The following is a 208,392-nucleotide window of genomic DNA, read 5'->3' as shown; positions in this document are numbered from 1 at the left end:
CCACCAAAGGGACCTAGACCAATAATCTATAAAATATATTATGAAATTCATCCTAAATGATATTAAATAAAATAATATTCACGATGACACATATAATTATGAGATTTAGATAATCCCAAAGGAGAATCTATTTCAAATAATTATGTGATGGGGTAGGATGATATTGTTTTGGAAATTCTTGCATTTTAGGGTTGTATACCCAAAGGTAACAATACTATTCCATAAAATCTTGAGTGAACACTAGATATGTCCTTCATAATTGATCTTGAGTGAACACTAGATATGTCAATATTTCACCCAAAGGTGAAATATAGATGATATCAATAGTTTATCATATTTTAGAAACTTAAAGCATTAATGTTATATTATTACTGTGGCACTTCCTTTATTGTGTTTCTGTAAATGTCCCTATACTTTCTGAAATAAATGGCTCGAGCATGTACAAGTTGTATTGAGTGAGTGAGACCTTGATCATATTAATTGAACATAACATAATCTTAATTACTGAAAGTTCTGTGAAATAAATAATTAAGGTGATTGATCAAGAAAGGTATGAAATACTTAATTTTATGATACTTAGACTTCAGTACAATTTATAACTAACGCATGAGAATATCTAAGGATCAATTTAAATTTTCTGATAAGTCATTAGTTGATATTTTAAAATGATAATATTTGAGGAATTCAAGATTATATCCTCAAAATAAATGATAAAGCTGTAAGCTCAAGACTCCTAATATTTTGAGTATTACTCAAGGAGTAGGTAATACTAAAATAAGGATGAAGCGTAAGTCCACCTGAGTTTATAATTACTATGTAAACTCATAAAAGAATATCTTTACAATAAAGTGTTACTTTTGTAGCAAATAAAGTTATGTGAAGAAGAAATATACTATAAGATTTTATTTGAAATGAAAAAGGTATAAATATAACCTTTATATTGTTCAAATCAAATATTATATATATTATTGATGGATTAATTTGATGCTTCATCATATGTTACCAATAATAGATATTCATTAAAATAAAAAAAAATGAAGAGGGATAAAACCAAAAGAGAATGAGATATTTATCAATGTAGGGAATCATCTTAAAGTGAGAGCGATATTAGTTTGTATTTATTGCTTATATGTAAAGATGATTCAATTTGATAAATCTTGAGAATCCATGTTGTCTTCTTATAATTCTAGGAATTTGAGTTCTTTACATAAAATTGTTATGATATTATTTTCTTTTTGACGGTTGTAAACTTATTGTGATTCAATAAAATAAACCTTTGAATTCTGTATAATAGTCTATATAGAATTAATATGAATCATAAGTTTACAATGATCCTACAATTAAATATTAAAGTCAAATGTAGTTTTATAAATTTCTTGAGGTTATGTTTATCACTCTATGCTTTTGTCTCATTAAAGAGAGACATTTTATCACCACATAAATAATCTATTAAGATATGATTATATATATCTAATTCATGTAAAGTCTATGACCGTTTACACTCTTAAAGTGTATATAAATGAAGTTGATAGACAATTAGATAGAAAAGTCAAGATCATCATATCTGACAAGGGTGATAAATTTTATGATATTTATGATGACCCCAACTATAATTCTTTTGCTAGATTCTTAGAAAAATAAGGTATATGATTTACCAGATGTGTTACAGCAGAATATGATTGCTGAAAGATATCATCGTACCTTATAGGTATGATTAAGAGCAATGATAAGTTATTCTTTTGTACCCAAATCAATGTGAGAAGAAGCTCCAATGACAACTATGTATATCTTGAATGGTGTTCCTAGTAAATAAATTACATGATTTTTTTTTAGTTATGAAATGATAGGAAACCTAACTTAAGATATTTACATATTTAAAATTATCCTATGGAGATAAGGATCTTCAACTCACATGAAAGAAAATTAGATTTAATAATTATTTCTGAATATTTTATTATCTATTCAGAAAAGTTTAAAGGGGTATATATCTTATTGCTCTAATCATAGTACGAGGATAATTAAATATGGTAATATAAGATTCCTATAAAATAGTAAATCAGTGGGAGTGAAATTCTCAAAATTTAATTTTGATATATAGGATATACATGTTAATACTCCTTTATTATTCGAGAGATTGTTGTTACTCAAATCATTAAATGATTTGATAAAAGTAAACAACAAAATAATATTACTAAACTCCCACATTATATTGATATCATTATTAATGGTCTTGTAGAACAAACATAATTGACAACTTTGAGAATATCTAAAAGGGGAAGGAATCATGTCATTTATGGTTATTATGTTGTATATCTATAAGAATTATATTATGATATAGGAATCAGAATGGATCCCTTATTTTTGTCATGGGTCATGAAAAGTAATAATTCTGAAAAGTAATATGATGCAATAAAAGAAGAGTTAAAATCAATAACCAGAATGGTGTTTGATAAATTTATCAAATTATCCAATAATAGTAAAAGAATCTATTATATAAATGTGACTCAAAGGATAATGTCAAACGATATAATGGTCAGACTTGTGGTTAAAAGTTTTACTTATAAAGAATGTATCGATCATAACGAGATTTTTAATGAACTCGTTAAGAATCATCATGACATTAGTGATTCATTATGAGTTTAAGTTATATCATAATGATATGAAAAATAAATTTTTTTTAAGATCTAGCTTTATATGAGTTACTCTAAATGATTTACAAAAAAAATGATAGAAACATAAAGTTTGGTATGCAAATTTAGGAATCCATTTATGACCTTAAACAAACTTCAAGATAATGATATATAAAGGATCTTGATATCATTATTTTCATATTTAAGGCAAATACTATTAATCAGTATTTATATCAGTTGGAGTAAGTTTATTATATCGGTCTTATATATGGATAATATTTTGCCTTATCAATAGTGATCTTGATTTATTATACTAAATCAAGAAATTTGTTACTAAGAGTTTTAAGATGGTTGATATGAATAAGACATCTTATATTATTAACATTGAGTAATTCAAGGATAGATTTCAATAATTATGAAGATTGTTTTAGAAAGGATATATCAACCGAGTATTGAAAAGATTTTAATATACAGATTTATTTAGTCAATCATAAAAGCAAAGTTTTAGTCAATAGTAAATGTTTTAAAATGACTTGAAAAAAATCAGATAAAGAAGATATTCTTTATATATACATAGTTGGAAGTCTATACTTAAGCCTATGTTAGAAAAGATATCAATTTTTACAATTAAAATGTTAGGTATATATTGGGTTTACCCAGAAGTAAAAGCACTAAAGGACTAAAGAGAAAGTAATAAGATATCTGGAAGGGACAAAGGATTATATGCTCACATGTATGAAATTATACCAGCTTGAAATAATGGTATTTTTCATATGCTGATTATATAAATTACCTCGATAATAGGAAGTCCACCTTACGGTTAATATCTATGTCAATTAGAGGGGTAATTTATTATTATTAATAATAGAAGTTGATTTTGTGACATGCTTTGAGGCCACTAATCAAATTTTTCACTGCAAAATTTTTATCTCAGGATTTGGTGTAGTCAGACTCAATTACCAAGTCATTGAAGATATTTTATGACATTGCAGTAGTTTTCTTCTCTAAGAATGATAAGTACTATTGCATCTATATGCATTATGGTATAAAGTACTTGATGGTTAGAGAAGATGAGTCCATAAATATATAATGTCAATTAATTACTTGAGTTCCACTGTATTGATTGCTGATCTATTCACTTAGGACTTACAATTTAAAGTATTTTAAAAGAACATGTTCTTATGATTGGGTTTGTGAGCAACCCATAAAGGATATGGTGATGCATGTTTGAGTGGATACTATAATTGACATTCTTACTTACGTGCTTAAAGTTATTTGTTTCTGCTATCCTGTTCACAATTATGTATGTACATATTATGGTTGAATGTGATGACAGAATTGTCTTGATAAGACAAATTATATGAGTCATTTTGGACTGCATTATGAAAGGCTAAGAGTATTGTGGTATATAGAAGGAAGTGTGACACTGATAGCATACAATCGCTATGATTTATATTGTTAGTCAGACTTAATGTAGTAGTAGTATTATTATTATTAGACTTATTGGTCTATTTTCTAAAATTCACGCGCGTGTATATATTTTTCCAAAAATTTCAGAATCCAATTGAGTCAAATTATTTTTAAATAAATTTTATTTATTTATTTTTTATTTTAAGTCTTTTTGTATCTTATCAATTATTGGGCTAAGTGGGAGAATGTTAGATTATGTGGTCCTATTTAATTATGTAAGATATATTATAGATATGATTGGATTTTGATTATGGTTATTGACCAATAGAAAAGAAGTCCAAAGTATGATTCCTTAGGAGATAACCTTGATGGGAGGAACTCTCATAATAACTTATCCTAGATCCTTTGCTCTCACCTATAAATAGATAGGAGCATCATCTCTGTGCATCTGAGTGCATCTGAGTAGCATCTCAGCAATTGAGATATTAAGGTTTTTCTCTCAATCTCCGATCTAATTCTCTTTGCAGATCCTTGCAGATTGATATTTCAGATCCGAAGATGAAGTGCTTGTAGATTAGATAAGATTTATTCTTCTAAACAACAAGAAAATACACATCGTAATATTGTCAGATCTAATTTATTTGATTTCAATCTTGGCATAAAAGTTTTTTCGCTTATAGATAGCATGATTATAGATTTTATGCTAACATATTATTTTATAATTTTATTAATAATATTTTGATTAAAAAATCTCTTGATAAAAAATAAATATGAGAGCATCATTTTGTAAAAGTTCATTATTTAAAAGTGTTTTTCAGTAAATTACTCTTTTATCTTATATGTGTATATATAAAAGTTTCTTCATTTCATAACTTATATCCATAAAATGATCAGAAACATTTTAAGCTTCGTGGGAAAAAATGTTTAAATATCATTTCCCCTCCCACTCTCGTCATGAAGTATGATTAAACCAGCACGATTCGATACAGTGCATTTCGATGGTTCAAAGGAGGACACGGTGGCATTTCCGAAAGAATGTTCATGTTTCTACGAGTCGATTACCCTCCGGACCTGTCCAAGCGCCATATCTTCCAATTCAGAATCCCGATGAGAAGCGGCCCTCTTCCTAACCCCACCCAATTCATGAGCGCTAGAAGCGGTTCTTCTCGCAGACCAATAGCAACCCACCACATGACCCCAACCAGAGCCAAGAACTCGTCGTCCCAATCACTAGTGTTAACCCAACCTCTCATCCCTGCCTCCTTAAATGAGCCTCCTGGCTTTCGCTCGTGTCGTCACCTTTCGCTCTGTTTTGCCGCAATCCACACGTTCGGGCAACAAAGCATCTCCTGCAAATCTCCCCAATCCCTTGCCCACTACTAAGCGATCTCCCCTCGACTATCGAAGCTTCCTCCTGTTCTTTGATTCCGATCGAGGTTGCCTCAGTGGTGATCATGTTGGGGGTTCTAGGGCTGCGGTTGGGAGGGATCAGCCAATCGACAATAGGGCTTCTCTTCGTGGAGTCGCTCCTTGGCCCGAAGGTCTTCAAGTGCAGGTGCTACAAGGTCGACTCGGCGTCCCATGACGCGATCATCTCCAAGGATTTCCATGGGCGGTATGGCCGTGCATACCTCTTCAAGAGCGTGTGAGTGTGACTTCAAGAGCTTTACCCTTGTTCTTGTTGGAGAAATGATGTTAGGATTTTTTCACCTCAATGCGGTGTTGATGCTGTTAGCATAAAATCTGTAATCATGCTATTCGTAATATGGAAAAACTTTTATGCCAAAATTGAAATTAAATAAGTTGGATCTAACAATATTACAATGTGTATCTTTTCTTGTTGTTTAGAAAAATAAACCTTATCTGATCTATAAGTGCTTCATCTTTGGATCTAAAATATCAATCTATAAGGATCTACAAGGAGAACTAGATCCTTCTCCTCTCTTCCTATCTTTTCACATGACCACCAAGATTGATGGATTAGGGGATTAGAGGAAAGGGAGATTGAGAGAAAAACCTTAATCTCTCAATTGACTCAGATATACTCACTCTGATGTATTTAAATGATGCACTACTCAGATACACACTTAGTCCCTAGAGGTCCTATCTATTTATAGGTGAGAGTAGAGGATCTAGGATAAGTTATTAGGAGAGTTCTTCCCATCAATGTTATCTCCTAAGAAATCCTATTTTAACATGGACTTCTTTTCTATTGGTCAATAACCATAATCAGAATCTAATAATATCTATAATATATCTTACTTAATTAAATAGGACTATATAATATATGTGCCTATTTTAACGGATTAGGTTTGCTGTGACGTAGGTCTTTTACTTGTTGTTGGTTTCACGTTGGTATAAGCTACTAAATGGTGCCACTTCTTCAATGATTAGCTTAAAATAATGGTCTTCTGTCTAACGAGTTTTCTTGTGTCCTCTATTTCATTGCCAATTAGCAGTTTCTCATATGATGGAGCGGTAATCATTTAGAATTTTTTGTCTTTGTTAGTCTTCTGTAGATGGACGGAAACAAAATCGTAACCCAAATATGTGTGGGGGGCTTTGAACTAAATTGTTATTTCTGTTCCATCTGTCTGATATTATATAATATTTAGTTCTGTCATTTTTGTTGCCCATAGAGTTATAATCAAGATATTATTGTTGTCACGATAATAATTAATACTCTTGGAGGGCCAGAATTCATCTTGGGATGCACCATTTATAAAGTAAATCGAGTGGCACCCACTCCTCTCTGCCCTCATTTCTCCAAATCTGGCATTGATGAAGTGGGACATGGTGAGATTGGTGCAGTAGGTGTCCAGTTAATGGCTCTTCCCCCAGCGCTTCTTATCTTCTTTGGCCTAGTCTCTCCATGAGTCATGTGAGGCAAAACCTTAAAGCAGTAGTTTGGAGTAGTAGTGTTGGTAGCAAAGTGTTACACCTGAATCTTTTTGGGACTTGGTAAACTGTTGGGTCGAGATTTCTTGGGTGGTACACCTGAGAAATTAATGGAACTCTTAACACTAGATGTTCTATGCTCTTTTAGTCTGCTTAACTGGTCGGTTAGAAGTTTTCTAACTTCTTTACGTAGATTTTGCATGTAATGACCGTAACGACGTTAAGTTTCAAAACTTACAACTTACTAAAAAAAGATAGTAGATACAAGATAGAAAATAGAAGTTGTTTATTTCATTGATATGTTTTCCCTATTTATATAGGTTAGGAGAGATGATTTCTCGTTGAAGAAATCTTATCTGTTATTATACATACATGGTACTTCTATCAAGAATGTGGATCTTGGACTAATACAAAGAAAATATTTTAAGCGAGAGGCTTAGTGAGTAGTTGATTAGTCGTATATACGTGAGAAATACATAGTTGATATCAGATAACTTGATCTCATAAGAAATGAAAGTCAATAGTAATATGTTTCATGCGAGAGTGGAACACTAGATTGACGCATGGGAAGGTAGCTTCGACATTATCACAATATATCATAGAAGTAAGAGTAGAATCGATGTTGAGTTTCTTGAGTAGATTTGTAACCCAATTGAGTTCTACAATAACAGTGACGATTACATGGTATTCAGCTTCAGTTGTAGACCGTGTGATTGTCTTTTACTTTTTAAAACTCAAATTAATTGGATTAGCTCCAAAGATAATATACCCCAACTTGGATGTTTTATCATCAAATTTCTTGCTCAATCAACATCAATAAAAGCGTGGAGATGAAGTGAAGAGTGTTTGCGAAGAAAGAGATCATGATTAAGGTTCTCTTTAAGATGTCACAGGATTCGTTTGATTGCAGACCAATGCGTAGTAGATGACTGCTGCATAAATTATGATAGTTTATTGATCACAAATGAAATGTCTGGACGGATGAAAGTTAAGTACTATAAATAGCCAATTACTTATCGATATTAAGTGAGTTTCATAGTAGAATTATCATCACATTATTTGACACAATACCATGGTGCAGGAATTAGGACAGTTGTATCGAAACATTAAATTAAATTTTATATTTTGATAATAATTAATTTTATGAGTCCAAGAAGTTGAGTCTTTTAATAATATCATGTCACATGCAACATAGTCTATTAATTATTAGAGGTCTTCTGATAAGCTGGCCAGAGAAGACTTAGAAATGTGAAACACCGTAAGTCAACAATCAAAATCATTACTTATTTTTAACATAAATATCTTTATACAACTCTCATCTTTTATCTCAATCTTTCTCCCTTACCCAATATATTTAAATTAAATAAATAATAAATCACAAACGATTTCTTCCATAATTTTCTTTTTTTTAAATCAAAAGGATTTTTTATTTTTTATCTTTTGTTTCTTCACATAATCGATCTTTTTGCATACAAGTATCTTAAGGATGGAGGAGCGAGATGGCATCACTAGGGTTTTATAAAGTAATATATTTTGATAGATTATTTACGTAGTCATAGAGAAAAAAAAAAGGATATTACCACTTTTTATTATGTGTTATTTAATATAATAATATAATACAGGATGACACTTTGCTATCTGGTGATTAGAAAAATCATATGCGTAAATTAAAAAGGCCATTAACGAAAGTGGTCAATCTAAATCATGATAAAGTCGAGTAATCAATCTTGAATATATGATCCGTTAGATCATTTATGCATTATGATAATTAAACGATAACCCGTAGATACAATACGTTGTGGCCTTCGTATAAATATGTTGAACAAACAGAAACAATAATATGAACGGTCATTGTTGAATGCTATCCATGTATCCCTAATGAAATGTGTCGTTCGAATGGCTAGTCAATGGGACCCGACAAATTCTCTACATCACCAAAAAATATTACTCATTGATATTAAAACGAATTTAAAGTAACTTTTTTTTTTTATTTCATATTAAATATAATTATTAAATCCTTCCATATGCATCGTCATATATATACCCATTTAGGAAAGAAATAATATTTTTGCATCGATTTATCATTTATTTATCTCATTGAGAGTAGAGCCAGAGGAAGAGAAATACCAATAAGATAAGGATGAAGAAAGAAAAAAAGAATTCATCTTACCACATATAACAAAAAATAATAGATAAGAACTAATCTAATATACTTATTTTACGAACCTCAATCAAAACTCATTTTGAGATATAAAATATTGAGATCATATAATTTTGAGGACTTCATCATCTTCATGTGAGTTTCAGTCATACTATTAGATATAATATACATGAGATTGAATATCAATACAACTCAAAAAATTTAAATTATTGTATCAACGTAATATACATATATGTATCATCTGATTCTTTTGGACCTTCATCATATATGAATGACATTTCTTTTATATATCAAGGGTTCATCATTCTTGGACCATCACCATAATTTGCCTACGTGCTGCATTACTCCCATGTGTACCTACTTATTGCAGCTGATAATGTGGACTATTTATCTTCTCATTAGCCAGTGTCTCTACATGGTCCACATGCCAGCCAATCAGAAAATAAACAAAGCACGTGGTTGAAACGTGATTCCATTCATGCATTTGTATTTGTTTGGCAAGGCGTGCATCCCACGAGTTACTTTGACTTCATATTCTTGATTTGGATGATATATATATATATATATATATATATATATATATATATATATATGATGACCGTATTTTTCTGTAGATGCATTTGTAAATGGGATAAATAGCTCGAGAATGAGTTAAAATTATTTCTCTGTGGCCGATACCTAACGTGTGATTCCATCTCATGAGTTGGATTCACCCATTTTATCTTTTTACGACCTTAATATGACCCAATGGTGATAGTGATTGCATATTTGGAAAATCGAATCTAGCCTCATGAACAGACACATGCTCCGAAACTTCGATGCGTTTTGACTTATGAGACAGATAACTTTCTTTATGTTGAATTCACCGGTCGATGATATAAGACAAATAAATGTCATATGGGTATCATCTCATCCAGTCTTTTAGAATTAGATTTAGATGGGTTCTCTTTGCATGAACGATTTAATTTATAGATGTTCTTGGATCGAAGAGTGCAGATTATTTATTGACGTGACGCAGTCTCTCCAGTAGATGATATATGACAAATAAATGTCACATGGGTATCATCTCATCCAATCTTTTAGAATTAGATTTAGATGACTTCTCTTTGCATTATCGATTTAAGATAAGGGAGAGGCTGCATCACGTCAATAAATAATCTTCACTCTTAGATCCAAGAACATCTATAAATAGCCCATCCACCACACACCAAAGCACACCATTCCTTCTGTCTCTCTCTCCTGCTATACGGTGAAGCTAATTGGAGACATGGCGAGCCACATCGTCGGCGAGAAGGTGAGTGGTACGGTGGTGCTGATCCGGAAGACCGGCCTTTGCTTCAACTACTGCGGCGGCCCCGTCATCGACAACGTGCTCGGCCGATGCATCTCCTTCCAGCTCGTCAGCGCCACCGTCGGCGACGCTAGTGAGCTGTTCTCTCTCTCTCTCTCCCTCCCCTCCCCCCCCCCCCCCCTTCTCTCTCTCATCTTCTTCTTGTCATCATCGTGTCATAGTTAGTGGAAATGATAGAAGCGTTGATGTGCAGATAATGGGCATCGTGGGGTCGTCGGGGAGGAGGCAAATTTGGAACAGCACATCACTGTGTTGCCCGACCTGCCTGCCAGAGAAACTGCTTACCACGTGACGTTCCACTGCGAGGAGAAGAACGGGATTCCCGGCGCCGTTATCGTCAAGAACAACCTCAGCTCCGAGTTCTTCCTCAAGACCTTGACTCTCGAGGACTACCCCGGCAAGGGCCGCATCCACTTCGTTTGCAACTCCTGGGTCTACCCGGCCGTTAAGTACAAATACGACCGCGTCTTCTTCGCCAACACCGTCAGTATCTACCAACTCTATATATAACACAGATGAGATTGGCATCTTTGAGTCTCCAATCACCATGCATCGACCTGTTGCAGACGTATCTTCCGGGAGACACACCACTGCCGCTGAAACCATACAGGGAAGAAGAACTCTGTAACCTGAAGGGAGCTAACGTCGACGGGCAGCTGAAGGAATGGGACCGCGTCTACCGTTACGACTACTACAACGATCTCGGTAGCCCAGACACGTGCCAGGACTTGGCTCGGCCCATCCTCGGAGGGACTCCGGAGCACCCTTACCCGCGCCGTGGGAGGACCGGCCGGCCACCGACAAAGACTGGTAACACTTGATCATAGACGTCTTTTGTTCACATCATACTCTGATCTGATGCCGTTCATGTGTTTGACATAATAGATCCCAAATCGGAGAGCAGGCTGCCGCTGCTGAACCTGAACATTTACGTGCCCCGGGATGAGCAGTTCGGGCAACTTAAGATGGCCGATTTCCTCACGTATGCCTTCAAGGGCGTCGTCAGAGTAGTGCTCCCGGTGCTGCAGGCCATAGCGGGCGCAACCCCCATCGAGTTCAACTCGTTCGAGGACGTGCTGAAGCTCTACGAGGGCGGCCTTCCGGTGCCCCCCAATCCCCTGCTTGAGGAGCTCCGACAGCTAGTTCCATTTGAGATGATACGGGAGCTGCAGCGCGTCGAGGGTGGCCGGGGCCTGCTCAAGCTCCCTATGCCCCACGTAATCCAAGGTAATAACCCCGATAATAGATTAACTGGGTTGGATCGGACAAGTTGATGACCATTTGACTCGGTTGGCAGTGGATAAGACTGCCTGGCGAACCGACGAAGAGTTCACTCGCGAAATGCTTGCCGGTTTGAACCCGGTGGTCATCAGGCGTCTCGAGGAGTTCCCTCCCACGAGCAAGCTTGATCCTCGCAAGTATGGCGACCATACCAGCACGATAACTGCAGCCCACATTGAGCACCACCTTGACAGACTCACCGTGCATCAGGTGAGAAGCTTATCTGGTGTGATGCATGTAGCGGTAGCGAAGTAGTCTTGCTTCATCGTGTTCCTTTCCTCCCTCCTGAAGGCACTGGAGCAGAACAAGCTCTTCATCTTGGATCATCATGATGCATACCTCCCCTACCTCAACCGCATCAACGCTCTCGCCGTCAAAGTATATGCCACCAGAACTCTGCTGTTCCTGAGGCAGGACTCCACTCTGAAGCCATTGGCGATCGAGCTCAGCTTGCCTCACCCGGACGGAGAGCAGCATGGCGCCGTCAGCAAGGTGTACACACCGGCTGAAAGCGGCGTGGAAGGATCGATCTGGCAGCTGGCGAAGGCCTACGCCGCCGTCACCGACTCCGCCTACCATGGCCTCATCAGCCACTGGTGCTTACAGAATCACAGCATGCTCTATTCTGAGTCCCTGTTGTTGTTCGCCTGCCTGATTACCATTCTTTTACCTCGATCGCAGGCTCAACACACACGCGGTGATGGAGCCGTTCGTGATCGCGACGCACAGACACCTGAGCGTGATCCACCCGATCCACAAGCTTCTGTCGCCGCACTACCGCGACACGATGACCATCAACGCCTTGGCCCGGCATGCCCTCATCCCCGCCGGTGGCATATTCGAGATGACGGTCTTCCCAGGGAGGTACGCGTTGGAGTTGTCTTCCACGGTCTACAAGAGCTGGAATTTCCGGGAGCAGGCTCTCCCCGCTGATCTGATCAAGCGGTACGAATCCTCGAAAGCTCGAATCGTGTCTCACGAGGAGTTCTACTCTGTGCATGACCCAAAGATTCATCTCTGTGCAGAGGAGTTGCGGTGAAGGACCGAGACGACAGGGTTTGCCTGCTGATCGAGGATTACCCTTATGCCGTGGACGGGCTTCAGATATGGCATGCGATCGAGACATGGGTCGGAGAGTACTGTGCAATCTACTACCCGACGAACGACGTCGTGAAAGCTGATGCCGAGCTCCAGGCCTGGTGGAAGGAGGTCCGCGAGGTCGGCCATGGTGACAAAAAGGACGAGCCCTGGTGGCCATCCATGCTCACAACATCCGAGCTAATCGAGGCATGCACCACCATCATCTGGATCGGTTCTGCGCTCCACGCCGCCATCAACTTCGGGCAGTACCCCTACGCCGGGTACCTGCCAAACCGGCCGACCATGAGCCGGCGCTTCATGCCGGAGCCGGGCACGCCGCAGTACGAGGAGCTGAGGATGAACCCGGACAAGGTGTTCCTGAAGACCATCACCAGCCAGCTGCTCACCATGCTGGGTCTCAACACCATCGAGATCCTGTCGAACCACGCGTCCGACGAGGTGTACCTGGGACAACGGGACACGCCGGAATGGACGTCGGATGACAAGGCGGTGAAGGCGTTCGAGCGCTTCGGGGAGCGACTCAAGGCGATCGAGGCGGAGATCATGAAGAAGAACGAGGACCCGCGCTTGAAGAACCGCAATGGCCCGGCCAAGATGCCTTACACCTTGCTCTTCCCGAGCAGTGGGGTTGGGATCACCGGCAAGGGAATCCCCAACAGTATCTCCATCTAAGTCGCCTGTCGAATTCTGGAGTAGCCATGAAGATTGTACCGAATAAAGCTGATGCGTTGTGTGAGAGACTGCATTTGAATAAATTTATTGAGGAATTCTGAACAATAATCTTTAATTCGATTTCTTCATCAATTAAATCCATGCTATTACAGAAATATGGATATAGCCAACAAGTAAAAAAAGTATGAAATTATACAAATTTATCTACATTATGTAAGGTATGTTAACCATTTATAGTGATAAAAAATTCTAAAAGAGATAAATATGGAACGATAACTTTTTATTTCTTACATATTTTATATCCTTAATCAATCTATAATTTAAAGATCAATCAGAGATTTAATTGTGTGATTTAAGTAATTACTTGTTAATTTTTTTTAACTCAAAATCTGAAATCTATCTTTTCCACAATAAATTCCTCACTTTTTCAAATAATAGAATCATAATTAAGCTAAAACAATGTTGAATATCTCCCACGTGAATGGTTTGTAAAAATAAATATGCATGGCTATTTCATTGTTACTAAATTAAAGATCATAAAATAATTTAGATCTCACTCTTTCTCCTTCTAGTTCATATTTTTTTAGGCTTTTTTTTTTCTCAAATTAGAAAAAACATGATAAAAGTTGTTCCATCTATACTTAATAAAATACTAATATTTCAAATTACGTCGAAAATAATGCTTGTGATACTAGTGTATGACCTAAGTATGGGTGGAGTTTTGCATAGTTATTTTATGCTTTTTGGTTTTTTACAAGACTTTTATTTACAAACTTTCATCTCTTCTTCCCTCTTTTGTTCCTAAACAAAATAGAATCTTCGAGGATCTAAAATTAATCTAGCATTCTCACAAAATTCCTTATGTCATAGTATTTTAACGAAATAGTTCCAACTAAGAAGACAATTTATCTGCACAATACATATGTTGGAGTTATCGAACATTATTTGACTTTAATTAGGACTGTATATGCCTCCCCAAATTGCAAAAATGATGCAAATATAAATGCCTTCCAAACTCAATTAAAACCAATGAATACCCTTAAGGAATAGGGTTAGGGTAGTTTTTTTATCCGGTACAGCTTGATTCTTAACTTAGGGATGCTATATTTTGGGCTGAGGAAGGGATCTTCACATGGTCCAGGTCAAAGATTAATGAAATTGTTCATAATGTGGCTCCTCCTGGTTCTCCAGGAATGAGCTGAGGTTTCAGTAAGTATAGTAGTGGAAACCCAGAAAAATCCACCTAACTGGGTTGGGTAAAATTTGCATTTTAACCAATTATTTTGCTGAGAATTCTACAAGTAGAGGTGAAGAACAATACTGAGACCAAACACATCTAAAACATGAAATTAGCAGTGGGAATCTTATTCCAAATCCATCGAGTCAACCCAACCCAATGTTATGTCAACTTCAAATCAAGCATATGTTTCTTCAATTGTATGCTCTTTTTCTCCTTAAGAAACATTTGAAGTACGATTGGACCTATCTTGCTTTTCATCTTCCATGGAAGGCTTCCCCTGGTAGGAGTAATATCCTATTAAAGAGATACTAGAGAAATAGTATAACCTATATATGGTTACGAGGTAAAAACGAGATTAACAAAAGTAAAATGAACAAACAAGTATTATCCTTGAATACCTAATACTGCTTCATTCCTTTGTATTGTTTAAGTAGTGTATTATAAATCCACATATTTACTTTTCATGTGTTTCATACAAAGGGTGCCATGGGTGCCATCGCTTGAATGAATTTATCTCAAGTACCTTTATCAGTATCTTAAAACAATAATAAATTAAAATAAAAAAATTATGTTAAAATTATTAACTTATCGTAAAATCTTATTATCATTTTATCTTTAAATAATTTATCAAAACAATCAATAATAATAAGTTCCATCCTCCTCTTCCCACTCAGTGACCTCCCACCTCCTCCTCCTCTCTCTCTCCAAAGGTTTTCTTCTCTTTATTCACTCTCTTAATTTCCTTCTCATTCTTCTACTTTTTCACTTAGGATAAAATAGATAAGAAGGGGGAGGAGGAGGTGATGGTGGAATGAGCGTAGGTAGAACGAGAGATAGAGTGGGACGAGAAGAAAATCAATTGAAAGGGGGAGGAGACATAGAGGTAAAGATAGGTGTGAAGATGGAGGGTTATTTGAAAAAAAAATCAAGAGATAATTTAGAGCTAATTCGAATCAAGTTAGGGCTTAATCAATTTAGTTCGATTCATCTCAAAAAAATTAATTTAATTCTAAAATATCAAGTCAAACTTAGTCAAAAACAATCATCATCTTTTTATAATTTTATTTTAAAAATTAATTAAAATAAAAGAAATATTCTTTATTAAAAATCAAATATGGAGGCATCATTTCATAAAGGTCTATTACTAAAATATTTTTCAGTAAATTACTATATATATTATTTTCTTCATTTAATAACTTATCCATAAAATGATCAGAAACGTTTTAAGCTTGTTGTAAAAAATATTCAAATGTCATTTCCCCTCCCGCTCTCTATCATCGAAGTATCATCCAACCAGAACGATTCAATACAAGGGCATTTAGATGGTCCAACGGAGGAGGACACGGTGGCATTTCCGAAAGAATGGGCATGTTTCTGCGAGTCGGTTACCCTCCAAACCAATGCACCTCGAACGTGCAGCCCATCCTGTCCAAGCGCTACATCTTCCAATTCACAATCCCTACGAGATGCGGCCCTCTTCCTAACCCCACCCAACTCATGAACGCCAAAAGCCGTTCTTCTCAAGCACCAATAGCAGCCCACCACGTGACCCCGACCAGAGCGAAGAACTCGCCGGCCCAAACACCGGTGTTATCCCGACCACTCATCTCTCCCTCCTTAAATGAGTCTCCTGGCTTTCGCTCGCGTCGACACCTTTCGCTCTGTTTTGCCGCAATCCACACTTTCGGGCGACAAAGCATCGCTTCCAAATCTCCCCAATCCCTTGCCCACTCCGAAGCGATCTCCCCTCGACGATCGAAGTTTTCTCCTGTTCTTTGCTTCCGATCGAGGTTGCCTCGGTGGTGATCGTATTGGGGGTTCTAGGGCTGGGGTTGGGACGGATCGGCCGATCGACAATGGGGCTTCTCTTCGTGGAGTCGCTCCCTGGTCCGAAGGTCTTCAAGTGCGGGCGCTGCAAGGTCGACTCGGCGTCCCATGACGCGATCATCTCCAAGGATTTCCACGGGCGGTATGGCCGCGCGTACCTCTTCAAGAGCGTGTGAGTCTGACTTCAAGAGCTTTACTCTCGTTCTTGTTGGAGAAATGATATTAGGAATTTTTTAACCTCAATGTGATGTTTATGCGCCTATGGCAATGGATTTTATAATCGCACATATGTTCTTGGTCTTTAGGTTTGCCGTGATGTAGGTCTTTTCCTTATTGTTGGTTTCACATTGGCATAAGCTACGAAATGGTGCCACTTCTTCAATGATTAGCTTAAACTAATGGTCTTCTGTCTAGCGAGTTTTCTTGTGTCCTCTATTTCATAGCCAATTAGCAGTTTCTCATATGATGGAGCGGTAATCATTTAGAATTTTTAGCCTTTGTTAGTCTTCTGTAGATGGACGGAAACAAAATCGTAACCCAAATATGTGTGGGGGCTTTGAACTAAATTGTTATTTCTGTTCCATCTGTCTGATTTTCTAGAATATTTAGTTCTGTCATTTCTGCTGCCCATGGAGTTATAATCAAGATGTTATTGTTGTCACGATAATAATTAACACTCTTGGAGGGCCAGAATTCATCTTGGGATGTACCATTTATAAAGTAAATCGAGTGGCACCCACTCCACTCTGCCCTCATTTCTCGAAATCTGGCATTGATGAAGTGGGACATGATGAGATTGGTGCAGTAGGTGTCCAGTTTAATGGCTCTTCCCCAGCGCTTCTTATCTTCTTTGGCCTATTCTCTCCTTGAGCTACCACCCTATCCAAATCTAGCCATGTGAGGCAAGGGTGAGCTGATGACTATTCGTTGAATAGTCAAAAGTTTGAAAACAATGAGGGGCTGGGAGGTCAAACCTTAAAGCAGTAGTTTGGAGTAGTCTTGTTGGTAGCGAAGTGTTCCACCTGAATCTTTTTGGGTCTTGGTAAACTGTTGGGTCGAGATTTCTTGGGTGGTACACCTGAGAAATTGATGGAACTCTAACTCCTGATTTTCTATGTTCTTTCAGTCTGCTTAGCTAGTCAGTTAGAAGTTTTCTAACTTCTGTATGTAGATTTTGCATGTAATGACTGTATTGACATCAAGTTTCAAAGTTTACGACTTACCCTTTGCAAAAAAAAAAAAGTCTCAACTTATATCATGGTCTACTTTCTTCTGGTGCCAATTTCTCCCAAATTTGTTACCTTTACTACTGTCCTTGTGGAGAGAATCCAAAACAGAGCCAAGGTTCGTGCGGTTCATAGTCTTATGAGCTCTCAGCTGATATGATCCCTTAACCATCCATAACTCTTTCTTGTTTCACATGCATTTTTCATTGTAATCTAGAATATTGTATTAGCTTATGGTAACAACTACTGAACTACATTCTACGTTCATTTATATATAAAGCAGATACCAATATGAGTTGGCTACAATCATATGTACATAACCAGATAAGGCTACAGTCAGATTCAGAAAGTTGAATCAGATTGATATTATCCAACCCAAGTTTACCTCTAACAATTAGGCAACCAATATATTTTCCTCTTCACCTTCTAAAACATCGATCCATGTTCTGTTTTTTGGATATGCTGACTTTTTTTCACACTTGGACTTTCATTTCCGCACTTCTGTGGTATTCCACAATTATGTCATCTGCACCTGTTTTGTTTTTTCATTGCAAGTAAATAGTATATTAACATTTATTCAGATAGTTGGAAGAATTGTATTACAGCAAGTAAAAGTTTGAAATTTCCGTGCAGCAAATAAGTTATAGACCATGGATCACCATGGTGTCTTATTAAGGTACATTATGAGGTGGTGACTTTCTTTCAAGATGTGCTCTTTATTATCGTGCAATTTTTTATAGGGTGAATATCACATTGGGCCCTGATGAGGATCGACACCTTATAACTGGATTACACACAGTGAATGACATATACTGTAGCTGCTGCCAACAGATTCTGGGCTGGAGATATGTAAGTTAGATAACAGATAAATCAATTATCATTTCCTCTTTCCAGTTGTTAAGTGTCTATGCATGAGGAGTGATCCACATGTAAATTATATTTCAAGTGCACTTTTAATTCCTTCAATATGCAAGAAACTTAAAGGAACTCAATCTACTTGCAAAATTGTCTAATAAGTGCACTGGACACTTTGGATACCTGACAGTTCTTCTAATTATCCACAGCATTTCTGTTTGCTTTAAAAAATTAGACCAGTTAGAGCAAGTCACATTTCAAGGAGAACATTGGAATTGTGCTATTAACCTGCTTGCATTGTCTAGGCTACATGGATGCTTTAGATGTTCCATCAACTGAGCTACAGCATTCAACATATCTCTCAAAAGAATAATCTTTTGGGAGTTCAGATATTGTACTTGGTGGGGATGTTGTGCAAAAATTCTATGTAGTTGATTCTTGTTTTCTTACATTTTAAATCTAGTTAATATTTTTCCAGTTCAGCCTATCATACACCTAGTCTGTTTGTAATTTATTCATGTTTCTGCAGGAGAAGGCATATGAAGAAAGTCAGAAGTACAAAGAAGGCAAATACATTTTAGAAAAAGCTAGGATGTCGAAAGAGGGCTGGTGATGTTTGTAAGGACCAAAAAACCTGATAACCTGCAATTGCATGCAGCAGTGTAGTGGTAGAAAATCGTGCCCATGAAATATAACACAAACCCAGTTAGCAACAGCAGTTCTTGTCAATTACACTAGGTCACCTTCTTGGAGGGAATAAGGAACAAACATTTGGTTCGACAAATTAGACACACCTTGCTTGTTTCTCTTGCCGCTCAGCTCATCTCTAACGCTGATTCTCCTGTAGTTTTTGTTAGTGTTTATTGTGGATGGTTGACTCTGAAGTGTCTCAGATCCCGATCAAGTTGATTGGATGAATTCCTTCCGTTGCAGCATGTTTGAAGCCTATATTCGTGAGGTGTTCTTATCCTTGATCATTGTTTTTTAGTTATTGACCATATTCTATTTTAATTTCCATGTAAAGCCTGAGAAAATTGTGCATGCTTGATCAGTGAACACAACAGTTGTTGCATGTAGTATGTGTTTGATAGTCCATGCTTCTTAAAATTGTAAGTAGATATGCATTGTACCTGCACATTCAATCATTTAACAATGCAAGTTGAATTTGGTATCACGACTGGCTTACCTCTCATCACCGTACTCTAAGCTAATTACAACAGAATTCTACCTTTTTTTTTTGTGTTCGTTCTTTTGCAGAAATCGCAGAATGTATTTCTTTCTCATCACCATATATCTTTTACAGAAAATGTTGAATTGGGTGTCGCAACCGTACATCCAGAGGGTTTACTTTCTCAGTACTTCACTCTTCAACTGATAACAACAGAATGTTACATCTTTTTATGTTTGTTCTTCCAGAGAAAATGTTGAATGTTACATACTCTTTTTTGTCTTTGACTCACTGTTTTGTTAGTTTAATAGGCGTAAATACATCCATGACGATACCAATGGGATAAATAAATCCATCGTAATCTTTTAATTTTGAATGCTTGCATCATGATTGCTAACAAGTTAATAGCGAGTGGCCAAATAATCATATAGTATGTCACATCCCAGATTTATAAAATATAATAAATTATTATTTTATTATTTATAATTTATAGAATAAACATGTATAAACATATATAACAAGTTAATAGCGAGTGGCCAAATTAATTTTTAATATTCGTGAAACATATATAAATATCAATAATTTAATAAAAATAAAAAATATATCGATTCATTATAAGTTAACTTATGTATTAGAAAAATAATGATAAATTTTTACGTAATAAATAAAATCATGAATTAGTCATATGTAATATATACATAATAATTAGATAACAAAAATGTATATTATATCCGATGGTGCACTCTCGTAATAGCGAGTGCACTCCCAACAATGAATAGAGTGGTATCCTTTACTCACTCGCTCATGTTGGGGATATGTTCCTCCGAATAATGGATGAAGGAACCATTTAACCATTATGTTGTCCACTAATCTCTGAAGGAAATTATCATACCTAACCTTCGCAGGGATATATAAACAACCATGAACATTCATTTATATGCATTCATTCATTTATATTTATTCATTCACGTATGCATCCAATGAATTAATATGATTAAATATTATAAGAGATCATGCTTGATATATGATCTGCTAGACTATATTCATTAATGGCTCCGTACTTCCAATGTAGACTACTAGCATAGTCATAAATAATATATTGTAACAATCATATCAATAGCATAAACTTAAAAAAATAGAAAATTAATAATCATTTTCAAATGATATCTTCAAATAAAACCTAAGTTCATCAACTCATAAAGGCATGAAACATCAATCCCTCAATAATCCTCAATCAATCAAAATCCTAAGAGGTTTCCCAACTCGATCCATCCAACATTCAGATTAGTAATTCGAGATCCCTAAATGTAAGTTTGACTAGTTCAAATGAGTCCCTTACACACCTCAGAGAATGAGAAAGAGAGTTTGTGTTTATCTTCTTCGTTATAATGAATAAAAAAGAAGCATGTAATTACCTTCATTGTCATCAAGGATGAGAAGGAAGCTAATAATTGTCATTATTGTCATAATAGATAAGAAGGAAGCTTTTATTTGCTTTTAATCTTCATCCACATAAGCAAATGGGTGAAGGGTGACTCGGATCCCACGTGGTGATCATGTGTCAACTAACATTATATTCCATATCATTTGTCCACCCTCCCTCCAAAGGTAGGCTTCGGGATCCTTATAAGAGGGGCTCGAAGTGTGTCGTTTAGTTTATTCATCATGGAAGCATTCAAGATCTCCTCTTGCGGGTTTACCTTTTTCGACTCACACATCTTGGGCATATTTCGCACTACGCTTCCGCTATAACAAATTTTTGCCGGTGTAGGTAGGGTTTTCTTAACTCATATGCTTTAATCACATTTTACCCTATGCCTCCGCCATAAAGAATTTCTTAACGCAAGTCGGGTTTTCTAGACTCATACATCTCGGGCATATTGGCCTTATGCCTCTGTCGTGGTGGATTTCTTCACACGGGTTGAGTTTTTCCAACTCATGTGTCTTTGGCACATTTCACCCTGCGCTTCCGCTATAGCGGATTTCTATTAGCATAGGTTGGGTTTTTTCGACTCACATGCTTCGAGCACATTTCGTCATATGCCTCCATCATGGTGAATTTCTTCATGTAGATTGGGTTTTCCCAACTCATGCATCTCGAGCACATTAGCATTATGCCTCTGCCATAGCGAATTTCTTTATACAGGTTGGGTTTTCCTGACTCATGCATCTTAGGCATATTGGCCTTGTGTCCTTACTGTGGTATATTTATTGTCACACGGGTCGGGTTTTCCCGACTCATACGTCTCAGGCACGTTAGCCTTGTGCATCCACCGTGGTGGATTTCTTCATGCGGAATGGGTTTGTTATGACCATTTCAATACTAAGAGGGGGGTGTAAATTAGTGCTTTCGTAAAAACCTCGACAATTCGAAAACTTTCATTTTATGAAAAATTAAAAGTATGCTTGACTTAGAATAAGTGTAATAAGCAATTAATGTAATATCAATGATAATGAAAAGCAGAACAGAAATGCAAATCGAGTTTTATAGTCGTTCGATCATCGTGACCTACGTCCACTCCCGATTCCTCTTCACTCGAGGCCATTGGCTTTCATTGCCGATCTTCTTTCAATGGGCAAATATCAACTACCCTTACAACTCTTTCTCCTTTTCACAGGTTTAGGAGACAACATTTACAAGCCTTACATATCTCTTAGATTAAGCCCGAAACTTAAAGAGGATGAGGACACTTAGCACTTTTTCAACTCAGAATAACATCCCCTTTATACTCTTTTTTTCCTATCTACTTCAAGCAGGAATAGCTAGGGTATTTATAAACCTCAAATAGATTCAAATTTGGAGCCAAAAATGGTTTCATCCCAGGTTTTCGGGATACTGGCGATACCATCGTAATTATTGGGCGGTACTAATCACCCAGTCTAGATGGTATGATTGCCTAACAAAGCCTCGGAGATTGAGCTCTAGCAATACCACCATCTGACAGGGTGGTACCATCGCCTGACAACATTAATTACCAGCGGTATCACCGCTTAGATTACCTGGGAGGTCGAGCCTCAAGTGGTGCCATCTCTTGGGCCAACTAAAGGTCATTGAATGGGCCTTCTATTTGGCCCAAAATAGTTCTAATTCAAGCCCAATGGACCCCTAATTGAGTTGACATGGTTACACCCCAAAACCAACTTAATTAGACTCTAAACTTCGACAGACTTAATTACAATCATGAAGCCTATGTTGTTTGGCACGTCATTGGTACATCCATCATTTCGTCCGATCCTTCGGTGCATCGTCCTCTCATTCGGAGTATTGCCCAATCGACATGTTGACTTCCCGCAACACCCAATCATCTTGGCGCAATGCCCGATTCTTCTAGCCCGATGCTCAAACCCATGGCATGAAGACTATCCTCTGGCACGTCGACCAATCATCCGACATGATGCTCTCTGGCCCAACGTTAGATTCTGCTTCCATGATTCAAGTCCACGATCAAAGTTTTTCCTACGTCACTTATCTTAAACGCATATTAGTTCGTAACTTCATCAATTGATTTCATCATCAAAATCCGAGGTTCAATAGGGTTTTCCTGACTCGTGTCTCGAGACTCAATTCCTCCCTTTGTCGTGGCAGATTTCGGATCCTCTTGTCATGGCGGGCTTCGAGTCCTCCCTCCATCATAACAGATTTCGGGTCCTCCCACTATAGCAGATTTTTCTTCATGTGAGTTAGGTTTTCCCGAGTGAGTAGCCAAAACTCAACGGGGAACATCAAGGTCTCTTCCATGGTGAGCATGAGGTGTAGGAGGTCGTCCTGCATGACGTAAGCAAAGATCACCTTGAGGAGCCACCCCTCGAGGTTCTCGTCGTTAAGGGTGATGGGACCTTATAGGCTCTCTCGCACGATGCGATTCATGAGGGCATCGAGCAGGGTGGACTTACCGAAGCCATTCATCCTAGGCACCATGAAGATATCTCCATCCCTGGCCTAGTGAGAGATGGAGATCGCCTCCGACGACTCGAGGCCAATAACGGGGTCGATGTCGAGGTCGTTCTCGTGTAAGAGCAATAACTTCTTGTGCTACTTCATGCTCTGAGGCCGAAGTCATCAAGCTCGAGGATGTGGTGCTCCGGGTGTTAGGATCAAGAGCACTAAGAGGAGGGGGGGGGGGGGTGAATTAGTGCAGCAGAAAACTTTCGACGATTAAAATCGCGTTCGTACGATAAGAGCGATTTCGGTAGAAAATCCGATTCGTAAATCACTTTAACTTGTAACCAAGCAAGATGCAGTTAAAGCAAAGATATAAAGGCAGTTTGCAGTTAAGATAGAAATCAGAACGTAAACGCAAACTGAAATATGATGTTCGTATGATAAAAACGATTTATGTCTAAACGCCGATTCGGAAAATGCAGAGCTTGAAACACGATCGTATATGCGCAGAAGGCAGTAAGCTATTGAGGGGGTTTGCAGTAAGGATAAGATGCTCAAAGTAAATGCAAACCGAGATTTAGAGCAGTTCGGTCAATCTTGACCTACTCCACTTTTGGCTTCCTCCACCGACGAGGTCACCGACGTCAACTAGAGGCCTTCCTTCAATAGGCGAAGGCCAACCACCCTTTTACAGTTTCACTCCTTTTGACGGGCTTAGGAGACAACCCTTACAGAATTTTCTCTCCTCTCTTTAAAGCTCAGAACTTGGGAGAAAAGAGGGAGAAGAACTTTTGGCCTTCACAACAATTTTGAGCTCTAAAAATCATAGAACAAGATCAGGATTTTGGTGTATATGCTGTGCCCTTTCAGTGCTGAATGGGTGGGGTATTTATAGGCCCCAACCCAGTTTGAATTTGGAGCTCAAAACTGTCAATTCTCGGAATTCCGGGATCTAGCGGTTGCACCGCCTGACTGGAGCGGTTGCACCACCTGGCTAGAGCAGTTGCACCGCCTGGTAGAGCTCGAAGACTGAGCCTCTGGGCGGTGCCACCTCCTGTCAGGGGCGGTTGCACCTCCTGCCAGAGCTCGAAGATCGAGCTCAGGCGGTGCCACCTCCTAACTGAGGCGGTTGCACCGCTCAGCCAGAGCTCGGAGACCGAGCCCAAGCAGTGCCACCTCTGTCAGGGGCGGTTGCACCGCCCAGTCTCGCTCGGAGACTGAGCCCAGGCGATGCCACCTCCTGGCTGGGGCGGTTGCACCACCCAGTCTCGCTTGGAGACTTAGCCCAAGCGGTGCCACCTCCTGGCTTGGGCGGTTCAACCGCCTGGCAGAAATCAGGGTCCGAATGGGTTGATCCATTTGGCCCAATTTGTGTTTTTCAGGGGCCCAATTGCCCCAGGATTAAGTTAATGGGATCACCTCCCATTTTCAACTTAATCATTGTGCTAACTACGATTTTTCCTAAGATATTTACTGCAACTTGCTCCGGTGCGTCAATCGCTTCTTCCGACGAGCTTCCGGCGAACTTCCGTCGATCATCCGATGAACCCTCGGTGATGCTCCTACGGACTTCCGGAAAACTCCTGGACTTGCGACGATCCACTTGGCGAGTTCCGACGAGCTTCTTTGGCAAGCTCATGGACTTCTCGGATTTGTTCCCGCAGAACCTTCGACGACTGTCCGAACTTCCGTCGAACTCTCGAACTCCCAATGTGATCATTGTCTTGACTCTGGCGCAACTCCTGTTGCATATCTTATTTTCATCGTAGTTAATCCTGCACACTTATCTCAACATATAGATTAGATAACAAATGACAATTGACTTCATCATCAAAATCCGAGATTCAACACCGGGGAGGCGTAACCATCGCTCTTGGCGATGTCACCGCTTTGAGCGTCACCGATGCGCTTGAAGAGCTGGCCAAGGGTGTTGGACTTTCCATTGCCACCGTCGCCTTTGTAGTCCTAGTTGGCGTTAACTCAGGAGTCGTGATGGCTAAGCAAGCCAAGTGGTGGCAATAGTTTCCACTGCTTCTTCATGTTGTACAAGAGATTAGTGAAGACGAGGATGAAAGAGATGGAGGCAGAAGACCAAGTGGTCGTCAACGCCACCTCCGAGGGCGAAGTCATCGAGCTCGAGGACGTGGTGCTTCGGGGCGATGTAGCCATTGCTCATGGTGATGTCGCCAACATACTTAAAGAGCTGGCCAAGGGTGATGGTCTTTCTGTCGTCGCCACCTCCAAAGTCCTGGTTGACATTAGCTATGAGGCAATGGTGACCGAGCAGGATGTCATAGTCAATGACCTCGGCCTCTGCCATCGGAAAGGATTGTTGATCGAACAAGGATATCTTATCCATGAACCAAGGCATGACATTGCTTCGCTATCCCCTCTTATCTTGTTGGGGTCTCTTATTAACCACCGGTGCTAGTGACGATTGAATTGTTGACTGTGGCTAAGATGGTGAAGTCGCTTGTTGGGCTAATTAGGGTAAAAGCAAAATAACAGCTTATATCATGTGCATTAATGTCTGCACCTATTAAGTGAGATTGAGACACACCTCAACAGGGATAAGCATGTGGCTCAAGATTGCCTCTAGGGGCAAGAGGCTTGGGTTGTTAAACAGATGCTCATATCATATCGACGATTGAGCCGAGGTAGATGCATCCACATGCAAAAAGGGCCTCCTCGCTCAAGCATTCATTGAGAGAGTTGGTAGGCAGACGTACTTGTGACATCGGACCTCTCCTTCTAGCATTAAAATGTTAGAAAAAAATGTCATTGATATATTGATCAGCCCGATATGGTCCTGACCTATATGCATAAGATTATTCGAAATATCTCCGAGATGAAAACTTTATGCTCTCGAGGTATCACCTACACAAAAATCGAGGTACGAAGAGGTTTGACAACTCGATCCCTCTAATACTCGCGTTATAATCTAAAATCTCCAAATGTAGGTTTATGTAATTCAAAAAGAACCCCTTATATTGAGTTTAAAACATCATTTTATACCTTAAAGGATGATAAGAGAGTTTGTAATTATTTTCATCGAATTTGATTGACTTAAATCGCACATGACGATCAGTGTGTCAATTGACAGTATACTTCCAGTTAGAAACTAAGATTTTTGATAATTGAGAAACACCTGAATCATCTACTTTTCTCTTAATCGATGTTTCGTGGTCATCATATATATATATATATATATATATATATATATATATATATATATATATATATATATATATAATTGAGCTTGCTGGATATATTATAATCTTCTTGATACGAGCGATTGAACTGGCCTTTAACATTGAATCGATTAGTTTAAATTGAAGAATGGATAAGTTCTTACTCCGTAAATTTTATTTGTAAACTGGAGATAAAATTATGATTCTACTTCACATCCAAGATTCAGATTCTTCTCTATATATAAAATAAAATCTGAAATGTCATGGAGCTTCAATACAAAGCAATCAATATTTAATATTAAATTAAGAGTTTGAATAAATTTTTTATATTAAAAAAGATCATTCTTTTATTGCACTTAGCTAGCAACCTAAACTATCCCAAACTTTCACCGGTTGACTCTTTAGACTCATCGAGGAGTTCCTCATTTTGAAAACAATAACAATATGATCGATTAGATGAATCTTTTATTATCATCAAACTTTGAGCTATGTATAAATTATCATCTCAAATTAAATTAACCAAAAAATATATGATTTTTAATAAGATCTTCTTACATCTCTTTTTATCTTTCTCACACCATTAATACTAATTGTCCCACTGCCTCGCAATAACGCCATAAGATCACCACTAACACTAATTTATATTGACATCCCTTAAAAACAAAACATGATTATTAGAATATTAAACATCATTAAATGTTTTATAGTTTTATATAACTTTTTAAAGTCAAACTAGCTAATGTAAATCACAGTCAAAACATGATAATTATTTGGTATCACCAACGAAAAATTGAAAGGGTAAATATATCCAAACATGACATGGAGAGACATGTAGACAACCCTCCTAAAACACACCAACTCTCACATTCCAAATAGACATTCCATCAAATACCTTATTCTTTACCTAAACTGATGCCAAATGCAACCCTCTCAACCACAATCAAATCAAATCAAAGCCATCCATCGCTCTCAAACACAGCCTTCATCCCCATCCCTCTCACTCGTGTGTTATGAATATCTACATGCAACATGACCCAAGTGTCCCGTGAACCAAAATTACTAGAAAACAAGCTAAGAGTTGCATTTAAATCTGCATTTGTAATCACACAATATTGGAAAATTTTCTCACAATTTAATTTATCACAATCACTTTCAATCCCTTATTCATGGAAACCCTATCTGTCAGCCTATCATGATTCTACCTTGATCATATATATAAAATATCAAATCATATATTGATTTGATCGGACTCCTATAGCACATCTCTCACATACTCTCTCATTTCTTCAGCCTTTCTTTGTACCTGAAATGTTAACAGATATGACCACGCTTAGGCAGCCATCCAATGACAAAGTGCCTGGTGTTTTGGTTGACTTTAAGCTAGGGGGCAGTCCAGAATCCTAAAAGGCCAAGGCCAGAAAAAAAAGGATTGTGCAATTCTGAGTGTCAAGTTAAAAGATCCAGTACATGTTATCTAAGCCGGAACTCATCAAAAGTTATGGCAACAGCAATCAGCGATAATAACAAGTCATGATGTCCCAACTACATCTTACATGTTATAACAGCAGCAATCAGCGATAATAACAAGTCATGATGTACCAACTACTTAGGGTGGATTATAGCTTACATGTTATGATGAGCATAATCTAATATTGGATACTTTGGATCTTTAAAATGCTCGCAAAAGATAGCGAGAAGAAAAACCTAGCAATTGCAAGGCTAGAACTGTGGTCTTAAAAAATTTGAGACACTCCATTTTGTTCCTTTATGGAAAATTTTTGGCAGGAGTACACCATCAAATGATTCTTAAAACTGATTACCTAATTAGTAAATATGCATGTTAAGATCAGTGTGTAATATAGAACATCTATACTGTTCCAGGAACCTACCTGCAGAAAGAGGCTTTCCACTCAACCAATTTAAAAGGTCTACATTGGTCCATCAAGGCATTTTGACAATTAAGGATACCAGCAAAACTTGCTACGCAAGCGGCATAACTATCATTATACTAATTTTGCATGCACTTGATTCCATCAATTGATTATTAAATATTAAATGAAGTAATGCAATTAAATTCACAAGGACAATTAGCTTTATTACAAGTGAACAATAAACTGCATAACCTGGAAAGTTCATGTTAAATATAAAGCAAGTCCTAAGCCTTTAGTTGGGGCTTCCACAATATTTCAGAAAAAAAAGTTCCAACCAAAGTACAAGAGAAGTTGCTAAATTAAAGAAGATGGAGGTGCTGATACAATTACATTTTCTTGAGAAATAAAAAATGTTTTTGCAATATATCTTCAACTGTTGAAACCATGTTAATTAGCTTGTTCAAAATAATAAATTCCAGAATGTTCCAGGAGTTGTGCATGTATTTTGATTCACTAAAACATTACATATTCTCCAAATCATGGTTACAATGGTATATATGTGAAGTCAGTAGTTCATTAACTTCATTAGTGTAGCTGGTGTGCTTCTAAATTCATTGATGTTTGGATAGCTCTATGCTGACAACTTGTTCAAACAAAATATCTTCTACAGAGTTAATGGATAATTATGATCGGCATTGCAGGCATCCAAGAAACCAAGTGTTGGCATTTCATGGCAAAGCAGCATGCTGATACTTAGTGTGCCAAAAGCCAAAAATTGGGCTGACCATGTATCAACACTGCTAGCGTGCCTTGGCAAAACATGTGCCTATACCTTTCTAGCATGGCAATCATTGTAGGAAATAATCTTCAATAATAAATGTTTTGATTCTGTTCATTCATCTGCTTACATCAAGTCTGTTATGACATTCTTATATACTATTTCTGCTTGTGATCATTAGTATGTCCACTAAGCATCGAGAGCATAGAAACAAACTGCATAAGTTGAATATGGAGAAGATAACTCTTGTTTGACCATAACTTGACGATGTATGAACCGTTACCTTGAAGAAACCAAGGTATGTCCCAATAAAGCTAACTTCTGCACTCATGAAACATCTCCTTGATGAACGATTACCCATTCTAACTATAATAGGAGAGAACTTGCTTATGGAGGAATAGCTGATTATGGTGTTTTGTATCTCCTCAATCCAAAGCACTAAAGACGCATCCTCTCTATCAGCCGCGATTCCAAGAGGCCAAGGGGGTGAATGTTTGAGCCTGTGTCTACACAACCTATATATAGATCCTTATCAGAGATTAGTTTGTTTCTTTCTCTCTTGTATTTGGAGGGTTTTTGAATCAGATGATTGTTTTTTGACTGATCCTTGCACCTTAACCCATGCACTTGAACTGCATAAATTTTGTGTGCTGTGTAATTGTTTTGTTCTCATCACTCTGTCCTTATTCTGGATTTTGTTCCCTACTTAGGTCCCTCTGCTACAACATAACCAGCAGCTGTTTTGCAACAATGATCAAAATCTCACAGCAGTACAGTTTTCTAGAAGCAGTATATAAACGCATCAAATTAATTCATGTTCTGATTTCTGGAAGCAGCTACAAAACCACTATATTAGATATAATTACTAATGCATACTTGTTAAATAAGAGAACTGACTCTGGAAATAGCACACACGTTAAATCATCAAAATGACAACATCTTTGTGAGAAAGGCATTCATAGAAGTATGAAGTAAACAAACAACAGAGGGTTGACCTGTAGCAGAGCAATGGAGGCAGGCAGGATTAGCATTGCAGTTCCAAATGGCAGATCAACTAATCCAAGATAACTTATATCTGGTGACTACCTATCATATCATGGCCATCTCTGTGATCTACTTCTGGCGGTAGGCAATGTAATTGGCCAAATGCAGCAAAGGTGCCGTCTTTATTGGATCAAACCCTGAGAGCTGTTCCTTGGAATCCTTCAGCAGACCCTCGGCAAACTCCCTCGACTTCTCTAATCCTAAAAGCTTTGGGTATGTCGTCTTATCACTGGCCAGATCCTTCCCGGCCGTCTTTCCCAGCTCCTCTGAAGTTTTAGTCACATCAAGTATATCATCTACTACCTGGAACAGCAGCCCGATGCACCGAGCGTATTTCCTTAGCCGCTCAATCTGGTCATCCGACGCACCACCTAAGATGGCGCCGAGGACCACTGACGCCTCCAAAAGAACAGCCGTCTTGTGGAGGTGGATGAACTCGAGCGTATCGAGGCTGACAGGGTTTCCGAGCCCGGTGGCCTCGAGGTCGGCTACCTGGCCTGCGACGAGGCCCTCGGCTCCCACGCAGCGAGAGAGTTCACCAACAGCACGGACAACCCGGTCAGGCGGCACGAATCCGTCGGCAGGATAGGACGCCGGGTCCGCTAGGCGGCCAAAGGCGAGGGCAAGAAGGGCATCGCCAGCAAGGACCGCGGTGGGCTCGTCGAAGGCGCGATGGCAGGAGGGGCGGCCGCGGCGGAGGTCGTCGTCGTCCATGCAGGGGAGGTCGTCGTGGATGAGGGACATGGTGTGGATCATCTCGACGGCCACGGCGGCAGGCATCGCGCAGGCGTCCCAGCCGCCGGCTACCTCGCAGGCGGCGAGGCAGAGGACGGGGCGGATGCGCTTGCCGCCGCCGAGGAGGGAGTAGCGCATCGCCTCGTGGATCCGCTCTGGGCGAGCGAGCGGCACCGCCTCGTCGAGGGCGCGATTGACGATGGCCGCCTTCTGGAGCATGTAGCCTTTGAAGTCGAAGGTCGGGGCCACGGCCGCCTCGGCGGTGGAGACGTCGACCTCCGTGGCCTGGGGTGGAACCGGGCCGCGGCAGCGGGCGGCGAAGGAGATGGCGAATGCCCTCCTGGAGGTGACCGGCGGCGGTGGAGGCCGAGAGGGGCGGAAGGCGGGGGAGGGGCGGGAGGAGAGGTGGGCCCTGGTGCCCACCGTGGTAAAGCAGATGTAAGGGGTGAGCGAAGCCATATGTGTATTCTTCTCCTTGTGTAAGGTAATTGTGAATCGAAGCAAGGAGAGTAGCGAAAAAGCAAATAAAATACAAAGAGGAAGAGGAAAAGGGGATGGTGGCGGAGGTTATAGTGGAAGGAGAAAGTGCTACGAGTAGGAAGTAGATGGGAAGAGACGGCACATCATGCGAACAACTAGTGGAAGGGGCAGACAGGTGGTGTGAGATGTGGAAGAAGCGGAAGAAAGTGACGACATGTAGACAAGCACCGAATTCAAGGGCAGGAGCGAAGATAGGATGGAGGAGATAAGACGAGAGGCTAAGAATCTGATGGGACTATGGAATGCTGTGAAGACAAAGATACCACACGAATTTGGACAATCGGGGATCGGTTGGTGATGCCAGACCAGGGCCATCGTCGGCTCCCGGTACGCTTCATGATGCGTGCGGAGATCGTGGCAATAACTTTGTGAGTGCATTGTGACGCCAAATGGCGCACACCTCACGTCTTTTTGTTGAAATTTGCCAGGGATATGACTGGCTGCCGGATTCTCCATGGTATCATATTGTCCGAGGAAAGGACAGCATGTCAAATTTGAGATTAATGTCACATTAAAAGAATGATGGTAACAAGTAACCGCATCGGACGGTGAGGACGTATCGAGGAAGATGAGGAAGGAATAAATGATAACAAAGAGGAAATCAAGTGCTAATTCTCCGCCTCTGTTCCAAAGATTTAAGCCTGAAGGGCTTTCCTGTCTTCGGAGACTAAAAATACAAATAAGTTTGGCACGCACCCTTGTCCGATGCCAAAAAAAAAAAAAAAAATCTTTTGCCAAATTATATTATTGATATAGGGAATCTATCATTTGATACCTGATTATCATATCAAATCTAAGGTATTCAAGAGAAACACAAACCTCCTTTTCATTCGTTATGATAAAAAGATAATCATAAATTTTTTTCTCATCAGATCTACTGTATTGTCTATGTAAATGATTAGGATGTAATCCTAACATTCGTATGGACACGTAAGAACTGACTATCATCAAATTTGAAGGAAAATTACACTTCAACGTATATGAGATCCAAATGCTTACTGAAATATGATAATATCCAAAATGGATCTTCTATGAATCAATCTTAGTTATTTCACCACCAATTAAGGATGCCAGTAGGAATAGTTTTTACTCAAACTATCTCCATTCTGCCACTCAAAAACCTGCCCTATCCATTTGCCATCTTAGGGTCAGAGTAACAAAACAAAATATGACCATCGACCCATACAAAAATGATAGAATTGATAGCCTTGCCCCAAGGTGAATTGACCATGGGAGTCCATATAATATCACCAGAACATGCAATAGTTATATTTATAAGATAATAGGGGGACTTCTATGAAATTGTTGAGGATGATTTTCTTTTCAGAGGAAGGTGAGTGGGGATGAAACGACATGGACTTTGGGTTACTATACCATCTAATTTCTAATTCTTGATTCATTTTTAAAAATTACATCTCGACCCTTACCCCATTTTCTCAATCAAATTTGGTAAAAACTAGTAATGCACCATTATTCCATATCAAAATTTGCTATCCCTACCATAAACGGAGGCAATGATAATCATTGCATTCATTATAGCTTGGATTATGTTCAAAGACAAGTTCTTGAATATTTGCCTAATAGTTTTTTGTTTCAAATGTTGAATTCCTTTTTTGTTCGATCATGAAATGGGCCATAGGTCTTCTTTTCATCTTGGTTTTTTCTTTGCTCAAGATATCACACATCTGAACATCTTACAATATGTTCCCATGGTTTTTTGTTAAATCATTTATTTGTTTCATCCTAAAAATCTATGATATTCTTTGATATGCATAAAATTTACTCTACTTGTCTTGATTGGAAACGATGCAACTTAGGACCTAAAATATATTTTCCTATTTTATGTTAATCATTTATTTGTTTCATCCTAAAAACGTATGAAATTCTTTTATATCCATAAATTCTACTCTACTTGTTTTGATTAATCACGATGCAACTTGAACAAAAGCTATTAGAGGATCTAAATGAATACTTTCAAGAACAGGGTTATAATCAGCTTTCCAATGCAAATCTTATTAATAATAACAAACAGACAAAATTAAATCACAAAAGAAGGATGTACATGCATGTGTTTTGAATAATCATCAACTCAAAATCAGCTTCCTAAAGGCATATAATATAATTCACATGCACCAAATCATCACTGTATCTTACACCTTAGCCAATGGTTTAGAATCTCGATCTGAATGTCCAGCTAAATAATTACTCCCCATTTCGTCATCATCAAGATGGAATTGCAACTATTTTACCTTGCTGAACTACAATTGACAAACAAAATACCAGTTCTCAAATCCAAGCCAGAACCCAATTTGCAACAGAACTATATAACTGCAAATTATCCGCAAATGTTCACACGAAAACTCTTGTTCCCTATGGAAGCCGTCCCTAGTCTCAAATTACTGTGTCTAGCTATCTAAAAACTTGATACTACATTGCAGGCAGAGCCACAATGCGCTAATTCAAGAGTATATAATGCCAAAATAAGCGGATAATAGGCCTAAATATGGAGTTGCATAAAGGGAAGACAGAGATGAGCGGAAGAACAAGAAGGGGCGCTGCAGTACTCACACAAATCAATCGTACTGCGACCTTGGAAAGGAGAAAAGATCCGAGGAGAGGGAAGATAGTACTGATCGGATATCTGGTAGATGGAAGAGCCGCCACTCTACCCTTGCCTTCGACACGGAATGCGCCCTGGAAGAAGCCGAGCTTTCATACTGATCCCTTCATCGGGAGTTATAAAACCTGAACCGGACTGGCCGATCAGACCGGAGGAACCGGGAAACGAACTTTGGTCGGTTTGATTTGATTTACTGATTAAATTATTTATTTTTTTAAGTTCAAAATACCGTTAATATTTTATTTATCATCAAAGATGATTATTTTTTATAAATATTTAAGTCTTTTAAAGAGAGAAAAAATCTATTATGTTTGTTGCTCTCTTACGCTCTCTTTCATTCTAATTTATTATATAATAGAAATTAGTTTATAATAGTTATTCATGTATTTTATATATTTATAATATTATATATAATTATATTTTATATCATTTAATAAAATTATTAATTTTGTGGCCTGATCAATTAATTCATCGATTCATCTAACGATCAAGTGATTTGTGACCACACCGGATCAATATCCAATCTAATTTTGATGCTAATTTTTTTTGCGGTTATCCTTGTAAGAATTATTCTCGCGGTCTCAAAGATGCTAATGTATAGCAAGAAATTTTATTATTTTAAAGAAAAATAATTTTATTTTACATAGTTATAGGTTTTATAGAACTGGTAAAATAAAATACTTTATCATTCAAATGGTAGGGCATGTCAGATGAGTTTGCGAGAGGAATTAGAAAGTTAGCTAAATTACATTATTCTTAATCTACAGCCAACTAGCTTAAGTTTTGGTTTATATGGGTATTTATCTCCATTGAATTTATTCACTCAAAATCTATAATTAGATTTATGTCTTAATATTGTTGCTGAAGGTTGTCCTTGGATGATAATGACACAAGTGATCATCTTAAGCTAAGGTGAGAAATATTAAATATGAGTAAAATGATATTTATAGTATAATCAAAGACATCCGAGTGGTCAATATATTTATTACATGTAAATACATTTCTGACCTTTTAGCTAAGATCAAGTGTGTGTTTAATACTGTATTCAAATTTGAGATCTATCACTTGTGCACTAATAAATTTGTATATTTCAGCAAAAATGTCTCAACAATGGTTCTAATATATCATTGAGATACATTATCTTCCAATTCATTTTGATAATTATATATAATTATATAACTGGAAAGCAAGGTATACAATACCGTACCGTACCGGTGTTTCGAGGTTGGCTCGATACGGTACGATACCGTGTACCGAGCTGTATGCCAAGACCGAGCAGTATACCTAATTTAGGTGTAAAACCCTCCGAAAATACCTGAAAATTAAAAAAAAGTTAGGATAGGGTTTTGAAGTTAGAAATAAATATAGTAATAGTATAAGTTTAGCAAAATCAATTAAATTAGATAAGAATAGTATCACATATCTTTTTCGAAGAATATATTGTGCAAGGTTCGTATTTCAGTCCATTACGGATTGTCTGTAAACATATCTTGATTAAAAAGTTCTTCCTCTTAATCTTCCCAAATTAGCAAAAGGGTTCCACTATTACCGAACGATTTTAAATATTTTTTTCTCTTACTGTAGCACTGTAGCACTAGTATAGCACTGTAGCACGTTCCGTCCGGTAATAGGCGATCTGCGTACCGGTATGCTGTCTGATCGGTACGTACCGCCTGTATCGGGCGATACCATTCGAAATTGCATATGCTGGAAAGTCATTTCAACCATCCCTTCACAACAAATTTAATGAAATTTAAGATACGATAATTCACTGATGAAAAGGACTCTACAAGTACATGGAGTGGCAAAGACCAACCTGAACTTCCATTATTGTCATCTTCACGCAAAGAAAGATGACAAAATCATCAGTAGCAGACATATTACTGATGTATGTATATATATCAATACAAAAAAAAACAAAAAAATTAAAGACAACATTCCATGTGGATATCAGTGTGGAGTTGGACTTGGAGAGTGTTGCTGCACGGAACCTTCAGCTGCTGGAGATGGCGAAGGATTCACCTCTCCATCTGTTAGCTTCTTCACTTTGAAGGTGCGATTTGGAGATTTAGGAGAACTGAGGCTTCCAAATGCAGACATGGTGTCCGCGGACAATGATAGCATGGTGTTTGATCTCGGTGTTGCAGAACAAGAAATACCCGGTGTTGAAGTTTCATAAGCAGAACGGGATGGTGATGAAAGAGTTTTGATTTGGTGGATGGGGTAGACCTCGGTGACTTCCTCAATGCCCTCATCCAAGTAGACAACATCCTGCATTGTGAGCTGATGGTACTCCACAATCTCCCTCAGGAACAGATTCTCACGCTCGTAAACAGAGTTGTCATGCACCAATCTCGCCTTCTCGGCCAATAACGTCTCCAATTGGTGGCGTATCTGTGAAGAATATAGATCTGTTCATGTCTTGTCAAATGGTTTGAAGTTTTAGATGAAAATGTTCAAATCTTATCTAATATCATTAATCAATTTAAGTTCCACATGTTGAGTTGACACTACCACTAGCATGTGGATCATATCTGATTTATTGGCTTCAGCTTTAGATGTAATGACGACTGAAGTAGGAGAAAAATAAGTTCAAGAAATTAGAACCAAAATATTACTAGTAAGGGACTACATTAAACATGTTATAGGCCACACGATCTACTTTCTCTACTTCCAATACAAGGACATGGCTCTGCTTCACATTACTGCTGTCCATTAAGTGGAATCTAAAGTCAATGATTCAATGAAATGAATTAACAATTTGCATGCATACATGGAAAACAAAAGTGCCAAGACGTCAAGCACTAGGCTTTTACCCAGTTTAAGTGGTGAATGTGTTTTTTTTTTTTTTTTTCCTCCAAGTCCTGCATTGCATTATTGAAATTAATATTTTTCAGTCATCTTGCTAGTTTTTTTCTGCCAAAAATGGTTTAGATTTCCATCAGTTGTTTAATTAGACATGTTAACAAGATACTGCAAAAGAAACAGTTGGAAGAGCATGCAAACCAGGTCATCATCTGCTGGGTTGTCTCCCTTCTGGCGATTTTCTCGCAAGACCTTGTTCTCTTCTTCAAGCTGAGCACAGCGCTGCTTTGCGAAAGCCATGTCTGCTTTGACAGTTTTCAGTTCCCGCAAAAGAAGTTTTGCCTTAGCAGCCATGGCATTTGCGACCTGCAAAAACAAACAAAAGCCATCTTCCATTTACATAAGAGGGCCAACAAACAGATATATCAATCGATAAAGGACGTCAAATTGAAAGGCCAGACCTATGCTTATTATGTGGTTTCTTTCAGCTAGAGAAAGCTAACATATAAGAAGCAGAAACATACTGCTTTGGATGTCAGTGTAGAGATCTCACAAATTACTAAAAACCAAATTGGTTTTTGGATCTACTAGTTGTAGAATTTGAATAGTTTCTCTGGATATAGAGAAGGCAAAGTAGTCATATGGGCAATCGATCAACAGAGAGTGGCCGCTTACTTTCTGGGAAGCCTTCAACTGTGTCTCATACTCGGCCTCATTCTGAGCAAGATTAGTCGAAGCCATTGTGTACATTGGTTGATTTGCTGTATCAGAACTTTCAGTTTTTGTCCCAAGCTGCAGCTTCTTGGTTTCATGGATGATGTCAGCAGTCTTATTGTCCATGATTGATATTCCCTCCTGATACACAATACAAATCAGAATAGCTTGAGATCGTTTACAAAACTCTGAATCAATCTCCATTTCTCCATGCAAGAGAAAAATAAGAAATAGTTTGCAAGTAGCCTAGAAGATATTATGGTTATTGACTTATAAAAATCTCCAAGGAACCTACTTCAAAGGCATTTTTTGTTGTGCCACCAAATTCCCTCAAAGAAGAAGCAATTGCATCCTTCTGAAATGTAGGATTTTCGGTCTTGCAGTAGCTATCAAGAGACTCATTGGTTTGCAGCTGCATGCAGAATCAAGAGCCGTACTTCAAATTCATGAAAGTAGCATTAGGAGAAAGACAATCCCAATTGTTATTAGATGGGTAAATAAAATACATAACAAATCATGATAATAGCAAGGATTTATCAAGGATAAAAGATGCAAATTGAGTATGATGTCGTGCAAAAGTTGATCAAAATATTTCATCTTATCATATTTCCTCAACAAATGTCACTCTAGCTATTACATTAATTTTAAAAAGTTGTTTTTTGAGTAAAACTAACTACTGAATGCAATTTGTATAAAGAATCTAACCTGACTGCCTGATGAATCAAGAATCTGGGAGTGATTACTATCATGGTCTTCAAATTGCTGAGCAACAGTATCATCTTCAAGGATTGCTTTAGCTTTTTTAGCTAAAACTTCCCAAAATCCATGTCGGGGGCCATTCGAATTTTTCAGCGAAGAGTATTCATAAACATTTGAGCCCTACATTAAAGTTCCATAATCAGCATAAGGACCAAACTAGACTAGCATATGGAAGAGGATACACGCATAGGTACATAAATATTCATAAAGGACATGTCACATGTCTCTTCAGCCTAATTATTTTTTCCACTCAAGTGGCTTCAATGTCTCTTATCCTTGTAAGCATACAGAATGAGTCTTGTTTGTACAAAAATTATAGCACAAGTTCAAACTCATCTAAAAATTAAATTACTTATACTTACTATAGCAATAGGCCAAGCCACAGACACATTACAAAATATTTGTCTCATAAATTGTCCTTAAGAGGATATTGTTCCTTAAATTGTAGAATTATTGTTATTAAGAGAGTTAAAGTGGCAAGTACAGATAAGTGTAGCAGATGCAGATAGTTGGGAATATAGATTTGTTAAGGAAATGGCTCCTCTTGTCAAATTCTCTAGATATCTGCAGGAGATGGAAGTTAGTAATTTAATACAGAAAGTTAAACTCTCTGCATCAAAGTCTTGATAGAAATTGCACACACCAATCACAGTGGGCAATTAAATGTCAACAAAAAAGTTTAATTAGAAATAATAATCACCAATGTCCAATGTGTCTGCTCAAAATCATTTAAAGTCCACAGCATAGCATTGCTTATGGTGTCTCCACTGATGTTCCAATCAAAGTGAAGCCAATTGAAGTCTTAATGCACAAATTCAGATTGAGCTGATTCTACGATCTTGAATTTATTGTTACAAGGAGACAAAATATCCTGAAGATCTAAGTAAAAATGTACGTCGATCAATTCTCATTTATGGTGTATCATGACCCAAACAGAATAACTCCAATGTTCTGAAAATAAGAAGAACAAGGTTCTATGTTACAGTATGCAATGTGATACCCATAGACATGAAATATGTTACAACATCATAAGTATTAAACAATGTCAGCTGACAATGATGCTTAAATAACAAGACTAGGGGTATATAATTAGAGCATTGTAGATGACATATAATTAAGTTCCTTAAGTGTGATGTGATATTCATGTTCCCATGTTGGATTGTGTAAGGATGTACCGTAAAGAGGACAGATTCTGTGAATAGGAATGCTACACAGTAAATGAAAATTTTGAGCTATCAAAGTTCAGTTATTAGAGAGTACTATAATGAGTTTGTCCAAAATTTCTAAAGAACATATGAGAGAGTAATATATGTATGTTTCAAACATATACATATCTTGCTCAAGGAAAGGTGAAACGAAAACTGAGGACCATCCACTTGCAATAGTATATAAGTAGAGGCATATGTATAAGTATTAGAGCTACACAATCTAGAATAAATTTGTTAATATAAAATAAAATTATTCATAAATTTCAGCAATTCTGCACTAAGCAGCAAAGTATTCAATGAAAAGATATCAAAGGCAAAGTTATGTCGAACAAATATTACAACTTCTTAATCAATTTTCAATCCTCCAAAACGCAATGAACCCCTTAGGTATTCAGGTCCACAAGCCTAATGCGAATCTACACACTCTTAAATCGATTGAGAAATTTTTGAGGGAAGACAAATTGATAGATTCAAGGCGGGCCTAAGCATCATGATAAGGTTGCTTCTTTGCCATGTGAGTGATCAGGATTCGAAATGCAGAACACCTTGCTATTTACAGAGGTAAGATTGCATATATTTCCACCTCGCATTAAAAGGAATCTCGTGCATTAGGCCAGCATGATGAATTCGAAATTGCTAGATGTCTTTTCGGAGGGATCATATATCCATACAAGTTCGCATTTTTTAGAAACGGAACGATTAAATCAAACCGCAATAACAGCACAGAAATTAAATAAACAGTTATCACGCATGAAATCATCCCCTCCCCTCCCCTACAACAACAAAACAACGAGGGAAAATTGATGTACCTGCTTGTGATAGTTCCGGAGACCAGGATGTCGGTAGGCAGAGGAGGAAGAGGAGGAGGTGGAGGAGGAAGACGAGGAGAAGGCCGCGGAGTCGCCATCGTAAGCGGAGGAGAGGGAGGACTCGCGGTGGGCGGCGGAAGCGCGGATGGCCTTGGCGGCCAGGGACGGGGAAGAGGAGCCGTCCTCCTCCGGGGACAAGGAGCGGAATTCCTCGAAAGTGGCGGACCGCGGCGTGCTGTGCCTCCTCCGGTACGCCATCTCCCTGCGCTCGCCCAACACAGCTAAAAGGAAGCAATAATATCGCCCTCAAGAACTCAATATATATATGCATATATATAGCGACCTTCAACGAACCGCAACCGTGACTGGGCCACCTGCTCGCTCTCTTTGACACGTACTACGATCCCCACGAAATGAGCGGATGTGGGTTGGACGAACATTACGGGTTTGCCCCTTCCGTGATCCTGACCCTAATCCGATCAGTGAACCGGGTTCAAATAAATCACCAAACCAATCACCAGACCCAGCCGGTTTGACCGAACCAACAACCTATCACTTTCTTATCCATCCCATTAGACTAAAGCATCCCCTGCAATTTATACTATATTATTAAACAGAGAATTATTAACCTAAAAGTTTAAAATATTACATACAAAAACAAACAATGAGGTTTTTATTGCCACATGGCAACCTTTTTTTTTCTTTTTGGGTCTTTTACGTATATGTTATTTGAACCATACGCATACTCATTAAATGTTTAAATTTATATTGTAAGCAAAAATAAAATAAAAATAAAAAGTCTCTCATCTTAACTAATTATTCCTTGCACACAAAAAAAAAAAACACTAAATTTCACCCTCCTCGAATACAAGTGCCTAGTCAACTAACTTAGTATAAATTTGATTCACTTATTTTTGATTGATTAAAAAAATAAAAAGATAAATTTTTAGAAAGATCTTTAAGTTTCAAAATTTCTCAAATAGCACCTCAAGTTTGAAAAATTTTTATAGAGGATCTTTTTTCTAAAGTGATCATCTTGCTCTCGTTGACGATCACCCTCTGCCTAACCCTTGGCTACATTATCACCTCGTCGATTGCCCCCCTCCATCGAACCCACCTAGTGATAGAGGTGCAGTAGCCCTCATCGCACCCTACTGGAGTAGCAATGGGGTAGCCCATATCGTGCTAATGCGAACAAGAGCCCAAGTGGTGTTGCACGATACCTTTGCAACCAATAGTGGTCCTCGTCGCCCTTACAACAAGAGTGCAGATGATGTTGCGCGATACCTCCACGACCAACAACATTGATAAGGGTTGAGGGTCTAGCAAAGGCTGCATAGCCTCCTCGCACCCCTTCCTTGCTAGTGTTGTCTCCTCGTGCGCTCTTTTCGCCATGGACCATAAGGAAGGAATGAAGGGGGGTGGCTTGCCCTCACGATCAACAATGATGATAAGAGTCAAGGGGCGAGCAAGAGTCGACAAGTGGAGTAACCACGCATAAGATGAATAGGGGTCATTGATAGAGCGAAGGCAAAGTCAGGACTCATACGAGCCGAGGCATAGCTAGGGTTGAAGCAAAATTTTTAAAATGACGAAGCAAAATAATTTTTTCATGAAAAATTATAAAACTTAAGAGATTTTTATAAGAATTCATTAATAATAAAATTTATAGACCGACGTTAAGCCAATATTGTAAAATAAAGAGGTGATTTCCTTAAACACATCATAGTGGCACACTCATAAAAAAGAAAAAAAAAAGAGAAAAAAAAGAAAAAGAGGAGAAAGAAGTGGGATCGGAGATCCACAAAGTAAAGAAGGGAACAAAGAGGGATGGGATTCCACTCAACCACCAAAAACTATACTTGGTTGGCTCTTCAAATGGCTGACGCATTACCTACGTGTCTTCCAAGCCATTGACGCGTGAACCAACCACGCCACTTTAAAGATCGCGATGCTTCCGTTGATACAAAGGTCTTCTCCCATTACTTTGCTTCCTTTCTGTTTCTTCCCCCTCTCACAGCCTCGCTCACTCCCCGGAAAAGGAAAGGAAAGGAATAGAGGCGTGATGAGGCTACTGGTGATGGCGATGGTGGATGGATTCCTTACGTGCGCGTCGACGATATGGGCGCTGCAGGAGCGGAGGCTGTCGAGGGTCTTCGACACCGCGATGTCCGTGGCCGCTTCCGCCGTCGTCTCGCTCACGTTTTGCTGTATTTTGGTAAGCAGATGGTGGTGGTGACGATGCTGTATCGAAGTAGTGTCTGTTCGTTTGTTTCTCTCTCTCTCTCTCTCTAAATGCTGCAACTTGATCTTACTGCAGCGACAACAACAATAACTTTGTGACATTTTGCCTCTTTGATCCGTTTGATAGAATAAGAAATTCGACCCTTCTCGCCGTGTAATACACTTCTTCTGTTCAGATGCACTGCACTTGGTCTATAACGACAATATCAAGTCATAATATTCCAACTATTTAGATCGACTATATAAATCTTTTCTTGTAATAATTAAATTCTTTACCAGACAGTGCTTTTTTTATTATTTATGGGTTGTTTCTGAAGTAATGTGTCCAGAATAATTTCTAATCTTCCTCAGCTTTGTCTGGAGAGCATGAAAAGTTTGCACAGCAATATTTGTCAAAAATTATGCCAAATAACAGAGAGTATACCTCTTCTGAAGTTTCATTGTTGCATAAGGCCATCAAAATAGTTTTGCTACAAGATATTCTCATCCCTGAGATCAGATGCTCCAAAACATTGAATGCAAATTCTGCAAATTAATGATGATCTTTCAAGAACACCGGCACCTGAGACGACAAGTTGCATTACAAGTCAATACACAAGTGGAAGTAACTAAAAGAATTACGACTCAATCTAAAAAGCAAATACCAATAAACCAAATTTAGCGAAAAACTTCAAGCTTCTGTGCTATAAATTTATAGCTCCAACTTGTCGATCTAACCGACAAATGCACAACCTTTGACAATCTGAAAACTCGGGAATTCTTTCAAAGGGCTTACACTGGAGAAGTTAGAATTGAGTTTGGCTTCTTCACTGTGGTTTGGGGATGTTCTCATCGGTAGAAGACCTCCTAGTGTCTCTGCCACCATAGAGCTTTATGTATCTCATCCAAATGGTACATGTAAAAAGCTCTAAGACCAACTCCACCTGATGTAAAGGATATTACTGTTAGATTTTACATGATAGTATAGATGAAAAGGTTCGTAAACATCAGCGACGCTTACAGAATGACAGAAGCATGACAATCTGGCTTTGTCAGCCTGTCCCGGCACTGTGCCTGGTAAAAGCTCTGAAGGCAGTATCAGAGCTAGTCTCTGCACCAAGGGCAGAAGAACCCTGGCTCCTACTGCCCCAGAAGATCCAACCACTGGGGACTGCTTCAGAGTTACCACTGAGCCGATCAGCCAAGACTTATGAGAGTTACCACTGCTTTAGGACCTTTTCATAGTTGTAATCAGGCAGCTCAATGGAAGCAATAGACTTTATGGATGGCAAAATTTCTTGGATGGTGTCATTTAGATGTTTCTTCCAAGTCAAGAGAATGAGATGAAAATGGGGACAGCAAATACCTTCAGGTATATACACTGATCAACAATGTTTTCCTTAAATCCGAAGGAAGTAATGGTATTATGAAACTTTATATACCATTGTCTAGAAGCTTGTTTAAGGCCATAAATGGATTTCTTAAGTTTACAAGCCCAACTTTCTTTTCCCTTTTCTATGAATCCTTCGGATTGTTCCATATAGATTTCCTCATCCAGATCCCCATTCAGAAATGCTGTTTTCACATCCATCTGATGCAACTCAAGATCATAATGAGCTACTAATGCCATAACGATTCTCAATGAGTCCTTTTTAGAAACAGGAGAAAAAGTCTCATTATAGTCGATGCCTTCCTTTTGAGAAAAACCTTTGGCTACAAGTCTGGCTTTATATCGTTCGATATTGCTCGTTGAGTCGTGTTTTGTCTTAAAGACCCATTTACAACCGACTCTTTTACAATCATTGGGCAATTCAACGAGATCCCAGACATCATTCTGTACCATTGATTTTAACTCTTCTTTCATTGCATCATACCATTTTTCAGAATCGTTACTTTCTATGGCTTGTGAAAGCGATAAGGGGTCTCTTTTTATTCCTATATCATAATCTGATTCTTGTAGATATACAACATAATCATCAGAAATGGCATGTTTCCTTTTCCTTTGAAATCTTTTCAAATCTGCCAATTGTGATTGTTCTACAAGATCATCAGCGGCGACATCAACATCATGTGAGAGTTCTTGGATATTATTTTGTTGTTCACCCTCATCAATACTCTCATTGATTTGAGGAACAACAATCTCTCGGACAGGAGATGATATGGGAGGATTAACCTGAATCTCCTCAATATCAAAATTAACCATTCGAGATTTTTCACTCCCACTGATTTCACCATTTTCTAAGAATTTTGCATTACCAGATTCTACTATTCTTTTACTATGATTAGGGCAATAAAATCTGTATCCCTTGGATTTTTCTGGATAACCAATAAAATATCCTGAAATAGTTCTTGGATCCAATTTCTTTTCATGTGGATTGAATACTCTTATCTCTACAGGACATCCCCAAATATATAAATGTCTCAGACTGGGCTTCCTACCAGTCCATAACTCAAATGGAGTCGATAAAACTGACTTGCTAGGAACCCTGTTCAAGATGTACATAGCTGTCCTAAGAGCTTCACCCCACATCGACTCAGGTACAGAGGAGTAACTCATCATGCTCCTAACCATATCCATCAGAGTACGATTTCGCCTTTCAGCAACACCGTTCTACTGTGGCACACCTGGTAATGCATATTGAGCACAAATACCCCGTTGTTCTAGGAATCTAGCAAAAGGACCAATATTCTGACTAGATCCATCATATCTGCCATAAAATTCACCACCTCTGTCAGATCTGACAATTTTAACTTTTCTATCTAATTGTCTCTCAACCTCATTTATGTATACTTCAAGAGTATCAACGGCTTGAGACTTTTCATGTATTAGATAAACTTTGTCATATCTGGACAGATCATCTATAAATGTGATGAAATATTTTTCTCCACTAAAACAAGGAATATGGAGTGGTCCGCAGATATCAGTATGAATAATCTCAAGGAGTTCTTTACTTCTTGTGGCATTTTTCTTTATTTGTTTAGTTTGCTTTCCCTTAATGCAATCTATATAAATATCAAAATCAGTGAAGTCTAAATGTTCCAAAATATTATCCTTCACTAATCTTTCGATTCTTTCCTTGAAGATATGCCCCAATCGTCTATGCCACAATATAGAAGATCTTTCATTATTGAAACTACGTTTCAATCCAACATTTGATTGCAGGGTCATTAATGTCTTTGCAAACTCAAGATCCAAATTAATTCTGTACAAACCATCACACAGAATTCCATAACCAACTTTAATTGAATCATAAAATATGCTGAGTTTGCCACTACCAAAAGAAATACAATATCCCAACTCATCAATTCTAGAAAGAGAAATCAAATTTCTAGAAATTGTAGGGACATAACATGTTTCAACAAGATCCATCAAGTGACCCGTCTCTAAGCGTAGACGATAAGTTCCCATTGATATCACTTTCGCTTTAAGACGATTTCCCATAATGATGAATCTTTCATGTTCTTTTGGTTTCCGAATTGAAAGGAATCCCTGCATGTTATTTGTAACATGAGTTGAAGCACCGGAATCAATCCACCAAGTGTTAGAAGGAACTTCTGTAATGTTTGATTCGAAACATATAAAGGTCGAGTTAATACCTTTCTTTTCGAACCAAATCTTGCGTTTAATGCAATCCTTCTTCACATGTCCTTTCTTGCCACAAAAGAAGCACTTTACAGTAAAGGCTTTCTTTTCATTAGTCTGTTTAACATTTCCAGACTTAGCAAATCTCTCTGATGGATGATGCTTCAACTTTCTTTTCTTGTTACCACCTCCTTGAGTAGTCGTCATGACATTATATGAATTTTCCTGCCTTAATCTCAATTCTTCCTGAACACACATGCTAGTCAACTCATTCAAGTCCCACTTATCCTTATTTGTATTGTAGTGAATCTTGAATGGGCCAAACTGAGAAGGAAGAGAATTAAGAATAAATTGCACGAGGAAAGATTCATCAACATTCATGCCTAATGTTTTAAGTTTTGCAGCTTTGTCAACCATATTGAGGATATAATCCTGAATTCCTCGAGTACCATCATACTGAGCTGTAGTCAGTTCTTTCATCAATGTGCCAGCCAATGACTTATCAGTAGATTTAAATATGTCTTCAATAACCTTTAAATATTCCTTTGCGTTGGTTGCAATCGGTAATGAAGTCTTTATGTTATTTGCAATTGTCATTCTTATGAACATTAAACTAAGCCTATCAGATCTTTCCCAAGCCTTCATTTCATTAACTTGTTCTGCAGTACTTTCATCTGTCAAGTCTGCAGGCTTTTCAACAAGTAATGCTAGATCAAGATCTAATACACCCAGTGTGAATTGCACATGCTCTAACCATTCTGAATAATTTGATCCAGAAAGTACAGGGACACTCGAAGCATATGAATGTATATGCGGAAGTACCACTGCAAAAGATATATAACAACATTAATGCTTTGAGTTTGTCAAAAAAATTGATGAACTATTGATATCATCTATATTACACCTTTGGGTGAAATATTGACATATCTAGTGTTCACTCAAGAATATTTTGGAGGACTGATACCATCCTTGAGGAATAGGTATTGTTACCTTTGGGTATACAACCCTAAACTGCAAGGATATCTAAAATAGTATCATCCTACCCCATCACATAATTATTTGAATTAGATTCTCCTTTAGGATTATCTAAATCTCATAATTATATGTGTCATTATGAATATTATTTCTTTAATATCAGTTAGGACTCATTCTTTAATATTATTTTATAAGTCATTAATCTAGGTCACTTTGGTGACTTCAAGACTAATGCAATGATATAAAATAAAAATGTCCTATAAATGACAAAACTTTTATTGTAATTCATATCACAAAAGTTTATCATCCTAGGCCACTTTGGCAACTACTAGTCAGATAAAACTTAGGGAAATAAATTACAAATAATATTCATCAATGTTTCTTTAATTTTGCTAAACAGTTCAATAATAAAATAACAATAATAATTATTGAACATTTATGTAAAGCAGTTCAATAATAAATAACCATAACAATTATTGAACATTTATGTAAAGTAATTCAATAATAAATAACCAAAATAATTATTGAACATTTATGTAAAGCAATTCAATAATAAATAACCATAACAATTATTGAACATTAAAGCAAAGTAATTCAATAATAAATAACAATAATAATTATTGAAATTTAATGCTAAGCAGTTCAATAATAAATAATCATAACAATTATTGAACATTAAAGCAAAACAATTCAATAATAAATAACAATAATAATTATTAAAATTTAATGCTAAGCAGTTCAATAATAAAATAACAATAACAATTATTGAACTTTAATAAAACTCATATGATAATTTCAAGCATATACATGTGAATAAATAAATAAAAAATTCCAAAAACAATAATTAAATTTTTTTAATTTTATTTACCACATATATAATGAATAATTCATATGAGAAAACCATAAAATAAATCATAATTTATAGTTTTTTTTTTAATCAAAATTAAATCCAATCAAATAATCAAAAATATAATCATGATTAAAATTAATCATAATTATAATAAATGATATTTATCAATTTTATAATTGAGAATATAACCTAAATTTCTCAATTTCATAATGATAAAAAACGAAAATATTTGATAGGAAATAAATCGAAAATATGCGAATGGCAGAACTGTAATTTGGCAGAAATTAGACCCGAGGGCAAAACCGTAAATATGTTGACAGAACATAAACTGTAATTACGATATTTGCAAAGGGTAAAAATGTAATTTTTCAAAACCCTAGCCTCGAGGACAAAAACGTAAATATGCCAAAACCCTAATCTGCCATCGCCGCCGCCTGCGCGAGCGGCGCTGCCGCTGCTGCCTGCGGCCTGGCCGCCTGTACGCGGCTGCGGGTTGCCGCCTGTGCGCGGCTGCCGCCTGTACGCGGCTGCGGGCTACCGCCTGTGCGCGGCTGCCAGCGACCGCCTGTGCGCGGCTGCCAGCGGTAGATCTAGCCTGCGCACGGCCACTGCCGCCACGGCGCTGCCGCCGCGGGGCATACTGCTCATGCGCGGCCACTGCCGCTGCGGCGGTTCCTACCCGCGGGTGGCTGCTGCCAGCACGCGGCCGCCGCCTGTGCACGGCCAACTCACGCATGGCCGCCTCCTGGGCTGTCTGCCTGCGTGCGGCCGACCGTCGCATGGACGGATTCTGGCCGTGTGCGACCGGGGTTCTGTGATGCCGTCGCACGGACGGAGTTCTGTAATGTGATCTCAGAAGATTTCCTCCCATTAAGAATATCTCCGAGGAATCGTTCGGGACTTAGTTGGCTAAAATATCGCAACGGACTTAGTTGGCTAGAATATCTCCCATTAAGAATATCTCCGAGGAATCGTTCGGGACTTAGTTATTCTATCTTATTTAATTATAAAGGGCCACATATTCTATCTTATTCAATTAACATAGTTTCTGAACAAGGCATCAAAATTATTATAGATTAATAATCAAGTCAAAAACCCCTATATGTAGTCTTCAAGACTTCATGCTTTGCTCTGTAGCCGAGCCAATTTTGCTGATCTTGATAGTTTGTAGATAGAAGCTTATTTACTATTCTAACATATTATGTGGATCAACTGCCATTATTTCTCATTTGTATCTGCAAGAAATCTATATGGATATGTGATGTGTCCATATAATAAGATCTTGTAGCCTGTCTCATCTTTGTGGTCACATTCATAGTCATCACCTTGTCATCTTCTTCAAGTGCAATTTTACAGGTAGAACTGAACTTCTGACTACTGTTTCGTTAGGTTTTCTGATATTATGGTCACAGCATTATGATCATTGAATTCAAATATATGAGTAATTCTGACTCCTTGTGCATGTTTGGCAGAAATCATATTTCAATTCCCATAATATAGTGAATCAGATTCCCTCTTTTTGAAAGACTTGAAATTGTACCTTGTGATGTGAAACTTTAATTTTCATTCCCAAGGACTTAACAAAGAGATTTAAAAATGACAAAATTTTCATTTATATACTAAAATTAAACTGTAAAAACATATATAATTAAATATCTTGACGTTTACATGTAAAAACATATATACACTAAATATGTTGTTAATGTCTTGTATCATAATATCGATACATTTCGACTATGGTCATTATGTACAGTTATTATATTCCAACTATAACTTTTCTTAACATGGGGCAATTTAGCCATCATGATTCCCATTCTGCTATTTTTCGATTCCTGTTCATTGATGAACTAAAAGTCATCTTAGAGAAACTCTAAATATCAAGAAATTATTCTGAAAAATGCCAAGCCATTCCTATTTTGAGGCACAATCAACATTGACCAGAGAATGTGAGAATTTGACATAAGAGCCACGTCGAAAAAGTTCTTCAGTATAGGTCTTTCTATAAATGTTACAGGCAATGATGCTTGATTGAGGATGTAATCATGTAAATCTCGATCCAGTACTGGTTTCAGTAATATATTACTGATACAGGATCAGTATACAGGGGGGTGTATTGCCCAATTTCGTTAAATAAAATGAATATTATTGTACCATGTTATATTTTTCAATTCTGGTTCTTGATCAGACCAATAAACACCAGTCCATATTGACCAGTGACCACTAAAGTTGTGATTTGAAACCTTGGTTCGGATGACTTGCTCTTGCCACTATTTAACCTCTTGATACTCGTTCATGCCTCCCATATTGGTGGCACATACCATTCCATTGAGTTTAGGGGATGTCCTTTAAAAGGAGTTTAGTGTGCAGTACTCAAGTTTCATTGAAGTTTATAATAGTCAATTGTAGGCAGTTAGGGAATTGTTCTCTTCTCAGGCTTCTCATACAAAGCTTCTCTTCTATCTGTAGAGTGTGCATGATAAATCTCTTTGGTTTCTCAGACAAAGTTTCTGAATTCTCTGCCATGACATCACAAACATGTGCACGATAAATTGCTTCAACTATCCAAATCCTCCATCATGACATCGCATCGTACATGTCAACTTCTATATATATCATCTACTTACTATAGCCTTCAACATCCCTATATTATGATACTTAATCCATAAAAAACCAGCTCATAAACTTCCCTAATACGATAATTCAATTATCATGTCCTTTAACCATGGAATTTTAGAATTAGCTAATAAGTATAGTTGTTAATGCAAAGACAGGAAATCTTTTTTTGTTTCCAAGAGTTATTGAACACCTTTCTATCCTCTTGTAGGACACCTAATGACTGGTCACCACAAGCAACAAAACATATAACTTCTCTCTAAGACAAACAGGACTTTGTGCCTTTTACTAAGGTTACATTATGCAAAAAAAAGCAATTATACTTGTCAACTAACCTAAATGTAATTGATGATTGGATCTCTGCATGAAACTCAAAAGCTTCTTGTTTAACATAATTCATGTTTGTCAAATAGAGGTGATTCTCTTTGTTGCCCTCTATATCTTCCTGGCACTTTCCATGGCTCTGCCTATTTTTCCCATCATCTAGGCTGCCCCCATCACTTGTACACCTTCATATCCTCTTCTATTATGCTTATCTATGAGTAATATGAGTTAGTCTCTTCTTCTTTATTCTTCACATTTCACTTACATCACTCTACTTTTCATTTGCCACTTGGTAAACAGTACTTTTGCTTGTAAACTTGATTTAAAAAATATCACAAATCCTTGATGTAGTTTCCTTTAGTTTGTTAAAGTATGCACAAAACTGTCCATAAGTTATGAGCAGTAGTACCCTATCCATAGGTTTGCCTCTTTTTTGTCTAGTTGTTGTCTTGTTCATTCCTAAGTTATTGATTTTCTAAACATATATGAGTATATAATACTTTACAAGTACCACATATTTGGTTGGGCATGCACCCAATGCCTAATGTGCTTCATGCAACTCCTGGTGCCTGATTGATATTACTTTCTAAAACCTTAATGATATGCATTCAATCTCAAAATATATTTCTTGTGCTTGTCGATTTCCCCAAAAATGATAAATAAGCCAACTGGGGCCTAATTTCAGACATAGACATATCTATGAAGCAAATTTCAGTAGAATAAAAAACTGATGTAAATCAGCACTTTTGGATTGGGTAGTCATCTTCTTCATAACTTGAGTGTTTGATGGCATACAACTACTGTACAAACAGCAAAAATAGGAGGCCATCTTAAGAAGAGATTTAATGCATTACATCCAAGAAAAACATTGGAACTAGGATTCAAGAAAGCCCCTCCAATATGAGAAGTACTGCCACAGGAGTTACAGGATCAAGAGAAATCTACAATGTTTACTTCCTAAAGAGTCCTATTGAACTAACTTCTTCAAATTTAATAATAAAATGTAACACAAATTTCAAAAATTAAATGATTAAAGCAATCTAGAGTAAATTGTATCAATATCTTCATGTATGGATATGGAGAAGGAAAAAACAAAAAGAAAAGGAACACCCTAAGATAGCAACATAAAATATAGTTAAGCACATCATTTGAATTAGGATTAAGCGAGATAAAGTTTTACTATATTGAAAATTTTCAAATTTCTATTCCAAATTTGGTGAAAAACGAACATAAAGGACAAAATGATAAAGTTTTAATCCAAAATATAGCCAAAACATAAAGGACAAAACGATAATGTCTTATTCTAAAAATATGACCAGAACATTGGTAAAATGTATATAGAGATAAAAATGACTTAAATATATTAATAAAATTTATATTTCGAAACATGAACAAAAATTAGGGTTCTAACTTATAATTTTATAATGGTAAAGTATTGTTCTAAATATGATCAGAAACATAAAGAATGTAACAGTAAAGTCCTATATTAGAATGTGGTTGAGAACATAAAGGATGTAATTATAAGTTTGTCCATTCCACTAAAATATAAAGGTCCAATGACCTAAAATAGAATGGTTCTAAAATAAACTAAATATAATGGTAAAATCCTACTTTAAAATATGTCCAAAAAAAAGTAAAATGATTTTAAATAGGTAGAGTCATATAATAAATATTGCCTAAAACATAAAGGATATAATGGTAAATGATATATTCTAAATTATGATAAAAGATGTAAAGGTTAAAATGGTAAAAGTCATGTTCTAAAGTACAGTAAAAAATAAGTTGGTTAATTTCCACAAAAATATAAAGGTAATTGGCCTAAAATATAATGGTAAAAGTTCTATTCTATAATATGGCCAAAAACATAAAGGATGCAAAGGTAAAAGTCCTACTCTAAATAATAATATAGTTTTAAAAGAAAGGTTATTTAAAAGTAAATTTATATAAAATGAGACAATGATAAGAAGTTATGTTAAAAATATGGCCAAATATAAGTTTGACAATTCCACTAAAATATGTATACAATGATCCAAAAAGTTATATTCTTTAATATAACCAAAAAAACAAAGGTAACACCTTCTAAATTAGAGTGTAAAAGTCTTATTTTAATAAGGCAAAAACTAAAAGGACATAACAATGATAAAAGTATACAACTAGAAGAATTCTATTCTACATATACAGCTAGAAACAATGCTAAAAGGTTCCAAATATCATGGTAACCAACATATTTTAAAATGTACGAGGAAAGGTAAAATGTTCTTAAGTATAATTGTAAAGTGATATTATAAATATTGCCAATAACAAAAGGATATAATGGTAAAAGTACAATTCTACTCTAAAATATAACAAAATTAAAACAAAGGTAAAATCTTCTGAATTATAGTGTAAAAATCTTATTCTAAAATAAGGTAAAAAATAATAACATACAATAAAAAATATAGAAAGGTCTTATATTACATATATGGCCAAAACAATGGTAAAATGTTTTAAATATAGTGGTAACAATCCTATTTTAGAATGTCTGAAAAAAAGGTAAAATGTTCTTAAATATAATAGTAAGTCATATTATAAATATTATCAAAATCATAAAGGATATAATGATAAGAAATAAAAGGGTAAACCCAATATACGAGGCTCTCGCAAATGCGGGGAGGGTCAATATATGCAACATTGTCTTTAAATACTTAAAGAGAATTATTACCGTGACTTGAACTTTGATCTCTCAAGTCATAAATGAATAACCTTATCATTATATCCAAATCCACTCTCAAAATAATAAATTTAATTCTAAAATATGATAAAGACATAAAGTGTACAATGATAAAAATAATCTTCTAAAATATCGTCAAAAAAAAGTTAGTCAATTTCTAGTAAAATATAAAGGTAAATTGGCCAAAAATACAATGTTAAAAGTTATATCCTAAAATAATGACAAAACTAAGATTATGTAAAAATATAAAACATTTCTACTGTCACAAAATATTTTACGATTATCCTAAAATATAGTTGAAAACATAAAGTATAATATTTAAATATCATAATAATATGATTAGATGTAAAGGCTATAATGACAAAACTAAGATTATGTAAAAATATAAAAAAAAAATTAAATAGCCCATGCAGGTCTTTTATCATATTTTAATTCTAAAATATGATAAAAGACATAAAGTGTAACAATGGTAAAAATAATCTTCTAAAATATCGTTAAAAATAAGTTGGTCAATTTCTAGTAAAATATAAAGGTAAATTGGCCAAAAATACAATGTTAAAGTTATATCCTAAAATAATGACAAAATTAAGATTATGTAAAAATATGAAAAAAAATAAATGGCCCATGCAGGTCTCGAACCTGCGACCTTCGCGTTATTAGCACGACGCTCTAACCAACTGAGCTAATAGGCCATTAATATTTATATATTAATCAATGACATTTTGAAGGCTAGAATCAGATAAACATATCTTCCCTCCTGTAATTCAGTTTTAAGTCACTCGTCTCCACAGGATATCAGGTGTTAACTTATTTACCAAGCTAAAAAAAATTTATTTACCAGGCTGGACCAGGCAAAAGCCCTGATCAGCCTATTGATTCAAGTCTCAATTGATAAAAAACCATCTTGAAATTTGAAACATTCATGATTATTCATTTCCTAAACTGAAATCATGGATATATCTTGGTCTACATCTAAAACTTGAGGTATTAAATGCCATCTCAATAAATTAAAATAAAAATATTTTCTGTAGCGCCCGAACCGATATGTATCACCCATACCATACTATTTCGAACGGTACAGCAGTCCTTGACATATAACATTTTGAAACTAAAATATCCACTATGTACAGATCATTGTTCCTATTCAGTTTTTAAAATCAATCAAAACACAAATTATCTATACAAAAAAAAAGGCAAGATGTTGAATTGCCTATAGAGATTTTACGATAGAGATGTCATAGTGATAAAAGATGCTAGAATAACACATTGCATAACATCTTCATTTTAATTTTCTTATTCTTTCTTCTTTAAGGATACTAAACAAGAAAACAATCACCATACTTCCCAGTTGATGCCCTGATCCCAAGAAAATGATAATTTTCTTGTTAATAAAACAAATAATAAACTAAACCCTTTCCGTAGTTTCTCTTGATTAGTTATTATATCTAAACAAGAGACTTCACTTTCCTGGTCTCTAATTATTTTCAAAACTCCCCACTTCTAAATGGATGGTTTCTTAAAGGACAAATCATGCGTATAGAGCTTCCCTAATAGGAGATTGAGTGCATGAGTAGCCTTACACTTATGTTTGGGAAGTGAGAGAAGCATTACCGTTTGGGAGTTGCTCAATGATTAAAACAATCAGATGGATTTGTTACTCCCTGTAAGCACAAAAGCTATTTCTAGTGACTTAGAACCCAGTCAGCCATCACAAAGAAGCAGCCTTACAATGGTGCCCAAGGCTTGCCCCCTTATCCAAATTTTGGCAATAAAAAGCCATAAAATACTACACTGTATCAAATGATAAAATATCATCAAAGGCCAACAACTATACTTGGCATGCAGATGCAAGAACAGGACATGACTTCCTATTGGTAATTCCTGACAACATTGGTTCTTTCACCCCTTCTATATAATACTTCCATTCCTGACAACATTGGTTCTTTCACTCCTTCTATACAATACTTCCATTCCTACTGAGGATAGGAGTTGGGACTTGGTACTTTTGTCCAAAATGATGGTTTAGATTTTCAAGAGCATAATTTAGCTTAGTTGCTAGTAGAATAAAGCAATACACAGCAAACAATTGTAAACAAAGCAAAACAAAGAAGTCATGAGAAAACATAGTGAACGATCACTCATCTCAACCTCATTAAATAAGAACTATAGCTGATGACCCATGTAAATAGAGTGACGAATTGCAGGTATGCTTATGTCCATTGTGATAATGTTTCAAATTCTCAATTATATAGTTTGTGTGAAAGCATAAGAGAAAAAAAAAATTGTTCCAGGATCTATCTACCAGTAACCAATGCTCATACATTTCTTCGTAATATGATGCCCAGAGAGAAAACATGTGCGCTGATGAATTGAATATTAGAGTCCCAGGAACCACAATCAAGCACCTCACATGGTATGATTAAAGCATAGACAATTACCACTCAGTTTTATTGTTGTAGCAGATGCATTTCAACAATCAAGGACCTTGTAATCAAAGCAATATAGCTTGGTTGCTGATAAATTAACATCAAGAAGCTCCAAAGCAGGTGAAGAATGCACTTCTATCAACTAATCCAAATCCTCCTGTTCAAGGCCATGACCAAGTTATGTCTTCTGAGAAATTATCACATTTCTAACAAAAACTACCTCCAATCAACCAATCCAAATCTCTGAGACCTAATCTTGCACATGCCATTTTGACAAAAAAAGTTAACATTGAGGTGGTTAAAATAAAATCATAACTATGAATGGATTCGCCTACGAACTCACTGATCCCCACTGTTATCAAACCTAATCTGGAAGAATTAAACTAAGTGATGCAATTAGATTAGATTCTTAATATACTGAATTTCCCAAACTCGCAAAGACTATTTGTGTCCCAAGCCAACTTAAAAATTCATCAAAATTTCAGATAAAAACAACAAAGTCGGATTCTGATCCAAGAGTAAGCGAGAGGAAACGGGTAAGAAAGTTGGCCAGGGGTACACGGTACCCTGCGGCATTTGCAGCCAACCATGGAATCAACTGGAGATTTCCAGAAGAAAGGAGATGAAAGAAGGATCAAGGATCCAAGACGAGCTTAGATAGGTCGATTTTGTTCCAAGCTCTTCCACTTCAAAAAAACCTATTAAAGGAACCAAAAAATCATCAAAGCTTCAGATAGAAACAACAAAATAGAATCTCAGCATTTGCAGACAACTATGGAATGAACTGGCGATCTTAGAAAAGACCTGGGCGGGGATTAGGGTAAGGATCAAAGACGAACTTGGATAGACTAATTTAGTTCCAAGCTCTTCCACTTCAAAAAACCTCTTAAATCAACTTTAAAATTCATCAAAATTTCATACAAAAGAATACAATCGGACATCGATACATGAGTAAGCGAAAGGAAACGGGTAAGGGAGCGGGAGGGGGAACCTTGCGGCATACGCAGACAACCATGGGATCAACTTGAGATCTCCGGAACAAAGGGGGGCGAGGATTCGGGTAAAGGAACGAAGACGAGCTTGGATGGATTCCACGAACCAAAAGCGAAGAATCGAGCAAAGATGAGATTAGGGGACCATTGTGCGAGCTCGGGGAGGCTCCGATCAAAGTTCGATTTTAATCATAAAAGCCTGATAATAAACAAGAAATGGTATTTTAGGCACCTGACACTCCCACGACACCAACCATGGAATGCATGCTTGCCATTGGTTCAATTTGGGAGTCCCCACGAGGGATTAGTGCGACAAAGCGATTCGAACCATTGGCTGGTGTCCTTTCCTGGACGGTGCGTCGACCGATATTAGAGAAGCCATTTCCCGAGGCAAATTGGCGCGACCTAAGAAGCGATTGCACCCGCCAATTTCTACCTGTTCAAATTCGATTCGAATAATTAGTCATCCTAAGCATGACTTAAAAATATGCAAAAATAACGTAAGCGGGTCGAATATGCGTGTATGCAAAACCGGATCAAGTGATTCCAACAGATGAACAACTGGAAAAGGAAAGCTATAGAAGGACCTAAATCCATATTTAAATCCGATTCAGATTTCTATTTTTCTTTCGAATTTATCATAAATTAAACTATATAATACTCATATAAAACCGATCGGATACATTAGAGTTTTATTAAAAATTATATTATTGTGTCTGACAATGAAGATATATCTTGATCGAGATCATGTGATTTATCCCTGATTGTGATTCCGAAATTATCGATTTTGATTCTTGAACTACATGTTCTGTCTAGAACCGGAATTGGAACTAATGGTTCGGTTCAGGTTCAAACGGTTCTGATTTGAATCATTAATTTGTTATTATACTTTTGATTTAAAAAATTAAAAATAATAAATATTTTTTTCTAAAATTTAAACAATATATGTATAACAATAATGAGTGTAATGATGTTAGAAAAGATAAAAATTAAAATTTTTTAATCAAACTAATTGGCTCTATTAAAATAAAATTATGAATTTAACCACTATACTATAAACTTTATATGTGATTTATTTTTATTTTTATTTTTATTATATGATCGATTTCGGTTTGAATCATCAAGCCTAAATGATCCATTCTAAAGAATTATATTTTGATTATACGGATCATACATACTACTTGTTAGTGCACCTTTATGTCGTGGCTGAGGAGTCAGCACAACTCAGTTCGATCTCGGATGTCCAAGGGTGCTTCATGCGAGAACTTAGGTAGCCGAAGGGGACATCGGGTTGGGTTGGACTACGAATATCGTCGCCAGCCCCTGCACTCAAGTCGATGTCGGGAGGGGGATCTTCCAACTCGACCCCTCAGAAGTTTGAGTTAGCTTTTGGTGGAATGAGATAGAGTTCAGTGTTTTTTCCCTCCCCCTTTTTGGTAAGATGGTTGGCTTTTTATACCTGCGCTAGGGCGATCAGTTGTACGCAGTCCTTTAATGATCGTCGACTCCTTGAGAGGATGACTCATACCCTGCAACCGAACATCACCTAACCTGTACAGATCGGCATCACGCAATGTCGTCTCGAGTTTTACGGAATAGCCTCGGGATGTCTGAGGTCGTGTGGGTCGACGTTGTCTCGTATTTCATGGAGTGGCTTTGGGATGTTCAGCACCGACCTATATGATGCTGAACGATGTCAAGGTCTCTTGGACGCCTTGTTTGGGTCTGAGGTGTCACTTTTTGTCAACTCGAAAGTCATTTGTTTACTGCTACATGGATGGTGTCAAAATGTGTCATATCATTCTCCCCCCTCCCCCCAGAAAGAGGCATACGTCGGGTTACTTTCTCAGGGGCTCGGTGCATGGCGTGGTGTGTCTTGTAAGTTGGGTCGATGTGCTAGTCATAGGTGACTTGTAAGCCAATCACGTAAGTGATGGCACGTGTGACTTGACACACAGTATTTTTGCTTATTATTATTATCTGGCATTTTATCATTTTATATTGTTTGTTGTTTAAATATATTGTAATGTCCATGAATCTATGCAATGAGAATCAGATCGTGATAAAATCACGATAACAAGACCAATTCACCTTTAAACACAGATCATAAATTATCTCGGTCATAGGTTACTCGAGAGGGATATCGAGATAACTGGATAGACTGGTGTGTTGTATACATGTCCATATGATGGATGCAGCTGGTCTCATAATTGCTCGTGTGGAGACTCTAGGGATGCAGTATAGGTACTCATTGGGGAATGAGTTTACTGATTGATTCACTTACGGAATGTTGGATGGTTGATGATGCCTTATCGTTAAACAGTAATTCTATAGTCCCGGTGGTGTATCTGATCCTTAGACTCGAGATACCAAGGATATCATGTATAAGTACTTCATTCTTTGATACCATACTTATAGGTCTGGAGGTTCTAGATCTAGCACAACCGGCCATCGGGAATGATAGTCAACCTTACAAGGACTATTAAGTATCGATAGAGATTCACTCTCGGTGTCATGAGAGGAATATCTCATGTGTTCTCGCTCAAACTGTTAGGATCGGAGCGGCACTAAGAGGGGGGGTGAATTAGTGCAGCGGATTAAAACTTCGGTTTTAATAAAAAAAATCTTTCGTATGTTAAGAACAAAACTTGAGAAATTTAACTTGAAGGCGTGTTCTTAAAGTTGCGCAGCAAGAGTAATAAGGAACTAAAGCAGTAAGAAGATTTGCAGTAATGTAAATGACAATAATAAAAAGCAAACCAGAGATTACGCCGATTTTTAGAGTGGTTCGGTCAAATGACCTACTCCACTTGCGAGGCCCCTCTTCGATGAGGCTCCCACCTTCCACTAGCAAGTCTCTTGAAAGTGAAGGGTGAATACCCCTCTTACAACTTTTACAAGCGGTTCACTCTCTTACAGATTTTCAACAAGAAAGAAGGAGGTGAACACTAGCAAATTGAAAACAAGACAAGCTAACACTTTTCTAAGGCTTTTCTCTCAAACACTTGCTGCTCAAAAAGTTGTTCTCTCAGTTGAGATTTGAGGGGTATTTATAGGCCTCAAGAGGATTCAAATTTTGGGCTCCAAAATTTGAATTCTCTTAGGGTTCCCGGTGCTGGAGGTTCCACCGCCCAGCCAGGCGGTGCCACCGCCCAGCCAGGGGGTGTCACCGCCCAGCTCTCGGGTGGTGGGCGGTGCCACCGCCCAGCTAGGCGGTGCCACCGCCTACAGTGTTTTCAGCCCGACTACAGTGTTTTCAGCCACTAGTTGGGCTTCAATCTTGGCTCTCTAGTTCGCTGGTTTAGCTTAATTTTTAGCCTAAACCAACTCTGACTTTGGGCCCAGTTGGCCCCTAACCAGGATATAGGATTATCTCTTAATCCTAATCCTAATTACAAGTGGACTACATAACCAAAACACATCCTAAGCAAATTTTCAACCGCGAACGTCGAGTCTTGTTCTGGCGAGCTTTCCGACGAACTTTCTGCTGACGGGCTTCTAGCAAGCTCCCGAACTTGTGATGACTTTAATGAGTAGCCGAGCCTTCTCGGTGATCTCCGTGAACCTCCGACGATCTCTTCGGCGAACTTCCGAAAATTCCGACAGGTTCCCGATTTCTTCTCGGTTGGTTCTGGCAGCATCTCCGACGATTCTTCGGACTCTTAAACGTCCATCGAACTTGACTCCGGTATTCTCGCTTTGTGTTTTTTGGTTATCGTAGTTAATCCTGCACACACAAGCAAACACTCTACTCCGATCTAGACAATTATTATAACGCAAATTGACATTCTGTTGCCCGGCACGTCATTGGTTGGCGCTTCATCCGATTCTTCGGTGCATCGTCCTCTCTTGCAGCTTGTTGCCCAATCGGCGGTTGACCTCCGCAACCCCGATATCCTTGGCGCAATTTCGCTCTCCTTGGCCCGATGCCCGACGCCCGAAGCCTTCTGCCATCCAATATCCTGACGTGATCTCCTCCGACGCAACGTCAATTCCTCCTGCGTTAATTGTCTAATCCTGATCGAGTAGACCTGTATCACTCAAAATGTAGTCAAACATTTAAACACAATCAATTAGTTTCATCATCAAAATCCGAGATTCAACAATCTCCCCCTTTTTGATGATGACAACTAATTGATGACTAACGGAGTTAACCTTAACTCCCCGGAGTTTAACTAAACTCCCCCTATCAATATGCCATTGATAGAACACTTGGATTATCCCAAATCCAAGTAACATTCATCACATGTTATGAAAAACATTTAAACTATCATGCAAATATATAAAATATTTAATTCAATGCATGAAGTCATCAATATACTTCTCCCCCTATGTCATCAACAAAAAGGAGAAGTAGCTACTCTTATGTGTTTATTATATGGGTTCAAACCATTGCATGAAAAACATAATATTAAATTTTTATCATCATGCAATTTTGAAGATAGAAAATTTAGCAAGTAATGCATCATGCTTGGGACATTCAAGCTATCAAGTTTTAGATATACAAGTTTTACAGCATATAAGATAGCACTTTTGGTAATGTTCAAGATAGCAAGTTCTACATCATGCAAGCTAGCAATATTGAGATGTTCAAGAAAGCAACTCTTGCTTCTTGAAATATGCAAATTGTAAGCTAGCAAATTTTTGCTTCCTTTGCAATGTTTGAGCTAGCAATTTTGCTTCCGTTGCAAAGTGCAAGTTAGTATGTTTTGCATCTTGAGATAAACAAGATTGTATTTTTGGTATGCAAATTTATAGTATACAAGCTATCAACTTTTGCACATAAAAAGTTAGCAAAATTTTACATCTTTTGAGATGTGCAAGATGGACTATTTTGCCTCTTTTCAAATTGTGCAAGCTAGCAAATTTGCTATCTAGCAAGTTTTGCTCCCCCTTTGTCAGTGTCAAATAGAAGGGAATAACAATACAATCATGTAATTCATTTCTCTTTACTATAATATTCAAATCATGATAAGGGTAAATAATAAAGATGAAAAATGAATGTCAAAAGACATATATCATTTTTGACAAATTTCTTCTTTTGTAGATAGAAAACATGATAGGAAACAATCTTGATTCAAAAAGAAAACTCAAGTTATAAATTATCAAGATGTCAAGTAGCATGTCATGGTTTACAAAAACAAGTTTCTTGCTAGTTAATAGCAAAAAGAATCTCAATTCATGCATATAAAATCTTATGATTCACATAGAACATCTCCTCTTTTATAAAACGAGAGAATCATGATGAAGAATCTTGATTTACATAGAGTTTCAAAATATAATTATCAATATCATGAATACTAAAAGACCATGAAAATTTTGATAAATATCCTTTTAAATAGAAAACAAACTTGATTCATTCAATAGAAAATTGTGAGAAATCAAGATCATGATTTCAATAAAATCCATTAAATTCAAATCATTTTCATAATCCATGAGATTCATAAAAATAATACAAATAGATTCATCAAAATCAATAATATAGAAAAAATAATTTTCAAGAAGAAAAATGTTCTTCTCTTTTAGTTACTTCAATTCATGTGATTTATTTCATTCAAGCATGCCTCCCTTTTTTTTTATGTCAAATAAAAACATGTATCATGTTTAAAACCGAAAGTGCTAGATTTATTATGACAAGGATCAATAAGGCACTTTCATTATGGTAAAAAGAAAATCGATAATCTGTAAATTACAAGATTCATTATGCATAATTTTAAAAATCTTATGCATAAAACAAAATCATCAATCATGATATCAAGACATTTATCATTTAAAGCATTCATGATTCACATCATATGCAATACATCACATATATTATCATAATAAAAGGCATAAGTATTGCATGCATCATTCCAAATTATAAATATTTCAAATCATAATGGTATTAATTTGTCAAATTGCATCCTACCATGCATGATCATAACTTTTCATTTGTATGCATCAAAATAATCTCAAGAGTATTTCATGCATGATTTTATATCACCAAATAAGGAATATCAAGAAGAAAATAATTGGTGATGAGATAAACATTTCATGAATATAAGGAATTACATAAAACTTTTATCATGAAGGATTAGAACATGTGAATACCAGAAGACATGATTTCTTTTTGAAAAACCTACTCATTAATAATCAAAAGAAAATCTTAGGAGATCGATTAATGAAAAATCTTGATTCATAATAAATCTTAATTTGTAAATATCACGGAATCAAGATCATGATTTTAGATAAAACTCATTCAAATTCAAATCGTCTAAATCATCAAAATCTCAACATTTCTTTCAAGAGATTCAAAATGACATAAATAATTTTATTGGTCTCTTAGGTATAAATCAATAAGATAGAGAAAAAGAAAATTTTCAATAAAAAATCTTTCCTCCTTTTGTTTCAACTTATTGATTGATTCCATGCATGCATCTCCTTTTCTTTCAAATCCATGCATCATCGTTTTAAAACAAAAAAAAAATCAAAGATCATCAAGATAAAAAAGTGCAACACATAATTCCAAAAAAAAATGATTTCAACTCATTACTTCAAGTCAAATCAATATCATGATTTTGATATAACTCATTTGTAATTCAAATCATCAAACCAAAATCATTTTCAAGGGATTCATATAAATCAACAAGATAGAGAAAAATAATTTTCAAGAACAATGCTTTTCTCTTTTTAGTTATTTAAATTCATGTCATTTATGCTAGATAAAAATGTGCATCAACATTTAGGATCGAAAAATGAATTTTGTCATAAAAACCATCAAGACCAAAAAATCATCATGTATAACTTTACAATCTCATGCATAAAATCATCAAATCATAGCATCAAAACTTTCAATAGTTTCATTACAACATCAAGTAAGGTTTTATTGAACATAATTTTAAATGATTCTTATAGATATTTAAAATTTCTTTAGTTTTACTTTATATGATTGACTTTATATTAGCATGCTTCAAATTTTTGTTCTTATGTCAAAACTATACATCATGTTTGAAAACCAAAGATAAGGTTCATAAAAAAAAATCATAAAACCTTCCATTCAAAAGTCATGCATCGACATTGAAAATCAATATGGAAATCGTCAAAGTACAAATTCTTGCTTCTCAAGCACATATATAAGATTAATCTTACTAGGTGTATAAGCATTATATTTATATCTAACATTTTATTGCATTAACATAACACAAGCAATTTTCAAGAAAATTAATCCTAAACTAAATTAAAAATAACTCAAGAAAGTATTATGTAATTTCGAAATGAATTAGTGGGATTTTGATTACCTCATTGTTGAAAGAGGGTGAGGCATAGTTTGCCACCTCGCCTTTCTTGATTTTCTCCTCGTCTTCGGAAGAGCTCAATTCATCCCAACTTTTGTTCTTATTGCGTTCAAAGCAAGTAGTTCCATTCTTTTTGCTTTTTAATTTTTGTTTCATTTGTAGTTTAAGTTCACCATCACTTGAGCTTATGCTCGAGTGGTATTCATGTGTTCTATGTCCCAAATCCTTCCTATCATTTGGAAGGTTGTTCTCGAGTTTCTTTTTTGCCACATTGTTCATTTCGTAGGTCATTAGAGACCCAATAAGTTCTTCGAGAGGGAATGTTTTAAGGTCCTTGGCCTCTTGAATGGCCGTAACTTTTGGATCCCAACTTTTTGGAAGGGATCTTAAGATTTTAGTGACTAGTTCAAAATTAGAAAAACTTTTACCAAGAGCTTTGAGTCCATTGATGACATCCGTGAACCGGGTGTACATGTCTCCGATGGACTCACTTGGTTTCATCCGGAAAAGTTCATAAGAATGCACAAGAATATTGATTTTGGACTCTTTCACTCGGCTAGTGCCTTCATGAGTGACCTCTAGAGTTCTCCAAATATCAAAAGCCGAGTCACACATCGAAACGCGATTAAATTCACTTTTGTCAAGTGCACAATATAAGGCATTCATAGCCTTTGCATTTAAAGAAAACATCTTCTTCTCCAAATCATTCCAATGGTTCATTGGGAGAGAAGACATTTCAAATCCATTTTCGACTATGTCCCATAAATTCAAATCCAAAGAAAGTAAGAAAACTCTCATTCGAGTTTTCCAACAAGTGTAGTCCGTCCCATTGAAAAAGGGAGGACGAATGAGAGAGTGACCCTCTTGAAAGCCATAAAGAGCCATTTCTATTTGGGTGTTAAACCAAAGTAGAAAACCGTGGCTCTGATACCAATTGTTAGGATCGGAGCGGCACTAAGAGGGGGGGTGAATTAGTGCAGCGGATTAAAACTTCGGTTTTAATAAAAAAAATCTTTCGTATGTTAAGAACAAAACTTGAGAAATTTAACTTGAAGGCGTGTTCTTAAAGTTGCGCAGCAAGAGTAATAAGGAACTAAAGCAGTAAGAAGATTTGCAGTAATGTAAATGACAATAATAAAAAGCAAACCAGAGATTACGCCGATTTTTAGAGTGGTTCGGTCAAATGACCTACTCCACTTGCGAAGCCCCTCTTCGATGAGGCTCCCACCTTCCACTAGCAAGTCTCTTGAAAGTGAAGGGTGAATACCCCTCTTACAACTTTTACAAGCGGTTCACTCTCTTACAGATTTTCAACAAGAAAGAAGGAGGTGAACACTAGCAAATTGAAAACAAGACAAGCTAACACTTTTCTAAGGCTTTTCTCTCAAACACTTGCTGCTCAAAAAGTTGTTCTCTCAGCTGAGATTTGAGGGGTATTTATAGGCCTCAAGAGGATTCAAATTTTGGGCTCCAAAATTTGAATTCTCTTAGGGTTCCCGGTGCTGGAGGTTCCACCGCCCAGCCAGGCGGTGCCACCGCCCAGCCAGGGGGTGTCACCGCCCAGCTCTCGGGTGGTGGGCGGTGCCACCGCCCAGCTAGGCGGTGCCACCGCCTACAGTGTTTTCAGCCCGACTACAGTGTTTTCAGCCCGACTACAGTGTTTTCAGCCACTAGTTGGGCTTCAATCTTGGCTCTCTAGTTCGCTGGTTTAGCTTAATTTTTAGCCTAAACCAACTCTGACTTTGGGCCCAGTTGGCCCCTAACCAGGATATAGGATTATCTCTTAATCCTAATCCTAATTACAAGTGGACTACATAACCAAAACACATCCTAAGCAAATTTTCAACCGCGAACGTCGAGTCTTGTTCTGGCGAGCTTTCCGACGAACTTTCTGCTGACGGGCTTCTAGCAAGCTCCCGAACTTGTGATGACTTTAATGAGTAGCCGAGCCTTCTCGGTGATCTCCGTGAACCTCCGACGATCTCTTCGGCGAACTTCCGAAAATTCCGACAGGTTCCCGATTTCTTCTCGGTTGGTTCTGGCAGCATCTCCGACGATTCTTCGGACTCTTAAACGTCCATCGAACTTGACTCCGGTATTCTCGCTTTGTGTTTTTTGGTTATCGTAGTTAATCCTGCACACACAAGCAAACACTCTACTCCGATCTAGACAATTATTATAACGCAAATTGACATTCTGTTGCCCGGCACGTCATTGGTTGGCGCTTCATCCGATTCTTCGGTGCATCGTCCTCTCTTGCAGCTTGTTGCCCAATCGGCGGTTGACCTCCGCAACCCCGATATCCTTGGCGCAATTTCGCTCTCCTTGGCCCGATGCCCGACGCCCGAAGCCTTCTGCCATCCAATATCCTGACGTGATCTCCTCCGACGCAACGTCAATTCCTCCTGCGTTAATTGTCTAATCCTGATCGAGTAGACCTGTATCACTCAAAATGTAGTCAAACATTTAAACACAATCAATTAGTTTCATCATCAAAATCCGAGATTCAACACAAACAAATCCTTGGTTAGGGGTCATTCTAATTGAGAGAGAAATAATTCTCCGAGAGAATCTAATTAAAGCGAGACTCGAGCAAAAACTATATGAGTCTGATAGCACTATGCCCGGTATACGGTCTTTGGGATATTAGATTGATGAGGGACTATAGGTAAACGGTAACTGATGATAGAAATGTCCAATGAATTGGATTCCCTTGTATCGTTTGGGGACTACGACGTAGTGGCCTAGTACGTATATAATCGATGAGTCGAGTGAATTATTATGTAGATAATAATTCACTAAACCAGAAGGAGTTCTGACAGGTATGATTCATGACCAGCTCGATATTGGGACTAGAGGGTCACATATATATGGTAGGCGTTACAACAAGTAGAGATTCAGATATGAGATATCCATCGAAGCCCATATCTTATTGGATATCTAATAAGCCCCTAATTATTGGATCCTATGGATGAGATTCAATAAGAGCTAATAAGAGATTATTGGATAGAGATCCACTAATCTAAGAGGCTTGGGTAGTTGGATGGAGATCTAATACCCAATAAGGTACGATCCATTAGGGTTTAGTTGATATGAGACCTCTATAAATAGGAGAGAACCAATGGTTCATATGCTCGTCTTTTTATGTTTCCTCTCCTATTCTCCTCCCCTTCTCCTACTCAACAGGCTTAGAGTTTTGAAGAGCATCATCGCAGCCCTACTGTGTGGATCACTGTTAGAGAGGAGGACACTTGACCTCCTTCACCCTCTCCTAGAAATCTACAGGGATTCAGGGATATACAATCTCCCTAGGTAACACAATCTTTCAAATACGCAGTTTTAAGTTTCGCGGTTTTTGCGCACCAATATTTGCATGACGACATTTTAGGAAATTGGAGATTTTATATTTTATATTCTTTCACTGCGCATGTGATGTCACCTCCCAGATTTCCCAACAGTGGTATCGGAGCAAGTTGTTCATACAAAAGATTGGTTTTAAACTACATGTATTGTGTTTTGAAGAAGCTTTTGACGTCAAAACCGTTGACGCAAAAGTGAGAAAGGGTAGCAACTTTCTGCCCTTGTAGATGGCAAAGCTGCCATTTGCGTGCAAGCTCCCGGTCACTACACCCACTAGGCCTACGCGCGAGCCCCAACAAAGGCGCATGCGGGGCAACGATGCCTTCGGGCACTGCACCTACTAGGGAGACGATGCTCGCTGGGGCGCCCACCTGCAGCGATGGCATCACTCACGAGCAAAGGCAGTGACCTCGCTCCCCGTTGTAGAGGGCCACCGTCGGCAGGGTGGCAGCGGCCACAATAAGTAGGAGAAGGAGAAAGGGCATTTTTCTAAGAAAAAATAGCTTTACCCCTCGAAATTTTAGAAATTTCAAATTCTGTCCTTTTATCTAAATTATCAAAATATCCCTCATAATTCAAAAAATTTCATGCATAATTTCAAAAAATATTAATTAATTAAAAGTTTAATTAATTAATTAATTAGTATTATTATTATTATTATCTAATAGTCCTACATGATAATGTGTACATATGATGTATGATGTGGATGGATGATCATAGATCATGTGATGTGTGTGTACTTATTATTATTATTATTATTGGGGCTTGCGAGCCTTCATTTTATTTCTCATTTATTGTTCGGCTTGCGTGGCTAAGATTAAGTTATAATCACACGAGGAGGTGCAACAGAAGCATGGAAGCGATTGCGATGCATGAAGATATGTCAAGATATCTATTAGGATCAAGAGCACTAAGAGGGGGGGGGGTGAATTAGTGCAGCGAAAAACTTTCGACGATTAAAACTGTGTTCGTATGTTGAAATCCGATTCCGACGTAAAAGTTGTTTCATGCAAATAATAACTTTGAAAGTTTACAGAAACATATTTGAAGTAAAGTAAGGAAGGCAATTTGCAATTAAGATAAATAGCACAAAGGAAATGCAAACCAGATTTTAGAGTGGTTCGGTCAAACGTTACCATACATCCACTTTCAGCTTCCTCCTCCAACGAGGTCACCGGCGTATACTAGAGACCTTCCTTCAATAGACGAAGGTCAATCACCCTTTGGTGGTACTACCGCCATAACTGGGTGGTACTACCTCTTGGAGACCGAGCTCAGGCGGTACCACTGCCTGACAGGGGCGGTACCACCGTCTAGTCTCGCTCGGAGATTGAGCCCAGGCGGTACCACCGCCTGACCTGGGCGATTGCACTGCCCAATCTCGCTCGGAGACTGAGCCCAAGCGGTACCACCGCCTGACCTGGGCGGTTGCACCGCCCAGCTTTCCTGGGAGACTGAGCTCCTAGGTGGTGCCACCGCCGGCCAAGAAATCTGGGTTCGAATGGGCTGATCCATTTGGCCCAATTTGGGTCTGTCAAGGGCCCAATTGCCCCCAGATTAAGTTAATGGGATCACCTCCCATTCCTAGCTTAATCAACATGCTAACTACGATATTTCTTAAGACATTTACTGCAACTTGCTACGGTGCGTCAATCGCTTCTTTCGGTGAGCTTCCGGCGAACATCCGACGAACCCTCGGCGATGCTCCAACGGACTTCCGGCAAACTCCTGGACTTGCGACGATCCACTTGGCGAGTTCCGATGAGCTTCTTTGGCAAGCTCCTAGACTTCTCGAATTTATTCCCGTAGAACCTCCGACGACCGTCCGGACTTCCGTCAAACTCTCGAACCCCCAATGTGAACATAGTCTTGACTCCGGTGTAACTCCTACTGCATGTCTTACTTCCATTGTAGTTAATCTTGCATATGTAAAACAAACTTCGATCTAGACAATTAATACTAAGCATTAATTAAGTTGTCTGGCATGTCATTGGTCCCTCGACGCTTTGTCTGATTCTTCGGCGCATCGTCCTCTCCTGCGGCCTATTGCCCAATCGGCCAGTTGACTCCGTAACTCTGATATCCTTGGTGTAATACTCGCTCTTCTTAGCCTGATTCCCGAATCTATGGCCCGAAGCCTTCTGTTGATAAGTCGACCGATCCACCGGCCCGACGTCCAATCTTCTAACATGTTCCTCCGACCCAACATGATTTTTCCTGCTTTAATTATCTCATCCTGATCGAAGCATCCTGCGTCACTCAAAACACAGATTAAAACATAAACACAATTATTAATTGGTTTCATCATCAAAATACGAGATTCAACAATCTCCCCTTTTTGATGATGACAATCAATTGATGACGGAGTTAAACTTAACTCCCAAAGTTTAAACAAACTCCTCCTATCAATATGTTATATTGATAGAACCTTGAATTCAAACTGAATTCAAGTCATTGCAATATTCATCATGAATACTTGCAACACGTCATCATGAACTTATGCATAACATCATACTTCTCCCCCTTTGTCATCAACAAAAAGGAGAAGTTCCAACTCTAATGTGTTTAGAAGTAGGAGTTCAAATCATTGCATAATAAATATAATTTCCAATTTTATCATTATGCAAGCTAGCAAAAATTTTACAACAAGCAAGCTAGCAGTTTTGAGATGTTCAAGAAGGCAACTCTTGCATCTTGAAATATGCAAGTTGCAAGCTAGCAAATTTTTGCTTCCTTTGCAATGTTTGAGCTTGCAATTTTGCTTTCATTGCAAAGTGCAAATTTAGAGCTCACAATTCTAAGCTCTACTAACCATTTCAGCATTCGCCCTGATACATCAAATTTGGATAAGACTTGGCAAAGTGGTTGATCGGTTACCACCTTTATCGTGTGGATTTGAAAGTATGGGCGTAACTTTTGAGCTGCTTGTACCAGAGCCAACACCAATTTCTTGATCGATTGGTATCGATCCTCGAGCCCATTAAAAATATGGCTGGTGTAGTAGATCGGTCGTTGTCTTTCTACGTCGTCCTGAACCAGGACGGAGCTAACCACGTGTTCGAATGCTACGAGGTAGAGGCTAAGGGGTTCGCTTAGAATGGTCAAGGCAAGTTGGGGTAGCCAAGCGAGATGTTCCTTGAGCTTCCTGAAGGCTTCCTCACATTTCGACATCCACCGGAAGTCCTTGGGATGTCTCAGGGCTCAGAAGAAAGGCAGAAACCGAGCAAGGGCGGCTAACCTTCCTGTAAAGCACTGTACTTCCTTGGCCGAAAGAGGAGGCAGCATCTCCATTATAGCTCAGACTTTTTTAGGGTTTACATCTATCTCCTGTTGGTGACCGATGAAGCTGAGAAATTTGCCCGAGCTGACTCCAAAAGTACACTTGGTAGGATTGAGACGCATGTCGAACTTCCTCAGCGTTCGAAATGTCTCAGCCAGGTCTGCCAGGTGGGTTCGAGTGAGCTTGCTTTTTACGATCATGTCACCAACGTAAACCTTCATATTTCTCCCGATCTGGTGCTTGAACATTTGGTTGATTGCTCTTTGGTATGTTGCTCCAGCATTTTTTAGCTTAAAGGGCATGACTTTATAATAGTAGACTCCTCGGTCGATGATGAAGGCAGTATGCTCCTAATCTTCAAGAGCCATTTTGATTTAGTTATATCTCGAGAAAGCATCCATGAATGTGAGGAGCTCATGCCCTGACGTTGCGTCGATCAGTTGGTATATCCTTGGGAGTGGGTAGCAATCTTTTGGACATGCTTGGTTAAGATCGGTATAGTCAATGCACATCCTCCATCTTCCATTAGGTTTTTTGACAAGGACTACATTGGATAGCATCGAGGATACATCGCCTCGGCTAAACCTTGCCCCCAACGAATAGTTTACTTCATCACTGACTGATCCCTGTCATTCGGGGGCAAACGTCCAAGGCCTCTGCTTCACTAGTTGTGCTTGGGGGCAGACATTCAGATGGTGTTGTGCGACCTTTGGATCAATGCCTGACATGTATTTCGACGACCAAGCAAAAACATCAGCTTTTCTTGTCAAGAAGTCGATGAGCTGAACCCGCTCCTTCTCTGGAAGCTCGGACCCAACCTTGACAACTCTGTCAGACCAACTTTGGTCGAGGGGAACTTCCAAGGTCTGCTTGGTTGGCTCGGGCCGAAGTTATCGCTTGGAAGCATCTCGGGGGTCGGGAATGGGCAACTCCGGCTTCATCTTCTTAGGCAGTGTGACCGCTACTGGATAGCATTGCCTCAACTCTCAAGGATCGCTCCTTACTTCTCCGATCCCGATTTGAGTTAGAAATTTTATCGTCCGATGATAGGTGGAGATGACAGCTCTTATCTTGTTAAGGGTCGGCTGGCCTAGGATGACATTGTATGCCGAAGGAATTCTGACCACCATGAAAGTAACCATCACAATCTTGGACCTCGGTTCCTTGCCTATGGTGACCGACAGGGTAGTAGTGCCGAGGGGTAAAATAGAATCTTTGGTGAAGCTTGTGAGAGCCAAGGCCAAGGGAGCGAGATCTTTTTTGGTTAGGCCAAGCTTCTGGAAGGCGTCAAGGTACAAAACGTCAGCTGAGCTTCCAGTGTCAACCATTATCCTTTTGACCCAAGCATTAGCGATCCTAGCCGAGATCACCAGGGCGTCATCGTGGTTAGGGTGCTCGAATCCCACCCACCCACCCAAGCCACCCCCCCCGGCTCTGGGAAAGGTGATCTCGGGTGTGTCATGTTGTCAGGGATGCTTTTCCATAGTTGCTCGGGTGTAGCCTTTCCGTCCTAATGGGCTATCCCCTCTGGAAGCTGGTCCGCCGATGATGACATCTATCTATTTTTCGATGGGGCCTCGGGGGTGTGGGGAAGGTTCCCGTTGCTTCTTGATGTAGCGTCCAAGGTGTCCTCTGTGAATGAGCTCCTTGATGTTATGGTCGTAGTCGTGGTGGAACTAACAATACTTGGAATAATCTCTGAGCTCACGTGGAGTCTTCATCGGGTTGGGGGCCCTTAGAAGTCCCTTCTCCCTGATTTGGAGGAAGATCTTCATTATGGACAAGCTCAGGGTGTGAGGAGGTGGTCTTGGCGACGACGGTTCAGGTCGATCGAGCTTCCTTCTTGGTGGACCCGAGGGCTACCCTTGGGATTGCTCTGTGTGAGGTCTCTTGTGTTCTTCGCGTTTCCTTGCCACTAGGGCCTCAGCAGTAACGTATTGGTTCGCACATTGGAGCATCTTGGGAACAATCGTTGTTGATTGTTCGATCAATAACCAAAAGAACCTAGATGGATGCAGTCCCATCAAGAATGCTTGCATGATCAGAGAGGGGTGGGCATCTGGGACTCCTCAGATTTCAACGGCGAAGTAGGTGATGAAATGAGAAAGGGGTTCATCATCCTTTTGGCTTAGGCCGAGCAGCATGGCTGCGGATGGTTTCGGCTATGCACTGGCTAGGAAATTGAGTTCAAATTCTCTTGCAAGTTGATCAAAAGATGATATGGAGGCTGACTTGAGTCGTGTGTACCATATCTGAGCCGAACCCCAGAGTGTGGTCAGGAATGCTCAGCACATCAGAGCATCATACGTGCCTTACAATATGAGCTCGGAAGGCAGCGACATGTTCCGTGGGGTCGGAGCCACCATCGTAATCTTTGAGTGCGGGGAGGCGGAAACTCAACGGGATCGGTTTGTCTTGAATCTCCTGCACAAAGTGAGATCCTACCACGGAGGGTTCCTCGAGCTCTTCTTTGGACTTACGGAACTCCTTTTGGACCTCGTCCAGATGCCGATTAACTGAGTGTAGCTAAGCCTCGAGAGAGTCCACCGAGTCAGATGATAGGGTGTCGAGCTTAGGGAAGCTTAGGGTGGGGCGTCGGGGACTCAGGGCACTGTGCTCCGGGGTAGGCCTCGGGTTTCCTGACCGCTCCTCTTGTGGCAATTCGACGCCCGTTAGTTGGGGTTGTTGAGGAGCCGGGGATGGCACTCGTGGTTCAGGAGTAAGAGTCGATGGGTCCTGTGGTGGCAACGGCAGTTGGGACAGCACCGGCTGTTGGGCGTACTAGGGGGAGGAGGGGAATGATGGCCTACATCATCCCTGCCAAGGTTTGGACTTGGTGAGTTAGGCCGAGGAATACCTTGGCTGAGACGGGAGGCTGTCCCATGGTGGTCCCGAGAGGTGTTAGCCCGAGATCATTAAACAACTGCCAATAGTGGCTCAGAGTTACGGTGGTGGCATTCCCCTCTAAGCTCGGGGGAAGTGAAGGCTGTCCTCCACGACTAAAGGTCGGATGACCTATGAGTGGCTCTTCTTTGGGACATTCTTCAAAGTTGCTCGGCGGGGCATGTTCTTACGACATCGGGCCCTCCTTCTAGCGCTAAAATATTAGTGTACCTTTATGTCGTGGCCGAGGAGTCAGCTTAACTTGGTTTGATCCCAGATGTCCAAGGGTGCTTCACGCAAGAACTTTGGTGGCCGAAGGGGACGTCGAGTTGGGTTGGACTGCGAATGTCGCCGCCTGCTTCTGTGTTGCTTGCCCCTACACTCAGGTCGATGTCGGGAGGGGGATTTCCCAACTTTCCCCTCTCGACATCGACCTCTCCGAAGCTTGAGTTAGCTTTTGATGGAATGAGAGAGAGTTCAGTGTCTTTTCCCCTCCCCCTTTTCGGTAAGAGGGTTGGCTTTTTATACCTACTACGGGGCAGTCAATCGTACGTGATCCTTTAATGACCGTTGACTCCTCGAGAGGATGACTTGTACCTTGTAGCTAAACGTCGCTTGACCTATATGGGTCGGCGCTACGTGGCGCCGTGCGACGCCGTCCCGAGTTTTACGGAATGGCCCTGGGATGTCCGACGTCGTTCGGGTCGATGCCGTTCGATGCCATCTCATATTTCGTGGAGCGGCTTTGGGATGTTCGACATCGACGTGTATGATGCAGAACAACGTGGAGGTCGCTTGGACGCCTTGTTCGGGTATGAGGTGTCATTCTTCATTAGCTCGGAGGTCCTTTGTTTACTGCTACGTAGATGGTGTCAAAATGTGCCATATCACTAATAATTACTGAACTATATGAATTTTGTAGATCAATGCCTATCGATATTTATTGATGCAACAATGTTCCTCGTTAAAATATAGAACATGTTCCTCGTTTTAAAGATATTTATTGATGCCTATATGAGATTGCTATTGGACCATATAAATTGACAACAATCGATTGTCTGGTACATATCGCCATCATACCGACAGCTTATGTATATAAAATATGCATCATGTTCCTCGTTACTTTTATCACAATCGACGGATCCCGGTTACCTTTTTTTGTCCATTTCACTTGCTAAAAGATCTATCTTGGTATTTATTATCTTATGAAAGAAAGGAAATATATATATTTTTAAGCACATTTATGTTGTTTATATTACTATATAAAATATAAATAATAATATGATCGATATCTCATTATCACATGTCCGACACTTTAATATCACGAGAATGACAAATAATCAACGGTTCAAGGTTATGATACATTTGAGAAATGTGATAAAACTATAAAAAGATTCTCTATATGCATTTCTTATACACTAGAGTATAATTTCAAATTTTATTTTGAATCATTTGAACCTCAGAACATCAAAAAGGTATATGTTAAAAACACTCAATATAGTTTTATAAGGTTCGACATACTCAGGATGATCAAGATAAGATTCAATCAATACCAAGCTGGGATATAGATTTATAAGTTTTTTTACAATAATTTTTTTAAGCATCCTTAAACTTAATTTTTGCACAATAATAAAATGATAATTTATCAAAAAAATACCATCCATGATTTATCATTATCTGGAGCAGTTCTTATTTTGAAATAAAGAGGCAGCCTAAGATAATAAAAGGACATGTATATTCTTATTTTTATTATTATATTATTTTATATGGTAGGAATGGAAATATATTCAATTTTTATTTCAAATTATCAAATCATCTAAAAATATAAAAAATAACAAAATTATTATTTATATCATATTTATCTACTATATTAAAATAATAAAATTATCAAGTTGAGTTCTATTACAATATCAATATGAACATATGTGTGTGTGTGTGTGAAGCATTTCGACTATGGTATCATTATTGTTTCATATGTATCATAAGTATTATATAATAATAATAATAATAATAATAATAAATACTTATATATATGGTATTATATTACTTTATATATGTTTCTATTATATATACCACAAGGATTATTATAATGTTTGTATGGTATGAATGTGAATCTATTTATTTATTTTAATTATAAAGTATTTTTATTACGTTAAATGACGTTTATGACAATTATACATGGACGAATCTATTAGTATCCTAATTAACTCAGATGTCTCAATAGAGACGAATCTATTCAAATTTGATTTTGAATTATCAAATCATCTAAAAATATAAAAAAATAAAAATTATTATTTTATAATATTTATCTACTATATTAAACGATTGAAGTAAGTTAGATATATTTTATTGTGTTTTACTCGTAAATGAATCGTATTACATCTGATCACAATATCAATTTGAACAAATATCACATTTGACTTAAAAACTCATAAAAACACCTAAAAATAAAAAACCCAATTGAATATATATATATATATATATATATATATATATATATATATATATTTCACATTCATAAATGAATTATGTCATATTTAGTTATGCAATCATATATAACATACTTCATTTCGTAAGTGGCAAATAATAAAATTTGTTCAACTTATTCTATACTTTACGCATCAAAAGAAATTATAATAAAAATATTTATTATATTTTTTGTAGCTTTTATTGATTTTAAATATATTTTTACTAATTTAACACGTCTCCGTCTTAATTCTATGACCCAATGTAATATAGTTCATTTTTTGTTGTATAATTGTAAAGCTTATTTAGCTCATCTAAATCTTTCACGATCAAAAGAGAATATGATATAAATAATTAGTTGATTATTATTTTATGATTTTTTTAAATTTAATTTGATAAAAGATGAACAAATTTGATTATCTAATTTAGGATTAATTACAGATTATCCATATAGTTAGTTATTTTTAATATCTCGATCTATATACTTTAATAAGTTATATTGACATTCCTATAATTACAAAAGTAAAATAATTAAATCTATTTATCCTAACGACGTCAGTTGACGAAAACATGAAAACAAAGACTAAAAAGATAATTTTAATCTTTGATGGTGGACGATGTCAATGGCCGACGACGATGCCACTGGCGTTGGTGGTGGCAGACCCCTTCCCTTTTTTATATCGATGTTCTTTATCATCGAATACTAAAATTATCTTTTTACCATTTATTTTAATATTTTTATCGATAAAAATGATATTATTATGATAAATAAACCTAATTATTTTATTTTTATAATTATAAAAATACCAAATATAATTTTTTTAAAAAAATTAAAAATCGAATATTAAAGATAATTAATTAAAAGAAAATTGTAATTAGCCTTTTAAATTAAATGTTTAATGAATGGGGGGATTCCAACGCCCACATAAATTCTAAAATAAAAATATTATCTATTAACAATCGACTATGGACATTTTTTTGAAATAAATGTATGATAATAAATAAAATTAACCCCCTTTTTTTGTCTGTTCCTTTAGTTGGTCCGGCGGATATTTTGAACACCTTTTTCTGTCCATTTCAGGTACCAAAAGATCCTCCTTTGCCTGTGTGGTAAACTGACACCACCGGCCGTCTGCGTCGCATCAAGATATTATTGTTCCTGCCCGAGACTGTTACTGCCACTGACGCAGCCACTGTGCAATTATTGCCGCGTGGGAGGCGGCAACACAAATGGGACAATAAACGCATGTGGAGTATGGTAAGAAGAATTCTTCGTGCTTATCCGCCCATAGTCTAACGTACAGTCAACCCGAGCACTCCCGGCTTTATCCCCTCTCCTTCCTCCATCGCGACTTGATTCGTCCGTCGCTCTGTCTCTCTTTGGTGCGCGCGCGTCAATTGAAGGAAAGAATCGAGGAGGTCAACAGATTCCCATGGCCTCGGATCTCTCTCAGCTGGAATCAAGGTTTTCTCTCTCTCTCTCACCAGATCGCTTCTCTTAGTTCTCGCTTCTGATTTGGCGAGTACGGTGATCCTTTTTTTTTTTGGCGGCCGATTGTATGATTGGATGAACTTTTCTCATACTTGACTCCGATTACCTTCGCTGTGACGCTTGTCTGGTTCTGCGAAAATTTATGAATTGGTTGAGCCCCTCGTGAGGATTTGCCCCTCTCTCTCTCTCTGTGTGTAGATCTCTTAACTCGTGCTTCTGATTTCGCGATTTCTGAGATATTTTTGGGCGGTATTGATGGTCTGAAAAGATGAACTTCTCTCACGCATGAGTTCAATCGGTTTGGGATGCCGATTATCGTTGCTGCTTTGCTTGTCGCGTTCTTTGAGCCCTTTATAAGGGATTTTGTTCTCCTGTGCGCTTCTGTTTTGTCTTTGGTTATCAGGTCCTAGGGCTATTTTTACGGAGTTGATAATTTTGGTTGGGAAGAGGATGTTCCAGTTGGCTGCATCGTGAAATGAAAAGAAAAATGAGAATAGATTCATGTCATATGTTTAGGTTAATCACCGAAATTTATGCAGAATACTGATAGGAAAGGCATGACTATTGTGTTTCAACAGGACCTTGGATAATGCACTATTCGATTTCTGATTTTGGTTACAAGAAACATGGAAATATACGATTGTGTATGTCGTTGTGTTATTTTCACTCCGATTCTTTGCCTTTAGTTGTTGATCTACCTTCCTGCGTGATCTATGCGGCAGTTACTTCGGGTTCCTGTTTTAGATTCCATTTGCTTCAAGTGTTTTACGTTGGATTTGGTTGTTTTGTTCTTAGGTACCTTGATGCCTGTCACAAGCTGGAGGTTCTACCCAATTCTTCAATCTTGTCAAGTTTGTCAAAAGTAAGTTTTGCATCATATAAGATGTATTTGTTCACATCTGAAGGCTTCGATTACTATTTCACCTTCTGTTTTTTATTATATTTGGATGTACAAATTCTAAAGAAGTAACTTAACATCGTTGAGCTTATTGCGGTGGGGGTTTTAATTACAGGTTAGGGAATTCTATTTAGTTGTCAAATTTGTGATTAATTTTTTTTTAAGACTACATAAAACGCTATGTTTAAGCTTTGTTATTCCAAGAGCAACAGATCTGGCCGAAGCCATTAGTGGTTGTACGAATTACCAGTTATGAATATACTATCTTCCAAGAAAACGATGGAATTGATCATTTCGTGATTTTCTAATGTGATCACTTGATAGCATGCTGATTAAGGCTGGGAAAGGGCTCCACTGCTATCTGTTTCCTGGACTTGGAAAGGATGGGTATACAAGGGGACTTAATGAGGTCCTAAGTATGCCCTCTAAAAGTTGTAATTCATTGAATTGAGATGTCACGAACATGTAGGGGGGCTGTTGGGTGCTTCAATAAAAAATTAGCAAGATTGGCGCATGTTACAGTAGATTTAATAACTGTGACCAGGATGAAGGATGGATGTGGTAGATATGCAGGGCTAATAGTGTGACAGCCTTGTCTAAAAAACCACCATGGGTTCTGAGAGCAGAGCAGTTTTTTATACCTTTAAAATGCTTTTAAAAAGTTTCAAAATTGTTAGACCTTCTTTTTATCATCCAACAACTTTGTTAACATATGAAACAATTATAATCTTGACTTTACATTTATTACTAAATAAAGCAAAGATAAGAAACACCTGTTATCATGCATAGCAAAATTCAGGTATATCAGTTTAGACATCTGTGAATGGTGTTACATGGTTCAGTTGCTGCTAGTTTTTTGTTATATGTTCGTACGTACATCTGCTGTCTTTCTTATCAGTTTACTGTTCCAGTGAACATATCCCACTTAACAAATTTATCCCTAGAGTCTTAGACAGGACCTGCCTTGTCTATCTTTGCCTCTCCAAGTTAAGGGTTGTGTATGTAAACATATGAATTGCATAATGTACATATCCTGGTTCAAGGGTACCAGCATTTTCCTTAGAACTTTTTGTTTCTGACTTTTGGCAATAACAGTTATGTGCATTATGAGCTGCTACTTTTGTCTTTGGTTTTGGTCACCTGCTTTCAGTTTCATTTCCTGCTTATGAGGTCAGTGTTATTGTCCAACTTCATCGTCATCTGGTTAAAATTTTCTAGTTCTATAAGCTTGCTCAAGTGATTAGTCCCAGAACTTATGTCTTGGTGTCCAATACAATGACATGTGCAACTACATACATACTCTTTATATCTGATAATTAGCTTGACTGTTTCTTTCATAGTTAAAAATAGGTTTTGCCTTTTTTTGGCTTGGTCCAATACCTGGTTAAGATTTGAGTATGCATTTGTATTATAAGCCAAAAGGCATTAAAACTTGAAATTGGTTAAGTTGTTACCTTTTTTTCTTTCTGAAACAAACTGGTCACTTTGTTGTATCCTTTTATACCTTTTTTTTTCGAGGCCCTGCATGTAGAGTCTAATGTTTACTATTTTGCTCCCAGGTTAAGCATCAAAAGGCACACTTTGAGCAATGCCATTTGGAAATCTTGATTGACCATTTGACGTCTTCGGATATTCCTCCACTTATAGATACTCTGTCAGAAATCAGTTTATCTGATATAAATGCAGTTGATTTATGTCAAAAATCATCTAATGTTTTATTAGACGGAGAAAGTCTTCTCCTTCTACTTAGTGCAGTCAACCAAAAGCTTCGGGTTGTTGATCTCATTAATTCATCATTTTGGAAAGATGCTTTGCGGTATGTCATACTAAACTTCACAAGATCTCCTTTGGTATTGGAGTTCCTCTTAAAGTTCCAAATTAACAATGAAGGGGTTAACATTCAAGTTCAACAACAACTTTCATCCGAAATAATGGCCATTATAACTGAAATGTCCATTAATGAAGCAAAAAAGTCATGTGTATTAAGTAATTACAACACATTGTTGTCCATTATTATCAGTCTTATGTAACTTGAACATGTATGAATTTTGAATTATAATGGCAGGTGCTTTACTTGAAAATGGGTATCTTCTTTGATGAAATAGTGATTTGAACAATAATGTTCATTGTTTTCTGTTATTTCCCACTGTAAACATGTTATAATGGACTGATCTGCTTTTGAATATATGTTCATTAAAAAGTGAAAGTCAATCAAAGTGAGCTAGTCGGTTGATAGCAGCTGTTATAATCATTGTAATGGTTTATTGCAGTTGTAGAGGTATCATTTATATTTATTATAATCAGCATCTACAACCTTGACCCAGATGAAATGTAACCAATATTTTGATTGCTAATGAAAACCAAACTCACAGGTTTTAGCTATACTATTAACAAAGTCAAAACAAATATTTACAGCCTTGCTTTCAGATTATGTTGAAAGAATTTCAGAGTGGGTTATGGTGCAAATCTACTACCTAGCAAACAAAATATGTACACCAGGTAGAAATGGTTTGGATCCAAATTAAATGAAACAAAAGAACAGAAACCACATCACTTCCAGGACATGCGGGGCTTAGACTTTTTGTGTTGCCTTTTAGCATGGATAGTATCTGGGACTGCCTGATATTTTGACAAATTTGAGAAAAGTTGATGCAAGATTGAAGAAGAATAGGTAGTTTGACAGTGATTGGCAATAAGATGTAATCACTGTCATCTATACCGTTATATGGCGCATTGAGGCTACTAGCTGATGATTGTATTCGCCCCTGCCAGCAACCCTATTGTCCCCTTCGTCTTTGGTGGCTGTGCTTAGGCATATGTGGGTGCTGAGGTTGAGTTCAATGGCTGCCTCACTGTCTTAGATGGCATAGACTTGTCTTTCCTTGGTGGAGGTAACAAAGAATTCAAGTATTTATTCACATTCGTCATGTGTTGTCCCTCTTCGAAACTGATCGAAGGATCTTTGCGATTTTGGTAGATAGGCATTAACTCAATAATGAAAATTTAAGTTGGACTGTTTTGCCTTAAATCGTTATCCAACTAGACGTCATATTCGTTGACTTATCAATTTCTAATCAGATTTTGTCAAAATGAAATACATCCACAGAGGCGTTCATGCATGCTAGAGGTACTGAGGTGGCATCATAGGCCCTTTAGCTACCAAGTACAATAGTGGTTGGGCCCCTTAGCATGGCCAGTCATGGCTCCCCCTTGGATGACCAAAGATGGTTTATATGGAACTTTTTGATAATGATGATGATGCTTCAGTTATGGCTGAGAGTTTCATAATCCCCTCTTGATCACTATAAATTTGCATCATATCATATTTTATGTATGGATGTCATCACTCCAGTTATTTACAATTTGAGATATTGGACCTTAACTATTTTGTTCACCTATATTGTTCAAGTTCCCCATTAATCCATCCATGGTTTATGAACGTATGCTACTGTAGTGCTTATTCAATAGAAAACTTTGTGCATATTGCATGTTAAAGTTTCTTATGAATCTTAGCAAACATTAAGGTGTTTAAAATTGGCTGCACCTACACCTGACATGCCCCATTCTTCAGGGTCTACCAATTGCATGTCTTGAGATCTGTTAGAATTAACCAATTGGATCTTAGGGCAAGATTAGCCAATCCTGATTATCATGGCCTTTCATTGCATGGATCATCAAAGGATGTTAGAAACTTCTCACTTTGTAAATGCATGTTTTGTTGGTTAGTTTCATTTTCATAGATGCTGGCATTCTGGAACTCTGTCTTAGGTAATTGGTTAGAAACTTCTTACTTTGTAAATGCATGCTTTGTTGGTATGTTTCATTTACATAGATGCTGGCATTCTTGAACTGGCATAGGTAATTGGACTCTGGAGTATTTATTGCATGTCAAACTTATGTTGTTCGTTGGCATAATTGGTGTGTTCTCTGTTGTTTCTAGTGATATTTGCCAGAGAGGTACAACATGCCAGATTTTGAACTTACGGTTCTCTTCTATTCGAAAGCTCAACATGATTGGGAAATTCATGCAGTTACACACACTTAATTTGGATTTCAGTGTTCATTTGATCAGTTTCCACATCAGTTGTTTTAGTTGTATGCCAAAGCTAATGCGGCTCTCGATGTGTGAAACACGAGTTGCTAATCTTTGGATGACCAGTGCTGCACTATCAAAACTTTGTTCTTTGGCAGAACTTCGCTTCCAGAATTGTTTGTGCTGTTATGATACTGGGCCATGCCCGGCATCTGGTGGAGTTATTAGACCGGGAAATGAGAAATTTTGCTCTAGTAAGCAACAATTTTCTTCTTATTATGGGTCACTGTCCATGGCTAATGAGAATATTTTGGAGCAAACTATGCCACACTACTCACAGGATACTCTTGATGGCCTTTGTTTAGAGAATCTTCCGTCAGTAAATCATAGTTTGCTTGAAAGCACTTCTGAGGAATTATCAGAAGAAAGTGATCCTGAATTTTCAAGTGATATACAAGGGATTGATAATATGCGAAAAATTTCTGATACCTTCACTGAGTTCGATGGACAGGCCAATTCAAACATCTTTTTAAGACCATCCGAACTTTCCACACCATCTAGTTCTTCAGTGCCATGTACTACCCCAATTTCTGAGATAATGGATGCAAGTGGAAGTTTAAATAATGACAATTCTTTTACTGGGCAAGCAACTCTTGGTGAATTTTGTTGTCAGCCTAATCACAGTGATAACATTTTGATCGATGATATATTTTTTTCTAAAGATGAAGGTTCTTCAAGTGATATGTTGAATGCGGGGAGAACTACAAGGATGTCATTGAAAAATCATATTTCTAGTCATCCTTCACCCATTTGTTTTGAAAGATACTACAGAGAATTTATCATAACCTCACTGCCACGTCTAAGAGTTCTAGATAATTTGCCTATTGGGTCTCTGGAGAGGCAGGAAGCAAAAGTAATTTTTAACAGATATTTTGAGTGTGCACCATATAATAGACAATATAAAGATAATCTTATCAATATTCTGCAGAGGCGTGAAATCAGCAGTGGTATTTTTTCCCAGAAAGCTTCTAAAGTGAAGCAACCATATTTTAGAGAAAGTAATTACTCGTTTTGCAGGTCACTTTCTGCTTCTAAAGTAAGCTCATCACCACGGCCTCATTTACATTTCATTTCCAAGTTTAGAAGTTGTTCAAATGAAGAAACAAAGAGTTTTCGTCCAAGACAATTTGAATATCATCCTACAGACCCAAGACTTATGGTCTTTGGAACATTAGATGGGGAACTTGTCGTTATCAACCATGAAAGCGAGAAACTTGTTGGTTACCTTCCCTCTGTTGGAGCACTAAATAGCATTTTAGGTCTTTGCTGGCTTAAGAAGCATCCATCGAAGGTAAGCTAACAACTGGTGAAAATAGATCTGCTGCTTTTAAATATGCTGAGATCATCTCTTCTTTTTAATTCAATAATAGTGTGTACTTGTTGCTTCACAAATAATTGTATTTATACTCTTCTTGTCGTACATTTTCCACATTACTGACTTGTCCTGGTTTGGGTTTATGCTGTCGCCACTAGCTCATTGCTGGCTCAGACAATGGTTCTTTGCAAATGTATGATGTTTGTCAAATGCCATCAAAGATTACTGATCGATTTTGCACAATGGATGCTTCTATGCACACATTTGATGATTTTGAGCAATTGACATCCGTCCATGTAAATTCAAATGATGAATATTTCCTTGCGAGTGGATTCTCAAATCATGTGGCTCTTTATGACATAGGCAGTGGAAGAAGGTTGCAGATTTTCAAGGATCTTCATAAGGAACATATTAATGTTGTCAAGTTTGCTCATCATTCACCCACTGTATTTGTTACTGCATCCTTTGATAAAGATGTCAAGATGTGGGACTTAAGGCAAGGTACTTCACAGCCTTGTTATACAGCTCCTAGCTCTAGGGGGAATGTGATGGTCTGCTTTTCTCCTGATGATTACTATTTACTTGCATCAGCCGTTGACAATGAGGTAAAATTATAGCACACTTCAAGATTTGTTATACTTGCAATCCTATATTGATGTAATCTTAACAATTATTTCCAGGTTAAGCAACTACTGGCTGTAGATGGAAGACTCCATACATCATATGACATTGCTTCTACTGGAAGTGCGCAAAATTATACTCGGTCTTATTACATGAATGAAAGAGATTACATTATAACTGGGAGTTGTGAAGAGCATGTTGTAAGAATATGCTGTGCTCAAACTGGAAGGAGGCTAAAAGATGTCTACCTTGAGGTAAATTAGTGCTAAAAATTGTTTTTTTTATTGTCTGTAGCTTATAATTGATTGTCTGATTAGTTACAAGAAAGCTAACATCATTACATTTTGTTTTTGAATACTTAATGTGGTTTTGACTTTCAATTAAAGACTAGTGAAGATAATCTGTTTACTACTGATCCTGAATTATTTCACGTGGTTCTTTCTTATTAAAAGAAAATTGTTTCATAACCTCTAAATAGATTTTTGATTATATTTTGATCACTTATCTAGCAATGATTACAAGGATCGTAATTTCAAACCGTACCGTTATTTCGAGTGTAGCTCGGTATGGTACGGTACAGAGTACCGAGTGGTACACCAGGGTGTATCGCTCGGTGTGTGTGTATATATATATATATAAGTTAAAAAAAAAGGCGACGTCGCCTCCTTTTTATGCCCAAATGGGGAGAAGAAATCAAGGTTTCGCTGATGACGCCGAGGCCTCATCGCCTCAGACAAGGAGGCGACATCTCATATGCGGCGTCCAACGAGGGAGAGCGGCGACGGATCAGGATCGTTGAGGGAGAGCGGCGCCGGATCTCCAGGTTCTCCCCCTTCTTCTCCCTCTTCTTTCTTCTCCCTCAGCTAATACCACCCGGTAGCGGGCGGCGACGGTTGAAATCGATCGTCACCGACCGATTTAGGGTGGTAATGGGGCGGAAGTAGCCCCAATCGATGGTACCACCTGGTAGCGGGCGGTCTACGTACCGGTCTATTGGTAGACTGGTATGTACCGCCCGGTACAAGTGGTATTATTCAAAATTAAAATCCTTGAATGATTGTGTTATCACATTATATTCGTTATATCATATGTATCTAACAAAATGTTAAACTCATTTAAGGTATCATAATAACATAATAACATGTTTATTTTAACGACATCATTGAATGGTAAAAAGCTACTCTTGATCTATAATGAAATTTCACCAAAATGGTTTAAGTTTGATGCACGATGAAAATTCCTAATCGATTGTTCCATGATAAACTTCATTATAGGAACCTGTTGTATTTTTAGCTTTGATGCCTGTCAACTCTGACTTGCAGTTTGCACAATTAACTGTTCCATAACATTTAGCTTCTAAGTGTTGATCCTTGTGGGCTTGGGACAACCATGGAAGATGAAAATTGCTAACTTGTGGATTTGGGACAACTATCGAAGATGAAATTGCTTAGGCTACTTAATGTCTAATTTGAAGAGTGTCAGTTTAATCTTTGTTTGTTAGCTTCAACTGCCCAATGCTTTCTAGATTTAAGTGGACGCCTCATGTTATTGTTCTTGGCAGCAGGACAGGATACATGTGTCTTGCTGCTACAAGATAGCTAAGTCTTATTATTGAGCTATTATATTACAGTGGAATAAACAGATGGAAAGAATCATGTCAGTCATTTGAACTGTTTTATTGCCCAAGAAGAAAGTCAATGAGAGCTGATTGCTAATATATAGTCTTTAGTTCTTCTGAGAAAGGGTCATCATCTTGAAAAGAACCGATTACAATCAATATTGAAGAATGCATCTATTTGGAGGTAGAGTTGTCTAGATTTAGAGTTTCATGAAAAGACTGGTTTCACTTTGAGAATTATTAGTCTGTTGGAGCTTTCTGTTTCTCTTTCTGTTTTTGCATATTTAGTTGCTAATGTTGCTAACGTATTTAATTGTTTCCTTTCTTATTGGTAATTTTTACGCTTATGTGGAACTTCCTTTCCATTATAGTCTTTCAAGTTTAGTACCCTTGGTTTTTTATCCAAAATTTTCTTGATCTTCTTTGGATTATTATATCTATTTAAATTATATTTCCCTTATTCTTTATATAAATGTATATATAGTGTAGTTTCTTGGATGGTATATAGCAGCTGTGATATGCTTAGCACACTATATTGATATCGAGCCTTCTTAAAAAAATTTAACAGTCATAAAATTTTGCTTATGAAATTATGTTGAAATATCAGTGTCGTCAACTATAACTTAGTGTTCGTAGATTCCATAGTTAAATTAAACAATGAAAGTTCTAGACACAATTCTACGTTGCAAACTTGGAATTGGAACATCCTTGTTATATGCCTCTATGTTGGCATTAATGCAGCAGTCACATCTTATTTGCAGGGCCGGGGTTCAAAAAATTCCATGTTCATACAGTCTTTGAGGGGCGATCCATTCAGGGTGAGAATTTGTCTTATGCACTCTTTTGATATTTGTGACTTCTGAAATTGATGAATTTGCAGTTTATATGTCTATTATATTTTTAAATTTTAATTCTTTTTGTTATCTTTCTTGAAATTTTACTTATTTGCACCTCGCGAAATTTCTTGCTTTAATATCTCAGTTGAAATTATGTTGACAAAGAAATATTTTTGTGTTATTTCAGAATATGTTCAACATGAGGTAAAAGAAAGTCATGATTTCATGCAGTAGATTTCTACTCTATATATCTTCAGTATCTCTAATAACTTGAATTTCTTTTTGATTTTTTGATGCACTGAATCTGTATGAAATGGTTATCATATTACCTCTGTTTCGACAATCCTTCTTGGTAGTTATAAAATTTTTACTATTGCCTTTTAAATATCATTAGTGTTCTCTCTCTAATTGATTCAGTTAATATGTGCAACTTTTTAGCTGCGTTGTTTATGCTGGTTCAACATAGGTCAGCTTCTGAACTTTTAAAATGGTTGTTGATATACATCTTCATAGATAATGGTACCGCACAGTGCACTCTATCTCCAAATTGTTGTGATGGTCATTGCCTAATGAGGTTAATTTGGTCTTGTTCTCCCGTCTGCAATCATAAAAATTTTAATGGTCATCTAGATGTTAAAACTCTATAAAAGTTCGATCAGTTGTTCACTTTAGACTTCTATGTAGCTTAAGAGCCAGGATCTCCCTGTGCGCTATAAGGTTGGATCTAATTAGACATTATCTGATTGAAAGAAGATAATACAACATCAAGTCAAAAATGAATGTGACGGAGTAGAGTCCTGTAGGATGCATGCAGTAGAATTGCGACTGTAGTCACCATACTGGTGCTTGAGTTATATTTTGTAATAGACCCTAAGTCAACAATGACTGTGGCAAAGTAGAGTTCTGTAGGATGCCTGCAGTTGAATTGCGGCTTTCTTTGCTCTATTGGTGCTTGAGTTATGATGTCTTCAAATCCAAGAAAAAAAATGACCATTACCATGAGTTAGCCATAAGATCCATGCTAGTAGGAAGACTGTGATTTTGAGGAAACTCTATATCAAGGTATACAATACCGTATCGTACCGGTGTTTCGAGGTTGGCTCGATACGGTACGGTACCATGTACCACTTGGTACACTAAGACATACCGAGCGGTACACCAGGGCGTACCGAGTGGTTTTAAATTTTTTTCTTCTTACTGTAGCACTGTAGCACGTTCCGTCTGATAGCGGACGGTCCGCGTGCCGGTATGCCATCGGACCGGTACGTACCGCCCGTACCGGGCGGTACTATTCGAAATTGCATACCATGCTCTATATGATTGTAGATCATATGAACTGTCTCAATTGTCCATAATCATTAACTAACCTTTAGTACCTTGTGATGATCCCCATGTGGATCTAACCTCGATCTTGCAGAGATTTAGCTTTGATACTTGTGTATCTGGCCTAGATCCCTTGATGCTTGTGGATTTACATCAGATTGGCATGGATATAGGCTGGATGCACAAGAATTTTGGTCAGAACTGAACAGATCTTTGCAAGATTTTGATGGATTTTATATTAGATCCGTTAACATATAGTTCAGAATCATTCATTAACTCATGTAGCCATCATCTATAAACTTGAGAAAAATCCTAAATCATCTGAATTCATGAAATCATTATTTGAAGGAGAAACAATCATAAGAATGCAACTTCATTCTGAGAAATTAAGCAAATAAATGCCAATTTGAGGTTTGGATTTACCTTTTCCATATAAAAGGTGGGATGATTTTTTGAGAACGAACCTTCAAATGTTTGAGATTGGTATTGGAATAAAGAGAAATCAATTTTGGGGAGTGGGATTGAGAATGTTTGTTGAAGAAATGGGAAAATAATGGATTGAAATTGAGAGACAAGTGAAGAAATAAGGGGAAGAAGATTATAAAGAGGCCAATGAATATATTTTATTATTTGGAAACTGGCGGTATGCTTACCATCTGGGTTGGTATCACTAGGTTCAAACCAGAATGGTGAAACTCCCAGTTTGTGTGCTGGTCCCCTATTGGACCAGTAAATACTTCCGACTGGATGGTAGGGCTGGTATTTGAATCATTGTGAGGAATTATGTTAGAATTTGCAGGTTGACCAAGCAAATGAATTAACAGAGAATTAGTTTTCTTGAAAAGTCATTTCTGGCACTTGTGATTGTAAAACAAATAGGAATATTCACCAGCCAGTAATACAAAGTAGGATCAAATGTTGGTCTTAGAAATTAAATCAGAAATCATGTGGTCAAAGGTGCATTTCAGCTTTGAATACAAGTATTCTGAAATTGTACATAGTTCAAGACATATTTACCATGTGTTTTAGCAGCAGTAAAGCCATAAGTCTTAACTATTTGGGTTCGACTATATGGATCTTTTACCGCCGTTGGGATCTATAAAAAGTCATATGTTTAGTTAAATTTAGACCACTTAAATATTGATATAGAATTTCTATTAAAATCTTTTTAGGTTTTCCTCTACCTCTTATTGTACCACTAATGTTAATCATTTGACCTCTTTTAACTATCGTATCTATAGGACACCTGAGCACATGTTCGTACTATCTTAAATAATTGTCTCTCATCTTATCCTCTATCGAAGCAATACCTAATTGGTCACGAAGAAAATATATATATTTTATATCTTTCATAGTAATTCCACACATCCATCTCAAATTTTTTTTATATATGTTGCTTCTAAACGGTCCAACACTCAGATCCATAAAGAATTGTTGGTCTCATAATTTTGTTATAATTTTTTTCAATATTAAAGATATCCAACGATCACACAAGACTCTTGATGCCCCTCACAACTGTTTTATAAATTTATTATGTGTTTTAGCAAGTTGTAAAATTTATTATGCAGAGACAAAAGATGGATTTAGCAGTTGACAACAAATAATGCTAAACTATAACCTGAAGTTGGACATTTTCAAATGTCAACTCCTCACTAGGATGGTTAAATTAAAGTTGCTGAACTACTTGGATTTCAAAGCTCCAATGGCAATATCTTGAACAACTGGATGTCTCTCATACTTTTACTTTGGCAACTTGCATAATTAGATTTCAGTTTTTGTGCATCTTTGGGTTTTCAAGATGGTCATTCTTGGAGTTTGTGGAATTTGTAGGAAGAAGGATAATAGAAGAACAGAGGTCAGATACTTTCAAAAGGTTACATACCACGTAAAATTTTAGCAGTCTAATAATAACTTTGTTGCATATAGTAGTACTAAAATGATTGGTCAAAATTTGCCAAAAAGAATTTGTTCTCTGTTTTCGCTATTGTGATAGTATCCTCCTTCCCGGTGTTACAATACCCTTGTTATAAAATTTGCAAGAACGAATGGAACCATGGGGCAGCTTCCCAACCAGTCTGCATTAGTGTGCAAAGTCTACATATGATTTTCAGGCATACTTTTTTGTTATTTTTATCTCATCTGTTAACAATGCTTATTTGTTGCAGGATTTTCACATGAGTATCTTAGCAGCATACTGGCACCCATTTACTAAATCTGAGATCATGAAGGTAGTTATATTTTGCTTTTAATTCTCATCTATTATGGCCAAAATCTAACACCTACATCCTCTTGAAGTTGCTCATCTGAAACCGCCTATTTTGCAATTCTTCTGCAGGTAAACTTGTTACAAACTGAGGAATGCAACGAAGAAAACACATCTGGTCAGTGTGCCTTGGCTTCATCTGGAATGGGGGGTTAAATATCGAGATTTCTCTTCTCGGAGGTGATTTTATAATGTGTAAAGTGAATTGAAGCTGATTTGCTGGTCATTCCAAAATGTCCAACCGGAGCACAGCTATAGCACCCCTGATACTGACCTTGCTGTTCATATTGCATATAAATTATTCCTCTATCTGATGCCAGCAATCTTTGGTTTTTTGCTGTAAATATCTTTGTTTTATGATCAATAGTTGTATGATGTATGCTGTTCATAGTGTTTCTGTAAAGATTAAGAAACTTCTGTAGGAATATGTAAAGATTAACATGTGCTTCAGCAGTTAGTTCTTTCACTGTACCAATAACTATATTGTGGGTAAAGTGATATTCAAAGGTGAGAAATGTTGCTCATTGTCACATTAAATTCTGTTATGCTAATGTTATGATGCAACTGCTCACTTACAGAAATTTCTTTCTAGAACTAGAGAGAATTGTTATTGTTTTGCTCAAAATCTCTTACTTGTTGATGCACCACTACCTCCAACAAATATCAGAATGAAAGCATTTATATTCTTATCAATAGAAAATTTTGAGAACTGAGAGGGTTTTAGAAAGAATAAATTGAATTTTATCTATCTAATGAAGAATAAGAGAAAAAGATTTAACTTTGCACTTAAGAAAAAAAAATTTGGTAGGATGTTTTTTATTCAAAAACTAGAATATCCCTTGCTTTACATTTCCCTTAGAATAATTATTCTTAGAAAAATAAATTTGAATAACTATTGATAATTGCCTAGAAAAACCTCTCATTTAAAATTATTTAAAATTAAAATTAAAATCTGTCCCCCTTTTAAAATTATTTAAAATTAAAATTAAAATTTGTTTTACAAAATCTCATTTTTATCATTTATTTTTTATAAGAAAATAAAATAATATATAAATTAAAAAATAATGACAAACTAACAAAATAAAATAAAATATTATTTATATATATTTGAAAAATAATAAACATAGTATATACACCATTAAATATTAAATATTAATTAAATCTGGTGTCCTTTTAATAACACATCAAATAAGAAAATATTAAATGTTTATTTTATTTTATTATATTAAGTAGCATTATAATAAAATATGATGTCATTATATCACGGATGAATGTCACATCGTCCATAATGTTTTTTTAAAAACTTAAAATAAAATTTTATTACATCGATCATTTATGCAATAATACACCAACGAATCAACGCATTCGTAGTTGTAGATGTCGCTTGTGCTCGTGTTTCTCATATACGACTCTGCCGCGCGCGCGCGCGCGCTAAAGAAACGCCGAAGGCGGCATGAATCAAAGCGGTGTGCGTTTCGAAACGGTCATCCAAACGTTCGAACGCACGATGCATGTACTCAATCTAGGTTTATTGGGCACGCCGAATCCAGAAGATCTCTGTCCCGGATCTAGTAGGGCTTCTAACCTTTCCCCCCTAATCTCAGGAATCAAAGGTACGCTGACGTTCCTTCCTATTTCGCTGTCGTATGGATCTCTAACCCCGATCCCTTTCGTTCTGGTTCTTGGATTTGTCGGCCAATTGTCCTGGAGTGCGACTGTCGCCTTGAATTAGGCTACAAGATTGGGTTTTGGGGCTGTGCCTTTGGTTGAATAGCGGAGACCCGAGGTAGTTATACCGAGTCCGTGCAAAAAAATCTGATTTTTTCTTTTGGCCAGAATTGGTATGTCTACAAGAATGCTTCACTGTCTGTCGAATTTTCCTGCTTGCCGGTGGACTTCTGCTTTGCTTGAATGCTGGTAGTTCTTCGATTCGTTTCCTAACTTGGGCGAGAGGTCCTACGAGAGCGTTTCATGTGGGGGAAGCAAAATTGCTTCTTTTCTCTTTGGATTGATGATCATCATAGCAGTTTCTGTTTCCAACAAAGACTGGTGTTTTCGACTTGTGCACGTTTCTGAATCAAACATTTTTGAACAAATTTTAGACGTTTTCTTGTTTGACCTTTCTGTTTCCTAAATATTTATGGAAATTCTTGTACTAACTGTAAGTTTGGATCTGTATGAGAATATTGATAATTGCTATATGCCTTTTGCTTTTCCTGGTGCAGGACTTAATTCTGGGAGGACAGTACCCTGGATACGTCACTCAACCTGTTGCCATAGTCTTGGGAAATTAATCTTCTATCAAAAGATCACTTTTCTTTCCAGTTTTGTCAATCTATAAAATCATCTGCTCTTTGCGGCTTGTGATAGTTATTTACTAGTGAGTCTGAGTTGATTACAATGAATACACTCGTGCATGCTGCAAATCTTGCTCTTTTAGGTATGGTACCTTTGCTAATATCTAGCTAGATCTTTTGGTTTGGAAAACTGATTTATGTTTGGATGAGTATTCAATTTCAATTTTTTCTGGGGAACCAAGTATCTCTTTGATTATAATAAACTGAAACAGTTGTATCTGTTCCATAATTATGCTCTTGTTACAATGTTCAAGAAGTATAAAACTGGTGATGTTGTGTATAAAGTGCTTTCTTATAATACGTGATGCCCTTTTTTTTATCAGTCACCCTAGTTTTCCAAGTTTGCATGTAAGTTCATTAATTCTTCTTAGTTACATCGAAGTCCTTAAAATCCTCTTATCGTGTGCATATTCCTTCAATGAAATCCAATGGAATCATCAGTGGCAGCATCTTGTAGGGGATATATTATTAGTGAAATATGGTATATTTAGACTTCTTTTCTCACAAAACTATTGTTATACACACACACACACACACACACATGAATTAGGAAATGCATGCAACACTAATAAATTCGGGGGGACTAATATGAAATAGAAACTATCTTGAGTTGCTTGTTAGATGCAATTCGTTAAGACTTCTATAAGCTTGTCTTTGAAAGTTTTGATAATAGTTGATGAAATGTACTTGGTTTTTGTACTGCTTATAAACAATTGTTCATGGCAATTTTCTTACATATGGTTACTTCACCCAGGTTGCAAGGTATTCAATTTTCCTTCTTTTAAGTTTCTAACTTTTTTTCTTTTCTAAAATAAGTGTCGTTAGGTTGTTGTATAACTGGCTTCGTCACAAAGGGATTTTGTTTTATAAATAGTCCTATAACTTGGCGATTTAAAATTCACATTTATTTTCTTGCAGGTCTGACCTTAGCTCCACTATTAGTGAAGATAAATCCCAATGTGAATGTAGTTTTGACAGCATGCTTGACTGTTTATGTTGGTTGCCATCGTTCAGTCAAGCCAACGCCACCTCCAGTGAGTATTATCCATATTTTTTATTTGTTAGTTTCTTTTTTTTGGATGGTGGGAGAGACTTGATTGTACAGTAAGATTGTTCATGCTTGACTTTGGTGACGAAGGTCCAGAGTCACAGAAACAATTCTTTGCTTGCAAGGGAGAATTGCAAAATATATAAATCCTCCTCATATACAACATTGGTGGGTGGCCTTTTGCACAGGTGTTTGTTTGTTTTGGTGAGCAGGGTGATGGGAGTGAGTGGATATGTTAATGCTAGAGTTCGTAGATATATTAAAATCTTCATCATGAGTCTAGAACAGTTTATAGGTTCAAATCTTGTGTCCATCCCTCTCTATTTTGTCAGGTGTTTCATTAACACTTGTGCAATGCCCTTCTCTCTAATTGACTTGTATCATACACTTGGGTTTAATTTAACGTGCGAGTAGGGCTTCCACATGAGAGGAGATGTTAGAGTATATAAATGTATTGAGTAATTTCCTAACAGAAGTTTTTGGGAGTTTCAGTCACCTAGTCAAAATCTTTATCAGTTAGGTTAAAATTTGTTCTTTTTATTGGTTAAGACTGACCAACCTATATCAAATGTGTTCATGAAATATGTGCAGGAGATGATATCAAACAAGCATGCCATGCGATTTCCTTTTGTCGGAAGTGCAATGCTGTTATTGTTGTTTCTGCTTTTCAAAATTTTCTCCAAAGATTTGGTTAATGCTGTACTGACATGTTACTTCTTTATTCTCGGGATTGTGGCTATCTCGTGAGTAATTTGTCATTTCCAGTAAAAATAGATTTTATCAATGATTTTTGCTCGAATTAGTTGGTTTAACACCTCAGTTGCTGCCAATTTTGACATGCAGAGCAACATTATCACCAGCAATTAAGCGTTTTCTTCCAGAACATTGGAACAATGACCTCATAAGTTGGCGTGCTCCTTATTTTGGCAGTATGTTATATTCCCTTTCTGATTTATTTTCCCTTTGTTCTGTGTTGTGTCAAATTAATTTAGGTTGACAGTGTCATATGTTTCATTCGTTCTAAATTTGTAATTTTGTTCTTTGTTATCTGCTGCTAGCAAATTGTTTTAGGTGCCTTACTGTATCAAGTGTCAATTAGCTGCAGCTTATACTTATATTATTGATAGCCTTCTCATTGTACTCTTATTTACCTTGACTAAATGCTTTTAATAAACAACACAACATTGATCACCAATCAACCTTGAAGTCATGATCATTGCTCAACATATTAAAACCATCTCTTATAAAAATAATGATCCATGAAAATGCAAATACAAGTTACCGTTTTAGGGGAATTTCAGATGTGCAGCTACTGGTTTGGTTGATTAGTTATATTCTTGACATAGGTTTAGCATGATCTTCAAGGAATACAGTGTAGCGAATGCTGTAAATTTTAGGATCTTAATTGTGTAGAGGGATAAAATTTACTCATCAAGGATGATGACAAGAATTTTCGAAGTTCATTGTGGTCAGTAAGTGCAAATTTTGGGCATGGTTTCAAAAAACTGCCTAAGCTGTTTCAGTTAACATTCTGGATTCTGTAGCTTTCGTGTCATATATTTTTCATATATAATAGAGTCCATCCTTGTGGAACAAGCAAAGATACAAAGAGACTAATGAAGAAAGAAAGGTTGATAAAGGGATTCTAATGAGAGAAAGCATTGTCTCAATGGAAATAGGATAATTATGATTCACACAGAATTCTAATGAGTTCTCACTGAATGATGTACTATCATATTGATATTTCTTGTTACAGCTGCTTCAGTAGAGTTCACCAGGTCCCAGATTGTTGCCTCAATACCAGGAACTTTCTTTTGCCTCTGGTATGCTTTGAAGAAGCATTGGCTGGCAAACAATATTTTGGGAATTGCATTCTGCATTCAGGTTAGTTATTAAAATATAAATTATTTATGGTATTCCTCTTAACTTTTATATTGTTTTGATGATTGATGATGTACCTGGTTTATATGGTTTCTATAGTGATTTTTTGCTTGTTTTTCTTTTATTTTACTTGAAAATGTTTTTTTATTGCATTATCAAACCAATCTAAAGTAAAACAAATGCTTTTCATTTTCCATCGAAACTTATCCATACTTTATACTTTATAGTTTAGAGTATGTATTGGTACTGGGAAATGCTTTGTTGCCTTTTCCCAAACCCTACCTGGGTAAGGTAGATTGATATCATTAATTCATTATAAAAAAATGATTTTCTCATTGTTTTCTGTAGATACACATAATAATACAAACTAATTATTTTGTCGAACAACAGTGCTATACTTTCAAGAGTTTGGCATGGCTAGGAACTGAACTCGATTCTTTTCAAAAATTGAGGGAGTTCAAAGTTGGAGCTTTTTGGCTGTTGTCAAGGAACAAAACATACCAAAGCTAAAATGATTTCAAGGTTGAACAGAAAATAGGGTTAAGGGACATAAGATGGAAGAAAATACAGGTCTTGGAGAGAAAAAAGTGATAGATTATAGAAAATGGGGACATAGTTTTTCATCTCTGTGCATCTAGATTGAGAGGATATCAAAGATCATCTTTTTTAGAATATCATCCTGTTGGGATTCATTTTTGTCTGTGATATGCTATTCTGAAATTGCTGGAGCCTTTTCCCACATTATATTGGACAGATTCCATTTCCCACCTGATCCCAGAATATGAAATTACAACATGCTCTTGATATTTGAACTTTAAATTACACTTGAAGGCAATACAGTAGATAGAGTTCAAACTTTGAAAAGAAATTGTATTTTATTTTTGACTAAGATTCTCCAATTGCATTCAACAAGCTCTTGTCTGTTTTATAGGGAATTGAAATGCTGTCATTGGGTTCATTCAAAACTGGTGCCATTCTTTTGGTAAAGGCTTTCTTTGCTCCATGTGCAATTGGATTTATCTTCTGTTACTAACATTTGCTGTACAATTTTGCTTAGATTTTGTAATGGCTATTTCGTCTTGAAGCATTTACTATTAAGTATTAAGTTCATTAGTTCAGATATCTTGGAATTGGATTATGACTAACCTTAATAATTAGCATTTAGTGCCAGATCATAAGAACCAACTAAGAATTTGCATCTTGAATAAATAATCTGTTTGTTAGAATTAACTGCATTATCTAAAAGAAATGTTGTTTTAATGATATTTAAGAAACAACATACATACCTTATCCATGGTATCATGGAAGAGAAAGTAGCATTGGGATTGTTCAGTTTGCAACACATAGAACTTCCTTTGTTTTTAACTTTAGAGATACTGAGATAGTTTTGCACAGGTCAGGAATCTGGGTTTTATGCAATTCAGTCTTCTTTTCTGCCTTTTTTTGCCCTGCATTTCTCTTCTTCTGATTAGATTATGTGATGCTGGCGCTTATTTTTCCCTTCATTCTTTTTATCCTGATTAGTTGACATGTTGCTGTGGCTACTTTCAGTAAATTTAAGGATCTTGTTGTGGATGATTGCGCAATAAAATCTAACGCTTCGTAAGGGGACACTTCATGTCTGCAAGAATGTGAAAGGACCAGGGGGGGCATTTATGATAAAACATGTATCGATCTCTCCACTGAATTTCGGAAGCTTGTTGTGTCAAATATTGTGCCTTGTTCTAGGAAAGCAACATCAAGTAGTTGTACTAGTTTTATCATGTTTCCTACAATTTCAAGCTTTACCCTTAGAGATCTCTTTTTTTGTCCACTTTTGGGCAATCCTGTGGTACTGGCTGTTTTAGGATTTTTTTAGTTTAGTTAAAGGGAACATGGTCTGAGTAGTCTATAAATCAGTATTGCTTGGTAGATCTGGCTGCAATCATCTAATACAATTACATGTTAGGCAAATCTTTCTACTGTCCGTCAAACTTTTTAAGCAACTTTTGCTGCAACCTTTAGAATTTTTCCCATCTGCTAGAATATCACCTTGATCATCGTTATATGGTACAATGAATATTATGATGATTGACTGAAATCTGCATAAATCTGTGCAAGCTTGTGGCCAAATTTGTCATATCACCTACGATGAAGGCCTTGGTATGCATTTGAATTCAAGATTAGTTGTTACATATTTATGTATAAACACATTTGATCATCCATACTATTTTAGAAAACCTGCAGTATTCATTTTATCATAAGGTAGTATTCCACACAGACTAAATAAGATGTGTTTTCTCATTATTTGCTCATACTATCCTAGGAAAGGAATAAAAAATTGGTCAGCTTAGTCTGTATCATCGATGTTTACTGGTTTAATTAGAAAATTGATTGGCCTGGTCCGGAATCAGTGGTTACCGCCTGATAACCCTACCAAGCTGGGTTTATCGTACGGGTATTGGACAGTAAGCCTACCACCTAATACTCTTGTAATTTTTTTATTTTTTTTATTTTTTTAATCTTTTCTCTCATGCCCCACTCCTTCCTTTCTCTTGAAACATCTCACCATTATCCGCCACCTTCTCCACCCTATTGCCTTCCCCCTGTTGCTCTGCTGCTTCCCCACTGTTGCTCCCTGTCTCCCTGATAAAATCATGGCTTCCTCCCCCGCCTTTGGTAAATCTCCTCCTCCAACTTCTCTGCTTTTGCTCTTCCACTACCTTCTTTACCACTGCCTCCACTTTCTCCTTCTCCCCCTCTGCTTCTTCTCCCCTGCCTTCTCCTTCTTCTTCTCCTGCCCCTTCTCTCTCTCTCTCTCTCTTTCTCTTTGGTTAGTGCCAATCAGTTTCCCAGCATATCATATGTTGATGGGCAGGTATCCACTGGTGTTGTACCAGGCTAGCCAGAGACTTGAAACTTTGATTCTAAGTCTTGCTAGGATTTATTCTGAAATATCTATTTGGAAAATGTCTCTTAAGACATTAACAAAATCAAGTGGAAAATTGTTAAGTTATATTAATTTCATGTATTATAGTTGAAATTTGCATAATAAAGAAGATTTGAGTATGTAAATTGCTCTTATTTTTTGCCACACAAGCTTGTTAAACAGCTTTTCTTGGTGCACTATGTTCAAACATTCTTTTACATGTAACCTATACAAAAAGAAATTAGTTATCTTTTAACCTGTATTTTTTATAGTCAGAAAGATGAGTATCTTCATTCTTTTACCATTCACAATAACTAATTATAACAATTAAACAGTTGCCTCAGAGAAATTACAGCCTTAGGGTCCTAAGGGGGTGACTATATCAGAGCCTCGGCCAGTAGTGAGGCTTGAAACCCTCCTAAAGCTTAGGCATCATAGCCACTGTCTAGGTGTTAGGCAGCTGCCCATGACAATCACATGTATTTTGTTGGTATGGTCTTTTGGTTGTATCTAACTTATTATTGCTGACATTATCAGTTTTTAATCATATACTGATTTTACCTTCTGTTTTATGAGCTCCTGAGAATAGAGGAAAATGTTTTGTTAGTAAGCAAGTTTATCAATCAATTGTGCCAACCTTTGTCTTTGTTACTTCGGGACAGTTCAGATTTTTGTTTGAATGATAATAAATATGTTCGTCTAATTTATGCCTTTTAACTCCAATTTCAGGTTGGACTATTTTTTTATGATATCTTTTGGGTATTCTTCACGCCTGTGATGGTTAGTGTTGCTAAATCATTTAATGCTCCAGTAAAGGTCAGTTCTCTAGGGTGTTACATTTAGATATTTGGTGGTTGATCGACATATGTGATCACTTTAGCATGAAACACTTGTGTTCCTTTTGTTTCCAACAGCTTCTATTCCCAACTTCTGATGCTGCACGACGATTTTCTATGCTTGGACTTGGTGATATTGTTATTCCTGGTGAGATATTTAGGTCAGGCTTGTTTTTCTATATGCTGAAGTAATTCTTCTATCTTAATAGATCGTTAACTGTTTAGGATGGGTAGTAGTGCCTTTTAGATAATTTTTTTATGGAAACTGAGGAAGGGTACCCCGGAAGCTATTGGAAGGTAAAACTTGGCATTCACTGGCTCATTAATGGATGACTAGTGGACAAGCCCTGGGCAGCTTGATGTTTGGGTTACCTGATCAGTTGGTTACACATCTTTCTTTATTATGCAACCATAAATGGATTTAGTTGATCTAGAATCAACATAAGTCAATCCTACAGAGCCTGGATAAGGCTTGCTTCATGTTTGATTCAAGTTTAGTTTGATATTTGTTATTAATCAAGCTGGTTCATGCTTGATTAGGTTCATTTACCACTTGGGTTTGATGTTGCTTGATGAAACCATAGAATGTATGTTCCGAGACAAGCCAATAGGTCACATGATTGTTTTAATTGAGAAAGTTGTCTAACTGGGTATTAAGCATATCATTGTGGCAACTCCTATCACCTTTGCAAAAGCAGCTAGAGAAGAGGGTGAATGACATTGGCTAGTTATACCATAGAGTAAATTTTGTTGAGATGTGATTAGGCACCAAGGCTTGTATAAACTTAAATGGTAGTGCTAGAAATACTACTATTACTACAACAACAACAAAGCCATACACTGAGTAGGTGGTAGAGAAAGTTCTATAAAAAAAGTGACTATACTAAATAATTTTGATTTTTGAGTACTTTTTATTAAGGTATGCAATACCGTACCAATGTTTCGAGATTGGCTCGGTACGGTATGGTATCGTGTATCGCTCGGTACACCAGGGCGTACCGAGCGTTACACCAAGGCGTTTCGAGTGGTTTTAAATATTTCTTCCTCTATTGTAGTAGTGCTACACTATAACACTGTAGCACTATAGCACGTTCCGTCCAGTAGCGGACTGTCACGAACGGTCGTCGCGCACCCGCAACAACTCCGTTCAACGAACCGTTCGTCGCTCACACCTGCATGTACAGCTGCTTGACAGCATGTTTTCTCTTGGTTTTGGGTCATTTTGCTTGTAAATATGTAAGTTCGAACAAGCTGCAGCGTTACAAAGCGACCGCTCACCGAACCGAGCAAAACAACCCCAAAACAGCCCAAAACAGCTCATTTTCGCGTGCCGTGGGAGGTGAGCGGAGAACTGCCTCCGCTCACCAAAACGTCAGCCATCTCAGACCCCAGGGACCCCCCGGGTGGCACAGGGCTGAATGGGGCTTCGGTTATATACCGGGCGTTGAACTCTCTTTCGCAAGTTCGCACGTGACCTTTGCCGGAACTTGTCTTCGCGCCCGGGACCAGGTGAGCGGCTGTTTGTGGGCTTGCAGCTGTTCGTTCATCCTTGAAAGCCTTGTTTTTCTCCCTCTCCCTCTTTTCTCTTGTGCACACAAGGTGTTCGTCGAATTGCTTGTAAAGCTTCCCTTTTCGCGAGACTTCGGGACTTGTCCGTTGCTCGTTCTTTCGAACTAACCAATTTTCTCTTTTACAGGTCCTTCGGGACCTGCGAGAGGTTACAAAGTGGGCTGATCCTTGCGGAGCAAGATCGCAAGGGCGAAGCGCGACTTAGGCAACGCAAGCTAAGTTCGCGTCTTTGGCCGCAAGGGTGCCTCACGCCTTAGGCAATTCCAGCTAAGGTCGTGACATTGTGGTATCAGAGCGGGCAAGCACTTCGAGCGAACAGCGAACGAACTTCGCAACTTCGCCATGGCAAAGCATCGTGGCGAATCAAGCAAGACGGGGCAAGCCGGACCCTTGCCCCAAGCAGCCGCAGGTGGGCTGCATGTGCACACTCGCTCTCATGCTGTTGGAACCGCTCAAGAGGAGCGCGGCAGCGAACAGGACGAGCGAGAAGTTGGCCACTCTCCGCGAGCGGAGGAAGCGCAATCTGGTGCGCTAACTGGGAAAAAGAGTCATAAGGAGAGACTCACGACGGCGGAAACCCGCCTGGATGTTTTGGAAGCGAGCATGGAGGAACTCTACCATGACCAACAAAGACTTGTTGGGGTAGAGAGCTTGCAAGAGGAAGCGGAGTCCAGGATCGACAAGGTCGAGGCCCTAGTCGACCGACTGTCTAATGACACCAAAGACTCCGTGCAACACTTACAGGATGTTGTGGCGGAACACACTGCAAAGGTGGCCATGCTCACAAGAACACTAAATGCGGGAGGAGGCAACACCCGCGTTGCACCGCCACAAAATTTGAGGGCACCTGAGCCTCATGGACATGGAGGGGCCAGAGATGCCAAAGAGCTCGAGAACTTTCTGTTTGACATGGAGCAATACTTCCGAGCTACGAGGCCCGATTATGAAGATACCAAAGTTTCTATAGCAACAATGTATCTGAACGGAGATGCGAAACTTTGGTGGCGAACTCGTTGGGAGGAGATCCAACAAGGTCGGTGTTCAGTCGACAAATGGGAGGACTTGAAGCGGGAGTTGAGAACTCAGTTCGTACCGGAGAACACAGAGTTCGTCGCAAGAAGGAAGTTGAGACAACTCCGCCAAAGCACCACCATCCGAGACTATGTAAAATAATTTTTTGCACTAATGCTGGACATACAGGACATGTCCGAGAAGGACAAGTTGTTCAGCTTCCTCGATGGTTTGAAACCATGGGCTCAACAGGAGCTAAATCGAAGGAATGTTACCGACGTGGTCGGGGCAATTGCTGCTGCAGAAAGGCTCACCGACTTTGTTTCCTCTGAAGACCCAGCAAGAAGGAAACAATCTTCAGGCAATCGCCCTCCAAAACATTCTCGAGGGAAGGAGCTCGGGGGCGAACAAAAGAAGAAGAGCTCCCACAAAGGGCCGAACCCGAAAGGCAAGGCCTCAAAACCTGGAGGATGCTTCTTGTGTGGAGGACCGCACATGGTAAGGGAGTGCCCACAGAAACAGGCACTCAATGCTTTGACGGCTTCCATCCACCCCCCCCCCCCCCACGATCGGACAAGGGAAAAGCTGTTGCTCTTAGTTCGAGCAGTTCAGAATCCAGCAGCGACGATGAGGAGTCGCAAGGACCCCGAATGGGAGCAATGCGTTTGTTGAATGCTATGCGGGGTCAAGTGGGGGAGAACATAAAGACGAAGGCACAAAAAACAGGAAGTAGTGAGCTGATGTATGTGGACATCAAGCTGAATGGCCAAACGACCCGTGCAATGGTGGACACGGGCGCTACCCACAACTTCATAGCCGATCGCGAAGCACAGCGACTTGGGTTAACCTTGGAAAAGAGCCCAAGCCGAATGAAGGCGGTGAACTCGGAGGCCAGGCGAATCTCCGGGTTGGCAAAGGGAGTCCCTATCAAAATCGGGACTTGGAGCGGAAACACCAACATGATGGCCGTGCCACTGGACGACTTCCAAGTGATTCTTGGAATGGAGTTTATGCACGTGGCAAAGTTGGTGCCGATGCCGTTCTTGAACTCCCTAAGTATGATGGGAGGCGATGACCCCTGCGTGGTTCCCGTCTCTCGGAGAGGAACTAAGGAGCCCCAACACATCTCGGCATTACAATTGAAGAAAGGGGTGCGAAAAGGCGAGTTGACATTCGTGGCTGCTATGAAACTAGAGCCACTCAACGAGGAGGCCATTCAAGAACCTGCTGTGGTGGCGAATGTCCTAAAAGAGTTCAAAGATGTTATGCCACCCGAGTTGCCGAAGAAACTTCCACCACGCAGAGGCGTGGATCACAGTATCGAGCTGGAGCCAGGAGTGAAGCCTCCAGCGAGACCACCCTACCGCATGCCCCCGCCAGAGTTGGCAGAACTCAGGAAGCAGTTAGGTGAACTGCTAAGCGGTGGTCTCATCCGCAGCTCTAAAGCACCTTTCGGAGCTCCAGTTCTCTTCCAGAAGAAACAAGATGGGAGCCTCCGATTATGCGTCGACTACCGAGCCCTCAACAAAGTAACAGTGAAGAACAAGTATCCCATCCCGCTCATCGCGGACTTGTTCGACCAATTGGGCAAGGCTAAGTATTTCTCAAAACTCGACCTTCGGTCGGGGTATTGGTAGGTGCGCATTGCTGAAGGCGACGAAGCGAAGACTACCTGTGTGACCAGGTATGGAGCGTTTGAGTTCTTGGTGATGCCTTTCGGCTTAACCAACGCTCCGGCCACATTCTGTACTCTCATGAACCAGCTATTCAAGGAGTATTTGGATAAGTTCGTGGTCGTCTACCTGGACGATATCGTCGTCTACAGCCAAACGCTCGAGGAGCACGTCAAGCACCTTCGGATAATTTTCAAGGTTCTCAGGGAGAACACTTTATTCGTGAAAAGGGAGAAATGCTACTTTGCTCAAACTGAGATCTTATTCTTGGGGCATCGAATCGGTGATGGCTCCATTCGGATGGATAAGTCGAAGGTGCAAGCAGTTGCGGAATGACGAACTCCAAAGAAGGTGCCAGAGTTAAGATCCTTCCTTGGTTTCGTCAATTACTATCGACGCTTCATAGCGGGATATTCGAAGCGGGCAACCCCACTGACGGAGTTGCTGAAGAAGGAGCAGCCTTGGAAGTGGTCGGACAAATGTGAGATAGCATTCCAAGATCTGAAGGCTGCTGTTCTGGAAAAGCCGGTGCTCAAATTGCCGAACTATGGAGAGCCCTTTGAAGTCCATACAGACGCTTCGGACTTCGCTATTGGGGGAGTACTCATGCAGGAGGGTCATCCCGTGGCCTACGAGAGCCGCAAACTCAACGAGACCGAGCGGCGGTATCCAGTGCATGAGAAGGAGATGACAGCAGTGATCCACTGTCTGCGAGTTTAGCGACACTACCTCCTCGGGTCGCGATTTGTGCTGAGGACAGACAACATCGCCCTGAGCTATTTCCAAACTCAGAAGAAGCTCTCCCCAAAGCAAGCGCGATGGCAGGACTTCCTGTCTGAATTTGATATGGCAATGGAGTACAAGCCTGGGAAGGCGAATGTCGTGGCCGATGCGCTGAGTCGGAAAGTGGAATGCGTGAATGCCGTACAACTGGAGGGCGGAGGCCAAGCAAGTCAGTTGCACTCCAACTTCCTTTCCCGAATCAGAGATGGACTGTATAGTGATCCCCAGGCAGTTATCCTGATGCAGCTCATCAAAGAAGGCAAGGCACGGCGATTTTGGGTCCAGGAGGGACTTGTTTACACAAAAGGGAATAGAGTGTATGTTCCCCGAGTGGACAATTTAAGGCGTGAACTCTTAAAGGAGTGTCATGATTCCCTTTGGGCTGGACACCCAGGCATTCACAGAACTTTGGCTCTCGTGGAGAGGGCCTTCTACTGGCCGAAGATGGGGATTGACGTGGAGGAATATGTTCGAACATGCCTTACTTGCCAACAAGACAAGGTGGAGCAGCGGAAGCCGGTGGGACTTTTGGAGCCGTTGCCCGTACCAGAAAGGCCGTGGGAGAGCATTTCCTTGGACTTCATATCAAGCTTGCCACCTGTAGGGGGACTCGGATCGATACTCGTGGTGGTCGATCGGTTTTCAAAGTACGCAACTTTCATTGCTGCTCCCCTACACTGTTCAGCAGAGGAGGCGGCCAAGTTGATGATGAAGAATGTAGTGAAGTATTGGGGAGCCCCGCACAATATCATTAGCGATCGAGACGCTCGGTTCTTGGGACGGTTTTGGACCGAGCTGTTCAAATTGTTGGGGTCAAAGTTATACTTCTCTACAAGCCTCCACCCCCAGACGGATGGCCAGACCAAAAGAATAAACTCGCTCTTGGAGCAATATCTCCGGCACTACGTGAGTGCCAATCAACGAGATTGGGTGAAGCTGTTGGACATTGCCCAATTCTCCTACAACTTACAGCGGAGCTCTGCATCCAACAAGAGCCCCTTCGAAATTATCACAGGACAACAACCGTCGACTCCGCACACCATGGCAATTGGGTATACTGGGAGTAGTCCATCAGCCTATCATTTCGCAAAGGAGTGGCATCGAAATGCAGATATTGCGCGGGCTTACTTGGAGAAGGCGGCAAAACGGATGAAGAAGTTGGCAGACTTGGGAAGGCGACCACAAGAGTTCAAAGTTGGCGATTTGGTGTTGGTAAAGCTCCAACCAGCATCACTCCAATTCTTCAGGAACAGAGTCCACAAAGGATTGGTGCGTAAGTATGAAGGGCCCTTCCCAATTATCAGCAGGGTAGGCAATGTCTCTTACAAGTTGCAGCTGCCGGCGTGGTTCAAAATTCACAACGTTCTTCACGCCAGCAACCTAAAAGCCTACCACTCGGATCCGCAAGATGCCTCCCGAAGTGTTCCAACTCGGCTACCTCCCATCACAGCCTCCTACGAGAAGCGAGTGGAAACCATTCTGGCGGATCGCAAAATAAAGCTACCCAACGGAGCGAAGCAGACAGAGTACTTGGGGAAGTGGCGAAAGCTTCCCCGAACTGAAGCCAGTTGGGAGCCTGAAGACGCCCTACGACATGAAGAGGAAGTCATTAACAACTACCAACAAGCGTCGACGAGGGCGTCGACAGTTTAAGTGGGGGAGAATGTCACGAACGGTCGTCGCGCACCCGCAACAACTCCGTTCAACGAACCGTTCGTTGCTCACACCTGCATGTACAGTTGCTTGACAGCATGTTTTCTCTTGGTTTTGGGTCATTTTGCTTGTAAATATGTAAGTTCGAACAAGCTGCAGCGTTACAAAGCGACCGCTCACCGAACCGAGCAAAACAGCCCCAAAACAGCCCAAAACAGCTCCGTTTTCGCGTGCCGCGGGAGGTGAGTGGAGAATTGCCTCCGCTCACCAAAACGTCAGCCATCTCAGACCCCAGGAACCCCCCGGGTGGCACAGGGCTGGATGAGGCTTCGGTTATATACCGGGCGTTGAACTCTCTTTCGCAAGTTCGCACGTGACCTTTACGGGAACTTGTCTTCGCGCCCGGGACCAGGTGAGCGGCTGTTTGTGGGCTTCCAGCTGTTCGTTCATCCTTGAAAGCCTTGTTTTTCTCCCTCTCCCTCTTTTCTCTTGTGCACACAAGGTGTTCGTCGAATTGCTTGTAAAGCTTCCCTTTTCGCGAGACTTCGGGACTTGTCCGTTGCTCGTTCTTTCGAACTAACCAACTTTCTCTTTTACAGGTCCTTCGGGACCTGCGAGAGGTTACAAAGTGGGCTGATCCTTGCGGAGCAAGATCGAAAGGGCGAAGCGCGACTTAGGCAACGCAAGCTAAGTTCGCGTCTTTGGCCGCAAGGGTGCCTCACGCCTTAGGCAATTCCAGCTAAGGTCGTGACAGGACGGCCCGCATACCGGTATGCCGTCGAACCGGTATGTACCGCCCATACCGGACGGTACTATTCGAAATTGCATATCATGCTTTTTATATTTCATGAGTGGTAGAGAAAGTGACTTTTGTGGAATGAATATGATTATGATTGTTGAAGCCAATGATTTAAACATAGTTCTACACATCTGGTGGACTGCTATGTACCACCCAGGACATATTGGTCTGTCGATCACAGGTTACTAACACACTGATCACTTTAGACCAGGCAATCCACTTATTTAAAAAAACCAGGTTACTAACATGTTTATTTAAAATCCTATAACAGCCCATTCAATTCTCCCTCTCTCTATCTTGTGTGCATGTCTAGCCCACCAGTTATCATGTCACTTGCCGCCTTTGGTCCTCGCCTGTCACACATTGCCCCCATTGTGTACTCCCTCCTATTTTGCCTCTACCGTCTTCACATCCCTCTCCTTTCCCTGCTTCTCCACCTCATCGTCTTCTTCTCCTCCACACAAAACACCCTGCCCCCACCCCACCATGTTTCAGTACGTCAGAATGGACCAGGCCTGCTACTGGTTGGACCATGTGCCGGTATGAGTTTTGTACTCGAAATTGAAAACCTTGGATTTATAAATTGGTTGGACTAGTCTGTACAGATTGGTAGCCAATAAAAAAAAGGGACACAGACTAGTCAAAATGACAGGGTTACTGCTCAATAGTTCTACCAATCCAAACTCACCACCTGGTGTAGTGAATACTAGTCCAGTCAGCAATCGGTACAGGTCTTAGTCGGAAACTCAAAACATTGGTTATTAGCATGGTAGAGGATTCTGACTTGTGATCACTTGCCTTTGTAGAAAGGTTAAGCAGTATTAAACTACATGCATTAAAGTTCATGAAAGAACATATACCTGGAATTCTGTTGTTTGCTTCAGTCGGCCTATCTGGCTGTGCCACAAATCAACATGTGGTTTTTTTTTCCATTAAATTCTCCTATCCCAATTTTATTTAATATTTTAAGTGAATTGCTCCAATTTTAAGTTGGTGTATCTGGAAGCCATCTCATACTTGCAGTCTATTCTTTTGTTGAAGTTTGACATGCTTGCTAATGTTCAGGGATTTTTGTAGCATTGGCATTGCGCTTTGATGTGTCAAGAGGAAAGAAAATATGCTATTTCAATAGTGCCTTTTTGGGATATACTATTGGTTTGACCTTAACAATCATTGTCATGAACTGGTTTCAAGCTGCACAGGTAAACTTATAAAGCGTTTTACTAAAACTTGTCCAGTTCTAGTTTTTATTTTTCATATTTATATGTTCTGTTAACCGGGGGGTTTTGTGACATGCAGCCTGCTTTGCTTTATATAGTCCCTGGTGTTATTGGAATTGTGGGTGCTCATTGCCTATGGAATGGGGATGTAAAAATGGTACGTACAGTATCTTTTTTGTCAATGGTCTTTGATCATATAATTTCTTTAAGTGGCACCTTGGAGCTTTAATTCCCGAGTAGCAAAGTTGGAAGAGAAAGTTTACCTTTTCAATAGTGATTTATATACTTGAGTTGCAATTATGAAATGCTTCTTTATATGTGATTTGTAAAGCAGTCCTAGCTTATAAAAAATTGATGTAAAATGAGCACATAAGTTTGGGGAAAAAATTTGGATTGGACCAATTTCTCTTTCCACCACCAGTTTGCCATAGAATATGAGTATGGATGAGTAGCGACGGTTGGATTGGACTTGACGTCAGTTTGCTATTTCAATCTACGAGAGAGAAGTGCATATATTTTTCCCCATCACCGAGGAACATCAAGCAAGTGATTTTGTTGATTTGATGATTTACTATAAAGAGACGACAGTTGATTTTGTTGATTTACGATAAAGAGATATGAGTTGTAGATGAACGAGGAGAGAAATTAGAAATGGATTCGATAACGGTATGATAATAATGCCCCCTACATAATGGAGACTGTGTATGTTGGTCGACTCACAAAGTTGTAAACATATTAAATCTTAGGTGGAACTTTTAGTACATTTTTGGAGAAACTACAATAGCAAATTGACCATTGCTGATGGGTTTATTGCATCGATCCAGTATCTTGAAGGCTCTTGTTGCTAATTCATGTTGTCATTCTATCTCAAATTTTCTATTGAAAGTGACTCCTGCCGATTTCCTTTTGATGTGCACAGCTGTTGGAGTACGATGAATCGAAAACCTCATCTGAACTAAGCAGCAGCAGTAGCAGTTCACCTCGAGATGAAGACGCTAAAGCCGACAAGAAGGTGGATTAGTTTGCCATTTGTTGCTGAAATAAAACAAAAGTTTTGGTATTTTGCATCTGACGGCATCCAACTAATTATCAGAGCTATCATTGCTCCCGATTGGTTCTTGAAACACTGAGGCTATAATGAAACACAATAAAATCTTATTAGCTAAATTTATGTGCGCCTCTGTCTTAAGTGTTTAATTTACTGTTCCTTTGTGTAGGATTTTATCCTGTAATCACTGGTTTTGAAACATGCTGAATGACACAGTGAGTCTGAGATCAAACAAGCCTCTGTCTTTCTAATGTTGTCATCCATCAATTATTTTGTGGCACAACCCTGCAGGTTGGACTGCCGATGGTTGGATCCACGTACTGGGAGGGGAGAGGAGGAAGAGGAAAAAAAAAAAGGTTTTTAGTTAAATGGGTTGATCTTCGTAGCATTATTCGAAATATCTTTAGAAATATCAATATCATATTCTCAAGGTGAAAATATCATCTAGAAATATCAATATCATATTCTCAAGGTAAAAATATCATTGTCGAAGGGGTTTAAGTAATCTTAGATCTAAATTTAGATCTAAATTCAAGTTTAGAAGGAATCTCTATGATATTATTTTTATAAGAAATTTATGATTGTTTTCTCATTTTCCTTATAATAAAGGAAGAAAGTTTAAGGTTATCTTAATTGTTCAACAGTAAATTCCTATCAATCATTAAAGACAGTAACACAAAATTTGGTTGCCTTATCTGCGTACATATTACATTATACAATTTTTACAATATTTAAAACAAAGTATTTCTCTAGCGACATCCGAACACTCGTCGAATTCGAAATGTTCATCAAACTCGTGGAGTCGTCTTCGCATTGATTGCAGCAGCTTCACAGTCACCAATTCAATTTGAGTCTAAATATTCTCCAATTCGATCGAAGAACTTTCGATTTTTGGATCGATTTGGTCATCAATTGGTTTTATTTTTATTTTTATTTATTTTGGATTGATCTGATCATTAATTGGTTTTACGGCGTGAATGATAAAAGAAGCTATTATGAAGGACTAAATACAAATTTGAGTTAAATGCCCCAAAACACGATAGGGCACAATAAAACACTTGAGGAGCGGCCAAGCCAAGAGAGCGAGCAAGCGAGCGAGGCGAGCGAGAGAAACCCCTACCCTCCCTCTTGCGGCCGACGGGCGGATGGAGGAGATCGATGCGCGTCTGCGGCAAGAGAAGGTGAAGAAGTTCGAGGACTTCGTCGACCGCCGCCTGAAGCCCGACCTAGTTAAAGCCATCGCTCAGCGGTACCTCCTCCTCCGTCTTGGTGGCTCTCTGATGCATTCTTTGGAGCTCTGATATCCCGAGCTTGTTCTTTGCTGCTTTGCAGAGATAAGGTGTTCCAGCAACAGAAGGTCTTGTATCCTTTTTTGGCCCTTCTCGATTATTTTCGATGGCGAGGGGATCAGTGTAGACGGTTTTGCCATTTGTTTTTCTTGACCTTTTGCTTGTTTTTTGTTGTGGGATAATAGCTCAGATTTGAAGACGAACATTGAGAGCTTGGAGAAGAATGGGGTGACCCGTCTTCGTTCCATGGTCAATCTTGGCTCCGAAGTCTACGTGCAAGCGGATGTGTAAATCTCTCAGTTTGGATTATATTTTCTTTTCGTGTAAAATTCCTCCCTTGTGCTTATGCTGGTGATCATTGAGCTTTTTTAATAGGTATTACATGGTTTTTAACAAACATCATGATGAACACACCTTTATTGCTTTCTTTAGCGATGAAGGTATTTCCACTGTGTTCCGTTCACCGCTCGTAATCAAGATGTTACGCCGTCCTTTTTATATCTTAATTGTAGTCATGGTTGTTTTGATTTAATGGAGATATTGCTTGGATTGACAAAATAAAAAGATGTGAGATTTGCAAAACTACAAACAAGAGGGAAAAATTGAATACATTTTATAGCCAGGAATGTTGTTTTGTACCATTTGAAGTATTAGAACCCATGTTAATAATCATTACAACTTGTTTTGGGTCTTGGCATGTAAGTGGCATCACGCCTGGTTATGTAAATCAATAGCCGTGGCACACATTTCAACCTTTTTCTTCACAACATGAATATGGATATGGGTTGAGTTCTATCAGGTCTAGGTTTCTAACTTGCTATTTGATTGGTTTTTCTTTATGTACACCATCTTCCTGTTGCTGCTCATATTTTCTTTGGGTAAATAAAGTGTTATTGATGTCATATAGTTGACCTTAGTTATTTCTACTAGCATGTGCAAAAATAGATGGACAATAAACTTCTAGAAATAATAATTTTGATATCTTGGATCTATCATTCAGCAGCATAGAGTTAAAACCAAGGTTTGCGATTTCGAATCGTATCGCTCGTACCGGGCGGTACGTACCGGACCGCTCGATATAGCCCTGTATTAGACGATATGGGGTTGTTTCAAGCGGTAACAGACAAAATTTTGATCGTTACTGCCTGCTACCGGGCGGTATTAGCCTGGCTGCGACGAGACTGAGGGAGAAGCATCGAAGAAGGAAGAAGGAGAGGACGTTCGAAGAAGAGGGAGAATCAGGAGAACCTTGGCGCAAACTTGTTTCCATACCCTTTCTCAATCCCGATCTGGCGTTGCCCTCCCTCGACGATCTAGATCCAGGAGACGGTCTCCTTCATCGCCTCGTCTGAAACTCTACGGCCTTCTTCTTTGTTGCGTTCTTTGTCGAATGCTGCAGACGAGGCGACAAGGAGAAGAGGAGGAGGCGACGCTGTTGAGGCTGCGTACGTCTTTTTTTAAATATTTTTATATTTTATATATTGATTTTTATATTTTTATATAAAATATATATATTTTTATATATTAAATATATTTATTTATTTATTTAGGTATACCGCTCGGTACGCACTGGTGTATCGAGCGATATGCGCTGATGTACTGAGCGGGGCATGAGTGGTATGCCCTAGTGTATCGAGCAGTACGTCGTATTGTACCAAGCAAAGCTCGGTAGACCGGTATGGTACGAAATTTCGATCATTGGTTAAAACACTTTGTTTAAAACACATTGTTTAAAGTGGTGAGTGTCATTAGAAGTATAGTTATGATTATTATGGTGTGCCTTAGATTTATGGATCAAAATGTTAAGTAATCAGGATAAAATGGGGAAATTTAGTGCCAATCAAAGATGCGTGTAGTTGCCCTAATTATACAAGATGAGTCAATTTGTAATAATGTTGTAAGGAGACATATAGGAAAACATAAAAGAAATAAGAATAATCTAATGGCTCGTGACTTGACTAGTTATATCAATTTATGATTGATTTTGTGACTTGAATCTTGATCATCCAAATCATAAAGGAGCAATTTTACCATTGTACCAAGGCTCACCCTCACATGGATATATACAAGCAATGACCTACTTAACCTGTACTCTTCTTTAGAACTTTTTATCTGACAAATCTAAAAGAATCTGTATGGTTGATGCTAAGTTTACCTAAAATTAGTCACATGCTTTCCTTTTATTGACACCGAGCTTGCTTAATTTTGGCTGTGTATATGCAAATTGTATATTTACCTTTACATTTGTGTTGTTGTGGATGTTTTACCAGTTCCATATGAATTTATAATATTATATGGTTATCATTGGGTTTACAGAAATTTATTCATTCTCTTTCCCATATATGCACTTTGCAGACCTGACACCCGCCGCATATTTGTAGATATAGGGTTGGGATTTCATGTTGAGTTCACTTGGTCGGAAGCACTTGAATTCATATCAGTGAGGGAAGCAAGATTAGCCAGGTAAGTTACTTGTTTTTTTTTTTTTGCTGAACCAGAGAAATACTTCTAGTGTATGCCATTGAATGGTGTGGAGACAAAAGTATCTTAATTGAAATGACCAATAGTTGGGCACATTTATTTTTTGTGTCTTCATTTCAATGTCATTTTATTGTTATTTTTCAAATTGAAGGGTGAGTAGTGTGGTCAGCATGTCTGTTAGAAGATCCATTGATCAAGCTATGAAGCTATTCCAGACAATGGATGGCGAGAAAATATGATTCAGAGATATTTATTGTGGTTAAGATGAGGAATTTAAGATGGATGAATAGATGCACTAAGAGAAACAGAGAACAACAATTATGTTTTTTGTTATCCAGAAGTTTGTTAAGACTATTTTGGATAAAATGTTCAGAGAACTTATAGTAGAACTGTAAGAAAATGGCACATGACTTATACTTGAGTTCTTACAAGGGAAAGAGAGAAAAAAAAAGAAACAGAGTTTTCATAGCAGCAAAAGGATGAGAAAATGTGTCTTTTGCACAGATGGAAAATCTGGCCCTTCATATTGCTAGATGGGAGAAGATTCATGTAGGCTTTCATAGATAGTTGGTACGTAAGGCTTTTTTCTCTCATTATTGTTCTCATTTGTATTTGTACAAGATATCTTTTTCAATCTTGACATTCTTCTTTTTTTATTTCTGGATTTGTGAATCAATGTGAATTTTAAATTGGAAAATTGAGAATTCTTTAGGGATTTCTTGTAGAGTTGGAAAAATGTGTCAGTTTCATAATGAAACAGAAGTGTCCTATTGGCCTTTGGATTTTGATTGAATCTTTGAATCAGTCCATTCTTTTCAGATGTGAATCAATGGATGAAGGTATTGTGATTATGGTCCTTTAATGTAAAGGACGACCAGATGTGATTTTTTTTTTTTTATAGGTCTTGGCTACATCGAACTTACTTTTCGGACAATCTTTGCAAGCTGTATCGTATGCATTGTTTTTAACATTTTGTAACATGTGAGTCTAGGGAAATGCATTTTGAAGGTAGCTGCCTTATTTAAGGCCTATGAATTTTGTATTGTCACTATTGCATGAGCTGTTGTGTAGTATGCACTACAATGGACTCCGTTCTCAAGTTTATTTTGTAGGATATGTTGATGGATCGTACAACTTGTGTTTTTATGGCATCAGGTCCTATTAAAATGATTTTTTGCTTTTGTTCTCGTGAACCTGATTTTGGAAGGTGAAATTGTTGTCTTGATAAGTTAAGGTGAGGAATAAGATGGAGATATGTTAGTGGTGATGGTTAATGATTAATCAGTTGCCATGGATACATGTTTTACGCTGGTAGAAGATCATGACATTGATGAAACTTCTTACATTGGCTTGTTTCTGCTTTCTAGTCTTTCTTTCTTTAAGTGTATTTTCATTTTATGTTCTACTCCAAAGTACTATTTCTTTGATGATTTATTTTGGCAGACAAATAGATGAGTACACTCACCTGATTGCAAACATCAAAGCGCAGATCAAGATGGTAAGCGTGCTGATTCTGTATCGTAATTGATTTTTTCATTGTGCAAAACAATTTCTTTCTCTTAATCACAAATATATGTTAGGCATGCCTTTGTAATTTTCTTTCAAAAGACTTGCTAAGTTGTTCATCTAAACGTTTGTAGCATTCCAGTAGCCTGTTTGTTGTATTGCATTATTATGATATATACATTTATATATTTCACTCTATTAGGAATTTTTAAGATTTAGATGAGTACCTATGGTTTCTATGTGTTGATTGTTGAGGTAAACATATTGGAAAATTCTGCATTATTATCTTGTAATGGAGCATAAGGTGGGTTTTGTTAGAGTAGTATAGAGTTACAGATGATGCTATGTAGTTTTCTAGATTTAAGGCAACTAGTTGGGCCTGAAACTATGATCAATGTTAATTTGGTTGGCCTTATGGAAGTACTGCTGTTATTTTTTTCACGTCATTATAGATGTTACTCATTTTGGTATTATGTAGATTTGGTATGCACAAACATTCTTAGGTCAGGCTTACTTCTTTCACTGATAATTTAAGCAAATGTATGATCGCTTCATTCGGAGGCAAAAAGTAATTGAAGGATCATAAAAAGGAGAGCACTTGTATTCTTGGTCAAATTACATGATGCAGGTTTTCAGACGATAAGTACTGTTTCATCATTTTGTATCTCACAAGTTAATATCTGGCTGCTGAAGACAATAACAAATATAAACCTTCAGGTATGTGAAGGTATTCGAGAGTTGCTTCAGATACCAGCAGAATGACAAGATCATCTCAACGCATGACAGCTGCATAGCTTCGCTGCTGCCGGTCCCGAGCTGCATTATTTTGCTTCTGCTGTTGACACAGTCACCTCCGTGGGGCATGCCACAAGATGGAGATATAATTTTGGTCAAATCTTGCAACCTCAATCGATACTGGATTTCTGCTAGATATGTGATTTGAAAAACCTGCAGGAACTGCTGACATTGCCAGAACCAGCATACCGTCTATTATTATAGCCTCGATATTGCATTGTGGTAGACTAGCCATACTGATCCATCCACATCCATCAAACATGGAGATATTGCTGTTGATGTTTCCTGCATATCAAACAGAGATCTACTTACATGATCTTATTTAGCTTTTAACATGATAATATGTCTATGGCTGTTTGGTTTCTGAATTCTGCTCTGTATGGTCCAAGTTTGCAGTTGACATACCATGCAATCCATCACGGCACGGAGGTTCCTCTTTAATCGTGCGTTTGCTTCCTTGATGAGATGTGTGGATAGTGATGTGATGTATGATGTTACATGTTCCCCATCATTGAAGGCATGATGGAGATCTGTCTTGTAATAAACAAAACCTTGAAGCTTGAAGAGACAAGTGCATAATGAACCCATTTTCATTTTATTTAATAATCAAATAAAATTCTAGACATGCATTAGTTTATTGATCTTAACTAGTTTGAGCAAAATTAGGTAAAATGACATCAAATTTGAGGCAAAAACTTGAGTGTCAATATAAATTCTCACCGAAAAATTTGTTAATGGTTGGTACAAATGTGGTTGAGCAGTCGAAGGTAAGATATTGGTGGGAACTGAGCCTGCATTGAACTGACTTAGGGTTCGGTGCCCACCAATTCTTACGTTCATCTTTCAACATTGGAGGTGAGATATTGAAGGAAACCAAATTGAGTGCAAGAGATTCTGAACTGGAAACAGTGGTTGGTGGAATTATTTGAGCCTGTGAAGGAGAGAAGCTGGAGAAAGCTGCACCTTTTTATATCATGTGCAGGGTTCAGTTTTCTCCAGCTCTCGCCTGCAGAACCCAAAACATGCATCCATACTCAGTAAGAAGGAAAGAGCTGCTACTTTATAGGCACTGCTGCTTCACCCAAGACTTGGAACACTCAAATGGTGTGATGGTGTCCTTCTTCTCTCCACAACAGTTGCATGTTTTGACCCTACCACTGAGTTGAAGACAGATTTGGGACAAGCTAGGAACTAACCACATGGTGAATAAGCTCATCACTTTCACCTGATCAAACAGCTTTCAGATGGAAGCAATTCACAGTGGAAAAATAAGAGGTTAAGTGACCCTGAAAAGAGGTAAAAGCAGGAAAATGTTTCTGAATATTTTCTCTCTACCATAGTACAGTAATAATCTCATCATGTTATAAAGAAATATCTTGATATCTTTCTCGCAAGACAAATAGGAGCTTTCTTCCTATCAAGACTACTTTCACAAACCATTTCTCATGCCATTGATCTGTTGAACAAAACAGATGTGAATCTACATCATGCCTTTACCTCTCCTCAACTCCCTATGTATTGTCACTGATAGTTCTATTCAACTTGTATATTATTTGATCTTTCTTTCTCTTGTATGCTTCAGCATTTTGCCTGGGAAATGCCTATCAGACTGCTGTTATTTGTTCCAGGAGAACATGGGGGATGAAACCACAGTAGACAAAGCATACTTTCTGTTGCACAAGGCCAGTATTTTCTGTCAAATGAGTAGGTCCACCACCTTCTGGTCTCTTGCTTTACAACAATTAAACAAGTAGAACCCATGTAGTGAAAAGTTGATCAATTATCAATAGGTGACCTACCTACCTCATAAGAGAGGAGCACAATTGGGTACCTCCACACCAAACAAATCTCTATGTTAAATCAAAATGCTGGTGTTAGAATTAATGTGACCCACATTCAAAACATTTAGAACATATGTGAAATTTAGGAGATGATTTAACAAATTGTTTACATTCTATCGGACGACGCGAAAATGCCTTGTTTGAGTAGTCATATTTTCTAATGATTAAAACTAAAGATATGTGACTTTTTGAATATATATCATTCGGGATATGACAATTTCTTTTCTGAATAGATGTACACTCCCTTGGATTCTATAAATTCAGAACATGATCATTTCTTCACCCACAATACAATATCTATTTGGATAGCTTTTTGCATAAACAGTCTTCTTTTTATTTTTATTTTTTTGTATAAATTAACACTTACTGCCAGTCTCTAATAGATCATACAAGTGATCGATCTAGTTCCAGAAACCTTGAGGATGTCCACCACCAAATTATTTGACCTCCCACCAAGAAGAACTTTTCTATCCCTCCTGTTGACACACATGATAACATGGTGGACAGGACCGATCACCAGCCTCACAATGGCCTCTTCTTTTTGCTCACTTTGGTGTTTGGATTCTCCTGCTATATCACTTGCTCTTCATGGCTTGAAATTGCCTACTTGTTGATGAACTTAAGTGATTATGTTGCCTTGCATGATATGAACATAAATCTTCCTTGTATGCACTCAGTACCTTCTTAACATCCTGACATCAGGACTTGCTGATTACATCTCTAGTCTTGGCACAACCTATTTCTACCTCTTTCATTCAAGACATCACTTTAGATGTAGTAGTATTGATCAAACAATTTAAGGTGATATCAGGACAGAAGGTGCCATATTCAGATCATTTTGAGACAATGCAAGAAAACAAATTATATCTGATCAACTTAAGTTACATAAATGGGGTTTCAATCTGTTTTTCACCTAAGCATGAGGAGTGATAAGATTATAGATTAACTCATGTCTCATCCAATTTAAGAGGATCACATTCTTGACACTGACAAGAATACTTTGGGTAAGCTATTATGGTCTCACTGGAAGGTGATCATTTCAAAGTTGAGAGTGGAGTTGATCATCTTAGTCAAAGCTAATTTCCTCAACCACCTAACCAGCTATCGATTTGCACCTAACTTTCCATTTCACCTCTTCTCACCCTAATCTTGTGCTTCAGCAGCATGTTAGTGTCCTTCAAATTTTAATCATATTTAATTTACCTAAAAAAATACTTAAGCTATCAGATAAGAAATTATGTATGATTATATATTCCTGGCACCAGTAAGATCTGAACACAGAATTCTTAGCTCTTATACCATTTTAAATTTTGTCATCTAAATTCTCAAGTCATTAGATGAAACAAAATATATGTTTATATCAACATCAGATGAGATCCAGCTTCTGAATTTGAGGAACCATTGGCAGACCATGGACAATGACTTCTCCTTTTTGTTGTTGTTGTTGTTGTTGCTGCTGCTGCTGCTGCTTCTGCTTCGATAATATGGGGTGTTTGTTCAAATGGCTTCAAAACAAAGCAAAGCTCGCTTCAATCTTAAGCCAATCACTTTGGCACACACCAAGCTTGGATTTTGTTTCACCCATTGTTAGCTCTTATTTTGGTGGTTGGCATTACCACATCATAACCACCATGAGAGACTCTTCTTCCCCATAGAAAAAGGACTCCATGTTCGAACACCACTGGACAAACCTTGGAAGCTCCTCGACCCTGCACAAACCATGGGAGAGGCCATCAAGATCTTAAGGACCTCCTTCCATGCCTTCTTCTTGAGCTACCACACCTTCATCTCCACCGCTGCACTCCTCGTCTTCCCCTACTCCATTGCCATTCTTCTCTCTCAGTCTTCTTCTTCTTCTTCTTCTTCTTCTTCTCCTTATCTTCTACCGGCGATCTCTTCCCGCCTTTGGCTGCTCTTCGAAGCTTCCGGCTTTCCCTCCTCGCACTTCTTCGCCCTCCTCAACGTCAAGCTCTCGCAGGCCGCCTTCTCCTTCGTCGCCGCTCTCCCCCTCGGCGCCACCTCGTTGATCCTAGCAAAAGCATCGGTGTTTCAGACGATCCACGGCAAACTGCCTTCGCTCGCTTCGCTCCTCCGTCTCTACCCCTCTCTTGTGCTCACGTACCTCTGCAACTCCTTCCTCGTTCTCGCCGCCAACGCTGCCGTCTTGTCCCTCCTCTTCTTGGCCTTCAACGCCGCGGACGTCCTCGACCTCGCGTCGAGCAGCCTCACGCTGGCCATTTCCGTCGCAGGCGTCATTCTCTACTCGTTGGTGCTCGCCCATGCTCTCATCACATGCAACATGGCGACGATCATCTCTGCCGCCGAGAACACCGGAGGGTACCTGTGCATCCTCGAGGCCCTTGTGCTGGTCCATGGGAAGATGGCCACCGCCATCACTCTGGCTCTGCCTGCGAGTCTCGGAGCGGCCGCCATGGAAGCTCTCTTCCATTGTAGAGTCATTAGGCCATACTCTGAGTCCGGTGGGAAGCTGCAACCATTGGCCATTTTGGAGGCTGTGTCCATCGCCTACTCGTACTCTCTCCTCCTGGTCTTTGATACCATCATTACCTGCAATTTTGTGAAGAGCTGCAAGTCGGAAGAGAAAGATGATGTGCACGTTTGAGCACTATATTTTGCACAATTAGTCTATGAAAAGACATTAATGTTGCGCATTTACTTTTGCAATGAGACGGCAGGGTTGATTCGATTAAGACAAATCCTAACTCTATAAAGGAGAAAACCAAATAGTCATCATCGAGGAAGAAAACAGAGAATTGGATAGAGTTAATCTAAAGTTTTTTTCTGCTGTGTTTTCTGATGTCTAGATAGTAATCTTTTGAGCCAAAGTTATTTTTTGGTAGAAAAATATATTTTTACTTCTCTCTGAGTTATCAGGAATCAAAGATATCATCTTTGAATTCCTCATACTTGTATATATGTATATATATATTATGTATCTATATAATTTACAAGGATGCATATGCAAAATTCTCATGACCATATAATAAACATGAGAAATAAAAGGTTCATTTGACTTTAATCTATGAAACAGCAAACCATTTACTTAAATGCTTCTAACAAAGCAGGTTTGTAAAGTAAGTTTTCAACATCAATCTGGCTAATTCCAAATGCTTCTTCTGTCTATGTGATGGATTTCTTATATTAATAGCTTTTTCTAAATCACAGTTAAATGTAAAAAAAGTATGACTTCCTTGTCCTCCACCTTCTCCTTTTTCTTTTTTTTTCTTTTTATGGATTACTAATATATTTTTATAGTATTTTTTTTTTTAATTTTAAGCACAGTATGTACTTAATTTACATCTTCAATGTATCAAAAATTATATATGGCACATTAAAATTTGCAAGAGGCTAATATGTCATCAAGTTTATGAGGTTATATGTGTAGGAACTGCTGTTCTTTGACCTTTGTTTCCTTTGCTCATCTAGCTTAGTATTGACTTGGATTTTTTATATGGCCTCATAAGTTTGATCCTAACCAGAATTTCTATTGGCATATTAACAAATAAAATCTATCTATCGAAGCGATAATAATTATACGAAATGAAAATTACAACAACCATAACAAGAAAACAAAACAGGAGAAACAAAAAATTGTTGGTGGGAGATAAAAGTCTTGTCACTATCACTAAATTTAGATAAGTTGATATTATATATATATATATATATATATATTGAAATAAGTGATTTTCGTATTTAACCTTCTAAACATAAGTTTTATGCATATTATATCCTTCCAAAATTGAAAAGCTGTTTCTATTTTCTGTCTTGAAACAACTAACATTAATTATAGTATGACACTGTTAATCTTAGCTATTTTTGGATGAATGTTGAAGGAAGAAATATATACGGAGGATCATAATATAAATATATATATATATATATATATATATAATTATTAAGGAAAAATATGCTATTTTAAATAAAAAAATATTATATCAAAGCATGTATATAATAATACTTTAAATATAAATATCATATTAGCAATTGAAGACTATCCGAAGTGTTTTTGTATATACATTTTTATTTTATTAAGATTTAGACCGGGCCCGTCAAATTGGACCCACGGGCCGGGTTAAGGAGGGGGGGGGGGGGGTGTGGGTGTGTTGACACGTGTCCAAGATCGGTCGCCGAAGCCAGCGAACGTGGCCTATTTATGACCCACTTCGTCAACTCCCAGGAAGGATTAGGAGGAGCGTCGGCATAGGTAGCGGCGGCAGCGGCTGGAATTGAGCGAGCGGTGGACACCATGGCTCTCGAAAAGGCTAAGGCAACCGTTTCCTCCAACCCTGTCGTGGTCTTCAGGTCTAGATCGTCCTCTCCTTATCCATCACTTCCCTACCTTTAATTCCTTTTTTGGTTTGTTCCGTCTTGTTGATCGATGAAGAGGGGTGACGGTGCAGAGTTGCCTTTTGATTCGCGACTGTGTTTAACTTTTGTTCTCCTCGTTTAATTGGGGAAAAAAAGGAGGCCGAAATCTTCATGGATCTAAGCTAGTTTTTGATTCTCGACCATGTTGATCACCCCATCACAAAAAAAAAAAAAAAAAAAAAAAAAAAAATCCTTTAATGTATTCTTCCTTGTTTTGATGGGAAAATCGGCCGAAATCTTGATGGTGCAGAGCCGATCTTTGATTCTCGCCTGTGTGTTTGAGTCTGTTGTCCTCTTTCGATCGGGCAAAAAATCTTTGTCCTTCTTTCATAACCTGCAGACTACAGCGGTGGTTTTTTTATTGTCGACTGTAACTCTGCAATTTCTTTTTTGATCTGTAAAAAGACATGAAATCGTTTTTTTTAATCTGTGTTTATGATCCCTCAGTTTTTGTTTTGTTTCCGGTATCAACCCTCGATTTTTTATTATTGCGTATGTTTCGCTAAAAGGACCAAAATCGTTTATACTCTATTAGCTTTTTCCTCTCTCTTGTTATGGAAAAGGGATAAAAAGCTCTGCTTTTGTGTTCTTGTTTGCCTGATCCAATTTTGCTCATCTTTAATGTGGATGTTTCCATTTCCACCTTGTGGCATGGTTGGCTTGGAGTTGAGCTTGATATTTTGCTGGTTGCAGCAAGACATTCTGCCCATTCTGCGTAAGGTTGAAGAAGTTGCTAGATCAGTTGGGGGCCAGGTACAAGGCAATTGAGTTGGATGTTGAGAGTGAGTATTCTCTACGTGGACCTTTTTCTCTGGCTATTTCTGGTCATAACAAGCACTTTTATTTCACTTTTGGTTATTGTATGAACTCTCAAGGAAATGTTTGTATGGTATGTCTTGTTGTCTTATCCGATTCAAGTGTTCTGTTCCTGTTTGAGATCTCAAATTAGATTTACAGAGTGCTCTTCAGATCAAGGCGAGGATTTGATAGATTGAAATGGTCACAGTAATAGTACTTTATAGAAGTGGTAAACTAATCATATCACTAACAATCTTCTGTACATTTTGGATTTTCAAACTATAGGAAACATTAATCAAAGCTTTATAAAAGGCCTTAGTGGTGAATCTACACTTTTTTAGGACTTGCTGACCAATTAAGTAACATATTTGAATACAGATTACTGATGGTATGAGTAGTTGAAGGTCATGATGTGATGACATGTGGGTGATCTTTCCTGTGTTCTTTCTTATGTGGCAGTAGATGTAATTTGTATGCTTATTTGTTTGGTGGCCTTTTTTTTCTAATTTAGGTATCTGATTGATTGTAGTCAAAGATTTTTCCACCTTTAGATTGTGATTGTACTCTATTTTGTATCCAGCATTAGTTTGTTGTTCATAATATAGTATTTGTTGGGCCATAAGGTGAGGAATGGAATTTGCAATTGAAATTCCTTGTTTATGTTCTCTTCCATAGAAGCAGTGGAGGGGTTCCAACTTCCAATTTCATCTGAGGAACAAGAGAGATCTTTTATGAATACTTTCTCTTTTTATGGATTGTAGCTTATGCATAAACTATAGAGTTTAATGCTTTCTGCAAAGTAGACTGGGTCTGAGCTTACTTGGTCTTGGTGAACTTTTTACATTAGCCTTCCTGAGAAGCAATATTCACAGCGGTAAACTGAAATTTCAGCCGTATTATTTCATGGATTGAAATTTTCATTAATCAACAGTTTCTTTTTCTTTTTTTGTGAATATTGTCCAGTCATCCCACTATGTTTGATGCTAGGATTGGCTCTAATCTAAAATTCCTTTGATGCCTTGAATTTTTTTCTATTAAGGTGATGGATCTGATATCCAAGCAGCACTGGCAGAATGGACTGGTCAGAGGACTGTTCCAAATGTTTTTATTGGGGGGAAACATATTGGTGGCTGTGATGGTATGTCCCTTGTCCTTTCATTTTCCTGTGTAAATTTGCAGCAGAACTATATTTCCTCCCTTTCCTCTCTATTTTTATACTGAAAGCCTCTGATTTTATATTTGATTGATGAATGATTCATCTTAAAATCTTTTTTAGAATGTTAAATTGCATTCCAAGAAATTCTGTTCAAAGTATATCGTATAACATAAGAATTACAGAGTATACTTGACCATTGATAAGGAGCATATACCTTCATGAGTATAGATGAAAAATGGCCTAATTTATGTGTATATTCAATTAGCCTTTTCAGGTCTTTGAGCTTTCTGATTGACTTGTGTTTCAACAGATACCCTGGCAAAGCATCAACAAGGTAAACTGGAACCTCTGCTAATTGAGGTCGGTGCCCTTGCCAGTGCAGTATAGCCTGTCTAAATGCTAGTGTGCTGTCTGATCTACGTCTTAGCCTTTCCAGAATAAGATATTGGGAACTCTATGAGTTCAAGACTTATGTTTTATAACACAGTTGTTGAACATTTTGTCAACAAGTGTTGTGGTTGCCACTGTTAAATATGTTGATGCTGTGTACTGTATGTGTTGCCTTTTTCCTCCTGGATCATAATTCTGCTTCCTTTTATGATCATTCATCTGCAGGTCTTGCGATGTTGGTATCGTATTAAGTAGTTTACACTGATGACTAATGACACCTCTATTTTGGCACCATTTTGGAGTCTGATTGTTGTGGTCATCAGACTATTTGTCATTGGGAAAAATATCTTGTTTGAATCAAGGGCTATGTATCATCTCCATGATATAGTTTCCACATCTTGTGATATGAAAAATATTTTCCATGATACGTGATATGGATTACCTTATAGGTTCCATCTGTCTTGGCTGCCTGAAGTAATTCCATAGGCCCATGACATAAGATCATCATAAATGCTATATGATGGATAGGGTCTCATATGCATTATGCTGCTATGGTGACACTCGAAGTATTAGTCCTACTGTCTGTTATACTTGGTTAAAAATGTAAGTTGACTGCACAAAATTATGTGGGATAATACTCATCCTTTCTCTTTGGACCTCATCACTCTCAAACTATTTTTAGTCAAAGCAATTCCTATGCAACCACATAAACAGCTATTTCTTTTGTCAATTCTCCCTTCTATTATAGCTGTCTGTTGAATAAGTATAGTCTTTTAACGAATCAAAAGAAGCAGTGACACCAAATTAGCATACTATCAGTTTCAACTAAAGACAATTTATGAGCCACAAGAGAGGACGCTTAGAGACATTATGCATGAACATAATCTGATTGGTTGAGCAGTTCTTCTTCGAAAAAGAAATATCGGCTGCTTTCTATTTCAGATTAGAATTTTTGTTGTATATATATAAAAGCATCTGATCTTGGGATCATAGTGAGAATAATGTGTCAGAAGAAAATGATCTTTAGAGAACTTGTCCAGGTGAGACACCAAGAAAAACAACAAACTTAACACAAATATGCCACCTTTTCAACAATATGTTGTGCTCAGATTATAAATAGAAGCTCATCTGAATTAATAATGTTCATGAGATGCAGAGACTGTTGAGAAAAACTCATAATCCTTTATATATATATAGTAAGATGTCACATTTTCATTTACATTATTGCTATCGATATGAATGCAGCAAAAAATTAAAACATACTAATTACTAAACAAAATAATAAGATATTTTTTGTACATAGTATTTTTGATGTCGGTTCGTAATATATAACATTTAACCAAAAAAAATTTAAATATAATATGTTCAAAAGTTATACCCAAGAAATACTCGTAAGTCATAATCTATATTTATGTTGGTATGAACTTGCACGTACCCAATAATAGATTGTAGATCACCTTAGGTCTGGATAATAACAATTCATATCTACAAACCACAGCTGTACATTCCTCTTCGTTCGCAATGCATACATAAAACTGGAAATACTACAGCTTTACAGATATTTAGTTATGGCTAGATAGAGAGAGGACAAGATCCAACAATAATAATTAACACCATATCAGCATATCACCGAGAAAGAGAAAGAGCTCCATGAGCTGATCGAGAACCTATTCCTTCTGCTCCATTTGCTTGTAAATGCTGGAGCTTTCCACTATAGGGCAACTGCTTTCCTTTATCTTCAAGAAAAGAGAACACAAACAATTAATCATGCTACAGAACTGCTTCCTAACGGTAAGAGAATAAAGGCTTTTATGCTCTCTTTCCAGAGCAAAGATTGGATTTACCACTTGAGGAACAGAAGCCGGCTTACTCTTAGCACCAGAGATCGAAACCGAGGTCGACCGACGAGGATCACACCTAGCCCACTTTATTTCGCGCAACAAAAACAGTATGAGTACTACTACTGATATCTGATGAAGATTATATCTGTACATTATTTGTTCGATAACTCACGTTCTTCGAGGCCTTGCTGAAAGCTTCTCGGTGTGGAATATCAGGTTTTGCTGCTTTAATTCGCAGTATTTCCTCTCTGTGATGATATGGAGAGTAAACTTCAGCAACAATACTTACAAGCTCAAGAGGGAGGGATTAGCTAGCTAGCTAGCTAGCTTTTGACTGCAGTCCCAATTTTGATGGCACATGATATGGACTGCACTAAGGTTGTCGTTAAAGATGAAGAAAATTTATAGAACTTAAATTCTAACTAAGATGATGGATTTTAATGATAATATCAAAAAACCGATCCTTAATTGTTTTTTGTTTTTAGCTCATGACACTTCAGACCATATCTGATCACTGAGTGTTTATTTCTCCTCCTAATGTCTCCATGGTTTTCTTCCCAATTGTACTACAAATTTGCCTCATATGTTAGGGCATATTTTGGCCCTAGATGAATCACAGCAACGTCACATGCTATCAGCCGTGAAATGTCATCTCGTCAGAGAAGTCGTCCCGCCCTCATGAAAGTCAGCAGCCACTCCGAACCGAGGCGCAACCAACCCTCGCACGCAGGTATAAAAACCCCTATTTGAGCCCGACCAAGAGGGGGGAAAAAAAGGAAAAAGGCCGACGGAACTGATTTGCTCGTCGGAGGGGTCGAGAAGCACCCGACGAAGGCCATTTTGTAGGAAGGTGGGTACCCTCGAGCGGCGGGCGTCTTCATCATACTCTTTCCACCAGAAGTTCCCGACATTGGCCCGCAGACTTAACCATACTGACTCATCAGCCACGGTACTTTCGTTCACTAACAAACTTTCAAAAACTCCAATGTGATGTACTAGTCAGCTTGGTTTATACTTTGACAATCTATAATAAGGATCGATGAACATCCGAATTAAGGCTTTTCATTTTTTGAGAAATTGTAGGCGTCGTGATTCGAAATAGGATAGGATTAACATTACATGCATTGGCAGAAGAACATAGCATGTATTAATCTAAGGTATGTTGACAGAAGCAAGACAACATGTCTTGCATGTTGTTTTCAGTAGTGTCTTTAAGCATTGCAATTTCCTGATCTCATTTGACTCGAATAAGGTTTCACTTTCATCGATAGAGGATGGATCGGATATGTACCATAGAAGAGAAAGGACTAAATCGACATTAATTAGAAATGTATGGTGTTTAAATATATAAGCAAACAAAACATAAATCATCTTATGTTCTTAGATATGTTGACAGTGGTTAGAAATATATGTTTTGTCTGAGTAGATAGTAATTCTTCCTATTTAATCCAGAATAATATAGACAAATGAGGGAAGTGATGGAATACAAGTGATTGAATGACTTGATGTCAACTTAAGCTTTTAGATGACTCGACAATGGTCAAAAACTTAAAGGCTAATTAGGAGAAGAAAAAAAGAAGAAGAAGAAGAAGCATGGAGTTGTTTCTTCAAAGGAAGTGTTATTCTACACTGAGAATTATTTGTATGAATAATGGCGGAGGAGATTTCCGTGATGAACTCGAAGACAGATTGAGCTGGTTTTTTCTAATATGAATGCTTCACATCTTACTTAGCTACTAGATTATGGTTTATGATGGTGATCTAAGAAAATGAACCAGTAATTGAATGGTAGCATAACATCGTCTGTAACTCATACCTCATGAAGCGATTATAGGCTGAAGGCATTCTGTGTTTCTTCTCAGGAGCTGTCATCAACAGATCAACCAAAATTTCGTTAACAAGTACATAATAATTATGCAAGAACAGGAAGAACAACATGAAGTGAAAGTCGAAAACCTACGTTTCGTGACAAATGGTGGTTTTTGGATTATTTGTTCTCTTAATGATGATGATGATGATGGTGGTGGCGGCGGCAACGACAACGGTATGCCCCTGATGTAATCAGTGCAAGTCTCCTAATTCAAAACAAAGTGCAGTGTCATAAGAAATAATAACCTCTCCCATCCTCTCTCTTCTTCTTCCTAAGCAGTAAGAAAACAACATCCAGGACAAATAAATGTAGGCCTGCAAACCAGTAGTGTGTAGCTAGAAACATGAGAATCAATTTTGTGACATCAAAATGTTCTTCATCGAAAGTGAAGCTAACAACAAACAGAAGAAGAGATGAAGAAAAAGAAGACTAAGTTTACCGCATGATAGTTTTGTTTATGAACCTCCTTACACCATCTTGTCACGGTAGTATGACTGCTGAAAATTTAATGGACAAGGAGAAGCGAACCTGAAGAGCCATCTGATGGTCGCTGGGGCAGAGGAAGGAGAGATGGTCGCAGTGACCGCATCTCACGGTTACTGTGTCTATCATCCTCTTGGATGGGACGCCAACCTGCAAAGCAAAGGGAAGAAGAGTCTGTCACCATTCGAGAGCAAGGAGTAACTACAAGTTGTTTGCACTTTGTGGCATCATAGAAACTCATCGTTCAGCTCTTATTTTGCCAGTAGTGCCCTTTTTCTTTCCACATTTTTTGGCATTGGTGGATGCTGAGATGTGTGTTTGTGACAAAACTCTACAAATTAAGATAAGATCAGCTTTGGTTGATCGATTAAATGGTGAAGCACCGTCGAGCGGATCTTCTTTATGCTGTTCTTAATTCGAAGATCTGATGAATTTGGGTGAGGGAACATTTATGTTCTTCTAATTCTGCGACGAGGACACAGAAGAATGAGCATAATATCTGCCTTATAACTACTGCTCTTAGAACTACATCGGCAGCAACTACAGAGAGAGAGAGAGAGAGAGAGAAGAGAGTGAAAAATCTCTAGGAATCATCTTTAGCTTCCTCATGCATGCATAAGGCCCCATCTTTGTCTCCAAGACAGAAGAAATGTGCAGATCTTGATCATACAAACTCATATTCCTAGGAGACAGGAAAAACCCTAGAAAGCATCAAGATTCCTCTGTAGATACCACATCATGAACAGCAAGAGCACTATATCAACATGATCAGTTAAAATCCATACATGAGACGATTAAAAGATTGAGATCGAGTTTAATTTCTCCAAGAGTACCGGTCCTTAGATCGGTGGAAACGAAGAAAGAAAAATATGATGTGAAGTAGTGTCGGAGGTAATGAACACCAAGAAGCTTGCTGAAGCGGATGCTTTTCTGATGTACATCTTTCTTGTACACCCAAAAGCAGCATTGCTGTGGTACGTTCATCTTTAATCTTCTACTCCAGGGAATTACCTTAAGAACTGTGTTGCAATAGCTGCAACGCACGTAGCAGATGTGCTCAGTGGGAGAGACCGAGTAGTCCATTACTGCAGGAAGAAGAAAAAGGAGCAGGGGGAGGAGGAGAGGCAAGCCGAGGAGGAGGGAGAGAAGTGCTGACTGTGGTGATGGGCATGCGCCATGGCTAGGGTTTCTGTATCAGCAATAATGCCCGGGGGAACCCCACACATGGAACGTACGGCCAAGCCAACCCAGCCATGGCGCAGAAAGTTGGTCTGCCTTCCAATTTCTCGTGATATCTTGACATGGTCATTTGATCCTCCTCCTCCTACCGTAAGACAAGAGAAATCTTGACTTCGGAGACTTGTAGATCTCGGTAAAAGCTGCATGGAAAACAAAAGGGTGCGGTCGAATATAAATCAAATCATGTCTCGTCTATCATTCATTATCGATTACCCAAACGAACAATTTGTTATCATTATTATTCGAATTATGAGTCCGTCCCTTTTGGCTTAAGCGCTTACGAGAAAGATTTGGATTAAATGTTTCGGCGGTCCGCATTGGATCCCATTACAAGAACTAAAGCGGCTTAAGCTACAGCTTTACTCCGCCTATCACGAGAAGATTTAGCTGAGAAGTTGGAGGGGAGGGGATGGATACGCTTGTCGGTGTCTTGAGGGGCCGCAAAGTGATGTGACGATTCCTCGGTTTCCCATAGGAGTAAAAGAAGGGCGCACTCCGACGCGCCCACACACTTGCCGGCTTCGTAGAACCACGCCTTTGTCTCCATCATAGCCTTTTGGCTCTCAGAATCTGTAGGCTCAGCGGAAAAGGATCAGCTCGAGGAGAGGAGAGGGAGGAGAGCTTGCAATCTTCGCTGGATTTATCCTCCTCCTCTCCTTCTCTCTCATGTCCTGAGAAAGCGTCCGCTTGATGAGACAGCTTGAAATCCCAATCCCAATCCCCACCCACACACTCTTTCTTGATGTGTATGCATAGTTCCTCGTCGATGGTGTATTTTTGTTGTTTATTTTTTTCGATGCTTGAAATCATTATCTTGTGTTTGATTGGGGCGTCAGCAATCAACACTCTCATGAGTGGCGTCTACACCTATTTTGGTGCCAGAAGCAAACCTTACGACGATTTTGGGGATTGCAAGAATCGGTGCTCGATTGTATATTTGCAATCTGTTCTTGAGTTGGAGGATGGACGATAGGATAGGGTTGAGTTCCATCCATGAAACATGCTTCTGATGTCTAAACATCTTCGAAATCTATCAGGGTGATGTGATCTCTCTTACGGATCACCTGATCTAGTTGTGTCGAGCATCGTGAGGCATGTAGTTTTCTTTCCCAAAGGAAAACTACTGCATGTTCGTACAACCCAAAGGAGCTAAAAGCAGCTCTAAGCACTCTATCCACTAAAATGTATTATCTTAAATGATACATAACTTCGTAGGTATGGGGACATCTATGAGAAATCATGTTAATTTTATTGATATGATTATATTTATTAGACAAAATAATCGTATGAGTTTGGAGAACTTATCGATACCACCGTTTATCTCTTATCTAATGCAAGTGATTAAATATACTAATTATTTATGGAATTTTTGTTCCACCATGAACTGTGAAATGTTGTATACTGTTGCTAAATGACATGCGTAAGTGTGCAATTTAGCTTTAAGCTAACAACATATGCGGATAATGGAAAATGCACATATTTTGAATTTGATAGAGCAAAAGGTTTTCACAAGAATTTTTAATAAATTATATTTATCGATAGATTATGAGTATTACGTGTATAATTAGATAAGTTATAGTCTTATCGACAAGTCGTGAGTCATTAGCCAAAACATTAATGGTATGTTTGACGAATAAAAAGAAAGTCAATGGTGATTTATATATGTGGATTATTTTTCAAAGGTTCTTTCTCCCCCTATTAATTGTGACAAATGAGAGCTTAGTAGTTTGTACTTGTAGATTTATGAACTAAGCAACAAAAATATCAAATCCCAAAGTCTTATTTTCAATAGACAAAGAAAGAATGATAACCGACTAAATTTACATAACCAAGTTTCGAGTCATTAATCATTTTGCAAATGAGTTTGCTATATTATCATTAGACCAAAATTTATTAGATGAGATATTGAACTCTAAACTTTCGTTAAGTAGGTCTACAACACTACCGCTAGACAAATGTTGTAGATTTTGATCCTTCATCTTCGGTAAATAAATTTGATACTCCCAGTAGATTTGAAAGATGATGCATTAGAGGTATCTCACAATCATTCAAATCTTTTGGTTGTTGCATACCATATCAATAAATCCTTTTGGTTGTTGTTGATGTACTGAGCAGCAAATTCACTTCAAAAGGAAGTATAGCTGATGCTTGTCCCCAGTCTACCTAACATTTTTGCCATCCCTAATCAGCAGTAGGGAACAGCCATGGCCAATTCTGTGGAGTAAGTTGGGGAGTACTCTTCAGATAGAGACTGTCTACTTGCTGCCAACTATTAACCATATCAAAACATTAGCAAAGGAATCATATGTCTTCATGTGGAGAATTTTTAATTCATTTGCATTGTCAGCACCAAAAAAAAGGAAGAAAAAATCAGTCAAGAGCAGTTCATTTTAATTACCCAGATACTATTCATTTGTTTCTTGTGTACACAACACAAGACTCACACACCATATTTTGATGATTAGCTTTTCTAAGTTCTATTTAGTAGTAGTTTCTCAAATCTGAAGATTAACAAAAAGCTTTGTTGTAGTTAAACTATCCTACTAAACATATAATTGATCTTTGTTGTTTCTTTGTTCCCATTTGAAGTTTCCTTCACATCAGAGATGGTTGAGGGGTGATGTTCAGACTTCCTGCCTTTGTTCCTTCACTACCCCTCACCAAATGCATTGCTTCAACAAAGAGGAACTGAAATAGAAGGAACAGTTAGGAAGAGAAGGAATGAGAGTGGTGAGAGTCCTTTTTTACCCATCCATAAAGATCCACAAGATCATTCTTCCTCCTCTGAACACCAGGCAGTTCAGAGTGTTGGATCAGATCTGCGTGTAGCTGGTCTTGCTCAGATGAATCCTGAGGATGGAGATGAGAGAACCTTGTCACTGAAATGGTGGTGTTGATCCTGGATTTGGTGTTCTCTCAACCAGATCTGAGTTCATGATCCATCCATGAGAGGTACAAACTTACGTTGTAAATTTCTGTATCTTATGATTCTTATTTGGTATGCTAAAAGTTGTTCATAGTCTATCAGAGGCTACCAGAAATTTTATGTCATATATATTAATATCTCATGAGAAGACAAATCAAGATATCATCCATTTAGTTTAATATTGGTTGTGAATTAGGGATAAACAGGGTATGTGTACACTGATACACTGTCCTTAGCTCATCTGATGCATAAAGAGAATAATGCTCAACATTCTGCTACTGATCAATACCTCAAGAGATGATCATGAGAATGAAATCATTAAATTCATCATGTGTTTTGCCTGTTACTGTCAGACTAATCAAGCTTTAGCCAAGTTGAACAGTGTGTGTACTTTTTCCTCTGCAAGAGGTTTTCAGTAAGCCTCCACAATACCAAGCCAAAAATTCCTCTGAGAACTACTTTTCTGGAGCATTTTTTTATCTGAGAGAACTACAATTTTACTTTCCTTTCTTTTTCCTGCGACTTGAATCTTTTTTGGATAAAATTGCACAAGATCTTATTGGAAATAGATATAAATGTACCACTGAGAATGAGAAATTTGACTTATGTACTGATCTAGTCGCAAATATAAGGATTTGATGATTCAAATGTTATTAATTTGGATCTAAGCATTTCAGATTAATGATTTAGGCTTAGTGAAATTATTGGACTAATCTTTCCATGAAATTGGATGATTTGGATGATTTTTTTTCTTGGACAATTTTAATTTATGTACATCCAAAATTCAATTCATATTAGTTATAGTTATGGGTGTATATATTTACAGATGTTCTTTTCTGTGGTCACCCCATCAGCAGTCGAAAGTACCCAAACCTTAGGCAGTGAGGACAAATTTTTAAGTCAATAGGGTTTTCTGACTATAAATCTGTCAAATTTAAGGCTAATTGTTAAGAACTCATTGACTCAAGTTGGAGAAGTTCAAATCAGACATTTGTTGCCTCAATCCATAAAATTGCACTGATAGCATTTGTTGACACAATTTCCACTTGAGTTCTCATGGAAAGCCAATTGGGAAGAAGAAGATACTCATTCAAAGTCCCCTTTTTTCTTCTTTTGTCAGAAAACACTATCACTGAATCACACTGCAAACATGGATCACGGCAGAACTAAAAGATTTAAATGTGGATTAGTTGTTCAGATGACCTCCATAATACCCTTCCATTATTCATTCTGTAAGGATGAGAACATCATATATGATGAGATGGAATTCAAGCAGAAGAAAGTAGCAAGAGAAATGGAAGGTCCATTTCAACATCAAACAAGTTGCCTGCTTATGTACTTTCACAAATATAAATTATCATGGGTCTCCAATCTTCTACATATAACATGCTGACATAGACCACATAAATTACAAGAATCTAAACTCAAAACCTTGCCAAGTTGTGGATTTATAGTATAAATTTACATTATGATGGCTTTGGTGCGGAGAGACCTGAATCCTCTTTTTATCCAGAATCCAAATCGATTTCCAGAAGCAGAGCAGTTTGTGTTTCTATCGAAATTAAAAGTTTCAAACGAACCTCGAGTCCTTTCTAGACATAAATTAGCAACCAAGCCAAAGCAGCAAAAAGGGCCATCATCATGGTGCTTGTCAACCGCGTGGCGGCATTCGGTAACCATGGATACGAATCTGGGGGAGGCATGACACAGTTGTCACCATTGAAGTATACGCGCCGTGGAAAGGCCCACCCCTTCTCGAAGGTAAAAGTTGATGGGTCCTTCCGGAATAGAAGTTCCGACTGCACATTTCCATAAGGTCCGGCTTCCATGAGGAAGTCATTATAGTACTTGACACCCCATAGCATTGCAGTATCATCTGTCAGACCAAAGCCAGTAAGATTTTAGTTATAGAAAGAAGCATTAAGCAAAATGTATGCTAAACCATATAGATTTCAGACCAACAGACACACCAAAAGCACCATGAGTTCTTGTGAAATTAGATCAGTTACCACCACCATGATGAAATCTCACAGGATATACAGATTACCAGATTACCGTATTCCCCCGCCCACATTTCCATAGTGAGAGAAAATGTCAAAGAATGAACTTGAGGAAAAATAGAAATGAATGAAAAGAAACTTACTTATGCCTCCGTACGGCGTCAATGACTTGTAATTGAAACTAAAAAGTTGAGTAAGATTGTCTAAGTTCGGATGCTGGATAACAAGGTTCCACTGTGTATAATTCATCCGGTAGTTGAAATTTGTTATTGCAATCTTCACACGCCAGTACTCCTTGTAGTTTAGTTTGACATGCCAATGGACCCTTACTGGGCACATATGTGATGTGCACTGGACCAATGGTGTGAAGCTGTTTTTGCCAGGACCGTTGATGACAGAGGCTAAATAAGGCGAATCTCCTCTGGCATAGTAAACAGTAACATCATCAATATATCAGCTAAAATTTTCATAGTGAGAGAATTAAAGAGGTTGGCATTTGAACTCACTCCACGCAGCTTCCTGGTTGAGTTGCATTATTTTGACAACCACATGTGCACGTCGGACAGTTAACAATTGTGTCATTGTAGAAGGATGAAAGGGATACACAGCAAGTAGGAGTCTTCTGAGCGAGAAATTGGGAATATGTACATGTAACATTCCATGTCACTGCGATTAAGTATCGAAGAAAATGTTAGCCGACTATAAGGACTGTCATTTCTTGAGTTTCGAAAAAGCAGAATTGACTAGCTAGGCGAAGTGGCTATCCTACATTACTTGATTGGTATTTCATTGTGCAAAAGAACTAAAGAGCCGAATCCACTACCTGGAAGCTTATCCTATTTAAAATATCAAACTACTAGCTTTTCGCAATTTTTCTTTGATGACTTACTAAGAGCTTGAGTTGTTCTCCTTCCATCTTGTGTAACAAATTTAGTAGGCTTCACAATCTTGGCTATTCCACATGTATATCCAGGTCCTGGTGCCCTCAGGGTAAAGTTCTTGGGCACACGGACAGTCTTGTTGGTGGTCCCCGCTGCACCAACACTGACCTGGAATGAACTTGCAGCATTGGCTGGATCTTGCACCCATGAATTAATCACCCCTCCTTTGCAACAATTGGCGATTTGCTGGTTATATGGTGTTCCAGGAAGTAGATCAACAACTGTCGGATCTTTCTTACAGCAATGTGGAGTGTTCCCCTTGAATCTTGAGCAATCACCCTGCTCTGTGGTCTGGGCTCCTACCATTGACCAGATGACCTCCTTCTTTGCCCAGGTCCACCCAAGAATCCATCCGGGTGCTTGAATGTGACGATATTGCTGGAAATTGAATATCGTAACGACCGCCTGAAAATGATTCATATCAATATTTTGATTGTAGATGCAAAATTCACTTGCTATATAAACTGACAGAAGTTTATGCAAGGATGATCTAAAGAAGGCAAGAATTTGAGTTGTCTCTTCAATCAGTTACTATGAGAATTTATACATGGCGAAGCAAAATGCAAAGGATTGCCCATGCGAGCGTCACATGCTTTCAGCAGTGTCTCTCTTTTGTACTTACAACATAACCATCCGGTGTCCACTGCATTATGTCCCATTTGATTGTTATATTTCCATTGGGGTCCAACGAATCATAAGCTTCTGTAATCAAAACAATTAAAGCATGAATCAGAAAAGAACGCGACAGAAAAAAACAATTTAGCTAAGAAGTTTCTTGGATCTACTCAACAGAACACCGAAGAAAAAAAATCCCTGATACAAATCTGAACATCCTTTAACATCAAGGGAATAGTCTTTGCTTTATTGGAAAATAAAAATTCCAATCCCCCATTCAAACCATTCCTCCAAGATTCCCAGAAGTAATTCTTGAATAAATTGTGCAATGAACACCCCAAATTGGACCTCTTGATTGGATTTCTTCCCTATGTAGTAACATATTGGTTCTTAAACAGCATTGTTCTCAAGCTTTTTTCGGTGATGAAAAAAAAAGCTTTGATCATTTTGATTGCTGCATAAATTAGAGATTTTGACATGTTTCTCTTTCTGCAGGTTTTCAAACCCTCAAATACTGAACTAGCTGCTGCTACAACAGCAACTTCACACGTAACTCAAACTTTGTAAGCAAGTCATGGATCATTTTTTTCGTGAAGGAAAACCAGCAATACCCCAAAAATAGAAAGCAAATGCCAAGATTCCAAGTTCCATACGAAAGATATTTAAATTAAGAATAAAAGAAATGGACACAGTCCAAAAAGGAAAAATTCTCTCATTTGCCAAAAACTTTACCATCAATATCATCTGAGATTACATTCCGCGGAAAAAATTCCAACACTGGGTCGAAAAAAATTAGGTTTTGAGTCCAAAAGATCAAATCTTGAGAAGAATCGAGCAATTTCTACGGCCAAAGTCATCTCCTTTCCCAAATTTCTACGATCAAGATTGACATAGCTCAGTCTCCGATGAAACCCGTCGGGGAAAATTGAGCCGGGATATTTAGTTTCGACTCTAAATGATCAAATCTTGAGAAGAGTGGAGCACTTTCTAACGACAGAAGGACCAAGAACTGACCTGTGGATGGAATCAGAGAGGACAAGACTAGAACGAACAGGAAGGAGAGGGCGAAAGTCGCGAGCTTTCCCATGGATCCGGTGACGGCGAATGTGGAGGAGCTCAGATCCGTCCCCATTGCTGGTCGTGGGGGGAAACGTCTTAGATCTGCACCACTGAAGCAATGGAGACGGCAGAGCTGAACAAGTAAACCGCCACCCCTTCCTATTTGTCTCTGAGAGGAGAGAGAGAGAGAGAGAGCGAGCGAGAGAGAGAGTTAAGAAGCTTCAAGATGAGGTATCATCGACTATGCAACACTGACACAAAATCCAACGCTCCAAGCCATGTGATCTAATAAAAATGTAGCATCTCAAGTCATTCATTCATCACCCAAGTAGTCCTTTGACTCACATTTTTCACATTTCCAAGGCACAGAATGTTACCAAACAACAGTGTAGTTTTAATAATCAATTTGATGTCCCAACTTCACCAAATACACTAATAATTTGTGGATTTCGTTTTGTTTATTGCGCAGATTAATGCTTGCAAATAGCAATTGAATTTATGATTTGCAAAACATAAATATTATTTCCATGTCTCAAGACTGGTCATTCCACATCAAAAGGATGGGGACAAGTAACAAATGGCAATCATTTTATTCCAAGGAGACAAACACGTTTATTTATGTTGACAATTATGCATCGATCATGTGTCGGTGGAAGATTGCTTTGTAGATGGTGATCATTTCTATTTGATTATTGCTTTGATAAGCCATCTCTATCATTGGTTGGTCCCCTGTTCCAATCACCCCATAGACTTCATGCATTTGTCTCATCTTTCTCTATGACCACTCCCACCAAACTGGGTCTCTTGATTTGGGCAATCCAACAACTAGCAAGTCTACTATTGTATGCATTTTTCCCAATAAAAGAATATATATATATATATGTATATTTTAGCACTCATATACACTAATTTGATTATATTTTGTAATAATCGATGGATCTATTCGTTCTTGCATCTTTAATTGTTTGTGTTGCTAAGTAAATAAAGACACAGGAATAAATAGAAGAAAAGAAAATTTTACCTTTTCTTTTTATTCTTTTTGAGATTTCACATTTGGCTGCATTAATTGGAGGTCCATTGGAAAGTGTGTGCCGACAGAGGGTAGCGTATGCAACAAAACCATTAGCATGTATGTGTGTGCCTTTTTAGTTTATTTCCATCACCATTTCATTCCATTAAAATCACACACTTATTATCTTCCATCACAATCACACTGTATTTTTCTTGAAGAGGATTTGGCTGTCATCAGCTTTTAATTTTCTTTTATATTAATGTAGATTCATTACCAAGACATAGCTGTCTGATGGTCCCAAACTCTCACTTTTGAGGGAGGAGTTGCATTGGGGACACAGGAAATCCCTTGCAGCACATGAACAGCACAGCTAGTGGCAATGGAGCAGGGGATGATGAGCTGCAGCCACACTGGGCACAGAGCATTCGTTAGCTGCTTTGACTGTGGGAGCTCCAGTCACATCAGTGTTTCTGTTGAGACATCACCATCATTAATGTTACAAAGTCTTATATACAAATAAAGATTAGTATTAGAGTGAATGCTATGATATTGATCCATAAATTTTTGTTTGTGGACGGTTGACCAATGAGAAATGGAGGTGATTTTGCTGGCTAATAGTTTGTCATGTGAAAATTTCAAATATTGTGGATATAAATTTGATAAATTCTTAGACGTATAAAGACGAAAGAAAAAATATTGATCCAAAAAAGCGTTATGCGTCAAAAAGCGTCGAGCTCCGTACGAGGCACTAATCGTTCGCCGACGTTAAAATAAAAAATATATATATATATTTAATAAATATAATTATTTAAAATAAAATATGATATTAAATTAAAAAAAATCTTATAGAATCATAATATCACATTAATAAAAAATCTTAAAATTTAAAATAATAAAAATAATTTTAAATAAAAATTAGCAGTATTAAAATTTAAAAAAATTATTAATCTAATAAATAAAAATATTGTTACTAGTATATAATTAATAATATGTTGTTAGTATATTGTTAACAGTATATTATCGAGTCGATGTGAAAATAAAGAGTAAGAGTAACAGTAGCGGCGAATAGCGGTAGCAAGAGTAGGAGTGACGATAGTGGCGAATAACGACAACAGCGATGAGTAGTAGTAGTGGTAGTGGCAACGGTAACAATAGCGGGGGCGCAATATAAGAGTAAGATTGAGGCTGTTAACTGAGAGAAGTAGCAATGGTAGCAACGAGCAGCGATAGCAGGAGCGAGAACGACGAGCAACGATAGTGGCAATGACAACAGCGGCGACGAGTAGCGACAACAATGGCAAGCGGCGATTGTAGCAACGACAACAGAGAGAAGCGATAACGAAGAGAGGCAACATCAGCGAAGAGGGGCAGTGACAACATAGAGGAAATGTCAACGACAAAATCACAAGCAGGGTTAGGGTTGAGGAAGTCACGAGAGAGATGCTGAGAGGCTGATATTGATGTTTTAGTTGGTTTGATTGAACCAACTTAAGCACCCGAGACTGAACCGAACGTAAAATACTTGTTCGGTCGCTTGGTTTAACTCGGACGCTCGCTTAAAGCACCCAAGGGACACCTCTTTAAAGTGAGGCACTTGGACATGAAGCGATGTGCTCGGGCCTCGTCTCACCTTGCCAGCACCTAGGTGAACGCTCGAGCATTTATTGAAATCGCTAATGAGAGTTTATAATTTTATGGAGAAATAATATTTTTAATATATGTATCATAATTTAAAGTTTTAAATAGTTTTAAATTAGTCATGTGGACATGAGTATAAAAAAAAAAAAAAAAAAAAAAATCTAAGAATGATCACTCTTTGAGAAATCGATCTCAACCCTAGCTCAATTAACTCAATCCAAACTTTTTCTTTTATATGCATTTTGATAGTGTGCCGCCCCCATAAACCCAACCCATCAAGCGAAGCCCATGCAAAACATTATAGCCCTTTAAAGTCTTGATTGGATCTGTCCATACAACTTTGAGTAACTGGAAGGTTTTTTTTTTACTCAGTTCTTCAATTCTGTCACAACCTTGACATTTCAGTCTCCCAAACTATGATGGATCTGACTCATTCCACTTGTGAAAATATATGAAACAATGCTATATTACAAACATTGGAAAGCAACTAGAGAACATGGGAAGATCATCATCAATCTTCTACCTTGTATTTTTCTAAACATTAAGGGAAGAACATGAGTATCTGATGCAGAACATGGCATGATGATTAGAAGCACCTACCTTTTCCAGGGGAGAATCAAACCATGGCAAGTTGATTGTAACTTATGATTAGCAAATCAATAATCACAGAGAATTGGTGCCTTGCAGGTGGATAAGAAGAATGCAAGTCATCATTTCCTATCAAGCTTTATGCCTTCCACATCCTACATACCTATTGCTAACCAATCACTTGATTGTTTCAAGCTCTTTAGAACAAGTTGAACTCAGATATGATCTATGCAAAGGCACATTTCCATAGCATCCTGTGTCTGATATAATGAAAACCAAAGAAGCCCACCTGCAACATGGGTGCCTTAGATTGGCTAGAAATGAATCATAAAGTTCACATTATTGATGACTGATGGAAGGCTCAGTCACAGCTTGATTCAATTGAGATAACTGCATCATCATTGCTCAATAACTAAGTACAATGTCTTCATCAAGGATTATTAGTGGAAACATGAAGATTTTAGATTTAGCCCTCTTAGCTCAAAAACATATTCCAATTGACAAGCAAACAGATTTAATCAGTTGCTTTTCGGTATCGAACAAACAAAGATGATTAGAGAAGGTAAAATAAATTCAAAGACAACTTAAATTTACTGGAACAATAGGACCATCATGAACAAACGATCTAGCAATGAAAAAACAAAGATTTGCTTTTTATATGGTGATCAGATCAAGGGTCATTAGCTACATGCCAATTAGAACTCAGGAGAACATATGTATGCCAAATTCACTGGTTCCTGCAGAACCAAGACTAGAAATGCAAGTATTATTTGCTCAAAGTAGCAGCCATATGACCCATAAATCCAACTATAATAAAGATTCAATTGAAAGTGGCAAGAGAAGAATATGTTCCTGGATTTCAATTGGTGGTCTGGTCAAAATCTGCTTTCCATGATCATATGCTCTGAAAGACCACATTGCTCTTCCTTTCTAACCATGTCCAATCATCAAAAGAAGGCAGAGATTCCCTGAGATCTTCTGGACCATCCAGTTCCCCTGCCCTGATGACATGCGCCGCCAAATGGCAGTGATGCAGGAGCTGAAGAATACTTGGCAATGTGGTGCAGCTGCAAGTGAAAGAGAAAGAAAGACCAAGTTGGAGTTATCTTGAAGAACATCCCCAAGCCAGTTAGACATCCTTTTTTTCCTCGGAAGAAAGGGAAGGAGCTTTCTGTATATGTAATTCTAAATATTCCGTGTGGGATTTGGATCTCAAAAAGAACAATGACCCTGGAATCATATCATTGAGCTTGCCTGAGTTCTTATTCCTCGATGATTTACTTGTCCTACTCTAGAGTGCAACTGGAAGAACACTAACTAGATCACATACTTTACTAGAAAATGACAAAGGTCCAGTGTTAGAATTGTATACATTTAGTACCAAGAGGCATGCTTAGCAAAAAGCTATATGCATGGCATTTGGAAAAGAGGCATGAGAGAATAAGGAAGTGTGATGCCATGATAAGAAGTTCTGGATCAGGACAGTAGATGAAAGCAAGGCAGGTTTAAAGCTACTCAAGGCTTGCCAGACTATGTTAATGAATAAAACATGATCTTGATACACATAACATAAAGCATATCTTCTTCATGAAGATTAACTCTGAAAAGTATCAGCTTCATCAATTGAAAAACTCCCCTTAATCATGAGAAACCAACCACTTATCATTGATAGCTTGGAGAACCACCTAAGATAGAGCAGGAAAGGAGAGAGTCCCATAATGACAGGAAGCTTAAATCCATGGCAACACATGCTCGGATTATGCAGCGTAAGATCACTGGAGAAAACAAGAGTAGTATAAACCAAAGACTGCAGAAAGTAATTAATTCCTGATAGCATATGCACAAAACACAAATCTCTTTACAAGATACTCCACCAAGAAGCTATAGTGAAACCACTAATCCTATCATTGCATGTACATTCCACTAGCCACATTGCAAGAGAAACAACATGCGATATAACATAATTATAGACTTTATGCTTACAACAACATGCGATCAGCAGCAACAAAAACAATCAGAAGACACGAAAACACTTGCACAAAAACAAAGCAGTGGCATTAATATTTCGCCTATAATTCATGTACTAGAACTAAGCATTATAAATAACAGCGACACTTATAGAGAGTTGCAGAGATCAACTACATAGAACAAGCCTACCCAACAAGTCACACAGCGATGGAGATATTGAGGCCAAAATGATCTCCATTCTCTAAACACTACTATATGAGCTAGTTAGAGACTCTTATATGTAACCTTTAAAGCACCTCGTGCCCATTCACCACCTTGGAACAGCTTTGCAGGCCAAAGGCTTCTCCATCTCAAGTGACATCTTCAAGCACTCCGACAGATCCACACCACCCTCTGTTGGCACCCATTTGTAGCTCTGAAGCAGCTGAGCCAGCCAAAGATGAACAGTAGCTAATCCCATGGCCTTCCCTGGGCAAACCCTCCTCCCTGCACCGAATGGCGCTAACCTCAGGTCGGAGCCCAGAACGCTGACGTCCTCCCTGATGAAACGCTCCGGAATGAACTCATTAGGCTCCGCCCAGATGGATTCATCGTGAGTTATCGCCCACATGTTCACCATCGCGGTGGTGCCGGCGGGGATGAAGTGATCCCCGACGTGGACATCGTGTACCGCAAGGCGAGCCCAGGAGAGGAGCGGACCAGGTGGGTGCAGCCTGAGAGATTCTTTCACGATGGCGTGGAGGTACGGAAGGCTCGCGACATCAGCATCACAAACAGAACGGGATACTCCCACGATTTCATCGATTTCGGATTGCGCTTTGGATTGGATGTCTGGGTGCAGAACCATTCTGGCCATTATCCACTCCAAGAGGATGGCTACTGTGTCAGTTCCTCTAAAGATCATTTCCTGCAAGGAGTAAAAGTCGGAAGGGTTCATGGAAAGCAGTGATTGCTACAGTACAAGAAAACCTCGACTATCGCTTAGACAGCAGGGAGCAGACAAGATTCTGAGTGCCGTTCTTAGAATTGTGTGACAGAAACTATTCTAACGCATTCATTTATGAATCCTTGCAGTGCAATAACTATTTCTCTTAGAATAGCAAAAGGAACAGAACGAGGGAAAAAAGCAGTCACGGCGATCAGTTATGACAACCAAGCAAACACAAAGCATAGTGCAGTAGTAAAGGTTGTTACCCAGAGAACAGCAACCATGTCGGCGTCAGAAAGCTTCTCCTCCTCTTCCATGCCAAGGAGGACATCCACAAAGTCACCCTCGCCATCCACCACATCACCACAAACTCTCCTCTTCCTGTGCTCTTCCATGATGCTCCCGACGAAGGCGTTTACCCTCTTCACTAAAGCCCTGCACCTCTTCCTCACCCCTTGCAAGTCCAACCACCCTAACAAAGGAAAGTGATCAGCCCAATTGAAGACGCCAAGTAGCTCGTACCCTTCCTTGACCAGGGACTCCAGCTCCAACCCCTCACCCTTGGAGTAATCAAATCTTTTCCCGAAAACGCTGATCATGACGTTGTTCAGAGACGCAAAGTGCAGGACTTTCTTCATCTCCACCACGCCATTCATGGCCATATGGTCCTGGACGTCCGCCAGCATTTGCTGGCCGATGTCCCTCCGGCGCTCGCCAAACGCGGCGATACGGCGAGGGCTAAACAAGTAGGTGGCGGAGATCCTCCTCAGATTCCTCCAGTAATCGCCGAACGGAGCGAACCCCATGGCGCGATGGAAGAGGAGCCCGTAGGCGGACTCTTTGATCGGGCGGTCGGCGAAGGCCGAGCTGTTGAGGATCTCCTTCGCCGTCTCGGGACGGCTCGCCACGACGAACCGGGTGAATCCCACCGAGAAGGCCATCAAGTCCAAGGCTTCTAGCGTGTCAGCAAGCCTCTTGAGCACCCGGTGGGAAGCGGTGCCGGCGAGAGCGAGGACGAAACCGGAGGGGCCGCGGATGGTGCATGAATGAGCCCTGGAGAGGGCCCACGCAAGCCCGCCGGGGCAGAACCATAGGACGGAGAAGGCAATGAGGGCCACTGCGAGGATCGGGGAAAACGCGGTTTTAGGGAGAAAAAGGAGGAGGGAGGAAGCGTCCACCCAGGGCGACGACATCGGCAGCGTCAAGAAGCGGTCTTGATGGCAGATTCAGGGGCGAGGAGGCGAAAAGGTGCGATCTTTGGAGGAAGGAAAGAAGATGAGATGAAGGGAGGAAGGTTTTCTGAGGGTTTAGGAAGAGCGAAGGAGACAGGGCGAGGGATGAATGGCATGAGAGCGGGGGCGGTTAAATAGTCATGAGGTCTGTGGAGATTTTTCTTTATTTAAAAATAAATAAATGCACATATCCTTAGAAATATATATGTAAGATTATTTTTAATCTTATATTGATCTCATTAATATCATTATTATTTTTAAAAGGTATATGAAAAGGCGGATTCCTGAAGCGTCCGCTCACTTTTATGGGAGACATAACTGACGTGAGTCGCATATGATTAATATGCAAACGCTCAAGCAGACGTTGGATGAGCCACATGGCAACTGTCCTGAGGGGCGGGGGGTGCGACGTGGCGCAACAGGGGAGGCTTCGGAGGAGTCGGCACGTGCAGAGCAGCTGCGCGCGATCCGGGGTCGCGGGGCCCGAGGACGTGCAGGCGGCGGTCGGCGGCGCCGCCTGTCAGTCCACTGTTCACGCGGCCCTAGGCGGCGGCATCCCAGCTCGTAACGGTGCCATCGCAACGGACGCCTTGGGTCCCACAGGTGCTATCGGATCGCGCGGCTGGCATCCACCACCTAGGTGGGCCCACCCTGCTCCCTTGAGGCAGTCGCCGCCAAGTTCTACGTCACTCACGCCGCCGTTGCAACACGCCGTGGCCTCCGCCGCCGCCGCGTCACGTTCTTTCGTTTTCCTTGTGTATATACGTATCACGCGTCTCGTCTGAGCCACCATTCACACGATTAAATTGGTATTCTGACGTCATCACCCGCGGGGTTCGGTGACGGAAACCAACGAGATGGCTATACTTCCTGAACGATCCCGTGGTCCAGACACCGCGGCCGGCTATCGGAAAAGATCTCAGCCGTCCAACCCAAAGCAATGTTCGTTGAAACAGCATAGAATCCGACCCACTCGTCTTCCTATCTTCTGAAAGCCAGTAAAAGACAAGTCGGTGGGTCCGCTGCCGGGGCCAGTGTTTGGTGGCCAATCACTTGTAAGGTTGTTGGAACCAACAAACGATTAAAGTGATCAAAAAAAAGTCTGGTGACATAATATTGCACCAAAATAGGACGTGCAGAAATAAGAGGAAGAATAATTACGAGGTTTCAGAAAGCAAGTGCAGAATGATTTAAATCATTATCTTTTCCTCATGAGAAATAATCATTAAATGGGTTGTGATTCATTCTAATTATATCACTTTTGAGGATGATAGTTATGACCGGTTATTAACCCGATGTGATCCTTCATAACCTTATTAGGTATGTCATCACTGTGAGAAGGACAGGTAAATTTGTCTTCCTCCTATTCCCGTATGCTCCAATACCTAAGGCTTTTATTGCATGTTTAAATGGGTGACTTTAGCATGATCCTAAGGAGAGAGAGAAGCTGTTATGATACCTCTCTCTCTCTCTCTCTCTCTCTCTCTCTCTCTCTCTCTCTCGCTCAATGTTCAGCATGCCTATCAGCTTGCCTTTGTTGTTATGCAGCATGTGAACTCCATGAGCACTCAGAAGCCATTTTTACAGTGCACAACCTGCAGCAAAGTCTGGTGCCGGATGCTGTTTGAGCCCGCCAACCTAAGCAGCGAGCTTAGCAGGTATGGCATTGACATCAATCTTTTAGGGAAGAGGACCACCCGACACATGTAGATTGTACATTGGGTGAACTGGCTCCTGGTCTTACTCTTGAAGGCTTCTGAGGACTTGGCTTGTCTTCCCCCATGGTCATCAGCAGCAAGGCCTGCTGGCTCTGTCTGGTTGTCAAATGAATGATTTGATGGAACACCATGACCACTCAACTCAGTCACACATCCTCAAAGACAGAGGGAACTGAGGAGGACAATGCTGCATTCACTTGGTCGTGTTGTCATGCCCGGATGCTGGTCAAGTGTGAAGATCATCCCAGTGAGCTGACCATCCATTTGGATGTTATCTTTTGGACGTTTTATCTGGGAAACTGAGGTCCATGGACTTTCCTGTGTGAAATGAATGTCGATTGGATTCTAGCACTAAATCTCCTCGTTCATTCTATTTTGATTTGTCCTATATGTTTTTTTTAATGTTTTTAACCCAAAAAAATTCAAGAAAAAGAGACGTATTGAAAGGACAAGAAATTTATTATTTTGTTGGAAAGAGCAAAAGATTTCAGATACATTATCTATATTATTCTATAAAGCCAGAGGGGTTTAACAAAGCAATTCCATGACGATTACATTTTTACTGTGAGAGAAAACAGATGATAGCTTAGCTTAGGAAACTGAGCCAACTTATTTACATTTTTAAGAAGAAAATTCCATTTGATCACATTAAGTGACTGAGTTAAGTAAGAACAATAAGACAAAACTCCGCTCAGATTACAAGGAGACTGACTAACTCCATCGAGATGATTGATAGCTTCAAAGGTAGTTCGTGCTCATCCAGATATTGTGGTATCTTTCCTGGGAAGCACAAAGAAGCTCTGATTTCTATGGCTTTACATTCCACAGATATTGGGTTGCACCTCTTGCTCGACACACATTCCACTGCTTTTATGTCTCCATAAACATCCTAAATCAACCCCAAACCTGCATTCTCACTGTTGGTACTAAATAGATCATCACATAATTTAAAGGGGGGAATAATGACTGCTAATGGAGAAGTCTAATTTCCCTTGCATATCAATTAATATCTGTTGATTTCTTCATATTATGGCCTTCCTCTAGCCAAACCCCATGAAACTATTGATAAAAAAAACTCTTTAAGGTATAACTCAAATTGCATCAAAACATAGACCAATAGGAGAATCAAATTAGCATTCAAAGAAAAGAAATAAGATGGAAAATATGACATGGATCATTGTCTTGCTAACATAGTGTAAGAAAGATCTCTATGACTGGAGAGGAATTTACAAGAAAAAATTTTGCCCAGCAACAAATCATGAGAACTTCTCAAAAAAAAATTTACTTAGAAAGTAAAATAAGGAAGAATTTTTCTACAGCTACAGTCTGAAAACTATTAAGATATAAAAACTTAGTGACAACACAATTCTCTTCTTCACAGCCAAAATCACATTATTAAGGCTCGAGATACAATATGATGGCTCGGAGAAACCAAATGAACTCATCAAGTTAGGTCAGTAATGATGGAGATGTTCAAGACTTCATGCTTTAAGAAGATGATTGGAGAAAGCAAATTATACTTATTTATTTTTCTTTCTAAGAGAAAATAGATAAAATAGAATGTAATGGCTTCTCCAAGAAATTTGGATGATATCCCTCTAAAAATTTTCTTGAATTTTCACCAGACAAACTCATAAAAAGTATATTTTCCGACAATAATGTGAGTCTTAAAATATGGTATAAAAGCCACATAACTTCCACAACAAAGTGAGCTCAGTTGTTTTATTTAGCCACAGTCTATATTTTTTCCAATTCTTTTTCCTGTGATTATCCTTTTCTTCTACTATTCATCCACTATGTTTTCTAAGAAGCAAATTATATGAAATATAAGCTATTACCCTCATAAAAATTGTTTGGACCCATCATAATTTTGTTATTTTAAGTATCATCATGTCTTAATCAAATCAGTTTTATAATATTTCTTTCTCATTAGAGATAGACAAATCTTTGAGATTAAAAATATAATGGAAGGTTTTGGTGGGACCCTTCACAGCTTTCTAAGTACCTCTACATAGAATTTGCATTAAAGAAACTGAGATAATTATAATCTTTAAGTTGCTTATTAGGCATGACTTATCCACATTCCCTGCCAAAGATGCAAAAGCAAACATTCATATTTGTTTTCATTTCCCTATGTTGAATGCATTTTCTTTTTGTAGTATTATACACTAGACTTTTGGCCCTCACCCAAAATCTTTTGAATGGCTTCTTCACCATTCTTAACATTTTTTCCTATAAAACTCATCTGCATAGTTGTCAAGGCATGATGAGTTAAGAAGGGACTGATTTAGAATTCTGCCCAAATTTACAGAGGAATAAACTAGTAGTTTTGACTAAAATTCGTCGATAAGATGATTAGGAGTATTTGTTTATAGGAAATAGGATAGTTGAGTAGAAGAAACTTTGGTGCTTTTTAGTCTGCAGAAACCCAAATGGGTGAGGGAAAATTTTGAGAGAGTTAAAAGAATGGGGTAGAAACTTTAATACTTTAGAAAAGAGAGACACTGTAATCACATTAAATATTTAAGTTAGGAATTGATTTTCTTTCCTTATTTATTATTATAATTTAAGAAAATCTTAATCTACTTCCTTGATTATTGATATGAATTAAGGAAATAACTATTAAGTATTCCTATGATATCATATTTGTTAATATATTAAATAAAAATAACTTATATTAAATAAATATAAAAATTAAAATAAATTTTCCTTAATAGAGGCTCACCTCCTCCCTTTGTTCCTCACCTAGTCGAGTCTGGCAGCGGGAGGAACGAGGAGTTACACCCAATTGACAAGAGGTAGGTTTCCCAACTTTTCTTAAATTTAAAATTTTTAACTTTTATTTTGATTCTTTAAATGTTGAAAGTTTTATAATTTGAAAAATATGTATCAATTCTTTAAATGTCAAAATTTTTGTATTAAAGTAATTAGTTAAAGTTTTCATAATATTCTTTCACCGATTAAGGTTTTTATTGTAGAGTTATATATGTTAAACATATATTTGTTTTATATGATATTTCTTACATTACAATTTATCTTTAATCTTATCTGGATTAAAATCTTGTTAGATTAGAATATGTTATCTAAAATCTTTTTTGATATTCTTTGATCTGAAATTTAAAATATATTATTCTGAATGATTTAAAATATGACTAGGCTATGTTGAAATTTTATATGTGTTGAAAACATGATTTTTATTTGAATTTAGAAGGCTATTCCCTTTTATTAAAACTTATCTCCGAGTTCCTCTTTTAATGTCTTATGATTTCTAGTCAAATTTAGAATGTTATTTCTTTGTATTAAAGCTTTTCTCCTCATCTATTTTTTAATCCATTATTATGTTTTTATTTATATTGTTAATGGGTATATGCTATGATATGAAATTGGATATTAATTAGAATGAAATTGCTCACAGGCTAGGCCCAACCCACGGGTCAGGCCTTAGCCCGTAGGCTACCCCAGCCCAACCATTATGAGCAGTCACATGCGACGCACATGACTAGTCCATGGGCCAGAGCTGGGCCAGAGCTGGGCCAGTTTTGTGTAATGCATGCTCAATCATGTATAATGCACATGACCAGTAGATGGACTGGCTCAATCTAGCCCAATATTATTATTGAACTTGAGCCCAAATATTGATTGAACTAAACTAGACTTGATTAGTCTGGATCAATTCAGGGTGATTCCGAATTGATTGACTTATTCAAGTTAGTTTAACCTAAATTGAACTTAATCTAATCTAAATTATACTAGTCTAGGGTGGTTCCAGACCAGTTAAATAAGAATTAGAGATCAGTTCAGTTAGGCACTAGTAAATCGAGTTCAATTGAATCGATTAAACTAGAGTTCAAGTCAATTAAGGGCTAATTTATATTATTTGATATTGATGATATTTGAAAGAGACGTTTTAAATATGTTATTTCATCCCGAAATGGACATGACCAGTGTGAGATTATATTATTTTCCTACCGAGAGCAGGTAGGGCGATTCCCTTCGGGGATTAGCGGGCCGTCAGACGTGGCGGTTGGACGGTTCCTCCATCCGCTGTTAGGAGGAACGTGTCCCCACTTTGGCGGGTGTGGGACACCACTCCATCCGCTGTTGGGAGTGCGATATGAGTTTGCCTCCATCCGTTGTTGGGAGAATACAAACTCATCCCGTAGGATAAAGCCTCTCCATCCACTGTTGGGGGAGTGCTCCTTCGGGTATTTGATATATGCCAATGGGATGATTGATTGAATTTTGATCATGTATACATTTTGAGTTGACTTTTGGGGTTCCTACTAAGCGTTGTTGAATTTTCTTTGTTTTTGATTTTCAGAGCAGCCTCCCTCTAATACTAAATCAGATTCTAGTGGAGAGCGGACCTTCCTCTACCGCTAGGTAGAGCAACTTGGATGATTCTTGAAGTTAGCATCACTATGTTTACTTTTCTATTTATGACTCGACGAATAAATGGATTGTAATAAATGAATTGTAATAAATGTTTATGAATGATGAATAAAGTGATGTTTATCTATTTGGCCTAAATGTGTGGAAAGATATATATATATATATATATATATATATATATATATATATATATATATATATATATAAATTCAGGATGTGACATCTTTTATGGTATCAGAGCATGTTTTAGGGCCTGTAGGTGTATTAGGTCCCTTGATTAACTCTAACCAATGATTGTCTTTAACCTATTATAGGAGTAATGGAGCCAATTTCAGATATTAGTGGTCCTGTCACTCGGGGTGCTCATGGTCGCAATGCTATTGGTCTACGCACTCGGAGAGGTGTTCAAACAAATAATAACTTGGAAGCTCCACGCATCGTAGAGCAAACCCAGTCCTCCCATACACCTGTCACTAATTATGGGCCAGCTTCTCCGACTTCGCAGAATGCCTCTCATGCCCTCAGCACCCGTCAATGCTCAAGATGACATACACGGAGTCCTCAATGCTATTAGAGGATACTTTGAACGTCAGGAGGAACGAGATGAAATTCCACGGGGTAGGAATAATACCTTAGATCACTTTAAGATATTGGGACCACCAATTTTTGAGGGCAAGCCAGATCCAATCTTTGCTGAACGTTGGATTCGTCAAGTGGAAAAGACATTCGAAGCTATCGAATGTAGGGAAAATCAAAAAGTGCCTTTCGCTTCTTTCATTTTGGAAGGGAAGGCAGACACTTGGTGGACCTCAAAAAGGAGGATGTTAGAGGCTAGAGGTAATGTGATAACTTGAGAGCAGTTTAAAAATGCATTTTATAAGCAGTTCTTTCCTGATTCAGTTCGCTTTGAGAAACAACAAGAGTTCCTTAGCATCCACTAAGGAAATAGAACTGTAATGGAATATGATCATCATTTCACTAAGCTGGCTCAGTTCTCTCCACATATTGCTTTTAATGAAAGTCAAAGAGCTCGTCATTTTGAGAGGGGACTTCGATCATCAATTAGAAAGTTCGTTGTAGTAATGATTTTACCAACATATGCTGAAGTGTTAAATCGAGCTTTGGTGGTAGAGAAATTGGATAATGAATTACAACAAGCAAAGGATCGAAAGTGACATTTTAATGCTACACCATTTACGTATAGGGGATCACATTCTGGACCCTCAAAGAAAGGAAAAGGTAAACAGTTTGAGCATCAACAAGCAGGAGCTCCTAGCAATCAAGTTGTTATAAGATGTTATTTCTATGGGAAGACAGATCATGTTTCCACCTGGACAACGCATATGTTTTTATTATCAACAACCGGGGCACATGTCAAAGGATTGCCCAAGGAAGCAACATCAACGCCGAGCTCCACCCCAAACAATTGGACAACAACAGCTACGACCCAGAGAGGAAGGACAGACAAGAGTCTACGCACTGACTCATAAAGATGCTGAAGCCTCGCGATCTATTATTAAAGGTATCATCACACTCTATGGTATGCCAGCATCTGTGCTTATTGATTCTGGTTCTACACATTCTTTTATATCACCATATTTTGCTATGAAATTGCATAAGAATCGTGAGACAATGAATAATACATTAATGGTAGTAACACAAGTTAGAAACTCTTTGATAGTTGATCAGATATATAGAAACTGTGTTATTACTATTGAAAGTCACGATTTGGTAGTAGATCTTATTCTACTAGAATTTCAAGATTTCGACGCTATCTTGGGTATGGACTGGCTTTCAGCATACCATGCAAGTGTCGATTATTTTTGGAAGACTGTTACTTTCTCACCTCTAGATCAACCACCTTTCAAGTTCATTGAGATTCAAGAAAAGTTTCCTTCTATTATTTCAACCTTGAGTGCTACCCAACTATTACTGAAGGGATGTTAGGGATACTTGGCCTTCATTTCTGGAGAAGAATCTAAGAAGCCAATATTAAAGGACATCCCTATTGTGCAGGATTTTCTAGATGTTTTTCCTGAAGATCTACTTGCACTACCACCAAATAGACAGATTGAATTTACAATTGATCTTCTACCTGGTGCTGCACCTATTTCTAAACCTCCGTACAGAATGGCACCAATTGAGTTGGAGGAGTTAAAGAAACATATCCAAGAGCTTTTGGACAAGGGTTTTATTCGATCCAGTGTATCACCTTGGGGTGCTCCTGTCCTATTTGTGAAGAAGAAAGATGGATCTATGCGACCATGCATCGATTATAGACAGCTCAACCAAGTGACCATAAAGAATAAATATCCTCTTCCCCAAATAGATGACTTGTTTGATCAACTTCAAGGTACTCAGGTATACTTAAAGATTGATTTGAGATCCGGGTATCATCAACTAAAGATAAGGGAAGGAGACATACAGAAAACTGCCTTTAGAACAAGATATGGTCATTATGAATTCTTAGTAATGCCTTTTGGACTCACAAATGCACCAGCTGCCTTCATGGACCTCATGAATAGGGTGTTCCACCCTTATCTTGATAAATTTGTAATTATGTTCATTGATGATATCCTGATCTACTCCATAAGCATAGTAGAGCATGAACATCAACTTAAGACAGTTCTAGAAGTCCTAAGGCAAGAGAAACTATATGCCAAGTTAAGCAAGTGCAACTTCTGGCTCAATGAAATTATGTTTCTCGGTCATGTAATTTCGAGCGCTGGTATATCTGTTGACCCTCACAAGATTGAAGCTGTGATAAAATGGAAGCAGTCTTCTAATATTTCAGAGATTAGAAGCTTCTTGGGTTTGGCTGGATACTATAGAAGATTCGTAGAAGGCTTTTCAAAAATAGCAGCACCATTGACCAAGTTGACACAAAAGAACATAAAATTCATGTGGGATGATAAATGTCAACAAAGTTTTCAAGAATGGAAGAAGAAATAGCAGCCTGCGGGCAGAGGCGCCTGCGGCCGCTTCTCCCGCGGGGTGAGACGTCGCAGGCGCCGCTGCTCCCGCGGGCGACCCCCCCCCACAGGGGCGGCCGCCCGGCGGGACAGCATCGCCTGCGGGCGTTGCCCCGCCGGCAGAACCGCCCGCGGGGGCGCAACGCCCTCGCCCCGCCGCACAGGCCGCCGCCAGCAGAGTGGTGGCGGCGGCAGCAGCAGAGGGAATTAGGGTTTTGGGCAAAAGGACAATTTTGCCCCTGTGAATTTGAGAAATTTCAGTTTCTATCGTTTGTCCAAATTACGAAAATACCCTTAGGAATTGAGAAATTCCCTACATGTCCCTGATTTCATAAAATATTAATTAATTAAAAGGTTTAGTTGATTATTATTTTTATTATTATCTAGTAGTCCTACATGATGATGATTATTTATACATGTGATGTATGATGTGTGGACGGATGATCATAGATCGTGTGATGTGTGTACTTGTGATTATTATTATTGAGGTCTGCGAGCCTCCATTATATTTCTCGTTTATTGTCGGGCCTGCGTGCCTATGATTATGATTAAGTTGTAATCACATGAGGAGGCGCAGCGGGAGCGTGGATGCGATAGCGGGACCCACGAGACGGACGATCGCGATGCATCAAGATACATCAAAATGTCGACGGAACCGACGAGGACGAGATGGACGATCACAGGGCATGGAGATGCACCGTTGCACACATAGATCTTGATGTGAGTGATTAGGCCTACTGGCTCAGGCCTAATCATATTAGGTTATCGTCCATGATCATCTAGTGTGATTGTTTATACACATACTAGATATATATATATATATATATATATATATATATATATATATATATATATATATATATATATATATATATATATATATATATATATATATATATATTTGCATGTGATGTAGATATATATTAAATATGTATATGTGTGACATGTCATATTAGGAGACCAAATCATAGAAACATTTCTCGATAATATTAAGTCGGTAAATGTGAGGTAATTAGATTGACCCACGTGGCCTTCCATCGTTATGAGTAGGAACCGATTCCCGGTGTAGGTTGAGTTGGTCGAGTCCCTCGAGACTCACCTATATCGCGATTCGCTATCTTGCTTACGACATAGAGATGTCACCGATGACCTGAGAGCATGGTATGCTTGGTCGAGTCCCTCGAGGGTATATCATCAAATCAGACTCATCTTGTAACGAAGGTGTTGACTTAACCGAGCATCATGGTTGGTCGAGTCCCTCGAGGCCATGGTGATTCGGAGGCCGAATAGGACGGAAATCACAAGGAGTTGTGATCGGCAAGAGTTGTCTACCTTTTAGGCTTAGTGTGATTGGTCGAGTCCCTCGAGGTTACACTAAGACGCTGATTGGATCCTGATCCCCACTAGAAATCTGCCGGAGACTTCCGTTTCACGTGCTAAAGGTGTCGCGTGACTCGTTAGTAAAATAGTGGGAGCATATTAAGATAAAAGTTCATATCTTGATAGTTTATTTCTTGCAAATTCTGCATGTTATTCATTTCTGCTGCATCTTTATTTTCAGAAAATGTCGCTTTCAAATCTCTTACGTGGCATACTTGATGTCAACCGCCTTACTGGTCCAAATTATATGGATTGGCTCCGTAACTTGAGAATTGTTCTCACAGCGGAGAAAATCGTGTACATCCTTGATACAGTGATGTCTACGCCCGAAGAAGGGGCAAGCGAGGATGAGATCGCTCGTTACGTGAAGTACATTGATGACTCCACTCTTGCTAAGTGCTATATGTTGGGCTCTATGACTCCTGAGTTACAGAGACAACATGAAAAGATGGATGCCAGATCCATTCTCCTATATGTTCACAAATTGTTTGAAGAACAGGGAAGGACTCAGCGATATGAGATATCCAAGAGCCTCTTCCGCGCTAGGATGACTAAGGGGACACCGATTCAGAACCATGTCCTAAAGATGGTTGAGTGGATAGAGAAACTCACAGGTCTATGAATGGTCCTAGAGGATAACTTGTGTGTGGACATTGTGCTTCAGTCCCTACCAGATTCCTTTTCAGATTTATAATGAATTTTAATATGAACAAGCTTGAGGTGACTCTCCCAGAGCTCCTCAATATGTTGAGGGAGGCAGAGAGTACTATTAAGAAAGAGAAGCCTGTTCTCTACACTAGTGAGACCAGAAAGAAAAGGAAAGCAGAAAGGTCCCTTAAGAGGGGAAATGGCAAGGGCAAACCAGGTAAAGCAAAGGTTGCTAAGAAAGACCCAACAAAGGATAAAGGCCAGTGCTTCCACTATGGTAAAGATGAGTACTGGAAGAGAAACTGCAAAGAGTACCTTGTAGAAAGGGCGAAATAGAAGCTTGGAGAAGCTTCAGGTACATTCATGATCAATCTCCAATTGTCAGATTTTTGTGATAGTGCATTGGTATTGGATACCAGTATTACTTATCACATCTACAATTTATTGTAAATTCTAGCAAAGCCGAGGGGAGATTGACGAGAGGAATATTGCATAAAGGTTTGTTTATGCAAGACACTACTCCACATATCATGAATGTAAGTGTCTAAGAGGAAACGAGATGAGGTGAACAGTGCATACCTATGACATTATAGGCTAGGTCATATCCATGAGGGAATGATTCAAAAGTTGCTAAATGATGGATATCTAGATTCATTTGACTATGTGTTATATGCAACTTACGAGCCTTGCCTTCGTGGAAAACTAACCAACTCTCCATTTAGTGGAACTGGAGAGAGAGCCGCTGAGCTGTTGGAACTCATACATAGTGATGTATGTGGACCCATTTCAACTCATGCCATTGGTGGTTACTCCTACTTCATTACCTTTACTGATGATTTCTCAAGGTATGGATATGTGTACTTAATGAAGTGCAAGTCCGAGGCCTTTGAGAAATTTAGAGAGTATAAGAATGAGGTAGAGAACCAGACTAGAAAGAGTATCAAAACTCTTCGATCAGATCGAGGAGGTGAGTACTTAAGTACAGAGTTTACTCAGTTCCTCAAGGACCATGAGATATTATCCCAATGGACACCTCTTTATACACCTCAACTCAATGGTGTCTCTAGAAGGAGGAATCGTACGCTATTAGACATGGTATGGTCCATGATGAGTTTCGCTGCCCTACCTATTTTATTCTAGGGATATGCCCTAGAGACCGCAGCTTACCTTCTGAACATAGTTCCAACTAAGTCGGTAATGTCTACACCATATGAGATATAGAAAGGGAAGAAGCCTGATCTTAAGGTTGTTAAGATTTGGGGCTGCCCTGCCCACGTTAAAAGACAACCCCGATAAGTTAGAATCAAAGACAAAGTGATGCAAATTTGTGGGATACCCCAAAGAAACTTGTGGGTATTATTTCTATCATCTCGAGGACCAAAAGGTCTTTGTAGCTAAGAGAGTAGTGTTCCTTAAGAAGGAACACATTCTTGGTGAAGATAGTGGGAGCATGATAGAGTTGAGCGAGGTTGGAGAACCAAGCTCAAGCACCACTCTACAGCCCGAGTCTGTTCAGGTACCTAATACATAAGTTTCAACTTACGCAGGTCTGATAGAGTATCCTATCCTCCTGAGAGATATGTGGGATATATTAGAGGAGAGGATGTTGAGGATATTGATTCTCAGACCTACGAGGAGGCTATTATGAGTATAGACTCCGGGAAGTGGCAAGAAGCCATGAATTCTGAGATGGATTTTATGTACTCCAACAAGGTTTGGAACCTAGTTGATGTGCTCGAAGATATTGTACCCATCGGTTGCAAGTGGATCTTTAAGAAAAAGATCGGAGTAGATGGAAAGGTAGAGACCTATAAAGCAAGGCTAGTGGCTAAGGGGTATCGTCAAAGGCAAGGTGTTGACTACGACGAAACCTTCTCACCTATAGCAATGCTAAAATCCATCAAAATTCTATTGGCTATTGCAGCACACTATGATTATGAGATATGGCAGATAGATTTGAAAACCGCATTCCTCAATGGGAACCTCAAGGAGGAGGTGTATATGATGCAACCTGAGGGATTCGTGTCCAAGAACTGCCCAGATAAGGTGTGTAGGTTGCTTAGATCCATTTATGGACTAAAGCAAGCTTCCCGAAGTTGGAACATAAGATTTGATGAGGCAATCAGATCTTATGACTTCGTTAAGAACGAAGATGAGCCTTGTGTGTACAGGAAGGTAAGTGGGAGTGCTATCACCTTTTTGGTGTTATATGTGGATGACATCCTCATCATTGGGAACGACGTAAGAATCTTGTCCACAGTAAAGGATATAATACCTTATGCCTCAGTAATAGGGTCTATCATGTATGCCATGCTATGTACTAGTCCTGATATAGCGTATGCTTTGAGTGTCACGAGCAGGTATTAGGCGGATCCAGGCTTGGAGCACTGGAAAGCAGTAAAGTGTATCCTTAAGTACTTGAGAAGGACTAAGGATCTTTTACTAGTATATGGAGGTAATAGTCTTAAGGTTGAAGGCTACACAGACTCAAGTTTTCAGTCTGATGTCGATGATAGCAAGTCGAATTCAAGGTATGTGTACACATTGAATGGAGGAGTAGCGTGCTGGAAGAGTTCCAAGCAAGATACCACTGCTGACTTGACCATAGAGGCGGAGTACAGTGCTGCATCAGATGCAGCAAAGGAGGGAATCTGGGTGAAGAAGTTCATCACAGATTTGGGAGTCGTGCCGAATAGCGAGGATTCGACTTCCTTATATTGCGACAACTATGGGGCGATTACTAAAATAAGGGAACCCGGGTCTCATCAGAAGTGTTCTGAGGAGGTTCCAACTTATCAGAGAGATCGTAACCCGAGGAGATGTAGTAGTGGAAATAGTTCCATCCGAAGATAACATTGCTGATCCACTGACAAAGCCGTTGTCTCAGATTGTCTTTGAGCGTCACAGGGGTCTGATGGGGATCAAACACATAGATGATTGGCTTTAGGTCAAGTGGGAGATTGCTAGTCATAGATGCCCGGCAAGCCAATCACGTGAGTGATGGCACGTGTGACTTGATACAGAATCTTTTTGCTTATTATATTTTGGTGTATATCACTTTATAACTTTTGCATAAATACATATATATATATATTGTGATGTCCTTGGATTTGTGCAATGGGAATCGGATCGTGATGATATCACGATAATGAGATCGATTCACCTTTAAACACATATCCTAAATAATTCCAATCATAGGTTACTCGAGAGGGACATCGTGATAACCAGACAGACTGGTGTGCTATATATCTGTCCATATTTTGGATGCAGTTGGTCTCATAGCTGCTCGTGTAGGGACACTAGGGATACAGTATAGGTGCTCATTGGAGAATGAGTTCACTTATTGATCCGCTTACGAAATGCTAGATGGTTGATGATGCCTTATTATCAGACAACGATTCCGTACTCCTAGTGGTGTATTTGGTCCTTAGACTTGAGACACCAAGGATGTCCTGTATGAGTGCTCCACTCTTTGATACCAGACTTATAGGTTTGGCTGTCCCATATCTAGTACAGTTGATCATTGGGAGTGGTAGTCGACCTTACGAGGGCTATTGAGTGTCGATAGAAGATCATCCACTCTCGGCGTCATGAGAGGAATATCCTATGTGTTCTTGCTCAGACAATCCCCTGGCCAGGGTCATTCGGGTTGAGAGAGAAAGAGTTCTCCGGGAGAATCCGATTAGAGCGAGACTCGAGTAGAAACCATATGGGTCTGACAGCACCATGCTCGATATACGGTCTCTGGGATATTAGATGGATGATGGACTATAGGTACACGGTAACTGAGGACAGACAGGTCCAATGGATTGGATTCCCCTGTATCGTCTGGGGACTACGGCGTAGTGGCCTAGTACGTCCGTAGTCGATGAGTCGAGTGAATTATTACAGAGATAATAATTCACTGAGTTAGAAGGAGTTCTGACAGGTATGACTCACGGCCAGCTCGATATTGGGCCTAGAGGGTCACACACATATGGTAGGCATTGCGATGAGTAGAGATTCGGATATGAGATATCCGACAAAGCCCTTATCTTATTGGATGCAGATCCAATACCCACTAGGGGAGGACCCATTAGGGTTTGACAGGGGACCTCTATAAATAGGAGGGATTCAGAGCCTCATAGGCTAGAGTCTTTGCGTGCCTTTCCTATTCTCCTCTCCCTCTCCACCTCAGAGTAGGCCTGGAGTTTTGAGGAACGTCGTCGCAACCCTACTGTGTGGATCACCGCTAGAGAGGAGGATGCTTGACCTCCTTCACTCTCTCCTAAGGATCTGCAAGGAAATAAGGATATACGATCTCCCTAGGTAACACAATCTACTCTATACGCAGTTTTAAGTTTCACGGATTTTGCGCACCAATCTTCGCACGACGACGAACATCTTTTTGGGAATCGGGGATTTTGTTTTCTTGTTCTTCCGCTGCGCATGTGATGTCGCCCCCAAGATTTCCCAACAGGTTTTGTAGTGTATAGTGATGCCTCACTACAAGGGCTTGGTTGCGTTCTAATGCAAAACGAGAGGGTAGTTGCTTATGCATCGAGGTAATTAAAGCCTCATGAAAAGAACTATCCTACGCATGACTTAGAGCTAGCAGCTATCATTTTTGCACTGAAAATTTGGAGGCATTATCTCTATGGACAGATTTTCGAAATCTTCACAGATCATAAGAGTCTCAAATATATTTTCACACAGAAAGATTTAAATATGAGACAAAGAAAGTGGTTGGACTTTCTAAAGGATTATGATTTTAATATCAACTACCATCCTGGGAAAGCTAATGTAGTTGCTGATGCCTTAAGCAGAAATACCTACAGTCTCGTAGCCTATATGAATATTCAAAGGAATTCTATGATGACAGAGTTAGCAGACTTAAAACTTAAACTTTTATCGGAGACAAATAAAGGTTTTCTTTTGTGTTTAATGGCATAATCATTTTTGGTGGAAAAGGTTAAAAAAGGTCAAAAGGAAGATACATATCTTCAAATGATAGTTAAGGAAATAGCTCAAGGATCTAGACCTGAATTCCTCCAAGCCGAAGATGGTTCTATTACATTCCATGATCGACTTTGTGTTCCCGTAAGCCATCCAGTAAAGATGCAATTATTGGAGGAGGCACATAGATCAAAATTTAACATCTATCCCGGGACTACTAAGATGTATCGAGATTTACGCCAAAACTATTGGTGGCATGGTATGAAGAGAGATATAGCAAAGTTTGTTTCTAAATGTTTAATATGCCAACAGGTGAAGATAGAACATCGAGTACCTGCGAGAAAATTGTAAAGGATTTCGATTCCTGAATGGAAGTGGGAGAAAGTCACTATGGATTTTGTGACAGGATTACCCAAGACTGTGAAAGGATATGACGGAATTTGGGTAATAGTAGACATACTTGCTAAATCTGCTCACTTTCTCCCTATTAACAAGAAGTATTCATTGGAGCAAGCTTATATATTAAAGAAACTATTCGATATCATGGGGTGCCAGTTAGCATTATCTGAGATAGAGATCCAAGATTCACCTCTAAATTTTGGGGAAGTCTACAAAAATCTTTGGGCACGCAGTTAAAGTTTAGTACAGCCTTTCACCTCCAAACTGATGGTCAATCTGAAAGGACAATACAAACTCTTGAAGATCTCTTAAGAGCATGTGCTTTGGACTTTGGTGGGAGTTGGGATATGCACTTATATCTAATTGAGTTTTCTTATAATAATAGTTATCACTCTAGCATACAGATGGCTCTATTTGAAGCTCTTTATGGAAGAAAGTGCAGATGAGGTAGGAGAACGAAAGCTTTTGGGGCCTCAATTAATTCAAAAAGATACTGATAATATTTAAATTATACGCCAAAGATTATTAATAGCTCAAAGTCGTCAGAAAAGTTATGTAGATCGAAGGCGAAGAGATCTAGAGTTCGAAGTTGGTGAGTACGTCTTCTTAAAGGTGTCGCCAACCAAGGGAGTTATGAGGTTTGGTCAGAGGGGAAAGTTAACCCTAAGATTTATTGGCCCATTTGAGATCTTACAAAAGGTTGGGCCTGTGACATACAGATTGGCATTGCCCCCGGCTTTGGCTAGCATCCATGATGTATTCCACGTGTCAATGCTTCGAAGATATATCAGGGATCCATCACATGTCATATCTTATCAACCTCTACAACTACGAGATGATGCTACTTTTAGAGAACAACCAACCTAGATCTTGGAAAGGAAAGAACATGTTCTAAGGAACAAAATTACACATTCGGTAAAGATTTGTTGGCAACACCATTCAGATCAAGAGGCAACGTGGGAAAGAGAAGAAGATATGCGAGAGCAGTATCCTCATATATTCTATTAAGGTAAGCTAAATTTGGGGACCAAATTTCCTATCGGAGGGGAGAAATGTAATCACATCAAATATTTAAGTTAGGAATTGATTTTCTTTCCTTACTTGTTATTATAATTTAAGGAAATCTTAATCTACTTCCTTGATTATTGATATGAATCAAGGAAATAACTATTAAGTATTCCTGATGATATTATATTTGTTAGTATATTAAATGAAAATAACTTATATTAAATAAATATGAAAATTAAAATGAATTTCCCTTAATAGAGGCTCACCTCCTCCTATTTAAAGGGAGAGATTTCTCTCCTTCGTTCCTCACCTAGTCGAGCCTAGCAGCGGGAGGAACAAGGAGTTACACCTAATTGACAAAAGTTAGGTTTCCCTACATTTCTTAAATTTAAAAGTTTTAGTTTTTATTTTGATTCTTTAAATGTTGAAAGTTTTATAATTTGAAAAATATATATCAATTCTTTAAATGTCAAAATTTTTGCATTAAAGTAATTAATTAAAGTTTTCATAATATTCTTTGACCCATGATTAAGGTTTTTATTGTAGAGTTAAATATGTTAAAAATATATTTATTTTATATGATATTTCCTGTATTACAGTTTATCTTTAATCTTATCTGGATTAAAATCTTGTTAGATTAGAATATGTTATCTAAAATCCTTTTTCATATTCTTTGATATGAAATTTAAAATATATTATTCTGAATGATTTAAAATATGACTAGAATATATTGAAATTTTATATGTATTGAAAACATGATTTTTATTTGAATTTATAAGGCTATTCCCTTGTATTAAAACTTATCTCCGAGTCCCTCTTTTAATGTCTTATGATTTCTAGTCAAATGTTATTTCTTTGTATTAAAGATTTTCTCCTCATCTATCTTTTAATGTATTATTATGTTTTTATTTATATTGTTAATGGGCATATGCTATGATATGAAATTGGATATTAATTGGAATGAAATTGCTCACAGGCCAAGCCCAACCCACGGTTCAAGCTTTGACCCGTAGGCTACCCCAGCCCAACCATTATGGGCAGTCACATGCGACGCACATGACTAGTCCATGGGCCAGAGCTGGGCCAGTTTTGTGTAATGTATGCTCAATCATGTATAATGCACATGACCGATAGATGGACTGGCTCAATCTAGCCCAATATTATTGTTGAACTTGAGCCCAAATATTGATTGAACTAAACTAGACTTGATTAGTCTAGATCAATTCAGGGTGATTCCGAATTGATTGACTTATTCAAGTTAGTTTAACCTAAATTGAACTTAATCTAGTCTAAATTATATTAGTCTAGGATGGTTCCAAACCAGTTAAATAAGGATTAGAGATCAGTTCAGTTAGGCTCTAGTAAATCGAGTTCAATTGAATCGATTAAACTAGAGTTCAAGTCAATTAAGGGCTAATTTATATTATTTGATATTGATGATATTTGAAAGAGACGTTTTAAATATGTTATTTCATCTCGAAATGGACATGACCAATGTGAGATTATATTATTTTCCTACCGAGAGCAAGTAGGGCGATTCCCTTCGGGGATTAGCGGGCCGTCAGACGTGGCGGTTGGATGGTTCCTCCATCCGCTGTTGGGAGGAACGTGTCCCCACTTTAGCGAGTGTGGGACACTACTCCATCCGCTGTTGGGAGTGCGATATGAGTTTGCCTTCATCCGTTGTTGGGAGAACACAAACTCATCCCGTAGGATAAAACCTCTCCATCTGCTGTTGGGGGAGTGCTCCTTCGGATATTTGATATACGCCAATGGGATGATTGATTGAATTTTGATCATTTATACATTTTGAGTTGACTTTTGGGGTTCCTACTCAGCGTTGTTGAATTTTCTTTATTTTTGATTTTCAGAACAGCTTCCCTCTAGTACTAAATCAGATTCCAGTGGAGAGCGGACCTTCCTCTACCGCTAGGTAGAGCCACTTGGATATTCTTGAAGTTAACATCACTATGTTTACTTTTCTATTTATGACTCGACGAATAAATGGATTGTAATAAATGAATTGTAATAAATATTTATGAATGATGAATAAAGTAATGTTTATCTATTTGATCGGGAAAGATATATATATAAAAAAAATTCAAGATATGACAAACACCAGGAAAGAGAAAAGAAAGATAAGATTATTATATTTATCCAAATTCTCATAACAACGACAGATCAGTGAGTCCAAGTTTATTATATTTATCCAAATTGATCACTGGATCAATTATTTTTTGGTGTTTTGCTAATTATAACTTCTTGGAGAATGCACATGGAGAAGTTCCTTATGGTAACCCCCATCTGTATGTTCTTGTCAAGCTCTTCTTGGAAGCTAAAAATGTATATTGGAGACAGTCCTATCTTATCCTCTCCATAGCTAGTCTAAAATTTAATATTATCACAGAATAATTCAGAAATTCTAAGTAAGGAATTTATCAATACTGTGCCAATAATCTTAATAAAATTCCTTGATAAATCCATCAGAGGGTTCCTTAATCTCATTAATCAATATCTATTTGGAGCTTTGATATCTTAATTCACAAAAGAAAATAAACTCACATAATCAATATTAACACTATTACTATAGTTTCATAGTGCCATTAAGTCTCTGATAGATGGAGATAAAATCCATCTCCTTTGTGAACACATTTAGTCTTAGCTTTATATCAGCATTTTAAGTTAATTTATCTAATGAGAGCATTGAACTTATTATAAAGTGATGATGGCATATTGTGTCCTCAACTTCAAGTTGGAATCTTTATCTTCTAAATACAATATCTCATATTGGAACATTTAAAATTCTCTTTAATATTCCCCAAATTATGCCTACTCTAAAAAGAAAGCATACCTCTAACCCTAGTAAGATTAGTAGAGAACTTAAAAAAGAGGAAGAAAAAAATAGAGCATTCCAAAATTGTTGAACTAAGTTCTTAAACCTCTTATAAAATTTAAATCTAAATAAATTCATAGGATCAATAAAAAAATCTTAAAAGCTGTGCCCTCTTTGTTATATTTATCATAAATGATGGGATAATTAATTTACTAATTTATTGAATCTGAATCATGAATTTAAAGTATTTAAATTTTATCATATCTTTATAAATCAATTTAAATCTTTATTTCGAGAATAAGGCAAATGCGAAATGTAATACTGATGGCATCGAGTAGAGGCCAAACACAGTAATCAACCTTCGTGTGGTGACTCACACGGAAACGTAAAATGAGTGACTCACACGGAAGCTATGGTTCTCTGTGCCGACTCACACGAAGCTTAAATGTCACTGACGCACATCGAACCCGCTCTTCGTGGCATCAGCAACCCAAAAAGCCCTACCCGTTTAACGACTGCGGCGCTCGACCCTCGTCTCGTGCTCGCTCGATTCCTAGGGCTCCGATCGAAGCGGAGCTCCGCCCACGCCCGTTCTTCCCCGTCCTCTCTCGATCCGCAGGAAGGTGACCCGTGCCTTCGTTCTTGGGATCCATGCATTTGCTTACTTGAAAAGATTCTCTCGTTTTCTCTCTCTTGTCGAGTCTTTTTCGTTGATCTCTGCTTGTTGTTTCTTCTTTCCGGTTAATTTGTACCGACGAGTTGAAATGAGAAGCTTTTGCTGTATGTGCTGTCGGTCCATTTTGCTGATCTGATCGGTGGATGCTTTTGGTAGTTGGGATTTAGGGTTTTGCAGTTAATTTGTTGTGTGGATTTAGTTGAGACTGCAGGTCTTCTTGGTAATAATTGTCGGTGATTTGGATGTCAGCTTCGAGTAGTTACGATGATTTATGTGTAGGACTTCTGTCGTGGTGCATATAGAGATCAAAATGGATGCTCCGACTGGGTGTTGCTTGCTATGTTTGGTCCTTATCAAATTACTGTTGCGTAGTTCTATGTTGGATTCCTATGGTTGGATATTAGATTTGGTTCGTGCCCTCTGGTTTTGTCTCTTTAATTAGTCAGTCTGTTGTGGTTGTCAATCAATTCTCGATTAGAATTGAGAACCTGCTTCTTTTTGAGATGATGAGTGCGGGCTTGGAGGGATGCTTTCTTTCGAAAGCATTTGTATGTGCTTGTTGGAAGCTGTCCAATGACTTGTGGGTGCATCTGCTAGTGAAAGTTTGGACTCTACTTCTTGCACCTATTAGTTCAGTGGCAATATCTTGTTGTAGTTCTGTTGTGTTTGCTCATCGAGGGTGGTGCATAATGTTGTTGGACAACAAATGATAATCTATCCTTGTTGGAGAAAGGTAGTTTTCTTTTATGAAAATTCTTTTTTAATCTATCTATGGTTGGCCAAGAATTGGACAGTTTGCTGAGAATCCTGCAATCTTTTCTTGTTCTTTTTACCATCTTTTTATTGTGCTTATTCCATGGTATTGACCCAGAGACACAATTCAATCTTGAGTTATACTTTCATTGTTCTGCTTGTTCCTAACTTATATAATATCTTGTTTGTTCTATAGAGTTATAGGATGGAAATTGGCTCTTATGTTGGATATGTATTATTTGGACTTTTTTTGGGTCAATTTTGATGTTCCTCTAGTTCTTAAGAATATTAGGAATATCAAAGGGCATGCCCATTCATACTAACATATTTTCCTGCATGTATGATGAATATTAAATATCTTATGTTCTGTGGTGTTAGTTTATGATGAACCTTGGTAGATCTTTTGCTTCTTAAGCTTAGATTTCCTTGAACTTTCTTGGGGATTGGTTACTTTTTGCCTTGGGTTAACTTCTTTCTGGATATTAGAGTGTGTTTGCATATTGTGTGTAACTCTTTTGATATCATGATTTCCCTCGTATGATGCTTCCTTTGTTGAATTTTAAAAGGCTATAAATCATCTGTACTTGCGCTTCTAACTTTAAAGATTTTTCCCCTGATAGGGTTCTTTACTGTTTTAGTAGTTCTACAGGAATGGCATTGCCAACCGCATCTCCTGTTTCTTCTCTGACTCCACAAGTGGTATGAGTTGGTTGTGTGTTAGTTTTTTTTCGTAAATTTGGTTTTTTCACCTTAAACCTGATTCTTTGGTTAAAACTTTCACAGATTGGTAGTGCATTTGTGCAACAATATTACCACATTCTTCATCAATCACCAGAAATGGTTCACAAGTTCTATCAGGATTCAAGCACTGTAAACCGCCCAAATTCTGATGGAGAGATGACTTCAGTGATGTCGGTGCAAGTATGATTATCAAAAATAGTTTTATTACTTCCATGTAGGCATAAAAGAAAATGTTGGTTTTCCGTTTTCAGATTTAAGAACTTACTTATCTAGTTTGTCATAACCGTATAAGCAAAATATATGAATGCTTAAGAATGAAACAATTCCATTGAGTAGTTTATATGTAATATTAACCAGTTCCTTCAATATCGTGGTTTATGTTTCTCATTTTGTGCCTTTTCCTCTCAGAGTTATTTGCTTTTTTTTCTGCTTATATTAAGTATTCCTTTCGCAGACAATTGAATTATCCTTGGGTGTACCCAGTGCATGAGGAATTGAATTATCCTTATTAATTATTAATTCATTGTTCTATGAATTATTTAATATAACTAAATGTTTCTATATTCTTTTAATTACTTTTTGTTGTGAAAATTGGAAACTAGTTTTGCAGACCAAAGGAATTCTGTGGTGAAATATTAAGAAACAGTGTAACAATAAAAAATGTAGATGTTTTGTTCTTTTTTTTGGATTTGACAAGTAGATTTTAGGGATTGTGATTCAGTTATGATTGGTGTTGATTGTGTTCTTTTAACTACAGCATCTTTGGTGGAGGGAGCATGTGTTTGGATAGAAAGTATTTTCAGTCAATTAGATTTTTGTTGCTGTATCATATGGTGTCCATTGAACATTTCTAATCCCATGTAAGATTTAATAACTGATTTGTGCATGTTTCAATATGGAGCAGGCCATCAATGACATGATAATGTCCTTGGACTTCAGAAACTGTTTCACTGAGATAGAGACAGCAGATTCACAAATTTCATACCAGAATGGGGTGCTTATTGTAGTGACTGGATCATTCATTGGACAGGATGCTATTCGGAGGAAATTTGCACAGTCATTCTTCCTTGCCCCTCAGGAAAAAGGATGTTACTTTGTCTTGAATGATGTGTTCAGATTTTTGAGTGAAACACGGCAAAGGGAAATGAATTATATGTTGGGTGATGGCACAAAAGATGATTCACCTCAAGTTCTTATATCTCCTGAAGCAGGTACGGAGATTTTTTATGAACTTGGAACTTTTTCTTGGGATAAATTGACCTTTTTATGTCCTTTTGCAGAACCAACTTGTCAAGAGCATGATGCTCCAGAAACTCCATTATTAGAGGAGAATGCTGACAATATGGAAGAATTACCTAACCAATCAGAGGATGGTGGTTCAGGTTTTGAAGATGAGGTCGTTGTGGATCAACCAGCTGATACAGGTGAAAGTGATTCACAGACAGTTCATGAAGTGATTGCCTCTGGAGGTCAAGATGATTTGCCTAAGAAGTCGTATGCATCCATTGTGAGTTAACTTTTGATAAACAGGCCATTTGTGACAAAAACACATCATCTGCTTTGTATTTTGACCTTTTTTATTGATTATTTTTGCACCAATAGTAATTTCCATACCTTTGTGATCTATTATCTCTTTAGGAGATTATGCTTTTCTGAGTGTTATCTCATGAAAATAGCTTCTTTTTGTTTTCTATCCATTGCTGTATGTTAGAGGTCTAAAATTTCAAGAAAAACGTTGTTCTCTAGAAATCTGCAATATTAGTTTGTTTAGGAGTTCTTTCTTTGCTAATTATTTCCCAAATTGAATTCTACTGGCAGGTTAAAGTGATGAAAGGGAGTTCATCACCAGTAGCAGTTTATACAACTCCCAAGGAAAAGGTGGAGGTAGCCCCTCAGGAACCAGTGATTGTGTCTCCAGCTCCGGCTTCTACCCCAGAAGTTTCTCATCCTGCTAGCAACAATTTCCCTGAGAATAACAACAATGTTGAAGGTTTTTCTAGAATTCACTGCCTTACATGTTGCTTTGAGACTTATATTCTCCTTATATTTGTCTTTTCTTGTTTTGCAGAGGAGGGACATTCAATATATATTCGGAACTTATCCTTGAATGCAACAGCTGAACAAGTTGAGGAGGAATTTAAGAAATTTGGACCTATTAAGCCTGGTGGTGTTCAAGTTAGAAGCCACAAGGTTTATCAGATTCTTGAGCTTGTGTTTGCATTTATTTTATTTGATATTTTTACCTTTTTTGCCTCTCTGTTTTTTGGCAGGTTGAGCGCTACTGTTTTGGCTTTGTTGAGTTTGAGTCACTGAAATCCATGCAAGCTGCAATTGAGGTATCATTATTGGACTTGTGCTGGATTCAATTTGAAGGTTATGCTGTTTCTTAATATCTTAATGGGAAGTTAAATCTATGAGGCAAAAGAAATTAATGAAAAACTATAGAGATAAGATTTGGATGTGATTTTTATTGACTTGGAAAAACCTTTTATAGTGTTTCTAGTGATATATTATGGCGATTTTAGAAAATAAATGTATATTTATTAAATTATGTTTTCTTGATAATACATATGTATGATTTTGTAGTCAATAGGCTTGTATAAATTATTGGTCACAGTACTGTTGATAACTATCTGAAATCCCCATCTTATAACTCTGGTTGACTCACCCAGAATAATCCTCCAGGTATGGCTGATAACTTATTCAGGCCTGTGCGATTGTAGTATCTCATGTTCCCCCTGAGCCAAATTATACTAAGATAGGTTGGCTGCTCCTAGAATTGGGTTAGAGACCCCATTCTATGTTAAATTAGGAGTTGTTGACTCATTCTTCTTGCTTTTGGTCACAAGATCTTCCTGGAGCGAGTGGCAGATCTGAACATTTGAGGTCCAACTGGGAGTTTTTCTTGCACTGTGACTTTTCTAGTGCTAGAATTGTGAAGATGCTAACCCGGCTGAAAACTTTTCTGTACCAAACCTACATATGTACATCTATGCCCAAGGGAGCATAGAGGTCCACTTCTCGTCATACTGGAAGCAAAGTTGTTTTCTTCTTCTCTCTGTTAACTAAGTGGTGATGGTATGAGATGACTTTGACGATACCATTGATATCATGACATCATGGGGCTGATGATGTAGTTCACTGAGCTGAGGAAGCTGGTCCAAAAGATATGATTGACCTAGACTGAAATAGGTCCAATTTGACAACCTTGTTGTTAGGATCCTTGGAATTGGCTCCTTCTAGTGTGCTATTTAATCATCTCCTCTGCTTTTATTACATCATCTTATGCTACAAGCAAGGTGGCAGGCATCGTTAGTAAAACCTTCCTGTGTAATCTCTTTCTTGGATCTCCAATAAACTATCCAATTATCTAGGGTAAATTGCATGATACTTTTGATATTCTGTTGTGATTCTTTCTTGACATGTCACATATGACATGACCCAAATTTTATCGTCAAAGACTTAAAAGAGTCGCTTAAATGTCAAAGTCATGCCAACACATTTATTCGTACCACTATAATGTCGTGTCCTCCATGTGAAGGGAGGTGACGGAAGACCGAGCCTTCAGGAGTAGGCATGCATTCGAAGAATTGATCTGCTAGAAATAGCAAAACTTGTTGGGGTACCTTTGCTAAATATGGGCATTCATCGTTTGCTGTTTGAAGAGTCTGTTTGATTTGTTTTTGTAACTGCACAGCTAATTGTCCAGTGGCCAGGAGTGCCAATGCATTGGTGTTGGAAGTTGTGCGGAATTCTGTTGTTGATACTGATGCTATGATGCACATGTGTCTCTTACAATAGAAGGATTAGCTATTACCCCTACCCTCTGTAGGGTTCAAAATGATGTTGATTACGTCATGCTTGGCAATGGCTGAGGGCGGTTTACTGCTTAGTCGGGGGCATTGTCATTGCACGAAGTGTTGTGTAGGGGTTATAGGCCTGGCTGAATTTGGAATTCCTCTGTTTGTGTAGGCAAAAATCCTTGCAAAGATTTAATTTTGACGAAATTAGATGTTTGATTGATGGGAAAATATGCAGGAAATAGAAGATAACCACAGTCGATAATATATATAGAGGTTGCTGTTGCTTCATTCGGTTTAGTAAGGCACCTGTTATGTTCTATACTGCAGATACCACTTCTTCCAATGTTTGCATGCAGTCGATAATAAATGTTCTGCAGCTAAAGCCTTGATCATATTTTGGATAGACTGCAGACTGACAGTGTTTGCAACTCTATCTGTCTATGCTTGTGTCTCCGTATCTCATAGGTGCATGTATATACATGCAATGTGAATGCTTGTCTTCTATGAAAATTTGACCATGTACAAGAATGTATATTCTCCTTCCATTATTCTTCTTCGATATTCTCGTTACTGATGGTACATCATGGATTTGTCCACAAACTCCTAGGCATCACCAGTCATGATTGGAGGTCGTCAGGCTATTGTTGAGGAGAAGAGAACAACAACGCGAGGCAAGTTTGCTTTCTTCACCTAGTTTATTAATGTCTAATATATGCAAAAGCCTGTTTCATTTCATTATCAATTTGTCTTGATTTTTTAGTCTGATAGCTACTGCTTTTATAGCATAGATTGTTCCTGTAATTTCAAATATCCTGTTCTTTTCTTATGTTATCTTGAAATGGCATTTTAGGTCATACAGTTCTAGGCCTAGTGGTTGCTAGAAACTGTTTTGCTGCAGCTAATGCTTAATGAATTCCTAAGCTTAATGGTCCAAACTTTGTTGCCATGCATGCTGATAAACTATCTTTTGAATGTTGAAGATTCACCGGATCTTGTTACAACTTTGTGCATATAAATGGAAGATATTTTGTCTACGAGTCCTTTATGATTTCTTATTTTTCATTGTTTCTGTTCTTTTCTCATTGCATCCTGAACTTACTAGTTTTGAATCAGACAGATCCTTGTTAGTTGTTAGATCTCCTTCTGAATCTAATGTTGTTGATCCAGTGGACTCAAATCATTCTTGGATGATGAATTTTGTCTTGCCCAAATGTAACTATTGGAAAGTTTGATACTTTCGATTGATGATGCTAATTGTTTTACTTGTGTTAGTCGTTAATGGGGTGGTCACCAATAATGGCACTGGAAATAGTGGGAGAGGGCGCTTCCAGTTGGGAAGAGGTGCTTTCAGAAACGACAACTTCCGGGGACGCGGCAGCTTCAGCTCCAATATGGGCTACAGGAAGAATGAGTTCAGGAACCGAGCTGAGTACTCTGGCCATGGTTGGGGCCCAGGATTCCGTGGCAGCGATGGTTATCAGCAGCGCACCTTTCAGAATGGGGATGGCATGATCGAGCAGCGCACCTTTCAGAATGGGGATGGGGATGGCATGATCGTAGGCCGCTCGAGAGGAGGAGGACCCAAGATAACTGCTGTTTCAGCATAGTAGATCGTTTGATGATTCTGCCTTTTCACATTGATGTCAAATCGATCTGTTTCTTGATTTGGTATCTGACCTATAATTGGGAAACCTTATGGGAAATCAATTTTTGACTGGGTTGCCACTGTGGACAATGGTTCCACTTTCCTTTTGGGGGGATTGATGCATCTTGTATCATCTTTCGATCAAATTCTAGATATGAATTTCATTGAAGGAGTACATCTTAGTTATAATTGGTCCTTTTGTGTATGCATTAGTTTGTCTTCGAGGAAGTTCCTTGTGGTTTCATCTTGTCATTTACTGCTGCTGAAGCTCTTAATCCCGATTTTAACCAGAAAAATGTGGGCATGTGAATGCTGAGAAAATTCTTGTGGATGGATATGCAGAGTGGACTTCTGACCATCTAATTATAATATAAACAACAATTTAAATGCAAATAAAGATAGAATGCCAGGATGGAATAATCCGAAAGTACAACCGACTGTTTCATAAATGTGTGATGGAAGTCTCTTTCATCTCCTTAATAGTAAAATAATGCATGAAATTCATATAAAATGGACTAAAAGAATAATTTTTTTTTTTTTACATACCCTAAAAATAAGATCATGGAGTTGACTATATACATGCATCTTTTGAAACAATTTTGAAGACATAAGACCAGCCAAACAAATATTTAATGGTTAAAAATGGTCATAATTATTAAATAAAAGAAACGATTGAAACAGTTAACTAACGACTAGAATATTTTATTATGCAAGGACAAAATGATAAGCATCATGTTAGAGTTAAGAGCTGTAATTTTGAAGTTTTCCTCTTATAATTTATAACCGTGAAAAAAAAAAGGAAGCTAATAACAAAAGGAAAGATACGTATGACTCATTCTTGCAAATGAGCATTATCTTTAGTATTTTATTATATTGTCATCCATATATTTAGGAAGATAAAATATTTAGGTCTATTTAATCGGTTTTATCAATAAAAATAAAGGATAATAATGTAATTTTAATATTTCAGTTGGTGGTGGTTGATGACATCGATGGTGATGGACGATGACATTGTTGGGAGCTGCATGTGATTGTTATGGATGAGGAAACAAAAGGTGAGGGCTGCTCTATATTTGCGTCGGTATTGACGTAATTGTTGAGCGACGTGGCTCGACATTTGCATCGATGGCCCTTTTGACACTCGACAATTACGTCGGTGCTTACATATATGCAACGCGACATTACTCAACAACTACATCAGCGTCGACGCGGTAGCCTTCATCTCTCGTCGTCGTTCTTCTCATCCACAACAATCACCTGTGTCTCCTTGTCGTCTATCACCGTCGATGTTGTTCGTCATTATCAATTAAAACGTTAAAATTATCTTTTTTATCTTTTGCTTTCATGTTTTCGTTAGTGATAAATATTAAATGTAAGTTAATATGTAATTAACCCATGAACCGAACTTGTTCTTCTACGAGAATACTACATCGTGGAAATTGGTAGCTACATCCGATTACATAATCTGGTGATATCTTATTGGAAAATTCACATCCTCATTTTGTGAAAGCTTTTACAGCTAAGCTACATAACTGTTCGCACTTTAGTCTTAACCATCAACTTACCATTCCACCATCGTAACACGCCAATAGTGTTACGAGCTCGAATCCCGAGATGATAGTAGTAAAAATAATCTTATTTTTTTTCATCCATATAACAAAAAAAAAAGCCTTAAGTATCCTTATAAAAAAAAAAATCAAACGTCTCTAATAACAAATAAAGAAATAATAATATTTTAATATTTTAATACTCAAATGTTCTACTCAAAATTATAAGTTTCAACTATTTGATACATCTTTTTGTCTCCATTAACATCCTTCAAAAGAATACAACAAATGCTAATTTATCTCAGTAATTAGGTCGCATAATATAAAGCGCTTCTCACAGGACGTCAATAAAAAAAAAAAAAATTAAAAAGAAAAACAAAATGAGTATTAGAGGAAAATAAAGAAAAACGACGGCCGCGAGCCTTTTGCCCTCTTTGGTCTTTCCCTCGTCAAATTCACCGATTTCGATCCGCATCTCCCTCCGATTCCTGCTCCAATTCCCGGATCCACGACCGTGTTCTGTCCCCCCCTCGTTCGCCGCCCTCGATTCTTGCCCATTTGACCTCCCCTCCAAGGGCGTGCCATTGCTTCTAGGGTTTCGGTTTTCCGTCCCTTGTTTTGATCTCGATTTCGATCTGGATCTCCACCATCTGTTGCACCAGTAGATTCTCTCATCCACCTGCTGTAGTCGCCCTCTACCGATTTGTCCTGTTAGGTCTGAATACCTCCTCTTCCGTTTAACCTTGCTTTGGACTTTGTAGCTTTTCCCCTGTTGTAATTTGCTATCGTCCTTGCATTTGCGGGATCGTAATCAGGTTGCTTCTATTCGGGTACGTAAGCTCCCTGATTCTACCTATTTCATGGGGCAACGTGCATCTGTCCATATCTTTTTTTCAACTGGCTTAGTTGGTCTTAATTTCTCGATTAACTAAGACCTAAGGGTTTACGGATTTTAATCACTCTAAATTTGGAAATGTCATCTCGTTGGTAGTTTAAAACATCTTTTCTCACGTGAAAGAGAATTTTTTGAAGGCAAAGAAATTATTTTAATAAAAAAAGAGAATTTTTGGAAATATGACTTCGAAAGCTCCAACATTCATATGGCATTGAAGGACCTAAATTGTCTCATATGATCTTTTTGCACATTTAGTTGAATCTGTTATTATCTAGGAGATTTCTGTTCAAGTTGGAGTTGGCGTGTGACGCAAAAAATTGGTGGAAGTTATGTCTTTTCATATATAGTTCATTTTCCCTCTAAACATGCATTGTAGAGGGAGTGAAAGATCCATGGCAATGGTTAGTGACCTATAAAGCCAGTTTTGTGGTTGTCGTTTGGTGAAATTAGGATCACAGTCAAAACAGGCATTATGGTTTAGAAGTTGAGGATTTTAAAGGGCCAAAAATTTACAAGTGGATGTGGATATTTGCATGGATTTTTCAAGAAGCTTTAATATGTTTTGGTTATGGTTCTCTGGTAATTTGTGGTTGTTGAATGAGATTTTTAAGTAGAAACGATATTGGATTTTGGTTACATTTTTAAAGTAAAAATGTTTGATTGGATGTTTCAAACTCTGTGAGAATTTATCGTGACACAATGTTGTTCTGTATATTTTGGAGTTTCATGTCTACTTATGGTTGTGACTGGTATGTGCTGGGCTGTGACCTTGCAAACTAGCTATTTACTGAGCCCTTAACCTGCAGTCCAGATGAATTTTTTGGATGAGCCTATTATTGACGTTGCTGCCAATAGGCTTGGTTATAAACGAAGTCAAACACTTGACATATCCAACATTTCATATAAGTCTTAGTTCTACATATTTTGCTTTCCTTCGAGTTGTACACTGTTTTTTTCTTTTTGTTTGGTTTATACCAGTTTGTATTGGAGAACCATTTACTGAGATTAAAATCATGCATGATGTTCAATCACAATGTCTAAATCTACTCTTTTATTAGAAAAATGCCGTGCTTCTCTGTGTTATTATCTATTTGTGTTCTTTACTTTTTATTGACATACAGATTGTTATTCACTTAATCTCCTAAATTGTTTTACTTGTTAGCATCCCATTTAGACTTGTATGGTTCATTACTTGTGCAGGTTAAAGATGGTATTTAACCATAATGATCAGTCTTTTGCTGATCACATGGCTGACCAATTTTCTTGTGAAGATGTAAGACATTTGGCTTGTGATGATCAACATCCACCATTTAATGAAGATTCTCGGTGTGAATCTATCCCTACCAAATCACCAGCTTCAGGTAACTCTTAAGGAAACATTTACTGTGCAAGTTACAAGTAGTAGTTACTGGCTTAGATGTCCTTTTTTTTTTTTCTGATCTAAAGATGAAAAGGAGGAGGTTTTCTTTAATTTTCCCAAAAAATTTGCGAATTATACTTCTGACCCTCCATATCAGAACTCTCCTACTTCTCCCTCTGACAATTGTAGCTTGTCATGGGTGACAGGCAACACCAGTGAAATGCCATCAGGCAATGGCAAACGACCTCTTTGTGGTGATGGGGCTTGCCTCGCTGCAAACAAGCGCTCGAAGCAAGCGAACCACAATGTGCAATCGAGTTCATTTGAAGAAATTGGCTTCAGTGCCTCTGAAGAGATGCCAGCAGGTGATTTAGTATTTCATGCATTTATCAGGTAAATATAAAATTCTGAAGGGAGCGAGTAAACTTTATCTGACTATATCAATATGTTTTTAGTTGCTGCTGAGGACTTAAAGTTGAAGGGTCAAGGAACTGCTCCTGTCACTGAGGACCTTGCTATTCAGGCAACTTGCAGCCACTGGTTCACACAGGGTACTAGCCAAGAAATTGGTTTGGACCCACATGTTAGGCTGCCTTCTTATCCTAGTTACTTTGGAGATTCTTGTCAAGTAGCTAAGTTTGATGAGGATGAAGAGATCTTTTCACCTGATTTTAATTATTTCAAACAGAAGCATGTTGCTATTGGAATGGATCATCAGGCTGATATTCCAGAGTTACGATCCCATGAATTTAAGAACCATATAAGGGATTATCATGATTGTTCTCCTCCACTGACCCCAGTGACAAGTTCATCATCATGTGATGATCTTATAATTGATGGAGGTGTCAGTGATAAATGGCTTGGGGCACCTGTAATGCCTATGCCTGATTCTACTTTATTGGCTTCAGATGGTGTAGTCTTACACCATAATACAGACTGTAGCTGCCCAGATGAGGGTTCAATCAGATGCCTGAGACAGCATGTGATGGAAGCTAGAGAAAAGCTTATGCGAAAACTGGGGCAGGAGAGGTTTGTGGGCTTGGGTTTCGGTGATATGGGTGAGGTTGTAGCTCAAAAATGGACTGAAGAGGAGGAACAACTATTCCATGAAGTTGTGTTGTCAAATCCTGCATCACTGGGCAAGAATTTCTGGGAGAAACTGCCTCAGGTGTTTCCTGCTCGAAGTAGTAAAGAACTAGTAAGCTACTATTTTAATGTATACATGTTGCGAAAGCGGGCTGCACAGAATAGGTTGGAACTGCTTCATGTAGACAGCGATAATGATGAATGGCAAGAAAGTGATGATGCTGAATTTGCAACGGAAGAGGAAGATGAAATAGATTCTGTGGTGGATTCTCCTCTTGCAGATGAAGGTGCTGTTTCTGGTGAAGAAGATGATCCTGAGGAAGCAGGTATAACGGAAAAAATTGATGATATAGAGGATTCCGATTATTGCACCTTTTCTAGGCCAAATGAAAAATGGTCCTGGCATGATGTGAAAGGATGTACTACTGGTGAGTCGAACCTTTTTTCTAGCGTGCAGTTTACCAGAAGCAATTCGAACCATTGTTCTGAGGAGCAAGACATTCAGGACCATTCATGCACATCCTATGAGGGTCAGCACAATGTAGCTGATATCTGTGATCCTGTTGATATTTTTCACTTCCAGCGTGGCTTGATTGGGGACCATGAAAACTTGCATAAAGAGTATCAGAACAATGGTTTAAGTGGGTTAACAGATAACAGTTTCTTCTGTGGTCATCACAACCTAAAAGCTTGGGACATGAGTTATAGCTCTGGAACAGAGAAAGAGGACTTCCTATCAACATGCGATGTGATAGATGAGGTATTTGGAGAAGAACCTTGGGAAAGTGAAAACCTGTCATAGTTTATGGTGACCCCAATTTGTCTTGGGTACTTGCTTCCTTGCTTCACCTTATGTTGCCCTCTATGACACATCTGACTGCACCAGAGTTTCTGAAGCTACTTAGTCTATGATTAGGGTGTACTGGATGGTCGAAACTGTCCCATGCTCTTGTGAAGTAGGTAATGACTGGTGCTTTTACAATGAAACAAAGATTGCCATACTGAAAGTCATATCTATTGGGCTGTATCAGAGGAATAAAAGTTAGTTGGAACTGGCAGCATTTATGGTCAGATTCTGCATCTATATATTTGTTTCGTCTATGAAGATATATTTTCTCATATGTCCTCAATTTATACAAATTCTTTCTTCTCTGGCATCATCTTGTTTCCTTTGTGATGTGCGTAAACAGCAGCAACCATTTGATGGAGCAAATACCTCTCACCTCGATTTCTTTAGCGATATGTGGGATATCATCCAACAGGGAGACAGCAGCAGTCATTTATTCCCTGACATTTACTCCAAACTTGGATTACACATTTATCTGCATCTGGTACCTCTTGCAAGGTCAATTGCAAGCAATTTTCAATGATTGTGTTGTTGCAGAGCTGTAACTTGCATCTCTACCTGCAGTTTTAATGCAAATTGAACCATTTGCAAATCTAACTTGTATATCAGAAGATTTACTCATATCTTCTCTTCATTTGCCTTCCTTTTGGCCATTTATTTATTGTGCCTGTGTTATTTTGCATCTGAGATTTCTCCTTGTATGTGATTTTATCTTAAATTAGGTTTTATGCCTCAAATTCATGGCTGGTTATCAAATGCAGAAAATAAAATAGAAAAATCGGGGCATTGGCAATGTGATCTTTCCAATGACTCTTTTCTTGTTTATGTTCATTCGTTTATTGATGCTTTAACAGCATGTTTCTGATACCTTGGAAAACAAATATTTAGCTTGTGGAGGAATTGAGCAAAGGGCTAATGCATGATTGTAGCAACCATGTTAATAATACTAGGGTAGGGTGTAAACAATGAATAAAGTAATCACACTGCTACTAATAAATAAAGAAACAATTATAGGAAAAATGAGAATAGGCAATAGTTGGATACGTGTTTTTCAGAAGAGAAAAAAAGATGTCTCAACAATTCTGAGAGGCTCTTATTTTTTTCTTCGGGTTAAAGATTTTCCTCGTGCAATCTCTCCATGAGGAAACTGAGATAGTGGGAAATTAAGAAGGGGTATTGCATATCGTATTTGCCTTTTCAAATTTTAGTACATAACGTATTTGTCTCTCTCCCTCTCTCCGAATGTTAAGATCCAATCTCATATCACATATAACTAATCTATATTAAAAATTTAAGAAATATAATATGTCTGAGCTAATTACAAATTATCCGCATGTAACTATACCTCTTTATTGATAGAAATATCTATAATTATGAAAGTAAAATATTTAATTTCATTTACCATAATGTTGTCGATTTTATTGACAGAAGATACAACATGTCGACGAGAATGAAAATGATGGGCAAAAAGATGACTTCAATGTCTACGTTATATTTTCGATGTTGGCGAACGACGATGGGTTGCGAATGATTGTTTTGATTGTGGTCGACGAGAATGACGTAGTGGTCGGAGAGAATACTAGAGACTTATGTAATTTTTTGCTAGGGGAGGAGGATGAGGAGGGAGAGCGATGACGAGAGGTGAGGCAAAGGAAGAGGAGAAAGAGGACTATACAAATGCTGATGCTCTACATTTGTATCAGTTCCGCTCGGTAACTACGTCGGTGTTGATGCAAATGTAGAGTGACGAAAGGGCCGCACTGTCACGAACGGTCATCGCACGCTCACAACAATTCAATGAACTATTCGTTGTTTGTGTTTACATTTATAGTTGTATGGCAGTATGTTTTGACTTGGTTTTATGTCCTTTTGCTTGTGAAAATGTAAGTTTTTAAACAAGTTGCGCTATAGTGCGATCGCTCACTAAACCGAGTAAAACAACCAAAAACAGCTCCGTTTTCGCATGCCATGGGCTGTTTTCTGTAGCCCGCTGCTGCACGTGAAATATCAGCCATCTCAGTACCCTGGAACTACTTAAGTGGCACCATGGGGGATGGGGCTTTGGTATAGTGTCGGACATTGAACGATCTTTCGCAAGTTCGCACGTTACCTTAACGGGAACTTGTTGTCGCACCCGGCACCCGGTGAGTAGCTGTTTGTGGACTTACAACTGTTCGTTCAACCTTCTAAAGTCCTTGTTTTCCTCCTCTCCCTCTTTTCTCTTGTGCACGCAAGGTGCTCACTGAATTTCTTGTAAAGCTTCCCATTTTTGCGAGATGTTAGGACTTGTCCGTCGCTTGTTCTTCGAACTAATCAACTTTCTCTTTTATAGGTCCTTAGGGACCTGCGAGAGGTTGCAAGTGGGCTGATCTTTGTGGATGTATATCGTAATGGCGAGGCGTGACTTAGGCAACACAAGCTAAGTTCACGTCTTTGCTGCAATGATGCCTCATGACTTAGGCAATTTCAGCTAAGTCTGTGACATTATGGTATTAGAGCGGGCAAACAATTCGAGCAAGCAGCGAAGGAACTTTGCATTTCGCTATGGCAAAGGATCATGGCGAATCAAGCAAGATGAGGCAAGTTGGACCCTTACCCCAAGTAGCCGTAGGTGGGCTGCAAGTGCATACTCACTCTCATATCGTTGGAGCCACTCAAGTAGAGCATGGCAGCGAACATGACGTGCGAGAAGTTGGTTACTCTCCGCGAGCGGAGGATGCGTAATCTGGAGCGCCAATTGGGAAGAAGAGCCATAAGGAGAGACTCACAGCGGTGAAAACCCGCTTGGATGTTCTTAAAGCGAGCTTGGAGGAACTATACTATGGCCAACAAAGGCTTATTGGGGTAGAGAGCTCACAAGAAGAAGCAAAATCTCGGATTGACAAGGTTGCGGCCCTAGTCGACCGATTGTCAGATGACACCAAAGACTCCGTGCTACACCTACAGAAAGTCATGGTGGAACTCACTTCCAGGGTGACCATGCTCACGAGGGCACTAAATACGGGAGGAGGCAACACCCGTGTTGCACCAACACAAAACTTGAGAGCACCCGAGCCATATTGTTATGGAGGTGCCCGAGATGCCAAAGAGTTCGAGAATTTCCTATTCGACATGGAACAATACTTTCGAGCTACGAGGCCTGATTCTAAAGAAACCAAAGTTTCCATAGCAACCATGTATCTGAACGGAGATGCAAAACATTGGTGGTGAACCCGTTGGGAGGAGATCCAACAAGGTCGATGTCGAGTTGACACATGGGAGGACTTAAAGTAGGAGTTGAGAACTCAGTTCCTACCGAAGAATACAGAGTTTATCACAAGAAGGAAGTTGAGACAACTCCGCCAAAATACTTCAATTCGAGACTATGTGAAGTAATTTTCTGCACTAATACTGGACATATAGGACATGTCCGAGAAGGATAAGTTGTTCAGCTTTCACGATAGTTTGAAGCCATGGGCTCAACAAGAACTACATCGAAGGAATGTCGCTGATGTGATCGGGGCAATTACTGTCGTAGAAAGGCTCACCGACTTTGTTTCCTTTGAAGACCCGGGTAAAAGGAAACAATCTTCAAACAATCGCCCTCCAAAATATTCTCGAGAGAAGGAGCTAGGAGGCAAACAAAGGAAGAAGAGTTCCTATAAAGGGCCAAGCCCGAAAGGCAAGGCCCCGAAACCTGACGTATGCTTCTTGTGCAGAGGGGCACGCATGGTGAGAGAGTGCTCACAAAAATAGACACTCAATGCTTTAACAGTTTCCATCTAGCACCCCCCCCCCCCCCCCCCCCCCCCCCCATTAGGATCAAGAGCACTAAGAGGGGGGGGGGGGGGGGGAGGGGGCGGGGTGAATTAGTACAGCGGAAAACTTTCGACGTTAACTTCGTCAAATCTCTCATACGATAAAAACTGTTTCTGACGTAAAACTGATTTCGAAAACTTAACTTGAAAGCATACGTAAATGTATTGAAGGTAGTAAGCTATTAAAGGGGTTTGCAGTAAGGTAATAGCAGGAAACAAAATGCAAACCAGAGAAGACGGGAGTTTATAGTGGTTCGGTCAATCGTGACCTACATCCACTCCTCTGATTCCTCTTCCATCGAGGCCACCGGCATCCACTAACGATCTTTCTTTACTAGGCAAAGATCAACCTCCTTCTTACACCCCTCTTCTCCTTTTATCGGGTTTAGGAGACAACCCTTACAAGCACTCACTCTCCTCTCTTAAACAGAATTCTAACACTTAAGCTAGAGGAGGGAAATTCTAGAGATTGCAGCAGTGTTTTCTCTCTTTTAATCTCTATGTGCTTATGTGTTTTACCCAGGGATGGGAGGGGTATTTATAGGCTCCAAACTGGTTTGAATTTGGAACTCAAAAATGTCATCTCCCGGATTTCCAGGGTCCTGGCGGTACCACCTCATGACTAGGGCGGTACAACCGCCTGGTAGCTCGGAGACTGAGCCTCTGGGCGGTGCCACCGCCTGGCAAGAATTCTGGTCCGAATGAGTTGATCCATTCAGCCCAATTTGGGTCTATCAAGGGCCAAATTGCCCCCAGATTAAGTTAATGGGATCATCTCCCATTCCTAACTTAATCTACATGCTAACTACGACATTTCTTAAGACATTTACTGCAACTTGCTCCGGTGCATCAATCGCTTCTTTCGGCGAGCTTCTGGCGAACTTTCATCGATCATCCGATGAACCCTCAGTGATGCTCCTGCGGACTTTCGGCAAACTCCTGGACTTACGGCGATCCACTTGGTGAGTTCCGACGAGCTTCTTTGGCAAGTTCCTGGATTTCTCGGATTTGTTCCCGTAGAACCTCCGACGACCGTCCGGACTTCCGTCGAACTCTCGAACTCCCAACGTGATCATAGTCTTCACTCTAGAGCAACTCCTGCTGCATGTCTTTCTTCCATTGTAGTTAATCTTGCACATGTAAAACAAACTTCGATCGAGACAATTAATCCTAAGCAATTAACCAAGTTGTCCGGCATGTCATTGGTCCCTCGGCGCTTCGTCTGATTGTTCGACACATCGTCCTCTCCTGCAGCCTATTACCCAATCGGCCAGTTGACTCCGCAACTCCGATATCCTTGGCACAATACTTGCTTTTCTTGGCCTGATGCCCGAGTCCACGGCCTGAAGCCTTCTGTCGATACGTCGACCGATCCACCGGCCCGACGTCCAATCTTCTGACATGTTCCTCTAGCACAACATGATTTTTCCTGCTTTAATTATCTCATCTTGATCGAAGCATCCTACGTCACTCAAAACACAGATTAAATCATAAACATATATCAAGTGGTTTCATCATCAAAATACAAGATTCAACACCCCCCCCCCCCCGATCGGACAAGGGCAAGGCTGTTGCTCTTAGTTCGAGTAGTTTTGAATCTAGCAGTGATGGTGAGGAGTTGTAAGGACCTCGGATGGGAGTAATGCATTTGTTGAATGCCATGCAGGGTGTGGGGGAGAACACGAAGACAAGGCTACAAAAAGCAGGAAGTAGCAAGCTGATGTACGTAGACATAAAGCTTAATGGCCAAACGACCTATGTAATTGTGGACACGGGCGCTACCCACAACTTTATTATCGATCGAGAAGCAAAGCGACTTGGGCTGATCTTGGAGAAGAGCCAAAGTTGAATGAAGGTAGTGAACTCGGAGGCCAAGCGAATCTCCGGGTTGGCAAAGGGAGTTCCTATCAAGATCGGAACATGGAGCGGGAGCAAAAACATGATGGCGATGCCATTGGACGACTTTCAAGTGATTCTTGGAATGGAATTCATGCACCAGCGAAGTTGGTACCAATATCATTCCTAAACTCCCTATGTATGATGGGAGGTGACAACCTCTGTGTGGTTCTGGTCTCTCGAAAAGGAACCAGGGAACCCCAACATATATAGGCATTATACTTGAAGAAAGGGGTATGAAAAGATAAACTAACATTCGTGGCTGCTATGAAGCTAGATCCACTCGACGAGAATGTCATTCATAAACTTGTTGTGGTGGCGAACGTGCTGAAGGAGTTCATGGATGTTATGCCACCCGAGTTGCCAAAGACTCTATCGTCATGCAGAGGCGTGGATCACCACATCGAGTTGGAGCAAGAGTGAAGCCTCCAGCGAAACCACCCTATCGTATACCCCCTCCAGAGTTGGCATAGCTCAAAAAGCAGTTAGGTGAACTACTAAGTGGTGGTCTCATCTGCAGTTCTAAAGCACCATTCGGAGCTCCAGTTCTCTTCTAGAAGAAACAAGATGGGAGCCTCCGACTATGCGTCGATTACCGAGCCCTCAACAAAGTGATAGTAAAGAACAAGTATCCCATCCCACTCATCATGGACTTGTTCGACCAATTGGGCAAAGCCAAGTATTTCTCAAAACTCGACCTTCGGTTAGGGTATTGGCAAGTGCGCATTGCTAAAGGCGATGAAGCGAAGACTACCTGTGTGACTAGGTATGGAGCATTTGAGTTCTTAGTGATACCTTTTGGCTTAACCAATGCTCCAGCCACGTTCTGCATTCTCATGAATCAGCTATTCAAAGAGTATTTGGATAAGTTTGTGGTTGTCTACTTGGACGATATCATCGTCTATAGTCAAACGCTCGAGAAGTATGTCAAGCACCTTCGGACAATTTTCAAGGTTCTCAGGGAGAACACTTTGTTCGTGAAAAGGGAGAAATGCTACTTTGCTCAAACGAATATCTTATTCATGGGGCATAGAATCGATGATGGCTCCATTCGGTTGGACAAATCGAAGGTGCAAGCGGTTGCAAAATGGCGAACCCCAAAGAAGGTGCTAGAATTGAGATCCTTCCTTGGTTTCGTCAACTACTATCGACGCTTCATAGCGGGGTATTCGAAGCGTGCAACTCCATTGATAGAGTTTCTAAAGGAGCAGCCTTGGAGGTGGTCTGATAAATGTGAAATTACATTCCAAGATCTAAAGGCTGCTATGTTGGAAGAACTAGTGCTCAAATTGTCAAACTATGGGGAGCCATTCGAAGTCCATACAGATGCTTTAGACTTCGCTATTGGGGGAGTACTCATACAGGAGGGTCATCCGGTGGCCTACGAGAGCCGCAAACTCAACAAGACCGAGCGACGGTATCCGATGCACGAGAAGGAGATGACAGCGGTGATCCACTGTCTACGAGTTTGGCGACACTACCTTCTTGGATCGCGATTTGTATTAAGGATAGACAACATCGCTTTGAGCTATTTCCAAACTCAGAAGAAACTCTCCCCAAAGCAAGCACTATGGCAGGACTTCCTAGTTGAGTTTGATATGGCAATGGAGTATAAGGCCGGAAAGGCAAATATCGTGGCCGATGCATTGAGTCAGAAAGTGGAGCGTGTGAATGTCGTACAATTGGAGGGCAGAGGCCAAGCAAGTTAGTTGCACTCCAACTTTCTTTCCAAGATCAGGGATGGTCTGTACAGTGATCCCTAGGCAGTAACCCTGATGCAACTCATTAAAGAAGGCAAGTCACGATGGTTTTGAGTCAAGGAAGGACTCGTTTACACCAAAGGGAATAGGGTTTATGTTTCTCTAGTGGATAATCTAAGGCGTAAACTCTTAAGAGAGTGTCACAATTCCCTTTGGGTGGGACACCCAAGCATTCACAGAACCTTGGCTCTCTTGGAGAGGGCCTTCTACCGACCGAAGATGAGGACTGATGTTGAGGAATATGTTCGAACGTGCCTCACTTGCTAATAAGACAAGGTAGAGCAGCGGAAGCCGATGGGACTTTTGGAGCCGTTGCCCATACCAGAAACTCTGTGGGAGAGCATTTTCTTAGATTTCATATTAAGCTTGCCAGCAGTAGGGAGACTTGGATCGATACTCGTGGTAAGCGATCGATTTTCAAAGTATGCAACTTTCATTGCTGCTCCCCTACACTGCTCAGCAGAAGAGGCGGCCAAGCTGATGATGAAGGATGTGGTGAAGTATTGGAGAGTCTTGCATAATATCATCAGTGATCGAGTTGCTCGGTTCTTGGGACGATTTTGGACCCAGCTATTCAAATTATTGAGGTCGAAGTTATACTTCTCCACAAGCCTCCACCCCTAGATAGATGGCTAGATTGAAAGGATCAACTCGCTCCTAGAGCAATATCTTTAGCACTACGTGAGTGCTAACCAACGAGATTGGGTGAAGTTGTTGGATATTGCCCAATTCTCTTACAACTTGTAGTGGAGCTCTGCGTCCAACAAGAACCCCTTCGAGATCATTACAGGGTAACAACCGTCAACTCCTCACACCATGGTAATCGGGTATACTGGGAGTAGTCTGTCAACCTACCACTTCTCAAATGAGTGGCAGCGAAATATAGATATTGCACCGGCTTACTTGGAGAATGCGACAAAAAGAATAAAGAAGTGGGTAGACTTGGGAAGGCGACCGTAAGAGTTCAAGGTCGGTGATTTGGTGCTGGTCAAGCTCCAACCAGTATCACTCCAATTCTTTAGGAACAAAGTACACAAAGGATTGGTGTGCAAGTATAAAGGGCCCTTCCCAATTATCAACAAGGTGGGCAACATCTCCTACAAGTTGTAGTTATCGATGTGGTTCAAAATTCACAATGTTCTTCACGCCAACAACTTGAAAACCTACCATTCAGATCCGCAAGATGCTTCTCGAAGTGTTCCAACTCAACTATCCGCCACCAAAGCCTCATATGAGAAGCGAGTTGAAACCATTTTAGCGGACCGCAAGATAAAGGTACCCATTGGAGCTGAGCAAACTGAGTACTTGGTGAAGTGGTGAAAGCTTCCTCGAATTGAAGCCAATTGGGAGCCCGAAGATGCCTTACGACATGAAGAAGCAATCATCAACAACTGCCAACAAGCATCGACGAGGGCATCGATAGTTTGAGTGGGGAAGAATGTCATGAACGGTCGTCGTGTGCCCGCAATAACTCTGTTCAACGAGCCGTTCATCGTTTATGTTTACATGTACAACTGCATGGTAGCATGTTTTGGCTTGGTTTTATATACTTTTGCTTGTAAAAATATAAGTTCGAGCAAGTTGCAGCGCTATAGTATGATCGCTCATCGAACCAAGCAAAACAGCCTAAAATAGCTCCGTTTTTACGTGCCACGGGCTATTTTCTACGGCCCGCTACTGCATATGAAACGTTAACCATCTCAGCACCTTAGAACCACCCGGGTGGCACCATGGGGGATGGGGCTTTGGTATAGTGTCGGACATTAAACACTCTTTCACAAGTTCGCACGTTACCTTGACGGGAACTTGTTGTCGCGCCCGGCACTCGGTGAGCAGCTGTTTGTCGACTTGCAACTGTTCGTTCAACCTTTTAAAGTCGTTGTTTTCCTCCTCTCTCTCTCTTTTCTCTTATGCACGCAAGGTGCTTGCTGAATTGCTTGTAAAGGTTCCCCTTTTCGCGAGAAATCGAGACTTGTTAGTCGCTCGTTCTTTGAACTAATCAGCTTTCTCTTTTACAGGTCCTTCGGGACCTGCAAGAGGTTGCAAGTGGGCTGATCTTTGTGGATGCATATCGCAAGAGCGAGACGCGACTTAGGCAATGCAAGCTAAGTTTGTGTCTTTGTCACAAGGGTGTCTTACGACTTAGGCAATTCTAGCTAAGTCCGTGATATCACGATATATGTGTTGATGTCAACACAGATGTAAAGCATTATCCTCTTTCTTTGCCTCACCTCTCACCGTCGCTCTCTCTTCTTATCCTCCTCTCCCTACAAGAAGTCATAGAAGTCTTTAGTGATCTTACTGACTATAACAACAACAATTATCTATGCCCCCAACGACATTATCATCCGTTATCATTGAAAATATAATTAGAATATTAAAAAAAATTATATATTATTTTAATATCATTTCTGCATGTGCTCTCATGTGTTTTTCGTTGGTATAAATGACGATGTTAAGATAAATAAAACTAAATGTTTCACTTTTATAACTATAAGGATTCTAATATAAATTTTTTAAATCTAGGGACTTAAAAAAATCTAACTACAAAGGTTAATATATAATTAGTCACTAGACATTAATTATTATGATAAAATATTAATGTCAATTAAAATATCAACCAGCAAGATTAACTGCCAAGGCACTTTTGTACGTGCATAGCCTTTGTGCTAGACTTGAATTAGAGGGATTAATGCATCATTAAACTCACTATGCATATGGATGAAATCTTGTCAATAAAAAATCTTTTTCCAGAGAGAAGCATGTGGAAAATAGAGAATGAGAAATGAATTAATAAATAAAATAAATAAAGAAATAAAATCAAGTTCAAGTTAGGTTTCATCGGACAGCTCATTTAAGGCCCATTTATTCATATAGTGGGCCCGATTATGTGCCCATTTCATCTTCTCTGGTTGAGACTTATCGGAGCTATAATGACTATAATGCCCTCAAGATTCCAATAAATCGACCCTGCCGATTGGTCTTCGAGCCACGCCGCCGAGGAACCTCTCGCCGCCATTATTCTCCCCCTTTCTCGTCACTGTCACGGCCGTCTCTCTCTCTCTCTCTACCCGTCCCCTCTGTCTCAGCCGCCATCCTTTCTCCTCTCTCGCTGCCTTCTGGATGATAAGGTAGTCTTGGAATCATTCAATCATCTAATGCGCTATCTATCCCTTGGTAATGTCTTCTCGGCCTACCTACTTTTCTCTCCAGTCTATTCTTCTGTTGAATGTCTCCTCTGCTTCGTTTTGTTTCTCAGCTCTCGTTTCGATTTCTGGTTTTTTTCTTTCAATCCTTTTGTCTATTATTTCTCAAGTCTCAAACTTTAGGGCTCAGTTTATGTTATGGGGTTGTGACAGTGAAGCATGTCAATTTGGTGTACTCCACTGGAGTGCACAAAGCCATCTCTTTTTCCTTCTTTTTTGGGTTACTTGTAACAAGCTAACTCAGACATTATAAAATAGACATTCTGTTTCTATCATTAAAGACAATCAATGGAGTGAAGCAACATTACCACCTTTGAAGACAATTACTGCAAGGCATTTTGCAAAAACAATATTTGGTTGATTCTTAGATTGCTATATCGAAGGAGTGAGCTAACATCACTACATTTTTAGTGTTTTAGTGCATAAGTGCTAAATATTGTTCCTTTTCTTTGAAAATTTTAGTTATCTTGCTGATATTATAACCAGTTTTTATTTGATTTTGTATTTTTAAAATGTTTTTTTAATTTTACATGTCGATCCATTGGTTCAACAAACGACCTATTGCCAAACTCTCGTCTTGGTCGTTGCCTGGTCCAATTCTGCTAACAACGATAACAAGTGATCGTTTTGCTAATTCATGAGCTGTGCATATCTAATGCTTGACAAAATGCCTTTTTTTTTCTTTTTCTTTTGGAACCCTTGTGCAAGCCATATATGTTTCTCCCACCTTTTGCTGATGTGCACCTGCTGATCAAGTACGAACACACGGATCCTTGTATCAAACTTTCTTGTTTTGCTTGGATAATAGTTGCTTCGCATTCTCATTGTGCTTGATTGCCTGTTGTCTTACTAACTTCAGCTTTGTTTCCAAAGAGGAAGGAGACACAGTCATGTTGCTGCATGCACATAGGACTAGATAAAGGAGCACTGATATCTAACGTTGTGGCACATGATTCGATCTACTCTTGCTCTTCGCTGCAAGTCCATAACGGGTAGGCATATTAGATGTCTTCCGTTTTGGAATTTGGCATTCTACCACCAAGCTGATGAACTTGGCAGTGAAGAGTTGCTGCCATCAGAATGGTACAGAGCGGCTGCTGCTAAAATAATCAGACTGACACATGTTCTAAAAGATGTCAAGCAGATAGATGGAAGGATAATCAGCATCAATGACAGTGCTGTCATTACAGATGACCATATCATCAGCCATATGGAGACCTTCAAGTCGCTTGCGAAAGCGTTCATCGAGCCTACCACATTGCAGCTCTCCCAAAGGAAGACAAATGCACTGGCTGCACCACTCGTATCTCCAAAACTTTTCTGTAGAGCGAGTGAAAGGAGCTTGATGACGCTGATTTCACTTACCCAAGTTTGTAACTTCCTTAATGTCTCAGTTCAGAAGAGGAAGCATGTTCGTTTGGCACTATGTCCGCAAGTTACACAGCACAGTATTTGGTGGGGAGTGCTTGAGGAGGTTCTCCAAGACTTGAAACATGAAATGGACTGCTTAGCATGCCATTCTAAGGCTTTCGAGATGGGTGAGCAGATACTATTCAGCTGTATAAAGTTTTTGACAGATATCAAGGGTTCAAGTGCTTCCTCCCCGTCGTGGATGCGACCAGCCCCTTCAAATAAGGTCGAGAAGTCGCTGCCATCACGCAAATGGGAAGAAGTTCTTGATATGTTTGTTGATCTCTCAAAGGTCTTGGGCCAAGAGCAGAACTTGACATATCACCTCTCCAAGCTTGATATCATGAAAGAAGGATTGTACCAAATCAAGGATATTCTGGTTGAGAGAGACATTAGTCACAAGGAAGTTCGACGGCAGGACTACCTAGTCCAGAAGAAGTTTACAAAGTGCTTAGGGCACTCTTCCAAGTGTTTGTTCACTCTATTGCTGTATTATCTGCATGGAACCATCAGAGATATTGAAGTTGAGGTTAGTGGAGGGATTTACGAGTGTGGTGGTACTACATACTTGTACATTGGAAAGATCTTACATTCTTCTGATGAAGGGTCAATAAGGAGTGGGATTATGCAGCTGAACAGAGCTTTGAGTGTTTACCAGCTTGTGTGGCAAACAGCAGCTATGGATGGAGTATTGGAGTTGCAAGGACATCTTTGGTGTCCTGAGGCCGAGGAAAGGTCTCTCACATACAGAGGGAATGTGTATCACATTCACAGGTTAAGGTATGATTTATGGAAATAATTTAATTTTGCCGTGAAGGACAGATTAGAACTCTTCGATATTCATCTTTTCACTTCATAATGAATCAACTGTAGTTGTCATTCAAATATGAATCATACTGTGTTTATTGCTTAGTTTATGGACTAGACATAGTACATAAGCATATCTGTCAGGAAGCAGTTTGAAGTAGTGCCTTCATTGATGGTCTGTGGGTTCAAATATGTTACATCAAGATGGTCATCGGTCAACCAGAGTCCTTTGGAACAGCACGTGCACATTATAAATAATGCTTAATGATCATGTCAAATCACTCTAATGCTATACTGTCTGGAGCAAGTGTCCTAATGTTTTCTTGATTAGTCCATGTCTGAAGAGTATCAGTATGCAAATAGAAATATGAGAATTCTGTTATACTGACAATGTCACATGGATGATTAGCCATGTCAGCATGTGATCATCAACAACACCGGCATGCGTCTGATCAGCATCCACTTCAGTGTCCGATCAACACATCCGTCATTGGCTACGCCACCAGATCCATGGTGCCATGACCTCCTGACTTCCCAGATCAGATTTGGCTTGGGTAACCTCTCACCGACCTATAAATGTGGGGCTGTCTTGTAATTTCATATATAGAAACATATTCTACTTTCCCCATCTCATATCATAGTCTAACTTAAGAGTCCGAGTGGTGTTTTCTGTAACGTCCTTGACATAAGTTTTGCAAGTTGGATGCCTGAGTTGGCATCCTTGAAAGCTTCATATGTTTTAGAGGATAGAGGGAAGTTGTTAAAAGGGAACTTTTGATATTCTATAAAATTGATTTTGTGGTAGAAGAGCTGCTGCATTACTGGAAGATTCTTATTAGTATCATCCGGAGCTTTGTAAGATGGTGAGGTAGCTTACTTGTTGTCAAATGCTTGATAACAATTTAGAACTCTGGGTCCTATGTTATTGCTTACACTTGTGGGATCGCAGTATTTTGTGTGGTAAATAATGGCTATTATTGAAACCAATACCGATCTATACCATGTATTATCATTTGAATAACTGATCAGTTCCGTCTTCGATGTCGGACCTTTGTCGGATCAAAATTTTAGTGAATATTTTGTCTTAACTGTGAGGTTAAATCACTCCATCTTTTTGACATCTTTGTGTTATTCTGTGAGAGCAGTGCTTAGCATTTGATTATTATGTCGCATTCTCTGGTCACGATTCAGTGTATCAAAGGTAGCAGATGACAATTTGATGTGCTTTGTCTTGAAAGCAGGAGGAATGAGTGTAAGCAAAGGCCTGAGATTAATTTCCAAGGTAAAAAAATGGAAAAGATAAAACACACAAAACTGCAGAAGATGCAAAATATTCATATTTCTGCTATTAATACCATCAAAGATTTACACTTTAAGTGGATCAAAATTAACTCTTTTAGTAATTTACTAAGAATGTTTAGCTCTTCTTTCTACCGCAATGATACTCTTGATTGATTCTGCTCTTCTTGTAGAGTAATGAACCCAAAATCTCCCAGTATCTTTGTAACATTTGGAGCCATGATGCTCTCTGTACTTTATGCTTCCATCCCATTGTAAAAGTAATCACTGCAATTAAGTGAAATATAAGATTTTAGCAACAAAATGTTTTTAATCACTCCTCAAAATTTCAGGCTTCTTACATAATAATCTTACATCTTCTGAATTAGATATTAATACTCCTAAATCCTACTTCTTGATTAGTGTTGTAGCCAACATATATAACTCCTTAAATTTGAACTTCTATGCATTAACTGTTTAAAATCAAAATGAAGTATAAGATATCGTACTATATGCGTATTTAACCATTATAAATTGTTTACACCACCACATCAGGCACTCGAGGCAAAGTCAAACTAGCATGAGCATGATTGAATGTCATGACAAGCTAATCTCCAAAGGTCATATCTATGCTGATACACTAACTTGAAGATTGGTGAGTTCTTTGTAGTGTACATTCACTTGATTAACTCCGAATATAGTGAATAAAGTTTTGATTTCTGATATGTCAATAACAATCTGGTCTCTATGGACACTAAAGCAAAAGATGCAAGCAATAGTAATATCATGAGACTGAAGAGTAAGTTCAAGAAATAAAATATCGAAGCAAGAATTGACTGTATCATACACCACTGATACATTCTTGGATAAATATGATGATTCCTGACAAATATTTTGCAAACAAGATTAAACCATCCAAGTAAAAAAAACAGACAGACCGAAAGGCCTAGTTTAACCTTCAGCAAAGTAGAATACATAGTCAGGCAACGTGATGACAATAACTTGATCTGCAGTCACAGCATGAAAGAAGCAATTCCGTCACACCTCAAGTGCCACAAAACTGCCACAGAAAACCATCTTTATACAGAAAATAAGCGGAAAACCATGCGTACATCTTTTGAGTGGAATTCTTTGGCTTCACGAAATATCAAGTAAGAATTTCTCTCACAAGCCAATCCAAGGTAGGGTAAGCAAAGTATAGCATCAGAAAGGAAGGCAAGGCAAACAGGACAGTGATGAGGATATACAGAACTAAGATGGCAACACTTGCAGGGATGGCATAAAGGACTATGAGAAGGAAGATGATCACAAGTGGAAACTTGGCTGTAAATTGTACAAAGAGAGCTAGTGACTTGCATAAGGAAGCATGGATCCGCTCCATATTGAAGTAATTATTAGCGGAGCCTGCATCAGTTTGGTTGTGGTCCAAGTGTTCTGCATGCATGTTTGGAGTTCTTCGGATGATATGGTGCTGGAAACCATGACTTCCCCGTGGCTGGTTGCCAGCTGAAGGCCACACAGGATGGTGTTCCTCATGAATGGAGTCAGATCTTGGCCTATCACAATTCATGCTCTCAACCATCCAGAGAAGGAAGTAGTTTTTCCGGGGAAATGTGAGATTACCCTTGTAAATCAACCGCAGAGACAACGTATTGCACCATGGGCAGGAGATGATGAACGGTAGCTGGATTGGTACAGTCGGAAGTTTGACTACAGCCCACTTGAGTCCCAGGACGCAATTCTTGCATAGAGTGTGCCCACACCATAGGACATAAGGCACATTCTCTACGATATTAAATGATTCCCAACAAATTGGGCACTCCAAGCCTTCTTCTTTACTGGTGCAGGAAGAAATCTCATCATCGGAACAATCAGGATTAGACATGCTTGATTTTGCACAGGTGTTCTCGGAGCCAAATTTTCCAGCAACCATATTCCTAGCAAAACTCCACATTCTGCGAGATGCAAGGTATCACAAACTAGTGGTGAAAAACAGCAATAGATAAATGGACACCATATCCATTTCTGATGATCGATCACCTCCTGAAGAGTGCTCAAAACAAACCTGAAAAAGAAGGAGACCTCCTGAAGTGAGTGATCTTCATCTCGTTAATGTGATCTCCTAAAAAACTGATCTTATCAACATGGATATTACATGTGGCTAACAATCTTCTAGGAGCAAGAATGACTGAGTTGATTTCCATCTAGGCACCACAGATTTAGTATCAGGAAGAAAATTCTGTTTTGAGATTGCAGTTCCATTTACATCTCCTAGAACCCTAATTTATGTCCCTACAAATAGAAATATGGTCTTATGCAATTACCAGCAAATCCACCCTTTGGAACATATAAGGTTCAAATCCAAATCAGATCAAGGTGAAAATTTTGCCACGAGAACAAAAAGACCATCACAGGGCCTTACGAAATTTAGCTAAAAGAACTAAGACTATCACAAACAATGCAAGAAGGGTCAACGTATGTAGACTTGCCCTGTTCGCATGGGTTGTCATCTAAAGAATTATACATGTAGCTTGATACATATAATACACTCTTATTTTCTTCTGACTGTGTAACATAAGATCTACATACTATAAAGGAAAAATAAGCTCGAACTACGAGCTCAGATGCAGATATGAACCGACTGTAATGCTTTCATCACCACCATTCCTAGATTTCATCAGAACTCAAGGAAGACACATTCTAATCCATTTGACGTAGAACAGCAGGCTGCATACCTAATCTACGAAAATCAATACAAGTAGAGTTCTACTGAGTTCATGGCTTTAGCAGCATTGGCAACTGCAAATCTAAGAAACCAAATACGGATGCACCAATAAACAGATTCAAGAATGAAACGAATTTATGAATCATCAGCACATAACACCGCATTTATCGCAAGAACAAGTTGATAACTGAAGTATATTGCAACCCAGATCCAACCACGTTTGAACGAGTGAAAAGAAACCCTAGAATTCCCCAACCAACCGCAGATCACTCATTCAAAGTAAAGAACTCTATCCAGGAACGAGAATAGAAGAAATTGCCAAACCAATGCTTGATTTATCAAAATCAAGACCAATAAGATGCCATTTTTAGATGGAAGAAAAAGAAACAAACACGACAAATCACCAAAAAGCACGATTTTTCCACGGAAATTACAATTTTTTTCAAACCAGCAGATATCTCCGATGAAGAACACGAGATTACCCGCCAAGAATCTCTCAGGAAAGGATCACGGAAGGATGGGAAGGATCGAAGAAGACGGACGAAAGGCTTCGCCGGCAAAACGAACCGAGCTTCTGAGATCGACAACCCATGTGAAGAGCCTCAGATGGATGTTAAATTACTAAGTTGGACATCATCTTTTCACCTAATGACGAAGAAGTCCTTTTGACATCTTCATTTTAAATCGTGATCTCATCTCTCCCGCTTATCTTAGATCTGACGGTGGTAGTGCAAGCTTCTTCTAATTCTTTCTCTAATGGGTAAATGAATATTTTAGAATTTTCTTTATAGTTTGTTTATTGTGAAAATATAATAAAAACAAAATGTAATTTCCACCACTCTCCAAATCAGTGGGAACTAAAAGAAGGCCCCATTGCACTTCACTCTTGACACTTGAACATGCTTAATATGGGTTTTGGCCATAAATAAATTAGTTTATGAACTAAAATATTGCAGAATCTGTCAATGATGGTTGGATGTAGAAAGGACATTTTTATTTATTAATATACTAAAAAGGCAAAAAATGTGAGGTCTCATGAGATTTCAAATGTCACTGTCATCACATTATTGTAATGTCAGTGTCTGATGCACATCATTGGTAGAATGATATTTGACATTATCAGAATATAATACTAATTTAATTATAATTATATAACAATTTGATTCATATATCTTATTCATTAATATGTTATGTAAATGTAATTTAACATGTTATAACCTAATTTTTATTTTTCTAGTGCACATTTTGTGCCACATATTTCGTATAACATTTGATATACTAAAATATTAAAAAATAACATTTGACTTATTAAAATATCAAAAAAGTATAAAATCTTTATAAATGATTTAAAGTTGATGTTATGAAATTTATCCCATTTTGTATACAATGTCCTATCTCGGTAAACGCAATTGGATACATTTTTTTTTAAATCTCTTTTTTTTTATTAACATCAATTTTTTATTTATTCTTGTAAAATATTTTTTTCCTAAAACATGACATTGCCCCTAACCTCCACCTCATTGGTTGTCATTTTCGTTTGTTGTCCTTACCTTTCATTCTCATCGCCCTAGCATCCCTCTCCTTTTCCTCTGCCCTCACCTCTTCTTCCATCTTTCCTTGATCTTTTTTTTTTTTTTTTTTTTGTCACCCTCACCTCTACTCTCTTCTTCCTCTCTCATCATCCACAATGACTTGTTGTCGCTCGTTAACGATATCAACATCACCTAATAGTGTGTTGATGTCATTGTTGTTGTTGATGCATCTGCCTTAGACTCAACCTTAGTTGCTACCCCTTCACAAAGGTCAACAATGGAACGAAGGAGAGCCTTAACGACGTACCCCTCACTCTCGTCTATGCTCACCCTCACCCTATTGGCTTTGCCTCTCGTCTACCACTATTAGCGTGTGGTAAGAGGAGTTCCAAAGATGAGCGAGGGTACGATCATCTCCAACTCTACTAACATTTAAAAAATAAATATGTGGCATTATAAATGGTTCAAAGTTGAAGTTATGAAAATTTAGCTATTGTTTTATAAATGTAACTTATAGCTTTGTATCTTCACTAATGTACACTGAATCTTACTTTAACAATAAATATAGCTTCTATTAGTGTTCTCATAAATATTTAATAGTTTTAAAATTTTAATCATATTTTACTTTTTAGTTTGCATTTGCTCCATAAAATATGCAAAAAGAGATTGAAATCCTTCTAGAATAATGTTTAATTCTAAAATGATATCATAAATATCACCTACAACTAATTTATAGATAGTTTAAACTTAAGATTCTGATAATTGTCTTATTTGCATACCAGTTGTGCAATTTTTAGTGCTCTTTTTTCTTAAAACAATATAAAACTCTATGACAATATATTGCTCTATTTTTTTGCAGACAATGGTTGTATGACAAGCACCATCATCAATGCAACATAAAGGAGGCATCTCAGCAGCATATTATAAACTCTATGACTTGAATAGTTTATTCTTAGGACAAAAGGAAAAGAAATGACTTCAAACATAGAAATTCTCATCCTCAGAAACTGAATGAACACTTTCTGCCTAAAACTTTGTTTTCCATGTGTGTTTGATCATTTATTTTCACCATGAATGTGCACACATAGATAGAAAAGCATCAACCAAAGAAACATATTGGAATAGCTCTCACATCTCATTACAGCTACAGAACTAAAACTGCTCGACACTGGATAATAATTCTGACATAAGAGGAACAAAAAGGATACTCAAGAATATCATCACTTTCCAACAAGTGCTTGGCTATTCAGAAAGAGCTGTTCTCCTGATATCAATTAGCTCATTTTTGGAGAACTAGTTCACTGTAAGCTGCAAAGCTTTTAGATGTGATTCAGTGCAACAATTTTACGAGGAATCACCAGCAATCAGAAATGTAGCAGTAGATGAATTGAATAAGCTATACTTAATGGTCGTAAAGAGTTTCATTGTATTCATAATTATTTTAAGAAGGCCCCAATAAAATCATCTTTAGTAGAGACTTGAACTTGTGGACAAACTGCACACAAGTTCGTATTAACATCCCCCAGATATGTCATTGTTCCTAATATCCATTCATACAATCTCTTTATTCATAGAAGTGTAGATTGTATATAATGATCTTCCTCGGATCCTGGATCGAGGCCATGTGTACTAGATTTGCTTATTTATCAAATAATCAGAGTTGTATATCATTAACAAAAATGAAACAAGAAAAGGATTAGAGAACAAATCAGACAAAATGCAATGGTTTCATCCATATAAAATTAATATGCTCTACATCACGCCTGATCGAGTCCCATCAGATTCATATCCTGGTAGGATTTGTTTAAGTCAAAGCTACATGGTCCATTTTGACTTTGTTCTAATGAGGGATGATACTGCTACAAGAGTTGATGAAATGACTATTTTCAAAGCATCCATTGCCTAGCAATAATGGTGGACATGGCTTAAAAAAATTGAAATGACCTGTACAAGAATGTAATATAACTTCCTACCTAGTGGTGCAGAGGTGTGGTCTCATGGACTGATGCTGAAGGAGAATGCATATGCTGCCATAAGAATCTCAAATGCCTGAAAAAACCTCTATTCTCAAGCAAAACACCACGACTATTCAATGTGAGAAACCAAAACCTGCTCTGGACACATTCACAGCAGAATGTGTACCATGGAGGAGAACATGTTACCTGCTTCATCAAACAAGGGTTCTAAACAGAGACAGGTGATTGTGATTCTGATAACTGCTGCAACTATGAAAGTTTTTGTCCCAGCATCGGATGAGCCGCCTCTTGAAGTTTCGGGTGGTGGCTTGATAGGAGCAGACCAACAAACCAACACTGATTCCAATGCCAAGGCAAATACCAAGACCAATCCACACGCCTACTCTCACTCCAGCATTGAACCATGAAAGTTCACTGTCTTCTTCCAGAAACTCAGCTCTCATGTATATGTCGCCATAGTCAATGTCCAAATCAGTTTCTTGTTTGTGGCCTCGATCTTCTGATAACTGTTAAGAAAATCCCAAGCAGCAAGTCATAAGGCTACAAGAAGATTATACCAGGAAATATAGAGAAAAGTAGGGGGGATAAAAAGGAAGAAACTTCTAATCCACCAAATGGACAAATCTAAGGATGCACACAACTGAATTATCTAGATAAACCTAGAACTAAAATGTATCTTCAAACTCATGGAAAGAAGAGAAAACAAGAAGATATCTGGCATTCATGCATAGAAAGAAAAAACAAGATTAGTCAATCCAGGTATCATACATTAAAGAACAAGCTCTTGCCAGCGAGAACTAGATTCAGCATGAGTCTGGATTTATTTCTATTTACATAAATAATAGTATCATATGTACTCATCAATTTAGACTGTGAATGATGAAATTTCACAAACAGCAAAAAACATGACTGGTCTTCTACGATCCTGGACTGCCAAAATCTATATCCAGAGTCATCAATGACATTACAGCACTTGTTAGTACCTCAACTGACAAAGACGCCATGGAATAGTTACAATTTGGACCAAAGATTGCTGATACATCTTAGCTACTTTTTCTCTTTACTTTCTCCTCAAATGTACAAGTTTGGACCAATGCCCTAAGTCCACAATTTAACCTTTTTAAAATTTTCTACCAATTGCTACTAAAATGTTGTATCTGGCTAGTGTGATAAATGTAATGAATGAAATTTGAGGAATTGCAGAAAAAAAAAGAATTTGGATACTTAAACAGCAAAAATAAATTTGAAAATTTTCCCTAAGTTGTATCACAGGTGATTCAAAACAGTATACTTCAATGTTAAGATATTTAATTTCTAATAAATATTCAAATTAAACAGAAGCATGTCATTTATTAACAAAAGGTGCAAAGAGCGCAAGAATTGGGATTTTCCATGTTCCCATGATTTTTTGAATCTTTCACCAATGATTGGTATAACAATTTCAATAATCAAGCACTGCAGGTAAGAAAGCTAAGCATACACATTACGGAAATAATGAATTGTTTTCTGTGCACAAACCAACAAAGACACTAAAGCACTAGTGAATCAATAATGTAGGTCTAAGTGGTTTCACATGTATTGGGGCTATAAAAATCCTTCATTCCTTTGAATAATAATCATATACAACTGACAACTCAGAAATTAGAACACACTATCCACTAAAGTAATGTTAAGAAAATCTGAAGTGCACTATCGTTATTCATATTGATATGAAATGCAGAAAGTGACAGGTACCTGCAAAGCATCCTCAGTATCCATTTCTTTCTTCAATTCTGTTGTGTCATCCTCCGGCATGGAATCCAGCATAACCTTCACCTGATGCTTCTTGAGGAAACCAAGCTGAAGTGTCTTGGTCAAAATAATGGGAGCACCAGAAAAACAACCAGCAACATATACCTCAAATGTAGGCAAATTCATCTCTGCACTCGTAATTTGCTTATTTTTCAGAAAGCTCGTACTGGCTGAGACTACAGATAGACAATTCATGCTCCATTTCTTGTTCTGTTTCTTCATTTCCCCACTATAACCATTAGAGTTACACAGTTCCAGGACACCAGCAAGCACCAGACAATCTCTTATCGACCCTATCTGTGCTCACAAATGTGGCTTCCTCTGATCTATTATCAACCCTATCCCTTTGAAGCGAAGAAGAAACATAATCAGAGTAAATGCTACTTCTTCTACCGGTCACTTCTAAGATGGTGTCGGGAGTAAGTAGAATGTGATTAACAGTAAGCTGCTCAGGTGTTGATTCATCGATCTGGCAGTTACTTACCCTCACCTAAAATACCCTCAGATCAAACTAAGGCGATGAATTCGTGACATAGAGGGGGTGAAGGATGATCTTTCGTCCAGAACTGGATGGCTCGTCCATAGTGGAAGGATCATAACTCTCCATTTCTTGGAGTACGACCCTCCAAGAAAAACCTTCTCACGTTAGTGTCATAATTGGGCAACAGAGCTAAAACGGCAAAGAGGTTTACATCCAACCAAGTTAAACAAAAGCTAATCACCTGCATCGGGCAATTGGAGCAACAGTAAAACAACAATTCAAAAGAAGCATTTCCAAAGGAAAAAGAAACAAGAGAGAAAAATAGGATAACCGGAAATCATTTAACTGCACATTAATCATCTATAACTGTCCACCAATCATTTACCATTCATAGCTGTGTCTATTTTTGTAAAGAACAGAAGCAACATAACTTGCAACACTGGTCTACACTTATCAAACAAGATACAGTATTATACCATTCTGCACTAGAATGTCAGCATCATATGGTTAATATCATAAGTGATAATGCAGAAATATCTTTTTTTTCTTTGGCATTGCTATCTAATAAGTAGAAACCCACTTGAAAAAACAAAAGTTAGCAATGAGAACTAAAGAGAGAAAACAGACCAGTACAGATTGCATGGTAAAAAATGGTGGAAAAAACTATATTTTCTTCTTTTTTATTGTCCAAAGTTAATTGTTTTAGGCCAACTGAACAAAAAGTTGTCCTTAAGGGGGGGAGGGGGGGGGGTGTGTTGGGGGGGGTGGAAACAATGGAGTAATAACCACCAGAGGGCAGAAAAAAAGCCCACTTACAATTTTGAAGGAACAGAAATCTACAATAAACACACCAAACTTCAAAAAGATCTAATTTTTTTGCCCTACTGACGGTTCATACAAACCCAGTTCGTAGGAGGTAATCATTCCCAGAACAAGGAGGCAGAATAAAATTAAAAGAATACGTCAGAATCTTATTTTGAAGACCGAAATCAAAAGAATACGTCCAAGCTTCTTCACTGAACGACTTAAACGAGCCAAAACAACCATAAAGTAACGATAAAAATGTCACCTTTCTCCCCTCAATCGACAGCCCACAAAATCCCAAGGCCTCCCACTACTCTCGCTCCTGCTCTCTTCTCTCTCTCTCTCTCTCTCTCTCTCTCTCTCTCTCTCTCATGCATCAAGACCAAAGGAACAACAATAGAAATGTCCATGCGCGAGCATGCTGTCACCACAACTCACCAGGAGGGATTGCGATCCGAACAGGGGTCTCTGCGGCTTCACCGATTCCTCTCAATTACTTCCGGTTCCCGTGTCATCATAGAGTGAAAGAGACACCGTTGGAAATTTCAGGCTCTCTCTTATCCCTTGGAGACTTGGAAAGATGGACGCGTCTTTTTTATTTCAAAATGACGTATTTATCCTTATAAATCTGATACAAATATTAGAATTCTTCACATATATTCCGCCCATTAATATTTTATAATTCAAATTAACTCTGTCTAATTGTTGTCAATATTAACTAATATGAGCAAATAAAGAATCAATATTTATTTCTTTAGTTGCTGAGCCTCTCTCTGTTTTAATCATAATTTTTTAGGACTTATTAATATCATCTAGACATTGAATAAGAGGTATATACAAGTCTTTAGATTCTACTAAGTATACATATACTAAATATAAGTTGTAAAAATAAATATAAAATATTTGTTTTATAGGATGTATATGTAATTTTATAAAGGATGGAATTAGAGAGTATGGGTTGGTATATTAATTTTAGAATTAATATATAGAGAGATAAATAGATCTACTTTATTTTAGTTTAAAACTAGAATTATGAACCATGAATTGGATCAATAATTTGATGATTTAAATAAAAATAAGACTAGACCCCTGAGACTAAATCGAGTGGGTGAAGTTATTAATTAAGGTGCTTTAGAAAAAAATCTAACTTGATTGAACTATCAAGATTGAGGTGACACTTCTTGAAATGAGACAAGTGCATCTCGTGTTCATATGGTCGCCGAAAGATATGTTAGGAATCAATCTCAATATAGCTCAATATCACCTGAATATTTTTCTCGAGATACGACTAGTGAAGCAAAGACCTTGTAAATTTACTCTTGACCACTAACAGATAATTAGTGATGAAGTAGATAATATGTTGGGAGTAAGGTTTAATACCAAGGTGTAGTACCCCTAATGGCTTGCCAATGTTATAATCATTAAAAGATCTAATGAAATTAAATGACATGTGTTACTATATCGATTTTATCAAAACGTGCCCAAAGGACAATTATCTCCTTCCTAAATTAATTAGCTAGTTGACGTCACCTTACGAGCTCCTCACCTTTATGGATCCCTTTTAAGGGTATAACCAAATTAGCATAGTGTTGAAAGATCAAGATCATACTTCTTTTATTACCGAAAGGAATGTATCACTATAGAGTCATGCCTTTCGAACTGAAAATATAAGAGCAACTTACCAAATGATAACCAACAAGATATTTAAGCATCGGATTGGGAGAAATATCAAAACCTATGCAGATGATATGATAGTAAAGAGCAAGATGATTGACTCACATATAGCAGATTTATTTGAGATATTTTAAGTTCTGAAATAGTTCAACATGTGTCTTAATCTAACCAAGTGCATTTTCGAAGTTAACTTGGAAAAGTTATTCGAGTTCTTGTGCATCAAAGAGGGATAGACACCAACTTTGAGAAAGTATGGGCCGTATTAGAGATACACCCATCTTAGTCGATAAAAAAGGTTTAACAGCTAATAGGTCGGTTGGAACACTCATTTGATTCTTATGGTTTTCTATAGATGGAGGAATGCCAGGATGAATTCGAAAAGATGATGGAGCACCTAGCAAGACTATTACAACTCACCTCTTGTTCCTTGAGTGACATTTTGAGCCTCTACCTTGTTGCCATTGACTTTACAGTTAGCTCAGTGCTGATTCAGGAGTCTAAAGACTCATCTATTATGTCAATCATATTTTGAGTAGACTCGAGGAGCAATACTCCCCAATAGAGAGACTAGTGTTTGCATTAGTCTTGATAGCTTGAAAGCTTCACTCCTATTTGGATCATCGATCAACCCCTTAAATAAGTTCTCTCTTGATTTGATGTCTCGAGTCAATTACTTAGATGATTAGTAGAGTTGAAGGAGTTCAATATCCAATATATCCCGAGGATTGGTATAAAGGCTCAAGCGTTAGCTGATTCCATTTTAGAATTTGCTCCTCTTTTGTCAGAGGTCGATAAACACACACTACATACATGGACATTGTTTATGGACAGCTTGACCACCTCAAACAGACGTGATGCTAGACTTGTTCTAGAAGGCCCTAATTGACAAGTATATGAGCAAGCCCTCTAGTTTAAGTTCAAGATATCCAACAATGAAGCCGAATATAAAACACTCCTCTTAGGGCTTTGGCTTGCCTAGGAGCTTTAAATTTAGGACTTAACGATTTTCAATGGCTCGCAACTGGTTGTAAAATAAAATTTTGAGACTCGACATGCAACCATGGTAAAGTACCTTGCTGAGGTGTAGAAACTAACTCCCAGCTTCTTTGAATTTAATAGATTACAGGTTCCTCATGAGAACGCCCAAGCATATGCGCTAGATCGACATCGACTCGGGCAAACAAGGAGGGCTAATCGCTAATCGAGATACTGCTAACCCGAAACATAAGCATGCATGAGATGGTCATGGTTGAGGAAGATTCAAGCTAGATAGATAAGATTCTATGCTACAAAAAAGATGAAACACTCATGACAAACCCCATCAACCCGATGAGTCAAACATTAGCAAGCATGATATTATCTAATCAATACCTTAGAAAGTCGAAAGAGTGTTGACCAAGATGCATTAGGGCATTTACAGGGAGCACGTTGATGGATGAACTTTCTTCTTTAAAGTACTTTAATAATAGTTTTACTAGCCAATATTGCATAAGGATGCGATAGCCTATGCTTAAAAGTACGATAGATGCCAAAGATTTGTGTAGATATAATATCAACCGACAGTCCCATTAAGTTCGATCAATTGCATACGACCCTTCGCTTAGTAGGGAATATATAATCTTGGACCTTTCCCACCAACCTCGGGCCAACAGAGATTCTTCATTGTCCGAGTAGATTACTTCACGAAGTGGGTAGAGGTCGAGGGGTTCATGTGGAAGAATATTATCACCCGCTTTAGAATCACAAAAATTATAATATTTGACAATGAGACTTAGTTTAACAATGTAAAGTTCAAGGAGTTCTGTTAATCTTGTGAAATTCAACTAAAATTTAGCTCGATTACTCATCCTTAGACCAATGACCTCGTTGAGGTTATCGATCGATACATTCTTTAAGGACTAAATAAGTGGGTCATAGGGGCTAAAGGCACTTAGGTAGATAAACTACCGAGCATCCTGTAGGCTTCCCAAATGACACCTAAGACTAGATTGGGAGAATCGTCATTCTACCTAGCCTTCGGTACCAAGACTATCTTGCCAATCAAGATCTTCTTTCCATCACCTCAGGTTAAAAATATTTAACATGAGAGTTTGCAAAGAGGGATTATGGGCTAGACTCAACCTAATCAATGAGGTTAGAGTTGAGACACACTTGAGAATGCTAAGATGTCACGTCCCTCCAAAATATCGACAATATTTAAAATTTTCATCACAACTAACACAGGATCCAAACACACATTTGAGGTCACTAAGAAAACATTCAGATAAAAAATTTCACCTCTATAGTCAACAAATTCATAACCCTGTGCAGTTCATAAACATCCCACACATCACTCGATAATTCAAACAAACTGAACTTAACTCATCAAAATAATAACCACAACATAAAATTCACAAGTGGGGAAGGCTATGCAGTCACCAAACCAACGATTACCATAAGATCATAGCATTACATAAATTTAACTTAACATTCCAAAATCCTATACATGAGGGATCCTTTATCTTACACAAAATCCACACGTTTAGATTTATCGTCACATTTCATAAGATGCAAAGTATCTTATACAACAAATACACATATGCTAACAAAGATCTGCCCAAAATCTTCTAAACTTTCCATCGCCTCAGCCCAATCTTAACATTTAAGCAAGCGATACGCTATCCTGAAAAATTTATCAACAAACGGGGTGAGCATAAAGAGCTCAGCAAGTGACTAACATATCCATATCAAAATAGTACAATTTCCAAAGAGATACAGTTTCAAAATACAAGGCAGAATATACGATTTCGTAGACATAATATCATTAGGAGCATAAACACAATTGTCCTTTCAATCTTACATATTTGGTTCCTGACAGATGGGGCATAGAGTAATTGGAGCATATCAGTAACAAAGGAAACATATCGGAGCTTATCAATGGCATATAAAATGTTTCGAAGCATATCAACGGCATATGGAACATTTCGAAGCAAAATCATCAGTGAATGAAGCATTTCAGAGCATATCAAAAACAAATATCGTACAGAAGCTCAAACGTCGTCCTTGACGTTGCAATCATATCATTCTTATCCAGAGCATGAACAGAAACAACTCACCAAAACTCTAGAAGGCATATCAAACATATAGAAGGTGTAGTGGGATCTCAGTCAGAATGTGATTCATCCATTTCTGAATGACCACCTGACAAAAGTCTCCCACGTTTGGGAGCTCCATCCACCCACGTCTAGGTGAAGTCAGAGGGGGGCGGCAGAGCATCGCAGGCTCTAAGCACAAACCCTTTACCATTTCTGGCAAAGGTCCAGAATATCCCACATAGCGGGACCCCACATAGCGGGCAATAAGCGCATACCCTTTACCATTTCTGGCAAAGGTCCAGAATATCCCAAATAGCGGGACCCCACATAGCGGGCAATAAGCGCATACCCTTTACCATTTCTAGCAAAGGTCCAGACAATCCCACACACCAGAGTACAAGAGGGCAGTTTTAACAATAAGTAGCATATATCGGAAGCACACGCGGAACAACGAAACGTGCATGTGCCTTTTCGAGACAATACGAAACAAAGAACAAATCTCTCACAAATGTATTCAGATTTGGAATGAAATGAAAACAAGAGTGTACAGGGATTCCAAGCAATCATATTTAGCTCAATTCCAATAAGAAGGTTAGATGAATTCAAATATCCAAAGGAATGGAACAAAATACGCGAAATCGACCAAAGCTCGATTTCGGACAGAATTCCAGTGGCACATCAAACAAATATTTCAGAATATCAATTATGCTCCAATACCCATAAGAAAGCTATGGTCGAACCATATATCAATCTATATTCTGATGGAACAAATTTCATATGAAACAGGGTTCCCAACACGGAGTTACCTTTGATTTGGTAACACAAGGTCAAAAACACAATCACTGTTTTGCAGAATTTATAGGGTCGGATTCAACAGATAATAGGGTAGGCAATTGAATTCCAAAATTTTCAAACTATATGTCAAAAGAAATATTTTGAAGTCTAGTTTCAAATAAAATCAGTTTGGTACAAATCAGAATTTTTAACAAGGAGTTATAAGCATTTTAGTATCAATAGGTCAGAAATCTTGAACCCTGTTTTACAGCGTCTATAGGCTCATTTGAAACATATGTTTGGGTAAGTATTCGGTGTCCAAAATCTAAAAAATCAGTGTCAAAAGGAATATATACGAGTCTAATTTCAAACAAAATATTTCCTGCCCGAATTCACATTTTGTACTAAAACTTATAGCTGAAAAAGTGTATAGGGGTCAGTTTACCGAAAAAACTTTAGAATCCATGGTTCTATGTCCAAAGAGAGACATATCAGTTTCTAAATAGAAATCCTTCAATTTATTTTGAATCAACATAAAAACAGAGACTAAAAATTCTGTAGGATGGGGTTAGAACACTTGCCTTTGAGAATTTTGACCCGAAGTGAAAAGATTAAAGCAAGAACCCTAAAAACCCCAATTTTTCTTCTTCTTCTTCTTCTTCTTCTTCTTCTTCTTCTTCTTTCTTTCTTTCTTTCTTTCTTTCCCTGATCACCCACGAGCTGCCTTCTCTGCTTCCTTAAGAACGAAGGCAGAGAGGCTTAAACGGTGAAATATACCATTTTGTGTGTTTTGCAGTTTAGTC

At 38.5% G+C, this 208,392-nt stretch overlaps 17 protein-coding genes and 1 non-coding gene across 32 annotated transcripts; 10 read left to right on the top strand and 8 right to left on the bottom strand.

Annotated features, from left to right (window-relative positions):
* Window positions 1-10,319: 10,319 nt before the first annotated feature.
* LOC103996519 (linoleate 9S-lipoxygenase A-like) lies at window positions 10,320-13,568 on the top strand. The gene is made up of 8 exons (XM_009417439.3): window positions 10,320-10,523; window positions 10,644-10,933; window positions 11,017-11,260; window positions 11,336-11,677; window positions 11,748-11,941; window positions 12,023-12,327; window positions 12,413-12,676; window positions 12,757-13,568. Exons 1-8 carry the CDS (start codon window positions 10,367-10,369, stop codon window positions 13,502-13,504), a joined length of 2,544 nt encoding a protein of 847 aa, XP_009415714.2. The 5' UTR covers window positions 10,320-10,366; the 3' UTR covers window positions 13,505-13,568.
* Window positions 13,569-16,278: 2,710 nt separating this feature from the next.
* On the top strand, window positions 16,279-19,587 carry LOC135675458 (putative yippee-like protein Os10g0369500). Its single transcript, XM_065185612.1, has 3 exons — window positions 16,279-16,743; window positions 18,538-18,646; window positions 19,182-19,587. The coding sequence occupies exons 1-3, from the start codon at window positions 16,601-16,603 to the stop codon at window positions 19,263-19,265; spliced, it is 336 nt and encodes a 111-aa protein (XP_065041684.1). The 5' UTR covers window positions 16,279-16,600; the 3' UTR covers window positions 19,266-19,587.
* A 10,849-nt stretch (window positions 19,588-30,436) lies between these two features.
* LOC135675448 (geranylgeranyl pyrophosphate synthase 7, chloroplastic-like) lies at window positions 30,437-32,444 on the bottom strand. Its single transcript, XM_065185604.1, has one exon. It carries the CDS (start codon window positions 31,779-31,781, stop codon window positions 30,657-30,659), a length of 1,125 nt encoding a protein of 374 aa, XP_065041676.1. The 5' UTR covers window positions 31,782-32,444; the 3' UTR covers window positions 30,437-30,656.
* A 3,769-nt stretch (window positions 32,445-36,213) lies between these two features.
* On the bottom strand, window positions 36,214-41,798 carry LOC135675438 (uncharacterized). Its single transcript, XM_065185594.1, has 6 exons — window positions 40,778-41,798; window positions 38,707-38,880; window positions 38,297-38,413; window positions 37,963-38,142; window positions 37,489-37,653; window positions 36,214-36,876 (listed from the first exon to the last, which is right to left on the bottom strand). Exons 1-6 carry the CDS (start codon window positions 41,033-41,035, stop codon window positions 36,433-36,435), a joined length of 1,338 nt encoding a protein of 445 aa, XP_065041666.1. The 5' UTR covers window positions 41,036-41,798; the 3' UTR covers window positions 36,214-36,432.
* A 12,875-nt stretch (window positions 41,799-54,673) lies between these two features.
* Window positions 54,674-54,747, bottom strand: TRNAI-AAU (transfer RNA isoleucine (anticodon AAU)). The gene has a single exon. It is a non-coding gene; the product is annotated as a tRNA-Ile (tRNA).
* A 23,264-nt stretch (window positions 54,748-78,011) lies between these two features.
* On the top strand, window positions 78,012-91,732 carry LOC135675426 (protein DWD HYPERSENSITIVE TO UV-B 1-like). The gene is made up of 9 exons (XM_065185584.1): window positions 78,012-78,201; window positions 79,024-79,090; window positions 80,686-80,942; window positions 83,067-84,510; window positions 84,693-85,139; window positions 85,215-85,409; window positions 87,535-87,591; window positions 91,098-91,160; window positions 91,268-91,732. The coding sequence occupies exons 1-9, from the start codon at window positions 78,170-78,172 to the stop codon at window positions 91,349-91,351; spliced, it is 2,646 nt and encodes an 881-aa protein (XP_065041656.1). The 5' UTR covers window positions 78,012-78,169; the 3' UTR covers window positions 91,352-91,732.
* An 822-nt stretch (window positions 91,733-92,554) lies between these two features.
* On the top strand, window positions 92,555-110,210 carry LOC103996549 (signal peptide peptidase 2). 4 transcript variants are annotated; one of them, XM_009417473.3, is made up of 12 exons: window positions 92,555-92,808; window positions 93,421-93,635; window positions 94,471-94,586; window positions 95,192-95,343; window positions 95,444-95,529; window positions 96,357-96,484; window positions 97,413-97,463; window positions 100,119-100,205; window positions 100,304-100,373; window positions 108,779-108,915; window positions 109,013-109,090; window positions 109,853-110,210. In XM_009417473.3, exons 2-12 carry the CDS (start codon window positions 93,596-93,598, stop codon window positions 109,952-109,954), a joined length of 1,047 nt encoding a protein of 348 aa, XP_009415748.2. In that variant the 5' UTR covers window positions 92,555-92,808; window positions 93,421-93,595; the 3' UTR covers window positions 109,955-110,210. The 4 variants fall into 4 exon arrangements, with proteins under 4 accessions (XP_009415748.2, XP_009415756.2, XP_018679270.2 ...); XM_009417481.3 differs by having other exon boundaries at window positions 92,555-92,981; window positions 93,421-93,575; XM_018823725.2 differs by having other exon boundaries at window positions 92,555-92,981; window positions 108,791-108,915.
* An 801-nt stretch (window positions 110,211-111,011) lies between these two features.
* LOC135675393 (uncharacterized) lies at window positions 111,012-116,420 on the top strand. The gene is made up of 6 exons (XM_065185549.1): window positions 111,012-111,230; window positions 111,314-111,343; window positions 111,456-111,557; window positions 113,626-113,733; window positions 115,195-115,249; window positions 115,975-116,420. Exons 1-6 carry the CDS (start codon window positions 111,127-111,129, stop codon window positions 116,017-116,019), a joined length of 444 nt encoding a protein of 147 aa, XP_065041621.1. The 5' UTR covers window positions 111,012-111,126; the 3' UTR covers window positions 116,020-116,420.
* Window positions 116,421-119,591: 3,171 nt separating this feature from the next.
* On the top strand, window positions 119,592-120,597 carry LOC135587193 (uncharacterized). Its single transcript, XM_065078310.1, has one exon. It carries the CDS (start codon window positions 119,614-119,616, stop codon window positions 120,514-120,516), a length of 903 nt encoding a protein of 300 aa, XP_064934382.1. The 5' UTR covers window positions 119,592-119,613; the 3' UTR covers window positions 120,517-120,597.
* A 1,470-nt stretch (window positions 120,598-122,067) lies between these two features.
* LOC135675382 (glutaredoxin-like) lies at window positions 122,068-124,790 on the top strand. Its single transcript, XM_065185539.1, has 4 exons — window positions 122,068-122,216; window positions 122,976-123,064; window positions 124,120-124,218; window positions 124,547-124,790. The coding sequence occupies exons 1-4, from the start codon at window positions 122,161-122,163 to the stop codon at window positions 124,621-124,623; spliced, it is 321 nt and encodes a 106-aa protein (XP_065041611.1). The 5' UTR covers window positions 122,068-122,160; the 3' UTR covers window positions 124,624-124,790.
* A 1,311-nt stretch (window positions 124,791-126,101) lies between these two features.
* On the bottom strand, window positions 126,102-130,071 carry LOC103996595 (protein DROOPING LEAF-like). The gene is made up of 7 exons (XM_009417529.3): window positions 129,832-130,071; window positions 128,866-128,970; window positions 128,428-128,542; window positions 128,284-128,332; window positions 126,640-126,715; window positions 126,471-126,551; window positions 126,102-126,362 (listed from the first exon to the last, which is right to left on the bottom strand). Exons 1-7 carry the CDS (start codon window positions 129,901-129,903, stop codon window positions 126,294-126,296), a joined length of 567 nt encoding a protein of 188 aa, XP_009415804.2. The 5' UTR covers window positions 129,904-130,071; the 3' UTR covers window positions 126,102-126,293.
* Window positions 130,072-134,291: 4,220 nt separating this feature from the next.
* Window positions 134,292-137,887, bottom strand: LOC103996605 (COBRA-like protein 1). Its single transcript, XM_009417542.3, has 6 exons — window positions 137,556-137,887; window positions 136,549-136,628; window positions 135,875-136,331; window positions 135,492-135,651; window positions 135,129-135,406; window positions 134,292-134,861 (listed from the first exon to the last, which is right to left on the bottom strand). The coding sequence occupies exons 1-6, from the start codon at window positions 137,671-137,673 to the stop codon at window positions 134,578-134,580; spliced, it is 1,377 nt and encodes a 458-aa protein (XP_009415817.1). The 5' UTR covers window positions 137,674-137,887; the 3' UTR covers window positions 134,292-134,577.
* A 5,040-nt stretch (window positions 137,888-142,927) lies between these two features.
* Window positions 142,928-145,033, bottom strand: LOC135587183 (cytochrome P450 78A5-like). The gene is made up of 2 exons (XM_065078292.1): window positions 144,001-145,033; window positions 142,928-143,713 (listed from the first exon to the last, which is right to left on the bottom strand). Exons 1-2 carry the CDS (start codon window positions 144,925-144,927, stop codon window positions 143,114-143,116), a joined length of 1,527 nt encoding a protein of 508 aa, XP_064934364.1. The 5' UTR covers window positions 144,928-145,033; the 3' UTR covers window positions 142,928-143,113.
* A 20,684-nt stretch (window positions 145,034-165,717) lies between these two features.
* On the top strand, window positions 165,718-173,058 carry LOC103996613 (nuclear transport factor 2). Of its 4 annotated transcripts, none has more exons than XM_009417554.3 (10): window positions 165,718-165,874; window positions 167,319-167,379; window positions 167,464-167,601; window positions 168,326-168,632; window positions 168,702-168,928; window positions 169,240-169,411; window positions 169,490-169,611; window positions 169,692-169,757; window positions 171,832-171,895; window positions 172,497-173,058. In XM_009417554.3, the coding sequence occupies exons 2-10, from the start codon at window positions 167,332-167,334 to the stop codon at window positions 172,829-172,831; spliced, it is 1,479 nt and encodes a 492-aa protein (XP_009415829.2). In that variant the 5' UTR covers window positions 165,718-165,874; window positions 167,319-167,331; the 3' UTR covers window positions 172,832-173,058. The 4 variants fall into 4 exon arrangements, with proteins under 4 accessions (XP_009415829.2, XP_009415837.2, XP_009415846.2 ...); XM_009417562.3 differs by having other exon boundaries at window positions 165,724-165,874; window positions 167,322-167,379; XM_009417571.3 differs by having other exon boundaries at window positions 165,727-165,874; window positions 167,301-167,379.
* A 1,744-nt stretch (window positions 173,059-174,802) lies between these two features.
* On the top strand, window positions 174,803-179,286 carry LOC135675300 (uncharacterized). Of its 2 annotated transcripts, none has more exons than XM_065185534.1 (4): window positions 174,803-175,131; window positions 176,512-176,672; window positions 176,878-177,036; window positions 177,127-179,286. In XM_065185534.1, the coding sequence occupies exons 2-4, from the start codon at window positions 176,519-176,521 to the stop codon at window positions 178,557-178,559; spliced, it is 1,746 nt and encodes a 581-aa protein (XP_065041606.1). In that variant the 5' UTR covers window positions 174,803-175,131; window positions 176,512-176,518; the 3' UTR covers window positions 178,560-179,286. The 2 variants fall into 2 exon arrangements, with proteins under 2 accessions (XP_065041606.1, XP_065041605.1); XM_065185533.1 differs by having other exon boundaries at window positions 174,804-175,246.
* Window positions 179,287-189,056: 9,770 nt separating this feature from the next.
* LOC135585390 (uncharacterized) lies at window positions 189,057-192,476 on the top strand. 6 transcript variants are annotated; one of them, XM_065185530.1, is made up of 2 exons: window positions 189,057-189,188; window positions 190,137-192,476. In XM_065185530.1, exon 2 carries the CDS (start codon window positions 190,213-190,215, stop codon window positions 191,470-191,472), a length of 1,260 nt encoding a protein of 419 aa, XP_065041602.1. In that variant the 5' UTR covers window positions 189,057-189,188; window positions 190,137-190,212; the 3' UTR covers window positions 191,473-192,476. The 6 variants fall into 6 exon arrangements, with proteins under 6 accessions (XP_065041602.1, XP_065041593.1, XP_065041600.1 ...); XM_065185521.1 differs by having other exon boundaries at window positions 189,059-189,234; XM_065185528.1 differs by having other exon boundaries at window positions 189,059-189,234; window positions 190,123-192,476.
* Window positions 192,477-193,551: 1,075 nt separating this feature from the next.
* LOC135675220 (uncharacterized) lies at window positions 193,552-196,092 on the bottom strand. 3 transcript variants are annotated; one of them, XM_065185506.1, is made up of 3 exons: window positions 195,966-196,092; window positions 194,799-194,823; window positions 193,552-194,713 (listed from the first exon to the last, which is right to left on the bottom strand). In XM_065185506.1, the coding sequence occupies exon 3, from the start codon at window positions 194,710-194,712 to the stop codon at window positions 193,906-193,908; it is 807 nt and encodes a 268-aa protein (XP_065041578.1). In that variant the 5' UTR covers window position 194,713; window positions 194,799-194,823; window positions 195,966-196,092; the 3' UTR covers window positions 193,552-193,905. The 3 variants fall into 3 exon arrangements, with proteins under 3 accessions (XP_065041578.1, XP_065041584.1, XP_065041570.1); XM_065185512.1 differs by lacking the exon at window positions 194,799-194,823 and having other exon boundaries at window positions 195,966-195,983; XM_065185498.1 differs by lacking the exon at window positions 195,966-196,092 and adding an exon at window positions 195,918-195,938 and having other exon boundaries at window positions 193,552-194,823.
* A 2,631-nt stretch (window positions 196,093-198,723) lies between these two features.
* LOC135675209 (uncharacterized protein At1g01500-like) lies at window positions 198,724-202,637 on the bottom strand. The gene is made up of 4 exons (XM_065185488.1): window positions 202,506-202,637; window positions 200,888-201,504; window positions 200,726-200,812; window positions 198,724-199,497 (listed from the first exon to the last, which is right to left on the bottom strand). The coding sequence occupies exons 2-4, from the start codon at window positions 201,002-201,004 to the stop codon at window positions 199,186-199,188; spliced, it is 516 nt and encodes a 171-aa protein (XP_065041560.1). The 5' UTR covers window positions 201,005-201,504; window positions 202,506-202,637; the 3' UTR covers window positions 198,724-199,185.
* Window positions 202,638-208,392: the final 5,755 nt, after the last annotated feature.

Source organism: Musa acuminata, chromosome BXJ1-1 (assembly GCF_036884655.1).
Source record: "Musa acuminata AAA Group cultivar baxijiao chromosome BXJ1-1, Cavendish_Baxijiao_AAA, whole genome shotgun sequence".
In the NCBI taxonomy this organism is placed as follows: domain Eukaryota; kingdom Viridiplantae; phylum Streptophyta; class Magnoliopsida; order Zingiberales; family Musaceae; genus Musa; species Musa acuminata.
Note: the sequence above shows the minus strand (reverse complement) of the source record. Positions and strands in the feature narration are given on the sequence as shown.

Bases quoted from the DNA above. Each gene is read 5' to 3' on its own strand.
- LOC103996519 (XM_009417439.3), top strand. From the start codon at position 10,367: ATGGCGAGCCACATCGTCGGCGAGAAGGTGAGTGGTACGGTGGTGCTG. The intron at 10,524-10,643 runs GTGAGCTGTTCT...GTTGATGTGCAG, and splicing joins CGCCACCGTCGGCGACGCTA to ATAATGGGCATCGTGGGGTC. The intron at 12,328-12,412 runs GTGCTTACAGAA...CCTCGATCGCAG, and splicing joins CATGGCCTCATCAGCCACTG to GCTCAACACACACGCGGTGA.
- LOC135675458 (XM_065185612.1), top strand. From the start codon at position 16,601: ATGGGGCTTCTCTTCGTGGAGTCGCTCCCTGGTCCGAAGGTCTTCAAG. The intron at 16,744-18,537 runs GTGAGTCTGACT...AATTTTTTATAG, and splicing joins GCGTACCTCTTCAAGAGCGT to GGTGAATATCACATTGGGCC. The intron at 18,647-19,181 runs GTAAGTTAGATA...ATGTTTCTGCAG, and splicing joins AGATTCTGGGCTGGAGATAT to GAGAAGGCATATGAAGAAAG.
- LOC135675448 (XM_065185604.1), bottom strand. From the start codon at position 31,781: ATGGCTTCGCTCACCCCTTACATCTGCTTTACCACGGTGGGCACCAGG.
- LOC135675438 (XM_065185594.1), bottom strand. From the start codon at position 41,035: ATGGCGTACCGGAGGAGGCACAGCACGCCGCGGTCCGCCACTTTCGAG. The intron at 38,881-40,777 runs GTACATCAATTT...ACTTTAATGTAG, and splicing joins TCCGGAACTATCACAAGCAG to GGCTCAAATGTTTATGAATA. The intron at 37,654-37,962 runs GTAAGCGGCCAC...TTGTTTTTGCAG, and splicing joins AGTTGAAGGCTTCCCAGAAA to GTCGCAAATGCCATGGCTGC.
- LOC135675426 (XM_065185584.1), top strand. From the start codon at position 78,170: ATGGCCTCGGATCTCTCTCAGCTGGAATCAAG. The intron at 80,943-83,066 runs GTATGTCATACT...TGTTGTTTCTAG, and splicing joins TTTTGGAAAGATGCTTTGCG to TGATATTTGCCAGAGAGGTA. The intron at 91,161-91,267 runs GTAGTTATATTT...ATTCTTCTGCAG, and splicing joins CTAAATCTGAGATCATGAAG to GTAAACTTGTTACAAACTGA.
- LOC103996549 (XM_009417473.3), top strand. From the start codon at position 93,596: ATGAATACACTCGTGCATGCTGCAAATCTTGCTCTTTTAG. The intron at 94,587-95,191 runs GTGAGTATTATC...AAATATGTGCAG, and splicing joins TCAAGCCAACGCCACCTCCA to GAGATGATATCAAACAAGCA. The intron at 95,344-95,443 runs GTGAGTAATTTG...TTTGACATGCAG, and splicing joins CTCGGGATTGTGGCTATCTC to AGCAACATTATCACCAGCAA.
- LOC135675393 (XM_065185549.1), top strand. From the start codon at position 111,127: ATGGAGGAGATCGATGCGCGTCTGCGGCAAGAGAAGGTGAAGAAGTTC. The intron at 111,344-111,455 runs GTATCCTTTTTT...GTGGGATAATAG, and splicing joins TTCCAGCAACAGAAGGTCTT to CTCAGATTTGAAGACGAACA. The intron at 111,558-113,625 runs GTAAATCTCTCA...TGCACTTTGCAG, and splicing joins GTCTACGTGCAAGCGGATGT to ACCTGACACCCGCCGCATAT.
- LOC135587193 (XM_065078310.1), top strand. From the start codon at position 119,614: ATGGGAGAGGCCATCAAGATCTTAAGGACCTCCTTCCATGCCTTCTTC.
- LOC135675382 (XM_065185539.1), top strand. From the start codon at position 122,161: ATGGCTCTCGAAAAGGCTAAGGCAACCGTTTCCTCCAACCCTGTCGTG. The intron at 123,065-124,119 runs GTGAGTATTCTC...TTTTCTATTAAG, and splicing joins AATTGAGTTGGATGTTGAGA to GTGATGGATCTGATATCCAA. The intron at 124,219-124,546 runs GTATGTCCCTTG...GTGTTTCAACAG, and splicing joins ACATATTGGTGGCTGTGATG to ATACCCTGGCAAAGCATCAA.
- LOC103996595 (XM_009417529.3), bottom strand. From the start codon at position 129,903: ATGGACTACTCGGTCTCTCCCACTGAGCACATCTGCTACGTGCGTTGC. The intron at 128,543-128,865 runs GTTCGCTTCTCC...GTTTTGAATTAG, and splicing joins ACCATCAGATGGCTCTTCAG to GAGACTTGCACTGATTACAT. The intron at 126,363-126,470 runs GTAAATCCAATC...CTTTTCTTGAAG, and splicing joins CGGCTTCTGTTCCTCAAGTG to ATAAAGGAAAGCAGTTGCCC.
- LOC103996605 (XM_009417542.3), bottom strand. From the start codon at position 137,673: ATGGGGACGGATCTGAGCTCCTCCACATTCGCCGTCACCGGATCCATG. The intron at 135,652-135,874 runs GTAAGTCATCAA...ACTTAATCGCAG, and splicing joins GAGAACAACTCAAGCTCTTA to TGACATGGAATGTTACATGT. The intron at 134,862-135,128 runs GTAAGTTTCTTT...TTGGTCTGACAG, and splicing joins GACGCCGTACGGAGGCATAA to ATGATACTGCAATGCTATGG.
- LOC135587183 (XM_065078292.1), bottom strand. From the start codon at position 144,927: ATGTCGTCGCCCTGGGTGGACGCTTCCTCCCTCCTCCTTTTTCTCCCT. The intron at 143,714-144,000 runs GTAACAACCTTT...TACTCCTTGCAG, and splicing joins ACATGGTTGCTGTTCTCTGG to GAAATGATCTTTAGAGGAAC.
- LOC103996613 (XM_009417554.3), top strand. From the start codon at position 167,332: ATGGCATTGCCAACCGCATCTCCTGTTTCTTCTCTGACTCCACAAGTG. The intron at 169,612-169,691 runs GTTTATCAGATT...GTTTTTTGGCAG, and splicing joins TTCAAGTTAGAAGCCACAAG to GTTGAGCGCTACTGTTTTGG. The intron at 169,758-171,831 runs GTATCATTATTG...ACAAACTCCTAG, and splicing joins CCATGCAAGCTGCAATTGAG to GCATCACCAGTCATGATTGG.
- LOC135675300 (XM_065185534.1), top strand. From the start codon at position 176,519: ATGGTATTTAACCATAATGATCAGTCTTTTGCTGATCACATGGCTGAC. The intron at 176,673-176,877 runs GTAACTCTTAAG...CATGGGTGACAG, and splicing joins TACCAAATCACCAGCTTCAG to GCAACACCAGTGAAATGCCA. The intron at 177,037-177,126 runs GTGATTTAGTAT...ATATGTTTTTAG, and splicing joins CTCTGAAGAGATGCCAGCAG to TTGCTGCTGAGGACTTAAAG.
- LOC135585390 (XM_065185530.1), top strand. From the start codon at position 190,213: ATGATTCGATCTACTCTTGCTCTTCGCTGCAAGTCCATAACGGGTAGG.
- LOC135675220 (XM_065185506.1), bottom strand. From the start codon at position 194,712: ATGTGGAGTTTTGCTAGGAATATGGTTGCTGGAAAATTTGGCTCCGAG.
- LOC135675209 (XM_065185488.1), bottom strand. From the start codon at position 201,004: ATGAAGAAACAGAACAAGAAATGGAGCATGAATTGTCTATCTGTAGTC. The intron at 200,813-200,887 runs GTATATGTTGCT...TTCCTCAAGAAG, and splicing joins TGAATTTGCCTACATTTGAG to CATCAGGTGAAGGTTATGCT. The intron at 199,498-200,725 runs GTACCTGTCACT...TTTTCTTAACAG, and splicing joins ATACTGAGGATGCTTTGCAG to TTATCAGAAGATCGAGGCCA.